The 281,961-nt window shown below is 43.7% G+C and overlaps 5 protein-coding genes and 2 long non-coding RNA genes across 27 annotated transcripts; 3 read left to right on the top strand and 4 right to left on the bottom strand.

The window, feature by feature from the left end:
* Positions 1–414: 414 nt before the first annotated feature.
* On the bottom strand, positions 415–36,895 carry limd2 (LIM domain containing 2). 3 transcript variants are annotated; one of them, XM_069905155.1, is made up of 3 exons: positions 36,737–36,895; positions 8,018–8,154; positions 415–5,782 (listed from the first exon to the last, which is right to left on the bottom strand). In XM_069905155.1, the coding sequence occupies exons 1-3, from the start codon at positions 36,782–36,784 to the stop codon at positions 5,629–5,631; spliced, it is 339 nt and encodes a 112-aa protein (XP_069761256.1). In that variant the 5' UTR covers positions 36,785–36,895; the 3' UTR covers positions 415–5,628. The 3 variants fall into 3 exon arrangements, with proteins under 3 accessions (XP_069761256.1, XP_069761259.1, XP_069761257.1); XM_069905158.1 differs by lacking the exon at positions 36,737–36,895 and adding an exon at positions 32,092–32,240; XM_069905156.1 differs by lacking the exon at positions 36,737–36,895 and adding an exon at positions 13,757–13,954.
* Positions 36,896–49,985: 13,090 nt separating this feature from the next.
* LOC138746761 (uncharacterized) lies at positions 49,986–74,902 on the bottom strand. Of its 2 annotated transcripts, XR_011347111.1 has the most exons (4): positions 74,769–74,902; positions 58,623–58,717; positions 55,138–55,273; positions 49,986–51,048 (listed from the first exon to the last, which is right to left on the bottom strand). It is a non-coding gene; the product is annotated as an uncharacterized lncRNA (long non-coding RNA). The 2 variants fall into 2 exon arrangements; XR_011347110.1 differs by lacking the exon at positions 58,623–58,717 and having other exon boundaries at positions 74,769–74,879.
* Positions 69,066–74,762, bottom strand: LOC138746762 (uncharacterized). Its single transcript, XR_011347112.1, has 2 exons — positions 74,660–74,762; positions 69,066–70,164 (listed from the first exon to the last, which is right to left on the bottom strand). It is a non-coding gene; the product is annotated as an uncharacterized lncRNA (long non-coding RNA).
* On the top strand, positions 74,888–92,784 carry dnaaf19 (dynein axonemal assembly factor 19). 8 transcript variants are annotated; one of them, XM_069905153.1, is made up of 6 exons: positions 74,997–75,086; positions 75,862–75,946; positions 80,894–80,934; positions 81,051–81,202; positions 88,237–88,366; positions 91,510–92,784. In XM_069905153.1, the coding sequence occupies exons 4-6, from the start codon at positions 81,060–81,062 to the stop codon at positions 91,966–91,968; spliced, it is 732 nt and encodes a 243-aa protein (XP_069761254.1). In that variant the 5' UTR covers positions 74,997–75,086; positions 75,862–75,946; positions 80,894–80,934; positions 81,051–81,059; the 3' UTR covers positions 91,969–92,784. The 8 variants fall into 8 exon arrangements, with proteins under 8 accessions (XP_069761250.1, XP_069761253.1, XP_069761255.1 ...); XM_069905149.1 differs by lacking the exons at positions 74,997–75,086; positions 80,894–80,934 and adding an exon at positions 74,888–74,964; XM_069905150.1 differs by lacking the exon at positions 80,894–80,934 and having other exon boundaries at positions 74,959–75,030.
* A 1,846-nt stretch (positions 92,785–94,630) lies between these two features.
* Positions 94,631–185,185, top strand: LOC138746757 (solute carrier family 15 member 1-like). Of its 5 annotated transcripts, XM_069905142.1 has the most exons (23): positions 94,631–95,095; positions 95,179–95,338; positions 119,210–119,297; positions 138,951–139,003; positions 139,594–139,675; positions 140,804–140,945; positions 142,290–142,376; positions 144,366–144,465; positions 145,350–145,440; positions 148,695–148,772; positions 156,168–156,250; positions 158,960–159,052; positions 161,378–161,545; positions 164,574–164,662; positions 167,021–167,102; positions 168,302–168,421; positions 170,505–170,675; positions 172,492–172,538; positions 173,429–173,563; positions 175,896–176,016; positions 177,531–177,662; positions 179,470–179,577; positions 182,200–185,185. In XM_069905142.1, exons 3-23 carry the CDS (start codon positions 119,237–119,239, stop codon positions 182,392–182,394), a joined length of 2,238 nt encoding a protein of 745 aa, XP_069761243.1. In that variant the 5' UTR covers positions 94,631–95,095; positions 95,179–95,338; positions 119,210–119,236; the 3' UTR covers positions 182,395–185,185. The 5 variants fall into 5 exon arrangements, with proteins under 5 accessions (XP_069761243.1, XP_069761242.1, XP_069761246.1 ...); XM_069905141.1 differs by lacking the exon at positions 95,179–95,338; XM_069905144.1 differs by lacking the exons at positions 94,631–95,095; positions 95,179–95,338 and adding an exon at positions 104,414–104,517.
* Positions 95,940–98,433, top strand: LOC138747406 (Ig-like V-type domain-containing protein FAM187A). Its single transcript, XM_069906590.1, has one exon. The coding sequence runs from the start codon at positions 96,536–96,538 to the stop codon at positions 97,781–97,783; it is 1,248 nt and encodes a 415-aa protein (XP_069762691.1). The 5' UTR covers positions 95,940–96,535; the 3' UTR covers positions 97,784–98,433.
* On the bottom strand, positions 128,228–263,627 carry ace (angiotensin I converting enzyme (peptidyl-dipeptidase A) 1). 7 transcript variants are annotated; one of them, XM_069905136.1, is made up of 25 exons: positions 262,285–262,852; positions 247,455–247,619; positions 245,848–245,947; positions 243,681–243,824; positions 242,101–242,292; positions 239,078–239,175; positions 234,982–235,154; positions 234,072–234,295; positions 231,516–231,660; positions 231,329–231,427; positions 229,946–230,068; positions 225,809–226,020; positions 223,338–223,474; positions 222,034–222,192; positions 216,469–216,556; positions 210,843–210,986; positions 209,526–209,717; positions 205,842–205,939; positions 202,953–203,122; positions 201,551–201,774; positions 198,818–198,962; positions 196,211–196,309; positions 193,474–193,596; positions 192,269–192,450; positions 128,228–128,420 (listed from the first exon to the last, which is right to left on the bottom strand). In XM_069905136.1, exons 1-25 carry the CDS (start codon positions 262,504–262,506, stop codon positions 128,353–128,355), a joined length of 3,726 nt encoding a protein of 1,241 aa, XP_069761237.1. In that variant the 5' UTR covers positions 262,507–262,852; the 3' UTR covers positions 128,228–128,352. The 7 variants fall into 7 exon arrangements, with proteins under 7 accessions (XP_069761237.1, XP_069761240.1, XP_069761236.1 ...); XM_069905139.1 differs by lacking the exon at positions 128,228–128,420 and adding an exon at positions 164,565–164,633; XM_069905135.1 differs by lacking the exon at positions 128,228–128,420 and adding an exon at positions 172,390–172,630.
* Positions 263,628–281,961: the final 18,334 nt, after the last annotated feature.

Genomic DNA, 281,961 nt, shown 5'->3' with positions numbered 1-281,961 from the left:
AAAATAGGAGCTTAAAATCAAAGCTGGTTTCTTTCCATGTGAAAACAAAATATTAATGTAGAATTCTCCCTGAAAAGATGAAGATTTTGCATTTGTTTGGTTCTGATTAAGGATTGATTTAACTAAATGAAGTTGCAGAAAAAATCATTCACAATCCAAAAGACCAGCAAATCAGGTTGAATGGGCTCCTTCATTGGGTTTACTCACATGGAGTCAATCTTTACCAAGCGCAATTGCTGCCATGGTCTGTTTAATTCGTGCGTCAGTGGAATGATGCCAGTTTTAGCATCTCATTTTACAGTCTCTAATGAACAATAAGTGAATGTATATTCTTGGCAACTGATTTGTTTGGATATGAATCCCATCTACTTGTCTCCCCATCATCTCCCTTATTTTAGTACTTTGCACACAGAGTTACACAATGGATATTTTAATGTCAGAATTCTAATATTTGTAAAGCAGAGGTGCATTCACAGATTCAAAGCAGCACTTTTAACAGTCGTGATCAGAAATATACAAACAGTAAAAAAGATACAAACATACAATATTCATAAGGCATGTATAGTGTTGGGGGGGGGGATATCTACTGGGTAAAAATATATTTTAAAAGCAGTAACAGCTTCCTTCAGGGGTGTTTGTGGAATACAGAGTGACCAAAATGGCAGTGAATTGTTTACATGTACTGAATATGTATTAAGTTGGAACAGAAAAGTTGCAAGGAGAAGAGGCAATTGTAACAACCATATATACCTGAGACAGAGTAACATATGGTCAGACTCGTCATAAACTATGCAGCCTCCATTCACATTTCATGTCTGTAAGGTGTGATCATTCACACTAATGTGTGCAATGTACTAGCAAATTTAGACCCGTATATCATGTGGGGTTAGATCGATATGCAATAGGCTGTTCACATTCAGTGCATGACGTGGGAATGTACTGAACGTCATTTGGTAAAACAACGCCCATGTTCATTGACAGCTGATGCTCTCCTTGGAGCAAATTGGCCATTTCTTCTGACCGTGAGCAAAACTTGTGTGATCAGCAAATCCAAAATGATTTTATTGCCCATTTTCCTCTTCCCAAAGCGGGGTCAACTGCAGCGGCACAGGAATCAAGAGCTTTAGCTTAAAGAAGCTTCCAGGTTGTTTGGCCATTGTTGAGCTCTATCCTATACGTGACCATCAACAAGCATCATCTTGATGGACTCTGGGCATTAGCCATTGTTCAGGTTTTCTGCATCATCTTGATAACTTTGAGGACACACCCATGAGGGTTTGGAGATCATGACTCTATTGTTCTCTTTGCAATTCATTTATGGGATATATATACTAGACAAAGCCCAGTATATCTTGAATGAGCTGTGTAACTGCAGTGTTGTATTTAATTAATAATAACTTCCAATTTCACTGCTAATTAGACTCAGTGTAACTGGGCAATGTGGGATCCTGGCCCATTTATCCCATTGTTGAGAACAAGTGTCTAACAGACAAGAACCACCAACATAACAAATTCATGCAACCATTATAAAACAGCACTCAAAAGTTTCACTTTGGGGAGACATCATACACCACCAAGTCCTGAAATGCTGATCACAGATTTACGCATGCAGTAAAGATTTTTGTCGAAATAACAACACATTTTAAAAACCTTAGTTTCCAGGTTGCATTAATCTCAGTCTGTGAAAACTTGGCATTTCTCATCAAGTTGGTAAAAGCAGTTTATGTTTGGAATGAGTATTTATTTTTCTAGGTGGACAGAGATCTGGTGGCGAAATTAGAACAAGCGTGTCAACCTTCATATTAGTAATGGGCCACATGAATAAAATTGGACAATTTTTTTTATATAGAAAGAATAGTGGACTCAACACCACAGAAGGACATAGATGGAGGGCTATTGACATTTTTAAACCTGAGATCAATGGATTTTAATTACTTCAGGATCATCAGGGAATATGGACAACGAGCCATAATGTTGCTGAATGGCCACCTTACCACCCTGCGGTGTTACCTGAGTGCTACGCTCACAGATGCACAGAATACACGTGAAGGAGGTTGGAGTAGTGGGTGTTGAGTGTTAGGCAGCTATTCTGTACATCAGTCCTGACAAAATTCTTCAACCTGAAATATTAATTCCATGTTTCTGTTTCCACAGATGATGTCTGATCTGAGTGTTTCCAGCAATTTCTGTTTTTATGTCATGGAAAGACTGTGTGATTGATGCACTCTTGGGGTGCAATTATACAGCCTGACTTCATCTGTAAGCAGTGCAAGATGATGATGGGTGAAATGTGGTCTATTTGGCAACCTTGGCAAGGTCTGAAAGCCTTGACTCATTCCAGCGGCCATCCTATTTGTTTTCAGCATTAATGAGTGGATGGATAGTAGGTCTTGCTCCACATCAGTGAAATGGGACAGGAGCACTAAGCTCCTGTGGAAAGGGAATTGCAAGTTTGAGAACTTGGGCCAGGTCATGCAATGCAGGTCACACTTGCCTCAACAAGAGGCAATCCTCCCACTCAACACCAGTGTTTTGCAGACTTGGACTCCAAAAACAAGCATGTCTTTTTGGATTGGATCATCGAGAAAAGCTGCTCAGCTTCTTTTACTTCGTTGATAGAATGCACTAAGCTTCCTGAAAAGGTGGTCACAATACAGCAAGTGCATGATTGGTGCTGCCTTGGGGCATTTGTTGCTATCAATGATGTACACTTCAACCCAAAGTATAGCTCGATGCACAGCTGATTGGACTTGGGGAAACATGTTGGGCCAGTGTGGAAGTTTCCTTGGTTCACAGAAAAAAAAATAATGCTTCAGGTGTAAAGCTAACTTCAACTGCAGGCAATAAATTTATTTCTTTGTAAATATGTTTATAAATAAATAAATTTATTTCTTTGTAAAGGTTACGGAGAGAAGGCGGGGACGGGGTACTGAACTTTAAGATCAGCCATGATCTCGTTGAATGGCTCGAAGGGTCGAATGACCTACTCCTGCTCCTATCTTCTATGTTTCTATGTTTCTATGGATACTTGTCCTGCATTTGTATTATTTGTGTGTGTCTGGTTTGTCTGCAGGTTTTACACTGAGGATTGGAGAACTTTTCATCGCTTTGTACTTGCGCAATCAGATGACAATAAACTTGATGGATAGCATAGTGGTTTAGTGCAACGCTGTTACAGTGCCAGTGACCGGGGTCCAAATCCAGAGCTGTCTGTAAGGAGTTTATATGTTCTCTGTGTGGGTTTTCCCTAGGGTTTCCAGTTTCCTCCCACTGTTCAAAATGTACGGGGCTTGTAGGTCAATTGGATGGCACATGGTCCGAAAGGGCCTGTTTCCGTGTGATTGTCTAAATTGTCTAAATTTAAAATGGACTCGACTTGAAGCAACGAAAGATGATGATGGGCAAAATATCCATTCACCTGGTCCAGCTGCAACTCAAATGCTTCCAGCATTTCACTAGTGTTTCAAATCTCAACACATGACTTAACAGGTGGCAATCAGAAGTTGTGTAAAATGGAAGAGTGAGAGAGGGGCATCGAGCTTCCTATAAAATGGAGTTGCAAGACACATTGCTTGGGTAAGACAAGTGTCGGATGCCTTGCCTGTTCTCAACAGGAGAATGATTTTGATCTTGTATTGGGATCTGAACCGACCCTCTTTTGCTTCTCTTTCTTTCTTACTGTAAGGGGTGCCGGCTGAGTGACACTGATGACAACTGTCTGCCCTACAGCAGACAGAAGGCAATTTTGTGTAATATTACATGTTCTGTACTGTTACACCACAATAAAGGAATCTTGAATTCTGTAAACTATGAGAAGGCCCTCTAGTACATGCTAGGAGAGAAATCCCATTGGTCCCATTTACCCTTTTCATTTGTCTGTACCCTTGCAACCTATTAGGTCTCCCCTTCTTGCCTTAACTTACGCAATATAAATAGCCATTAAGCTATCAGCACATCTTTGGAATGTGGGAGAAAACTGTCATATCCAGAAGAAACTTGCAGTCAATAAGAGAGTTTGCAAACTCTGCACAGACGACACCTGAGCTCAGGATGGAACCCTGGAGCTACACTTTGCTGCATGCATGAAGCCAAGCAGAGAACGTATGTTAATCACAGTGACATTGGTCCAGCTCTCTCACACTGGCCTGCGCTGTCATAGTCATTTTAAATTTTAGGGCAGGGAGTAGTGACACAGGTATTTTGGAGGGGTTACTAAACTTGGTCAAATCGTATATGTTTAGAAAAAGACGTTTTCTTTAATGAAACCCGGAAATGATCTATTATTTGTGGACTGTAATATAAAATGCATAGGTTCATGCAATTAAACATTCAAGTACCAAAATATTATTCTCAACATGTAACTCATTACTGAGGCACAGTAGGAGTTGAAAAATGCATCCCATCTGCTGATCCTGTGCTTGAGGATGTCCCTGAAATTCAGTGATATCACATCGTAATAATGAACACAACTCAAATCCCATACACTTCAATCCCATGCAACCTTTTCAACAACATACGCTGGGGAAAATGATCACTAAAAATGATAATTAAAATCGTATAAAATCAGGGGTAATGTTGAGGGAGTGAGGGCATATGGAGATTAAGGAGTGGGTGGGTAGGGTAACACAGACTTGCAACTTGGGGTCCAGGGAGTAGGAGAACACTGATATCTACCAAGATTGGAGGTAAGATGGATAATAACTAACTGCAGTGGAGGAGGGTGACTGCTCATGTGGTCTATCATAGATATACAGTAGACTGGGGTTGTGTGTGGAAGAAAAGGTGCATGAGGTGAGGGTCTGCTGTGGGACAAGAGTCTAGTTTTCTAATAAAATTCTTGACTCAAAAGTGCTCATGGCAACAATGCTGAAATTGCCTGCAGATCTGCTCTAATTTTAGCAGGGGCTGCTCCAAAGATTGACATGGACACTTGGGTTTGAGTAATAGCTTTCTGGATAATGAGGAAAGTGTAGTGAGGTGTACATTATGATTCTTGGGGTTCAACCGAAACCTTCAGCAAATAAATCACACAGTTGATGTGTAGATGGTATTGTCTTCACAATCCTTTGCTGTAGATCTCACATGACCAGATCACTGTTAAAACCACCCCATTTAAAAAGATATGTATTGTTGAGAGTATTCTGTGGAAATGCAAACTGTCCCCACCAGAGTGGGCTATCATTCCAAAGACAGCAATGTCTAAATGAGGGAAGAACTGCTCTGGTTACTGAGTGACAAGTTATCAGGCCTGTAAAAATTCCAGCAATTCTACTCTAGTTATTTTTTATTCCAAATATTAAGTTGTGCTTGGTCTAGCTGGTTGGAAGGGTCTAATAGAAGGGTCTAATAGAAGGCCTGTGGCCTGCTATTCTCCATTGGTCCAGTATTATAAACCCAGCCATCCCTGGTTGGTTTGTGCGACTGCACTCCCTTGATATTGGCGTGACACCACGACACACAATAACAACAGCAACCCTTCTCTCTTATTCGCAATGGCCCCTAAATTACACGCTACTTAAAGCAAATTAACGAATCGCAGCTGCTGTGGCTCTAGTTAAGGAGAGGCGAGGTGCCTCCTGCTCGGATAGCTGAAAGCCACCTGCTCCTTCTCCAGCAATGGCATTGTGGTTACTTGGAGCCACTGTCAGCCGTCTTCTGCTGCCACAGTTCCTTGTGCTGTTTGCGGCCGAAGCCCTCATCATAGTTCCCCTTGCTTTTGAACAACTGTTGAAAGTGAGGCTTGCAGTAAAACTCACCCTGCAAAGCTGCATAACTTCCCAGACTGGGGGGACAAAATGGGAAACATGGCATAAATGACAACTCTTCAGCAATAGCAAGGTTAACAAAGGGATGGCCACTCTCTTTACCTTCCTCGGCACCAGCAAGGGTGCACGGAGGACAGCAAACGCATACCATTGCAGGGAACAGAATCAATTCCATTATAAAAATCTGGTTACGCTCTCCGACCAGAGCTTTTGCAGGTTGTGGAGGTGAATGTCTTCAAATGAAGCAGAGGGGGAACTTTGAGAAAACATGTTAAACATTTGTCAAATGGCATCTAGCATTCAGCTGTCAATGTGGAAAATTCGCAGGTTTGTCCAATTTGTGAAAAGACCATGTGGCTAATTAGTGGACTCTCAAACCACAAGTTGATGGGAGATGCTACCATTGCAAGACTTGCTATTCTTTAACCAGCTAACTGTTAGAGGGTAGCACACTTTTCCACAGTGAGAAATGAGAGGAGGGAAGGCTGCAGGAGGAGCTACAAATGGAGTCCACCACAATTTGTAACCGAGTGGATCCGAACTTGGGTTTGGCAGCACCCTCTGCCTCTCGTGTTTTCTGAACAGAGTTTTGAATCACTCAGGAGAGTTGAGAGAGAGAATGAAAGAATGAAAATTACACAGGCAACCTTTCGTTCTTTCAATAACATTGTTTAGAGGAAGAGGCTTTGATTAGATTCATAAGGGCTTTTGTCTATATATAATTGATAATTGTTTTGTTTAATTGAAAATTGTAAATATTAATATAGAGAGTTAAAGGGTAATGATTTGTAAAGTCCTTCCCTTTTTTTTAAATAAGGAAAGTTTTATAATTTCTTCCTCTTTCTTTTCCTTTTCCTTTCCCCCTTTATTGGGGTTAGTTTTTTTATTATAGGTTGAGACGCTATTAAGAATGTACTTTTGAATTTTGAATATATTGTTTATTTTAAGAATATTTCTTATATATATTTGGAACATTGACTAATGGAGATGTTTAATTGTTAATGCCTTAAATAAGATTTAAAATTCATTTCAAAAGAAAAGAATTATGGATGTAAGTTCCAATTCATATACGGTTAGATGGAATGCGTTATTTATCCTGTTTAACTGCTTATATCAATTATCAAATTGAACCTTTTTTTTGTTTAAGTTCTTTGCTAAAATCAATAAAAATATTTTAAAAAGAAAATTACACAGGCAGCCAAGATGTGAGGCTAAACCTGAAACTGCTCCATGAGTATTATGTGAGAAAGGAGTAAAACACGAAAGTCTGCAGATCCTGTGGCTGAAACGCCAACACATGATGCTGGAGAAACTCAACAGGTTAGACAGTGTCCTTTATGTAGCAAAGATAAAGATACAGAACCAACGTTTCGGGCTTGAGCTCTTCTTTAAGGTTTCTGGCCCAAATATTGTGTTTTTGTATGACCCCTTATTTTTGGTCCTGACCTGCGTATCCTTCCTTGTCCCAGCCGCCAACTCATCCGAGCTCCCAACATCCCGGCCGCTGCTCCCATCTGAGCTCCTAACACCCCGACTGTGGACTTACCACCCACTCCTGGCCATCCAAGCTCCCGGCACCTTGTGGTCAAAACTGTGACCCATACAACAGTGGACCCCTCCCCTTTTTTTGCCAAAAAAGTGGTGCAAAACATTCAATAATCACACAAGAATATATGGTATCTTTATCTTTGCTTGCATAAACTGTTTGACCTGCTGAGTTTCTCCAGTGTTGTGTTCTTACTATGGACATTATCTGCTAATTCAGATAACATTATTGCTTCCCATTCTGAAAATCTACAATCCCTTTTCAAGGATCCCACAGCCAGTTGGTAAAGGTCATTGGTGTGAGCTGAAGTTAACCTGCAGCCCTGGAAACTTTGACAAGTTTCAACAACAAATTGTGCTTTAGTTTTTGGCTCTTGTCCTGCCTTGGTAGGGTAAATTCTGGCGGCTTACTGAAGCAGTGATCTCCCATGCCCTTGTTTACGTGGGCATCATGTACTGGGCAATGCTGACCCTCGTGCACCTCTCCCTGTGGCCAGTAAATAGCACCCTACAGCTGGCTGTGACCACCTCTGAACCTCATGGAGAAGGAGGCCAGTTTCAGTTGATGTAACTGTATGGACCAGGAGTTAACCTGCAATGTTTCGGGTGTGATTTGCTCATCTGCTTGAGGCTGATGTGTCTGAGGAGGGGGCTGGTGGAGTGGGTTCTGGTGTTGAAAGTCGAAATGTTATAAATTCATATCTCACCTTAGTTTAGCTTTGCAATGCTTACAGCAGAAACAAGTGATGTGGAAGACAAATTTATCCGCAGCCAGCCGTTCCATGGGGTACACTGTTTTATTGCAGGAGGAACAGAGTTCCTGAGGTGTGGTCCTCACTGATGCCTGGAGTGCAAAAGAGAATACATCCTCTCCATTAGTGCGAGCCTTCTGGGGAAATAAAGGCCAGGAGCAGAGACGTGCACTGCTGTGCTCCCATAGAAAAATAGCTGTGATCAATTGCACTGTTCTGAATTCCCTCCAAGGTGCTTGAATGAAAAGTACCTTTGGGGATCCACAACACAAATATACACTCACAGGGAGAACAGTCCACAGGTGGCATTGGGATAAACACTGCATAGACTGAGCACTTGGGCTGTGGGCTCACCCCCCCCCCCCCATTACTGTCACCCCATCATTACTGTTTGGAGAATCACACTGACACCATGTGATTGATCCTGAATCCAGTACTGAATACTGCTGTATCATGAGATAATCACAGTAAAGAATCAAATTAATTCACCATGAACTAGTGCTCTCTCTCCCTCTCTTCCCCTCCACCCCCCACCTTTCTCCCTCCCCTACTCTCTCTCTCCTCTCCCCTTGGAAAGCAGAAGCAAAAGTAACTCTTTAAAGACAGAATATGTCTCTCCCCCACCAACATGGTGCCAGAGTTTACCCTCGTCTTGCATCACTCACTGGATTCTGGAAGTGAGCTGCATTATTCCCTCTCAATAAACCTACAAATTATGACAAAGAAAAATAATGTAGAAAATAGATCTGAAATAAATGCAGAAAACAATGGAAATATTCAGGCAGCATCTAAGGAAAGTGTATTTCAGGTCAATGACCTTACAGAAACATCAAGGCATTGCTTGTGAATGCTGAGCTGAGGCAGTGGTTTGAAGAACAGTGTCCAGGAGAGGGCAGAGTTACCCTGATCCATCCTCCCATCAGTCTGCATTCAACTGCGGAACTATCAGGATTTCACCGAATGATACTGGAGGAAATGTGGAAATTCTGAACAAGGATCTTCTGAAGTACAGAGCAGGCTAAGTGGCGACTGAGGTGCTCAAAGTCAGAATCAGAGTTTATTGTTAAGAACATGTCATGAAGTTCATTATTTTGCAGCAGCATCACTGGGCAAATATTTCTATAAACCCCATTAAAAAATAAATACAAATAGTGCATGAAAAAGAAAAGTCAAAGTGAGGCCGTGTCTGTGGGTCGTTGATCATTCAGGAATCTGATGGCAGTGGGGAAGAAGCCGTCCTAGTGCCGTTGAGGGCTCGTCTTTAGGTACCTGTACCTTTTCACTGATAGTAGCAGAGTGAAGAGGGCATGGCCTGGATGGTGGGGTCTTTGAGGATAGAGGCTGTTTTTTGTAAGACTCCACACACGTAGATGTCCTCGATGGAGTGAAGTCTGCTGCCTGTGACGTCGCAGGCCGAGTTAACTACCCTCGAAGTTTTTTCCTGTCCTGAGTGTTGGCACCTCTACACCAGGCAGTGATGCAACCGGCCAGAATACTCTCCACGTACATCTGTAGACGTTTACAGGAGTCTTCAGTGACATCCGAATATCCTCAATTTAATTGACATGGAGGGTCCTGGAGATATCTCAGAGATGCTGAGGCCCAGGAATTTGAAGTTCTTGACTCTCTCCACTGCTGATCTCTCAATGAGGATTGGTTCATGTTCTCTTCATTTCCTCCTGGTCCACAATCATCTCCTTGGTTTTACTAGGTTATTGGAGTGACCATTCAACAAGCTGATCTATCCCCCTCCTGTACTCTTCCTCGTTACCATTCTGCCAATAACTGTTGGCTGGGTATTCAATGTTTATGTAGGGATTATGGAGAAATATGCTGTGTTGTTCATCAGTTTTATGTTTAGTCTGATCTTGGCAATGGATGAGGCAGAGGAGAGACCTGTCTGTGTGGGAAACAACGATGGGAATTAAAACAGGTGGAAACCAGGAGTTCTGGCTTGGACTCACAGATTGCATAGGTGCTTGGTGGAGAGGTCACCCAATCTGCATTTGGTCTCCCCAATGTATAGGAGGACACATGTTGGGCACCAAATGCAATAGATCTGGTCAGACGAGAAGATGTAGGAACAAGGTTTGCACTTTCTGCGGTTACAGCAGGAAGTGCCCAAGGGGATAGAAGGATAGGCAGGGAGGGAAGAGCAAACAAGGGAGCCATGGGCAGTCTGATCCCTGAAAAAAATGTTGTGGCTGGTGGTGGGAATGAACTGAATTTTGTGGAAACGTTGGAGAAGATTTGAGAGGATGTTACCCGGACTTCAGGAACTGAGTTACAATGAAAGGTTAAACAGGTTAAGAGCTTATTCTCTGGAGTGCAGAAGAATGAGTGGAGATTTTATAGAGGTATTTAAAATTATGAGGGTAAATGTAGGTCCGCTTTTTCCACTAATATGAGGTGAGATACAAACCAGAGGACATGGGAAATGGATGAAAGGGGAGTTTAGAGGGAACATGAGGGGAAACTTCTTCACTTAGAGAGTGGTGGGAATGTGGAACGAGCTACCAGCTGAAGTGGTGAATGCGGGCTCAATTTGGACAGGTCCACAGATAGGAGAGGTACAGAGGGATATGGACTGGGTGCAGAACAGTGGAACTAGGCAGAATAATAGTTCAGCACTAGTGGTGCCGAATGGCCTTATTTCTGTGCTGTAATGTTCTGTGGTTCTATGTGCTGGATGTGGAGGCTGGTGGGATGGAAAGTGAGGACCAGAGAGACTGTCTTGTTCTGCCTGTGGGGAGGGCAGAAATGGATGGGATATGGGTATAGGCTTCATCAATGACAAAGGGGTGGAGGGATGAGCCAGATTTATTACCGAAAGATGAGACTGGATATCCTGGAAACAGATGCTGTGGAGCTGGTGAATTTGGGGACAAGGATGGTTTCCTTACAAGAGATAGGGAGGGAAGAGATAAAATCCAGGTAGCTGTGGGAGTCAGTCGGTATGTATTAGATGTCTGCAGATAGTTTATCTCCTGAGGTGGAGACTGAGGACCAGAAAGGGAGGGAGGTGTCAGATACAGCCCACGAATTGAAGGTGGAGGTAGTCCTGTTAATGAAAAGCAGCCAACCCATTAAAATGGATAGGACAGATTCCGGGTTCGTGTCCCAGCAGAGCTGTGTTCCTAGGGGGGCATGGTTAGCGTAATGCTCTTACAGTGCCAGCAATCGGGACTGGGGTTCAAATCCCGCGCTGTCTGTAAGGAGTTTGTATGTTCTCCGTGTATGTGTGGGTTTCCTCTGGGTGCTCCGGTTTCCACCTACTGTTCGAACCGGGGGTTGTAGGTTAATTGGGTGGCACGGGCTCATGGGCCGAAAGGGCCTGTCACTGCTGTATGTCTAAAAAAAAATTAATTTTAAAAAACTCATATCATCCTCTGCTACAATCTTTTCATTCCCCCCCCCACTACAGTCAGGAAAAAGATCTACAAGTGTGGGATCACACACCACCAGACTGAAGCACAGTTTCCTTCTCACAGTTATCAGACTTGTGAGTGAACCTTGACAGTAAAATTATGTTGTCTTTCATCCATATCTTTGTAACTTTGCACTTATGCACTCTGTTTTCTTGTTGTATTATGCATGAGATGGCTACTGGTCAGTTCGTAAAACAATCTCCATCACTGCATCTTGGGTCATGGGACAATAAATGTGAACGTGCTAGAATTTGGCTTCACAACCCTCAGCCTCATTGCCAACAATGTCACTGTCACCTAACTCTGGAGTCAGGGTTCGGCATTACATGAATGATAAGGAAGACTGAGCTCTAATGTGCTTCAGTCGGCTTGTACTGGCTGTATAGTTCAGCGGAGTTGGCACAAAGATTATTAGTGCATAGCATCAACGATGCGTATTGCGTACATGAGAGCACAAAACCACACAACCATTTGCTGCTAAAATCCTCAGAGAAACCTTTTCCAATCAGCTCCATGGTTCCTGCTGATCTTCTAACAAGACCATTGCAGTCAATCAGGGAACAACTGTTTCATGACACAGAGGCTAAGCACCATCTGCTGGAAGAACCTCAGCAGGTCAACCAGCATCAGTGGGAGAAATGTAGGAGAAGCCAGTGTGAAGAGAACAGGGTGGGAGGGGTGAGACATCATGGACAGAGGCAAAGGGTCAGCAGATGCCAGACACAAGGGGAGAGAGGCAAGAAAGCCCAAAGGTGAGGTGGGGGAAGATGAGTCACATGGGAGGTGTGGGTGATTGGAGACCAAGGCCGTCGGCACTGGGATCTGAGAAGGAGGTGAGAATGGTGGGTTAGAAAGACCAGATGGAATTGAAGGTGGGGAGGGATGACTGGAAGAATTCGGTAGGGAGATGGGGATGGGGAGGATAGAACCAAAAGAAGTGGGGATGAGAATGGTTTGGGTGCCATGTGGAGGGTGGGTGATAAAAGGGTCAAAAAAGGGGGTCAGGTTACGAGTAGATGGAGTACAGAAAAAGGAGCTGAAATTAGACAGAAGTTCAGAGAAGTGGCATTAGGACCTCCAGTACAGTGAGGACCAGAGCAACACCCAGCTATCACCTGGTTAAAGATTCTGTGCCAGTGGATTCACCTCCTACCCTCCTGCAGCACACAGTCTTCTATCCCATCCACTGGCAAACTCAATTCAGCGGTTTGCAAGAGCTCAGGAACTCGATCTACACTTTGCATCAGGCTGCTTGTAATGAAAGCCGCCTGTCTGCCCAGCAACCCAGGGTAGGATGTGTAGCAGATGGAACCAAAAGGGAGAACAGGAAGCATGGCTCAAACGTAGCAGCGAGTCGGTGCACAACCCACTAGACTGTTAAAATGGGCAGAAGCTGCACTTGTTTCTCACTGAAGTTGCCTTGTCATCAATGACGTTGACCACTGCACACAATAATTATGCAGGCAGTAATAGATAGTAACTATTTAATATTAAAGAACTATAACCGTTGGCTCAGAGTACGTTACATATCCATAACACACTAACATGCAAACCTCAAGGGACTATTAAAAGGCTCTGACCTATCCCTGGTGACTGCAATCTGATTGCAATTTATTCCCATCTCGCTCATTTTTGCTTCCTTGTGCAGGAACAAAAACTGGGCTTTTCATGGGATATCTCTCAAACTACCATCCCTGCACAATGTAGAGAAACTGAGTTGATTGACTGCATGGAAAATAAAAACGTCAAGCTTATTTTATGTTTTATATCAATGATTTACACACACACTGACGTACAACACGGTAACAGGCCCTTCTGACCCACAAGCCCATGCCTCCCAATTACACCCAACTGACCTACAACCCCCAGTATGTTTTAAACAGTGGGAGGAAACTGAGCCCCTCATGGAAAACCCATGCAGAAACAGAGAGCATACAAACTCCTTACAGACAGCGCGGGATTTGAACACGGGTTGCTGGTGCCATAACAGCGTTGCACTAAGCACTGCACCAACTAGGCCGCCCCAGAGATGCAGAGGAATTTCTTTAGCCAGAGGGTGGTAAATCTGTGGAGCGAGGAAGGGCAGGAGCACAGGCTAACAGGTCAGAGGTAAAAACAGCAACTGCAAACCCTAGAGTCACAGTCACTCTTTGTAAACAGCATGTTTACATTCCTCTGTCCTGACAGAAAAGCTTTGGGGCTGTAAATAGCCAAACTGCTCTACATTATACTACCTTTGCTCTGCACCCTCCCTGTACCCTCATACCTGGGCTTCTGCACTGTGTCTTGCTTGTACTATGTATGAGATGGCCATTGGTCTGCGGGCAAAACAACCTTGGAGGCACTTGGCAATAATTCTGAATGTGGAATGAATCTCTGCTGCTGCTTGGAAATGACAAAAGAGCCTGATTCCATGGCCCAACTTTAGAGGGAACCAGGGTGCCTTTCCCTGAAGTGCTGCTCAGTTGACAGGATGCTGGAGACAGAGAAAGTGGCGAGACTGAGTGCTAGCCCAGAATGGGCTTTTCATTCTTGTCCCCACTCCCTGAGGAGGATCACCCTTTAAACCCCACTCTGGACAGCGTAAATCAATATTCACCCCCGCGGCTAGTGCCCCTTGTAAACTGGGTGATGCAATGATCAAGTCAGGGCTCCCATATGGATGTAACAGTCTAGATCAGCTACATGCTTTAATGTTTTGCAGGTGACTGCACCCATGTGATTCAGGGCCAGAACCCTAATAATTTGAATCATTTTAAGTTCCTTATTGACACTGTTGCTTCAAGTTCCCAGGAGTCCACATATCGGAGGGCCTCTCCTGGAGGGGAGCCAGCGCTTTGAGGTAACCGCCAGAAGGCACACCGATGCCCCCACATTCTAAGCATATTTGGCATGTCGTCGGACACTCTGACACTGGGGTCTGGGGTACAGTGAAAAGTAATACTGACTGGTTGCCACACAGCCCTGATGGCAAAATGCAGAGCCCAGGAATGCAGAAGGTAACACAGCCAGGTCCATCACAGGCTCTACCCCCCATCCACTGAAGACATCAATGTGAAGCACTGCTTCAAGAAGGCAGCCAATATCATAAAGGTCTCCCACCACCCTGGTCAAAACCTGTCTCACTGCTCCTCTCGGGCAGAAAGTACAGAAGTCTGAAAACCAGTTCCTCCAGGTCCAACAGCTATCAGGCTCTTGAACCTCCCTTTTCAATCCTAACCATACACTCCCATACCACAAAATGACATGTTCACACTATTAAGACACATCTTCCTGCATTACTGTAAATGTGAATCTTTATTATCTCTCCCTGTTCTATAATGTATACTATTGGTGTTGGTTCCAACATTGGAACAGATGTATAGATGAGAAAGATGGCAAAGGCCATCACGGTTAAGCAGCTTGGTCGATAGGGACATATTGGGCCAAAGGACGTTTCCCTGCTGTAAATTTCCATGATCATGAGTGGAAGTTCTTTCTCTTCCTTGGGTTGAAATGTGTGCATTGTAAATCGATGGACCCAGGAGCAGAGGAAGGGGATGGAAGGCATCGAGTTGTTCCCAATCCTGCCTTCACCCGACAGCCACCTCAGACTAGGGGTTAGGGTCAACAAGCAGATGGGGAAGCTTGGCTATTCACCACACCCCCCCCAACACTGAGGAATGTGGGAAAAAATCCTTCATGATCTAATGACCCTCCACTCTGGAATTTCTGGTCGATGAACAGGGAATGGACATTACTGAAATACATCTCAAGTGGCAGTATAAAAATAGAGAGATATGGAATTTGCTGGGAAGTCTCAACTCCCACACTATTCACTATTCTCCAAATTTATTTTTAGTCAAATAGTTTACTTCCATGACAAGTATGTCCCTCTGTCCTTTTAAAGGAAAAGAATATCTTTAAAATTAGATTTGAAATTGAATGAGCCCAGTAACATGCTTGAGAATTGCAAACACTTCCAAAATAGGTAATAAAACACTTGTGATACATTTCCACCAAACCACTTACCTACTTCCTTTTCTGTTCAACAGCGATTTTCACTTTGTGTCATCTTGTAATTTATCAAAGTCAAACCAGTTTCCTGTTTACCATTGCACAAAGTCGTGGCATGTTTTCAAAGTACTGACTTGTGTGGTGGTCTCCAAATTGCATATGTACCCAGCAATATGCTGGAGGTAGTTATCAAGTAACCTTGTCTCGTTTTTACATTGTTTCCATTTAAAAAATGCATTTTATTGCCCATCAGTCTTGAAGGTGCAAATTTTTTTTCCCACGAAATGGCTCTAATCTCCTTAACCTTCCTGATGAGAATTGAATGTCTTCTCTCATAATAAAACACAGAATAAGGGGAGATTTGATCGAGGTATTTAGAATTATGAGGGGGGTAGACAGAGTAAATGTAGGTTGGCTTTTTCCACAGAGGACATGGGATAAGGGTGAAAGGGGAAAGGTTTAGGGGGAACTTCTTCACACAGAGTGGTTGGAACGAGCTACCAGCTAGAGTGAATGTGGGCTCAATTTTAACATTTAAAAAGAATTTGTACAGGTACATGGATGGGAGAGGTAAGGAGGGATATGGACTGGGTGCAGGTCAGTGGGACTAGGCAATAAAAAATTGTTTGGCACAGACTAGAAGGGCTGAAGGGGTCTGTTTCTGTGCTGTAATGTTCTATGGTTCTTCAGTATAGGCTGGCACGGTTGGTGTAGTGGTTTGCGCAATTCTTTTACAGCGCCAGCGATCAGGATCGGACTTGGGTTCAAATCTCGCGCTGTCTCTAAGGAGTTTATACGTTCTCCCTGTACAACCATCTGCGTGGGTTTTCTCTGGGGGCTCCAGTTTCCTCCCACCGTTCAAAAATGTACCGGGGGTGTAGATTAATGGGGTGTAAATTGGGCAGCACGGAATCATAGACTGAAATGGACAGTTACCATGCTGTACATCTACATTTCAATTAATTTAAAAAATTTGCTATGTGTGCAGCCCAGTCAGTACACCTGAACATAGTACAGGAGTTAAAAGCAGAGTTACAGAGAGATCCGTTTGAGCCGAGGCAACGTTATTTAACGTGTGCACAGTCAAGGCAAGTATGAGCAAAGATTTCCCATTTTGTTTCCCAAATACCAAATCAATTTTCCAACCTGCTACATCTAATCTGCCTTGTCCTGGACAACACTTGATTTATGCCAAGTTCTGACGAATGGTCACTCAAGGACCCCCACCACCCAGGCCATGCCCTCTTCACTCTGCTCTAGGAAGGTGTCCAGGAGCTGGAAGACGAGCACCCAGCGGCATAAGGACAGTTTCTTCTCCTCCACCATCAAATTCCTGAACGGTCAATGAACCACAGACACTGCCTCACTTTCTCTTTGCTCTAATTTTTTATTTTTTAATTTAATTTTTATAGCAATATTTGCACTGTAAATACCTGCCGCAAAACAGCACATTTTGTGACATGTTCAGGACATTAAATTCTAATCTGAGGTGATACTTTGCCTCAGTTTCCTTTCTCCACTGGTGCTCCTGACCTGCTGAGTGTTTCCACCATTATTTGTGTTGATCCGGCTCTTGAGTGAGATGTCATGTTGTGTCAGCCTTTGAGAGCAGGGAGCAGCTGGCAACAATTTATGGCTTATCTTGAGGGGAGCTTATTTGAAGAGAAGCAGACAAGGCTCAAGAATTTGTGTGCAATGAAATAGGCCCCTTCCACAATAGTTCTTGCCACGGCGCAGACCTGTGATTTGGGGAGAGGGCAGCCCCATAGAGATCAGCAAGTGGCTGGAGGGAGTATCACAGGGATGGAGGGTACATCAGGTAGAAGATCAGACGTGTGAAACAGAAAAGTCTGCCAATGTTGTGATTGCAGTGCTGGAGAAACCCAGAAGGTCATGTAGCATCCATAGAAAGTAAAGGGCAACAATTTGGGCCTGAGCTCTGAATGGAAGGAAGGAGATGGGAAGCAGGAGGAAAGGACACAGAGGGATGGGGAATGAGAGAGATGGTGGGGGGGGGGTGTTTAACAAAAACTGGAGAAGTCATCGTTAATGCCATCTAGTTGGAGGGTGCCCAAATGGAATGTTAGGTGTTGTTCCGCCAATTTGCAATGCATGGACTGACATGTCGGTGTGGGAGTGGGGTGTGGAATTAAAATGGGTGGCCCCTGGTATGTCCCCCTTATTGCAGCAGACAGAGCGAAGATTCTCAACTAGGCAATCTCCCAGTCTGCATTCAGTCTCTCCGATGTTGAGGAGACCACAACAGGAGCACCAGATGAAGTAAATGACTGTTGATTCACAAGTGAAAGGTTGCTTCATTTGAAAGGACTGCTTGGGGCTCCAAATGGTGGTGAGGGAGGAGGTGTAGATGCAAGTGGAACAATTCCACAAGCTCAGAGGTAGGAACCAGACAGATGATCAGAAAGAGACTGGTTAGTCAGGGAAGTCTGAGAGAGGTTGGGGCAGGCAATAGCAGGGTGTGATGAGGTAGATGTTCAGAGGTGACGTTTGGGAAGGTGACCCAGGGATGGGCTGGAGTTCAGAGCTCCTGCCATCCATCAATCAACTGTTTACACAAATCCCATGCATCCCAATCTCCAAAATGTACAGGGTTTATAAGTTAATTGGGGTATTTGGGCGGAACGGGCTTGTTGGCTGGAAGAGCCTGTTTCTGTGATATACGTCTAAATTTAAAAATGTTTCCGGCTAAATTGGACTTTTAGATTTCTTCGTATTAAATTTTAGATTTCTTCGTATTAAATCCTATTTGCCACATCTCTGCCCATTCACATTGCAACAAGGGAACATGGACAGGTTGAGTGAGTGGGCAAAGGTCACTGCACATTGTGAGAAGTTGAAGCCCCTGTGGCACACACTTGTTATTTGAGACTTCAACTCTGCAGTATTCTCCTGAGTTCTGATGGCTGAGAGTCTAGTGGCCGCTGGTGTGTCACATGATCACAGAGGCACCACAAACAACAACTATCTGCTCAGATCTGCAGTAATCCTCTCATCACAAACATGTTTCACCAGCCATTCTCTGGGAGTTAAAAGAGCTGATGGAACTGATAAGGAAGGAGGGGGAAGCTCGTCACATCCACTGCCCTGAGAGTGAATGTTTGAAGTTTGTGGGCTGGAGTATGTTATAGCAGTGGCTGTAGATCACCCAAAGGGTTTGGACTTGAGCCAAGGTGGAGGGAAGCTGCGACTCTTGAGGTTTTCAGGACAGGAAAAGCGGATTTAAAGTACAGGAGCTCGAGTAAAGATTGCAATTGTATGGAAGGAATGGGAGCAGGGAAAGGGGGAGGGGTACTGGGGATACCAGATGGGCTGCTATATCATGGGCAAAGCAAAAGCCTTGCCATGCACACTCATGTAATGTGTTTGTGAAATTTTAAACTTTTAACATTTTATTTACAGCATGGTAGAAGCTGATCCTGGCCATTTAAATCAGTGCTGCCCAGTGTCCCCCAAATGAACCTATAACCCCCATATGTTTTGAACAGTGGAAGGAAACCGGAGCATCTGGAGGTAATCCATACAGTTAAGGGGAGAACGTGACTGTGCCGGTTTCGCACCTGGGTGGCGGAGCTGCAATAGCGTGGTGCTAACTGCTATACTGACTGTGCTGACCCGACGCTAATCGTGCAGCCCACACATAAAGCCGATGATTTATTCATTTATGTACGTGTAAACTAAATCGTTGACCTTATACGTGGAGCCGATGCTGCTGGCCTTTATTACTCGGAGTGGCTGAGGTGAGAGAATGTGTTTATGATGTGAAACGTACAATCTCTCAGCCCCCTCTAACATCTCACCAGCTCATTAGCTGCACACATGACTGCGCACGGCCAGGCTTTTGTTCTGTACTGTGCAGCAAGATTTCACATCAGTGGGCAGGTACCACGACCACTGCTGATTTGCTGCTGTGGTCCCGACCCCTTGCAGTTATTTGGATACCAGGTGAATGTGTTCATTGCAATAACTGTGGGTTAATTTTCTGATGTCCTTTGCTGTTCAAATTGAAGTCACGTGAGTGTGAATGATTTATCAGAGACAGATATTTCCCAAATATATATGAATGAGGCATTGAAGACATTCAGCTTCTTTCATCGAGATTCCCCGTCACTGCCCAATGCTTTTGAATGTTGTCTTGTATCCGCTCAATCTGAGATCAGATTTATAGTCAGAAAACATACATAACTTCACATACAACCCTGAGATTCTTTTATCTCCAATGAATACACGACAAGTCCAGTGAAGATGTGAGGGGGAATGGGGAAGCTGGTGGGTGACCTGACTGTGAGGGGAGCTGGGCAATTAGTGTTGATGGCGAATTTTTGCTTTGCGGCAGACCAAAGTCAATTTCAAGTACTATTACATATATTTTATTGCCTGACGATAAAGGAACATTAAATCTTTATGCCAGTTCACTGTTCTCAGCTCATGGTAGCAGTGGTACTGCACTCAGTACTTTGGGATAGAGAGGCGAAGTGTGCATATCCTGTCAGTGGTTATCTAACCATCTATACAATTCCTCAAACACTAAGTGCTCACAGTCTCCTTGGAGTCCAACATTTCACATGAAGCCACACAAGGCAATATTAGGACAGGCAAGAAGATCAATTTTAATTTTGTTTAGACATATAGCATGGTAACAGGACCTTTTGGCCCATGAGCCCATACTGCCCAATTACACCCAATTAACCTACACCCGCTTGTATATTTTGAATGGTGGAAGGAACAGGAAGCTCCAGGGAAAACGCACACAGACAGCGCAGGATTTAAACCCCGGTCCCGATCACTGGGGCTGTAAAGGCGTTGCACTTAACCACTATGCTTAATAGTACCACCTTATGTAAATAATAACAGGCAGTTGGATACTGTGATGGGGGGGATTGCAGGTAACTGTGTACAGACACCCACGAGGGTCGCTGTTTCTTTAAGCAGAAGGGGAAGTAAGATTCAAGCTGTGAGTCCCAGGGCTGAGAGCACAAGCAGCTGAAGGCATGGCTACCAAGCAGAGGATGTGAGTGAAAGACCAGACTGAGTGCAAGATTGAGTGGTGGCCTCGCGGTCCAAAGAGCAGGCAGGATTTCACAAGGCAGCATATCGTAGGCCGATACTGTCAGCACATGTTCACTAATCAGTTCTCTACTCTTATGTAACCCACTCACTGCAAAGTTCCTCACCAACACGACATCCAACTGCCTCCACGGCTTCTCATCTTATCCCATCCTCATGGTCCTGATTCTTCACCAACATTTGCAGCTGAATTGAATGACATTTAGGAACTGCTTCTCATTCTTGATGATACAAGAGGTTGTCCTCTTGAAGCTTCCACTGAACTTTTCTCCTGTGTGCAGGCAGCAGCGCCAGATATTGTACCCAAGGTTCTACTTATTGAGAGTTGGATCATGTAACACAAAAGAGGCCCTTTGGCCCAACTCATCCATGCTGGCCAAAGTGGGATTCTGCCTAGTCTCATTTACCCACATCCTTCTAATCCCTTCCTATGCATTCATCTGTCCAAATGTCTTCATTAATTTGATGCAAGATCAATGCCATGCTTAATCCATTAATGCACATTTGCAAAAGCCTCTTCTCCAGCAGGTTCATCGTAATTTGGTGAAGCATTTGTCTGTTGCCTTTGAGTTTGGACAGCCGAGACCATAGAACTGTAGAACACTGCAGCTTAGAAACAGGCCATCTAGTCTATGCTCAACTATTATTCTGCCTAGTCCCTTTGACCAGCACCTGGACCTTAGCCCTCCACATCCCTCTCATCCATGTACCTGCCCAAATTTTTCTTAAATGTCAAAATGCACTTCAGCTCGTTCCACAGTCTCACCACTCTGTATGTCTCACCTTTCATCCTTAACCCATGTCCTCTGATTCTTCTCACCCAAGCTCAGTGAAAAAAGCCTGCTTGCATTTACTCTATCTATACCACTCCTAATTTGTACTCCTTTATCGTCTTCCCTCATTCTCTGACACTTCAGGGAATAAAGTCCTAACCTGTTTAACATTTCCCTGTAACTCAGTTCATAAGATAAAGGAAATGAAGCAGGCCACTAGGCCCATCGAGCCTGTTCCGTGACTCTACACTACGCTGAATTATGCTCACACCTAGTTCCAATTTCCAGCCTTTCCCCATATCCCTTGATACCCTTACTAATTATACATCAATTTCCTGTTTAAATTCTCCCAATGATCTGGCCACCACCGCTATGTGCGGCAGTGAGTTCCACAGATCCATGACCCTCTGACTAAAGAAGTTCTTCCTCATCTCTGTTTTAAATGGTAACTAATTTTAAGACTGTAACCACCCCTCGCCCCATCCTTGATTCACCCACCAAGGGAAATATCTTATCTACATCCACTCTGTCAAAACCTTTCAAAATTCAAAATGCCTCTATGAGATCCCCTCTCATTCTCCTATACCCCAATGAATAGAATCCAAGAGCTGCCAAACGCTCCTCGTACATTAGCCCTTGCATTCCAGGAATCATCCTAGTAAACTCCCTCTGCACCCTCTCCAACAACATCACATACTTTCTAAGATAGGGGGCCCCAGAACTGCCCACATTCCTCCAAATGAGGTCTCACCAATGCCCTATAGAGCCTCATCAACACCTCTTTACTCTTATACATTATTCTTCTTGAAATGACCGCCAACATAGCATTCGCTTTCTTCACTACCAATCCCACCTGGTCATTAACTTTTAGGTTTCCCTGCAGGAGGTCGCCCAGGTCTCTTTGCACCTCCGAGCTTTGAATTTTCTCCCCATCCAGATAGTTCTCTGCCTGTTTATTTCCACTGCCAAAATGTAGAACCAAGCACTTCTCAATGTTGTATCTCATATGCCATATTTTTGCCCAGTCTCCTAATCTGTCATATTCTTCAACACTTCCTGCTCTACCACCTATCTTGGTGCCATCTGCAAATTCAGCCACAAAATTATTCATTCCATCATCCAAATCATGAATATAAATTGTAAACAGCAGAGGACCCATGATCGACCCCTGCAGAACACCACTAGTTACAGGCAGCCATCTAGAATGGGATCCCTTAATTTCAACCCTTTGCTTCCTGCCTATTAGCCAATTTTCTATCCATTCTAATATCGTCCTTGCAATTCCATGGGCCTTCATCTTATTTAGCAGCCTAATATGTGGCACCTTATTGAAAGTCTTTTGAAAATCCAAATATTCAACATCCATGGCCTCCCCTTTGCAAAAAACTCTAATAGGTTGGTCAGGCAGGATCTACCCTTTAAAAAGCCATGCTGACTTGGACCTATCCTGTCATGCATCTCCACGTATTTCAAGTCCTGGCAACATTCTTGTAAATCTTCTCCGCACTCTTTCAATCTTGAGTAAAATTGGTAGCATCCCACATCTTGACAAGAACCCCAATGGGTAAACCCAGTTCCCGTACCATAAAGGGTTAAAGTAACTGAAGGCTAAATCCAATCTCTGTGACTATAAATAGCGACTTAATGCATATCTTTAGTGCCCAGACTCCATGGTCCACTGACATAAATGGTCAGTGTTATCTAAGTGCCAACCCATAGTCTGAACATTGTGGAAATCGGCCAAAACATCCCTCTTGGGCAAAGATGGCTGCATCCTGCAGAATAAGAAGCATTAACCCCTTGCATTCCACAGCAGAAACCCTTCCTATTTTCACATACTGCATTGACTCCACAACAAACAAACACTGCCAACTAGTTGACACATGATTCCTCTTCTCCACTTCACCCAATCTTCCTTTATCATTTTTTCAGGAAACTTGAACTTGTGACTCAGAGAGTAAAAACATTATCAAGGTGAAGCAGTCAACACTTTCGTAGCATCTATTTAAATCTATTTGCATTATTGATCACACCTGGCAGGTTCCATTCTCCAGATAAAGATCTTTATCTTGAGTTCCTTATCATTTTATATTTATGACCCCTAGCTTGGTCTCCCTTTTCCCTTGTTAACATCCTACCTTCCCTCATCCTTTAGCTCACACTTACTGCTGGTCTCATTGGTCTAACAGTCTGTTCCTGAAGTATTCTCTTCAGGATTCCATGCAAACTTAACCACAGTAACCTCCTCAGTCCAACTACAGTAACAAAGGTTACTGTAAGTAACTGCAAGTCCTGACCGGAAATGTTATCTCCCCATTTCTCTCCGTGGATTCACATGCTGAGTCTGCCCAGCTTCTCTCTGCTCAATGTTTCCCTTAATTAATTAAGATTAATTAGTGTTTCTCTTGAGGTGTATAGTGTCCCTGAATCAGATTACCTAGCCACTTTCACCTTTGTGAGGGTTTATCCATGCAAATGGACTTCCCTTTAAACATTCATCTCTCTGGAAAAGTGACTTGGAATGACCTAATGTAGTGATACAAATGTAATTCTCTCTCTCTCTCTTCCCCCCCCCAACAATCCTCTATACACACTCATTAATCTGACACAGCTATGTACTATTCTTGATATGATGAACAGTTGAAAGAATGCAGTGGGTCAGTTATCTCAAGTACTCGGTGTCTCTGACATACACACCATGATCCACTTCTGACCCTGGATCGTGTGCAGCTGAAGTTCTGGCAATGTGCATTCCAAATCTGGAGCCATGCTCCCAAGGTTGGGGACCTGATCACCTCCAGATATGGGGAAGCGAGTCACCGTCCAGGGAGGGTGATTCCATCCCCGTCGGCCAGCAGCAGATGCACCTGTCGCACAGCGGAGGTCCCACATCGCAGACTTCCTGCATTTGCAGGTCTTTCGAGAGATTCCACGGAGAAACAGAGGTTCCTTCTCAGAGAACAGGTCCAGGGTGTCATGGCCCTGCATAGGGGATGAGCTGGGAGGGATCTCTGTTAGATCCCAGGCCTCAGATAGCGGAGATTGGCTGACAAGGAATCTCCTGGCCTCCACCATGGGGCAGCCTCCCCTTATAATGAGTTGCAAATCACACAGACATCTTCTATTTACACAGAGCCTTTCTTCACAACTCAGATAAAACTGTTTCACAGCCAAAAAAGATTTTCTTATTTTAGAGACGCAGCACACTAACAGGCCCTTCCAGCCCACTAGCCCGTGCCCAAATACACCCATGTGACCAATTAGCCTACAAACCACTGTATGTCTTTGGAAAGTGGGAGAAAACTTGGGCAGACAGAGGAAACCCACGCAGGGAGAATGTATAAAGTCCTTACAGACAGTGATGGATTCGTACCCGAGTTGCTGACGCTGTAAACGTGCGGCACTAATCATTGCTCTTTTGCCTTGTACGAAAGCCCTCACAATCGTCAAACCTAATCCTCCTGCCTTGATCTCTCTTGGTGCCTCCACAGGAAGACGAGCAGAGGATTAAAGTGTTGAATTGGAGGGACAGCTCTCTGTGGTGACTTAGCTCTGGTGGGCTGAATGGCCTTATTCATCTGCAATTGCCTTTTTTACACCAAATACCCTCACTTCATGAAGTTTGCAGATGACACAGCAGTAGTTGCCTCATCAGCAACAATGATGAGCAGAGAAGAGGTTGAAAATCTCGTGAAATGGTGCGAGAGGAACAACCTGAGACTCAAAGTGGATTAGACGAAGAAGATGATCGTGGACTTCAGGATGACTAGGAATGACCCCCCTCCACTACACATCAACAACTCTGTAGTGGAGAGAATGGAGTGACCCATCGTGGACACACAGATACTGCACTTTCTGGGAAGAATGAAGCAGGCAAGACAACCAGCCACCATTATGTCAACTTTCTACGGGAGCTCTATCGAGAGCATCCTGGCCGGCTACATCACAGTGTGGTACGGTTGCTGCAGAGAAATGGATCGGAGGTCAATCCACAGGACCATAAGATTGGCAGAGAGGATGGAGGGAGTCTCCCTCCCTCCCCACCACCCCCCCCCCGCCACCTCCCCAATGATGTGATCTACTGGGGTCGTTGTCTAAAGTGGGTGCGCAAAATTATTGAGGACCTGTACACAGCATCTTTCAGCTGCTCCCATCAGGGAAGAGACACAGGAGGATCAGAGCCAGCACCACCAGGCTGAGGAACGGCTTCTTTCCACAGACTGTGAGAATGCTGAATGACCATCTGAGACTCTCATATTCACAAAACAACATTTATTTATTTATCTGTACAGAGGAATTACATGACCTGCATATGTATTGTTTGTCTGTATGTGTGTTATGTCTGGTTGTGTGTCCGCGTGTTTTGTACCGAGGACCAGAGAACGCAGTTTAATGGGGTTATAATTGTTCAATCAGATGACAATAAACTTGACTTAACTATGCCAGCAGCAAGGGACTCTGCCCAGAAAAGGAAGCACCTTGTTCTGGGGTCTTGTTTCACTGAGATTTAATGCATCTGGCAAGGCTACAAGATAAGGTTTATCCCTCCCATCACTAAAGGTTTTTGTTTCCTTTCACTTCATTATTTGACCACTCCCCAATGCTTTAGGGGTTAACATGTCAGCGTACAATTTAGCTGACCCTGCTTGAGTTTTTGGTGGCTGTTCATGGAATAACGTTAGTGAGAAAGCTTTGAGATAAGGAAATATGCACCAGTAGATTTTAGTTCAGAAAGCAACTTGATATACCATGATTAATTATTACTGCCAGGGGACTGTGAAAAGCAGACAAGAGGAATTCAATGCACCTCCTAAAAGTTTGAAAGACAGAGAGCTACTGGAGACCCAGAGGAGATTGCAGATGCTGGAATCTGTAGCCAAAGATCCTGCAGCAGTTTGTGTTTGGCTAGGAGATGGCTCTGATTGGACAGGGACAACAGTGAGATTCAACTCTATTTGGGCAAAAAACAGGACTGAATACTGTAAAACCCCTAGTATCTTGAATTCAAGCAACTGGCAAAAAAATCGAGTAAAATAAATTTTAAAAATAAAGTAAAAGGTAAAAATATATACGTTTAAAATTGTAAAAGTTGATCTTCTCTGAAGTAACACATAAACCTTTGGTGAAGATGGGAGCAAATATTCAGTCAGCGGAGGGAGGGCCTTGGTCATGCTCGTAGCAGCTGTTTGAATAAAGTTGCGTGAAACAGCAGTGGCATCGCCCAGGATGAAGAGCTGGTTGATGCCGCTCGCCATTGGGGGGGGGGGGGATGCTCTTAAAATGCCTCCTTATCCCTCCTTAGTAAGACTCGCTCCGGTCAGAGGCTTTATCTATAAACATGGGGGCAGGGGGTTAATTATCTATGTTATTGTTCGTCTTTCAGGTGGCTCTGTGGAGGGGAAGGAACCTGCAGATGCAGCGATGGTTAAATGTTTTCAAAGTATGTGACTGAAAATAAAAGTAAAATATTTTAAGATTTATATATTCATGCAAGTGAAGTTTGTTCAGTGTAAGTCCAGTCTAGGATTTTTAAACTGTTTATTCTTAATGCAGGTGTATTAATTAGGCATTGTAAGAGTGAGTCTCAAGCAACCGGAAAATGCACTATCCGGCATCTACCAATTTGAAAATATGTCTTATGAGACAAGGTTAGTAGAGCTGGGACTTTTTGGCGTGTAGAACGATGAGAGGAGACTTAGTAGAGGTCTACAAGATTATGAGAGGCATAGACAGGATGGACAGACTGTGCCTGCTTCCCAGGGCAGGAATAGCAAACACCAGAGGACACCTGTACAAAGTAAAGAAAGTTTAAGGGAGACGTCAGGGGTAAGTTTTTTTTATGCAGAGTTGTGGGTGCCTGGAATGCCTTGACGGGGATGGTGGTGGAGGCTGAAACATTAGGGGTATTTAAGACTGTGGTGCTACTACTTTTGTGTATAGATGTATATATGTGCTCTATGGGCTGGCCTGCCCCCTGTACCTGTGACTCCTCCCTCCCAGATATCCCCATAAAGGCTGTTACGCCCAAACCCCTCCCTCAGTACCTGCCTTGGAACCGGACCAGGAACATGCAAGCTGTGCTGACACTTTAAGGTGATTAAAGCCTCTTAATCACGACTCTCTGTCTGATTATGGTTGATTGGTAGTATAAAGACACTCTTAGACAGGCACATGGATGGAAGAAAAATGAGGCTTATGGGGTAGGGATGATTTAGTAGATTTTTTAAAGAAATGTACAACATCGAGGGCTGAAGGGTCTCTACTGTGCTCTCATGTTCTATTTTCTAATATTGCACTAACTTTATTACATGAAAAATGGAGGCTGCAGAAATGGTCTTCTCTGGACTGTCATATAAACTGCCCACGAAATGGGGAGAAGGGATAGTGTGTGCCCTCATGCTCTCTCTCTGAGACTGCTTATTTATCCTGAGCATGCAGGCGACTGCTGTAAGATCCAGGGGTGGCCGTGGATCCTTTAAGACCGCCATGGTCTGAGTTGGGTGATGGATGTAGGCTCCATGCATTTCCCAGCTGGCCACATACACAGGCAGTTTCACAGAGTGAGAGAGCAGGCTACTTGGCAGCAATTGCCTCAGTAGCACCTTGCCTGGAGCCTGGCTAATCCTCTTCCCTTGAAAGCAAAGCCAATGACAAGCAGTTGGTCAGGGATCAAGAATCCAGTGCTGGGGGAATCTATAATCCACTGCAGGGGATCTAGAATCTAGCTTGGGGATCCTAGAAACCAGCTCAGGGGTCGAGAGTCCAGCACAGGGATCCAGAATTCAGCTTGGGGATCCTTAAATCTAGTTGCCACTAAAATGTTCGCCACAGAACTACAACGGGATTGGTAGTCGTACAGGACAAATCAGCAATTGTTCAACAGCATTATATGCAATAGATTTAGAAGTGAACCTCAGGCCAGAGAACATCCCTCTCAGACAGTGCTTTCAGTTACTGGATGAGCCAGATTAGTAATAATTCCCACATCTCATATTTCTGCACAAACCTTCAAGCCTTTGCTGGATCTTAAGAACTTACCGTGAGTTCCAATCCCTACACTTTTTCACATACACATCAACTCCTCCCATCACTCACTGACACTTGAAACAACATCCAATCGCCAGCAAAAGAGGGACAATGATGGATTGCTGCCTCGTTAGTATGTAACCAGTGAACCTGGACCCCACACACCAAGATGGTGGTGACTCTGTCCATCCGACTGAAGGGGACATGCCTCTCCACAGGTACACAACCTTGCACCATGCACACCACCCTCCTCCATTGTTCCACATTCCTCTTGGGAACAAAATCCCCAAATGACAACACTCAGCTCTCACTTGCAACCCTTTTCCCTGTTCTACCGTCTCTAATGTAACCAATACCAAGCCCCACTATGTTTTTTGCAATGTTTTCTGCATTGTTCAAGACATTCAATAACATATTTTCACACTTTAAAAGACAGATAATTTTGAAAGGGATTCATTTGAGGATTGAGACAGTTTAGATGAAAGGACTTGTTCTTATGTAAGATCATAACCTGAAACAGTACTTCTGTTCCTCTCTTCATAGATACTGCCTAATCTTCAGAGTATTTAATCCTCCCACTATTACATCCTTCCATCTCCTCAATCTGCCAATCACCCAACTGCCCCTGTCCCTCCCCCTCTCCACTTTGTACTGGATCTCTTCCCTCTCCACTCTAAGTCATGATGTACGGTCTCAACCCAAAACAATGAGAACTATTTCCTCTCACAGATGCTACCCCCTGAGTTCTTCCAGCACTTTGGAGTTTTGCTCCAGACTCCAGCATCTGCAGTATTAAAAGGTTCCATTTTTGTCACATAATACTACATTTAGAATGTACTTTTAACTTTTAAAAGATGTTTAGTGATCTCATTAGCTCAGTTTGTAGATCCCTCTGCCTAGATTCAAAAGCTGAAGTTTCTTCCAGATAATTGAACACAAAAATATTTGTACAGCACTACAGACACAAGCCATTAACTCATCTTTGCTCTTTAAGGAGATGTTGATCCCAACATCATTCTTGACCAAGAGCATTTCTTCCCTCCGTTACATGGTTTGAAAACGTTTGCAAAATGTTCACAACTCCTCAGTGAATGAAATGATCAACAGCCACATGCCACAAGGCCAAGACAACATTTAGGCATGAGCAAGTTGCATTGAACCATAGCTGTTCCAGACCTTGCCATCATTAACAAGAGAGAATGTAAATCACCTAAAGACATTAGTCATGATCAAACATCGTAGCGGCCACCAAAGACGTGCAACTTAGGCACAGTCAGGACTGTGATGGAATACTCCCGACATGCCTTGATGATGTTCAAGAAAACAAGATCACCCTGGACCAAGACTATCTATCCATCCACTGCTAGAGATTTCCCCATTTCCCACCCCTTGGTGGAGCATAGCTGAAATGTGTGCCATCTGCAAAATGCACTGCATTTACTCTCCAAACCTTCTTTATCCTTCCTGCCTTCCATAAAATCAGGGGCATCAGACACATAGCCCAAAACTCTTTGCAGATTTCCCTCTAAGATCATGAGCCTGACTTGGAAATGTACCATACTCCTTCCTCAACAACATTAGATCTAGACCACTCACCGCCTCCTTCTCAGGGTAGTGCTGAATGGACTGGTCTTGTCAGTAATGCTAAAATCTCTCAACTGAATACATGAAAATTTGGTCACTTTCACCTGCTCGTTGTGTGAGGTTACGATGCACAAATCAGCTGACCCATCTCCTACATTACAGCAATTTGACTATAAATTACTTTGTGAAACACATACGTGTGATTATACATACAGTACATTGCAAACACACACACACACACACAAACATGCAAGAAGCCACACAAGTGCAAAGATATGGGGATTGAAGGGCATCCACCTACAACAGAGATGTGGAGGAATTTCTGCAGCCAGAAGGTGATAAATCTGTGGAATTTGTTGCCACCAGCAGATGTGGAGGCCATGCCATTGGAAGTATTTAAGGCAGAGATTGATAGGTTCTTGATTAGTTAGGGCATCAAAGGTTATAGGGAGAAGGCCAGGCAGTGAGGCTGAGTGGGGAAAAGGGTCAGCTCATGATTAAATGGTGGGGCAGACTTGATGGGCTGAATGGGCTATTTCTTGGTTTGAGGTGTGAGCACACAATGTATAAGAAGTGTTATAAACTGTGCACATTCAGAAACTGTGGCTCGACCTACATGCACACAAGTACAGGAGGACATGTACTCTACCCTGCTTCAAAAACACAGGAACACATCCCTGTCTGAGCTCACAGAGACAGATTACTGTGGCATCCATCAGATAGCTCATGGGCAAAAACACTGCTAAGGTTTATGGTGAAGCAGAGGACTTGGAAGCCTTCTATCCAATGCTCAGATTACATCCTGAGAGCAGTGGAGATAATAGATGTGGGGGAGGGAGTCACGTTACCTAGGCAGCACCGTGGCATCTGTCAGATGGGCTGAGAACAACATTGCTCTCTGAGAGGCATGTGACTACTGCCCACACAGCCCCACTTAGAAACATCCCCAGCACCCCTCAAAAGGATGCCAGCATCAGAAGAGATGGCTGTTCCCAGGGAGCTGAATGAAGATAGACAGGGTGGCCAGCATCAGAGTACAAAGTACAGAGTTTGGAGGTCATGATGTAGTTGCACAAAATGTTGGTGAGGTCAAATTTGAAGTATTTGTGCTGCAGGAAAGATGTCATCAAGCTGGAGAAGGTGGAGAGAAGATCTATGAGGATGTTGTCAGAATTCAAGAGCCTGAGCTACAGGAAGAGGTTGAGCAGGCTGGGGCTTTATTCCTTGGACCGCAGGAAGATGAGGGGCGATCTCACAAAGGTGGACAAATCATGAGAGGAGTAGATCGGGTGAAGGCAGAATCTTTTGCCCAGAGATGGGGAATCAGTAACTGAGGAGGGGGGAACCTGAGGGTGGTGGGTGTACAGAACAGGCTGCCGAAGGAAGTGGTTGAGGCAGGTACAATTGCAATGTTGAAGAAACGTTTGAACAGATGGGTTTAGAAGGATATGGGCCAAATGCAGGCAGATGGGACTAGTGTGGGGGTGGGGGGAAGATATTTTGGTCAGCATGGGCAGGTTGGGCTGAAGGGCCTGTTTCCACGCTGCACAACTCTATGACACCATGCTCCATCAACTTGACCATGGCTGATGGATCTCTTCTCCCACACCAGGACAGTCACAGTAATTCGCACTCTTCATGTGCGACACAGACCAAGCTGGGGAAACACCACCAGCTGCAGAAGGACAACGTTGGCACTGAGTGCTCCCCGTGAGTCACTGCTACCCACTGAACACACTGGACACATTGCAGTGACGGGGGTGGCGGGCATGTAGTGGCCTGTGAGGTGGGCATCACAATGAGTGGAGGCATCTTAGTGACCGGGGGAGTGGGCATCGCAGTGACTGGGGGCATCGAGTGACGGTAGGTGGGCATCGCAGTGACCGGGGGCCTCGCAGTGATGGGGTAGGGGAATTGGACTGAATGACGCGGACAGCGCGGCTGCTGAACAATGGACGTTGTGCAGCCCCTTAATTCCAGCCCCCCGTAGCCGAGCCCTCCGCCGCATCGAGCCCCCAGCCGCCGGAGCGTCTCCGATCGCGGCCCCGGGAACCCGCACGGATCCCTCACACTCGGAAAATGGGGAGTGGGGGTCAATGCAAACCCCTACACCGGCCGCTCCCTCGCATGCACTCACCATCCGTGTAATGTGAAGCCTTGTCCTGGCCGGGGGTCCTGTGGGTGAACCGGCCCGCAGCTACAGCCAGCACAGCCTCCTATGTGAGCCCCGAGGAGAGCAGCGTCTGCCGGCAGGATGTAGTCGCTGATTGGCGCAGCCCGCACCATGCCCGATCTCCGCTCGCTCTGCGTCCCCCGTCACTCCCACTGCCCCGGCTCCCGGCGGGGCTCGGCACACCGTCCCGGCTCACGACTGGGCTCACCGGGGCTCGGAACACCGTCCCGGCTCACGACTGGGTTCACCGGGGCTCGGCACACCATCCCGGCTCACGATGGGGTTCACCGGGGCACGGAACACCGTCCCAGCTCACGACGGGGTTCACCGGGGCACGGAACACCGTCCCGGCTCACGACGGGGCTCACCGGGGCTCGGCACACCGTCCCGGCTCACGACGGGGTTCACCGCGGCACGGAACACGGTCCCGGCTCACGACGGGGTTCACCGGGGCACGGAACACCGTCCCGGCACTCGACGGGGTTCACCGGGGCACGGAACACCGTCCCGGCTCACGACGGGGTTCACCGGGGCACGGAACACCGTCCCGGCTCCCGACGGGGTTCACCGGGGCACGGAACACCGTCCCGGCTCACGACGGGGTTCACCGGGGCTCGGCACACCGTCCCAGCAACAGGCGGGGCTCGGCACACCGTCCCGGCTCCCTACGGGGTTCACCGGGGCACGGAGCACCGTCCGCTCACGACGGGGTTCACCGGGGCACGGAACACCGTCCCGGCTCACGACGGGGTTCACCGGGGCACGGAACACCGTCCCGGCTCACGACGGGGTTCACCGGGGCACGGAACACCGTCCCGGCTCACGACGGGGCTCACCGGGGCTCGGCACACCGTCCCGGCTCACGACGGGGTTCACCGCGGCACGGAACACGGTCCCGGCTCACGACGGGGTTCACCGGGGCACGGAACACCGTCCCGGCACTCGACGGGGTTCACCGGGGCACGGAACACCGTCCCGGCTCACGACGGGGTTCACCGCGGCACGGAACACGGTCCCGGCTCACGACGGGGTTCACCGGGGCACGGAACACCGTCCCGGCTCCCGACGGGGTTCACCGGGGCACGGCACACCGTCCCGGCTCACGACTGGGCTCATCGGGGCTCGGCACACCGTCCCGTCTCACGACTGGGCTCACGGGGGCTTGGCACACCGTCCCGGCAACCGGCGGGGCTCGGCACACCGTCCCGGCACCCCACGGGGGTCACCGGGGCTCGGCACACCGTCCCGGCTCACGACGGGGCTCACGGGGGCTCGGCACCCGACGGGGCTCGGCCCACGGGCGCTGCCAGCAACGTCTTACCCACTGATGTTCATATTCCCCTCCCTCCTATTCCATTAAATAACTGCACTGAGTGTAGAGGCAATGTTGCCGTTTTCCCAGAGATCTCCAACAAAAAATGCAACCTGACTCTTGACAAAGAATGAAGGCAAAGATGCAAGAATAATGGTGAAACATCTACATCCAATGGCTGGTACCTGTCCTGCGTCACTCAGCCCACAATGTGGTACCGATCTATGTAAATTTACTCCACAACAATCTAAACCTTCCCGACCCCATACCCATAGCCCTCCATTTTTTCTTGCATCCATGTGCTTGTCTCAGAGTATTTTTGAATGTCCTTATTGCTCCAGCCTCCATCGCCATCCCCAGCAATGCATTTCAGGCATTCACCACCCTCTTTGTTAAAAACCCATCTCTGACGTCTCCCCTAAACTTTCCTCCCCTCACCTCAAAACAGTTGTTCTCTGGTATCTGCCCAGGAAAAGGATACTGGCTTATCCATCTTCCCTGTGCCCCTCAGAACCTTATTAAGTCACCTCTCATCCTTCATCCCTCCAAAGAGAAACATCTCTTGCTCTGTCAATCTTGACTCTCAAGGCCAAGTTCTCCAATCCAGTCCATCAACTGGTCAAGCACCTCTGCACCCTCTCTGAAGCAGCTACATCCTTCCTATAATACATGAATGTACTGGAGAAACTCAGCAGGTCCTGCAGGATCCATGATACATTGGTTACCCTTTAACCTCACATGGATGCTGAGTGACCTGCTAAGTTTCACCAGCACATTTGGGAATTGCACTTCCTTTCTGTAGTAAATAAACAGAACTGAATGCAATACTCAAGGTTCTCTTTCTATAGATGCTGCTTGACAATAAGGGTGTGGGAGCTGGACAAGACAGAGGGATAGGAAACAAGAGAGACACAGGGGAAAGGGGTTACTGAAAACTGGAGGACGATGTTAACGCCATCTGATTAGAGAGTGCCCAGACAGAATATTAGGTGATGTTTCTCCAATGCAGAAGGCAAATTACATTGTGAAGGACTTCTCACATCTCTCTTGTAAACTTTTCTCTCTTTTGCATTCTGGAAGTAGGTACTGTCGCACTTGGGCCCACACGTCCAGATTGTGCAACAGTTTTTATCCCCAAACCACCAGTCTCCTCAATTCCTAGAACATATGTGTACTAGTATATCATGGGTTTTATTCATAATTATAATTGGATTATGTCTTAATAGTTAATTCCTATTTATGGAAATCCGTTCTATGATCCTGGAGAAACGCGATCTCGTCTTTACTGTGCTCTTAGTAGTTATGGTATGAATGATAAATAAAGGTGACTTGACTTGACAACCTGATTTGATTTGCTGTTAGACTCACCCCCCCCCCCACCCCTTTCTCACTCCCTTGCCCCGATACAACTAAGAATAAAGTCATATAAATTATAGATACGGAATGACCCCCACAAAAACCTAGGAAAAAGCCTAGGAGAGAAAAAAACCCTCCAAGATTACTGAATAATCAAACATAATCAAAAGTAAGGAAAAGAAAGAAAAAAATGACTAACAGAGCACAATGTCATGTATCATTGATCTCAATCATTTCTGTTGGGAAGGTTTGTTTCATTATCCTTATACTGCAGATACAGTTGCAGATGTCCTCATTTTTGCAGCAGACTAAGTAAAGGTGCCCAACAAAGCGATCTCCCAGTCTGCGTCCATCCTCCCAGATGTAGCGGTGGCCATAATGGGAGCACCAGATGCCCTGTAGATCCACAAGTGAAATGTTGATTCACTTATAAGGACTATTTGAGGGTTCAAATGGTGGGAAAGAGGAAGTTTGGGCACAAGTGTAGCATTTCTTGCAGTCAAAGGATAATTATCAAGGTGTGATTATTGGAAAGGGAGTGAATGAGGGAGTCCTGGAGGGTGTGGACCATTTGGAAGTTAGAAAGGAGGGGAAGATGTGTCTGGTGGTGGGATCACATCGTAGGTCACAGAAATTGCGGAGAATAGATAATATGTTGGATGTGGAAGTTGGTGGGGTGGTAGGTGAGGGAAAGGGAAATCCTGTCCTTGTTGGATCTGGGAGTGGAGGTGGTCAGGGCAGATATGTGAAAAATAGAGGGGATGTGAGTGAGACCTGAATTGATTGCAGTGGAGAAGAAGCCACATTTCCTTGAAGAAGGAGAACATCTCGGATGATCTGGAATATAAGGTTTCACTCTAGGAGCAGATGCAACAGAAGCAGAGGAACCAAGAGAAAGGAATAGAATCCTTACAGGGGTTAGACAGGGTGTGAAGGGGTGAAAGGGAATTGGCAGGTTTATAGAAGATACTTGTCAAGAATTTGTCTCCTGAGATGGAGTCAGAAAGATCGAGAAAGGGGAGAGTATTGGCAGATATGGACCAAGTGAAATTGAAGTCATTGTGAAAGTTAGCAACAGAATTGATAAAGTTGATGAGCTCAATGTGGGTGCAGGAGGCAGCACCAATGGAGTTGTTGATAGAGCAGAGGAAGAGTTGAGGAGCCCTGCCTGTATAAGCTTGTAGCATGGATTGGTCCACATTGTCAATGAAAAGACAGGCATAGCTGGGACCCATTGGGTATCCATGGCTACCCCTTTGACTTGGAGAAAGTGGGATGATTTAAAGGAGAAGCTATTGAGGATGAGAACAAGTTCTGTCAGCCAGAGGAGGGTGGTGGTGGAGGGGGACTGGATGAGTCTGTAGTTGAGAAAAAAAAGGGCTTTGAGACTTTCAGTATGGTGAATAGAGGTGTATAGAGATTGGATGCCCATGGTGAAAATGAGACTGTTGTGTCCAGGAAACTGGAAATTGTTGAAGTCATGGAGGGCATGTGATATATCACGGATATAGGTAGGAAGAGACTGAGGTTGAGGTTAGATGATACTGCTGAGGTGGAACAAGCGCACATGAAAACAACAGGTCTACCAGAACAATTGGATCTATGGATCTTGGGTAGGAAATTGAATATTCTGCCTGGACACTCTCCAACCAGTTGGCATTAACATTGGCTTCTCTTCTTTTTGTTAAAGTCCTCCGATGACTCTCTCTCCCATCCTCTGCCCTTCTCTCTCTTATCAGAGTTACCCACTCCTATCTGTTTTTTCACTTCACCCCCACCTATATCCACCTGTGACCTCTTACCTCTTAGCCTCTGCTCCTTCCTACCTCCTTTCCTCTCCACCCCATAACCTTTTTATTCAGCTGCTTGCCTGTTTTTTGCTCACCCCTTGATGAAGGGCTCAGCCCCAAAACGTTGGTTACTCTACGGATGCTGCGTTACCTGATGTGTTTCTCCAGCAAGTTTGTGCATTGCACTCATCCCCAACATCTGCAGACCTCGTTGTTTAGCTTGACTGGTTGAGTTGTCTCAGATGTTTTGTTTTTGATGAATTCGAGAGGATTTCCCAGGGGAATTTCCTGTACTGATGCCTGCATGGTGATAAAATTAATTGCCAGCAACCTCAAAAATATTATGTTGTATTTGGTAAGTTTCCGGCAGTTTTGAGACTCTCAGTAACACCATGCTCAAGACTAATTTATGCTTTAGTGGAAAGAATGGCCATAGGGAAGAGGGTCTGGAACTTGAACCTCTTCTGGGGTGCAGTAAACATAAAGAATTTGGGATAGAAGATTGACAGAAAAAGATTTGTAGAGAGGATGAAGTGAATTGGGAGTGATGACGAAGGATGAAATGTTTACGGTTGGCGTAGCAGTTAGCCCAATGCCTTTACAGAGCCAACAATTGGGACCGGGGTTCCTGTGCTGTCTGTAAGGAGTTGTACATTCTCCCCATATCTGCGTGGATTTTCCCAGGGGCTCCAGTTTCCTCCCACTGTTTGAAACATACCTGGGATGTAGGTTATTGGGTATAAATTGAGCAGTGTGGACTCATGGATCAAAATGGCCTGTTACTGTGCTGTATGTCTAAATTAAAAAAAATATTAGGGGGAACTTTTTCCAAACAGAGTGTGGAATGAGCTGCCAGCTGAAGTGATAAATTTGGGCTCAATTCTGACATTTAAGAAAAATTTGCACCGATATATAGATGGGAAGGATATGGAGGGTTAGGGTCTGGCTGAAGATGAATGGGACCAGGCAGAATAATAGTTTAGCTTAGGCTAGATGGGCCAAAGGGCCTGCTTCTGTGCATGATTCTCTAATAAAGCAACCCTGGCAACTCATAAACACAGAGCATTTCTCCTGTATCGAGGACAGTTTTCTGAAACTGAATTGACAAAGGAACAGGCCATACCAGATTTAGTAATGAAAAATGAGCCAGAATTAATTAATAATCTGAAAATAAGGGATCATCTCACAATAACCAAGATTCATATAAATTTCTGAAGGGAAAAACATCACCAGAAATCCAGGTCCTGAATTGGGGAATGGGTGATTTCAATGGGACCTGCCAGCATCTCCTTGCTGTTAGATCCAAATGTAATTGGTTGAAGCTGGTCAAAAATATTATTGTGGAATACCAGAGCCAGTGCATTTCTACAAGAGTGAAAACTAAATCCAACAAGTTCAATGAATCTTGGAAGCTGAGGAATATTGAGGACTAGTTAAAGAGAAAAAAAAAATCTAGATTATGGCAGATCTAGAGAACTGAAAACCAGAGCGGAAAGTGTAAGGGGTTCTTAAAAATGTAATTAGGAGGGGTGCAGAGGCAGTATGAGAGGTGGGCAAGATCCAGGAAAAATCAGAAAGCATTTTATAAATATATTAAGGACCCATTAGGAACCAACCTGTGCATGGAGTCTGAGGACATAGGAAAAGGACTTTCATGTGGAAGCATTCAGGAAGGGAGATACTGAAATTCTGGAACAAATTACCATTGAAAAGAAGGTGGTACTGGATACGTTGGAGATGCAAGTGACTGCAGATGCTGAAACCTGGAAAACAAATCAATCTGCTGGAGGAAGTCAGCAGGTTTAGCAGCATCATTGGGAGAGAAAAAATTGTCAGTGTTGACAATTCCTTTCCTTGCCCTGGTGCTGCTCGACTTGCAGAGGTCAGTAATGTTTCAGTCGGCTTACGGTGGATAAATCTGCAGGATCTGATGAGGCATTATGGGAGGCAAGTGAGGAGATTGCTGCGGCCCTGAAGAAACTACTTGAATCTTCGCTGGCCACAGGTGAGGTGCCTGATAACCAGAAAATATGGATCTGTATTCAAGAAGAGTAGCAGGGAAAAGCCTGATAATTAAGGACTAGTCAGTTTAACATCTGTGGTATGAGCATTTGTGAACAATATCTTTGAGGATGGCATTAATCTACACTTGGGGAGACAGATAACAATCAAGAACAATCAACATGGGAACTTTGATCTAATTTAATTGCATTTTTCCAAGATGTCACTCAGTGTGTTGATGACGGTGCAGAGGAGTTTTACCAGGATGTTGCCTGGATTGAAAGATATATCTTATGAGACAAGGTTAGCAGAGCTGGACCTTTTCTCTTTAAAGTGAAGAAAGATGAGAGGTGACTTAATAGAGGTCTATAAGATTATGGGAGACATAGATAAGGTGAACAGTCAGCACCTTTTTCCCAAGGTGGGAGCAGAAACTATCAGAGGACATCTGGACAAAGTGAAGGGAGGGAAGTCTAGGGGAGACATCAGGGGCGATTTTTTTTTTTAAAAGAGAATTGTGGGTGGCTTGAACACATTGTCAGGGGTGGTGGTAGAGGCTGGAACAATTGGAGCATTTAAGAGAGACAGGCATATGGATGATAGAGGTTATGAGGTAGGGAGGGTTTATTTTTTGGGGGTAGTATATACATGTATAGGTTATCACAACATTGTGGTCTAAAGGGTCTGTTCTGTGCTGTAATGTTCTATGAGGGTAGTATGACTGATAAGGTCAATGACAACATTTCATATAGTTAGAGCCAATGGGATCAAAGGATATTTGGGAAGTTATAGTTGGGTTTGGAGACATAAGGCCAAGGATGATGGTCAAGAATTGTTTTTGTGGCCATTTGTGCTGGCATCTATTGATTTCTTATAAGCAATGATATCTGGATGTGATTAGCTAGTTTACAAGTGTGAAGATTGGTAATGTCAATAGTGAGGTGGGCATCCTTCACTGCAGAGTGATATTGATCAATTGGTAAGATCTGTCAAGAATTAGCAAAAGGAATTTAATCCTTCGAATGTGAGGTGATGGATTTTGGGGGAATCAGGCCTGTCCGAGAGCTCACAGGGCCCGAAGGTATTCGGCGCTCGATTCCCCGGGTCGCTGTTTTCGGGCAGCCAGGAGGTGCCTAATGTAGACCTCATTTACCTTCCTCAGGTACTGGCTGTTCAGTATTTCCATAGTCTTTGGGTATGACTGGGAGTCCCTGATCATCTAATATACCGGGGGCCCGACCAGGGAATACAGTACTTGCAGTCTGTCGTTCTCTAATCAAATTATAGTAGAGGAGGCCTGCAAGTACTCTTCAAAGCAATGCAGCCAGAGTTCGAAGCTGTTGGATGCATCAGGCATGCATGGGTTGAATTCCAGCTTTTCAAGTTTCATTATATATAAAAAAACTGTTGTTAATCAGATTGATTCATCATCAATTACTTCAAAAAACTAGAAGTTATCGAAGAACTGACAGGCCTTTATTAACAACAGAATGGAGGCACATCCATGCTGATCGACTGTCCTAGACTGAGGAGGGAGCTGAGGCATAGTCACTTTTATCAGGGGACAGTGGGAGGCGCTACAGGTAGAGTCAACAAGGGGCATGTCCAGATAAATTAAAATAAGTACCAACATATATGAAATGGTTTACCACAATATCCCTCTGTTCCTTCCATATTCACGTGTGTGAATGGCAAATATTACTGTCTACCAGCTTCCAGCACTAACCCTGGCAGCCCCACCACTCTGTGTGAAAAACTTGCCATGCACATCTCCTTTAAACATTCCCTCCCTAATCTTAAACACAGGTCTTCTGGTATGTCATGCTTTTACCTTGGGAAAATGATTCTGACTGTCTCCCCTATCTATTCCTCTCATAATTTTATAAACTTTGATCAGATCTCCCTCAGACCCCGATGAACCAGAGAAAGCAACCTTTCCTTTCTGCTCATTTCCTGTAATCCAGACTGCATCGTGGTAAATCTGTACCCTTTCAAAAGCCTCCATGTCCTTCCTATATTGGGGTGACCGAAGCATAGTGCAAGAACAACTTCTTTCCAACAGACATCAGGCTCTTGAATCTCCCCTTGATACACTAATTATGGACTGGTCCAACACTATCTTTCTTCCCACGGGCAGTGAGAATGCTGAACAGCTCATACAAACCCTCCGAGACTAATATTTATTATCAATATTTTTTATTTTCGTATATGTATACATGTATTGCATATGTATTGTCTGTTTGTGTGTTATGTAGATATGCATGTTTATATGTTTTGAACTGAGGACTGGAAAATGCTGTTTCATTGGGTTGCACTTGTACAATCAGATGATAATGAACTTGAACTTGATATAGGGTAGAGGAGCATATATCCCTGTATCTATCAGTGGTGCTGAGATGAATAAAGTGGAGAGACTGAAGTTCTTAGGTACAGGTATTGCCAGCATCCTTCCCTGGTCCCACCACATCAATGCTACAATCAGGAAAGTACACCAACAACCCTCTTGGAAGCCAAAGGAAATTTGCCATGTTCCTGAATTTTTCTCTCTTGTCGAGATGCATCATTGTGTGGAACAAGAACTGGTGTGCCCAAAACCGTAACAAACTGCAGAGAATTATGAACACAGCTCAGGCCACCATGCAAATACCTCCCTCTCCCTCCCAGGACATCGGCACCTCCCCTTGTCATGGAAAAGCTGCCAATGCATTAAAGGACCCATCCCACCCAGTCACACTCTCTTCTTCCCTTCCTTCGGGCGGGAAATACTATGAACCTCCAGATTGAAGGACCCTTCCTTTCCTGCTGTTTTCAGAATCTCAAATGGACCCTTCATTGGTAACAGATGGTAAATGCACTGTTTTACTTCATTTATTTCTGAACACTGCCCTTTGTCTTCACTGTGACACTACATGCCTCACATTGTTACTCTACACCCTACACCTGTTTTATTATTGTACAACCTGCTGTACTGAAATATGAGTTGACTTGCCTGGGTAGCATGCAAAAGAGAGTTTTTCCACTGTATCTTGGAACCTATGACAACAGACACCCTGAATTGCAGAAAATATGTAATCCATCAGGTCAGTGCAGTGTGACATTCATAGAAAGATCATATCACTTGTTATCCCAAGGAAGTCGAAGGCACTCCTTGTCCTTCAGCCATTCGGCCAGATTGAGAACAATGTTACTTCATCTCATCTCTGTGAGGTAGTACAGGCTCTTTGTTGTGCTGGAGATCTCACAAGAGGAGCACCAGGAACATGGGGGTGATCCTGCTCCATGTCCTGCTCGTGTCCAGGAAGGCCCTGGTACTCTGTAACTGCAGGACCAGAGGCAGGAAGAGGAGGGAGAAGTGGAGGAGGACCAAGAAAGCTGCAACTGGTGACAACACAAGAGCCCCTCTCTGCCAATTTCTATTTAGCTTCACACATTGAGAAATCTTCAGCAGAAAGGCGCCCAACCATTCACTGCAACCTAGCAATGATACAATGCCTTCATTATGTGCTGTGCACCAAGTCGATGTCATTAATTCATCAACACTTCCCCCTCATCACAAGGAGAGGTTTCAAGCTGCACCATCCAAAAAGATAAGGCCTGCCGTTGCTTGGTTACACTATCACATGCAAGTTAAACTCAGGCATACTCACTTGGAAGTAAATGTAATTTTCCTGCATGCTTACTCATTCACTGTTTTAGAGAGAGTCCCATAACAACATTGTCCAGGCTTCCTAAGCACAAATGAGTCAACAAGACGGCTTCTCAACCTCCCCAACTGTGGTACGGAATGAGCACATTGTCCCATTCTCTTACAATGAGAATAAATATAGAGAACTCCAAATCCCTTGAGTGATCAGGATCCCACAACACCAACACTCTGTTACCACCCATCTCAGTATCCACTTCTGCATAAATGTTCAAAGCCAAAACTAAGCAAGATACCTGTTCTTACATCTATTCAAGGTCAAAGCCTTGAGGTAGCAACACAACATTCCAAGTGTGGACTGACCATTGCTTAATAGAGCTGCAACATTATTTGCTCTTGAGCTCAATCTTCTGACTAATGAAGGTGAACACATCATATACCTTCTTAACCACCCTGTCATCTTGTGTGGAAACCTTGAGGGATTTATGGACCTGAACCCCAAAATCTCTCTGTTCCTGCAAACTATTAAGAATCTTCCATTAACCACATATTTCACCTTCAAGTTTGACCTTCCAAAGTGAATCCCTTCACATTTATTTGGATTGAACTCCACCTGCCACTTCTCTGTCCAACTCTGCATCCTGACTCTATCTTGTTGTGACCAACAACAATCTCTACAAAACCTCCAACCTTTGTATCATCTGCAAAATTACTGACCCACCCTCCACATCTTACTCCAAGTCATTTATAAAAATCACAAAGAGCAGGGGGTCACAGAACAGATTTCTGTGGAACATCACTTGTCAATGTTCTTCAGGCAGAACACATTCCATTTACAACAATCTCTGCTTTCTGCAGCAAGCCAATTCTGAATCCAAGCAGTCAAAGCTCCTTGGATCTCATGGATAATGTCTTTCTGAATGAGACAATTATGGAGGACCTTGTAACATAACATAACATATAACATAACAATTACAGCACAGAAACAGGCCATTAGGCCCTTCTAGTCCGCATCAAACTAAACACTCCTCTCTAGTCCCACCTCCCTGCACAATGACCATAACCCTCCACCTTCTTCTCATCCATATACCTGTCCAGCTTTTTCTTAAATAATAAAATGGACTCTGCCGCCACTATTTCTCCCGGAAGCTCGTTCCACACCGCTACCACTCTCTGAGTAAAGAAGTTCCCCCTCATGTTACCTCTAAACCTCTGCCCCTTAACTCTTAACTTATGTCCTCTTGTTTCAATCTCTCCTACTCTTAACGGAAATAGTCTATCCACATCCACTCTATCTATCCCTTTCATAATCTTAAATACCTCTATCAAATCCCCTCTCAACCTTCTACGCTCCAAAGAATAAAGACCTAATCTGCCCAATCTCTCCCTGTACTCCAGATGCTTAAACCCAGGTAACATTCTGGTAAATCTTCTCTGCACTCTCTCCACTCTGTTTATATCCTTCCTATAATTAGGCAACCAGAACTGCACACAGAACTCTAAATTAGGCCACACCAACGCCTTATACAATCTCAACATCATTTCCCAACTCCTATATTCCATGCAATGATTGATAAAGGCCAGCATACTAAAAGCTTTCTTCACCACCCTATTCACGTGAGTTTCTACCTTCAGGGTACGATGTACCGTTACTCCTAAATCCTTCTGCTCTTCTGTATTCATCAATGCTCTCCCATTTACCACGTATGTCCTGTTCTGATTCTTCTTACCAAAATGAAGCACCTCACACTTATCAGCATTGAATTCCATCTGCCATTTTTCAGCCCACTTTTCTAAGCAGCCCAAATCCCTCTACAATCCTTGAAAACCTTCTTCATTATCCACTATTCCGCCTATCTTAGTATCGTCTTCATATTTACTAATCCAATTCACCACCCCATCATCTAGATAATTAATGTATATAACGAACAACAATGGGCCCAATACAGATCCCTGAGGCACACCACTGGTCACCGGCCTCCAACCTGACAGACAATTTTCCACTACCACTCTCTGGCCTCTCCCTTTCAGCCAATGTTCAATCCATTTGACTATCTCAAAATTTATACCTAAAGACTGCACCTTCCTAACTAACCTTCCATGTGGTACCTTATCGAAGGCCTTACTGAAGTCCATATAGACAACATCCACCGCGCTACACTCATCTACATTCCTAGTCACCTCTTCAAAAAATTCAATCAGATTGGTCAAACAGGACCTTCCGCCCACAAATCCGTGTTGAGTGCTCCTGATCAGACCCTGTCTATCCAGATATTTATAAGTACTATCTCTAAGAACTTTCTCCCTTAATTTACCTACCACAGACGTCAAACTTACAGGCCGATAATTGCCAGGCTTCCTCCTTGAACCCTTTTTAAATAACGGAATACGCCAATCCTCTGGCACTATCCCCATCTCTAATGACATTTGGAAAATTACCATCAGAGCCTCTGCTATTTCCTCCTTTACTTCTCTCAACGTCCTGGGGAAGATGCCGTCTGGTCCCGGAGACTTATCCACCTTTATATTCCTCGAAAGCCCTAACACTACATCTTTCGTAATCACTATATTCTCCATATTTACCCAATTTGCTTTTTTTATCTCACATATCCCAATATCCTTCTCCTTGGTGAATACCGAAGAAAAGAAACTGTTCAATATCTCCCCCATTTCTCTAGGCTCCACACACAGTTTTCCGCTCTGATTTTCTAAGGGACCAATTTTGTCTCTCGCTTTCCTTTTACCATTAACATATTTGTAGAACCCTTTTGGATTAATTTTCACCCTGCTTGCGATAGTCTCCTCGTACCTTCTTTTAGCTTTCCTAATTCCTCTCTTAAGATTCCTCTTACATTCAATGTATTTTTCAAACATCTCCTTAATTTCATGCTTCTTATACCAGTTTCCAGCACTGACCCTTATTAAAATACACTGCCTTACCCTCATTAATTTCCTTTGTCACCGCCTCGAAAAGCACCATTAAGCCCATAAGGCATGACCTGCCTATCACAAAGCCATGCCATGTTAGAAATGAACCTGGCAGTGCAGTTGTGAGTCAGGAGTTTGAACAGAGGTCAGTGCCACTGGGCGGTAGTTATTTAGTCCAGTTACCATTGCTCTTTTGGGCCCCGGGATGATGGTGGCTGCCTTGAATCTTGCAAGGACATAACATTTAAAATAAAAGTTAGAGCAACTTCCTGATGAGATGTGGCAGAAAGGGTGTCATGGGCCTGGAGTGAGCTCTGTAGCTGCCATAACCATCTTGGGCCTGATCTCCTCTCTCCCTGTTCACACTGGTCTCTGCTGCCACACTGCTTGCCCTGGTCTCTGTAACCATAGCCACTTCTGATATCCCTGGCGTGTCCATCTGCATGGACTCAGTGTGAGGCAGAAATGCAAAGCTATGACTCTAAGCATGGGAGAGTTTCCCTGACCACCTGGTGAAGTCTATTTTACCAGCACTCCTAGATGAGGGGGCATGGTTAGCACAACGCTGTTACAGTACCAGTGATCGGGAATTGGGTTCAAATCCCGTGCTGTCTGCAAGGAGTTTGTATGTTCTCTCCATGTCTGTGTGTATTTTCCCCAGGGGCTCCGGTTTCCTCCCACCGCTTAAAATGTGCTGGGAGTTATAGGCTAATTGGGTGGCATGGGGTTGTGGGCCAAAATGGCCTGTTTCTGTGCTGTATGTCTAAATTAAATTTTTTAAATTGATGCACTCGGTGCTGATGCCCAGAACATTCAGCTTATGACACTACCTGCCTCTGCCTTTATTCAGAATGTTGCAATCTTCCTAGAGTCCCCATTTGGCAGGAAATATCCATTCCATAGATCTGAACTACATTACCCTTCCTCCAATCATTAGATTCATGCATCTAAAGACAAAGAATATACTTTAAAATTCACTTCCTATTAAATTGTAAGACCATAAGAAATTATTTCTTGCTTTTCCTGCCAAACTGTACATTATAAATAAAAACACAATGCTGGATAAACTCAGCAGGTCAAGTACCTTCAACCACAGTGTCTTCAGATTTTTGTGTTTTTACGTCTAAACCGAACACTTGGTTAAACTATCTGAGATCTTGTGTCCTGTTCTCCTTGTGAACACTTTGGAGGGAACCTCTTAAATCAAAGAACGATAGAAACCTGGGAGTCCCTCTCCAAAGGTCTGGGATGGAATTGTAAGGGAGAAAGGGATGTGAAGTAAAAGCAATAAAGTGAAGTGGAGCCACAGATCATATAACAATAGAGCCATAGAAAAGTACAGCACAGAAACAGGCTCTCCAGACCACCTAGCTCATGACAAACTATTTTTCTGCCTAATGCCATCGACCATAGCTCTCTATACCTCTTCCATCCATGTACCTGTCTATTCTATTAAAAGCTGAAATCAAATCCTCATCCACCACACTCCCTACCACCCTCAGAGTGAAGAAATTTCCCCTAATTGTCCCCTGAAATATTTCACTTATCACCCTTAATCCGTGTCCCCTTGGGTCTTGCGAAATACAATAGGCTGCAGACGTAAACACACCAAAATGCTGGAGAAACTCAGTCAGTCTTTTCAGCATCGAAAGGAGAAAAAAAAATATTGCTGATGTTTCAGGCCTGAGCCTTTCTTCAAGGAAAAATTTGAAAAGGCAGAAGCTGTGAACAGTACAGTATATCAGAAAGTCTCCGAATTCAAACAATGGGGGAGGAATCCAGACCAACATAATTGGATGTGATAAGGGACTAGGTGAGAAGCTATCATGCCTGTGCAAAAAGTGACAGGGAATGGAAAGACTTGGGGGGGGGGGTTGAAGAAGGAGGTGGTGTTTTTTAACTAGAGAAGTCGATATTAATGCTAAATGGTCAGAGGGTGCCCAGTTGGAAGATGAGGTGTTGTTCCTCCAAGTTACAGGTGGTCTCAGGCTGGCAGTACATGATACCATGGACAGACATGCTGGCAAGGGAATGGGTTGGATAACTGAAATGGGTGGCCACTGGGAGATCCACACTATTGGGGTGTATAGAGCCAAGGTGCTCCTGTTCTTGTCTCAAACTCAGTGGAAAGAGTCTGTCTGCATTTACCCCTCTCTAAATCCCTCACGATTTTGTGTTGAAAATGAATGACAGTTTGTCTGAATGACAGCAGTGAAATGAGAGATGGAATGAACCCCCCCCCATAACTAATTTTCCTAAACACATAATCTGCAATTATATCCTTAATGAGTCTGGATCATTTTTACAAAAACATTACTGCAGTGTGATGACATTCCCTGTTTACTGCACAATCTTTATGATGTTTATAATACTGAAGATCTGTGCTTTATTTTACTTCCAGCATGTAAACCACTGTTTCCTTGGCAACAATTTCCACATAAAAAAGTGCTGCAACCATCTGCAGGAGCTGATAAGTGCCACAAGAGTGCCAGGAATGATCACCTCCAGCAAGAGAGAGTCTTGCGATGTACCTTTGATATTCAACGGCATCATCTCTTCAACAGCACATCCCATTATAAGTTGGAAAATCTGCAGTTCCAAATCTCCCTCTCAGTGACCAGTTCAAGGGCATGAACTGAAGGACTTTGAATCAAAAACAGCAGCTTTTTCAAGTCGTCAAGCTTATTGTCATCTGATTATTGAAGTACAACCTGACGAGACAGAATTCTCTGATCCTCAGTGCAAAACATACAGACATAACACATATACAGACAAATAAATTGTATGCGGGACAAGTATTCATATAAACAAATAAATAAATAAATGCTGTTTCATGAATGAGAGTCTTGGAGGGTGAGTGTGAGCAGTTCCTTTGGTTGTTCAGCATTCTCACTGCCCGTGGGAAGAAGTTGTTCCTCAGCCTGGTGGTGCTGGCTCTGATCCTCCTGGATCTCTTTCCCAATGGGGAAGGTGGTAGGAGTCCTCAATATTTTGTCCACCCTCTCAGACAATGATCCTGGTAAATCACATTGATGGAGGGAGGGAGACTCCAGTGATCCTCTCTGCCACTCTTATGGGCCTGTGGACTGACCTCTGATCCATTTCTCTCAGCATCCGTACCGCACTGAGATGCAGTTGGCCGGGATACTCTCAATAGAGCTCCGGTAGAAGGTTGACATAATGGTGGCCGGTAGCCTTGCCTGCTTCCAGCTATTCTTTCAGGCTTGTGGAACAGTTCAGAGTAGTTAAATGTTGCAGGCAGGCATAGTTGTGCAGTGAATAGAGCTACTGCTTTGGAGTTTGCATGTTCTCCCTGTGACCACATGGATTTCCTCTGGATGCTTGTTTCCTCCCACATCTCATAGATGTGCAGGTTAGTGAGTTAAGTGGTCATGGTAAACTGGGCCCCAGTGTATAGGATGTGGGAGGAGTTGGTGAGAATATGGGACGAATAAAATGGGATTAGGGTAGGAGTGAGTGGTCAGCACAAACTCGATGGGCCAAAGGGCGTGCCAATATGGTGCTTGTACAGAACAATCTCTGAGCAAGACATTTCTAGTGCTGAGAAAGCCTCAAGGTATTGGACCCCAGGGCAATGGTGCTCCCAGGACTGAGGGCAATAGAGTTGCCTATCAGGTATCGAGGGCTAGAACAACACAATTACAGTAGGCCTCTCTGCCCATGGTGTTTGCGCAGAACATGGATGAGTTAGGAGGTGGAGTTGACACATGGCAGGGAATGTTGGAGGCGTGTTAAGGATGGCACCCTTCTATTTTAGATGTTGGGTCCTCTGCCATTCTCAGTCTATGCTCCGCACAACAGAGAACAGAATAGCACAGTATGGGCCCTTTGGCTCATGATGTTGTGCCAACCTATAGAAACCCAGTCCACCATCTATCTTACCCTTTCCCTCCCTCACAGATCATAGCTCTCTGATTGTTTCACAACCCCATGTGCTCTCAGTCTTTTAAATATCCCAATTATATCTGCCTCACCACTACTCTTGCCAGTATATTCCAGGGATCCACTGCTCACTGTGTTAAAAAAAAAATTATGTCTGTCATCTCCTCTAAACCTTCCTCAATTCCTTTAAACAGATGTCTTCTTGGATTGGCCAACTACTTCGTGTGGCAAAGATGAGTACTCCCGCTTCCTGTTCGCCATTCCATGTCCAGACATGTCCACTTTGTCAGTCATAAAGGCCTTAGATTCCATTTTCGCTCTGTTCGGGTATCCCAGCTATATTCATAGCGACTGGGGCTCATCCTTTATGAGTGACGAGCTGCGTCAGGTGAAGGGCACCGCGTCCAGCAGGACTACTAGCTACAACCCCCGCGGGGGAATGGGCAGGTTGAAAAGGAGAACTTAACGGTCTGGAAGGCAATCAAACTGGCCCTGAAGTCAAGAGGCCTTCCAGACTCACACTGGCAGGAAATCCTTCCTATGGTGCACCATTCCATTCTGTCGCTACTATATACCGCAATCAATGCTACTCCTCACGAGTTTCTATTCAATTTCGAAAGAAGGTCGGCATCAGGAACTACACTCCCAACCACTCATGGTCCAGTCCTTCTCAGGAGAAGCAATATTTTTCGACTTTTTTTCTCTCTGAACCCATGTTCTCTATCTTCATTCACAGACCCTAAATTCTTCAGGAAGGGGTAAATGCAGTGAACTGGGGTTCACTGGTAGTGTGTTGCACTGATGGCTGGTTCCACCCATATCTGCTCACATATAACCGTGGTTTCCTACCTAAACCCAGAACCCTTCCGAAGACTACTGTGAGACCCTACCCTCAGTTATAAGCTAATAAAAGCACTTATTCTCCTTCCAATTGTGAGAGCTTTTATTCACGCTACAGACAGCAAAATAAAAAAGTAGGGGGAGAGGAGGGAGGAAGGGGCAGGGGCAGAGCACAGGCCAACAGGTAAGAGGCCATAGGCAGTTACAGGTGGAAGATTAGCCAGGAAAGAAACTGAGGTGATGGAGAAGAGGGCAGAGGGCTAAGGGTAGCTCTCTGAATGGAGAAGGAAGGGAAGGGCATAGGGAGCCGGAGGAATGGAGTCAGATTGGGAAAGAGGGAGACTGGGGTAAGGGGTGAACATAAATTGGAGAAGTCAATATCGATGTCTGGTTGGAGACTGTTTTTTTATTGTTCCTCCAATTTTTGGGTGACCTCAAATTGGCAGTACATGAGGCCATTGTCATACATGTCAGTATGACAAAGGTGTTTGGAATTAAAGTGGTTGACCACTGGGAGGTCCTTGCTATTGCAGCGGACAGAGTGAAGGTGCTCAACAAAGTAATCTCTCCGATGTAGAAACGGCCACAACGGGAGCACCAGATGCAGTAGATAAAGACCCTTGCAGATACACAAGAAGAGTTGCTTCATTTAGAGGGACTGTTTGGGTCCTCGAATGGTGGCGAGGGAGGAGGTGTAGGTGCAAGTGTAGCACAGCTTCTGGTCATAGGGGTAAATACTGATGGGAAAATTGTGGGAAGGAATGTTCCCTATAGAAAGTAGATAGTGGAGGGGAAGATGTGTCTGGTGGGATTCCATTGTAGGTGGCAGAAATTAACATGGTTGACTTGCTCCTGACATGTACTTTCAGAAAGGAGAAATAAATGCTGTGTTATCAGAAATATCCACACACCCTGAATGAAAAAACTGATAAAAGAGCTCTCGTAGACAGCATACATAGCCACTTCCCTGTGATGATCTTCAGTGAGGGCTGTGGGAGAGGAAATTTCACTGTCTGATTTCTTGTATGCTGGTCTAGCCACCTTCTGCTCTGGTTGCCTCGTGGGCTTGGTGACCCCTTGAATATAAACCAAACCATGCAGAAAGTGGAAATCCAAAGTAGACACCGATCAAGAAGGTCAGGCTACAACTGCAGAAAGGGAAAGAGAGTTAATATTTCAAGTTGGAGACTTTGTCAAAAAGTTAAAGGTCGAGCTGAAATGCTGAAGAAAACTTCAGTGACAGATGCGTTTTGACCCAGTTTCAGTTCAGTTTTTCATCCCCCATTTGACCTCAGGCTGGAACCTGCTGTGTACGCCTTCCCCTTTTACTCGAAACATATCTGATCAGTTTCCTTCCCCTTGCCTCATCTCTTCACGGGTGCGAAACAATAAAGTCTGCAGATGCTGAGGTTGTAGTACAATGCATCAAAGTGTTGGAGAAACTCAGCAGCTCATGCAGTGACCCTATGAAGCAGAGGGTAACCAACGTTTCAGGCCTGAGCCCTTCGTCAATGTATGGGCAGAAGGCAAGCAGGCACCTGAATAAAAAGTTGGTGGGAGGATTGAAGAAGGGGAAGGGGGAGGACATAGGGCAATGGCCAAGAGGCCATAGGTGGATATAGATAAGAGGAAGGAGAAAAATAAAGCTGAGAAGTGATAGGGGGAGGGAAGAAGTTGGTGAGGGAAGGAAACAGAGCAGTGGGGAAGAGAGAGAGAGAGAGGGAGAGAGAGGGAGAGAGAGGGAGAGAGAGGGAGAGAGAGGGAGAGGGAGGGAGAGGGAGGGAGAGGGAGGGAGAGGGAGGGAGAGGGAGGGAGAGGGAGGGAGAGGGAGGGAGAGGGAGGGAGAGGGAGGGAGAGGGAGGGAGAGGGAGGGAGAGGGAGGGAGAGGGAGGGAGAGGGAGGGAGAGGGAGGGAGAGGGAGGGAGAGGGAGGGAGAGAGAGGGAGAGAGAGGGAGAGAGAGGGAGAGAGAGGGAGAGAGAGATGGGAGGGGCCTAACAGAAACTGGAAAAGTTGATGTTAACACCGTCAGGTTGGAGGGTGCCCAGATAGAATATTAGGGGTTGTTCCTTCAATTTGCAGTAGCCTTGGTTTGGCAGTGTTTGAGATCACGGACAGACATGTCAGTGTGGGAATGGGATGTGGAATTAAAATGGATGGCCAATGGGAGGTCTCTTTTTGCAGCGGACTGTCACGAGGTGTTCAACAAAACAATCTCCCAGTCTGTGTCCAATCTCTCCGATGTAGAGGAGGCCACAGCAGGAACATCAAATGAAGTGGACAACCCCTACAGATTCACAAGTGAAATGTTGCTTCACTTGGAGGGACCATTTGGGGCCCAGAATAGTGTTCCCTGCCTTCATATTTGTGATTAGCACATTTTGGAACATGGGAGGAAACAGGAGCACCCGGAGGAAACAAATGCATACAGAGTTAGAATGTATGGACACCTTACAGAGAGCGGCAATTCAAACCCAGGTCACTGGGTGTCGAAGAAATTTACCCTTCAGATATATAAAACACTTGCATGTACACCTTCTTCAACATCATTCAGGGCCCCAAACGTTCCTTTAATTCCACACACCATTTCCATACATGTCTAACCATGGCTTCCAGCTCTGCCAAATCAAGGTCACCTCATTGCCAAATTGAAGAAACAACACCTATCATGCCATCTATTATGGCATTAACATCATCCTCTGGTTTCTGTTAGGCTTCTTCCTGTCTCACTCTTTCTATCCTTCTGTCTCCTTTCCTCCAGCTCCCCACCCTCTTCCCTCTCTATTCAGAGATGTCCCCTCCCCCCATATCAGTCCAGCTTTTCTGCCCTTGCACGCCTATGACCTCTTGGCTGTCGGCTGTGCTCCTCCCACTGCCCCTTTATCCCTGCTCCTTCCACCTTTTTATTCAGGTACCTACATGTTTTTCTGGTCATACCATGACAAACAGCTCATGCCCGAAACATTGGTTATATACCTTTGCTTCCTGTGGATGCTGCATGACCTGCTGAGTTTCACCAGCACTTTTGTGAATTGTAAAAATAATAAACTATCCAGTCGTACTTGTCCTTATGGGACTTCACCAAATGTACACCGAAGCTAAACCATCTGGCTTTTCACGTGTAGTGCTGCTCTGCTTTGGAAAGAGACTTGAAAAACTGAATGGCTGTAGCTCTCTGCAGAGTGACAAAACTATGTCAGTGCCATAAGGTGACACATCACAGGCCAGTTGCATCTCTTTCACTGGATCATAATGAATCAGCATCTATGAACTCAGAAGCTACCAATTTAGCTCCTCTTGTTTCTTTATTCATTTCTTTTTTCATCGTCATAAAATTGGCCCCATGCCCATGCATTCTAGGCTTGTTCCACGTGCCAGCATTTCACCCATATCCTTTGCCTTGTGATTAACAATTTATGTTTCACTTAACCATTGTACATAAATAGGCCTTCAAATCTGTCAAGCTGGTTGGACCAGATGGATCCAGCATTGCGTGGTTTTGTCACCAATCGATGGAATCCCTCAGAATCTACCTTACAGCTAAGTTTAACTACTATCTTGTTGGGACTAGTGGCTTGGTGCCAGGACAAATATCTCTCCCTCACTGTCAGCAAGACTAAGGATCTGGAAATAAGCTTATGGAAAATGGACAGAGCTCATTCCCCAGAACACATCAACAATGCTGAGGTGGAGAAAGTAGAGAGATTTCAGTTCATAGAGGAAAGCATCTCCAATGACGTCCGCATCCAACCACATTGACATGATGGCCAAGAAAGTGCTTCCCCAGAGGTCTGAGGGAATTCAGTATGTCCCCTGTGTTTTTCAGCAAATTGTGCTGATGCACCTATCAGATGCATCACTGTGTGGGTCGGGAATTGCTCTGCCAAGACGAGATCACAAGAAACCCCAGACTCACGAATGGAGCTTAGCATCACACACATCACCCTCCCCTCCATCGACTCTGTCTATACTACCTCTGCCTTGGAAAAACAGCCAACATCATGAAAGACATCCTGCCCCAGCCACACTCTCTTCATGCTCCTCCAACCATGAAGAAGATTCACAAGTGTGAGATCACGCCAGAGTCAAAGACAATTTATGTCCTGCCACTATCAGACTCCTAAATTACTGTAAAATAATGCCGCCTTGGCTTTGTTTGAACTGATCTCTCTCTCTCTCTGCATCTGTAACTCTGCATGGTGTGTTTTTACTGCTCTACTATGTATAGGTTGACCAGCTGGGGCTGCTCGCAAAATGAACTTTCTCACTGTCCCTCACATCAAACTATCCTCTAGAAGATGCTTGGAGCAGATACCATCACAAAGGAAATAAATTGCACTGGAACAGTCCAGTGTGAGTATGTATTGTTAACTATTCATTTGAACATCTGTCCAACTCGATCTGCTTTGATATAACAAAGGTTATGGAGATACCTGTTCCACCTCAATGGGATCTGTGGGGGATTTGTCTATTTTTGATTCTCTGTGGATCATTAATGTAAATCTTCACAAATCTTAATGATACAGGAACAGTTGGAGCAGCCCAATCAGAAAACTCAAATTGTTCAATGATTCTTGTTCCCTGTGGTCTCTCCAGCTTATTCCCAAACTCTTCCTTCACACTGTGAGGAACTGGCTGTACTTTGAGGAACTGCGTATCTCATCTTTTCCAGACGACCTTTGCTTCCTCACCTTGGATGCTTCTTCTCAATCTAGCCGTCTCTGTGATAACCAGATCTGGCAAATCAAATGGGAACCTTGCACTGGAATAAGTGGAAGAAGAAGCTTTGCTTATTTTCTACTTCTTCCCATCTCAACTTCATGTATTCCCATGATCTCAATGCCTGTTCCCATTGTGGTAATGAAGGATGGTGGGAGAGTCCTTGAACCTCACAGTAAAGAGGCTTTTTCCACTGAGGTTAGCAAGACAAGATATAGAGGTCATGTGTTAAGGGCAAGATTATGTCAGGCTCGATTTTGACATTTAATAAAAATTTGGACAGGTACTCCTGCCACCTACCTCCCCCCCCCCCCCACTCTTTTGTTCTGACACTCACCAGCATTTTCTCATACTTTGATGATGGGCTCAAGCCCAAAACATCAGTTATGTATCTCTGCCGTTGCTACATAAGGGACACTGTTTGACCTGCTGAGTTTCTCCAGCATTTTGTGTTTTTACTTTAAATACCTATACAACACTTAAACATCTCCAAAAGAAGAAAAATCTGCTGCAGTCTTACCTGGAACCCAACATGATGCGAAGACAGGAAGAGACTTGAGGCCTACTGCTGGTGAGAAGCAGGGAGCTAGCATCCGAGTTGCTCCCCATGTGAGTGATCCACTAGAAGGCCTTCTTTTGACATCGCTCTCCCGCATCTAGCAGAGAAGAGGATGAAGATCAATATATATTAAGAAGATGGGATTAGATATAGCTCTTCTTGCAAGAAACTCATTTAACTGAAAAAGAACATTTGAAGTTAAAGAGATTGGATTGGACATGAAGTTGCTTCTTCTTTTAATTCTAAGGCAAGAGGTGTGACAATTTTAGTTAAAAAGAATATCCCAATTAAAACACACAATGTCATACTGCTGGGAGATATGTGATGGTATATTGTCAAATATTTTTGGAACTATGGACACTTCTTAATCTTTATACACCAAATGTAGATGATGAAAGATTTATTCAAGAAACTTTTTTGAATTTAGCAGATTCCCACGACAATATTTTGATAGGAGGAGACTTTAATTTTTGTTTTGATCCAATTCTAGATAGAACTACAAGAGGACCAATGAGAACTAAAGCAACAAAATCAACTTGGGTAGAATGAGAGACTTGAATTGAATAGATGTGTGGAGGAGAATTCATCCTAGAGAAAGAGACGACACTTTTTATTCAAATGGACATGCTTCTTATTCTAGATTTGACTTAATTTTACTATTTTCACAAATACAAGGCAGGATATTAGATGATGAATATAAAACTAAAATTTAACCTGACCATTTGCATTTGAAATTATTATTATGATGCCAGATAAAGAGAAATTAATATGTAGATGGAGACTGGATTAAATACAGGTATTATTAAAAAGAAAAAAAATTGCGATTTTATTAGAAAGCAAATTCAGTTATTTTGTGATAATAATTTGAATTCAGTGAAAGATAAATTTGTAACATGGGATATGTTAAAAGGCTATTTGAGAGGACAAATTATGTTTTACCGCTAAAATTAAGAAAGATTATATGAAAGAGGTAGATCAATTGGAGCAAGAAATAAAGGTATTGGAAAAAGATCTTCATAAGTAAAGTTCTGAATACAAGCAAAGACAATTAATTAATAAAAAAAACTTCAATATAATACATTACAAATCTAGAGAATGGAAAAAATTATTATAAGAACTATGAATTAGGTGAATGAGCACATAAAGTACTTGCATGGCAATTGAAATCAGAACAGGGCTTCAAGAATGATTAACACATAAAAATGATTCAAATGTGATCAGTTATAAACCTCGAGAAATAAATGAAACTTTTAAAAACTTTTATTCTAATCTATATAGTTCATAGTCCTTAAAATATGATAAAATAGGTATTTATCAAGGATAAATTTACCTTTATTAAATATGGAAGAACAAACAGAATTGAGGGCATGTTTTACACAATTAGAGGTAAAGAGGGCAATAAGTTAATTACAAAGCAATAAATCCCCAGGGGAAGCTGGTTTTCCATCTGAATTTTATAAAGAATATAAAGACGTATTGATTCCTATTTTTATGGAAATGTTAGATCAAGCATCAATGACTTATACACTTCCAGATTCATTTTGAACAGCAATAATTATTGTGACACCAAAAAATGAAAGCGATCCTTAAAAAACTTTTTTTGTATAGACCCATCTTATTATTAAATGCAGATTATAAAATACTGGCTAAAATATTGGTGAATTGAGTTAATAAATTATTTCCTAAATTAATAAGCATGGATCAGATAGGATTTGTGAAAATGAAACAGTCGATGGATAATGTGGTTAGGTTAATTAGTATCATACATGCAGCACAAAAAAGGGAAAATTTGAGTGTAGTAGTGGCCCTAGATGCAGAAAAAGCATTTGATAGATTGGAGTGGGACTTTTGTTTAAAGTGCTGGAGTTTGGCCAAACTTTTATAAACTGGATTAAGGTACTATATAGTAATCCTAAAGCGAAAGTAGTAACTAATGGTCAAATGCCCGCTCCATTTCAGTTAGCGAGATCTAGTAGACAAGGCTATCCTTTACCCCCAGCTCTGCTATAAAGCCACTAGCAGAAGTACTTAGGAGCGATTTAGAAATGAGGGGTTTAAGATTGATCAGGAAGAGTATCAAATTAGATTATTTGCAGATGACGTTTTGATAAATCTGACAGAAACAGAAATTTCTTTACAGAAACTATATCTAAATCTGGAAAAATATGGTAAGATCTCAGGTTATAAAATAAATTGGGATAAAAGTTAAGTTATGCCTCTTACACAAGGAGATTATAGTCTTTGTCGAAGAAATACTCAATTTAAATGGCCAAAAGAGGTAATTAAGTATTTCGGGATCCTGATAGATCAGTGGTTCTCACTCTTTTTATTTCCACATACCACTTTAATTATTCCCTGTGCCATAAGTGCTCTATGAATAGTAAGGGATTGGTATGTGGGTGGAAAGAAAAAGGTTTGAAAACCCTGTTTTAATCGTATCTAATTGACTCGTTATGTGCACGGTTTCAGAACTTTAAAGGGAATGGGCCAATGACAATATTTCTCAAGCAAAATATTTCAGAAATAATTGGGTCTGGATCAGTGAATCTCAACCTTCCCTTCCCACTCACATTAACCAATCTGCAATCCATACCAATAATGTACACTCTAGCTTTTGTTATTAGTAATGTTTTATATGCTATATAATCAAAGGTTTTCTAAATTCCACAAATCCACACTATCTTTTTTATCCAAGTTATGTTAGTTCCAAAGTCACTGGAAAAATGTCAAATGAGTATTACCTATACTCTGTGGGTATTAACTTGAGTTTTCTGCTGCCAACCATTTTAACTCCCCATTCCTACAGTGACATGTCTGTCTTTGGCCTTATCCATTGTTGGGGTGAGGCCAAATGTAGACTTGAGGAGCAACAAATTATATTTCTCCTGAACACCCTTAAAGTTAACAGTACGAATGTTAAGTTTTCTAATTTTAGGTAACCTTCCCTTCCCCCCCCCCCCCCCCGCCCCCCACCCCCAGCCACATCTGATTCCACTGTTTTCATCTCTGGTCTACTCCCATACTTTTATCTTTTCTTCCCCCTCCCCTTTCCAATTGAATCTCCCTTTCCCACTTTCTCCATCTCCTATGCTTTCTGTCATTTACTCTAGCACCTCTGGGACCCTCTTCCAGCTTCTTTTTCCCCCTATTCTATTTTAGTCTTGATAAAGGGCTCAGACCTGAAATGTTGACTACCCATTTCTACCCATGGGTGCTGACTGACCTGCTGAGTTCCTTCAGCACTTCTTTGTTTACCATGAGGGACAAATTGCTTGCAATTTCCCAGTAGCTCAGTATTGAGAAATAGGCCGCTGTTCTGTTTTCGGAACTTGGAGAGAAAGAGGAAATGCTGTGCAACACTATGCAAATGTATTTGGAAAGTGAAATGCCTGTTGTAAAACAGGCTGAAGATTTCAGAACCTGGGCAGCGGCTCATTTTAAAGTACCATTAAATTCTTTGTCACCATCTTCTTGATCCACTGCTGTCCTCAAGGCACTGGTGTACTACAGCACTGTTAAAGAGGTGGCTCCAGAACTTTACCTAGTTACAGTGGAGAAAAGGGAATACATTTCCAAGTCAGGATGGGGTGTGGCTTGGAGAGCAACTTCAATTGATGAGACCGATATGGGTATTGTGGTTCAAAGATGGACAGCAGATGGTTACAGGTGACCCCAGCTCCAAATAAATGGAGTTAACAGGGCTGAAGGGAAGCATGGCCTATTTCTTCACATGAGGGGTTGCAAGTACTGGAAGCAACAGCCACCATGTACAGAAGCAGGGATGGATATTGCATTAAACTGAAAGAAGCAGGTGGGACTCAGCAGGTCAGGCAGAATCCATGGAAAGATAGCCAATGTTTCACGTCAGGACCCTATATTAAGTTAAAGGGTCACGACATGAAATGTTGATCAACTATTTCTCTTCATGGATGCTGCTTGACCCACTGGGTTCTTCTTGCTTCTTTGTTTCCCAAGGCCCCAGGAAATATTCTCTTACTACCCTCTCCCTGCAATATGAAAAGGCAAATGGCTGAGTAGGGGAAGCCTTGTGATGTCAGCGCTTTTGTGCTGCATCACGTGGGCGATTAAAATTAAAATATACTTACCTCCTAACAACAGCAGGCCACTTCGGCACGTTGCAACCGCCGCACAATGGTGGATGAATGGCCAACTTCATTTCCCATAATCCCTCACGCAGCTGGAACCACTCTGGAAAATCCAGCTACGTGAGGGATTATGGTTAATGAGGACAACCATTCATCCCTCATTGTGTCGCCATTGCGACGTGCCGAAGTGGCCTGCTGTTGTTAGGAGGTATGTTTTAATTTTAATCGCCCACGTGATGCAGGGAGAGGGTAGTCAGGGAACATTTCCCAGGGCCTACCTTGTAGGTAGGGCCATGGACCCAGTTAAAATTCCAGACTGACCTTTTCACACTGCAGGTTCACGGGAAAATTTCCCCAGAATCTTCATTTTACACTGCCATGTGAAAAGGCCTAGTGACATAAACCATAAAGAAATTACAGTCTCAGGCAACAATGACTCTTTACAGTAAATTTTATTTATACGACACTGTTCCCCATGTTTTAAATCACAAAGAATTTACACTGAATTTACATTCTTGGCGCCTCACAGTTTGGCGGGCAGCAGCCTCCTTTGAAGAAGACCGCAGAGCCCACCTCACTGACAAAAGGCAAAGGAGGAAAAACCCAACACCCAACCCCAACCAACCAATTTTCCCTTGCAACCGCTGCAATCGTGTCTGCCTGTCCCGCATCGGACTGGTCAGCCACAAACGAGCCTGCAGCTGACGTGGACTTTTTACCCCCTCCATAAATCTTCGTCCGCGAAGCCAAGCCAAAGAAAGAAAATCACCCTACAGGTCTGGAATCACTGACATTGTATTCTCACAGCACTTATTGAATTGATTTGAATATTTATTAATATAGCATAGTTTAAACACCACAGAATGTTGCTCCAAAGTGCTGTATAGCAATTAATAAAAGAATACACAAAGCACAATATCAGCAAACACAAAAGACTAGACACTGGACCAGAGAATCATCTCGCAGAATAGTAATGGGTTGGAGAAATGCGTGGGCAGTGACAAGGTACCTAAACACACTGGTGCAGCCGACTCAGCCCTGTACCCTACAAGCCCAAACCATCTGGGCAGGCGTTGCAGCTCCCTATACAACTACAAAAGCGAGGACAAGACTTTTATCTGAGGTCAAAGGAATCAATACAAATTTGAAGCTGATCATCATTTCTTAAAGCTGCAGCCATCATGATGAGAAGCAGTAAATGAGACAACACTCTTGGAAACTAGTGCATCATTAGGGTAAAATAGAAGTAATTTAGATTAAACACAATTTATTTAAAAAAAATGAAAATTCTGTGCCACCAATTCTTTGACTAGAAACCAACCCCTTGGTAGCTTGAGTAAGTTGCCTGGGGTTATAATATAAGCACATCCATGCCCCACACGCACCTACATTACTACCAGCCCCTACAAGGTGACCCCTCAGGAATGCCCCAGCAGCTTGGAGAAGTCCCAGCCCTGCAAACAGTCCACAATTCAGCTCCATAACCTGTGAGGCAAGCCCTCAAGCACTTTGCCAACTTCGTCCAGAGACAAACCCTGGGCTCCACATCGGTCGTCCCGACCCCAGGCTGGGCTGCCCTGGCCTCCACATTGACTTAAGCCACACTGCTGTCCTCCAAGCCTCCAATGGTGACACTCTAGACATTAACCTCAGCTGTCAGGACCTCAGACAGAGCTAGAGTCATCACCAGTGAATATTTCAGACCACAGTAGATCCCTCAACCACTCTCTGGTGCTCGTCCACCAGTTCCGGTGCCTCAGACATTGTGTACAGCTACATACTTAAGGTAATGTGCACCCAGAGTCTGGAGAGCTGAATTGAGCTGTAGTCACGTCGCCTCCAACTTATCAACAAGGTGAGTTGATCCCTCTTCTTGAATTTTGAGATAACAACAATTTTATAGGAGCATAATTGAGAGGGTGCTGTTGGCTGCAGCATTGTGTGGGATATTAGCTGGAAAGCATCGGACCAGAAATTAACATAGAGGATCTTCAAAATAGCCAAGAAGATCACTGGGGTCTCCCTTTCCTCCATCGACAACATTCAAACACAAAAGTCAGCTGAAGCTGTGATTGTAGTAAAAATACAGAGTAAATATTGGAGAAACTCAGCCAGCCTTTCAGTATCTATAGACCTGGAGACACCAACTGAGTTGCTCCAGCATTCACTGTGTGTTTTTACACAGTATCTTTAACCCACTACAGGTACAGGAGCATCAAAATCAGGACTGTCAGGCTGGGAAATAGCTTCTTCCACAGGCTGTGAGATTGATGACCAGCATCCTATAACTGAGTAAATTATTCCAAAATGTGTGTATATTTATTTATTTAAGATCTTTATGTACTGTGTATATGTGTATGCACTGTAGTTTGGAGAAACATTGTTTTGTGTGGTTGTATCTTGTTTGGAGATACAGCACGTTAACAGTCCCTTCCGGCCACAATCCCGCACCACTCAAACACACCCACATGACTAATCAACCTACTCACCCCATATGTCTTTGGAATGTGGAAAATGGAGGAAACCCAAGCAGACACAGGAGAACATCCAAATTTCTTCGAGACAGCACCAGATTCGAACCTGGGTACTCGTGCTGAAAAAACATTGTCCTAACTGCTATGCTAACAGTACTTCTGTACATGCACAGTCAGATGACTTGTAACAAGTTTTTATGTGGCTCTGTTGTGGGATACAGTCCATTATAAATGACCAACAAGGATGTGGAATCTGTTGTCAATTTTCACATGAAAAGTCAGTTTTCTTTTCTTTTTCAATATTTAATTAAAAAGTCCGGGTTCTGTCGGTATTCACACATCAATCATATTCCTCCTTGCATTTATCTGACCTGTCACCCCAGCCTGTTCTGCCTGTCTGGATCATGGCTTGTAACAACTTATTTGGGCAGGGTATGAACATTAGTAAATTGATCTAAATTCCTCAGTTGACTGTCATAGGGATGAAGCAGTTGGTTTCAATTCCTCTCAATTAGCATCAAAAGATACTCAACTTCTTTTTCACATTCATTGAATTGGACCTTCTGATGACTTCATAATTAATGACCTTCAAACGTGAAATTTTGCAAGTGAAGAATTTGCATGTTCCTGTTAGGATTAAAGGCAAAGTTAACAGGCAGAGGGAATCCTGATTTTTCAAGGGATATTGGAAATCTGGTTAAGAAACAGAAGTGGGTGTATAGCAAGTATTGGTAACAAGGAGCAAGTATTGGTTACAAGAAGCTACTTGAATAGCACAGAAAAAGGAAGAAAATACTCAAAAAAGAAATTAGGAAGACAAAAAGAAGACAAGAGGTTGCTTTGGCAGATAATGTGAAGGTAAACCTGAAGGGTTCCTACAAGGATAGTAAGGGGAGAATTTGGTCCTCTAGAGAATGATATTGATCAGATTGAGCCTCAAGTAATGGGGGAGATCTTAGTTTTTTTTTGCACCATAATTTACTCAGGTAACTGGCCTAGTGCGTAAGGAAGGGAGGGAAACAAACAGAAGGGTCATGGAACATATGCAGATTAAGGAGGTTCAGGTGCTTGCTGCCTTACAGTGAATAAAGGCAGATAAATCCTCTTGGACCTTGTGGGAGGCTAGTATAAAAATTGCAGGGGCTCTGGCAAATATATTCAAAAAGTCTTAGCCATGGGTGAGGTGCCAGAGGATTGGAAGGTAGCTTATGTGTCCCATTGCTTAAAAAATTCCAAAAATAAACCAGGTAATTATAGATCGGTGAGCATGATGTCAGTAGTATGTAAATTATTGGAAGGAGTTCTGAGAGATAAGATACATAGATATTTGGACAGCCATGGGGTGATTAAGGACAGTCAGTATAGCTTTGTGCATCGTATAATAAATCTTGTAGAGCTTTTCAAGGTTACCAAGAAGGTAGATGAAGAAAGGCTATGGATATTGACTACATGGACTTAAGTAAAGCCTTTGACAAGGTCTCACATGGGAGGTTAGTTTAAAAGGATAAGACACTAGGTATCCATGGAGAGGTTGTAAACGGAACTTGAAATTGGCTGTGTGGGAGAAAACAGAGAATAGTAGTTGATGGTTGCTTCTCAGACTGGAGGCCTGTGTTGAGTGGTGTGCCTCCGGGATCTGTATTGGGACCATTATTGTTTGTTGTCTATCTCAATGATCTGGATGGTAATGTGATAAATTGGATCAGCAAGTTTGCTGTTAACAAAGATAGGAGATGTAGTAGACAACAAGGAAGATTTTCAAAGCTTGCAGAGGGATTTAAACTGGGAGAATGGGCCAAAAAATGGCAGATGAAGTTTAATGCAGAATAAGTGTGAAGTGATGCATTTTGGAAGGGGAAACCAAACTATCTCACACACACACACACACACACACACACACACACACACACACACACACACACACACACACACACACACACACACAGTAAATGGGAGGGCACTGAACAGTGTGGGGGAGCAAAGAGATCTGGGAATACAAATACATTGTTCCCTGAAGGTAGTGTTGTAGGTGGACAGGATTTTTGACATCTTAGATTTTAGAAATCAAAGTATTGAGTTTAGGAGTTGTTGAAGTTGTTTAAGACATTGTTGAAGGCCAAATTTGGACTATTGTGTGCAGTTTTGGTCACCTAACTACTGGAAGGATATCAATAAGATTGAAAGAGTGCAGAGAAGATTTACTAGGATATTGCCAGGTTTTCAGGAGTTGAGTACAGGGAAAGATTAAATAGGTTAGAACTTTATTCATTGGTGTGAAGAAGAATGAGGGGAGATTTGATAGAGGTTTACAAGATTATGAGAGGTATAGACAGAATGGATGCAAGTAGGCTTTTTCCACTTAGATTGGGAAAAATAAATATGAGGGGGTCATAGTTTTAAGCTGAAAGGGGAAAGGTTTGAGGAAACATTAGGGGAAAGTTCTTCACTCAGAGTGGTGGGAGTGTGGAATGGGGTGTCATCTGATGTGAATGTGGGCTTGATCTTGAGTTTTAAAAATGGATTGGATAGATACATGGATGGGAGAGATCTGGAGGGTTATGGAGTGGGAGCAGGTTAGTGGGACTAGCAAAATAGTGGTTGGCACAGACTAGAAGGGCTAAATGGCCTGTTTTCTATACTGTTACATTCTATGGAGTTTGCATTAAACAGTAATGGCAGACTGTACATTGTCTGTAGGTCTATGTTCATACCACACCAATGGACAAAACCTCCGGTCACTGCCTCATTTATGCACCCACACATGGAGTTCACTTAGAAAATGTTTCTGCCGCTCTCCCCATATCACCAAGAGGCAAACCAGAAAGACTGCATGAAAACTGGAGCATCACAAAATGCTGGAGGAACTCAGCGGATCAGGCAGCATCTGTGGAAGATCATACATTCAACATCTCTGGCTGGAACACTTCATCGGGATTGGGGAAAAAAAGAGGGCAGAAGCTGAAATAAATGGGTGGGAGGAGCAGGAGTTGGCAAGTGATTGGCGGGTTCAGGTGGGAAGTGGAAACTGGATGGAGAAATGGGAATAAAGTGAGAAGCTAGGGGGTGATAAAAGGAAGTCTTATCTCTGATAAGAGGGGTCAGTAGATCTCAGCCTGGTAGTGAAGCTAAATTAATCACATCTGCTGTCACAATCCACACTTTTTAAAATGGGAATTAAATTCTGGCCTTGTCAGTGACACTCTAATCCTAGAAAATGTCTAAAAATGCAAACACATGTCATCAAACTACAGGTGGTCTCCATCCTTGCCAACCTCAGCACTCACCTGTCACAGGATCTACCCAGTCCCTGATGACTATGGTTTTGTCCAATGAGGCTTCACTCCACCCATTCAGCAGAAATCTGCTCATGCTGCAGAATGATCTGTTCCTAGCTCACCATTACCAGAGCTCTGATTAGCTCAACTTGACGCTCCATGGTAGCACACATTCTTTCACCGCCCAAATCTCTTTGGAAGCTGAAATCTGATCAATCTGTTGTCAGGTGCTGAGAAAGAATTGGTGGAGGCACTCAGCAGGCCCAACAGCATTCATGGAAAGAAATAGTCAGTCAATACCCAGGAAGGAACTTAAGGAGAGTTAAAAGAGGCCATGAGAAGGCCTTGGCAAGTAGGATTAGGGAAAACCTAAAAATGTTACATACATACATGAAAGAACAGAAGCTTGACCAAAGTTACGGTAGGGTTGCTTCAAGATAAAGGAAGAAATGTGTGTCTAGAGGTGGAGGAGGTAGGGGAGATCCTAAATGAATATTTTCCTTCAGTTCTCACGAGAGAGAGGGACAGACCTTGGTAAATATGAGATCACTACAGAACAGGTTTATGTATTGAGATTAAGAAAGAGGAACTGAATCTTAAAAACATTCAGTTTGATAAGCCCAGCAAATGGGTGAAATATACCTGGGTTACTACAGGAAGGAAGAGATTGTTGGGGCTTTGGCAATGATCTTTGCATCCTCCATGGCTGGGGTGGGGGGAGAGTACTGGGGGATTGAAGGATGGAAGATGTAGTCCCCTTGTTTAAAAAAGGGAACAGGGAGAATCCTGGGAATTATACATCAATGAGTCTTACATCAGTGGTGGACAAACTATTGGAGAGGATTCTTAGGGACAGGATTCATGAGCATTTAGAGAAGCATAGTCTTCTCAGGGATAGTCAACGTGGCTTTGTGAAGGGGCATGAGCTGAATTTAATTTTTTGAGAGAATGACAAAAGAAATTGAAGGTAGGATGGTAGATGTGGTTTATATGGATTTTCATAAGGCATTTGACAAGTTCCCCGATGTGACATTCAGAAAGTCATGAGGCATGGGATCCATGGAACCTTTGCTGTGCAGATTCAGAATGAGCTTGCCTGCAGAAAATAGAGGGTAGTGGTAGATAGAACATATTCTGTCTAGAGGTCAGTGACGAGTGGAGTTCCACAGGGATTTGTTCTGGGCTCCTGCTCTTTGTGGATTTAATAAACTACTGGTTGAAGAAGTAGAGGGATGGGTCAGTACATTTGCTGATGACATGAAGGTTGGTAGGTTTCAACAAAATATAGACAGGATGTAGAGTTGGGTGTAAAAGTGGCAGAGTTCAATCTTGATAATTGCAAAGTGATGCATTTTGGAAGGTTGAACTTGAAGGCAGAGTACATAGTTAACAGTGTGGGGGAATGGAGGGACCTTGGGGTCCAAATCCATACATCTGAAGGTTGTTGTGCAGTTTGATAGGGTAGTTACGGTATGCTTGCCTTCGTTAGTTGGAGGATTGAGTTCAAGAGCTGTGAGGTAATATTGCAGGTCTTTAAAACTTTGGTTAGACCACATTTGGAATATTGTGTTCAGTTCTGGTCACCTCATTGCAGAAAGGATGTAGAGGCTTTAGAGCGGGTGCAGAAGAGATTGACCAGAATGTTGCCTGGATTGGAAAATATGGCTTAAGAGGCAAGGTTAACAGAGCTAGGGTTTTTCTCTTTGGAGCAAAGAAGAATGAGAGGTGTCTTCATAGAGAGGCATAGATAGGGTGGGCAGCCAGCAGCTTTATTCCTGAACCACTGTAGCAAATACCAGAGGACATCTGTACAATGTGAGGGGAGTTAAAAGACAGAGATGCTGGAGGAACTCAACTGGTATCGCAGCACCCTTAGGGAGTAGAGATATATGACCGACGTTTCAGGCATGAACCTTCTTCAGTACTTCCTTATGGTGAGGAGAAGATAGTTTAGGGGAGACATCAGGGGGAAGTTTTTGACACAGAGAGTAGAGTGTACCTGGAATGCATTGCCAAGGGTAGTGGTGGAGGCTGGGACAATGAGGACATTTAATAGATTCTTGGATATGCATGTGGATGCAAGACAAATAGAGGGTAATGGGTGTGAGGTAGGAAAGGTTTAGATCGTTGAGTAGGTATACATGGGTCAGCACAACAGCGTAGGTTGAAGAGCCTGTACTGTGCCGGAATGTTTTATGTTCTAAAGAGGGACAGTGCAGTGCATGACCACAGATTTATCTCAGGCTTCAATGGAAGACAAGGAAAGAAATGTCTGGAGGTCTGGCTGACATTTTTTATATTCTATGTCCAGAGGTGAGGTAGCAGCTTATGGGATAATGGTAAATTTTGTTCTAATTTTTAAGGGCAACAGGTAAGACCTGTGAAGTGATATCAGGAATCTATTGGACAAAATTCTTACAGACAGGATTGATGATCACTTGGAAGGGCAGGGACTTTGAATCAGAGATAGCCAGCATAGTTTTGACTATTGCAGATCCTGTCTGACAAACCTGATTTTTTTTTTTGGAGGTTACAAAGTGTATTGATGAAGACACTGCAGTAGATGTAGTTTATATCGACTTCAATAAGGCCTTTGATAAGGATTCACATGTGAGACTGGCCAAAAGGTTTGGGCCCATGAAGTACTTAGGATGATCCTGAGAATGTGAAAAGACTAATTTCGAGTTCATTTTCTAAACTTAAGCCTTTAATTATTGTCTCAGGAAAGTCTAAGGAAATTATTGAATACATAGAGTACGTTGTGAAAACAATCTGATTTGGAGAGGATCTGAGGAAGGCCTTTCACCAAGAGAGTGATTGAGTACCAGGAGAGAATACTGGAAGCAATAACTGTGATTAATTGTTCCGACATTGAAATGCTATAGAGTAAATGCTGGAAGATGGGATTAATATGGATGGGTGGCATGAACAGCTGTTGACATGTGGTATGATTCCATGACTTTAACAGTAGCAGAACAGGTCAACAAGTATTTAGAAGGGCACAGGAAATTATTTTTTATAAGCTCAGGTCTGGAATACAAGTTGGAATGTTAGAATAGTTTGGTTCTCAGTAAAATTCTGGTCACTACATGGCAGGAAACTAGTCCCTTTCTGTAGCTGTTTCACTTTAACCCACAAATACTTTCCTTCACTTGCCAATTCCTTTTCTTTCTTCACTTTACCTAAACCTCTGTGATGTTTGAACACTTCCATGAAATCTCTGGGCAATCTTCTCTCCTCTGAGGAGAATAACCTCAACTTCTCCATTGAACCACCTTTTGTGCAGGGGACACCCTCTCTTTTGTGTGCTCCCAGAATTGCACACTATGTCCCACTGCAAGAAATCAGAGTTTATAGAACTTCAACAAAACATCCTTATGTTCGTACTCTATAAAACCCAAGTTCCTATGTCTGATGAGCCATGATCTTATTGAATGGTGGAGCAGGTTTGATGGGTCGGATGGGTGACTCCTGATCCCATTTCTTATGTTCTTATTAACTTTTGTTCCTCCCCCTGCTCTTTTCTCCCACCCCCACCCCCCCCCCCCCACTCTCCTCCTTTTTATTCTAGAGCCTGACTGTTTTTGCTTATACCTGCTGAAGGGCCCAGGCCCAAACTGGAGAAACTCAGCAGGTCATGCAGCATCCAGAGGCAATGAAGGGTAACTGACATTTCAGGCCTGAGCCTATTCCTGACAAAGAGCCCAGGGGCAAAACATTGGCTTCCCTTTAATTCTTATGAATGTTATGTGACCTGATAAGTTTATACAGCAGATTTGTGCATTGCATGCAATCCCAGCATCTATAGACATTTTTGTTTAACATTTTTTGCCAATTGTTGGACTGTTTTGCATGGGTGTTCAAGTTGTCTTGGCAGTTGGCACCATACTATTGTCATCTAATTTCCTCAACATATATTTATTGATTGGGATGAGATGTATGAGCATGAGCGAATATCTCAACCCAAATGTTTAAACAAATTCTGGAAGCAACACAAAAACATGTCATAGTTATTAATTATTTTAACTCACACATTGTTTGCCATTTTTTTAATTTGTCTTTCTGTGGTGTGTTTCTTGCTGATTCTGTGCTCCACTAGTTTTTGTATGAGTCTCTGTGTTTGAACAGATAGTTCTGTCTCTGTCGCCTCTCATTTGCTTGAACTGGGCCCCTACTCAATCTCCCTTTGCAAACCCCAGTGTCTTTCTGTTCATTTTATCTTGTGGGGCATTGGCTTCATTTTCCTCGGTGCACTGCACTGCCTTTTTTCCCCCCACAACCTGCCTTTCACTTTCTCTGTGGTTGCTGTGGCATCTTCCCTTCTCAAACCTCTATCTGACCTGCCACCTGCTCAAACTCTCTCCACTGCAATGACTTTTCTCACTCACTTTTCATGGTGCTGACTGCTTGCTTTCCCTGTGTATCCAGCAGTCATTTAATGATCACTTATCTTCTGTTTACTGCACCATCTCCCTGTAATCTTTCTGGATACTGTGATTTTTTTTGGTCCCTGGCTTTTTGCTGAGCTGACTGCTTCTGCTCTCTTTGTGTACTGCTGAACCTTTTCTGACGTTCATCACTTCTCTCTTGGCCTGCCTGTTTGATTTGCCTCTCTTCATTGCTGGATTGTTTCTGACTTTCAGGCTCTCTTTGCTGGGCTGTTTGCCTATCTTTCCTTTGTTGCCTTTGGGATAGTTTTTGTCCTTTGTCCTCTCTCTGCTGGTGGATCGGTTTCCTTGGGCCCTGTGTGCTACACTGCTGTGTCTACCATTTACACTCTCCCTGCTGGTCTGTCTGCGTGCTCTGCCTCTGAGCACTGGAGAAAGCTTCCCCTTTTGGCCTTTTGAATCCTCAACCTTTGGATTCTCTGTTTTCTTTTTCTGCTCTTTTATTGGTTTCCTTTCATTCAGCTGCATACCCTTCGTCTCAAAGGAACTGTTGGTGAAATGGATTTCTTTCCTTGAACCACTTTGCTTTTTTCCTCTGTTGTGTAATATTGGCTTTGTCTGTTGTGAAAGACTATCATCGCCTATGCAATATTTGCAGCAAAAATTTTGAAAGGCTTTGCAAAAATTTGAGAGCATTGACATATCCTATTGGCTGGAAAGATATTAGAATCTTCAAGAAAAATATCTGAAAGCCAAGAATATTATTAAGATTAATTTCAAAAGGCAAGGTCATGTCTCAGCATCTGCACCAGATTTTTATCTACACAAAGAATACATGATTAGTGTAGTGGTTAACACGACACTATTACAGCGCCAGCCACCTGGGTTTGAATTCGGCGCTGTTTGTAATGTGTTTGGACATTCTCCCTGTGACTGGGGGCTCTGGTTTCCTCCCACGTTTCAAAATGTACCGGGGGTTGGAGGTTAATCAGGGGGCACGGGCTCATGGGCTGAAAGGGTCTGTTACCACGCTGTATGTCTAATTTTTTAAATTGAAATAAAAAGAGGATAGAATTGCAAAAAGCATGGGACATCACAGACATTAAAGATGTGACTGAATACAAATGGGCTGAAACTGGATATAAAGCTGGATCTAAATGGTAAAACTGGTACTGGCATTATGTAGCATAGAAACAGCCCTTTGTCCCAATTTGTCTATGCCAACCAAAGACCCCACCCACACAAGCCCCACTGAACGAGTCTGGCCCTCTATACATATTTGGTCCATGTATGTATCCATACAAATTTTTCTTAAACACTGCAACAGTACCTGTGTCAACCATCTCCTCCAGAAGCCTACTACCCTCAGTGCTGGGATTGTGGTTATTTGTTTACAGAAATAATATGAACAGATCAAATTAATAACTTCATTTGTGAAAGACTCCCATGTTTGTGGTGCTTGTGGCAATGTGTTATGTGACTACTTAGAATTCAAAATTATAAAAGTAATTGCTGGAAATGAATAAACAAAAGTGCATGGAGTTTTGGCAGGAGGCATAGAAAGACCAATTATAATTTGGAAATAATTTAAAGGAACAGAAAAAAAAATGAGATACAAATGTAGTGCATTTTTGTTGCACAAGGTAACAAAAATGTCAGAATATATAAGAAAATTATTGAATATCCAGATTAAAATGTAAATGCAGAAAAAATTGACCTAGAATTTGAATTAGACCACTCTTGTAGATCTGGTCTCCCTATCATAAATACAAGCAGAAAATGCTGGAAAAAAAAGAGATTTTCATTATGTCTTTATAAAAATGACATGCGCATGCAGAGAAAGTGAATAAAGGAAAAATTTTAGAACTCAGAGCCTGGAGACATCTCGAAAATCTGAAAAAGACTGTGTGCTTTACATGAAAAACAGCTGAGGTGACCTTGCATCTTCACAACAAAGGTTAGATGATTCCACGTGGATTAATTCAAGCTGAGAGGCACCAAATATTCCAATCAAACGGAATTCAGGAGAAGACCCTTATACTAGGGTCGGGGGGGGGTTAAAATTTGGGAAATAGCATAGTCATAGAGTTTTACAGCATGGGAATATGCCATTCGGTTAAACTTTTCCATGCCTACCAAATTGTCGACCCAAGCTAGTCTCATTTACCAGGATTTGGCCCATATCCCTCCAAACACTTTCAATGCATGAACCTGTCCTGGCAGTTCATTCTACACACTCACCACACTCTGTCAAAAACATGCCTCTCAGGTCACTTTGAAATCTCTCCCAACTCACTTTTAATCTATGTTCTCCAGTTTTAGATTTCCCTATATTGGGAAAAAGTCCATGACTATTTTTTTTATCCATGCACCTCATAATGTTATACACATCTATAAGTTTTCCTTCCCCCTTCTTCAGCCTCCTATGCTGCAAGGAGAAAACTCAAACCATCTCCTTATATTTTAAACTTGTCAGTCCCAGTTACATTCAGATGAATCTTCTCTGTTCATTTTCCAGCTGCAAGATATCTTACCCCAAGGGTGGCACAGTTAACACAATGCTATGAAAGAGCCTGCGATACAGGTTAGAAACCGGCATTGTCTGTGAGGAGTTTGTACGTTCTCCCCATGTCTGCGAGGGTTTCCTCCCACCATTCAAAAATAAACAGGTTAATTAGGGTATTTTGGTGTACAGTTATAGCATAAGGTCCTAGCTCTTGTATTCAATGGTCTGACCAACGAGGGCAACGATGCCAAATGCCTACATCACTCTGTCTACCCGTGTCACCACTGTCACAGAACTATGTTCAAAGCTTTCAGAAGGATCTGGACCAACTGGAAAAATGGGTCAGAAAATGGCAGATGGTATTTAATGCAGACAAGTATGAGGTATTGCATTTTGGAAGGACAAACCAAGAAAGGACATGCATAGTAAATGGTCGGGCACTGAGGATTTCGGAGGAACAAAGGGATCTTGGAATGCAGATACATAATTCCCTGAAAGTGGTGTCACAGGTGGACAGGGTTGTAAAGAAAGCTTTGGCATCTTGGCCTTCATAAATTAAAGTATTGAGTATAGGAATTGGGATGTTATGGTGAAGTTGTATAAGACATTGGTGAGGCCAAATTTGGAGTGTTGTTTGTAGTTTTGGTCATCTAACTACAGGATAGCTATCAGTAAGATTGAAAGTGTGCAGAGAAGAATTTACTAGGATGTTGCTGGGTCTTCGAGTTGAGCTACAGGACTTAATCCCTAAGAGTGTAGAAGAATGAGAGGAAATTTGATAGAGGTTTACAAAATTATGAGGGGATCAGACAGAGTAAATATGAGCAGGCTCTTTCCACTTAAATTAGAAGAGATAAACATTAGAGGGCATGTCTTTAGGGGAAAATGGGGAAAGGTTTAGGAGGAACTTCTTCACTCAGAGAGTGGTGGGAGGGTGGAATGAGCTGCTATCTGACTGGCAAATGTAGGATCAAGTTTTAAGAATAAATTCGATAGATGCATGGATGGGAGAGGTCTGGATGGTATTGGAATGGGTGCAGGTCAGTGGGACAAGTGGAATGATGCTTCAGTACAGACTAAAAGGGCCAAAAGGCCTGATTTCTGTGCTGCAGTGTTCAATATGCCAAAGTTCCTCTGTTCTGTCATGCAGCCCAGGCTCCAATCATTCACAGGTCACCCTGCCTTGGTTTCACGTTAACCCACCAAAGTACACTCCCTTCCTCGTCTCCCCCTGCCCATCCTTGGCCCCCATCCTTAACCCACCAAAGTGCACCTCCCTCCTCTTGTCTCCCCCTGCCCATCCTTGGCCCACCATCCTTAACCCACCAAAGTGCAGCTCCTCCTCTTGTCTCCCCCTGCCCATCCTTGGCCCACCATCCTTAACCCACCAAAGTGCAGCTCCTCCTCTTGTCTCCCCCTGCCCATCCTTGGCCCCCATCCTTAACCCACCAAAGTGCAGCTCCTCCTCTTGTCTCCCCCTGCCCATCCTTGGCCCCCATCCTTAACCCACCAAAGTGCAGCTCCTCCTCTTGTCTCCCCCTGCCCATCCTTGGCCCACCATCCTTAACCCACCAAAGTGCAGCTCCTCCTCTTGTCTCCCCCTGCCCATCCTTGGCCCCCATCCTTAACCCACCAAAGTGCACCAACTCCTCTTGTCTCCCCCTGCCCATCCTTGGCCCACCATCCTTAACCCACCAAAGTGCACCTCCTCCTCTTGTCTCCCCCTGCCCATCCTTGGCCCCCATCCTTAACCCACCAAAGTGCACCAACTCCTCTTGTCTCCCCCTGCCCATCCTTGGCCCACCATCCTTAACCCACTAAAGTGCAGCTCCTCCTCTTGTCTCCCCCTGCCCATCCTTGGCCCACCATCCTTAACCCACCAAAGTGCACCTTCTTCCTCGTCTCCCCCTGCCCATCCTTGGCCCCCATCCTTAACCCACCAAAGTGCAGCTCCTCCTCTTGTCTCCCCCTGCCCATCCTTGGCCCACCATCCTTAACCCACCAAAGTGCACCTTCTTCCTCGTCTCCCCCTGCCCATCCTTGGCCCCCATCCTTAACCCACCAAAGTGCAGCTCCTCCTCTTGTCTCCCCCTGCCCATCCTTGGCCCCCATCCTTAACCCACCAAAGTGCAGCTCCTCCTCTTGTCTCCCCCTGCCCATCCTTGGCCCCCATCCTTAACCCACCAAAGTGCACCAACTCCTCTTGTCTCCCCCTGCCCATCCTTGGCCCACCATCCTTAACCCACCAAAGTGCAGCTCCTCCTCTTGTCTCCCCCTGCCCATCCTTGGCCCCCATCCTTAACCCACCAAAGTGCACCACCTCCTCTTGTCTCCCCCTGCCCATCCTTGGCCCCCATCCTTAACCCACCAAAGTGCACCAACTCCTCTTGTCTCCCCCTGCCCATCCTTGGCCCCCATCCTTAACCCACCAAAGTGCAGCTCCTCCTCTTGTCTCCCCCTGCCCATCCTTGGCCCCCATCCTTAACCCACCAAAGTGCACCAACTCCTCTTGTCTCCCCCTGCCCATCCTTGGCCCACCATCCTTAACCCACCAAAGTGCAGCTCCTCCTCTTGTCTCCCCCTGCCCATCCTTGGCCCCCATCCTTAACCCACCAAAGTGCACCACCTCCTCTTGTCTCCCCCTGCCCATCCTCGGCCCCCATCCTTAACCCACCAAAGTGCAGCTCCTCCTCTTGTCTCCCCCTGCCCATCCTTGGCCCAGTTCCCAGTTCACCTGGATCCTGTCAAAGGGGAAGCGGACTGAGCAGGCGCTAGGGAAAGGTATGGAGGGGTGGGAGCTGGGGCTAGCAGTCCTTTGCTGTGCGGAACGGACGCGGCCTTACTTGAGCTCCGGTGTTGGGGTCCCATCAGCGGCACCAGCTCCCTTCCCTCGACCACCAGTCGTTACCCCGCCGCGGCACGTCGACGGTCACGTGGCAACAGGCCCATTGTCAGGGCAACGGCACGCGCGGCGCGGCCGGTAACCGTGGCAACAGCGGACGGTCCGGTGGATCGGAGCGGAGGGTCCGGCCTGGGGGGGTCAGTAGCCGGAACGACCGTCTGGAGGGATCGCAGCGAGACTTTAGTGCGGGGGCGGCGTAAAGGGTAGAGGGTCGAGTCGAGGGGATAGATGAATGCAGGGGAAGACGGAGAAAATGCAGGTGGGGAGGGGGGATGAAGATGGGGAGGGGGATGAAGATGGGGAGGGGGATGAAGATGGGGAGGGGGATGAAGGTGGGGAGGGGGATGAAGGTGGGGAGGGGGGGATGAAGGTGGGGAGGGGGGGATGAAGGTGGGGAGGGGGGGATGAAGGTGGGGAGGGGGGGATGAAGGTGGGGAGGGGGATGAAGGTGGGGAGGGGGGAATGAAGGTGGGGAGGGGGGAATGAAGGTGGGGAGGGGGGGATGAAGGTGGGGAGGGGGGGATGAAGGTGGGGAGGGGGGGATGAAGGTGGGGAGGGGGGGATGAAGGTGGGGAGGGGGGATGAAGGTGGGGAGGGGGATGAAGGTGGGGAGGGGGGATGAAGGTGGGGAGGGGGGAATGAAGGTGGGGAGGGGGGAATGAAGGTGGGATGAAGGTGGGGAGGGGGGGATGAAGGTGGGATGAAGGTGGGGAGGGGGGATGAAGGTGGGATGAAGGTGGGGAGGGGGGATGAAGGTGTGGAGGGGGGATGAAGGTGGGGAGGGGGAATGAAGGTGGGGAGGGGGAATGAAAGTGGGGAGGGGGATGAAAGTGGGGGGGATGAAGGTGCGGAGTGGGGGAATGAAGGTGGGGAGGGGGGAATGAAGGTGGGGAGGGGGGAATGAAGGTGGGGAGGGGGGAATGAAGGTGGGGAGGGGTGATGTCTGCTGTCTGGCAATAGATGAACACAGGGGAAGGCAAAGTGTGTGGAGGAAAGTTTGGTGGTGACTTCATGGGGAAGTTTTGTTTTTACAGAGTTGGAGGTGCCTTGAATGCCTTGCCAGGAATGGTGGTGGAGACTGGAACATTAGGGATATTTAAGAGACTCTCATAGATGGAGGTAAAGTAGAGGGTTATGGGGCAGGGAAGGTTTAGTATTTATCTTTTGGCATTTAGAGATCGGCACAACATCGAGAGTGGAAGGACTTGTGCTGCATTGTTTTAAGAGAGTGGGTTGGTAAAGGAGAAGGAAAAAAATGGGAAAAATGCAAGAAGCCAGAGGAGATGGAGGGGTGAGGAAGAGACACTCTGATAGGGGAGGACAGTAGATGAAGGGAAGGAGGTGGGGAGCTAGAGGAAGGAAAGTGTGGGAAACAGGTCAGGGGGTGAAGGAAACATATGGAGGGGGTAGGGACACGCAGGGGGATAGATATTAAAGGAGAAGTTATTGGAAATTGGAGTTCAATGTTGATGGAGTTTGGTTGGAGACTGCCAAGATGGATAGGTGTTGTTCTTCTAACTGTGTGTGCCCATGGACAGACATGCCTGTTTGGGAATGTAAAGTGGAATTAAATTGACTGGCCACCAGGAGATCCTTGCTGCTTCAGTGCAAGGAGTGAAGGTGCTTGAGCTGGAGGGAAGGGGGTGGTCAGGCAGCATCCAGGGAGGGAATTGTTTGGGACCCTGCTCTCCATTTCCATTCACCTGCTCAGTCCAGCATTTGTTGCCACAAAAACCATCCTTTCAGTTCGCGCTGACCTCTTTTCACCCATGTGCCTACATTAGGTCCATATCCATCCACATCTTCACAAGTGTCTTTTTTTAATATTTTTATTGATGTTTACTTTATGCAGAATTGAACAGTACAGATATATTGTTTTGTAGGATTCAAAAGAAGAGAAAAAAACCCCTCATAATTCAAAACCCACTACGCAAGGTTAAAAGCTGACATGTAGGAATCAAGTGACAACAATCTTCAGAACATCCTGAATTCTTTGGGTTACGATAATGATCCATAAATGGGGCCCACGCCTTTTGGAAGTTAATATTTCATTCTTTGATGGGATATCTATTATTTTTCTAAACTTAGATAAGACATAATATCACTTAACCATTGTGTGTGTGTGGGTGGAGTAATGTCTTTCTATTTAATCAAAATTGCGCATCTGGGTAACGATGAAGTAAAAGATAAAATTTGGTTTTGAGTTAGAGCAATTAAAGGGCAAAGTTCTAATTTGAATTTAAGAATCAATGATAATGTTTGAAAGACATTTTCCAAAATTTTTCTAAACTAGGGTAAATCCAGAACATGTGAACCAAAGAAGAATCACCAATTTTACATTTATCACACAGAGTATTTATATTGAATAAAAACAATACAATTTAACTTTAGACCTATGTACTCTATGGACTGCTTTAAATTGCAACAAGGCATGTTAGGTACAAAAGGAGGTTGAATTATTCAGATTACAAATAGAGTCCCAAACCTCATCTGAGAATGAAAGATTCAAATCCTATTCTCAATCGTTCTTGGTTTTAACTAACGAGGCTATTCTTAAAACAAACAAATTATTAATAATAAGAGATATTAAACTTTTATGGGAAAGTTGTAAATCAAAAGGTGTATCAAGGATGTTTGCCTCAGGGATTCATGGAAAGTCATGGATCTGAGATTGAACAAAATGTCTAACTTGTAAATATAAAAAAAATGAATGCTTGGTAAGTTAAATTTTACCACCAATTGTTCAAAGGAAGCAAAATTGTTTCAAATAAAAAGGTCTTTAAAACATTTTATACACAATCTATGCCAGTCATTAAAGACAGTATTTTGCATAGAAGGTTGAAAAAGATGATTAGATATAATAGGGCTGACAAGAGAAAAACTCTGAAATCCAAAAAACCTAAATGGTATTGGATTATCAGTTAGTTTATATAAAGAAGAAGATAAATAAAAAGCCCTAAAATTTCCAACATATAAATTCTTTTAGTAAATTTAAGTTCCATTTCTACAATAAAGAGGCCAGACAAGTAGATTATCAAAGTGTAACAAAAGAAGCAAATTCCGTATATTGACCACCCAGCAATAAAATTTAAAATTAGGAAGTGCCAATCCACCATTCCTTTTAGCTTTTTGAAGATGAGCTTTATTTAAGCGGGAATGTTTTACTTGTAGGAAGATGTAAGTGAATCAAGTGAGTCACACAAGTGTCCAAGTTTCTCTTACATACAGTAATTGTATCTGATACCTCCTCTGGCAGCAAGTTCCTGGTATCAGCCACTCTCTGTGAAGAAGAAACTTGTCATCAGATTCTTTTTAAACCTTCTTCCACTCACCCTCACCCCACCCCCTCATGTTTTGTATCCTCATAACATGGGGAAAAGAGTTTGACTCTGCACTGTTTATTCATCTTATTTTATATACCTCTCTTGGGTCACCCTTCAGGCCGCTTTGCTCCAGAGAAAACAAGGGCATCTCTTGCCATAACTAGAGTTCAAAGTTCAGATTTATTGTCAGAGTACCTATGTGATGTCACATACAACCCTGTGATTCTTTTCCCTGCAGGCAAAGCAGAATTTCTACTTGTCAGTAGGGTCCACCAATCCAGGCAACATCCTGGTGAACCTCCTCTATACTCTGTCTAGTGCCACCACACACATCTCACCAGTGGCATCTCTGCCCATCACAGCAGCTGTAGTAGGGCTGCCATTTGCTTTTCATTAGGGGGAAATGGGGTAGGGGAAGGTTTGTTGGTGGGGACATAGAAAAAATTTTTGTGGATGTATTTGATGGTCACTCTGGATGTCATGGGTCAAACGGGCTGATTTGTGGTGTACTATTCTGTGATGGAGAAATGGAAAAAAAAGTCTGAGTATTCACTATTCAAGAAAGGAGGGAAACAGGAAGCAGGAATCTTGCATTTGGCTGAACATTTATAATCAGAAAAATGCTGGAATCCATTATTAAGAAGATAGAAAACCATAAGGCAATTAAGCAAAGTCAGTGTAGATAACATGAGAATACAACAAATTTGGAAGACTACACAAAAGAGTCTGGAAAAACAACCAACTGAAAAACCTCACAAAGATAAGCGTATACAGAGCCGTTGTCATACCCACACTCCTGTTCGGCTCCGAATCATGGGTCCTCTACCGGCACCACCTACGGCTCCTAGAACGCTTCCACCAGCGTTGTCTCCGCTCCATCCTCAACATCCATTGGAGCGCTTACACCCCTAACGTCGAAGTACTCGAGATGGCAGAGGTCGACAGCATCGAGTCCACGCTGCTGAAGATCCAGCTGCGCTGGATGGGTCACGTCTCCAGAATGGAGGACCATCGCCTTCCCAAGATCATGTTATATGGCGAGCTCTCCACTGGCCACCGTGACAGAGGTGCACCAAAGTAAAGGTACAAGGACTGCCTAAAGAAATCTCTTGGTGCCTGCCACATTGACCACCGCCAGTGGGCTGATAACGCCTCAAACCGTGCATCTTGGCGCCTCACAGTTTGGCGGGCAGCAACCTCCTTTGAAGAAGACCGCAGAGCCCACCTCACTGACAAAAGGCAAAGGAGGAAAAACCCAACACCCAACCCCAACCAACCAATTTTCCCTTGCAACCGCTGCAATCGTGTCTGCCTGTCCCGCATCGGACTTGTCAGCCACAAACGAGCCTGCAGCTGACGTGGACTTTTTACCCCCTCCATAAATCTTCATCCGCGAAGCCAAGCCAAAGAAGACAACAAATAGGAAGTCTTTAGAGTCCAAAATATTACTAAGAAGGGTTAGGATTAGCATTTTGGCATGGATGTTCCTGGAGCTAACTTTTTATTTTTTTTATTTTTTATTTTTCACACCATAAATCACATTAGCCATGATATACACTTTTTCTTTTTCACACGTTCCTGGAGCTAACTGATAGAAGGTTGAGAATCATTTTCAGATAGGTAATCTGACTCTTTGGGTGCTCAAATATTTATAATTTATATTAATGGATGAAGGAACCAAGTATATTTCATTTTAATTTGTTGATAGTACAAAGTAGGTAGGTTATTAAATTTCCAAAGAGTGCACGGATAATCTGGAAAGGGATATAGATTAGATCAGGCATGAGTGGGAAAGAAAAGGCAGGAGAGTCTGGGGAAATGAAGACAGGCACATGGATGAAAGAAAAATGGAGGGTTACGAGGCAGGAGGGTTTAGTACTTTTTTGGAAGGAACATATGGGTCAGCACCACATCGAGGGTTGAAGGGCCTGTATTAAGCTGCAGTGTTCTATGTTCTAAATGTGAGAGTATTCAGAATGAAAAAGCAAATAGTTTGAACAGTGTGCCACGACAAAGCTTTGTGCTGCATGGAAAAAATTAGCATGCAGGTCAAGCAAGTGAGTAGGAAAGCTAATGGAAGGTGGCCCCTTGTACAAAGGTTAGTGAAGTAAGAAAGTATAAACGTGGTACAATTTTACAGGGCATTAGTGCGGTTGCAGCAGGAGTACTGTACACGTTTTGGTTCCATTACTAAGGAAGGATGTTCTTGCATTCAAGACAAGGGATATGGGCTGAATGCAGGCACGTGGCACTAACTTGGTTGGCATGGACATTGAGCTGAAGGGCCTTTTTCTGTGTTGCAGATTCTATGACAGAGTACAGAAGGTCACTAGGTTAATTGCCGGATGGAAAAGAAGTTGATATATGATTTAATCTCGTAGATGCCGAGAGAATGTTTAACCTTGAGGGTTTATATATCATGGTAGGGTAATAATCCATGTCAAATAAATGGGGATTTCTTCTATCAGCGAGAGATATGAACCTTTGGCATTGCCCATCACGGGCGTCTGTGAAGTCTGCGAGATCAAATGTGTTCTAGGTGGAAAAAAAGGCCCATTTAAATATCGGTCAATAAAGTGTATGGAGTGAGTGGAAGTGTGTGGTGAGGCCAAGGTTGGATCAACTGATCTTATTGAATGGTTGAGCAGGTTAAAAAGGCTGACTTGCTTAACTCCTGTATGATATCTTCTTTCTACCAAATGGGGTGGCAAATCATTCGACAACTTGGAACAATGATGAGCAGTGGTTCGGAGGATCAGTCCATGGTCTGAAATGAAACAATGAGTGGGTATTGGTTTGAGCACCAGCACTAGGTGGCTGCTTTGTTGAGCAGCAGTTTTATCACTCCTTAAAGATGTGTGAACTACATCTTAACATGTAATTATTGTCCTGTTTTCCAGTTGGTACAAATGGAAGAGAGTGAGACCCTTGATTTTCAGGCTCTGGAGCGGGAGTTAGAGGTTGCCGTGGCTCTCGATGAGAAACATAAAAGAGAAAACGATGCCAAGTTTAGGGCTGTCCATCAGAAAGTGGGATCCTATGAAGAATTTAGGTAATGATAAATTTCATTTTGCAAAGGAATGTCAACATTTTACATCCAGTTGTTGTAGATTCTAATGTATCAGGATGTAGAGAACATTTGGTGCTTCTGATTCACTTGGCACAAGCAACATGCCTCCCATGAGTATTGTACTTCACCAGCCTATCCAGTCCCCGTCTAACTGGCCCCTCCTTCACTTCCAGTCCATCATTGCACCATTCATTCATTAGTAACTGGAAAATTGCTGCTTATATTGTGGTGTATCCAGAACACAACTGCTAGGTTAAGTGCAAGCAGCTTATTACTGAAGGGGTGCATGATGACACATATGCAATGAGATGTTACACAGAGATACTTGACAATGCTTTTCTGCGAACCACACCATTGAAGGTCACATAATTTATGAGATTTTCATAAAAGGCGTTAGGATAGCTCATAACAGAAATTAAGTTGCACTAAGAATCTGATCTGACCACCGCCAAATCAGGCCGAGGATTTATCATTTTTGTCGATACCCAACCCTCACATTTCCCATGATGGGAGAGTCTAGGACTAGAGGGCACAACTTCAGGATTGAAGGGTGTCCGCATAGAACAGAAATGATGGTGAATTTGGTGAATCTGTGGAATTTGTTGCTACAAGTGGTTGTGGAGGCCAAGTCATTCGGTGTATTTAAGGCAGAGATTGATAGGTTCTCGATTAGCCAGGGGATCATAGATTATGAGGAGAAGGCCGGGCAATGGGGCTAAGGGGTAAAATGGTTCAACTTATGATTGAATGGTGGGACAGACTCAATGGGCTGAGTGGCCTATTTCTGCTCCAATATCTTATGATCTTACATGATTGGACCATATCAGTCTTGGTTTGTGTGAAGAGATGTTGAATCCCTTGGCTGTTTACCTGCCCTTCCAGTCCAAATCAGATCTTGTACTGAATAGTTCTGTTCCTTCAGGAAAAAAATGATCTTGTCTTTGGTTATTGCTGGCACCTGGTGAGTGTCACCAACCGAAATAAATGCCTTTCTCAATTCCTTCATTTTAGCAGGCCATATTAATTCCGAATATACGCTGATGAAAAGTTGTATTTTAGAAACCCTTAAACAATGGCCAATTATGCCCTCATAATTTTTGATGCGGTTTTTTTTACTTCATAAATTTAGTGCTTCATTTTCAGTTTCTATTCTACAGGTACTTGTGCTAATTGATCTGGAATTATGCAGTTCTAACACATTTTGCCAATAACTTGCCAATTGTCACTTTCCATCCTTTCAGAGCCTTCTAGGAATTAAAAATCAAAGGATAGATAGTGAGAGGCTGATCTGTAGAGGTTCATCAATTAATATAAATATAAAATGCAGGCTTAGTTGGAAAAACAATGACCCTACAGGATGGTGACCATGACATTGGACCAGTGAGGGGCTCAATTGATGAAGGGCACACACAGGCTATGACAACTTTTGGTCAGGGGACCCGCTCGGGGTGCGAACTGCTGGAGACTGGTTCATGGGAATTGAGAAGTTGCTGAGGCCAAGAAGGGCTCCCGAAGGCTGATGGATCAAACAGGAATCTGTGTGGCTGCAGAGGCTGCGGGAGCTCTGGAGGTGAATCCACAGACGCTCAATGTCTCTGAATGGACCCTTGCTTCTCTTTCTCTCTTACTGTAAAGGGCTCCAGGCAACACCAATAGTGATTCTGTCTGCAGAAGACAGTGGCAGATTAACTACCACCTGGGCCCATAGGCTGAGCTTGAGTAAGGCTCCCCTTGATCTTGCCCCCCTGCCCCACAGCCCCCACCCTTCGTTGAATAGAATAAAGTGATGTTGTTATGTTAACTAACTTAAATGGTTGTGTATGTATAATGTACTACATGTATAATATAAAGTTATATGGATGAATTACTGCCCTTTTATTCAATTATTTTTCATTTTCTTTACATTTGTAATTTAAAAATCTTCCGTGCTTTTAGTTTACAAAAGTGTCAATAGCAGCATGTAAATCTAAAAAATTGTTCCATTTATTAGCCTTTGGGCGTGATGCCCTCGCATATTCTAAATGTATCCATCATGGATGTGCTGCAAATACACCGGTTGGTGTTTGGTTGAGGAGGGGAGGAAAAACTTCATTAAAATCAAACAAAGCTTTACCTTACAGAAGCCGTCTGCTCGCCCCGCATAATTACAAAAGGATAAATAAAAACAATTCTTAAAAAAAAAACTCAGTCTTGATACAAAATTACACAGGAGAAGGCAGAGTTTTGTTTAAAAAAGTAAACATCCCATGAGTGATGCTGAGCATTGAATAAAATGGACATGAGCCAAGCTCACTGCAGGAGGCAGACATCAGACTTACACACGTGTACAAATGTGTGCATTGATTGACAAGTAGTATTGGGACCAGAGGAACCTGAAATGATAGATGGGACTGAGACCTCGGTGCTGATTTACAGGAGAATGGGGTACTTCCACGGGCCTTGATTGATGGGTAGACCCAGGACTAACGTGAGCCCATATTGACAAGTGGTTACATTGGTGTTCCAGTGGTTGTGACAGGCTCTCCTCCCTTCCGGGTCCCTAGACTTAAGCCTACTCAGCCTAATGGTTAATCTGCCACTGGCAGAAGACTACTTTGTGTAATATTACATGTTCTGTACTGTTACATGACAATAAAGGAATCTTGAACAACCATTTTATTGCCTGCACTCTAGGGACTATTTGCAGGCAATCAGGATAAATGCATCTCAAAGTAGAGTTTCAAAAGTATTTTGGAATATTTACAAACTGTATAAGAGAGATCATAACTGCAAATTTTTGCTTTTAATATTTTGGTTGTACATAAGCTCTACAGCTTGAACCATCACAGAATTATGGACTGCTTTGTCAGGGATCTGCATCCAAGTTTAATTTCAAAGACTTTGGGGCGGGAGGAAGGAATAAAAGAACAAACTGCTGCTGCACTTGGAATGTTGCACTTTTCGTGAAGTAATTTTTCGGAAGAGACAGTAAGACAAAGTCGAGTCAAAGTTCCGATGTATTGTCAGAGTACATGCTGTACATAACATCACATACAACCCAGAGATTCTTTTTCCTTTTTTTTGAATATTTTTGATTTTATCAACAAACAATACCAAATTATCATCACAGATAAGTAATTAGATGTGAGTCATTAATACATATTCCAAATATGACCCCTATTCCCCTTCCCCAAACAAAACCCCTAATGAAAAAGAAAAAAGGTGAAAAAGGAAAAAAGTCAAAGAAAGAAAAGGAAATAGGAGAAAGAAATGAAAAAGAGGAGTGATCTAGATATGAAACCCAATTCAACGATGAAGAGACCCAATTATTTTTATCTAAATTCAAATAAAAGGAAGAAAAAGAAATAGAATAGTATCTTATTTATTAAGTATTCAACCCTACATTTTGTAAGTAAGGTTCCCATACCTGCAAAACCATGTTGTATTTATTCCTTCAGTTGTAAGTGATTTTTTCCAGGGGAACGCAACTATGCATTTTGGTGTTCCAATAGGCTAGTTCCAAGGTTGAATCAGGTAACTGCTATACATTTCCTGACCACTGCCAATCCAATTTTAAGAAACTCTAATTGATATTTGGACTGCCTCATTTTAGGTTTTAAGTCTGTAATATTTCCTAAAAGAAACAATTCTGGACTTAGAGGCAATTGTTTCCCAATAATTTGATTTAATAAAACTCTTGTTTCCCCAAAAGGGTTTCAATTTTGAACATGACCAGGTGGAATGTAAAAAAAAGTATCCGTTTTTTTCCCTGCATCGAAAACATATATCAGAAAAATTAGGATTTAGTTTATGTAATTTTTGTGGGGTAAGATAAAGCTGATACAAAAAATTATATTACACCAGCCTATATCTTACATTAATTGTGTTGTTCATGCAGTTGTAGCATAAGTTCAACCAGGTCTTATCATCAATACTAATATTCAAGCCTAAAAATATGGTTTTAGTAATTCAGATTCTTGTTTTAGATGTGGTGTATGTACTGGAACTTTTTTACATGCTGTTTGGTCTTGTATGTATGTACAACCATTCTGGAATGAAATTAAATTAATTTTTGAAAAATTATATAATTTTGTTACCATTAGATCCATCTATTTTTTAATGGGTTATATGATTTCTTTAAAGGGATTAGGGTTGGATAAATTTCAAATTGCATTTATGTATTTAGCATTGTCTGTAGCTCGAAAATGTGTAGCAAGTACTTGGAAAGATAACAGTGATTAATATAATGTGATGGCAGAATGAATTGAAAGCTTGTGTTGTTATAGAAAAAATTACATATAATCTACATGATAATTATTCTTTTTTTGTTAATAAGTGGTTAGCATATTTGGAATATATGCATTTAGATGTATTTTGATTTATTATATATTCTTAGTTTATTATATATTTTTAGCTCTCCTTAAGAGAGCTGGCTGATGGGTGGGGATTTTTTAAAAAGTTGTCTTTATTTTTATTTTTATTTTTTATGTATATTCATAAAATTGTCTTTTTGGAATGTACTTTATATTACTATTAATGATTCTTTAAATAAATAAAGTTTATTAAAAAAAACCCCAAAAAACTAATATTCAAGCCTGATTCCCATCTTTGTTTTTGATCTATGTAACTCCCGTTTAGGAGTACCCAACTGGATTAAAGAATACATAACTTCTTTGTGGTCCCCTTTTGAATTAGAATCTCCATTTCACTTCACTCTGGTAATGTCATAGTCGGATATCCTTCTCTAAGAAAAGCTCTTAGCTGAAAGTAACAAAAGATTGTATTGTTATTTATTTTTTAATTGTTCAAATGACATTAATTGCCCTTGTACATAACAATCTTCAACATATCTGATCCCTTTATGGAACTATGCATGTAGAATTAAATTATCAGTGCATAGCTAGAGGAATTAGTCTATTCTAAAACAAGGGTGTTTTTGGAGTAATTTTTTTTTCTTGTACCAGTTAAATTATTCATTTTGTACCAGATACTCACCAGAGATTCTTTTTCATGTGGGACAGACAGAATTTCTACTTTTTTCCTGCTTTCTCTTTCATTTGGAATTAAAAGATTCAATGGCACTGCTTTGTAGAGTAGTAAAATGTGTCACCAATGTCCTATTTTTAATTTTATTCCAACATGAATTTTTCTAAAATAGATTATTTTCAAGATGACAAATTGTTGTTTCTGGATGCCTGTGATGTGAAAATTATTTGCTTTCCCCTGACTCTCACAAACTTTCTTTATTTTCCTTGGTTTTCTGAATGTTAGAATTATTTTCCGTTTCCTGTTACAATGGTAACTTCACCTTAAGAATATTTATTTGGCTAAAAAGTATTTTAGCTGTTTTAAAATAGACGTGAGAGGCACAATGCAAATGCAGGTCTCTCTTGAGAAGCTCGTTTAGGGCAACACTTCCATTGTGTGGGTACTGATTTCACTCTGGTTCAGAGCAGCAATTTCATGTCTTAGGATTGTTTTATAAGACAACTACACTGACAGGGAGCTGAAGTGTTGTATTAAAAATGGACAGCCCACAAATGCAATGGGCTAAATCTTACTACAGTGAGGCACCTAATGGGACATCAAGTTAAGACATACAGCTTCAGCTCAAATGTAACACATCAGGTGTTAATCGAAGCTGACATCAGGAAAGAAAGTACAATGGACAACCTAGACTTTAATGAACTGGGCTGGTAGAATTGAGAGAAAAAAAATGAGAAGAGGATGATTTGGAAACAAATCTCATACAGTAAAAGTAAACAAAAGATTAGAGTGAGAGCAAGGGAAAACAGAGAAGTAAAATTAAATGTAAAATTTTCAGAATTCCAAGAAAAATTTACTACCTACAGTAATTGGGATTACAATCGCGTCATTGTAGAATCCTTGGATTGCTGTGCACGAGGTCTGCTTTCTATAATGAGTGTAAACTAACATGATCTAAAAGAAAAATGCTAGTTGCGTGAAATAAATAGTAGAATGACATAAATCAGACAGGATTCTGGGGATTCACAGCTTGTGTAACCCTTCTTTCCTAAGACCTACTGTGTATTTGCCAATTCATTAATGTGTGTCCCATTAACATCTAATTACTTTTCAAGAAAGAGTTGGTGTAAAGATAGGAAGTCTCTTATTCTGAGGTTCCTTTGATCATTTTTACAGAGTAGCAAAGGGTTGCAAATGGATCTGATAGTTGAAACCTCTCATCCAATGATTTTTAAAAAAGATTAGACATACAGCATGGTAACAAGCTCTTTTAGCCCATGAGCCTGTGCCGTCCAATATACACCTAATTAACCTAGACCCCTGGTATGTTTTTTAATGTACTTTCATGGTTTTGGTTTTATATTTTAACCAGTCTGTGTGATATTTGGTTACATTTGGTATTGTTCATAACTTCACACATTGGACACATTGCATTCTACCTTCACTTTAGAATTCTTTGTGAGTGTCCTGAGTCAGAAAAATCACTCTACACGACATTATTATTGATGGCCTGAGGCAGTTTCTGTAATGCTAATTTAAAATAATTGCAAAATGAATTCGTAGCTTGATTAAAAGATTTTTTTTAAGATTTGGTGCAGCGTTCAGTGGGTGTAATTCTGGGGAAAAAAAAGGTTATACAGGTTGACCATGGAAATTGCCACTGATCGTGTTCTTCTAAGCACGAGGACTATTCTTTTTTTAGGCACTCCCTGGATTGTAATAGTACTGAGAACCATGCATAACAATCAGTTTCCATCAGTCAGAAATTGCTGATGATTGAGATCACAAAGGATGCACTGACAAGTTAACTATCTATGTATTAAGACTGAAGATCTTAGTTAATGTTAGGTCCTATTTAGAATTAGTTAGTACCACAGAAGTTGCCAAACCATAGAGGGCAAGACTAGAAAGTTCAACCTGTTATTCCTAGATAATTTAGTGAATGATTGCCTTTTTAATTTTGCTTGCATGGCAAAAGTGAAAAGTTCAAAAGGATGGAAATGTGAAGGCATGCGGTGAGTAAATCCTATCTTGCCATTTGTGTTCTCCAGGGATATTGTATTAGCTTCCCATCTGAAGCCCTTGGAATTGCGAGATAAATCGGGATCAAGAAATCAACCCTGGAATACATGTGTGAGGTTATCACGTACAAAGAGCAGTGTTCAGGTGGGATTATCCAAGGTCAGTATTCAGTACTTCGAGTAAGGAGCTTTTGAAGTGTTGGGGTCAATGAAATCCTGTATTTATCATTCGGATTATTTAGAAGTAAAGGCACGAGTGAACTGTTTCTCTCATGGTCAAGTCCAGAACTTGTAGAATATTTATCTGCCAAACCTGCCTCCTCATGTTCCCTTTGTGCCTGCTAATTTCCTCTTGAGTGTTTTCCTAAATCCCCTATACTCCTCTAGGATTAACTTGATCCCACACCTGTACTGACATATACCTCCTTTTTCTTGGAGACCTCAAAAACTCTTGTTATCTGGATTCCATTCTCTCCAACAGGAACATGCTCACTCACTTTTAAAAGCCTCCAACTTTTCAACTATCCCTTAACCTGCCAGCATCCTCTCCCAATCAACCTCTGTAAGTTCCTTTTTAATATCATCAAATATTGTCCTGCCCCGATTCAGGGCTTTAACTTGTGCACCAGTCCACAGCTTTTCCATAACTATTTAAAAACTAAGGCCATTGGTCCCAAAGTGTTCCTCCCCTGACACTTCAGTAACTTGCCCTGTCTTATTTCCCAAGCGGAGGTCAAACATTGCCCCTCTAGTTGGACCACATAATGCTTGAGAAACATTTAACAACTTCCATCTCATCCAAACTCTTAGCACTATGGTAGTCGAGGTTGTATTTGGAGGTTAAAATCCTCTACTATTACTACCATTCTTGCACCTTGCTGAGGAATAGCTTCTTCCCATAGACAGTGAGAATGTGGAACGACCAAAGAACTGCTCACATTAACTCTCCGAGGCTCTCACCATTCATGAAACAACATCTATGTATTTATTTATTTATTTGTATGGATGAAATATTTGTCCTGCAGATGTATTGTTTGTCTATATGTGTGTTATGTCTGGTTGTGTGTCTGCATGTTTTGCACCGAGGACCGAAGAATGCCGTTTGGTCAGATTGTACTTGTGAAATCAGATGACAATAAACTTGACTTGCCTTGACTTGACCTCTCTGCAATCTCCTGACATATTTGGTCTCTAATCCCCACTGAAAATTGATAATAATGTCGTGTAGAATGATTTTTCTGACTCAGGACACTCACAAAGAATTCTAAAGTGAAGGTAGAATGCAATGTGTCCAATGTGTGAAGTTATGAACAATACCTCTATATTATACTCCCAACAATATGATCTTGTTTCCAGTTTTAACCCATGTTGCCTGATTGGATGATCCCCCAAGGAATACCATCTCTGCTCTGATGTCTTCCCAATTCAATGTGCCCTCTTGGTCTGCTCTTCATTTATTTTAAATGAAATCTGATTTATTTTTCCATTACAGTTTTGTCCTTCACACTTTTACACTCCTTCTGTTACACTCATGCATGGTTGAAAATCAGTTTTTGACCATATCATTGCACGAGTTTCCCTTTCCACTTCAGTTCCCTCTTTTCTGTGTTTGCATTTCATTTATTTCAGCCTACTTTATCTGCAAGTCCTGTTTGAGTTTTACTTGCATCTTACTATTTTTATGCCATTCCTTTTCTCCCATTTTTTTTTCTGAGTACTTAATTATTTCTGCTCTTATCTGAAACCTTTTGGAACAACTTCTGAACCTGCTATCACCCCATCCTAAAACCTCTGGAGTCCCACCTTTTGTATGTAGGAGCAGTCAAACATTGCTGGACCATAGACAGGAGAGGCGACGCTCAAAGAACCCAGGCTTTCTGAGCTCATGCTTCCTGTCTGTGCAGATAATCTCTTCTTACTTTCTCTCCCATCGGTGTCTCATGGAAGGAAACTTCCATCTTCGGCCTTCATTTGGATTAACACTGTCACTGAAGGAAACATTTGTCAGGAGGAGGCATGGTATGTATGGCTGCGGGAGCCCTGGAGGCAAATTCAGGGACACCCGGTGACTCTAAGGGAACTCTCTTTTGCTTCTCTTTCTCTGACTGTAAGAGATGCTTCAGGCAATTTCTGCTGATGCCAAATCTGTCAGAGAAAAACAAATTTCATTTAATATTGCACTGTCTTTATTGCACGACAATAAATTAAATCTTGAATGCTGCAAATTGAAGTGCATGGAGTCATAGAGTTCTACAGCAGGGAAACAGGCCCAGCTTGTCCATGTCGATCCAACTCTTTCCCACATTCGACCCACACTCCTCCAATCCCCTTCCAGCCATGTACTTATCCAGGTGTTCCATCAAGGAAGCTAACATACCTGCCTCCACTGCTTTGTCCAGCAGCTTGTTCCATGTGCCCACCACTCCCTGAGTGAAGATCTGTCCCCTCACGTCATTTCTGTATCCCACCCTCTTCTTGCCTTATAGTTATGCCCTCTTGTCTTAGATTCTCCCACTCTAGGAAACAGACTGTCATTATTCACCTGATCAATACCTCTTGTGATTTTATAGACCTAAATAAGATTCCCTTTCAACCTCCTTTGCTCCAAGGAAAAAGCCTAGTTTTTTCAATGTCTCACAGTAACTCCACTTCCCTAACCCTGGCAACAGCTTTATAAAGCCTCTCTATACCCTTTCCAAATTTATAACATTCTTCCTGTTGCTGGCGACCAAACCTACATACAATATTCCAAGTGTTTCGTACTAGGTGTTAATTTGCCATGGAGCAAATTAATTCCCTTGGTTACCTCTCATCCCTCCCACCTACCTGCTTGTTACCTGGTAGCATTGAGATGCGCTAGTTTGTGTATCTGATAAATCCTGGCGTAGGGAGGTGAATTCTGTAATAGTATCACCCTGCTCTTTGAATGTGAATCCGTCTCCATATCACTGAGCTCAGAATATTTTTTCTCCTGCTTCCTTCCATTGGGGCAGTCACTGTTAATATCATTGCAAGAGACCCAGAGTTAATACTCACCATTTTCATTGTTCCAGACAACTATTGTTACTGTATAGAGGAGCTCCATTTACACTATCTCGGTACCCTGCTTCAATTTCATACTCAGAACAGCTGACTTGTCTTAACTACTGAATGAGATTGCTAAATTAATATTGTGTCATGGACACATTTTCTGTTTTGAGCACGTCCCCACGGAAGGGGTTGAGACTGCCTGACTGCCACTGTGATTGAAACAACATTGTTTGAAACCATTGTCTTGTCATGCTAACTCTTCCCAAATCACAGCCCACAGATTCCCAGCCGAGGACAGCAGCAGAGTTTAGCCGAGACTGGAGAAGGTACTATTGTACGGAACCAGAGAAGTATGCCTTCCTGCTCGCCTTAGGTGCCCAGCTCTTGGGAAGAATTTTCCATGCTGAAATTGGATTCGGACTCCTTGGTGAATTTCTGGTCATACTTTGTGATCATTTACAACCGGGTGATGCTGAAGCAATTTATTGGATCCTACTGCATCTTTCTCAGACTCAACGGTTCAGCCTGAGTGTAGATTTCCTGAGCAGCAGAGAGAGGGAGAAAGGCCGAAGGTTGGTTCAGGTGCTGGAGCAGCAGCTGAGTGGAGCTTTACAGCAGCAAAGTGAAACCGAGATGGATCCTGAGGGAAATGCAAAAGAGGAATGTGCTACTGAGGAGGAAATGAGCATGGCAACACTCCAGCAATTAACAAAGCTGTATAAGTTTAGTTAGTCCAGTCTTCATAACTCTGAACTAGTCTCTCGCTTTTCATACTCTTGTGAATTCCTGAGGTTTTGTTTTCTAAATGGAGTGTCAGTCTAAACAAAAAAAAAGAATTGCTGGAAGAACTCAGCAGGTCAGACAGCACCCATGGTCAGTTAACATTTTGGGTGTGAAGACTTTATCAAAAATCATATAGGATGGGTGAAATTACTATATGTAAAGAGGGAAATTTCACCTTTTCTACTTTTGACTTGATAAAAGGTTCACACTCGAAATGTTGACTGGCCTCGTCTACCCATGGATGCTGTTGGACCTGCTGAGTTCCTCCAGCATTTCTTTGCACAAGATTCCAGCATCTGCAGATATTGTGTTTCTCTAACAGTGTGAGAAGCAATGAAAAAAAACCCAGCAACAAGAGGTTGTTATACCTCTCAATAAGATCATGACTGAATTTCAACATCAACTCTATTTTCTTGTTTTATCCCCACATCCCTTGATTTCTTAAGTGTCCGTAATCCCTTGATCTGCAACATATTAGATTGAGGATGTGCAGCCCAGGGTAAAGTATCCCAAATAGCCATTGTATTTTTGATTTGTCAATTCCCCTCTTCAACACTTAGTCCCATCTGGGTGGTACACATCTGAAACAGACAGTTGCTTGCACTGTGGTTTTAACCACAGTCTATTTGTGTTTCAGGGTTGTCAGTTCCAATCTATGGTGTTCTTCATTTCAGGTTGCTTTAAGCAAAGAATTTACTCCACTGAATTTATGCTTCATGCTTTACTAATTCAAATTAAATCAATTAAACTGCTTTTTGAAGCATTGATATTTGTTGGAAAGTTTTTTTTCTCTTCTTTGGCTTGGCTTCGCGGACGAAGATTTTTGGAGGGGTAATGTTGGAAAGTTATATTGAAGATAATTAACCTTGGAGCACCTCCCAACCAGTCATATTCTGTTAATACTTGAGTTTCAATGTGCTTTATTACAGGTTGCAATGTAAATAGTAGCTGACCTTCCTCTGATAGATGTTATTGAAATAATTTTACTTTTTACTATTATAAACCAATCATTACACATAGCAGAAAAATTGTGTATGCACCATCACTCCACATGCAGTGAGGACTTTGAACATGAAATGGTTAGCATGCCACATCTTGGTTGGGTAATGTCTTGGTTGTTTTGTAGATATACGGGCTCCATCACTGGCAGTGACATGACCATTTCAGAGTAGCTGGGAGAGAAGACTGACCACTGGGACTGGGAAAAATAATGCAGTGTGTAGTGCAATACTATTACAGCATCAGCGACCTGGGTTCGAATCAACCTCCGCATGTGAGGATTTTGTACGTTCTTCCCGTATCTGCATGGTTTTACTCCAAGCGCTCCGGTTTCCTCCTACCCTCCAAAAATACACAGGCTTGTAGATTAATTGGGTTCGGGCACGTGGGCTGGAAGGGCCAATTATTGGATGTCTAAATTAAAATATTTAAGAAAATTGATGATAGCCACATCTCCCACCCATCACTCAAATAAGGAAAAATACATTTATCAATACTTCTCTTTCTCCTCAGTTAAGTTTCTAAATATACCTATCAATTTGTTAAAGCTGCTGAACCCTTCACTTTGGGGTGTATGTGGCACAGATACTGTACTAAGCTCCAAATGCCAGTTCCTGCCTCCCTGTTCAGGGAATGGTATCTTTCTCTTTTTCCTGGTTTTCTAGTCTCCCTCTCAGCCCTGGCAAACTCTTCCAGCTCTAATATTAGACATAGGAGCAGAAATAGGCTATTCAGCCATTGTCTTCCTTGCTATTTAATCATGAGCTGATCCATTTCCCCACTTCCCGGCCTTCTCCCCATAACCTTTGATGCCCTGGCTAATCAAAAACTTATCAATCTCTGCCTTAAATTCAATGATGGCCTCCACAAGTGCCTGTAGGAGCAAATTCCACAGATTCTCCACCCTCTGGCTGAAGAAATGTTTCTGCATTTCTGTTCTAAGTGGACACCCTCCAAGCCCTCTTGTCTTTGTTTCTCCCACCAGGGGAAACTACCTTTCTACATCTACTCTGTACATGCCTTTCAATATTCAAAATGTTTCGATGAGATCCCCTTACATGATAAACCAATCATTCCCAGAATCATCCTTATGAACTTTCTTTGAATCCTCCCTAATGTCAGCATATCCTTTCTTAAATGTGGAGCCCAAAATTGCTCACAATTCTCCAAGCGAGGTCTCACCAGTGACTTACAAAGCATCAATATCACATCCCTGCTCTTCTATTCCTCTTGAAGGGAACACCAGCATTGGATTTGCCTTCTTCACCACCCACTTCCAAGTCCCTTCGCATCTGGGTATTTTCAGTTTTCTCCCAATTTAGAAAATAGTCCGCCCATTTATTTCTTCTGTCAAAATGAATGCACTTTCCAATATTGTATTTCATTTGCCATTTCTCTGCTTATTCTAATTGCCTCAACCCTTTTGCAGTCTATATTTTCTCAACACTACCTGCTTCTTCACCTATCTTCGAATCATCTGTAAACTTGGCCACAAAGCCATTGATTGCAAAATCTAAATCATTGATATACAACATAAAAAGAAGTGTCCCTAACACTGACTCCTGGGGAATCCATATAGACCACGCTGTGTCATGCGGTGTCGGTGCTGCGTAATTACTCAGCAAAAGGAGGTGTAAGGCGCTCCTTCCGTCCGATAGCCTACAGGTCACCCTTGGGCAAGGTGTAGTCCCTGTTTAGCCTCCCACTCAGGGTCACGGGAAGCCATGGATTGCAGATGGTTTTTACAAGCGGATTCTTCAAATTCAAATTTATGGTCGTAAAACTAAAAACGCTGGGCAGATGAATCTGATGACCAATAGCCAGGATTACCTGTCCAGTACGGACACTGCAACTGAAGAAGGCAACAGGAAATCACTTTAGTATTTTCCCTTGAATAATCACGAACTCAACATCAACTATTGGTCTCAAAGATGGAGCCTTCGCCAAAGAAGAACAGGAGAGGCAACAGCGACAACTTGGAGGGTCCAAGATTGTGATGGATGGAGAGATGATCACCCACGCTGAACAGCAAGGCACCTGAATGTGTCAGCATACATTAATATTCCAGATAGTTCAGGTATGGTTGAGATGGAATTGTTTGTGCTGAAGTTTAAATGATTTTTCCTCCTTCAGAACTCATTTGGTTATTTTAACTTTCAGATAATGAAAGGAGAAAGTGGCAACTAGTTATCCCTCACAAAAATGTTACCAAGTCTGCAGGTTTCATTTGAATTATGTTTGCATTGCCCCTGCAATTTGGAGGAACAACACCTAATGTGACATTTTGCTCATACCTTGATGAAGGACTCAAGGCCAAAACGTTGGTTAAGTATCTTTATCTTTGCTCTATAAAATGCACTGTTTAACCAGCTGAGTTTCTCCAGCATTGTGCTTTTAAATGAATATTCTTTCTGGGCACTCTCTAACTGAATGTCATTAACATTGACTTATCCAGTTTTTGCTAGACCACTCCCCATTCTCCCTCTCTGTCTCCATCCCTTCAGCTCTCCATCCACTCCTCCCTCCATTCACAGAGCCAACCCCCCCCCCCCACCCTCGCATTTTTTGGTGTGCCCGCCCTCCCTTCTCCACATTAACCTCCAGCCTGTGGGACTATGAGCTCCTCCCCCCCCACCATTTTAATCAGTTGCCAGTCTACATTTTGCTCATATCTTGAAGGGCTAAGGCCAAAAACGTTGGTTCTTTATCCTTATCTTTGCTCTCTAAAGTACAAAGTTTGACCTGCTGAGTTTCTCCAGCATTGTGTTTTTACTTCAGTTAAAGAGAGGCTGGATAGGCTGGAACTTCTTTGTGCATAAGAAGGTGAGGGGGTGGGGGGGGAACCTTACAGAGTCACAGTCTTTTTCCTGGTATCTGAAGCTGGATTTTAGCTGAACAGGGAAAGATTTAAAAAGGACCTGAGCAAGGTGAATGTGATGAATATGAGTTTATTGTCATAAAATTGTACAATGTACAAATGCACCAAAATTCTTACTTGCTGCAGTCAAACAAATCTCTCTCTCCCTCCCTCTTGTCTCTCTCTCTCTCTCCCCTTCTTTCTCCCTCTCCCTTCTCTCTCTCTTCTTTCCCTTCCTCCTCTCCTTTTTCTATCTCTCCCTCCCTCCCTCTTTCTCTATATCTCTTTCTCTCTTCCAACCAGTGCTGCAATTTCTCAATTTGAGTTAAACAGTGAAGGCCAACATCTTTCTTGATAAAATGATTCACATTGCTGAGAAATTGGAGGAAAAAGATGTTCAATTCAAGAACTGGGATGATTGAGTTAAACGGCAGTCCAATCCCCCTCTGTATTCCACAATCCCTCTTCATAGAACATCAGTGTCTAACAGCACTTGCATCTGAGCACTAAATTAGCTCTGGAATTCCTATTGGAGAAGCACTTTCTTTATTCATAAAGGAGATGTTCTAGAACCTAAATCTATTCCTTCTAGAATGTAACCGTTAGTCTTCACATCATTGCCTTTCAGTCTGGAGCCAGATTGGGCCAGACTATCAGAAAATGTTGCTCCCACATATTGTTGTTTTGTGCCTATCCCTTCTGTGGGTTCTGCCTGCTTCTGGTAGTGAGTTTGTGATAGAAGAGAAAGAGGATATATTCAAGATACAGTCCTGCCCTGCCTTCTTACTGTTCCAGAATGCTGCCTACCTGGCCGATATGAGTTTTGAACTCCCTTGTCTCTGTAAGCCTGAGGACGTGCCTTCGGTGGTCTGGTACTATCAAAAGAAACTGGGCAAGGGATACACCAAGGTGCTGAGTGACTTCAATGGAACGAAGATCTTGGATTCTTCCCAAATACGTTCCGGGTCCAAAATTAACTCACGGTTCACTATCTTGATGTTTAGCCTGGTGGTTTTCAATGCTCAGCCCCAGGATTCGGGGCATTACATGTGTGGCTCTGTGAAGGGTGACTATTTCTACGGTTACGACATTGACGTGCAAAGTTACCGCAAAGCGCACATTACTTTCCAGGACCAGAAGGAGCAGCCCCAAGGGGATGTGGAGACAAAGACCTACAAGATCTTTACGCTGTACTGGGACTGGACCGTGTGTGATCGATGCGGTGTGAGAGCAGAGCAACGGCGCATTGGCTTGTGTTATTTCCATAGCCCATACCTCTACCTCAGGTACAAGAGGACCATGCATGATGCAGTTTCCTGTGGGTCTGCTGCTGTCCCTTACAGGTACTGGCCCACACTGAAGAAGCGAAGAGCGGAGATTCTGGTGCGAAGCTGCTTTGTGCAGTGCCCAACACGTTACCCTTCTGTTGAAGGGCAGATGTTCAGCTACGACCTTTTTGGATACACCAATGACAAAAATAAAAAGATCCCCCAAATCCCAGTGCAGACACATATCCAACCCATATCATACCCCTTAACTCTTGCCTGTCCTGGAGCCAAGGCAGAGCATGCAGTAGCATGGGACAAGGGGCAATTCCGGCTCTACAGGCAGGAGTACATGATGGGTGTGAACAAAAGCATGAGAATGTACATTGATCATGGCAATCACCTAGTCTTCCGTGCCTTTCAGCTGAATGACATTGGGACCTATTTTTGCTGGAAACAAGGCAAAATGGTGGCTGGAATTAGGCTGACGATTGGCCTTCCACCGAGGATCCATAGAAATTTCACGGATCCCGAGTCGATCTTTGCAATGAAAACCATTCTCATCTCTTACTTCATATTGCTGATAATATTTATCTTTATCAAATGTATGAAATGCATCAATTATTATTTTGATTGTTTTTAATGCAGGAAGCAGACATTTATCCACTACCTGCTCAAAGAAATTGGCCAAAGTCTGTGTGGAATCGTGTTATTGGTCAATGGGACTTGGGGGGTTTGGTTGTCAACAGGGAGGGTTAGGCCAAATGCCTGTGTGGTTTGGGTGTTTAGCTGCATGTCCACAAGCCTTTTGTAAATATAAAATATATGCTCCAAATTAAAGATCAGCTCGACAGTGATTAAAATGGCTATCTGAAATTAGGGCTATGATTTGGGGGGCTTTACCTCATTAGCCAAAATGTGATAGCGATATAGTTAACCATTAAAGGAGACTGACTTTTGTTACCAACCTACTGGGAAGAGTTAGAATTCCAAACCTAGGTAGCTAGTAAAGTTTCACATGTGGAAAACCAACAGCAAACAACAGAAGACAACAAATAGCAATATCTTTAATCATTACCATTATTGCGCTCCCAGCAGCGTTCTACAGAACATCTGGGATTCACAACTGTCAATTGGAATGAAGCATACTGATGATGTTCTAACTGGAGCTTCTGGGACATTGCTTCCCTGGGATGCAAGTATGTTTGGTGTCTGTTCCTTAGTTACAATGCATGAAGGTTTTGTTATTCATTTTCACAATGGGTTTATTTAATAAAGAGCGTTAACCAAATATTTTCAGTGATTCATGATTGTTTAGTTAGAGTTAAAGGATGGATAACCACATCCATGTGGATATTTGACTTTAAATTCCTGAGTGTCAATATCTCTGAAGACCTATCCTGGAGCCGTCACGTTGATCCAATCATGAAGAAGGTTCGCCAGTGGTTATAATTTGTGAAGAGTTGGAGAGATTTGGTATGTCATCAAAGACTCTTGCAAATTTCTAAAGGTGGACTGTGGAAAGCATTCTGACTGGTTGCAACACTGTCTGGTCTGGAGATGCCAATGCACAGGACAGGAACAGGCTACAGAGGGTTGTGAACTTGGCCAGTGCCATCATGGGCATTTGTCTTCACTCCATTAAGGACATCTTTAAGAGGCAGTGTCTCAAGAAATCAAGGATCCTCACCAGCCAGGGCCATGCCCTCTTCTCAATACTACCATCAGGAAGGAGGTATAGGAACCTGAAGATACACACTCAAAGTTGCACAAAGAGTTTCTTCCCTTCCATCATCAGATTTCTCCACAGACAATGAACCTAAGGACACCATCACACTTATTCTTTTTTCTTGCACTAGTTATTCTATTTTAAATCTTGTATCTGTGGAATTGTAATTTGTCGGTAATTTTGCACCTTGTTCTGCACAATACTGCTATAAAACAACAAATTTCATGACACATCAGGCAATGAACCTGATTTTGATTCTAATTCTGATGACATCTTAAAATGCCACAAAAGCAAATTGCTGCATTTGCTGGAAATCTGAACACAGAAAATGGAATGCCCTGCATGGCAGACAGAATCAGGGTTAATGTTTTATTGTTGTTACCACCTCTCACGCTGTTTGTAAAAGTTCCCATTCACTTCAGAATTTTCAATTACAAGCTTCACAGAACAGAACTGTGGAATTTCTCTTTTTAATGCTGCATAAGTGTTTGGCCTGGTACAAGTCTCAGTTAGCCAAGCAATTGTGTCTCTGAAAGAGATGTACGACAATACAAGCAGCACTCTTCTGGCTACTGGACAGTGTTGCTACTCTGAATGGATGCTGGAGCAATTGGTGGAAGTGGGGAAGGAGGTGGAAAAGGCATAGGCAGGGAGATCGTGGTGGTTGAGATGGGTAAGTGCTACCCTGAAGTCAGTGAGACCCAGATAAGCTGGTGAAGAACAGTACCTGTGCAGGATCTACAGAGATATTCCAGGTCTACAGTCAGATATCCTTGCTCAGTGTGTCGGGGAAGTCCATGTGAGAAATAAACACGAAAGTCTGCAGACACCATGGTTGAAGTAAAAGCACAATGCTGGAGAAACTCAGCAGATCAAACGGTGTGCTTTATCTAGCAAAGATACAGAACCAAAGTTTGGGCTTGAGGTCTTCATCAAGGCCTGATAACACATTGCATTAGTTCAACTGACCTAACAATGTTTTGCTGTTGATTTTAATTTGTACTCAGCATCTGATGCCCCTCGCGTCAGTGTCAATTAATAGCTGGTCAGCATTTATGGATTCCAGTTGCCTTGATAACACTTTTCCATGGTCACAATGTCTTGGTGAAACCTTTCAGCATGTTCGTCACTGCACCAAGATCTGCAAGGAAGAAGTCTAAGTGCGAATGAAGAAAATGAAACATGTTGCACGTTTGGTTGATGTATGACAGGGTACACAAAAATAGGTTATACCTAAAAAAGGCATGAAATAAGAATTTTTCAAGGTAATTTTTGTAATCAGTAGCCAAAATATTCAGGAGTCAAAATCTTCATAGTCCAGTGTAAATGATTGATTGTTGGAAATGGCCTTTGCCAAGTTTGGCTATTGTGAGGAGTCCACAGAATTTCTTCAAGGTGAAGATACTTCGGCAAATCAATAACCCTGACAAAACCAACAGCCCTTCCCAATATTCCTGAGCTGATATCTCCGTTAAAATGACTCTAAAAATCCTGGTCCTATCTAATGGAAATGCATTCCCAACATGAAAGCAAACTAATCACTTCATCTCTTCAGCGCACTTTAAAGATTATATTTCTCAAAAGTTTTTTTCTAGCTTATTGATGATCTTGATGTCATGTTGCTTCTAAGCTTCTCCTCCACCCCTTCCAAAGCCTCAGTAACCCTCACCAAAACATGATGCAGTTCTCCAAGTATTCCTGACTAGAAATATTAGAAGAATTCATGAATTCAAAGAATTCTCATTTGTCATATGAATGGACGGTAACACTAATTGTTCCGGCTTTGACTTTATGGCAGTGCTCAGGTGTGTTTGGTGATATTTGCAGACCTTTTACCTTCCCTGTCGACTTTAGGTCCATCCCTTGGTTCTATGTGTCTATAGCTATAACTCTCCAAGGATGCATATCCTTGCTCGTGCTTCAATATCATTCAGGTCACAATCCAAATCTCCAACGCATCAACATTCACCTAGAGATGGAGAGTAAATGCTGGCCTTGCCAACTGCACCTAAATTTGGAAATTTAATTTAAATTTTTTTTGTTGATTCAGGAACTTTGTAACACCACATTACATCATTTACCTTGAAGAAGGGCTCAGGCCTGAAATATTGGTTGTATATCTTTGCCTTCTAAGGACTCTGCAGGAGCTGCTGAGTTTTGTGTATTTACTACAATCGGAGTCTGCAGACTTCCTTGTTTCTCTTTATATCACCATGTTGGACACATCCTTCCCTATTCAAATAATTGCTTCTAATTTCCCTGGATATCCAATGTTGTCATTGCTGACCCAGGTCTGTTCCTTCACCTTATGTTTCAGTTTTGGGCCACTTCCCTGATGATCGTGGCATTTGTGCCTGAGGGTACTTAGGTGTGTAAACCTACAGAGGGCAGTCAAGTACTGCTTCCTTAAACCAAATCCCACAACTCAGTTACCTGGGTTGTTTTTCTTGATTCAGTGCAAATCATAATATTACACAAGATTACATACTGCCTGCCTTAAGGCAGACAAACAGTTGCCATTAGTATTGCCTGGCGCTCCTTACAGTAAGAGAGAAAGAGAAGCAAGAAAGTCACTGAGTACCTGTGGATTTGCCTCCAGTGCTCCCGCAGCTGATGCAGCTGTGTAGACTTCTGTTCAATCTCCCACAGCCTGTGTGGGACCTTCTGCTGCTGAACCCCTTGTTGGTCTGCTGCTATGTCACCATTCTGTAGGGATGTCTCCTCTGCTTCTCCTTTTCAAGAGCGGGGTGGGTGATGATAAGTGACTTTCACTAAAGCACAAATTAAATAGAGTTAATAGCCCCATCTATGTTTACACAGGCATTATCTAATCATGGCACTTTATTGCTTTCACCAATATAAGGTCATAGAGTCACAGAGCTATAGAGAGAATATGTAAACTGGCCCCTTGGCCCAACTTGTCCAAGCTGACAAGGTTATACATCTGAGTTAGTCTTATTTACCTGCATTGGGCCACATCCCTCCAAATCTTTCCTATCCAAGTACCTGCCTAAACATTTTTTTAAATGGTTTCTGTTTCAATGTTCTCGGACTGCTCATTCCTACACCCACTACCCTTTTAGTGAAAAAGTTTTCCACCGGTACCTTTTAAAGCGTTCTCCTCTCACTTTTAAACCAATGCATCCTAGCTGGGTATCTACAGTCAGACAATAATGAACTTGAAATTAAACTTTAGACTCCTCAATCACGATAAAAAGATTGGCCATCCACCTCCTGATGTTATAAACCTCACCTATGCCCCAGGGAAAAAAAATGTCCCATCCAATGTCTCCTTATAACTCAGTCTCCAATAGTCGTGGTAAGAATCTTGAGAATCTTTTCTGAGCTTTCTTCCACCTTATTTTTGATCCTTTTGTTAAAGTGAAGCAAATGACCTAATGATCCAACAATAATTGGAGGGCATTTGTCACACATGAATGAGGTGTGAAAGGAGGAGCATTTACTACCCCTGTGTGCCACACACATGAATGAGATGTGAAAGGAGGAGCATTTACTACCCCTGTGTGCCAGCTTCTGTCCATTATTTTAGTGCTGTAGACCTGATTCTATAGTCATGATCCACAGGACAGCAGTGATCCCTGTCTACCTGTATATTTCTGTGTCCTGGTCTTCTAATAGCAAGTACCACAAGGCACTGTCAACATATCTCTAACCCTGGCTCTGTGAAATCTTCCCAACTCACTGGAGGGACAAATGAACCAGTGTCAATGATCTCCTTGGCCAATAACCTGTCCTCCACCACCTCACCCCCCCCATCCCTGCTCCACTACTCTGACTGCTGAAGTCTAACAACACTCAGGCCACAGAGTGAAAGAGTGCAGAGAAGATTTGCAAGAATGTTGATGGGACTTGAACTGAGTTGCAGGTTAGGACTTCATTTCCTGGAGCATCAGAAAATGAGGGGAGATTTGATAGAGATGTACAAAATTATGATGGTTATAGAAATACAAGCAAGCTTTTTCCTTTGGGGTTAGGGTTGAAAAGAACTAGAGGGCATGGGTTAAGGGGGGAAGGGTGAAATATTTAAAGGGAACATTAGAGGGCACTTCATACAGAGGGCAGAACCATAGAACATTACAGCACAGAAACAGGCCTCTTCGGCCCTTCTAATCTGCACCAAACCTTTTTTTTTGCCTATTCCCACTGACCTGCACCCTCCATACCTCTCCCATCCATGTACCTGTCCAAATTCCTCATAAATGTTAAAAGTGAGCCCACATTCACTGCTTCAGCTGGAAGCTCGTTCCATACTCCCACCACTCTCTGTGTGAAGAAGTTCCCCCTAAACTTTTCCCCTTTCACCCTTAACCCATGTCCTCTGCTTTATATCTCACCTACCCTCAGTGGAAAAAGCCTGTCTACATTTACTCTGTTTATCCCCCTCATAATTTTAAATCCCTCTATCAAATCTCCCCTCATTCTTCTACCCTCCATGAAATAAAGTCCTCACCTATTTAACCTTTCCCTGGAACTCCATTCCTGAAGTCCAGGCAACATTGTAGTAAATCTTCTCTGCCCTCTTTCTATCGTATTGATATCTTTCCTGTAGTTAGATGACCAAAACTTCACACAATATTTCAAAAATAGCTTCACCAGTGTTTTATACAACTTTAACAAAACAACCCAACTCCTCTACTCAAAAATTTGATTTATGAAGGCCAACAAGACAAAAGCTCTCTTTACAACCCTATCCACCTGTGACATCACTTTCAGGGAATTATATATCTGTACTTTACTGCACGCCTCAGCTCCCTACTATTTACCGTGTATGTCCTTTCTTGGTTTGTTCTTCCAAAATGCAACACATCACACTTTTCTGCATTAAATTTCAATTAAGATAGTGAGAGTGTGGTATGAGCTGGCAGATGAAGTGGTGAACATGGGCTTGATTTTGACATTTAAGAAAAATTTGGATAGATATGTCGATTGGAGGGGTATGGAGGGCTATGGACTGGTTTCAGGTCAGAAGAACAAGGCAGAATAATATTTTGACATAGACTAGATGGGCTGAAGATGTCCTGTTTCTGTACAATAGTGTTCTATGGTTCTATGAATGGTGTGGGGTGTCGAGAGACGAGCCAGGGAAGGGAACATAAAAGCATGAGAAAATAGAGACATGTGTTTGCCTGCCCCCTTTAAATATGATCTGTCTCAGGCCTCACGTTCACTTCTGTGCCAATCTTTGAAAAACATACCTACCCCCTGATAATCTAATGTCCCAAAATGCTCAGGGCTAGAGTATTCCAGGGATGCACCTTCCCCTGTGAGATGATCCCCAGGAGCACAGTTTTAAACGGCTTCCCAGTGATCTCATAACTCTGCTGCCCCACTCCAGAGCCTGGTGTGCAGTGGGTTGCCACCTCTTCGCAATAGGTGTGGGCGGGTTGACTTGGTGGATAAGATGCTGTTGTGTTTGATCCTATGGGCTGGGCTCTATGTGGAGAGAGAAGGCACAGCTACCTGTCAGTGCAACTGGTCCCTGCCCACTTTTGCTTCTAAATCTGATTGGAGGTGTAAATCAGAGCTGACTGTAATGTGAAACGAGGAGACTCACAAATGGTTCACAGCAAATAGTTCATTGAGGGAACACAGAAGAGTAAAACTGGATTTCTACACTCAAAGTCCATGTAAGTATTCAAAAGTATTTCTCTAGGTTACATTTCTGTGCTGCCAATTTCTCTCTGCATGCTATCGAGATGGTCACTCGGTGTGTAATGTGAGGCAGTGGATACTATCCAGGGTGCTACTGCTGCCTTTAGAAAAGGAATGAATTAAAAAATAACAAGATTGATGACGTTCATCGGGAGGGTTCATATTGAGGAACCTTTCTGTCTCGCCTGCAGTATCTATCAGGAAGGAGGTAAAGGAGCGTTAAAATCAGGACGGCCAGGCTGGGAGATAGCTTCTTCCCGCAGACTGTGAGATTGATGAACAGTGTCCTGTAACTGAGTAAATCATCTGAAAATTTTGGTATATATTTATTTTAAGTGATATCTTTTTGTATATATGTGCTGTACTGTGGTCCAGAGAAATGTGGTTTCATCAGGTAGTACTGTATACATACAGTCAGATGATAATGAACTTTTAACTTAAGGCCATTCATCTTGAAGGCTCATCTTTTTGATAGAAATCCCCAAGTAATGTTTCTCTCTTTCAACTCCCCCTTCACCACCAAAATAAAAATATATTTCCAGTCTATAACTAATCTGCATGGAGAGATTCTTCCATGTTTGGTCCAGGCAGTATATTTTGTTTGTGTTTTTAATTTTCCGGGTGTCGTGCTTAGTGCAATGCTGTTATAGCGCCAGTGACTCGGCTTCGAATCCCTCGCTCTCAGTAGGGAGTTTGTACATTCTCCCCATGTCTCCGTGTGTTTCCCCCGGGCGCTCCAGTTTCCTCCCACCCTTCAAAACGTACAAGGGTTGTTGGTTAATTTGGGTGTAATTAGGTGGCTGGAATCAGCTTCAAATGTGTTGTGAATAGAATTTAAACAATGATTTTAAAAATTTATAAATGTCAACACTTTTTCTCTATTCTGAAGTTCCTTCCTGGGTTGAGGATCACCAGAAATTAACCCTGGTCCTGCACTTGATAATGAGTTTATTGTTGTACACATTTTATAATGTATATATATGCATCAGCCAAACATGTACTTGGGAAGAAAAACTATAATAATAAGTAAATTGAATTAAAAAGAAACAAGAAATACAGGATAGATAATGGATATTCACAGTTATCCTAGTTCAAAAAACTGACTTTGCAATAGTTCAGACAGTCCTTTTGTGGTGTCGGAGCAGTCTCTGATTAGTGATCAAGAGCCTGATATCTGTTGGAAAGAAACTGTTCTTGAACTTAGAGTTGCTGGTCTTCAGGGTTTTTAGAACATTTCATCTCATTGGGGTTCAGGTTCCATGGCCCTGTCAAGAAAATATCTGTGCATTATCTCTTGTCTAGTTTTTTTGCTTGCTTTTGAGTCTTAGGGACTCTTTCCATGGACAATGCTTCCTGTTGAGGTCTGGATTTTAGGGTAATGTATAAGACAGGTGTCCAATTCCATGTGCACTGCTCAGTTGGATTCTACTTCTCATCGGTGGACTATTCCAGGGGTATTGGCTATATTGGAACCAGAGGCTTGAGATTCCTAATATTGAAAAATTTGGACCTATTTTCTCCTGAGTTTAGAAGCAAGAGAGACAGTCTTGTTGTTATAAATAAGATCTTGATAGGAAGATGCTGAGAAATTCTTTCCAGCAGATCCAAGAACTGGAGTTGAGAAAGAGGGGGCGAGGAACCAGAATTAGCAAGGAGACCCTTCAGTACTCAGATGGTTGTGAATCTTTGAAATTCTTTCGTTCAGAGGCTCATGAATGCCTACCTGTTGAAGATATTGATATCTGACATCAGAAGATTTATTGACTGGAGAATATGTCTATCATAATTAATGGAAGGTCAGGCCTTTACAGTCTGATAGCCAACTCTTGTTTCTATCTGCACATTCTTGTGAAGATCTTCAGGACTGAACTGATGATTATTGTTCTATTTGTGAAATTTCTTTCAAAGTTCAAGATTCCTTTATCGTCATGTAATAAAGACAGCGCAATATTTCACAGAATTTACTTTCATCTACTGTAAGGCAGACAGATTCGCCATCAGCAGATATTGCCTGAAACATAGAAAATAGGTGTAGGAGTCGGCCATTTGGCCCTTCAAGCCTACACTGCCATTCATTTTGATCATGGCTGATCATCTACTCAGTATGCAGTACCTGCCTTCTCCCCTTCTCCCCATGTACCTGCACCTCTTACAGTCAGAGAAAGAGAAGCAAAAAAGCCTCAGAGTGTCTGTGGATTTGCCTCCAATGCTCTTGCAGCCTCCGCCACCACATAGAGTCCAGTCCAAACCATCGGCAACCTGAGCTCCAGATCTGAACCTCTAAATTGTATGTTTATGCCTCCTTGTGCATGATCCAGAGAGGAAGTAGAAATCTGCAGTGAGGCTAGATCATTGGAAGGATGATCTGGCTGAAGTTTCTGAAACGTTTAATATGGTTGGTCACCTGGTAGATAGAAGTGATGCCATTGGCACTCTTCAAAGAGGGTCGTGTACTCCCCAGGTCAAAGTTGTCCCCTGACTATCATTTAAAAATGGTGCTTTCTGTTTGGGAGATCATGTGGTTTAATTGCCTTCATTACTACAGTTAATTAGCTACAAAAGAATGAAAAGCAATGCATGGCTGCAGGTTTTATACACCATCTGAAGCATAGAACCATAGAACACAACTGCACAGCAACAAGCCTTTTGGCCCATCTAGTCCATGCTGAACTATATATTGTGCCTAGTCCCATTGACCTGCATCCAGACCATAGCCCTTCATTCCCCTCCGAACCATGTACCTATCTAATCTTCTCCAAAATGTCGAAATCAAACCTGCATTCATCACCTCGGCAGGAGTAAAGTTCACCCTGATGTCCCCCTTAAACATTTAATATTTAACCCTGAAACCAGGTCCTCTTGTTCTTGTCTCATCCAACCTCAGTGGAAACAGAACTTTCTGTAGACATAGACATACAGACAGTGCAGTAACAGGCCCTTCTGGCCCACGAGTCCGTGCTGCCCAATTACGCCCAATTGACCTACAACCTCTGGTACATTTTGAACGGTGGGAGGAAACTGGTTCCCAGAGGAAACCCACGCAGACATGGGAGAATGTACAAGCTCCTTACAGGCAACATGGGAATTGAACCCTGGTCCTGATCGCTGGCGCTGAAAAGGTGTTGTGCTAACTGCTATGTTAACCATGGTGCCCTGATATAGTTGGATTGGCAGATAATTGTAAATTGTTCAATCTTGATCAGTAAATACATAGTTCTATGACTCTTCCCATCAAGGTGCTTCTCTAGGTTCTATGGACATTGACAATAACTCCAGGAACAATTGCAAGATGATCCCTTCAATCTCTTCTCATTGAAGTTCTTAATTATAGAATTGTAATAATTTAGGTGTGGTAAACAGGAGAATTCTTTTATGTTTCTAATCAGTAGGTTGTTTACCTTCTATTAGTGAAATGAAGTTGAACCTGTTTGCTTCATGTGACATTGATCTGAATTCTAGGCAGTGCAGTTCAATTCTGATTTCACTCATGTTCTCACCATAGGTTCTGTGACTGAATACATTTCTTTGTCGCATTTTTTCTTCGCATATTGTGATTGTTTGCACATGTGGCCATTTTTTATGCAACAGTGGCATCTGATATACATTTTGATATCTGGGTGATATCAATCTCCACTGATTGTGTTCTCATCCTGGTCCACGAGTGCACACTTTCCATGCATAGGTCTCCAGAATGAATCTTCAGGTGCTTTTCCCTGATCAACTCCCACTGGTTGATTTCTCACTCTGAGGACATTCAACACCAGCTTGGTGGTTCCACCATGGTTTTCAGAATTCAGAGTTATGTAGTTTGCTCATTTATCCATTATTTGGGTAGTATAATATTTGTGGGGGATTTAAATCTATAAACAAACAAACTGAATTGCCTGTAATAGTGTGGAGGATGAATTCATGGCACTATACAAGAAGATTTATCAAGTTTCCTACAACATCCGAGGCCATTCAGCCCATTGTCTCCTTGCAGGCTATCAGATCAATTCCATTGATTCTTTTCTGTGGCTTGCACCTGTTTTCTCACTTGAATCCATTAACATTTCTTTGAGGCTCACTTCAACCATATACACACATACCAGAAGCAGCCAACTTAACCTACCAATCAGTATTCTCAAGGGAAAAAGGACCACCAACACCCTAATCACAACCTCTTCTCACTGTGATCTTTTAAATTTATTTTTTACATTTTAAAAATTGATTTACAGCATGGAAGAAGCCAATTCAAGACCTTTAAACCTGTGCCACTCAATTACACCCAAATTAACCTACAAAACTGTTCATTTTTGAAGGGTAGGAGAAAACCTGGGCACCTGGGGGAAAGGCACTCAGACAAAGGAAGAATGTAAAAACTCCTTTCAGACAACACTGGATGAATGAAGGAACTGTCTGTCCATGGTCTCATGCACTACCAGACTGAGGCCACCCACAAATTGGAGAAACAACACCTCATCTTCCGTCTGGGCACCCTCTACCTGGATGGCATTAAACCATCCCCCAACTCCCTGCATCTTCTTCCTCCTGCATCCTTTCCTCTAGTTCTGCCTCTCTTCCCTTTTCTCTCAGACTCCTTTCACAGAGCAAAAATCAATTCTTACCTTTCCTCTTATCCAATTAACACCTTCTGTCTGTTGGTCTGGACTCCTCCCCCTCCATTTTCCCCCCTTTCTTTTCCCAGCCTGTAATTCAGACACTGTGTTTCTTCATTCATACCTTGAAGAAGGGCTCAGGCCTGAAACATTGGTTATATACCTTTACCTCCGATGGACGCTGCCGGACCAGTTGAGCTCCACGAGCATTTCCGTGCTCTGATTAAAATCACAGCACTCCACTAAGCTTTTGAATGTGGTGATACAATGGTGTTTTTTTTACATAGACTTTGTGGGATTTTACCATTATGAAGAGTCTCCTGACATCTTGGCAGTGATCGTTCACACAGGAATGACCAAAACTGTAAATCTCTATTTCTGTCCGCAAGTTTAGATAGCACCCTGGCAGTGCATCATTGCATGTCACCGCTATGTCGTATTCATTAGCCCCTTGGTCCCAAACTGCAGGTATTCGGGGAAAATGACAAAGAGTCTAGGAGGTAAAAAGTCGGAACTCGAATGGCACCTTCATTCCCGTTCTGAGCTTTTTACGCAGCATGCGTTCTGGGAAAATGGGCATAATTTCCCAAAACGCAGCGGCTGTGTGAAAAACAGATGATAAGAGTGAAACATGCAAGTCTGCAGATGCTGTGATCAAGGTAAAAACACAGAAAAGCTGGAGGAACCCAGTGAGTCTCGCAGCAGGTGAAGATATATCACTGACATTTTGGGCCTGAGCCCTTCTTCAAGGAATGGGCAAAAAAAGTGAAAGCGAGTTTTGGCTTATATTAAGAAAATGAAAATTGACACTGGCTTTTTACAAGAAATTCATTTGACTGAAAAAGAACATTTGAAATTGAAGAGAGATTGAGTTGGGTGTGTTTTCATCTTCATTTAATTCTAAGGCAAGAGGTGTAGCAATTTTAATTCATAAGAATTTGCCTTTTGAATTATAAAATATGGAAGGAACTGTTGGGTGGGTCTTAAGAGTAATTGTAAAGTTTTTGCTGAATCTTGGACTTTGCTCAATATTTACGCACCTAATATGGATGATGAGCGTTTTATATCTGATGCTTTTTTATTGTTAAATCAATCTAATGACAATATCATAGTTGGGGGAAATTTTAATTGTGTTTTGGATCCTTTACTGGATAAATCTCCAAAAAGTATAAAGAAATCAAAGATGGCGACACAAATTGGGGCTTTGATGAAGGACTTAAATTTGGTGGATATTTGGAGAAGGGTCAATCCTACGGAGAAGGATTTCTCTTTTTATTCATCATGAAATGATTCATTTTCTAGAATAGATTTTATTTTAGTATTGGCACATTTATAAGGAAGAGTATTATAGATGGAATATAAAAAGTAGGGTTATATCGGATCATTCTTTATTATTTTTCTCTTGTGTAAGTTCAGAAGTGGTACGTTCATCATATAGATGGAGATTTAATACAATGTTTTTGAAAAATACAGAATTTGTTACTTTTGTTAAGGAACAGATGACTTTGTTTTTGACTGAGAATGCTAATTCTGTAGATAGTCACTTTGTATTATGGGATACATTAAAAGCTTATTTAAGAGGGCAGATTATTAGTTATACTACTAAAGTTAAGAAACAGTATGTATATGGCAGAGAATTTGGAACTGGAGAAGCAATTTGTTGAATTGGTGAAGGAATTTCAGAAAGATGTAACAGAAGATTTTTTAAAAAGTGGCTTTGGCTAATTTGAAATTACGTTATAATACATTGCAAACTTATCAATTTGAACGTTTAATTAATCAATCTAAGCAACGTTATTATGAGTTGGGTGAGAGGGCACATAAAGTACTAGCATGGTAGTTAAAGATGGAACAGGTTTCACGGACTATTAATGCTGTTAAAAAAAGAATTCAACAGTTATCTATAAATGTCAGGAAATCAATGACCAGTTTTATTCATTTTACAAAAAAATTGTATACTTCTGAAGGGAAACAGGTTCTATTGAATCTTATTTATCTAAATTAATGATACCAGCATTGGAAGAGGAGGATGTTATGGAATTGGAAGCTCCGTTTACAGAATTTGAGATTAAGGAAGCTATGTTGGAGATGCCCAATGGGAAGTCCCCAGGGGATGACAGATTTTCTGTGGAATTTTATAAATTTTTTTATGAAGATTTATCTTCTGTGTTTGAGGAGGTACTACAACAAGTAACTGGAGAGCATGAGTTGCTGGAATCTTGTTCTAGCGATTTAATTAGTGTGATTCCGAAAAAAGATAGAGACTTGTTGAAAGTGTCTTCGTATAGACCTATTTCTTTACTGAACGTAGATTATAAAATCATAGCGTAAGTGTTAGCAAATCGACTTGCCAAGTATTTACCTAAATGAATACATATTGATAAAGCAGGTTTTATTATGAATAGAAATGCTTCAGATAATATTCTTCGATTAATTACTTTGGTCAATGCATATTGACAGCAGCCCAACTTGATGCTGAAAAAGCTTTTGACAGGATTGAATGGGGTTTTTTATTTAAGGTGTTGGAAAAGTTTAGATTTGGCCCTTTTTTATTGGTTGGGTTAAAGCTTTATATACTAACCCGATTCCCAGGGTGGTGACAAATGGTCAAGTTTCATTACCGTTTAAATTGACACGTTCAACCCGACAAGGGTGTCCATTGTCACCAGCCCTGTTTGCATTGGCTATTGAACAATTAGCTCAAATAATAAGACAGAATGAACAGATAAGAGAGATGAGAGTTATGGATGAAGAGTATAAGATTAATCTATTTGCAGATGATGTTTTGATATATTTAACAAATCCAGAATGGTCATTGCCACATTTGCGGGAATGTTTATTACAATATGGAACATTATCTGGATACAAGGTTAATTGGGATAAGAGTGAAATTTTGCCAGTTGGAAAAGGAGATTATTCAGAATATAAAAAATATTATTAAATTGAAATGGTCTGATAAAATTAAATATTTAGGAATAATTGTTAATGTTGATTATCAATCTTTATATAAGTTAAATTATGTTCCTTTATTAAAAAAGATTAAAGCAGATTTAATTAAGTGGAAAGATCTTCCGTTAACTTTAATTGGTTGAGTTAATTGTATTAAGATGAATATTTTTCCTCTAATTCAATATTTATTTCAATCAATACCATGTTCTCTTTCAAAGAGATTTTTTCAGGATTTAAATAAAGTGATGAGAGAATTTTTATGGAAAGGTAAATTACCGTGGGTAGCATTATATAAACTTACTTGGAAGTATACATTAGGTGGGCTTCAATTACCCCATTTCCAAAATTATTATGAAGCTGCCCAGTTGAAATTTATTAGTAGACTATGAATTTGGACCAATCCCCGAGCTGGGCTAAAGTTGAGATGGCTTGTATTTCTGAAGTTGAGGTGCATCAATTTATATTTCGAAGGAATGTAAATTTGTTGCGGGATTATAATGTGCTGATATTAAAACATCTATTAAAGGATTAAAAAATAATAAGATTTTAGGATCAAAAGGTAAATTGTCAATTATAACTCCATTATATTAATCAGCTTATTTCTTTTTCCATGTTTAATAATCATTTAAAGAGTTGGGACTCTAAGGGTCCCAATCTACAGGATTGTTTTGTAGAAAGACAGTTTCTTTCTTTTATTAGGTTGAAAGAGTGTTTTGATATTGCTGAAAATTCTTTGTTTGTTTATTATCAACTTTGAGCTTTGGTGAAAGATATGTATGGTAGAGAGATGATTTTACCTGTATTGACGGAACTCGAGTCGTTGATTTCTTCTATACCAAAAAAGGGTTATATTTCTGTTATGTACCAAGTATTACAAGACAATATGGATAAACAGGAATGGGAGGTCTAAGCTTAAATAGCCTTTGTTTTTCCTGAAGACTATTGGGCAGATACTAAATTGATGAATGTGCGGGATGGAATGGTTCATTATAACTTTCTACATCAGTTGTACCCCAGAGTACCCCAGTTGTACCCCTGATCTACCCCAGAGAAATTTAAAAAAAAATGGTTTTAGTAATTCGGACTCTTGTTTTAGATGTGGTGTATTTACTGGTACTTTTTTACATGCTGCTTGGTTTTGTGTTTATGTACAACCATTTTGGCAAGAAATTAGGTTAATTTTGGAAAAATTATATGACATTAAGTTACCACTAGATCCATCTATTTTTTTTTAATGGGTTATATGATTCCTTTAAAGGGATTAGGGTTGGATAAATTTCAAATTGCATTTGTACCCTTAGCATTGTCTGTAGCTCGAAAATGTGTAGCAAGTACATGGAAAGATAACATAGTGATTAATATAATGCGATAGCAGAATGAATTGAAAGCTTTTATTGTGATGGAAAAAATTACATATAATCTACATGATAATTATTCTTTTTTTGTGAATAAGTGGTTACCATATTTGGAATATATGCATTTAGATGTATTTTGATTTATTATATATTCTTATTTGTGTTTATATATTTTTGGCTCTCCTTAAGAGGGCTGGCTGATGGGTGGGGAGGGTGGGTGTATATATATTTATATAAAATTGTCTTTATGGAATGTATGTTCTATTATTGTTAATGATCTTTCAAATAAATAAAGTTTTTTTTTAAAAAAGGAATGGGCAAAAAAAGAGACAGACTTCTGTATTAAAGGCAAAGGGGGAAGAGTGGGAGGGGAAGGAGTACAGGGCAACAGAAAAAATGGGGTTGTTTGGATCTGATGAGAGGACAGGAGGGAGGAGAGGCGAGAATTGATTTGGTTCTGTGAAAGGAGATGGAGGGAAAAGGGAATTGAGAGACACTGACTAGAGGGAAGGAAACAGGGGAACTGGCCAAGGCATGTGGTGAAGTCTTTTTGTTCAAGCTGTTCCCTGCATGTGTCAGTGGAAGTGTGTGGAGGGGCTGAGGCATGTTGTTAGCTACAGTACTTTGTTTTCCTGGTGATCGAACCGGTTTTTTGACCATCTGAGTACTGCTTTTCTTTCCCTGGGTGGTTCTTGCACTAGAGAAGGGTGCAGTAACTCTCTGCATGAAAGTCATGCACAATTCAGAGTTTCACTCAACACCTTGGGCATTTCCTTTGAAGTATGCCAATAATTGATTCCACGACCTCCTGAACTCTAAGGAAAGGAGGCCTAGTTTTTTTAGTCTGTAACTATAACTCAATTTCCCTAATCCTGGCAACAATTTTGTAAACATTTTCTGTACCCTTTCAGACCTTCCTATAAGTCGGTGACCAAATCTGACACAATATTCCAAGTGTGGCCTCACCAACATCTCATATAACATCAACATGATGTCCAGACATTTGTATTCAATGCCCTGTGCGATGATCTCCTCACTATTGTTACATGTCCAGAGGACCCCAAAACCCAGCAGCAATAGATATGCACCACGACAAAGGGTTACTTAAACAAAAGTTGTTTTTAATTATCTTTGAACATGAAAATAGATTTAACTTATCTCTATTGACTCACTTAACCCCCTTCCTAGTTCTAAGTGCGATGTGTGTTTAAGTTCAGCAAAGTTCTTTGGTTCACAGTCCAATCTCACTGGTTGCAGGCAATTCTTGTACTGTGCACAGAATTTAACATTTATAAAGTTCACCAGACTTTGGTGCTTAACAGGTAACTGATAACTGATTCCTTTTTAATCAGCCACTCCAGTCTTGCTGACGAAACTTACCCCCTTCAGGGTTCTCCAGATGATAACCTTTTTCTTTCAGGTCACCACAGAGTTCCTTTCTGTTTCTCCTATTCCAAGGGAAACACCAGACAGCCAGTCTTCTCCTTTGACCAGGCCGTCTTCCAAAACTTGCCAGCTGTCCCTCTGGAACCGATGTCTGTCTGTCTGTCTCTCACTTTATGGAGCTATGTATTTGAATCCCTCAGTCTCTCTGCTCCATATCAGTCCTTAGGGCACTTCTGTTAACAGAGTGAGTCCTGCCCTGGTTCGATTTCCCCAAATGCAGAACTTTGCACTTCCCCAAGTTGTACTGTTTCTGCCATTCCTTAGCCCAGATCCCCATCTGGTCTTGACCCCAGCGTCAGCCCATGTAACCTTCACTATCCATTGGAGCACATATTTTCATGTCATTTAGCAAACATATTTACCACAAACATCCTTTTCCAGATCATTTATATATATCTTATAAAAAGCAACATGATACGATATGAGGCTGATTACGCCTCTTCATTATTAGTGCAGTCATGTCCTGGGCTACCTTTACTTACCCCCTTCCTGCTACCCCTTCTCTGCTTATTCTGCTCCACGGTAACAAACCCACAAAATATTCATTGAAGGTCTTCCCCATCTCCTCTTGCTCTACACATAGGCATCCTTCCTGACCTTTGAGGGGACTTGTTCTTTCTCTCCTGACTATAAAATCTTTTTGGATTCGCTCTTACTCTGTCTGAAAAAACCACTTCAAAATTTCTTTTGACTCTCCTTTTATTTCTCTCTCCCCTCTAATCGTACATTCCTTATGCACCACAAGGGATTCCATCAGACCTATCTGCTGATATCCGATACATGCCTCCTTTTTCTCTCTGATCTGTGTTTCCATATCCCTTGTTATCTACAGTTCATTTAACTTCCTGTTTCTGTCCTTTTCTTGATTGGGAGTAGATTTATTCTGGACCTTCCTGATTACACACAGATGTGTCCTTACACGTGAATATTTGCCTCCAGTCAACAAATGCTAACTAAGGACATCTACAAAAGGTGTGGCCTTAAGAAAGCAGGCTCAATCCTCAAGGACCCTCACCTCCCAGGCCATATCCTCTTCACTCTGCTACCATCAGGAAGGGGGTACAGGATCCTGAAGACGAACATACAATATTCCAATAACAGCTTCTTCCCCTTGGCCATCAGGTTTCTGAATGGACAATGAACCACGGACACGACCTCACTTTCTCTCTTCTTTTGCACTAGTTTATTTATTTTTAAAAATGTAATTTTTATAGCGATTTTACATCTGTAATGCTTCCACAAAACAATGAAATTCGTGATATGTTCATAACAATAAATTCAAAGATAAATAACCGCTGCCTAATCTTGTTGAAATTGGCCTTGCCCTAATATGTTTAATTTGAGGATCAGTCCCATCTTTGCTAGAATTAAAAGCAAAGGAATAAATCTGAACACCACCCCCCCCCCCCCACCTCCTACACTAGCTGCACACCCAGGTGCTCTATCCTCCTACTCCTCCTCTCACTGATTGTCCAGAGATCAGTTCAGAAGACCTACTTTTAAACCTACATCCTAACTCTACATTTGTTTAGCCACACCTCATCTCATTCCCTACTGACATCATTGGTGCCAACATGTAGCATGACTTCTGTCTGCTTTAGCCTCACCTTTAAGAATGTCCATATATCACATTAGATTCTCATTCATGGTTGATATCAGCCTGGATTTTCCCTGCTTTGTGGGGCCAGGACATACCTGGACAATTGTCTATATTGCTGGAGATGTCAGTGCTTTTACTGAAGGGGAATAGCTTCATTAGATGTGGGACTGTACAGCTGGGATTTCAGCTTCCACACTCTTTGTTGCCACAGGCTGTTTGATGGCTCTGTTTCCTTGGACATTGCCATCTTGATTCTACAACTGGTATCGGATATCGAAGTGTCCCGCTCACAGTTCAGAGTCAGACCACATTATGAGGCACAGCTCCATTCACCAATGAACAACATTTACACCAATTAATCTACTAACCCTGTACCTTTTTGAAGGGTGGAGCATGTGGTGGAAACCCACACAGACATGTGGAGAACATATCACGTGAATGAATAGATGTTTGATTTGACATCAGAGGCTTATATGGCACCAGTGCCTGAAGGCACATGTATAGAACTATTGGAGATTCCTCTGGGACAATGAGCTTTCTTCTTGCTCCGTCCCTGGGTCCCACCTTGCCTGAGGAATTAATCCTTCCACCTGCTGAATTATCTGCCTGAGTAATTACTGCTCTCTGAATTGTGTTAAGCGATTGCTAACCAGCTGCAAGTTCTTGCGCTCCTGTGCAGCCTCCCTTAACGGCACTCTTCACCCTTTGATATGTTGTGTGCTGGTTGGTGGCATGAAAACTGGGGCCAACTGAAGTGCAGCTACAACACCTCTTGACAGGGATGGCCATTTAACGAGTACATTACCCAAGCTAAAGCCCGTGAGTGGGAAGAAAGGTAAGACCTGTTTGTGCCCTTTCTGGAATTAAAGGCGTTTTGGCTCTTGCAGATATATTTAACATGTTCTTAACCACAGGTGTAGAGCCAGAAGTTTGGAAGGTAGCTCATGTTGTTCTGTGGTTTAAAAAGGCTCTAATCTGGGAAATTATAGGCTGGTGAGCCTGACATCAGTAGTAGGTAAATTAATGGAAGGTATTTGAATAGACAGGGACTGATTAGGGATAGTGTGATAGGTTGTGTTTAACCAAACTAGAATTTCGCCAGGAAACTTGATGAAGAAAAGGCTGTGGATATTGTCTACATGGACTTTAGTAAGGCCTTGACAAGAATCCAGATGGGAGATTAGTCAGGAAGGTTCAATCGCTCATGTAGTATCTTGAATGAGACATTGGCTTTACAGGAGAAGCCAGAGAGTAGTGGTGGATGATGGCCTCTATGTCTGGAGGCCTGTGACTAGTGGTGTGCCTCAGGGATCGGTGCTGGGACCATGGCTGATTGTCATCTATATCAATGATCTGGATGCAAGAGTGGCAAATTGGATCAGTAAATTTATGGCTGACACTAAGATTGGTGGTGTAGTGGATAGTGAGAAAGGTTTTCAAAGCTTGCAGAGGGTTCTGGACCAGCTGATAAAATGGGCTGAAAGTGGCAAATGGAATTTAATGCAGACAAGTGTGAGTTGCAAAAAGAACAGGATTTCCCTTGCCCTCACCTACCACCCCACCAGCCTTCACACCAACATGAATCTTCTACAATTTCTTCCACCTACAATGAGATAACATCTCCTCTCCTCTTTCTGCAGGAACCACTCCACCCGGGACTTCCTCGTCCACTTGCCCCTTCCCACTAATAGCCCTATTACACCTACCCCTGTGACAAGAGGAGATGCTCCACACCTCCCTTGCCACCATTCAGGGCCCCAAACAGTCCTTCCAAGTGAAGCAACAGTTCTCTATAAGGGTAATCTACCACGTCCATTCCCACCTTGACTCAGGGCCAAAAGGCCAGTGGTATATCTTTACCTCCTATATGGATACTGTGAGACCTACTGAGTTCTTCCAGCAATTCTATGTGTTTAACTACAATGAAAACACATGGAGGCTTTCATGCTTACTACACTCTGGAGATGGCAGATGCTGGAATCTGAAGCTAAACACAATCTGCTGATTAACTCAATGATTTGAGCAGTCTCAGTAAAGAGTTTTAGCTTGAAATATTGACCATTCAGATGCCTGTCATCTGGTCAGATAACGAACCTCTCAGTGGGTGAGCATTTTGGATAATATGATCACAACTCCCTCACGTTTAGCCCAGCCATGGGTCAGGATATGTAGGGAAGTATTTACTTAGTGGAGGGCTGATTGTGGTGGCATTAGGCAGGGTGTTAATTCCTCCCTCCTCTCCTCATCCCTGCTGTCCTTCATCTTTTTATTTAAGTGCCTGTCTATAGGTTCTTAAGCTAACAAAGGGCTGAACGTTGGTTACCCTTTACATCCTCTGGATGCTGCATGACCTGCTGAGTTTCTCCAGCACGTTTGTGCATTGCACTTGACTTGAGCACCTGCAGAGGAGAGGTGACGGACAGCAGTGGCATGGCGAAAGTGATTGGCTTCCTTTGTGAATCTCTGCTTCACTTTTCCACCCCCATCAATCCCTCTGGTTCTCGAGGCCACACCACAAGGAACTGGAGTGTATCTGGTACCACATGGTATCTGGAGTGTTTCTGTTTCTCATTTTCTGGAAGTCTGCACGTTAACACCAGTTGGTAAATGTCTGTGCAGGTTTGTACTTGTTTACACATGTTTGTACGTGTTTATGCAGGTTTGTTCAAGAGGCTGTGCATTTGTAATGGAGCCTGTAACTGCCTCCCTTCTCATTCAGGTCCAGCTGCATTGTGCTGATACCTCCATGCCTAGGTACGAGACCTTGGATGATCGCATCTTACAAAGCCTTGACAACGTTGAGCCAGGTACTCTCTGAATCTATCAAAACCCAACAGTTTGTCAAATGACAGACCCCTGAGTCAGCCTTCACTCTGTAGCCTGCAACCTGCTAATGGCTAGAAATTGGATTTGGTGTGTCTGTTCTCCGAGATGTCTCTGCTCCTCTACTCCACCAAGATGCAACTTCCAGGAATATGTTACATTTTTTAAAACTTTAGCCATACAGCACCGTAACAGGCCCTTCCAGCTCACGCCTGTGCCGCCCAAATACCCCAAGTGACCCACACCCTCTGAATGTTTTGAGCAGGAGGAGGAAACTCACACAGACACGGAGAACGTTCAAACTCCTTACAGACAGCAGTGGATTCGAACCCCAGTCCCGATCGCTGGTGCTGTAATGGCATTGTGTTAACCGAGCCACCTGTCAGTGACTGCTCTTTGATTGTCCTAATTCCATTGCTTTACCAACAGTGTCAATAATCTATAACAGCGATGATCAATGATTTCCAACACATGATCTATCCCACTTGAGAAATACAAGTATGAAACTAGCCACTTGCCAGTTCTTTAGTTTCCTACGTTTTCCCAACGTTGAAGCAAACGCACATATTAAACATTTTTCTTTGAATTCTTTTGAACTGTGTGGATGTAACCTCTCCAGGGGTTCAATCCTCTCCGAGTTTTATAGGTTCTCCCCTTGGACTGTAACTGCGGATATTTCACTATGTTATTCCCACCTGTTCTGTCTCCCTTGGAAATACTGAAGCAAGCAAAATAATGATTTACCATGGATGGGAGGGGTGTGGAGGGCTATGGTCCTGGTGCAGGTCAGTGGGACGAGGCAGAAGAATAGTTTGGCATGGAGTGGATGGACCAAAAGGTCTGTGTTGTAGTGTTCTACAGTTCTATTTCTTCCCTCTCATTACTTGTGGTGTTGTCCAGTCTGCCTCTTAACCAGCCTTTCTCGTTTTATTGCTGAGTCTATAAAATTCTTTACTGTTTTGTGATTTGTTCCGAGATAGTTTAATTTCATTTAGCCCTCATTGTGGTGAGATGTAATTACACCACTAGGTACCAGGGGTCATCCTGGTGATCTTGTCTATAAAGCAGTCCAGAGCTACAGTCTAGCCTTCTAGGTTCGTCTTGCAGAGAGACAAGACCTCTTAGTGTACATATTAAAGCTGTCTTCTACTCGCACTGCTGGTGTGGTTATTGTCAGTACACTCATGTTCTCTCTGATCACAGACTTCTGCTGCTTGGGTATTTGTTTGAACCTCTGTCTGCATCCTCATTGCTCTCTTGCTAAAGTTGACTGAAATGGCAGCTGTGGTTAGATTTGTGAGATGCACCGTGTGTATTAGTGGAGGGAAAGAACTTGATTTAGAAATCAATGCAAGAGAAACTGGATGAAAGTGTTAGCATTTGGACTTGTACTCCCGATGTGATTGAAAACACAATCAACTGTCTGGAAACTCCAGTAATTACAGTAAAGACACAAAGGGGCATACACGTAAATCAGATCAGATGCTATTTATCATTGTGTAATAAAAGAGAAATGTAATATTACATGAAATTGCCTTTAGTCTGCTATAAGGTGGAGAAAGATTCACCATTAGCCTGGTGCCCCTTTACTTTCCGAGAAAGCGAAGCCTCAGAGTTGGCGAGTGTCTGTGGATTTGCCTCCAGCGCTGTCACAGACTCCTGTTTAGTTCAAATCCAAACCTCTGACAAGGTGAAGAAGGCTTCAGCGCTCAGGCCCCTTCGGAAGCCCTTCTTCCCCTCAGCACCCCTTGAATCCTGGTTCCAGTACCTGGTTCTCATGAGCCCAATGTGGATCCTTTGACCTCGTTACCAGCAGTTCACAGCCTGTGTGGGTTCCTCACCCGCAAGTCACCAGCAGCTCACCACCTGTGTGTGTCCTTCAGCCACAGAGCCCCTTGCTTACCATCCTTAGGGTTATCTCCTCTACTTATCCTTCTCAAGGGTGAGGAGGGTGTGTGGTCTCCCTGTTTCTGGTGCCTCGAACTTGTCTGCTGCTCCCTCAGACTCTGCAACCCCTCATAGCCACGGCAGGTGCCACTATCTTGGGTCTAGACCCCATGGTCACAGGATTTTAAATAAAACACTGTCAGCTTCTTTAACAGGCCACTTAAAACCTGTACTAGCATTGGGACTGGGTGATAGGATCCTGTGGGGGGGGGGGGGGGTCTGCTGTATCTCTGCTCCCTGCTCTCCTGCAGCAATAGTTCTGACAGGGCCGCCAAATGTGGACAGTTTTTAAAATGGAAGATTAGGCACTTACAAACATAGCACTCCAATGTGCCAGTTGTAGAGTCACACAGCACAGAATCAGACCCTACAGGCTAACTTGTTGTTGCTGACCAAGTTCTCTAGCTGAGCTGGTTCCATTTGTCTGTATTTGGCTTATCTCTCCCTAAACCTCTCCTGCCCCTGTAGCTGTCTAAATGTGTTTTGAACATTGCCATTGTCCCTACTCCCACTACCTCTCTGTGTGAAGAAGGTGCCCCTCAGGTCTCTCTTCTCACCAATCAAGTTTCAGACTCTCTACCCTGGTAGAAATTCTGAGTCTCATTGTTCTCTCCTGGTTTAGCAAACCTTTTAGCTGCCTCCAGGCCAGGGAGACTGTCAGCCTCAGATTAGTTCAGTACCTCTGTGCTCCCTTTCAAATCTTTCCCCTCTCACTTTAAATCTATGCTCTCAAATTTTAGAGACCTCCCTATTAGGAAAAAGACTGTGACCATCCAACGACTATTGTTCTCAAATAAAGACAAAAAGTGATATCAATTTCCAAGGAATGAAAATCATTGAACAGTTTAACTTGATATGTGAAACGAGATGTGTTTCTGAGAAAGGCTAATTATGATGAGAAGGTCACAAGAGAGGTTTTGGAATCAAACACACATTGAATTATTTCATTGGGCATCTGTAGTAAATCTTAAAACGTTACCTTGTTATTCTGTCTTTATCCTTCTGTGGAATCTCATGGGGTATGGCCGTCATTTACAATTTATTTCTTTAAAGCAGTTAACATCAAAGAGACTGGGCCATGGAAAGGGGTCAAAGTGGAAGGGAGAAGATGTCTTCTTCTCTTTGGCTTGGCTTTGCGGATGAAGATTTATGGAAGGGTAATGTCCACGTCAGCTGCAGGTTCGATTGTGGCTGACAAGTCCGATGCGGGACAGGCAGACACGGTTGCAGCAGTTGCAGGGGAAAATTGGTGGGTTAGGGTTGGGTGTTGGGTTTTTCCTCCTTTGTCTTTTGTCAGTGAGGTGGGCTCTGCGGTCTTCTTCAAAGGAGGTTGCTGCCCGCCGAACTGTGAGGCCCCAAGATGCACGGTTTGAGGCGATATTAGCCCACTGGCGGTGGTCAATGTGGCAGGCACCAAGAGATTTCTTTAGGCAGTCCTTGTACCTCTTCTTTGGTGCACCTCTGTCTCGGTGGCCAGTGGAGAGCTCGCCATATAACACGATCTTGGGAAGGCGATGGTCCTCCATTCTGGAGACGTGACCTACCCAGCGCAGTTTGATCTTCAGCAGCATGGATTCGATGCTGTCGGCCTCTGCCATCTCGAGTACTTCGATGTTGGAGATGAAGTTGTTCCAATGAATGTTGAGGATGGAGCGGAGACAACGCTGGAGGAAGCATTCTAGGAGCCGTAGGTGATGTTCGGAGCCGAACAGGAGTGTGGGTATGACAATGGCTCTGTATACGCTAATCTTTGTGAGGTTTTTTCAGTTGGTTGTTTTTCCAGACTCTTTTGTGTAGTCTTCCAAAGGCACTATTTGCCTTGGCGAGTCTGTTGTCTATCTCGTTGTCGATCCTTGCATCCAATGAAATGGTGCAGCCGAGATAGGTAAACTGGTTGACCATTTTGAGTTTTGTGTGCCCGATGGAGATGTAAGGGAGCTGGTAGTCATGGTTGGGAGCTGGCTGATGGAGGACCTCAATTTTCTTCAGGCTGACTTCCAGGCCAAACATTTTGGCAGTTTCCGCAAAACATGACGTCAAGCACTGAAGAGCTGGCTCTGAATGGGCAACTAAAGCGGCATCGTCTGCAAAGAGTAGTTCACGGACAAGTTGCTCTTGTGTCTTGGTGTGAGTTTGCAGGCGCCTCAGATTGAAGAGACTGCCATCCGTGCAGTACCGGATGTAAACAGCATCTTCATTGTTGAGCTTGGTCAACAGGAGGGTCAAAGATTGTGGAAATCAAATGGGAGGTTAATAGGTTTAGGGGAAAATATTTAGAACGATGATAATTGTAAAGCATATGTTACAACACAGAACATTAGAGCACATTATAGGCCCTTCAGCTCACAATGTTGTGGCTACCTATGTAAACCTGCTCAACAATCTATCAATCCAATCCTTCTCTCCCTCACACCCATAACCATCTATTTTTCTTGCATCCATGCGCCTGTCTAAAAGAGGATATAGAACGGATCTAGAGTTGGGTGGAAAAGTGGCAGATGGATTTCAATCCGGATAAGTGTGAGGTGATGCATTTTGGAAGGATGAACCAGAAGGCTGAGTACAGGGTTAATGGTCAGTTACTTAACAGTGTGGATGAACAGAGGGATCAGGGTTCAGATCCATACATCCCTCAAGGTCATCGCACAGGTTGATAGGATGCTGGGCCTATGGGATGCTAGGATTTATTCATAGGAGGTTTGAATTCAGGAGTAGAGAGGTCATATTGCAATTCTATAAATCTCCGGTAGGACCACATTTAAGAGGATTGTGTCCAACTCTGGTCACCTCATTGGAGGAAGGATGTGGAAGCCATGGAGAGGGGGCAGAGGGGATTTACCAGGACACTGCCTGGATTGGGAAACAAGTCTTATAAGGCAAAGTTAACAGAGCTGGGACTTTTCTCTTTGGAGCTTAGAGGATGAGAGGAGACTTGGTGGAGGTCTACAAGATTATGAAAGACATAGATGGGTGGACAGCCAGCACCTGTTTCCCAGGGCAGGATCAGAAAACACCAGAGGACATTTGTACAAAGTTAAGAGAGGGAAGGTTAGGGGAAACATCAGGGGTAAGTGATTGGAATGCCTTGCTGGAGATGGTGGTGGAAGCTGAAACGTTTGGGCATTTAAGAGACTCTTAGACAGGCACATGGATGAAAGAAAAATTGAGGGTTATGGGGTATGGAGGATTTTGCACTTTTTTTGGAAGGAATATATAGGTCGGAACAACATTGAGGGATGAAGGGCCTGTACTGTACTGTTCTAAACAAGATGCTGGAGTTGAGTGCAAAACACAAACATGCTGGAAAAACTCAGCAAGTCACACAGCATCTGTAGGAAGTAAAGGGTAACCAACATTTTCAGGCTTGAGTCCTTCATTAGGTATGAACAGAAACAGACAAGTGTCTGAATAGAAAAGTACGAAGAGGGGAGAGGAGGAGAAGAGGGAGAAAGGGGCAGGGGGAGGAGCACAGGCTAACAGGTAAGAGGTCATAGGTGGATACAGGTGGGAGGGCAGAAGAGAAAGAAGCTGAGGTGGTGGGGGAGGGCAGTTCTGTTATAGGAGAAGGAAGGGGAGGGGGTGGGGAAGTGAAGGAGAGGAGAGAAGGATAGAGAGATTTAAAATTTAAACATTTTAAATTTAGGCATACAGCACAGTAACATGAACCCGAGCCGCCCAAATACCCCAATTAACCTCCAACCCCTGTACGTTTTGAAGAATGGGGGGAACCCAGAGTGCCTGAGGAAACCCACGCAGACACGGGGAGACATATAAACTCCTTACAGACAGTGCTGGATTCGAACTCAGGTTTCTGCGCTAATCTTACCGCCCCATGCTAAAAGTTGGTTAATGCCGTCTGGTTGGAGAGTGTGCAGACGGAGTACAAGGCACTGCTCCTCCAACTTGTAGGTGGTCTTGGTTTGGCAATACAAGCCCATGAATAGGCATGTCCATGTGGCAGTGAGGTGTGGAATAGAAATAGTTGGCCACTGGGAGGTCCTTGTTGCAACGGACAGAGCAAAAGCGCTCAGGAAATGATCTCACAGTCCGCGTCCATTTTCTCTGATGTTGACGAGACCATATCTGGAGCACTGAATGCAGTAAGTGACCCCTGCAGATTCACAAGTGAAATGTGGCTTCACTTGGAAGAACAGTTTAGGCATTGTGATTGATGGTGTCTGTTTATCTGATACTAAATTCAACACAGGGTTGATAGCAGCTCAGTATGTGTGCCTATCACTTACTTTAAATTGAATTTCTGTCCCTTTCTGTTGAAAATATATCTCCACCTAATGTTAAATTATGTTGTTGAGGTCCTGTTAATAGACTAATTCTTTGTAATTTTCCATTGTTGTCTCTTCATGATTACTGGATATTTCTCCACTGAACTGACCAGGGGGAAAAATTGCTGCAGCCCCGCCATAGAATTTTCAATTAAAAATAAAAACATGATGCTGGAGAAACTCAGCTGGTCAAACAGGGTACTTTATATAGCAAAGATACATCTACGTAACCAACGTTTTGGGCTTTGAGCAAAATGTAGGCAGACCCTCAAGTCAGGCTAAATGTGGTGCACAGTTAGCCAGAATCAGACACACACAAAGATAAAGACTGTACAACAGGCTTTAATCCACAAAGACTTCCACAGAGCCAGGCTGGCTGTGGCTGCAGCAACTCTGAATGAGGTCTTGGGAGGCTGGCGCAGGCTTATATCCCGGAGGGTGATTGACAGCTGACAGGGTGGGGCTTGATCCATTCAGGCCGACTCATTGACACCCGGCCAGGTGTTGTCCTGTCCCCTTACACTCCTACAGGAACAGAGGTTGCCCCCTGCAGTAGGCCGGTGGTGTACTACCACACTAAGTATCTTTACTATATAAAGTACCCTGTTTGACCAGCTGAGTTTCTCCAGCTTTGAGTTTTTACAGCAGATAATGTATCAGGTCGATAAATATGATACTAGATTTCCTCAACGTTGCTACAATTTTGCCCTCAATACAAACCAGAAGGTGCTGGGAACCTTTCGTAATCCAGAAATCATTCCCAATCACATGAATCAGGAATTATCTCTCCATAGACATTGCTCTGATGTTTCTCCATATATTAGAAAAGTTTGTCATCAACCATTTCCTGTTGAAAGTTTGGTAAAGAAACTCTATGGCATAGAACACTACAGCACAGAAACAGGTCCCTCGGCCCTTCTAGTCTGCGCTAAACCCTTTTTTCCTACTTCCACTGACATGTTGAAGTTGTACAAGATGCTGTTGAAGCCCCACTTGGTGTATTTAATACAATTTTGGTGGTATAGGAAGAATGTTGTCAAACTGAAGAGGGTGCAGAGAAGATGTTGCCAGGACTTGGAAGGTTGAGCAGGCTGGGGCTTATTCCTTGGAGGGCAGGAGGATGAGGGATCATCTCATAGAGGTGATTTAAATGATGAAAGGAATAGATTGGGTGAAAGTAGAGGGACTTTTGCCCAGAATAAGGGAATTAATAGCCGGAGGACATGGGTTTAAGATGAAGGGGAGAGATTTAACAGGAACCTAAGGGGTAATGTTTTGCACAGAGGTTGGTGGGTATATGGAATGGGCTGCTGGAAGGGGTGCTTGAGACAGGTACTATTGCAATGTTGAAGAAACTTTTAGATAGATACATGGATAGGATGAGTTTAGAGGGATATTGGCTGAATGCAGATGGGTGGGACATGGGTGGGTGGGACATTTTGGCCGACATGGGCAAGTTGGGTTGAAGGGCCTGTACTGTATCCACTCTGTGTGGGTCTGTGGATCCACTTGCTTTTGGAAAGGCAAAGACTGATTAGGGATAGCCAGCATGGATTTGTGTGTGGGACATCATCTCTCACAAATCTGATGATGACTTTTTGAAGAGGTGACAAAGAGGATTATGAAATAGGGTAGTAGATGTTGTCTACATGGACTTTAGCAAGACCCTATATGGTAGGCTGGTCCAGAGGTGATCTGGGTGAGCTGGGCAAAGAAAAACAACCTTTTCTTGGTGTCCTGGGTAAATTTGTACCTCTCACTGTTCATTTTAGATTGGTCACAGTGTTTGAGCTACCGAAAGAAAATAGACACACACACCGAGAGCACTTCAGTTTATTACAAATTCAAAGCTGATTTCAAACTACAATATGCTAGCCCTTCCTAATTATACTTATCAACGCCTGGACTGGTCCTAACTGCCGAAGGGGGCAATGACCGCACACTTGCAGTAGGTTGTTGGGGCGCCGGTTCCAACTTCTCCACCTCCCCCGACCGGTTGGTTGGACTCTAGAAGTTCTTCTTCTTGCTGAGAGATGTTGCCACCTCTCGGAGAGTCTCAAACTTCAGCAGCGGGACCATGGCTTATGTTACCGAAAAACTGCTTACCCAAGCACCTATTCTCAGCACAGTAAGAAAGATATGCGAGCAAGCTAGCATGCTGAGGCTTCTATCGAATAACATAATTTTCAGCTTATCACTTTGAATATAATGGTTTATTTTCCATCAAGGCTAGGCCTCTGACAGTCTGTGACCAAAACAAGCAGGAAGATTAAATGTTCTTGGTACACAGATGTCCTTTCGTCAGATAACTGCATCTCTGGCCCCTTGGTGGAATTGAGCTTATGTCTGCTGATTCTAAAACACAAGCAGGTTCTCAGCCCTGCAGAAGCAAAGGCTGCAAAAGTAAAAAAAACATGGTTTAAATCTTCCATTACATTCCACCCCTTGGTCACAGGCTGTCAGACACGAGACCTAACAAGCATAAGAGTATAGAAGGAGCATAAAAGAGAAATCAAAACTACAATAATCACAAAAACAAGCAATAAAGCGAGCAACCAACAGAGAATAGTGTGGCCCAACCCCCCCCCCCGCAAATGTACCAGTTAACCATGAAAAAGGATTCCAACCAAGGCTCAAACTATCCTGTGGGCCACAATACCCAGACGCTGGAGCTCACAAACAGATTTTGAAACATGCTGAACAATAACAGAAATATAAGCTGCACTTGAGGCGGGTGACCGAGGACTTCCTTGGTGTAATGCATCGGGCCGTGTCCCCCACGGGCAACTCCCTCAGAATGTCCTCAACATTACAAATCCAATTGCTGGCAACAAAGCAGCGGTTCAGCCAGATCAGCAGGAGCGCAAGACGGAGGACCTGGAACAAAGAAGCCTGACATATGTCACTCACGATGCGATGCAGTAAGCGTTCAGTATTTAAACAAACTAAACCATCCTGTCCCTCAATAGCTACCCACCGAGTGTTACCATGGGCAGGTGTCACTATTTCCCTTTTTACAGGAGGGCCACTACCTGGTGGTGCCACCCATCCCTTTTGTCCAACATTCTCTAGCTCGGGAATGGGGGCAATGACTGTTTTTCCTCTGGAATAGGCTGTAGTTCAGGAGCGTGAAGAAGTCGGTGGAAAGGTGTACCTCCCTTTAAAGGGCGATGATTCAAATTGTCGACTGCCTGCTGCAGCACATGGTACTACCCCTTCAGGGTCCCCAGTGGTGTTAATAAACAAATTTGTTCCTTCAGTAAGCCGTTCATTCGTTCAACTAACCCAGCAGCCTGCGGGTAATAAGGAATATGGTGAACCCATAAGATACCATTATCAGTTTCCCATCACAGATTGCCTTCTCGGAGAAGTGCGAGCCATTATCAGACTGAATCTCCTCTGGTACATCATAACAAGAAATTAAATGGTTTAGTCTTTGGATAGTGCTAGCTTGGTCAGCGTCTTGGAGGGAAAAGCAAAAACCAGGCCTGAAAAGGTGTCAACCATTACTAGGATGTAACATTTAGCCATACAGTCTGGCATGGGGCCTATGTAATCAATTTGCCAGACCGCAGCTGAGCGAGCACCCTGTCTTATTCGGCCATGCGGACCAGGAAGAACGGTGTGGGACTTCACAAGCTGACATGCTGGGCATGTATGCACAACCATGTGGACATCATGCTGATAGACGGGTAAAGCATGTGTATGGCCCCACATAGCTGATTCCTTCTCCCCCAAATGGCCACTCTGTTCAAGTGCCCATCGAGCCAGGGGGATGGTATCGGCGCGGCTGATAGAGGCAAGCTGATCTGCTACTGCATTATGTTGTACCATGTCAGTCATCACATTGGTATGGGCGTCAACGTGATATATGGTTATCTCACAATGATGGGAAGCATCCCACAACAGCTGCCACAACTGTTTGCCCCATACTGGGCGATCATGTCGTTCTTTTGCCTATCAGGCATCCATACCACTAGTCCATTAGCCACAGCCCAGGAATCAGTAAACAGGCGAAGAGGGTGATCATGGGGTCTAGTGGTAAAGTGACCACCTTCAACACAGCATACTGGCTGGAGCCACCTTCCCCCTCCTCTGATAAGTGAGTTCCCAACCTGGGATGGTAAGCCACCACCTTCCACTTTTGCTTTTCTTGCACCCACCGGCTGCTACCATCAGTAAACCAGGCATCCTCTTGTTCTGCTGGAGTGAGCGAATCATATGGTTTACCCCACTGAACTGGTGAAGGGCGTAGGGGAGGAGGCAAGGCGGGTTCAACGTCCTCATGACGAGACGGAAGATCAGCCATCTGTTCGTGTATGCGGCCCACCCCTTCAGGCCCTCTGGTTGCACGATTCTGAATATACCACTTCCGTTTAACAATAGAAGACTGCAGAGCCCACCCGATCTTTAGCCAGGACCCGGTTCATTATTGGAAATGCAGGTCGCAATTGAACATCTGCATCGCCTGTCATTCTTTCCGTCTCCAGCAGGGCCCAGTAACAAGCAAGTAACTTGTTCAAAAGCAGAATAACGAGTGGTAGCCTCGAGCATGGTACGTGACCAGAATTCCAGCGGGACTCGGTGACCCTCTTGTTTCTGCCAGAGGCTCCAGGAGGCCACATCATCAGTAATGGAGACCTGTAGTTCATAGAGGGTATCTGGGATGCGGAGAGCAATGGGCAAGGCCTGAAGAATAGCCTGCTTGGCGGATTGGAACGCCCTTTCCTGATCGTTACCCCATAAAAAGTCTGCTTTCTTTTGGGTAACCTTATATAGAGGACATAAAATATGCTAGCAATCGGGATGGGGGTTTAAGTACCCCAATAACCCTAGGAAACGCTGGGTCTCTTTTTTGTTAGTAGGAGTGGCCAAGACTGCGATCTTATTGCGAACTTTATCGGGAACCACCTGTTCTCCAGCATGCCACTGAATTCCAAGGAAAATAATTGTCTGAGACGGGCCCTGCACCTTGGCGGGGTTAATGGCCCACCCCCTTTGCATCAGGGCATCTTGGACACTCTCCATACCTTCCTGTACCATCTCTTCTGTGGCCCCTTGGATCATCACATCATCAATATAATGGTGAATTGAGAGAGAAGGCGATGCTGGCACCGCCTCCAAATCACGAGCAATTAGGCTGTGGCAAATAGTGGGAGAGTGTACATAACCCTGAGGGAGGCGGGTGAAGGTATACTGGCGCCCCCTCCAGGTAAAGGCGAACTGATCCTGTGAGTCCTCAGCTATAAGAATACTGAAGAAGACGTTAGCGAGATCAATGACAGCATACCATGTTCCTGAGTTCCCAGTAGCAATGTTTTCAATAAGGGTAACAATGTCCGGAACTGCCGAAGCAAGTGGTGGGGAATGTTTGTTACCCTTGTTGGAGTATGCTTACATTGGTCAGCACAACATTGTGGGTCGAAGGGCTTGCACTACGCTGTAATGTTCTATCTATCACCTTGGTTGACATTGGGCTGACGGATTTGTTTCCATGCTGTATGAATCTATGATGTGATCATTCCATATACTGGAAAATTATTTCCAAAAGTTCAATGGTCTCTCATTGAAGTCTCGCATTTCAGTAGAGCAGGCTGCGTCAGTGGAAGAGTTAGTTGGTCAATAATCTCTCATTGTGATGGAGAAGTCAAAGGTAACACATTTGTACAATGCAGAGAAGTGGATTAATGGGTGAAAGGTGAAATGTTTAAAGGAAATATTAAGCGGGACTTCTACACACAGAGTGGTGGGAGTGTGGAACGAGCTGTCAGCTGAAGTGGTGAATGTGGGTGTGATTTTGACATTTAAGAAAAATTTTGACAGGTACATGGATGGGAGGGGAATGGAGGGCTATGGTCCGGGTGCAGATCAATGGGACGGTGCAGAAAGATGGTTCAGCACAGTCTAGTTGGTCACCTTGTGACCTGTCGGTCTGGTCTGGGGCACCAATACCTTTGAGTGGAAAGCCTTGCAAAAGGTAATGGACACAGCCCAGTTCATCACAGGCCACACTCTCCCCACGATTGAAGTGCTAGCAATCGGGATGGGGGTTTGAATCATGCACTGCCTGTAATGAGTTTATATGTTCTTCCTGTGTCTGTGTGGGTGCTCTGGGGATTGTGGTTTCCTCCAATTGTTCAAAATGTACCGGGGGTTGTCGATCAATTGGGTTAATTTGGGCGGCTCGGACTCGTGGGCCGAAAGGGCCTGTTACCGTGGTGTATGCCTAAATTAAAATTTTTTAAAATTTATCAGTAATAGAAATTTGCATCACCCAGGACATGCTTAGTTCCTGATGCTGCTATCACAAAGGAGATCCAGATGTAACAAGACCTATACCTCCAGGTTCAGGGACCTGTCCACCATCAGATTTCTGAAGAACAGACTCATTTAAGGACTCTTACATTTCTCATTATTTATTACTGAATATTTATTTTTCACTACTTGTACAGTCAGTTTGTTCACATTTGTCTGTTTTGTTTACCTTTCTTTTTCTTGCGTACAGTTTGTAGTTCTGTCTGGCACACAGGGAAAATAATCTAGGGCTGTAAGCGATGTCATGCATGTACTCTGAAAATAAATCGGAATTTTGAACTTGAACCTTTTACTTCCCATGGATGCTGTGTGACCTACAGATTTCCTTCGTCACACTTTTGTGTTGTGCTGAACTCAGCATTGAGTTTGGAAGGTATGAAGGGCCTAGTTAGATGAAGAGGTTCAGCCTTTCAAACTTAAAACAACAGGTTCCATCATTCGCAGGGCACGAAGGAGGATGGGAGGTGGTGTTCTGAAAAGGAATGATCCCATCTGGATCTGGACTGTCCTTTATGGGGAGATCACATTGTGATTGTAGAATGAGATAATTCTGGGCACAGTCCAACTGGAAAGCATTAACATTGACCTCTCTAGTTTCCATTAGCCACCCCCACAATCTTCTTCCCACCAACCCCCTCCCCCCCAACTCTAGTCTCCTTTCCTCTAGTTTTCTCTTTCTCCCCCTCTTTTCACTCTTTTACCTCAGCTCTGCACATACAGAACCAACCCCCCCCCCCCACTGCTCCCTTTCCCCGCCCCACCAATCAGTTCTCACCTTTCTTCTGCCCTCTTCTCCATATCCAATTATTACCTTCTGCCTGTTGGTCTGTACTCCTCCCCCTGCCCTTTCTTATCTGTTCAGAAGCTTTCTGCTTTCTCCATACTTTGAAGAAGGGTCCAGGCTCGTAATGTTGGTAATATATCTTCACTATCTCTTGTCATTGACAAGCCTCATTAGTTAAAATCAAGAATGCCTGGGAGCAGGATTTGAACTTCTCGCTCTCCAATGAGGTTTGGGATTGTATTTTTAATTTGACTAACGCCATTTCCTTTTGTGCATGGCATTATTTGTTGCAATTTAAAGTGGTCCACATAGCACGTACGTCTAAAGTTAAACTGTCCTGTTTTTATTCCGATATGAATCTTGTTGGGACCTGCCCTAAGGTTAGAAAAACTTTGGAAGGATGTTTTTCTTTTCTATTTAAAATATTTTTATTGAGTTTAATAGGTAAAACCCTTTATACCTGGTTTTATAATTAATAACATACACCATATCATATCCATATCTCATGAAAATTATAGATTGGAAGTTTACCTACTTAACTTATCCCTTACAAAATCTCAAATTCTATGATTATTTTGAGTTAATCCATTCCTCATAATGTGCCCAAAATTAATGTTGAATAGAAAATAAAGAAGATTTAATTAAGATTCCCTTATATTTAAAAAAGGGTTTTTCAAACATTATCGATGATTTTAAATTTAAAATTAGATCTTGCCCTTTAATTGCTCTTTTTGGAATATCTCAAGAGGGCGATGTATTACTGTCTTCCAGTCAGGGCCAAATTTTATCTTTTACTTTGCTGATGGCCAAATGTGCAATCTTGATAAAATGGAAAGGTAATAACCCAGCCACAAATGCACAGGGGGCTAAATGGCCTTAAGTCTTGTTTAAATTTAGAAAAAAACTGGCTATGCTCTCAAAGACATGGGGTTCATTTATGGACGACTATCGTAATGTTAAGATTTAGTGTTTATTCTGGAATTTTGGCGCCGTGTTGTCCCTTTCCGAGAAGGTCTCACTTGATTCATATGTGTACATTCTCAACCTTGTTTAGAGCAAGGGGTTTTGAAAATTTTCAAATTTTTTTCTTGTTTTTTTTTGTTGTTGTGCTTTAGTTTGTTATTAAGAATGTGCTCTGGATTTCTTAATTATGATCATATTTGTGATCTTTTTTTCTAATTTTGCTGCACATTGTATAATTGTTCATACTTTAAGTATCCATAAAAATATTTTAAAAAGAAAAGTAATGTATTTTTTTACCTCCTATGGATGCTGTGAGACCGACTGAGTTCCTCCAGCATTTCTGTGCTTTTCCATGAATGTTCGTTCAGCGGGAAGGAAACTGTTTAAATCTGGGGGCTGCATGATCTCAGACTTGTGAATCTCCTTCTTGACCAGAGTGGGTGAAGAGAGTGAGGCCGGGGTGGGATGAATCTTTCAGTATGTTGGTTGCTTTTCCAAGGCGGCAGGGAGTGCTGATGAAGTTGGTGGGGAGGTTTGTGTGATGTGGTCTGAGCCACATTCACAAACCTCCACAGTTTATCTCTGCAGTAACGTTCAGTTCCATCAGGAAGGCTGCTAGCAGAATGGAATAGATTTGATCTCTGTCCCAGGAAGAAGCAAAGGACTTTGAGACCATCTTAGTGTGGAATGGAGGTGTCAGAGAGAGAGAGAGAGAGTGAGGCTGTATGGACCAAGGAAGTAACATTGGGGAGGGTATTGAATTGCTGTGATATAGATGGGAAGTGGAATGGTGCTGCTCCAATTAGATGGTGGTTCTTTATGGGGACAATGCTATCACCACACTTTTGGGTTTGAATCTGCCACTCTCTGTAAGGAGTTTGTACATGCTCCCCGTGTCTGCATGGGTTTCCTCCAGGTATTCCGGCTTCCTCCTACCATCCAAAATGTATGGGGGTTGAAGATTCATTGGGATATTTGGATGGAACAGGCTCATGGGCCAGAAGGGCCTGCTACCGTGCTGTATGTCTAAATTTAAAAAAATGCATTTTCCACTCCCTGTCTGAGGCCAGGTTCCATCCCGCCCCTCCTTGAGTGCAGCACAGGCTGCCTGGAATTAGGGAGGGGTGGCAGGTTCTGACTGGCTAGGCAAGTTTTAATGTCATGAGTAAGAAATGAGAGCCATTTGCTGATCCACAGGAGGCTAATTACTGATAATTTAAGCACCGGGACTAAAAGCTATTGCAACAATGTAGCATCTCTTGTAACTAAGTGAGTCATAAAGCCCGCACCCTGATGGAACTGACACCATCACACCATTATGGTTTGGGGTAGAAAGTTGGAAACATTCAGTCAGCCAGTGAGCAAACGCTGCCCGCTGCCCGTTCTGCTGAGTATTTTCAACATTCACACTAGTTTCCTTCTAATAGGAGTTGCTGTACTCCAAGCTTCCCTGCTCATCAACCGTGTCCCTCCGCAGCCCAGATCCCCACCGCTTTGTGGGAAGTTGTGGATTCAAATACAGCGCTGTAAGGAGTTTGTACTTTCTACCTATGACCACATGGGTTTCCACCGAGTTCTCCGGTTTCCACCCACAGCTTAAGAATGTGTGAGGTTTAGAAGATTAATTGGGGTATTTATGGAGATCGGGCTCGTGGGCCGGAAGGGCCTGTTACTGTGCTATAACTCTGAATTTAAAATGGAGTTATTGAAGATACAAGAGACAGAACATGCTGGAATCTGGAGCAAGAAGGATGCGTCACAAGCCTTGATTCAGACTCTCGACCTGAAACATCTACTATCTCTGTTCCCCCCCCCATCTATCCTCCAACCATTAGTCTCTGTTCTGCACCTTCTCTGGCTTTGTCTGTACTCTCAAGCAGGCAGAGGTAGAGAAAGGATGCCAACATTCAGTGTGAACCTAGTGGGACGATCCACATTATCACAAAAACCCATCACCCCAGCTTCCTGCTCTGGGAAAATCCCACTCCTCCCTCTCGCTGAAACTTCACAAAGTTCTTGGGGCAGCACAGTTAGCGCAGGAGTTAGCATGATGCCATTATAGTACCAGCAACCCGGGTTACAACCCACTGCTGCCTGTACACTCACTCTCCATGTGTGTACATGGGTTTCCTCCGGATGCTCCAGTTTCTCCCCAGCCTCCATAAAAATGTACCGAGGCTTGTAGGTCAAAGAGACCTGTTACCGTATTGCATGTCTAAATTTTTTAAAAAATTAACTCCTTCCTGATCTGAGGAAGGGCCTTTGGCCAAAAACACAAACTCTGTTTCTTTACCCACGGAGGCAGGCTGACCTGCAGAGTGTTATTTTTTTTTGGCATTTTCTGCTTTTATTTTCTATTTCCAGTGTATGCAGTGTTTCACTAAAGCCAAACATTTGGCTGTGATTATATTTCTGCTTTGTGTGAGGTTGACACGTGTAAGCTGTGGCTTTGGCTGTGAACCATCACCATCTCCAAACTCGGACTTGGTGGCAGGTGGAGCAGGTTGGGGTGGGCGGGTGGGTGAATGGAGGGAATGGTAAAAACACAGAAATGATGGAGGAACTCAGCCAATCTCATAGTTCCCATAGGAGGTAAAGATACATTAGCAACATTTGAGGTCTGAGCCCTTCTTCAAGGTAGAAGAAAAGAACAGGAAGGGATCAGAATAAAGAATGAAGACTGGTTGGGGGGGTTCCAGAGCAACAAAAGCTGTTAACTGGATATGATAAGAGAAGAGGTGAGAATTGATTTTTGTTCTTTGAAAGGAGGCAGAGGGAAAAGGGTAGAGAAAGAGAGAGAGAGTGTGTGTGTGTGATCGAGAGCTGAGGGAAAGATGATGGGAAAGAAGAGGGGGTGGGGAGCTTAATGGAAGCTGGAGAAGTCAACGTTAATGCTATCCAGTTGGAGGGTGCCCAGTCAGAAGATGAGGTGTTATTCTTCCAAATTGTGAGTGGTCTCAGTCTGGTAGTGCATGAGATCATGGACAGACAAGTCAGCAAGGCAATGGGACAGGGAATTGAAATGGGTGGCCACTGGAAGATCCACACTATTGCAGTGGACAGAGCCAAAGTGCACAACAAAGAAATCTCCAAGTCTATGCTCAGTGTCTCCGATGTAGAGGAAACCACAACAGGATCACTGGATGCAGTAGATGACCTCTGGAGATTCACTAGTGAAGTGTTGCTTCACTTGGAAGGACTATTTGGGGCCCGAATGGTGGCGAAGGAAGAGGTGTGGCTGCCAGTTGAGCATCTCCAAGGGAGATGGGTTGGGATTGGTGATGGTGTCAGGAAGGGGGATGGAAGTGAGATGATGGATTGCACTGCTCAGCAGTTGTACAGTCAGACAGGCAGAGCTCACCCACTCATCCAGGAACTTAGCTGCCAGGCATTCGTAACTTTTCTCTCATATTTATGAGAGATGCCAGTGGATTGTAGGGATTATCATCCTGTGTGCTCCACTCTACACTACTCCACTGGCTGGAAAGATTGAGGTGGAAGAGAGAATTGGAGCCTGTGATATGGAGGTAGTGTCTTAAGAAAGCAGTCTCTATCCTCAGAGACCCCCACCACTCAGGTCATGCCCTCTTCACTCTGCTACCATCGGGGGAAAAGGTACAGGAGCCTAAAGATGAGCAATCAGCGGCACAAGGACAGCTTCTTCCCTGCTGCCATCAGATTCCTGAGTGATCAATGAACCACAGACTCTGCCTCACTTTGACTTTTTCTCTTTCATACACTATTTGTATTTATTTTGAAATGTAGATTATAGAAATATTTATACCAGTGAACCTGCCACAAAACAACTCATTTTGTGACATGTTCTCATGACAATAAATTCTGATTCTTTAAAACCACCAGTGATCCCACAGTGTAAACCCCCCAGTGACCCCACAGTGTTAACCCCCCAGTGTCTCCACAGTGTTCCCACAGTGTAACCCCCCAGTGACCCCACAGTGTTAACCCCCCAGTGTCTCCACAGTGTTCCCACAGTGTAACCCCCAGTGACCCCACAGTGTAACCCCCCAGTGTCTCCACAGTGTTCCCACAGTGTAACCCCCCAGTGACCCCACAGTGTTAACCCCCCAGTGTCTCCACAGTGTTCCCACAGTGTAACCCCCAGTGACCCCACAGTGTTAACCCCCCAGTGTCTCCACAGTGTTCACACAGTGTAACCCCCAGTGACCCCACAGTGTTAACCCCCCAGTGTCTCCACAGTGTTCCCACAGTGTAACCCCCCAGTGACCCCACAGTGTTAACCCCCCAGTGTCTCCACAGTGTTCCCACAGTGTAACCCCCAGTGACCCCACAGTGTTAACCCCCCAGTGTCTCCACAGTGTTCCCACAGTGTAACCCCCAGTGACCCCACAGTGTTAACCCCCCCAGTGTCTCCACAGTGTTCCCACAGTGTAACCCCCAGTGACCCCACAGTGTTTCCACAGTGTTCCCACAGTGTAACCCCCCCCCAGTGACCCCACAGTGTTAACCCCCCAGTGTCTCCACAGTGTTCCCACAGTGTAACCCCCCAGTGACCCCACAGTGTTAACCCCCCGTGTCTCCACAGTGTTACCCCCCAGTGACCCCACAGTGTTAACCCCCCAGTGTCTCCACAGTGTTCCCACAGTGTTATCCCCAGTGACCCCACAGTGTTAACCCCCCAGTGTCTCCACAGTGTTCCCACAGTGTAACCCCCCAGTGACCCGACAGTGTTAACCCCCAGTGTCTCCACAGTGTTCCCACAGTGTAACCCCCCCCCAGTGACCCCACAGTGTTAACCCCCCAGTGTCTCCACAGTGTTCCCACAGTGTAACCCCCAGTGACCCTACAGTGTTAACCCCCCTGTGTCTCCACAGTGTTCTCACAGTGTAACCCCCCAGTGACCCCACAGTGTTAACCCCCCCGTGTCTCCCCAGTGTTCCCACAGTGTAACCCCCAGTGACCCCACAGTGTTAACCCCCAGTGTCTCCACAGTGTTCCCACAGTGTAACCCCCAGTGACCCCACAGTGTTAACCCCCCAGTGTCTCCACAGTGTTCCCACAGTGTAACCCCCAGTGACCCCACAGTGTTAACCCCCCAGTGTCTCCACAGTGTTCCCACAGTGTAACCCCCCAGTGACCCCACAGTGTTAACCCCCCAGTGTCTCCACAGTGTTCCCACAGTGTAACCCCCCAGTGACCCCACAGTGTTAACCCCCCAGTGTCTCCACAGTGTTCCCACTGTGTAACCTCCCAGTGACCCCACAGTGTAACCCCCCAGTGTCTCCACACTGTTCCCACAGTGTAACCCCCAGTGACCCCACAGTGTAAAACACTAAATCACATTGTCTTTCTGTCTCTTGATGCAGCCTCAGAACCAGATAACCCCAAAGAGACCAGCGAGGTGTGGCAAAGACTACTGGTGAGTGTGGCTGTGAGCTGCGGGAGCTTGGGATGGCATAGACTGCACATTCTCTGATCAATCTGAATCTCGTGCTAGGTGTGGGGCTGGTGAGCTGGGTTTCGAGCTGATATTCAATGGTCATTGTTGGGTGGCATGTTTCTGCTGGGTTTGGTTTATACACCGTCGGGGGGGGAGGGGGGACTGCTTTCGAACCGGGGGTGGGTATTAGCAGCAGGAGAGCTCGGATTCCTGTTGGGGGTTCTAGAGGGAGTGGGCGTCAGCAGAGAAGAACAGGGGCCTGAGATACAAGCTTTTCACACTCGTGAGTACATGCAACCAGCTGCCACAGGAAGTGGTAGAGATGCATACACTTGTAATGTTTAAAACAAATTTAGGATGACACACGACCTCAGAATTAGGCCAAAGTCTTTGCAGCTGAGTTTATTGGCAGTAGGATGCTGCACTCCTGAGCAAGCTGCCATTGTTTCTGGTGGGTTGGTAGTGATCACCTGAAAATAATTTGCTCTGTTAAGCTGCTGGAGGAGGTTGAGCAGGTGCCCCAAGGCTTGCTGGCTGTAGATTGCTCAAAACCTTTCTTCACCTTTCAGAACTTCTTCGACTTGTCTCCTTCCGCGATCTTCATTTTGATCAGCGAGTTCTTTGAAAAGCTTGCTTATTTTGGACTGAGAGGTAAGGGGATAGTTCTACAAATAGTTAAGACTCCATTCCAAATATATCCTGAGGATGTGAGGTTGGCCTGGAGTCTTGAAATCCTTAATACATTTGGGAGTTGGAGGATCGTTGCAGTTCAAACAATTCTTACCGTTCGAAGTGGGGCATAAACCACAGCCCCACTAGGGTGGCCATTTCCAAATATCCACAATGGAGGCCATCCCTCTAAGTTGTGCACATATTCACAAAACATGCACAGCGTAGAGGTAGCACAGCATCAGAAAGGTTGAGAGGGTGCAAATAAAGTTTACAAAAATGTTGCCTCAATACAGAGAAAGATTGAGTAGACTGGGACTTTATTCATTGGAGCGTAGAAGGTTGAGAGGGGATTTGATAGAGGTATTTAAAATTATGAAGGGAATAGATAGAGTAGATGTGAATAGAGTCTTTCCCCTGAGGGGTGGGGAGATTGGAACAAGGGGTCATAAGTTAAGGGTTAGAGGGCAAAACTTTAGGAGTAATATAAGAGGATGCTTCTTCACTCAGAGGGGTGGCTGAGTGGAATGATCTTCCGGAAAAGGGAGTTGCAGCAGGGTCAATTCTGTCATTTAAGAGGAGGCTGGATGAGGGTGTGCAAAATCATCGAGGATCCCTTCAACCCCACATAGAGCATCTTTCAGCTGCTCCTGTCGGGGAAGAGATACAGGAGTATCAGAGCCAGTACCACCAGGCTGAGGAACAGCTTCTTCCCACGGGCAGCAAGAATGCTGAACGACCAAAGGAGCTGCTCACACTAACCCTCTGAGACTCTCATATTCATGAAACAACATTTATTTATTTATCTGTCTAGATGAATACTGTCCTGCATATGTATTGATTGTCCGTATATGTGTTATGTCTGGTTGTGTGTCTGCACTTTTTTCACTGAGGACCGGAGAACGCTGTTTCGTTGGGTTGTACTTGTATAATCAATTGACAATAAACTTCACTTGACTTGATATCCAGTGGGTTAACATGGAAGGAAAACAGTTGCAGAGTTTAAATCATTCTATTTATTTGCCTAAGAAAGCTTCATTCTGCCACATTGATGTTCAGTGTCTGTGAACACCACTGTTGTCTCACTGTCACTTCTGTGTCTTCTTTGAGCCATCCTGGTGTTGTACTTCACTGATGCTCTCCAGCTCTCTGAGAACAAGGCCACATCGATCTACCATGTCCTGATCTTCCTCTCCACAACCTTCACCATATTGGGAGCCTTCATCTCTGACTTCTGTTGTGGTCGATACAGGTATGAGGCCACTGCCTGCTAGGTGCTTCAGATGTCAGGGTTTAAGTGATCTGATGGGGTGGATGTGAACTATTTTACCTGGGCAGTCCATTGAAAATGAGGTTGCTGTAAAAACCCAGTGCTGAAGAAACTCAATAGGTCGAACAAGACTAAAGATATATATCCAATTTTTCAGGCGTGCTCATCGAGGTATGAGCAAACTTTATGTAAAGGAGACAAAAGGGCAGTGAAGGAGAGAGATATGGGGGGAAGGAGTTGATGGAAATTGTAAAGTCGACATTTATTCCATCCAATTGGAGAGTTCCCAAATGCAATATAAGGTGTTGTTACTCCAATTTGTGAGTGACCTCAGTTTGGTAGTGCAGGAGGCTGTGGACAGACATGTCAGTGTGGCAAGGGGGTGTGGAATTAAAATGGGTGGTGACTGGGAGGTTGTTGTTGTTGCAGTGGACAGAGTGAAGGTGCTCAACAATATGACCTCCCAGTCTGCATCCAGTCTCTCCAATCTAGAGGAGACCAGATAGAGTAGATGACCCCTGCACATTCATGAGTGAAGTGTTCCTTCACTTGGAAGGACTGTTTGGGGAACTAAATGGTGGTGAAGATAGAGGTGTGAAACTTTCTGTGGTTATAGGGTAAGGTGCCAAGGGGGCGATTAGTGGAAAGGGATGAGTGGCCAAGGTGATCCAGGAGGGAATGGTCCCCATGGAAAGCAGAGAGAGGAAGATGAGCCTGGTGGTGAGATCGCATTGTAGGTGGCAGAAATGGTGGAGATATTTGGATGCCTCCACATCCAATAAATGGCATATGTTGGATGTGGAGACTGGTGGGGTGGTGGGCGAGGACAAGGGGAATCCACATTATAAGGAAGGAAGGGGCTATGGTAGGTGTGGAGGAAATAGAGGAAATGCGGGTGAGTGCTGAGTTGATGGCAGTAGAGAGGAGGCCACGTTTTCTGAAGAAAGAGAATATTTAATTGGATAAATTAAATGAGGTGAGAGAATAGGGGAAAAATCATGACCTAACTTTGTGACCAAGAGAAGGTAGATTGTATGATAAATCTCACAAAGCTATTTAACATCAAAGAAAATGTTTTATGTTGTTTCAGATTTGGATGCTGGGGTTAAGGAAAGATCTATCAAAGAGGCAATTCCATTATGAGGAGTAAAACGATGTCTTCCTGATCCATTAGATGTGACAATTCTGTTTATATCACAGTGGTTGTGCAGAGGATAAATGGAGCTTTGGACATGTAGATCCTGGTGGGCTCCGATGGGAGATGCTATGTGACACTGCACGAAAGGGTCTGTCTCTCATCCTTGTCTTCTCCTCCTTCAATTCCAGGAGTATTCTCATATTCTCCATATTGTACCTGGTTGGGGACATTGTTTTGTCAACCACTGCTATTTTGGTCCTGATTGGGGATTCTGGGTGAGTATACAAACCTTGGTGAGTGGATGTGGATGGTGTTGTCAGCATTGTGCCTGGAACCTCATGGAATGACCAGAGGCATTCACTTCACTGCTTCCTTTTACCCACACTTGGCTCCATACTTCTGCAGGCTGCCCAAAGATCCCAGTGCAAGTTTTGTTTTGAGTCCTGGATGTGCAGGAATGTATCTCCAGAATTCACTAAAAGAACCTGGCATGATTTCCTCTGGGATGACAGTGATCACACCCTCAATTAATGAAATCAAATGACCCCAGTCCTTGGCTGCAACTGTGCCAGGTATGGTGAGTCATTTGTTTGCCCTATTGTGTGCAGTTCTGGTCTCCAAATTATAGGAAGAATATAAATAAGGCTGAGAGGGTGCAAATAAAGTTTACAAAAATGTTGCCTGGATTGCAGTATCTTGAATACAGAGAAAGATTGAGTTGACTGGGACTTTATTCATTGGAGCGTAGAAGGTTGAGAGGGGATTTGATAGAGGTATTTAAAATTATGAAGGGAATAGATAGAGTAGATGTGAATAGAGTCTTTCCCCTGAGGGGTGGAGAGATTGGAACAAGGGGTCATAAGTTAAGGGTTAGAGGGCAAAACTTTAGGAGTAATATAAGAGGATGCTTCTTCACTCAGAGAGTGATGGCTGAACGGAATGATCTTCCGGAAAAGGTAGTTGCAGCAAGGTCAATTCTGTCATTTAAGAGGAGGCTGGATGAGAACGTGGATGTGAGGAGGTTGGAGGGTTACGGGCAGGGAGTGGATAGGTGGAACTAGTAGAGTTTCATGTAAATTGGTGCGGACTAGAAGGGCCGATATGGCCTGAATCCGTACTGTAAATTGTTAAATGGTTATATGGCATTACTTGTAAATGAGACGAGAGTTTCAAAATGGTCGCAGAGTCTTCACCATGGAAAGAATTAAAGAAAAAACTTTATTTACAGTAAGGTAGAATTTGATTCTGGCCATTGAAACGTGCTGCCCCAATTACACCCAATTAACCTCCCAAACCCAATTCTTTAGAATGTGGGAGGAAACTCACACACAGGGAGAATGTACAAACATTTTTACAGACAGCTTCAGATTTGAACCTAGGTCGTTGGTGCTGTAATAGCACTGCGTTTACCTCTACGCTAACTCGGGTCTATCAAAAGTCTTTGTGCTCCTTGGAACTATCAATGGGTCTATGAATGTCCCTAGCCATGATTGTCTCTCTGTCACTGGGGCAGCTGTCCTGGTGGCTGACTAGATGTGGTTGGAGGGATGTGGAGATCAAACTGTTTTAATAACCCATTTTATCTAACTTAAATATGACTTATGGGACATGGAGCTAAGCCATGACCAAGGTATGGAACAAAGTTGAGGTAGCTGAGATTGGGATGTCCTTGTGTGAATTGGGCCAGACTTCTTCCTTCCCAAAAACTGTGATAACATCTTCTTTCTCCCTTCATGATAAAGCTCATTCCTGCTAACAACCACCTTTATCAGCATTGGTAGCCGAGAGATCGATTGATCACAGTCACCAGCCCTGCTGCAGCCATTCACATCGATACACAGGAGACTGCAGACGGTGGAGTTTGAAGCCAAGCATACTCTGTCGGAGGAAGTCAGCGGGTCGAGCAGCGTCCATGTGAGAAAAAGAATGGCTGATGTTTTAAGATTAAACCCTTTATCAAGACGTTATCAAGAGTCTCGATAAAACGCTGACCATTATTTTTCTGTCACTGCTCAGCCCCATTGAGTTCCTCCAGCAGATGATCATTTGTGGTCTCATTATCTGGAGTTATCAAACCCCTGGCTCCTTCCTGACCTCCCCACTAAATGGGGAATGAGACATAATAATTCTTACATCTGGATAAAAATGTCCAGGGCCTTGGGCAGCTCTCTCCACTGGGGTGATGGGCTGCCCATGTGAAATTGAACCCTGCCCTGTTGCTTCACCCATTAATTCCACCATCTTGTTTAATTTTCTCTTTGCAGGGTGGGCTCCTACATTGGGCTTTTCATCTTTACCTTGGGATCCGGTGGCATGAAATCCAATGTGCTTCCTTTTGGTGCTGATCAGATTGATGCGAAAGAGGTGAGGATAGATTAACCTCTGTGTTACCGAGAGTCTGGGACTGCCAGAGGGCACGTGGTGGTGAATAAGGAGGTAGATTGAATGACTGACCCAAGGAAGGAAGAGTGGAGATTAGCAACAGCGAATCTCAGCAGGGCCTTTCCCCATGTAAATTATTCATAAATTTAATTTTATGAATTTTTCTACCCTGCGATGAAAAGTTATACATTTCAATGCCATCACTTCTCTTTTCTGTAAACTAAACATTAAATCGAACCTGCTTCAATTCTCCAAACATGACAAACCCCCAATCCGGGCATCTTTGTACTACTTCCATCATAAATCTGTCCTTCCCTCGATGGGAGACCAGCCCTGTCCTTCATATTGTGGAGGCAATCTTCTGATTTCATGTTGTACCAACTCATTCATTCGTTTGATACCAGCAATATCATTCTCCTAGCTTTTGAAAAAAATTTCCATTAATTTTTAATGTTGTGCACCCATATTTCTCGGCCCTTACACCATTTAACACAATTTATGACCTCAGGATATTCCAAGCCAATTAACTATTTCCATTTGAGAAACACAAGAGTTGCAGGTGCTGGAAGCTTGAGCAAACTATGAGAAGTTGGGTAAAGTCAGCAGGTCGGGCAGTGTCCACAGTGAGAAATGGGGACAGTTAATGAAATATAGGAGTGGAATCAGGCCATTCAGCCCATTGAGTATGCACCACCATTCCATCATGAGTCGAGGCTCTTTTTCAAGACTCGAGACTGTTTTGACTTAGATGTCGACTGAATGTAAAATAAATTCTTGCTGGAACCCTAAAGGGTGTCAGTGTGATTGTGAAGGAATATGTAAGGGAGGGTTTGTTGTTACTAACTGGGATTGTTCCTCCTTTGCAGGAGAAGCGGTACCGGATGTACTTTTCTTTTTTCTACTTTTCCATGAATTTGGCATCTTTCATTGCTGGGATTTCCATACCAGTTCTGAGAGGTAAGGGAATGTGGTGAGTAGGTGGATGAACCAGTCAACAGGCCGGCTGGGGTAAGGTGCAGCTCCTGCAAGCTTTACAGTCCATGCTGTCAGGGGATGAGACAGGAGGAAGACTGAGAAAGGTCCTTCCAAGGCCATCAGTACATGACTGTGCCTCTTCAGGTTCATGATATTACTCTGAACATAAGACTAACACAAGAGACACTGATTACCTGGTGAAACCAGTCTGTAGGGCACCCATAAACCTATTGCTGGAAGTCCTCATGGTCTTCAGGGACATTGGAATGTACGGTACATAGAAGATAGAACATAACAGTACAGGCCATTGTATAGGCCACAATGTTTTTAATGTAAAAAAAAGACATACAGCATGGTAACAGGCCCTTTTGATCCCCAGCCCCTGCCGCCCAATCACACTCAATTGACCTACATCCACAGGTACGTTTTGAACGATGGGAGGAAACCGGAGCCTCCAAAGGAAACCCATGCAGACATGGGGCGAACATACAAACTCTTTACAGACAGTGTGGGATTCAAACCTAAACCCAAATGCTGGAGCTGAAACAGTGTTGCGCTAACCATGCTGGCCTACTTCACAACAATTTAATTTTCATACCTCACACCTATAACCCTCTAATTATTTTACATCCATGTGCCTTCTAAGAGTCCTTTGAATATCGCTTTTGTATCAGTATTTGCCTCTATCACTACTTCCAGCAATGTATTCCAGGTACCCACAATGTGAAAAAATGCCTACTTCTGACACCTCTCCTAAACTTTCCTCCACTCATAAATCAGATGCCCTCTGGTATTTGCTTCTGTCGCCCCAGGAAAATGGCTCTGGCTGTCAATCCAAATTATCTAATATACCTTATTAATTCACCTCTCATCCTTTGTCTCTCCAAAGAGAAAAGCCCTTGCTCTGTAAACCTTGCAATCCAAGACAATCTTTCCCATCCAGGCAACATCCTGGAAAATCTCCTCTGCACCCTCTTCAAAGCTTCCACATCTTTCCTGTAATAATGAGGTGACCAGAACTGTACTCATTATTCTACCCCTGTGGCCTTTCCCCAGCTCTCTCTCTCTCACTCTCACTCTCTCTCTCTCTCTCTCTCTGTCTCTCTGTCTCTCTGTCTCTCTGTCTGTCTGTCTGTCTGTCTGTCTCTCTCTCTGTCTGTCTGTCTCTCTCTCTCTGTCTTTCTCTTTCTCTCTCTGTCTGATTCTCTCTCTCTCTCTCTCTCTCTCTCTCTCTCTCTGTCTCTTCCCTTTTCCTTGTTTCTCCTTTCACTGAGCCAAAATTAATTCTCACTTCCCCTCTTATCATATCCAATTAACACTTTTTGTTGGTCTGGACCCCTTTCCCTACCAGTCTTCAGTCTTTATTCTGACGCTTTCCTGTTCTTTGCTTACTCCTTGAAGATGGTCTCAGGCCCAAAATGTTTTAGATGTACATTCTGGTCCACTAGTCCAGCTGCCCAAATAACTTACACACCCGGTATGTTTTGAATAGTGGGAGGAAACTGGAGCCCAGTTGCTTGAGGCTGCTGGTTTCTTGAATTCTAGATAACAAGGGTTTTACTGTAACTAAATGCTCACTATTTCAGTATATTCATGATGGAGAACAATAGTTTAGTGGTAACCAAGGGAATTAAGGAATACAGGGAGAATAGAGAGAGAGAGAGTATTCAGATTAAATCACATTAAGATTAGCTATGATTTTATTGAATAATGGAACAAGTTCAGAGTTTGATTTAGGATCCCAATATTTAATCTAAATGTGCCCCTGGCTGTTCATCGGGTATTAGTTTCTGACACGTAGCACTGCTGTGAAAGTGGACCTGCAAAGACTTTTTTTTGGAAAATTTTATTTTTCATTTGCATCAATGCATACATGTAATTCTTCATCATGTAACAATAAAATGTAATAAAAATGATACAAAATGATATATAAATATTTCTTTTTATCCCCATCCCCCTCCCCAAAAGAAAAAGAGAGAAAAAAATAAAAAACCCTGAATTTATTTATCATTCATTATTATATATTCCTAACATATTATTCTATCCTGTATGTATTAATTGGGAGGAACAAGTGTTATGGACAATAAAATCCATATAGGGTTTCCAAATCATATAAAAATTCTCAGGTTGATTCCTTAAATTATAAGTAATCTTTTTACAATGTTATACAATTTTGAATTTCCATGTGCCATCTATCCGACCTTATAAAATGATCTGTCTTCCATGTTACTGCCATATATTTCTGTGCCACCGCTGTTGCTACACTCAAAAATTGTTGTTGATATTTATCTAACTTAAATTTAGTATCAATGTCATATAAATCACCAAGCAAAAATATTCTCGGATGACTTGCGAAGATTTGGCAAACAAACACAAATACAGCTGCCAAGTGCATTACTGTTGCTTTGCAAAGTGTGGGAACTCCATTACAGCAAGATGCATTACCACATGCAGCTAATCTAGCCACAAGGGAGTCTGCCGTGTGGCTGTCAAGTTACGTAGTAATCAGACAAACTTCCAGCTTTCCAGAACATTTGAACAGACATTTCCATACAAGTAGATATTTTTTTTAGGATGTTTCTTAGGATTCATTACACCAGGTCATGCCCCTTTCCCAATGGTTAATACTCTTTTACTGTCTTCACAATCAGATTCAGTCTTGTTGAATCATCAACACTTAAAATGGAATGTTCTCTGCTTTCTAATTTTTTTCACTACTTTAAGACTCACCTTCACACTACTGCCTGACCAACCTTTCTGCTCTTTGGTAAACGTTTTGTGATGTTTGATCTCAGTACTTCTGGTCTGTGGTGCACTATCGAACAAAAGCAAACACACAAAACATAAAGTCTGTTCAACAGGCTTTATTTGACATAAACTTCCACAGAGCTAGCTGTGAGAAGTGCTGTTGCAAGCTCTGAGACTGTCTTCGAAGGGCTGGCTCTGGATTATATCCCGGAGGGTGATTGACAGCCGACTGGGTGGAACTTGGTCCATTCAGGTTGGCTGATTGACAGCCAGCCAGGTGTTGTCTTGTCCCCGTGCTCTTCTGCAGGTACAAAGGTTGTTCCCTGCAGTAGGTCAGTGGTGTATCACTACATGGTCAATGGCCTTTTGTATAATTATAACACATTAATAATACAGTGATGAATATTATGGTCTGGATGTGCACTGGAGATTATGGTGGAAGTGACATATGTATTGTTATAATGAACTATTCTTTGTTCCACTTACAGAGGATGTCCAGTGCTTCAGTTCGGACTGCTACCCCCTTGCATTTGGAGTCACTTCCATAGCAATATTTGTGGCTTTGGGTAAGAAACAAAACACAAAAGTCTGCAGACACTGTGATTGAAGTAAAAACACGAAGCTGGAGAAAATCAGCAGGTCAAACTGTACTTTATGAAGCAAAGATAAAGATCCAGAACTGACAATTTGGGCTTGAGCCCTTCATCAAGATATAAGCAAAATGTCGGCAGGTGCCTGAAATCAGAAGGGCCTTCTATTGTGCTTGTATAGTTGAAAATACGAAATGGTTCACACCCAAATTGTTGATTGACCATTTTTACTCAAGATTCAAGATTCAATTTATTGCCCTATAATGAAACAGTGTCACATTACACAAAATTGCTTTTCCCTGAAGTGCTTCAGATAGTCAGTGACAGGGAAGCAAAAGAGAGTTCTCCAGAATCACTCCCTCCAGCGCTCCCGCAGCCACATAGAAACCAGAGCAAACCATTGGCAACCCGAGCTCCAGATCCGAAACTCCAATATGATTACGATCCGCTCATTGCCCTTGGCACCCTCTTGCATCCCGATTCTGGTATCCATTGAGCCAGTTTCAAGCCCTCAGCCTGTGTGGGTTTCTCACCTAAAGTCTCCAACAGCTATTGAATGTGTTTGATTAAGTACTTTGGAATAGTTTGACTCGGGGTGGGGGGGGGGGGTGGATGGCACTGAAGCTTTTGATAGTCTTCTGCCACTAGCGGGTTTTACCACACCCAGATTTTTGGGGAGTTACTACACTATTTTGTGATTGAGAACTTTTTTTTTTAGTTGGGGTTTCTTTTTATATATAGGGGGGGGGAAGGGTTATTTTATTTAGAAGGGATTTTTTGGCAAGGTGAGCAATATTCTGTAATAGTATGAAGACTGTATTGTTAGGGTAAAGTAATGTCTAATTTAAATTTTGCAACTTTTAATGTACAGGGATTGAATAATCCGATTAAGTGTAAACATGTATTGGCTTATATAAAAAAAAATGAAAGTTGATATTGTTTTTTTACAAGAAACACATTTGACTGAAAAAGAACATTTACAATTGAAGAGTGATTGGGTTGGATATGTAATTGCTTCTTCTTTTAATTCTAAAGCAAGGGATGTCGTGATTCTGATTCATAAGAAACTATCATATGAGTTGGAATCATTTCCGGAGATTGTTGTAGGGTTTTGATGGTGAATTGTAAAATCTTTGCAGAACCATGGACATTGTTGAATATTTATGCACCTAATGTGGATGATGATCGATTTATATCTGAGGCTTTCTTAACATTAAATCCAGCAATGAAAATATGTTGGTTGGAGGGGATTTTAATTGTGGTTTGGATCCATTACTGGATAGATCTCCGAAAAGTATAAGGAAATCAAAGATGGCGATAGAAATGGGATCTTTGATGAAAGATTTGAATTTGTTGAAATTTGGAGGAGAATAAATCTGACAGAAAAGGACTTTTAAAAAAAAATTCATCTAGACCATATAACCATATAAAAATTACAGCATGGAAACATGCTAATTTGGCCCTTCTAGTCCACACTGATCCAAGTACCCTCCTCTAATCCCACTTACCAGCACCCTGCCCATATCCCTCCATCCCCCTCCCATCCATATACTCATCCAGCTCTTTCTTAAATGACAAAATTGACCCTGCCTCCACCACCTTTCCCGGAAGCCCATTCCACACAGTAACCACTCTCTGAGTAAAGAAGTTCCCCCTCATGTTACTCCTAAAACTTTGCCCGTCAACTCTCAACCCATGACCTCTTGTATCCATCTCTCCTACTCTCAAAGCCTTTCCACATCAACTCTATCTATCCCTCTCATTATCTTAAACACCTCTACCAAATCCCCTCTCAGCCTTCTACGTTCCAAGGAATAAAGACCTAATTTGCTCAATCTTTCCTTGTATTCCAGATGCTGAAACCCAGGTAACATTTTTGTAAATCTTCTCTGCACTCTCTCTATCTTGTTAATATCCTTCCTATAAATCGGTGACCAGAACTGCTCATGGTTCTCTAAATTTGGCCTCACCAATGCCTTGTACAGTTTCATCATTACTTCCCAACTCCTATATTCTATGCACTGATTTATATAGGCAAGCATACTAAAGGCATTCTTCACCACCCTATCCACATGCACTTCTTTCTTCAGGGAACAATGCACCGTTATTCCTAGATCTTTCTGCTCCACTGGATTATTCAACGCCTTCCCATTTATCACGTATGTCTTGCTTTGATTATTCTTTCCAAAGTGAAGGACCTCAGCATTAAACTCCCATCTGCCATCTTTCTGCCCACTCCTCTAAGCAGTTTAAATCCCTCTGCAATCTTTGAAAACCCTCTTCATCATCCACAATTCCCCCTATTTTAGTATCATCTGCATATTTACTAATCCAATTTACCACCCCATCCTTCAGATCATTAATACATATGACAAACAGCAACGGTCCCAATACCGAATCCTGAGGTACACCGCTTGTCACTGGCCTCCATCCTGACAAACAATTATCTACTACTCTCTAGCTACTGTTGAATCCATTTGACTATCTTCAAATCAATACCCAGGGACTTAGCCTTCCTAACGAACCTCCCATGCGGAACCTTATTGAAGGCCTTTCTGAAGTCCATATAGATAACATTCACTGCTCTACCCTCATCAACATTCCTAGTCACCTCTTCAAAAAATTCAACAAGATTGGTCAAAAACGACCTTCTACGCACAAACCCGTGTTGAGTGTCCCTGATCAGACCCTGTCTCTCCATATACTTATATATACTATCTCTAAGAACGCTTTCCATCAATTTACCTACCACAGACGTCAAACTAACAGGCCGATAATTGCTAGGCTTGCTCCTCGAACCCTTTTTAAACAAAGGAACCACATGTACAACACACCAATCCTCCGGCACGATATCCATCTCTAATGACCTTTGAAAAATCACTGCCAGAACCTCTGCTATTTCCTCATTAACTTTTCTCAAGGTCCTGGGGAAAATCCTGCCAGGACCTGGAGACTTATCTATCTTTATATGTTTCAAAAGCTCCAGTACTACCTCTTTCTTAAACACTATAGTCTCCATATTTACCCCCTTCTCCATATTTACCCCCTTCTCCATATTTACCCCCTTCTCCATATTTACCCCCTTCTCCATATTTACCCCCTTCTCCATATTTACCCCCTTCTCCATATTTACCCCCTTCTCCATATTTACCCCCTTCTCCATATTTACCCCCTTCTCCATATTTACCCCCTTCTCCTCAGTAAATACTGAGGAAAAGAAATTGTTCAAGTCCTCTTTTCATTTTCTAGAATAGATTTGTTCTTGATTTAGGCACATTTGCAGGCTTGAGTAGAGCTGGCTGAATATAAGAGTAGGGTTATATCTCATCATTCTACGTTGATTATTTCTTGAGTAGGTTCTAAAGTGTTGCAATCAACTTACTGGTGGAGATTTAATGTAATGTTATTGAAGAAACCAGAGTTTATTACTTCTGTTAAGGAACAGATAGCTTTGTTTTTGGCTGAAAATGCTAATTCAGTTAGTAGTAATTTTGTAATGTGGGATGCTTTAAACAATAGACAATAGGAGCTGGAGTAGGCCCTTCAGCCCGTCGAGCCAGCACCGCCATTTTACAGATCATGGCTGATCACTACCATCAGTACCCCTTTCCAGCCTTATCCCCATAACCCTTAACTCCTTTGCCCACTAGAGTCTTATCTAACTCTCTTTTGAACATAATCAGCGAATCTGCCTCTACCACCCTCTGTAGATTCACACTTCTCTGGGTAAAAAAAGCATATTTGTGTGGTCAAATTATTAGTTAATCCATGAAAGTAAAAAAAAAACAGTATCTGGCAGAAAGTTTGGTGTTGGGGAAACAATTACTGAGTTGGAAAAGAAGAAGGTTACAGAAGATAAGAAAGCAGCATTAAATAAGTTGAAATTATGCTATAATACTTTACAAACATATCAGTATGAGCGATTAATTCAAAGATCTAAGCAATGTTATTATGAGTTGGATGAAAGGGCTCATAAGGTATTAGCTTGGCAATTAAAAACGGAACAAGTATCGAGAACTATTAGTGCTGTTAAAAAGAATTCAATAGTTACCTATAAGTCTCAGGAAATCAATGACCAATTTCATTCATTTTATCAGAAATTGTATACTTCTGAGAGAAATCAGGATGATGGTTCTATTTAATCCTCCTTATCTAAGTTAAATTTACCGGTTTTGGGGGAGGAAGAGGTAAAGGAATTGTAAGCTCTGTTTACAGATTTTGAGATTAAAGAAGCTACACAAGAGATGCCAAATGGAAAGTCGCCAGGTGATGACAAATTTTCAGTGGAATTTTATTAAGTGTTTTATGAAGATTTATCTTCTATATTTATGGCCGTGTTGCAACAAATAACTGAAGATCAGTCATTACCAGAATCTTGTTCAAGTGCGATAATTACAGTGATTCCAAAGAAAGATAGAGACCCATTGAATGTAGCTTCAAACTGACCTACTTCTTTATTAAATGTGGATTATAAAATAGTGGCTAAAGTATTGGAAAATAGACTTGCTAAATATTTACCTCAGTTGGTACATACAGATTAAACAGGATTTATTAATAGATGTGCGTCTGACAACATTCTTAGATTGATAATGTTGATCAATGCATTGAGACAGCATCTCAACCAACCAATGGTGGTTATGCTTGATACGGAAAAAGCATTTGATAAGTTGGAATGGAATTTTTTATTTCAGGTGCTGGAGAAGTTTAATTTCAGCCCTCTTTTTACTGGTTGGGTTAAGGTATTGTATAAAAATCTGGTTGCTAGGGTGGTGACAAATGGCCAAACTTCTTTGCTATTTAAATTATCACGATTAACTCTGTTGTCCATTGTCACCAGCCTTGTTTGCATTGGTCATTGAACCATTAGCTCAGGCAATTCGACAGAACGACAAGGTTAAAGGGATAAGAATTGCAGATGATGAATATAAGATGAATTTATTTGCTGATGATGTATTGGTTTATTTGACACATCCAGAACATTCTTTGAAATATTTACAAGAATGTTTGGTTCAATTTGGGGAGTTATCTTGGTATAAGGTGAATTGAGATAAGAGTGAAATATTGCCAATTTTGGAAGGGGATTATGAAGAGTGTAAAAATATTATAAAATTAAGATGGTCTGATAAAATTAAATATTTTGGGGTAACTGTGAATGCAAATTATCAATCTTTATATAAGTTAAATTATGTACCTTTATTGAAAAAGATTAAAATTAATTTGATTAAATTGTTAGGATCTTCCATTAACATTAATAGGTCGAGTAAATTGTATTAAAATGAATATTTTTCATCATATTCAATACTTATTTCGGCCAATTCCATGTTTACTTTCAAAGGGTTTTTTTCAGGATTTGAATAAGGTGGTGAGGACATTTTTATGGAAGGGAAAATTAGCTTGAGTAGCTTTACAGAAACTGGCATAGAAATATGCACTAGGTGGACTTCAGTTGCCCCATTTTCAAAATTATTATAAAGCGACACAGTTGAAGTTTGTTAGTAGAATGATGGATATTAATCAGCCTCCTAGTTGGGCCAAAGTGGACTTTGATGTTCACCAGTTTATACATAAGTGGAATTTGAATTTATTGCAGGGATATAATATGCCGGTATTAAAACATTTGTTAAAGATATGGGTTAAAAGAAATGATATTATAGGAACAAAGGGTAAATTATCAATCCAAACTCCATTATATCAAAATCAGCTTATTCCTTTTTCAATGTTTAATAGGTATTTAAAGATATGGTATTCTCAGGGTATAAAAGTGATTCAGGATTGTTTTGAAGAGGGACAGCTTCTTTCTTTTAATCAACTGAGGGAGAAATTTGGTATACCAATAAATTCTTTATTTGTGTATTACCAACTTAGAGCCTTGATAAGGGATAATTATGGAGATGAGTTTACTTGAGTTAACGAAATTTGAATCTTTGATTTCCTTTATACCAAAGAGAGGTTTTATTTCAGATATGTATCGATTGTTACAGGAAACTATGGAAAAACTGAATTTGGAGAAATCTAGAAATAAATGGGAAAGTGATTTAACTTATGTGTCATGAAGGGCTAACTAAATTGACTAATGTAAGATATGGTTTGGTTAATTATAATTTTTTGCAGCAGTTATATTTGACTCCTGAGAAATTAAAAAAAAAACAGATATAGTCATTCGGATTCTTGTTTTAGATGTGGGTTAAGTACTGGGTCTTTTTTGCATGTAGTTTGGTCCTGTGATAGGGAACAACCATTTTGGGAAAAAGTTAGGCTGGTTTTGGAGAAATTATTTAAAATTAAATTACCATTAGATCCAGAGATTTTTTTGTTGGGTTATATGGTTTCTTTGACTGGTTTAGGGTTGGATAAGTTTCAAATAACATTTGTACGTTTGGTGTTATCTGTGGCACGAAAATGTGTAGCAGTTACTTGGAAAGACAATGTAGAGATTAATATAGCTCATTGGCAGAATGAATTGAGATCTCGTATTTATATGGAGAAAATAACATATAATTTACATGATAATTATTCTTTTTTTATTAAAATGTGGTCAGCTTATTTAGAATATATAGGTTTGGAAATATCTTAAAATATTGTATATGTTTTATGGGGTTTTTTTTGGCTCCCCTTGAGGGGTCTGGCTGGGGCAGGGGGAGGGAGGGGGGTTTACTATATTATATAATTTTTTTGTTGTTATTGATTTTATGTTCTTTTTAAAAGTTTTAAATAAAGTTTTTTTTTTAAAAAGTCACCAACACCCCGCTGCTTGTGTGGGTCCTTCAGCTACAGAACCCCTCACTGGTTCACTGCCATGGTCACCATCCCGTGGGTCATCTCCTCTGCTTCTCCTCCATGTTCTCCGTTTTCTGGTGCCCTGCGCCATTTCTCCACTTCCCCAGAGTCTGCAACCCCTCGTGGCCGCTGCCATCAGAGGCGCCACCATCTTGGGTGCAGAACCTGTGGGATTTTAAATAAAGCACCGTTGGCTCCTTTAACAGGCTGTTTATAGCCTGTACAGAGTAGATGGCAATCAGACTGGATGGTTGAACCCCACGGAAACATTGTGCCTCTGCTCCCTGCAGGTCTACACCAGAGCTGCTATTTCAATGACATCCTGAGTTCCTCTGGCAATTCTTTGTTTGCACCAGGGATCTGGTTAACCCCGAGACAGATAAAGAGCAAAGCTCGTGTATGCAACAATATGGAATGTTAATGACAGTGAGGGAATGTCTGTACTGTGGTCTCTTGCTTGGTTTCAGCTGTCACAGTGACTGCACTGCCAACAGGTAAAGAGCGAGGAAATTATAAAAAGTGATATATGTGTAATCGGACTGAATAAAGAAGACTGAGTGCTCTTTGTCTGACGTAAGCTGCCTTGTTTTTCAGTTGTCTTTGTCTTGGGCACATCATGGTACAAGATCTACCCACCAACTGGAAACCTATTCTGCAAAGTGGTGTGTGCCACAGGGGTGAGTAGTTCAGTATATAACCAGACACAATTTGCTGATCACTGCAACAGGGGAGAATTCTCCAGGTTAAAGAAAAAAATCAATGAATGATGATTGAATTTCAGAAAACCTGTGGTCTCGCATGTGTGCAGGGGTCCACACTCGAGTCATACTCACACAGACTCTTGAGCTCAAAATGTTCCACCCACATCCCTCAAAACCCAACCTATCAATGTATTTGTCCAAGTTTTCTTAACAAAATAAAAATAGTACCTGCCTCACTCACCTCCTCGGCAGCCCATTCCACACACTCACCACCCTCTGTGTAAAACCATTACCCCTCAGGTTCCTGTTAAATCTCTCCCCCCTCACTTTAAACCCATTCCCTCACTCTGGGCAAAAGGCTCTATTTATTCACCCGATCTATACCTCATGATTCTATCCACGTCTGTGAGATCACCCCTCATCCTCCTGCACTCCAAGGAATAAAGCCCCAGCTCAACCTCTCCCTGTAGCTCTTCCATGTTGGCAACCTCGCCTCAGTCCAGGCTGAGAATGGTAGGATTAGAGTTTTCCTCAATCATTTGGGGAAATGGGAATGAAAGGAGAAAGCATCTGGCATTGGGCACAAGGGGCTACATTAGCCCCTAAGTCTCCATTTGAAGGCCTGTTGGGCGTTACTAGTTGTCCCAATAATCTCAGAGACAAAGACTGAGGGGAACAATAGGCTAGGGAAAATGAGAAGAGGAAGAGGGGACTTGACCTTAATGGCCTGGGTCACATGGGAGGAGTCCAGGGATTCTAGGAGAGGATGTCATCAGGAGGGCGGGTCAGCCTGTACATGCAACCATATCATTACAAGGCCTCAGTGTGTGTTAGCTACAGGATACAGAAAAAGGTCCCATCATTGCCTTCAACAGCATCTCCCCACCCCAGATAGTCTGCTGCCTTGAAGAATAAAAGATAGAACTTCAGCACAGTACAGGCTCTTCAGCCCTCGATGTTGTGCTGACCTGTATATTCCTAAAAAACTAAATCCTCCCTACCTCATAACCCTCTATTTTTCTTTCATCCATGTACCTGTCTAAGGGTCTCTTAAATTTCTCTCATGTTTCAACCTTCGCTACCATCCCTAGCAGAGCATTCCAGGCACCCACAACTCTCTGTAAAAAGAAAACATACCCTTGACGTCTCCCCTAAACTTCCCTCCCTTCACTTTGTACAGACGTCCTCTGGTGTTTGCTACTCCTGCCCTGGGAAACAGGCCCTATCTGTGCCTCTCGTGATCTTTTAGACCTTTATTAAATCTCCTCTCGTTCTTCTTTCTGTTTGAAAGGATACCATAGAAGGAGCTAATTTGTGTTGATGTTGTCTGTGGAGTAATTCAATAGACAATACAGAAGGAATGTATCTTTTGTAAAATTATTCAAAATTTAGACATACAGCACGGTAACAGGCCCTTCTGCCTCACGAGCCTGTGCCACCCAAATATTCCAATTGACCTACAACCCCCATACTTTTTGAACAGTGAGAGGAAACTGGAGTGCCCGGAGGAAACCCACACAGACACGGGGAAAACGTACAAACTCCTTACAGACAGCGCGGGATTCGAACCCCAGTTGCTGGAGATGACATAGCGTCACGATAATCGCTACGTTAACCATGCTGCCCTTTGTTGAACATCACTGGGAATGTTTGAATGGGCAGTTTGGATTGAGACGGCTGGAATTTGGAACAAAATAAAAACCAAACTCTGTAAATACTCAAGCTGTACCTGTGAAGGCAAAAGGCCTGTTGATGTTGTGGTCAAGACCCTATATCAGCACCGAGAGGGGATGGTGGATTGCTGGTGTGTTGTAGTTGCTGAAGGGGTGGGATACAGGCTGGTAGGTAATCGGTAGAACCAGGTGATGGGGAGGGAGGATGGGAAATGTGATCAAGGGGAGTAGATGCATGGGAGTGGATTCAAGAGGAGAACACCATGGGCGTGGGTTACCTGAAATTGTAAAATGCAAATTTGTTCTACACTAAATATTCTGAAATGTCCTCCTTCTCATGCGAATATGCCATGGTTGATGGAGCTTTCCCATGCATTTTCTCCATTTCCAGCATGTCCACCCTCACACCCCTCTCCCTTGCCTGACAGATTACCAATGGGGTCCCTTATGTGGTGATCTGTAATTACACCACTAGGTCACCAGGGGTCATCCAGTGACCTTGTCTATAAAGCAGTCCAGAGCTACAGTCTAGCCTTCCAGGTTCGTCTTGCAGAGACAAGACCTCTTAGTGTACATATTAGTTTATTAAAGCTTTTGTCTTCTACTCGCACTGCTGGTGTGGTTATTGTCAGTACACCTTACTTCTCACCTCAACAGCTGACTGACACATTCCAGGCTGTGGGAGTACATGCTAAGGAACTCACTGAGACTTGATGCAGCCAACACGAGGGCATTGTGGGGAAGGATCACAATCTAGGGTCTTCTGCTACCAGGTGTTGAGGGGCTGAGACCAGAGGGAGGCCCCTCAAGCAACTGAAGAGGGTGTAATGGCAAGGGGGCCACATTAGTGGCAATAGTGCTACGTAGTAAAAAATATTATTAACACTCTACAGTAACAAAATGTGCACATGAATGTGACACTAAGAATGTGAAACATCTTTCCACTGACTTCATTTGAATATATTTTTATTTGTGAATAAAGCTTAAAAAATGTCCTGTCTGAGTTGTACAGAGTGCTCTCAAAAACAAGATGAAGTGGATGATGAATAAGAAGGCAACGAAAGCTAAAGAGCATTGGTTGGACTGGGCTGATTCAGGCTACAAGGTAGGTGGCTGTAGTGCACACTACAATACCATTGCAAAGGTTCTCTTGTGTCTCAGCAAATGAACAGCAGTAGAGAGAACAGTGTAATGTCCACTCTAAAACCAGTGCCTCCGCTCAGCTGGTCTCTACAGTCCTGGCTCAGATGGGAGGGTAAGTGTGGGATGGGCCTTCTTCTCTGGGGTTGAAAGATGGAAGTCTGCAGATGCTGTGATTGTAGAGGAACTCATCAGGTCTCACAGTGTCCATTCGAGGTAAAGATATATTACCAACGTTTCAGGCCAGTGACCTTCTTCAAGGTCCTTTATATTATGTAAAAGCCTTTTAAGTTCTGCTGGTTGTCAAGGCTTTCAAGGGGAGGAGGAGTGAAACTCTGGGACAATATTACCTACTAAACAGTCTCTGTAAATTACCATTGTTTCCAAGGTATTTCATGTCCTGAACACTCCCTCTGCTCTGTAAGAGTGAATGTCCCTTATTGCTGAATCTCAGCATTCAAGGTTCCTTTTATTGTCACCTAATAATTCATAAAAATACATGATATACGTACTACAACGTTTGTCTGCCATAAGGAAGAGACACCAGGAGCCTTGCCCGGTGCCCCTAACAATAAGAGAAGGAGAAGCACAAGGGAGTCCCTTCAGAGACATTGAATGTACGTGGATTCACCTCCAGCACTCCCGCAGCCTCCGCAGCCGCACAGATTCCAGTTCTATCCATTGGCTATCTGAGTTCCAGGTCCAAACCTCTGATAAGATCAGGAAATTTTAGCACCCTGGCCCTGCCTCAAAATAGGTGCCCAGTGGGACAGTGGGAAAATGGAGTTGTGTTTGGTCCCTGCACTGCTGATATTCTCACTGCTGCATCTGTCCCTGGATGGTTGGGCTGGGGTCGAATAGAAGATATGTCACCAATTAATCCCTCAGACTTGAAGTTCATGGGCTCCTTGTCAATCCAGGGTGCAGCTGACAATGCAGAGGATTCCTGAGGGATTATTGGTGGGAAGGACCTAGCCTATTTGGAGGTCCAGGTCCACTGCTCCGTGAAAGCGGGCATGTCAGTAGATCGGGTGGTAAAGAAGGTGCATGGTATGCTTAGCTTCATTGGTTGGGGCATTGACTATAAAAAAAATAAAATCATGTGGCAGTGATATCAAACTTTGGTCAGGCCGCACTTGGAATACTGTCTGTAAATCTGGTCACCCCCATTACAGGAAGGATGTGGAGGCTTTGGGAAAGGGAAAGAAGAGGTTTACCAGAATGTGGGCTGGTTTAGAGGGGATGAGTTATGGAGAGAGGTTGGATAAACCTGGGTTGTCTTCTCTGGGGTGTTGGAGGGCGAGGGGAGACCTGATGGAGATTTATAAAATCATGAGAGGCGAACAGTCTGAATCACTCACTGGAGGATTTAAAGTGAGGGGGAAGAAATTTAAAGAGAGATGTGCAGGGCACAATTTTTAGATGGAGTGTGGTGGGTGCCTGGAACAGGCTGCAAGAGTAGTGGTGGATGCTGATACAACAGCAGGGTGTAAGGGGCTTCTAGACAGACACATGACTATGAAGCGGATAGAGGGATATGGATCAGGTGCAAGTGGTAGAGGTTTAGCTTGATTTGGACATTATGTTCAACACAGACACGTGGGCTGAAGGGCCTGTTCCTTTGCTGTATTGTTGTGTTCTACATTTTATGCTCTAAGACCAAGACCCTTTCTGTTCTGATATCAAGGATTTGTTCAGGAGATTGGGGTGGTTTTCTCCCTGGCTGTGCAGTGGTTCGAGACATGCCAAGATGGTGAAAGGCACTATCTAAATGTAAGTTGTGAATTGGTGGAAGTAAGTTAACCTTCAGTTGGAACAAGTGCTTAAACTGACAAATGCTAGATTAGCCTTTGTAGTGAGAGACTTGGATATTTTTCTTAAGATGAAAGAGAACAAGGATATGGGGAGGATGCAGGGTCAGGGACTGAATCTGCATATGTGTTGAACAGTGATGCAGCAGGAAGGAACTTATGGTCTATTCTTGCTCCCATCTCCTTGGTTTTTATTTCTACAAAGATTTAATTGAATTGTAATTCCCCACACAGAATAAATTGCATCCTTTTCATTAACCTCCATGGGTCAGTGAGGGACAAGAGTTCAGAAGGGATTTAACATTTTAAGCAATTTTATAAGATTGGAGTAGGATCCTCATGGAAAAGTGGTAATTGGGCTAAGGAAAGGTAGTTTTTGTGTGAATAGAAGATCCTGCCGCTTGTCTACAGTAGAGGGGTGACCCGTAGAAATGTTGTGCAGATGCTACATTTGCTACTTGAATTTCTTTGTCTTTCAGCAAGAGATCATTAACAATGCCAAGCGGCTGTGTAACTTGTTGGCGTTATACCCACTGCTGCCCATGTACTGGGCCCTCTATGAGCAACAAGGCTCACGCTGGACTCTTCAGGCACAGGAGATGGATAGAAACGTGGGCTCGATCAAAGTGAAACCTGATCAACTCCAGGTGCAGGCACCTCAGATCCTTCACGGTCGAGAGTTCAAAGTGAAGAAGGGAGTGGTTAACAATGTTTTGGTGGCTGTTAAGGATGGCAACAGAGCGTTGGGTCTGCGAACTTTCCGGATCCCTTACACTTCCAGACATTGTCTGGGTGGGGTGGGGGGAGGGGGTTACACATCAAAGAGCAGCATGGATTTTTGGGAAGAGATGATGGGATCAGTTTTATATTCATTAAGGGCCAAGAGAGGAGAGAAAGTGAGAGGGAGGGAGAAAGAGAGGGAAAGAGAGAAATATAGTGAGAGAGAGAATGAGTCAGAGGGAGAGAGAGGAGAGAGGGAGAAAGTGAGAGAGTAAGGGAGTAAGAGAGAACGAGAAAGAGAGATGTTCTCCAATCCAGTCAACATTCTGATAAATCTTCTCTGAATCCTCTCATCCTCTCCAAAATTGGCTCAGCAGCATGAAGCAAGGGGCCATGCCTTATGAGTGTTGTTGTGACTGGAACATGTTACCAGTGGGTAGCCACGGGCCTCTTGGCCAGTATCTTGGGACTTCTTGTTGATATTAATGATTTAGACCTGAATGTCTGACACATAATGAAGAAGACCATACCAAAACTGGCCATGTGGTTGACTGAGGGGAAAATGTTCTCAACTACAGGAAGTGAGATGGTCTGTGATTTGGGCAGAAAGGTGGCAAATGGAACCTACTTCAGTTGGGTGTGAAGGAATGTATTTGGGGAAATGTTACAAGGCAAAGGATTGCACAATTAATGGGAGGGCATTGGACCATTAACCAGAGCTTTGCTGCAATAGTCCACAATGCTTATAAGGCTACTGCTCGTGTATTGTAGACACACAAGAGACTGAAGACACTGGAATCTGAAGCCAAACACAATTTGCTGGAGGAGCAGCATTAGTGTGACCTCCTTTACATCAGTAAGACTAAATACAGACTTAGGGATTGTTTCATAGGATACCCGAGCTCCGGTTGCTGCCATTTCAGCTCCCCTTCCCATTCCCACCCTGACATGTCTGCCCTGGGCCTTCTTTACTGCCAGAGTGAGCCTCATTATAAACATTGATATGAAACATTTCAGCACAGTACAGGCTCTTTGGCCCTTGATGTGGTGCTGACCTATATGTTCTTACCATCGTAATCTTCTATTTTTCTTTCATCCATGTACCTGTCTAAGATTTTTCTAACTGCCCCTAATGATTCAGCCTCCACCACCAGGCATTCCAGGGACCCATCTGTGTAAAAAGCTTGCTCATGATGTCTCCCCATAACTGTCCTCCCTTCATTTTGTACACCTCCTCTAGTGTTTGATTTTCCCTCCCTGGAACAAAGGTGCTAGCTGTCCACCTTATCTATGCCTCTCAGAATCTAGTTGATTCTATTAGTCTCCTCACATCCTTCTTCGCTCCAATGAGAAAAGTCCCAGCTCTACTAACCTTGCTAATCTAAGAACTATTTTCCAATCCAGGCACCATCCTGGTAAATCTCCTCTGCATCCTCTCCACAGCTTCCTTTACTGAGTTGACCAGAACTGTCCACAATACTCCGTGTGGTCTCATCAGAGATTTGTAGAGTTGCAACATTACCCCTTGAATCTTGAACTCAATCCCCTGACTAATGAATCCCAGCATCGCATAGGCCTTCTTGACTATCCTATCAATCTGTGCGGCAACCATGAGGGATGTAAGGCCCCTCTGTTCTTCCATACTGTTAAGTATCCAACCATTAACCCTGTACTCAGCCTTCAAGTTTGACCTTCCAAAATGCATCACCTCACACTTATCTGGATTGAACTGTAACTGCCACTTTTCCACCCAATTCTGCATCCTGTCTATATCCTTTTGTAACCTACGACAACCTTCAACACTTTATACATCTCCAACCAACTGAAGGAACAACACCTCATATTCTGCCTGGGCAGTCTACAGCCCAATGGGGTGAATTTAGAATTCTCCAATTTCAGGTAATAAGCCCCCACCCTCTCCTGTATCCATTCTGCTCTTCCCTCCCCCTTCTTTTTTGTCCCCTATTCATTATCATTCTCCTCATTTTGGTTCCTCTCCTATTTCCCCATTGGATTCTTCTTCTCATTCCCATCATTTTCATCTTCTCTATGTCTCCAATCACCCACTCCCCCCGTGTGACTCATCTTCTTCCATCTGACCCTTTGCTTTCGTGTGTGTGTGTCTCTCTCTCTTTGTCTGGAATTGCCAATCCTCTGTCCGTCAGCCTTCACCTTTCCCCGATTTACCAGCCCCACATGCGACCCCTGTCCCATCCTTTCGCACCCTGTCATATTTACACAGCCTTCTCCAATGGTTCTCCAGTCAAAATGTCGACCAGTCCCTGGAGTTCCTCAAGCAGATGGTTTAGCTTGATTATTGTGTACAGTTCTGTTGACATCATGGGAAAGTTGCAATGTTCAAGAGAGTGATGCTGTATAAGAAAATGAATGTACAGAGAAAGAGAGAGAGAAAGAAAGAAATGACATTTCTTTGAATTTTCAGCAACTGCAGCTTTTTCATCAGAATTATGAGATTGTTGTACGTTGTGGAAATTTTTAGCTGTGCAGAAAAATTGGGGAGCTGGAACAGAGGAAAACAAAACTGTCTATAATTGTAGGGAGCTCTCATTTTTTCTGCTTCCCTTTGCAGAAAGCAGGGGCCAGGGATCTAAAGTAGTTGAACATAGATCAATGGAGAGAAGAAGGGTTTGTTTTCAGCCAAAGGCAATGGGAATGTGGAACTCTCTGCCCAGTGAAGACCAGAATGAGAGGGTGAGGGGTGTGAATCCATTACCGGTGGCTGGGGCATGGATGTCAGTTGAGGGAAAGTGAGTGAACTGGACAGTGGGGGGAGGGGCTGAGCCCCCAAATCAGGAGAGGGGCTTGGAAGTGAGTGACCTGAAGCCCAGTGACAGGGAGGTGGTGAAGCCCTTGGATGCAGAGCGTCAGCACAACACAGTCATCCACAGTTATTCTGGTTCATGCTTTTATTTCCATGTCTCTATTCTGTTCCAGAGTCTGAACGTGTTCTTTGTACTCTTCCTGCTGCCATTATTTGACGGAGTCATCTACCCTCTATTTGAGAAGATAAATGTTCTGATTCAGTAAGAACCATGCATCTAGTCTTCTTTTTCCCTCCCACCCATATCTACTTATTACCTCTTACCTCTCCTCCTCTCCTCTCCTCTCTTTCCCCTTTCTCCCTCCTCCCCTCCTCCTCCTCCCTTTCCTCCCACTTCTCCTCCTCCCTCTTCCTCCTCTCCTCCTCCCCCTTCCTCCCAGTCTCCTGGGACAAAACTCATTCAGCTGCATCACATACGGTTAAATGACAATTCTTGTCATCCCCTGTCTATGAAGATTTCTGAGGGTCGGTCTCTCAACCACAGGGGTCCTGTGTGCAAGGTTTTGACACCAGCCACAGTGTTGAGAGAGAGAGACTTCTCTCCTTTTATGGAGAGAAAGATAAGAAATACTTTCAAATCAGTTACCTAGAACAATACTTTGTAGATGAAGTGGACTGCTCCTCTCCAGCCACCCCTCTCCCTGGCTCGTTTCCATGCTCCAGACTTTAGGCTATCCCTCTTCAATTGCCAGCACTTTCCTACTCCCAGGATATAGACCAACCCTCTCTTTGCATCGCCATCAATCCCAACCCCACCTACAAATGGTCAGTTGACCATCCCTAAATGTTAATTCAAGTTCAGGTTCAAGTTTATATCATCTGGTTATATGTACATATGCAACCAGGCAAAAGGGTGCTTCTCTGGACCACAGTGTGTACATGCACATGCATGCACACACATTTGCACACACACACAATACACTAAAGTATCTTTCTTTTCTTCTTTGGCTTGGCTTCGCGGACGAAGATTTATGGAGGGGTATGTCCACGTCTGCTGGAGGCTCGTTGGTGACTGACAAGTCCAATGCGGGACAGGCAGGCACGGTTGCAGCGGTTGCAAGGGAAAATTGGTTGGTTGGGGTTGGGTGTTGGGTTTTTCCTCCTTTGTCTTTTGTCAGTGAGGTGGACTGTGCGGTCTTCTTCAAAGGAAGTTGCTGCCCGCCGAACTGTGAGGCGTCAAGATGCACGGTTGGAGGCGATATCAGCCCACTGCCGGTGGTCAATGTGGCAGGCACCAAGAGATTTCTTTAAGCAGTCCTTGTACCTCTTCTTTGGTGCACCTCTGTCTCGGAGGCCAGTGGAGAGCTCGCCACAGAACACGATCTTGGGAAGGCGATGGTCCTCCATTCTGGAGACGTGACCCACCCAGCGCAGTTGGGTCTTCAGCAGCATGGATTCAATACTTGCGGACTCTGCCAGCGCGAGTACTTCGATGTTGGTGATGAAGTCATTCCAATGAATGTTGAGGATAGAGGGGAGACAGCGCTGATGGAAGCATTCTAGGAGCCGTAGGTGATGCCAGTAGAGGACCCATGATTAAAGTATAATGTCAAGTAAATATACGGGACACCATTCATCAGTCTCCCAGCCTACAGGGAGAAGCTATTTCCCAGGCTGGCCATCCTCTTTTGATGCTCCTGGCCCTCCTTCCTGATAGTGGGTCAGAGATACTGTGTGCTGAGTGAAAAGGCTCCTCAGTAATTATTTTAACTGCATTTCAGCATCACCTCCTTCCTTTGGTGAAGGTTGTCAGTAGAGGAAAAGGAGACCTCAGTGATCTTGGCTGTTTTGATGATCCTCTATTGACTTTTAGTCCAATACTTTGCAGCTGCTGTCCCACACAATGTTATAGCCGGACAGGACACTCACAATGTTGTCAAGATAGTGGCCGGTAGCCTTGGCTTCCTCAACCTCCTGAGGAAGTGTAGGCACTACTGCACTTTTGTGACTAATGAGGAGGTGCTGTGGGTCCAGAATAGGTGGTCCTTTATATCCTCTTTGTGGTCTCCACTCACTCCGTGAAAGAACCATGTGTAGTGGAGATACTCCACATCTTCTGAATGTTACACCACCCTTCCCTGGGCATCTTCTCTTCCCCACCACCATGTGATGATGAAATGGGGGGCGTAATATACTGACTGCTTGCAATGGCTGTAGAGATACTCCACCCTACTGGTATAGCGGATGGAGATGCTCATCTCACCATTCTTAATTTAGAAGTCCTTCTGATCATCCTTTCTTTTCTGTAAAGACCCTAATGTTTAATCATCTCCATGATACTCATTCTCTCTCTCTCTCTCTCTCTCTCTCATTGTATCTCTGGCTTTGATTTGAATTTTTCTCCCTTACTCCTTCTTCTGGTTTACTTCTTTCCTTCTCTTTCTCCTCTCCCTCTCTCACTTTTGTTCTGAAAGTTTTCATCCTCTTATTGTTTCCAGAATCGCTTTCCTTCTCTTTCCATTCTTTCTTTCTTTTTATTTCTTTCTTTGTTTCTCTCTCTCTCTCCCCTCTCCCTTCTCTTTCTTATTTTAACCCTCCTTGATTTGCTGTCAATTTACAGGCCGGTCACAAAGATGTCCATTGGGCTGGTTGCAGCAGGGTTTGCATTCTTCATCGCTGGGATGGTCCAGCTGCAAATTCAGGTGAGCGAGGCTCAGTTTAGGCTAACTTTCACTTCTGTAATTGTCTTATTTTGGATTTTTTTCTTCCATTGTGGGTTTAATTGACACACGGGAGAAGGTTATCTCCGCAAGTGAAACCCTGCCCCTTAGAACCATGTATGACCGAACCACCAACCTGAATGTGATATAATTTTGCAACATCTCTAACCTGGATGTATATTTTTTCCTGTCAGAAGGTTGTCAGACTGAAGATAGCCTTGTTCAGAACAATAGAACATTAGATATTAGATCTCAGAAAAAGGCTATTTGGCCCTTCTATTCTGTGCAAACTATTATTCTGCCATGTTACGTTGACCTGCACCCAGACCATAGCCATTCATACCCCACCCATCCATGAACTATTCAAATTTTTAAAAAAATATCATAATTGAGCCCACATTCGATAGCAACTCATTCCACTTTCCCACCATTCTCTGTGTGAAGAAGTTCCCCTTAATGTTTCCTTTAAACATTTCACCTTTCACCCTTAACCCATGTTCTCTTGTTCTTGTGTCACCCAACCTCAGTGGATAAAGCCTGCTTTAATTTACATTTACTTTATCTATACCCATCATAATTTTGTATGCCTCTAACAAATCTCATCTCATTATCTGATGGTCCAGCGATTAAAGTCCAAACCTGTTTAACCTTTCCCTGTAACTCAGTTCCTTAAGTCATGGAAACAACCTTGTAAATTTTCTCTGCACTCTTTCAGTCTTATTGATATCCTTCTTGTAATTTGGTGATTAAACCTGCACACAATTCTCCAAATTTGACCTCACCCATGTCTTTTATAATTTCACCCTAACATCCCAACTCCTGTACTCGGTTCATTGATATATGAAGACAGACAAGCCAAAAGCTCTATTACAATTCTATCTACCTGTGACACCTGTTTCAAGGAATTTAATGGCACAATTGCTCCAGATTTGTCTCGACCAGTACTTTTGGAAGTTGAAGTTTGAGTGTTCATTTCTGGCTTGGAGGGAAGTGTCTACTCATTCATGCCAGAAGCACGTCTCTCCCTCTCCCTCACAGGTTTACTGCCTGACCAAATAGTTGAGGGCACCATTGTTTCTGACCATGTGTGGGTGAGGTGGCTGTGAACTGAGGGCCTCTCAGCAGGGAGGGGAGACTTCAACCTTGCGTGGATCTTCTGATAGTTGGCATTTCTTTCACAGAGGTGGCAGATAATTCTGCCTCAGCCAGAGGGTGTGACTGAGTTGAAAATTTTCAATGGAGCACTTTGCAAACTTAAGGTCGACTTCTTGGAAAATCACTTTGTGATGGATGAGCAAATGGTAAGAATTGATGACGTAGCTTTCCATACAATAATTCGAGATCATTTACAAAGAACCACATGGAGTTGATTTGTGCATTGGTTATCCCATCCAGAGCCTTTTGTGAGAGATGTTTCTATTCAATTCCACACTGAAATTGTCGGGGTGTGGCAGCTCACCACTAGGCAGGTGAATTGGCCCTGCTTGTAAGCCACGCGGCGGGGCAGCCGGCCAAAATGGTGCCATCGGGGGTGTTCCCTTCCTTCCAGCACGGGGCTCAGAAGCCCACGCTGGGGGACCACGTAACCCCGGGTGACGTCAGTGCCCTCCAGCACGGTTCCCAGCCAGGTCCGGGCTGGGAGTACAAGTACAGCCCAGCAGCCTGCAGTAAACCAGTCTGTTCACTGAGCTCAACCCATCTGGTTGTGTGTGTGTTATTGCAGGAGCTGTGTAGCTGCTGCGACAGGGGACTACTTTGAATTTGTAGCTCCTAATTTTTGGTGGTTCAAAGTTAAAATTTATTGTCAGAGTGCATACATGACATCACAAACAACCCTGAGATTGTCTTTCCCTGTGGGTGTTCTGGCAGCAACCCTAACTAGTTATTCCACAGGTTTACAGATTGCCTTTGGATCACCCCATAACTTCCTCTCTGCGCAAAAGGACCCATCTTGCTCAATTTGAAAGTGGTTGAATTTTGTAGGCAAGAATTGATGCCAATGAAATAGAAAATTTTAGGCAGCTGGTTTCAAAACTGGGAAGCCATGGGCTCTATGTTCAACTCTGAACCATGTCTCGGTCCTCATTATCTCAGTTTCATCGTCGATACAAATCTCTGCCCAATGATTTTACAATGAACCTCGGCAGAATGAGTGTCAGGAGGGTCAACCTCAACGATAGGCCTTGTAGATAGTGTCAACCACAGATGTCAATACCTTTTATCCAGTCAATTTCTGTCAACACCTCCCCCTCTTCCCCAGTCTCTCTCTTTCCCTATCCCTCTGTCTCCTTTCCTCCAGCTTCTCAGGCCCTTCCCTTCTGGTTCCTATCAGAAACCTACCCCTTTTAGTCCTTGGCCCTGTCCCATATCACTTTTCAGCTTCTTTCTCTTCCACCCTCCCACCTGCATCTACTTAGTACCTCTTACTGTGCTCCTCCTCCTTCTCTTATAACTCCTCCCCTCTCCCCCTCCGTTTTATCCAGGTGTCTACCCATTTTTCCCGAAGGTCCAAAAGGTTGGTTACCCTTTACTTTCTATGGATACCCGTTGGCCTGCTGAGTTTCTCCAGCACTTTTGCGTACTCCACACCAACATCTGCATATTTTTCTTGTTTAATGCCCTGTAGATTGGCCCCAGTCTCCACACTTTCAGGAGTGCTGGATGGTTTTTGGAGTAGAATTGAGGGTTATACTCAGCCTGCTGGGGAGTCAAGGTCATGGTGTCTGGTTTAGAGGGACATGGCCCAAACACAGGCAGGTGGGACTAGTAGGGGTGGGTCATTTTGGTTGGTGTAGGGAAGATGGGCTGAAGGGCCATTTTCTAAGCTGCGTGAATCTATTTCGTTCTCAAGGAACCTAGGGATGGGGAAGTCTGACCTAATGAGGATCACGCCCATTGATGAAGGCACAACTCAGCGTCCTTACCCCAACTATTGTGTCAACATTTTAGGTTGAATGTCTGCTAATGCTGGGGTTGAATGCAGTAGACAAAGGTGGTAGAGACACTCAGCAGGTCACACAGCATTAGAATTTCTGTTGAAAAACAGAAGGTAAAAGGTAATTGAAGTATTAGACCTGGGCCCTTTGTCAAGTACCCTGAAGAAGTTTCCACTGCAAAGTCTCTTTGAGGAATGCCTACCCTGAAAAAGCTCTCCTCCTGCCTTACCTGATGAAGGGATCAGGCCCAAAATGTTGGTTACCCTTTACTTCCTGTGGATGTTATGTGACCTGCTGAGTTTCTCCAATACATTTGTGTATGCCACCTCTCGGGTGGCCCCCTGCTATAGCATGTACCAGAAGTGTTATGGATCTAGATAACAATGACACAAAAATAGTAAGTTGAAAATAACTTTCCACACTGACTTGCATAATGTGTTTGTTTCAGCTATCTCCCAGCTATTCCATCCCCATTGATCCCTACACACTCCACATTACTCCTGTAAACTGCTCTGTGCCTCCAATGTCCGAGAGCATAAACTTCACAATGGACACTCAGAACAAGAGTACCCTCTTCATTGCACAAGATCTCAAAACCAGGGAACTCACTGTCACACAGGTGAGCAGAACCATCAGGTAAAGGTAGTGTGGCAAAGAAGAAGCATTTTGTGTCATTACTTTCCAGCTTGGTCAGTTAATGAAGAAGCTTGAAAACTAATCGCTGAAAGGGACATAATTTGCTTTCATGCACAAAGATCCAATGGTACAGATGTGGATCAGACCATACAATTCAACCACGTGCATCCTGTGGCCTTTAGTAGTGTGTTGAACTGGCAGTATATTTTAACCAAGAGAATGCTAAAATTTCATTCATACTGGGGCCTAATTCCCAGTCATAAATTTTTTTATCTTGGAGGTTTATTTGATTAGATTACACGTCTATATTGTCAGGTACATATACACAAAATTTGCCCTGGAAAGACACAAAGATGTGTCAATAGTTCAGTACCCCTATCAAGATGAGAAAGAGAAGCAAAAGAGTCCCCTGTAAGACCTCAAGTGTCTGTGGACCCTGCTCCCTTCTCTGATGTCGCCGCCTCCTGTGCTCCTGTAACTTTCATAATCCAGTCCAGGGGTGACCCTGAGCTACAGGGATCTAAGTCATCCTCCTCGGCCCATTGGGAGCCCTGCTCACCATCACCACCCTTATGGTTCCCACAAACTGGTTTCTAGCAGCCTGCGGCCTGATGTAAATCCTTTGGCCTCCTAGCATCCTGCTGGACCAGTCTGTAGGGTTCTTTCCCAGGCTTCTCTTTCTCGGTGGTGGGGGGTGGGGTGGGGTGTTCTCTCGCTCTGGTGCCTTGCGCCAGTCCGCTAATACCCCAGAACCCTGAACTGGACTGCTGAACATGGGGGCAGGCCATCTCAGACACAGAGCTTCTTGGGTCTCCAATACTAAAAATAGCTGCTGCCAGCCCTGTTCTATTGGCAGTTCAAACCTGTGGGGGGGTTCTCTTGGATGGAGGACCCTACAGATGAGTTGAAAAACATGCCCATGGATCTGAACCAGAAGCAACACAGCTATCTTGACGTCTGTCTAACACATTGGCTGTACATTTAATGTAGACTCACCCTGCTCTGTTCAATATCACTGGGAAATAATGAGAGAATGTATGTACTTTCTCCATGTTATGTTGCACCTCTCTGTTCAACCTATGGCCGATCAGACTGGAGACACAGGAGACAGAAGGTTCTGGAAGAAGGTGCAGGGAGAAATTTGATGAAGGAGCTCAGCAGGTCGAGCAGCATCAAGGGGTGATGCCCCTGTGGAAGGTTTCAACCTGAAACGTCAACCATGCTTCTTCTCCCACAGATGCTGCTTGAATTGCTGGGTTCCTCCAGTGCTGCCACAGCAGATCTCAGTGTGATGGTGGGACAGTGCAGAGGGACATTCACTCTATATCCATCCAGTGCTGGAACAGACCGGGGAGTATTGATGCAGAGGGAGCTCATCTGATGCCTTGCACTGGGTTGTTTGAGGCAACTTTACTCTGTATCTGTATCTGAAACTCACTGTATCCCAATATTTCTCAGCCTTGTGCCCCCTTGATTTGTCACAGGTGGTGTGCAATGAAGACCTGTCAGCACTCCCCCCACCACCCTCCCTCACTGTGCTGAAGCCTTTTGTCGCTAGCTGGTCACATTAGGCAAAGGATTGTAAGATTTTCACCCATAGTTCTTTGGGTGAAAACTGAGACCAACTGTTGCTCCCAGTCCAGCAACATTAAAAAATGCCTCTGCGATTGAGAAGATGGAATGGATTCCATTCCCAATATGAACAAATTCCCGGAACAATGAGTAGAATGACTGATTAGCTGTAGATTTTCTGCCCCCAACTCTTGCTCAAATATTTGTGATTATTCATATCCCTACAGGTTCCTGACAACATTGTGAAGATTATGGATAACTCTGCTCTTCTTCGGTATGTTGTTCCTGCACTTGGATTGGTTGATCTCCAACCATTCACTCTGTAGACCTCTGCTTGTAATTGAGTTGGGCCATTTATAAGGGAACCTGCAAGTAGAAGGCACTGTAAGATTTACCTCCATGCATTGTATTCATCTCATTCTCTGACTGAAAGTGGTTTGGAAGAGCAAAGCCTGCTACAAAATGTGAATGCCCTCCCCCTTCCCTTCCTTCCTCCTATCAGAAGGCCCTCTGCTTCTCCCCCCATCATCTCTCAGTCCTTTCTTCCCCTTTCTCCCAGTATTCACCTATCACTTGCCAGCCTGTGCTTCCCCTCCCCCCAGTCTCTTATTCGGATGACTGCCTGATTATTGAACCCTGATGAAGGGTTCTGTCTTGAAACATTGACTGTCCATCGCCTTCCACAGATCCTGCCTGACCTGCTGAGATCCCCCAGCATTTTGCGTATTTCTTTGGTTTTACAGCATCTGTGGACTTCCTGTTTACCTTCAACTCGTGTATCTGAGTATAAGGATCCACTCCCAATGAGAGGCAGTGTAAAGGTCCTCAGAACTTTGTTGAACCTGGTCCATGGTTTGGGAGCCCGTTGGGTCCATATAATGATGGATGGGCCCCTTTTCACCCAATTCCCACTTTCTCTATCTTAATCATTGGTATCTCTGTGACTTTTGGGAGATTTTGCAGGTTAAGATCATTATGACCTGGTAGATCAATAACTTCAGGGCACCTGAGTGGTTCACTGGAAATCTAATGGTAAGGGTTTAGGATGAATAACTGCTAGGGTTTGGCTCATTGGGGTGAGTTGTTGGTTAAAAACCTATTGATTAGACCGGTCAGAGTGCCCAACTTCGAGGTATTGTTGTTATTGTAATGCACCTTCTGCAGGATCTTTCCATTGCTGGGAACAGGCTTATCCAGTCACAACAGAATTGTGAAGCTTATGTGCAATCCTGATAGTTCTGAAGACCTGGAAGTGAGGCCATTGGTCCCATCAGCCTACAAACCAGTCCAACTTGGCAGGTGAGTCTGATGGCATGAATTTTCAGTTCCAACTCCCACTCAGTGTGAAATGTGATTGGCTTCTGTTTCAATCTTTCTCTACCCTCTTGTTGAAGGCCCTTCCCATCACTGACATCTCTCTTTTGTCATGATCCTACACTACTTCTAGAGATCTCTACTCTTTCTTCTTGAAGTTTTGTGTTTCATTTTTTGATGCCTTTTGTAATTTTAGTGTTTATGTAGTTTAAGGTTCGGCTTTGAATTCTGGGTTTTGTCTGTCGCACACTGAACAAAAAAAAACCCCATGAATTACAGGTGACGAAATCCTTCAACTTGAACTTTGCCAAATTCTGACCCTTAGCAATTGAAATATTTGTACTGAACATTGCCCAAGCTTGTTCCCCCTATCATTTATGCTTGCAGTGATGTCCAACTCCTTCCTGGTGTTTATCTGAAACATAGGTGGATCTTCTAAAAACATTGAGGTAATGAGAGACTCATCATATGACCCTGCAAGTGCCTTCATCATCAATGTGGAATGAAAGGATGTGATGGATAATCTCTTGCAATTAGGGATGGGCACAAATCTCAGACTCGTTCTGGCACACTTGCGTTGACAAGACAACAAAATATACATGAATTACAGATGCCACTCAAACTTGCCAAATACTGATTCTTAGCAACTGGAATATGCTCAATGATAAAACAGCCCTGATTCCTCTATGCCTCCTTGTTCTGCATAGTCACATGACCATCCACATTTCCAGAAGCAATAACCACACCATACAGCAGAGGAAATGTTCAAGGATGATGCCAGGAATTGAGGAGGTGAGTTACAGGGAAAGTTCGAATAGGTTAGGACTTTATTCCTTGGATTGGAGAATGAGGGGAGATTTGAATGGGCATTTGAAAGGAGAATGAACAGACAACACGGTTAGTGTAGTGGTTAGCCCAATGCTATTGCAGTGTTGGCGGCCCAGGTTTGAATCTCGCAATGTCGGTAAGGAGTTCGTAAGCTCTCCTTGTGTCTGTGTGGGCTTCCTCCAGGTGCTCCGGTTTTCTTCCACTGTTCAAGACGTATGGGGGTTGTAGGTCAGTTGAATGTAATTTGGCGGCATGGGCTTGTGGGTTGGAAGGACGTGTTACCGTACTCTATGTTTAAAATTATTTATCAGAGGTGTACAAAATTATGGGAGATATAGATGGGGTAAATGCAAGCAGGCTTTTTCCACTGAGATTGGGTGAGACAAGAACTAGAGGACTTGGGTTAAGGGTGAAAGGGGATATGTTTAGGGGGAGCTTCCTCACTCAGAGGTGGTGAGAGTGTGGAACAAGCGGAGTAGTGAATGTGGGCTCAATTTCGACATTAATGAGATGATTGGATAGGTCCATGGATGGGGGGGATATGGAGGGACATTGTCCAGGTGCAGGTCAATGGAGCAAGGCAGAAAAATAGTTCAGCATTAACTAGATGGGCTGAAGGGCCTATTTCTGTTGCAGTGTTCTTTGGTTCTAACACAGGTTGTGAGAAATGTGTTCTCTGTGAAATCCTATTTCCAACAAAGTCCATTTGCAGAGCATGGGGCTCATTCAAACAGACAACAGAGCTGAAAGCAGGGTGTGACCTCTTTATTCCTGAAAGCTTTTTATTCACATTGTCACAGAGTGCCATGAGACAAACAGCACCGCCTGTGAGGTAGCTAACAAACTTCAACAATTACTGTTAACAGCTAGTGCCACATATTTCACAAAATAACATGATTACCTCAAAGCTGCACTCATGCAGATGCAGAGAACATCTGTAAGCAAGTGATGCCAGCTCTCACGCTGTGGACCTACAACTGCATCTCACGTTTTATCCTGTTAACATCGGGCGCAGTCCGTGTGGCGTTTGCATGCTCTCACTGGGACTCTCTGAATTTGGTGAGCAAGTCTGGTTTCTTCCCACATTCCCCCCCACCCAGAAAAATAGATGAATTGGGAACTGTGAATGACCCGTTAGACAGGTCAGTAGTTAAAAAAAAACTCAAGAGAATTGATTGACATGGAAAAGAGAATGTCAGTGTACAGGGAAATGGGGAAGGAGGGATTGGGACTGATGGGAGCTGGGGCCAAATAACCACCTTCCGTATCAAAGTGAGTTAATGCAGACACAAATCTACAATTTCCCAACTTACATGTGCACCTGGCTCTGCATTACTCTTCCGTCTCTCACTTGTACTAGATATCTCACTGAACTCTTCACAAATCAAACTCTATCACTGCCTCTTGCTACATGTGACATTGTATTTTTAGGCACTCTAAACATCTTGTTCTTTGGTCTAACCTTGGTCTGCACGTGTTTTTGCCCTAGATGCTCTTTCGAGGTGTCAGGAGACAATGGGCTCAGTTTTATCCCTGTTGAGGGGGAGGTGGAGCTGAAGGAAGGTGGTGCTTATACAATAATTCTCCATCAAGCTAACAACACGGAGGCAGTAAGTACGATGGGAATGACGGCGTGCACAACTTGTATCCAGTACACATGACCACTTCATCAAGGGGATTCTTCATCACTTCCCCCGACCCTGTGTCCTTCATTCCCCAAACTTACCTAACACTTGTTTCTTCTTCACGTGAAATATTCTTTAGAAAGGCAAATCTTTAAAGGCCAGACTCACACGTCTTGAATATGGCTCCTTTATCTGGAGAAGGTTAACATTAAAAGACCTCGAACCTCAGATATTTGGTAGTATGTTTTGCATATTGAGACAACCATGAAGAAGGTACCCCAAAGCCTTTACTTTCTAAGGAGTCTGAGGAGATTTGGCATGTTGTCAGATACTCTATCAAACCTCTACAGGTGTACTGAGGAAAGTGTACAGACTAGTTGTGTCACAGTCTTGTTTGGTAATTCGAGTGCCCGGGGTCCCAGAAGGTTTGGCTTGGAAGCTTGAGGTCCCAGAATCGCATCACTTCCTGCAGGAATCCCCACTCCCCACAGGAATCCCCACTCCCTGCAGGAATCCCCACTTACTGCAGGAATCCCCACCCCCTGGAGGAATCCCCACCCCCTGGAGGAATCCCCACTCCTGGCAGGAATCCCCACTCCTTGCAGGAATCGCACTCTAACAGGAATCCCCACCCCCCTGGAGAAATCCCCACACCTGGCAGGAATCCCCACTCCCTGCAGGAATCCCCACTCCCTGTAGGAATAGCATTCTAACAGGAATCCCCATCCCCTGCAGGTATCTCCACTCCCCACAAGTATCTCCACTCTCTGCAGGTATCCCCACCCCCTGGAGGAATCCCCACCCCCTGCAAGAATCCCCACTCCCTGCAGGAATCGCACTCTAACAGGAATCCCCACTGCTTGATGTTGAAGGCTATCACTTCCTCCTCACCTCTGGCATTCAGCTCTTCAGAATGAGGCTATGATGGAGACTGGTGCTGGGTGATGCCGCAAAATCCAAACTGGGGGGGGGGGGGGGTCAGTGAACAAATTTTTGGTGAGTTCAAGATTACGCATGGTTAGAGTTTAGCACCAGTGATCAGACTTGGGTTTGAATCCCGCATTGTCTGTAAGGAGTTTGTATGTTCTCCCATGTCCTCATGGGTTTTCCCCGGGGGTTCCACCATTTGAAATGTACAGGGGGTGAGAGGTTAATTGGGTGTAAATTGGATTGCATGGACTCGTGGGCTGAAATGGCCCTCCTACTATTGCTGTATATGTAAATTTAAATTTATTGTTATGTACTAATACACAAAATATGATTACATACAAAATATGTCATCGTTTTCCAGATGTAAAGGTACATAAAGAGGTGCCACTGTCCATGGTCTGGTGTGGATCCCTCAGTTTTCAGTCTCCAGCAGCCCAGGGTCTTGGTGAGGGTCCCTCAGCTGCCAGCAGTTCATGGCCTTTGTTTCTGTTCTTATTGCTGATGGCTTTCACCTGTTCAATCATGCCTGCATGTGTTTATGTGCTACAACTCATGGTTCTGCCTTCCAGGTCACCGTGAGTTTACACATTGACAGTTGGCCCAAGACCGTCTCAGTGCTGTGGCAGGTTCCCCAGTATCTGGTCATCTCTATATCTGAGATTCTGTTTGTAGTGACGGGAATGCACCTGACTTATACTCAGGTAAGGCGTTAACTGAGAGGCATCATGCTCATTGATCAGCTACTGATATCTGCCATTAGGCAAATAAATCCAGGGCTAAGGCCACCCATGTCTTTCTTCTGAGCATCTCCTCTTTGTTTTAAGTTGGGATTGAAAGCTCTTTTCGTAGGAAAAATTGGAGTCTTTGGGATTTCATTTGCAGGTAGGGGTAGGAAGAAATCCTTCATCTTCTCAACCCTTCATCCATTCGATTAGTCACAGCTGACCTGAGGTTGGTCTCTCTTTTTCCACCTCGGTTTTATAACCCATGCCTACGTCATGTTGCTTGTATTCCATCCTCTCGCGATCACAAATAGATCTGGAGATTGGAGTTGAAGGTTAACATTTTTTTCATTTCTCACACTGTAAAAGAGCTGGATGGGTTAGAGTTTGTCAAATGTATTCAGGAAAGTTTTCTAAATCAATATTAGAGGTACCAACTAGAGAGAGAACAATACTGGATCTCCTATTCAAGAACAAGCCAGAACAGGTGTCGAAGTGTGTGTAAGGGAACACTTTTGGCCCAGTGATCATAATGCCATTAGTTTCAAATTAATTATGGAGAACGACAGGTCTGATCCTTGGGTTGAGATTCTAATTTTGAGGAAATGAGAAAGGATGCAGAAAGCATGGATTGGGTCAGGTTGTTTTTTGGCAATGATGTGCTTAGTAAGTGTGAGACCCTCAAATTTTGAGAGCCAGAGTTTGGATGTTCCTATTGGGATTAAAACCAAGGTTAACAGGCTGAGGGAATCTTGATTTTTGAGGGATACTGGGGATCGAGTTGAGAAGTGTAAAACAGGTATAGGCAGCAAGGAGGAAATGAGGTACTTGAGGAGTATAAAGAATATAATAATAAGACAAAAAGTTGGAAGGCTAAAAGAAGGCGCGAGGTTGCTTTGGCAGACAAAGTGAGGGTAAATCCTTTGAGTTCCACAGGTATATTAAGAACAAAAGGATAGTAAGGGACAAGATTAGTCTCCTTGAAGATCATTGTGGTTGGCTAGTATGGAAACAAAAGAGATGGGGAGATCTTAAATAGGTTTTTTGCATCTGTATTTGCATGAAACTGGCACAGAGTCTGGGGAAGTGAGGCAAACAAGCAGTGAGGTCATGGGAATGATACAAATTAAAGAAGAGGTGGTGCTTGCTATCTTAAGGAAAATGAAGGTGGATAAATCTCCAGGGCCTGACAAGTTATTCCCTTGGATCTTGACGGAGGCTCGTGTGGAAATTGCAGAGGCCCTGACAGATATATTTAACATTACTTTAGCCAGAGATGATGGGCTGGAGGGTAAAAAAAAGAGAGAGGTGGGAGTGTGGAATGAGCTACCAGCTGAATTGGTAAATGCAGGCTTAATTTTGACATTTAAGAAAGATTTGGACAGGTACAAGGATGGGAGGGGTATGGAGGGATATTGTCTGTGTAGAGGTCAGTGGGACTAGGCAGAATAATAGTTCAGCACAGACTGGAAGGGCTGAAGGGCCAATTTCAGGGCTGTGGTGTTCTTTGGGTCTATGATTGGCTGTAGGCAAGAAGGATTTCAAAATATTTAACGTTGCATCACATTTTTTCCTGGTTTGTTAAAATTGGATCGTGACGAAGTATCCGGGTCCGAGATGTCTCTCTGTGGTTGCTGCCTGAACCACTGAGCCCCTCCAGTGTCAGGATTGAAATGTTGGTAATAGAGCTTGTCCTCCTAAGGAAGCTGCGAGACTGGCTGAGTTCCTCCAGCATTTCTGTGTGAATCCTTCTGCTGAAAGGGCTCGATGTTGGTTTGTGTTGCAGGCTCCATTTTGCATGAGGTCTGTGGCAATGGCAGCTTGGCTTGTCACCAAAGGTGTGGGAAATCTCATCGTCGTAATAGTTGCAGAGAGTACGCTGATAGAAAATCAGGTATGTGGTCTCATTCATCTCAGATACCAAAGAGACGCACATATTTACCCTGGAGGGTGTTTCATCAGTCTATGTGGTCATGCCACATTCTTTATCCGAATACCCTGTCTCTGCTGTCTCTCCATGTCCCCTTGCTGCCATGGTGTCTCAAAATCTGTCTTTCTAATTCTTAAATAAATTGAGTGACTTACCCTTTTGTAGCGGTAAATTCCACAGGTTCCCAAGCTCCCTGGATGAAGAAACATCTCGGCATCTTAATGCTGAATGCTATCTTGAGACTGAGCTAAACGGGAAGTCCGCAGATGCTGGGAAACTGGAGCAACACACAAAGTGCTGGAAGAATTTGTGGTGGGGGGGGGGGGGGGGGAGTGTCAGGCAGCATCTGGGGAAGGTGATAGATGGTTGACGTTTCAGGCTGGACCCTTCCATTAGGAGTAGCAACAATCGGGCAGTATCCTGAATAAAGGCTGGGGGCTGAGGGAGGGGAGCTACTGCTCTATTCCAGATAAAAGGTTCTGGCCCGCAATATCAACTGTTTATTGCTTTTTACGGATGCTGCCTGATCTGCTGAGTTCCTCCAGCATTCTCTGTGGTGTTCCTGAGACTGACCCCTAATTCCAGATTTCCCCACTCTCCCCCAGCCGAGAGGATCATCCCTGCCAGGGTTTCATTAATTCTTCTGAGATTTCCAGTGACTACAGGGGCCAGTTAGCCAACCTTTCCTCACAGGGCTCTCCTGCTACCTGAAATAGTGATGAACTTCTGGAATTTACTGCCATGGGTGGCTGTGGAGGCCAGGTCATTGGGTGTACTTAAGGTGGAGATTGATCAGAACAGTCAGGCTATCAAAAGTTATGGGAATAAGGCAGGGGAGTAGGGCTGAAAAGGAGAATGGATCAATTCATGATGGAGTGGTGGGTGAACCCAACAGGCCGAATGGCCTATGTTTTCTGCAAACTCTTATGAGGCATAATTTCTTCTCACCTCAGTCCTAGGATTGTATTTGCTCGAGTTCAGAAGAATGAGAGGAGATCTTATAGAAACATATAGGATTATGAAGGGTATGGATAGGATAGATGGAGGAAGGTTTTTTGAGCTGGCCGGGGAAACTAAAACGAGTCTCACGATTCGGGGGAATAGATTTAGGACAGAGATAAAGAAAAATAGTTTTTCCCAGAGAGTAGTGAATGTTTGGAATTCTCTAACCAGGAAAGTGGTTGAGGCTGCCTCATTAAACCTATTTAAAATTCGGTTAGATAAATTTTTACATGATAGAGGAATTAGGGGAGATGGGGAGAAGGCAGATAGGTGGAGTTAGGTCATAAATTAGATCAGCCATGATCATATTGAATGGCGGAGCAGGCTCGATGGGCCATTTTTGGCCTGCTCCTGTTCCTACTTCCTATGTCCTGCTAACAAGCTCATAAATTTACGATGTGACATCCATACCATGTTCTTTGCTTTTCCTCTCTAATCTTCAGCTCTTTGTCCCTTTACTATCCCAGCCCTTGCTATTTCCACCTTAAAGTTACCCAATGAATGCTTGCATATGCTGAAGACTGGAGGGTGGATAAATTGGGAGGTTAAAGTTATACTCTGGAAATGATAGAAGTTACAAGATTTCAAATGAGAGGTTTCTGGTTGAGAGATAAATTTGATGTTTATGCAGGAGCCCAATTCTTTTCAAAACCCTCAATCCCAATTCCTTGTTATTTAAGACACAGAATTACCAGGATCTTGAGCAGATGACACGATTGAAGTAAAAACAATGCTGGAGAAATTCAGCAGGTCAAACAGGGCACTTTATACAGCAAAGATAAGGATCTATGACCAATGTTTTGGGCTTGAGCCCTTCATCAAGGTATTACCAGGATCTTAAATGTTTCAATTAAGTTCCCTCTCGATTACTCCTTAACTTTCAGCACCCCAAAATCCAAGTTTGTCCAATCTCCCTTTACAACTAATAAACTCTAATGAACACAATATCCTGGTGAACCTCTTCTGCACTCTCTCCAAACCCTCCACATCCTTCCTGTAATAGGGTGACCAGAACTGCACACGGTACGCCAAATGTGCTGAACCAGTTTTATACAGCTGCACCCCCTTATTTACCTTCTCTGTGTCCCTCATTATTTTATAAGCCTTTATAATAAGACCTCTCCTTCACCTCATACACTCCTGAGGGAAAGGTCCCAGGTTTCCAACTTGTTTTAGTAATTCAAGCTGACCAAGTCTTGATTACGTTCTTGTGAAATGTTACTTTTACTGTGCAACCTCTGACTGGGGGTGAGTTCCTGCCATTGGAAGGTCCAGAGGATTTGTGCAGATTATGGGGCTCTTGGACTGAACAGAAGATGACTGCTTCAGCATGTGTGCCAGGGAGTGGTCTGTGGGGGATAAAGTCCTGTGTTAAGAAAACTGTGCCCTGAATTTCCTGGCCCTCTAAAGCAGGATGACTGATGGGATTCCTTCGAGGAGAGTGGGGGTTTATCTTTCCTCCTACAGCCCAAAGTTAATTGTCCACTGTCAATTTCCTGCCTGCATTCAGGTCTCCTGGGCAAAATGCATAACCCAGAGCATTGAGCTTCACTAATGCTGGTTTCCTTTCTCTCCTGGACATAGGCAGTGGAGTTCTTCGTGTTTGCTGCTCTAATGGGACTGATTTCACTCATCTTCTTTGTCACAACAAGGCTTCACAAGTATCACCCAATTGACACCAGTGGCGAGAAGGAAGTGAATGAATCCAATGGATTGAATTCAGAGTTAAACACACCCTTACCTTACTCAAGCATCAAGAATAGAACTCACCTCAACTGATAGTTTTTCAAAAAAACTGAGAGCTGCTCGCCCAGAGCTGGATAAAGCATTGGGGTGTGTGTGGGGCATGTGCATATGTGTGTGTGTCAGTTGTGTGTGTGAATACACACATGTGTGCCTGTAAGTATGTGTGTGCGTGCGTGCGTATCTGTGTGAGTCTGAAGTAAGCTTTTCATTGAACTCAACCGGGTACTTTCTTTGATTGGAACTTGGTTGCCAAGTTACTGAAAATAATCAATGTCTGTTAAAACAGAACTAGTCATTGATGAGACTCTGGTGAAGGTATAAACTGGAGCAGAGACCTGTGACCAAGAATGCTAATTTTTGCCTTGGTTTGAGATGGACAGCAGACTCGAATTGTGCACTAAAGTAGAAGCTGCTCTGGAGGTTTTCAGTATTATCTCATTTCCACGGCACTGATGAAGATGATCAAGAAGTCTTCAAGGCAATGACTTTGCCCCAACCAACTGCTTCGACAATGATCTTCCTTCTGTTGCACTGAGAGTGGTGTCTGCTGATGGTTGGACAATCCTGAGTTCTATTCACAACTCCTCAGAAATTGAAGCAGTCTATCTTTGCAGGCAGCAAGTCCTGGTAACATTCAAGGAGGGACTGAAAAGTGGCAAGTAACGTTCACACCATAAAGGAAACAAGCAAGGAGAGGGACTTTATCCACTTCTCTTCAATGTACAATAACAGGTTGTCCATCATCCCAGCTCCCTGGGGGTATCACCAATGATTAGAGGTTCAACTGGACAGTTGCATCATACCACAACCATGAAAGCAGGTCAGAGGTTGGCTTTCTTGCAGTGAGCGGACTCACCTCTTCATGCCCAAAGCCTTTCCATTATCTACAAGGCACCAGGAAGCAGTGTGATAGAACCATCTCCTCTTGCCTGGAGGAGTTGTGCCCCAACAACACTCAGGATGACAAAGCAGCCTCCTCGACTGGCAATTCCTCCAACTCCAATATTCATACCCTCTCCTGCTGGTGCACTATTTAAAAATAAATGGATTTGTCCACCCAAGGTGCTCCTACAGGACCTCCCAAAAGTGTCATCTGCAGCACGAGTAACAAGGGCCTTACAGCCATTGGAACTCCACCTAGTGCAGGTTCCCCTCCACGTCAGCCCTGAGGGACTGCACACATTGCAGCAGTTTAACATGGTGTCTCATCTTAACTCCTCAAAGGGCAAGGGGGAGGCAAATAAATGCTGGCTTTCCTTGTAATGGTCAGATCATAAGTGAGAGTGGGATAAGTCAAGGGAGGATCTTCATTACATTTCTCTTGTGGTAACCTCCCTGAAAGGCCACATTTTAACAGAAAATGTACTAAACATACCAAGGGTTTGTAGGTCAGTTGGGTGTAACTGGGTGACATGCGCCATGGGCCGGAAGGGCCTGTTCCTGTGCTGCATGCCCAAGTTGAAAAAAAAATTAAATTCAAACTTTAATTTTTAAAAGTTAATTAAAAAACATAGAACATTACAGGCCCTTCATCCCACAATGTTGTGCCGACGCATAGAAACTTATTCCACAACAATTTAGTTATTCCCTCTCTTGCATCCATAGCTGTCTATTTTTCTTCCATCCGTCTGCCTATGTAAAAGTCCCTATTGAATCAGCCTCCACCACCACTCCCGTCAATGCATTCCAGGCCCCCACCATTCCGAGTAAAATCTTGCATCCCTCCTAAAACCTGAAGCAGACATCCTCTGGGATTTGCTACCGTCACCCCAGGAAAATGGCACTGGCCGTCCACCTCATAATCTAATAAATACCTCTATTAAGTCATCTCTCATCCTTTGTCACACCTAAGAGAAAAGCCCTAACGCTATCAACCTTGCTTCATAAAACACGTTATTCAATCCAGGCAACATCCTAGCACATCTCTGCACCCTCTCTATCTCATCCTTCCTGTAATGAGATTACTAGAACTGAATGTAATCCTCCGAGAGTGGTCTCATCATAGATTTATTGAGCTGCAACATTGCAAATGCTTACAAATCCCTCGTGGATGCCCCCCTCACCCAAGAAGTAGGCCTTTCGCCCCGAGGTCTACCCTATTAATCACTATGCTCATTGATGATCAGTCCTCCTCTGGGCCACTTTCTCTCCCTGACTGGGACAAATTCTAGCTTCGTAATATGCTCCATCTGCCTCCTCTCCTCTGCAAACACAGTCCACTCTAGAGAACTCCTCCTTCTTGCCCTTATTTAAGTTGAGGACAGCCTTGAACCTGTTGGTGTTTGTCCTTAAGCTGCATCTGGAATTCTACTAATCTGTCTGTAGGGTCATTCACTGCACAAGATATTTAAATTTTTAAAATTTGACTTTAACAGTACAGCACGGAAGAAGGCCCTTCCAGCCCATGAACCCCGAGCTGCCCATTTGCACCCAATTATAACCACTTCCACCAAACCCAGTACATTTTGGAGGGTGGGAGCACCAGGTAGACACCCAATCAGATCACGGGGAGAATGTACAAACTCCTTACAGACAGCACCAGATTCAAACCTGGGCCGAAGGCGCTATAGTAGCGTTGCGCTAACGACTACACCAATCATGCCCACCCATATCCTGTTGATCCTACCTTATTGGTGAAAGTCTTCCAAAACTCACTGACATCCCGGAACATACCCAATCCACAGTTGTTTGTTGCCAGGCAGGATACTTAATGTATTGCTCTGAGAAATTATTCCTGATGCTTTCTACAAATAATTCTTGAACAGCATTCATGCCAGTTTGAATAGTTGAACCAATATGCAGATTAAAATCACCCATGATCATAGTCGATTCTCTTCTTGGAAATCTTTGTTATTTTCCCATTAACACTCTATTCAATTTACTGTGGAGCCTATGATACTTGTAGACTTCTCCCACCCGTATGCTCATTCCCCTGCTCTTCCCCATTTCTATCCAAACCAATTGGACACCACAAACCATGGACTCTATCACAATCATTCTCCCCATGTACCACCACCGGACTGGTCCCTTCCGAGGTTAACACCCCTGTCCCACATCCTTTACCATGCTCTGCAAATTCCTCTTACTTTTCCCTTTTATGACATTTCTGTCTTCCTCCAATTCTGGCCCCTAATCCTCCAGGACAGGTGTGTCTATCTTCACCTGACAAGGCCAAAACCCCTCGACCTGCCAACATTTACCTTTATCTTCAAGATGCTTGTTAAATCCGACCTTTATGAAGTGAGTGGTCACCAGCTCTATCATTTTGTGACTCATGTCAAATTAGGAAATGCTCTCATTGAGGGTCCATGATGATGACCGGCTGATACTCCTACCCTCTTTGTGCTAGAAGATACAGTAACAGGACTGGTCTCTGGGTGACTACAGGCCATGAGACCATGTCATTGACAATCATTGGGTATGTCTCAAGAACCAAAGTAGTATCCCCTCCAACACCAGCTTCCTCCTGCTGGCAGAACTTGTCCTTATCCTTCATAACCACCTTTGATTCATCCCCTCCTTCCCCAGCCTCTTTGTTCAGGCACATGCCTGCTTTTTGCTCATACCTCGAAGAAGGACTCAGGCTCAAAATGTTGGTTATATGTCTGGACACTGCGTCGCCTTCTGAGTTCCTCCATCTGTGTTTTACTTCAATGACAGCATCTGCAGACTTTTTATATTTCACCTCATGTCCCTGTTGCTTCCCATGGGAAAGTTAGCTGCTCCTTGAGTTCACTTCCAGTTCTATGAACATCATTATTTTCCTATTTGACGAGATTACATGTTGGAGCCAAACAGTTACTATCCTCAACACGTGCTTATGAGAGGCTGTAGATTCCCAAGGACAGTGGCCCCATTACCTGGAGAACGTCCACACAATGCTGGAGGAACTCAACAGGTACTTTATATATTGTACTTATGAATGTAATCGGCAAATTTTGTGGACCAATTTTAAGGGTGAAATTTAGGGGGTCGACTGTTACACACATACCAGTTTTGACTGCTGTATGTACCTGTGTCCATCTGTTGGAAACTCAGATGGGCAGCTGGTCGGTGCTTAGGTGAGGGTCTGTGGTTGGGGTGTTGGAAGCTCAGATGGGTGGCTGGTCGGGGCTTAGGTGAGGGTTTGTGGTTGGGGTGTCAGGAGCTCAAATAGGCGTCTAGTCGGGGCCTAGGTGAGGGTCTGGGATTGGGGTGTCTGGAGCTCAGATAGGTGTCTGGTCGGGGCCTAGGTGAGGGTCTGGGGTTGGGGTGTTGGGAGCTCAGACAGGTTGGGGCCTAGCTGAAAGCAACACTCATTTTTGTCTCATTTTCTCATTCTGACTGAAGACTCCTCAACCTTCAGTCACGGGCGGTGAGAATGCTGAATGACCAAAGGAACTGCTCACATTGACCATCCAAGGCTCTCATATTTGTATTTATTTGTATGTGTGAATACTCGTCCTGCATATGTATTGTTTGTCTGTATGTGTGTTATGTCTGGTTGTGTGTCTGCATCTTTTGCATTGAGGACCAGAGAACACTGTTTCAGATGACAATAAACTTGACTTGACCTGTAATGTCAATGACATCTCTCTTTCTCTCTCTGCACAGATGTTGCCTGGCCTGCTGAACATTTTCAGTGTTTTCTGTTTTTATTTTAGATTTCCATCATCTGTAAATTTTTACTTTCCAGTTCCCATCACTCCCCCATTCACCAACAAAAGTCCTAAACTCGATAACCCTCTGCCATTCTCACTTCCCTTAGGTTGAGTATTTAGTCACCTTGAGTTCAATGTCAACCCTGGTCTCACGACACATAATAGGATCTGCCAAGCTGGTTTGTTGGGAATTCCAATTGATTATTCACAGGGGCACGTACTCCCTGGTCTTTGGTGGAAAGGCAACGATACCCAGCCTCTCTCCTCCTGCAGTAAGTGCTGGTATCACTAGAGCTGAAATGGATTGCAAAGACAACATTCCCACCCAAGAACCACAGAAAGGCCAAGGTCTCCACATGTTGTGATACTAACACTACAGCGAATAAAATAACCGGAACAGAATACAGTTTAAAACAGCTCAAGTATATTGTGCATGCTACTGGTTACATCAGCCCCTTCAGTCATCCGATTCTACTATGCAATGAATACATAGAGATACATGAGAGAAACAATGTAATGTTATGAAGTAGAACACAACAGCATACTTTTCACCAGTTGCCACTAGATTTGGTTTCTTTGGTGGGCTCTTGATAAGTTTTCCTCACCATTTCTGCTCTTGCACTGGCTCCTTGCTGACATTGTTTCTCCATGACCACTGATCATATCCTGGTAACTTTGCCACTCTTCACACAAGGTTTGACAGTGGATGCTGACGGACTTTCCAAAGAGCTGGGCGTCACAATCCAGCCTGCCCATCTCCCTGTTCCTTGTCCACCGATGCCACAGAGTCGGCATCAACAGTTCAAGCACCGAGTGAACATCACCTCTCAAGCCCAAAAATACTCCAAAGTTCAAAATTTAGGTTTATGGTCAGAGTACATGCATGACGTCCTGTGGGCGAGGCTCTGGATAATTGTCAACCTCTTATCTTGGTGAACTCAATCAACTCACCCCAGAAGGTTGACCAAATCTGGCATCTTAATGTGTGCAACTCGTCCTCACACGGGAGAACATGCCATTGAAATATTTCAGATAGCACCTCTTCAACAATTGATTATTTTAGAAGAGAAATAGAGTTTTAAAATATTTTAGAACATTTTTAAAGTCTTACGAGGTGTAATGGAGTCAAGATATAAGCTTGCACAATGTTACCCATTTTAAAGCAATCAACAGTATCTGAAGTAATCTTCAGTTGCGATACAATGGACTTTGGCAGCAACCCTCACTATTCACATCCAGCACCAGGATCCCTTATCAATGGATTGATGTCACATTCTGCTCAATATTTGCCAATCTAATTGTCTGGTAAAGTCACATTAGGTCTGATATGCTGAAGGAACATCTCTGCCTTCCAAAGCTCCAATAGAGTCAGGTCTTTCATGTAATTGGATGTTGCTTATTCATTACATGTCCAAACCCAAGATTAAGGTAGTAAATTTTGGACAGAGATGAGGAGAAACTGCTTTTCCCAGAGGGTGGTGAATCTATGGAATTCACTGCCCATTGAAGCAGTGGAGGTGACCATAGTGAATATATTTAAGACAAGGTTGGATTAATTTTTACACAGTAGGGGAAATAAAGGATATGGGGAAAAGACAGGTAGATGGAGATGAGCCCATCATCAGATCAGCCATGATCTTGTTGAATGGCAGAGCAGGCTCAATGGGCCGGATGGTCCACTCTGCTCCTATTTCTTATGTTCTATGAACTAATGATATGAGCAGGAAATATTGAGTACAGCCTGTTGCTGAAAGCTGAGAGGGCATCCCAGAGGGGGCATCCCAGAGAACTCAGAAAAGGCCAGGTTGCCAAGAACTTGAGTGGGCAAATGCAACTTTCATCATTCCATTGTTAGAATGCATAATGCTTTGGTTAAATGGCCAACCACTAAACATTTGTTTTGCTGTTACATCTTCCACTGTTCCATTTCCCCTACAATTATACATTTTCACTACTGAGAGAATTGGTCAAATGCTCACAAGGTCAGTGGCCTCAATGATAGGATTGAGTTTCCAGAATACACATATTTCGGATTCGATTGACACCCAAGGATTCTCAGCAACGTACCCTGAAACTGCTCAAACTCACATTCAAAATTTTACAGCAAATTACAAACATTTGAGAACCATTTGATATATTATTTCAAGTCTCTGCATCTAATCATTACTAGAGAATATACAAGTGGCTGATAAACATTCTTTGACCAGATTTACAAATAGAGTACTAAATTATTTTGTTTTGCATAGTGAGAGTTCTATCCAGACAGGATGTCCCTTTTAATCCATTCGATAGTCAGGTGATGATTTGTTAGGACTTCTTTTCCTTTGAAACATTTTTATAGAAAAGGCTATGACAGTTAAGGTCAGGCCAAGGGCCAATGCAAACAAAATCCACTGCCCCGCTTTTGCTTGATTTGGATCTAAACTCAGTCCCAGGAAATAGACTTTACTGTTTGGAACTGGCACAGGATTCCCCTCTGTCATGGAAGGTGTAGCTGAAGGAGTAGCTGAAGGAGTGGCTGAAGGTGTGGCTGGTGGCTTGATGGAAGCACTGACTGGAAAGGAAGGAGCAAACATTAACCCCCTGTTCTGATGAGATGAAGGCTGGAGCATTGGCTACCGGCACAGCACACCCTCTGCACGAGAATGTCAACTCTCCTTCCCACACAAACCTTGGGTCCTCCCAGTGCAAATGATCACAAGGTCCTCAAAGCTCTAACTAACTAAGCCTGACTTTCCCCCTCACCCACTACTGTTTTGGAGAGAAACCTTGGGATTTCCATTTCCGCTTCTTGACTTCAATCCCATCCTATGTCCTCTGTGTATACCAAACTGAGTTGTCACTTTTAACCATCTCAGTTAACTCATTCTTTAATACTCATTCTGAAAAGAAGATACTCCTGGTCTGTGCAACATGATCTAACTCATTCAATCCTAGTACCGAGCTTAAGCCCCCAATATAATTTTCCTTAGTTTATAGTCAGATAGAATGCTGTCCTCAGATAAACCAAGTTCAGTATTGTACAACCAGAACCAAACTCCCATGCCTTCAAATTGCAGGTTTCCTGAGGTAATGGCCATCAATCGACAAGGCTTTAGTGCATCCTTTGTTCTTCTTACCTGATTAGTGTGCCTCCACATTCTGTATTTTTTTTTTAAATTGCTCGGTGCATTAGTAAGCCCTGAGAGCTCTTGAAGAACCAATCCACTGGCCTAGGATCTATGGCATAGCACGGGCAGTACCCATTTAAAAGAGCCTGTTGGGATCTCAGCATGGTATCACTTCAACAATATTAACAGGCCCCAGTCAGGAAGCAAACAAAGTCTTTGTTTTTCCTCTTTGATCTCCTGTAACCAGTAGAACCAACAAATGTCATGGAGAAGGTGATTGACTCTTCTGAAATCAATAACTTCCCCATGGTAAACGGTCAGAGCAGCCTTGGGTCAAACATTATTCAAAATGTGGAGACAGAGAAGTAATGAGTCTTTATTCAATCAACACAAACATGGAGGGCTCAGCTCTGGCAAGGGTCAGAATACATGGAGGTTATGTGCAGTCAGAGACAGACAATCATCAATAATTAGCAGACAATGGATAAACAGTAAGTGGGTGTCACTGGCAAACAAGAAGGCACCCTCATCCACACCACTTGTTCACACGGTGATTGCATGATGTTTGTCAGAACAGCAAGTCTCTGTCAACTGGATCGCACCATCTCCATGTCTTGTGATATATATCTGCTCCCTCTCCCTTCACCTCTAACTCATCTGGTTCTCAACGCAGTAAAACAATGAACATTCCCTGCATTCAATTTTCTCCTGACTGACTGCCGCTGTCGGCAGTGACACAGACTCGTCTCTCTCTTACTTTTGGTCAAGAATTCCATCACGCCTTGTGATTTGGTTAAATATTCAGAGTTTTTTAAATAATTTACAGACCTTAGTTTAAACTGCAACCCATAGCATTTGCACTTTTATATGGAGGGGCTCCCCGGGTTATGAATGATCTCACTTATATCGTTCTCCCATATACTTTAAAGCATTTATCAAACTGGTAATAATAATAGCAAAGAGATGTTTTATGGTATTCATTAATAACTGGATACAGTATATGTTCCATGAGACGAATTATGGGTACAATTAAGGAAATGCAAGAATGAGAGCACGTACGCATTCAGAATATGACCGATTGAAACTGGATCTCCTATATGACAGGTTGGGAGTTGGCTAGATGCTGTAAATATGGAATGGGGGCATAGATACCCAGGCATTTCCTCAGTTCACCAGCTCCATTGCAGCAGTGCCTGTTGTGGCTGTACTGTGGATGTGATGCAGCAGTTGTACCAAAGTGGTTATACTCGAGCACTGCACTGGGTATTTTAGGTGTATATACTGTAACCACCTCACTGACAAAAGGCAAAGGAGGAAAAACCCAACACCCAACCCCAACCAACCAATTTTCCCTTGCAACCGCTGCAATCGTGTCTGCCTGTCCCGCATCGGACTGGTCAGCCACAAACGAGCCTGCAGCTGACGTGGACTTTTTTACCCCCTCCATAAATCTTCGTCCGCGAAGCCAAGCCAAAGAAGAAAAAAAAAAACTGTAACTGTATTGTAACTGTACTCCAGGCTTAATGAAGGCATGCTGTAGCTGGACTGCAGTGGATCCCCAGCGAGACTGCAGGCGCACCGCAGGCCTATTGGCAATATTAAAAATAGTGATCATCTGAAGGAAATAGGGAAGGGCAGTGGGTGCTGGGAGATGGGCAGGTGGTGGTGGGAGACGGGCTGGAAGGGTTGGGGTGGGTAGGTGGGGTGGAAGATGGGTAGACAGTGTTGGGCATGGGTACGTGGGTGGGAGATGAGTGAGGTGTGGTGAGAGATGGGTGAGGTGGGGTGGGTAGGTGTTAGGGGATGGGTAGGTGGGTGAGAGATGGGTGGGATGGGGTGGGTAGGTGGGTGGGGGTTGGTAGGTGGGTTGGAGATGGGTAGGTAGGTGGGGTAGCAGAAGGGTAGGTGGGATGAGGAATGGGTAGGTGAGAGCTGGGGGATGTGCAAGTGGCAGAGGTTTCCTGCTGACCCAGTTGCCTGTTCCCACACGCACATTCAGCCCAGATCTCTCTGAAACTATTCCCATCTCCGCACCTGTCCAACACCTTTGAAACATTGCAATTTTTCCACGATACCTATTGTGTGATGTGACCTTGAGCTCCAATTCTCAGGAGCCCATAACAAACAGGAATGTTTTAACTTTTTAACATTGCTGACCTGGCATCCAATCATACTCGGGCCATCCCAATGTCTCGCCATTCTTCTTGTTTTCCTCCTCAAGCCAGCTGATCAATGGCTCAAAGTACTTCAGCAGGGAAGCCGCCGACATGGTGGTGTTCCCCGTGATCATTTGCATGGCCACGGGCCACGGTTTGCTGCTCCCCAGCTTCATGGCATCCCTGTGAGGGGTGAAGCAGAGAGGAAGCAGTCATCAGCCTTGGCTCTGAGACACAGGTGGTAGATTTCTGACCAACATACCACTGGTTTTCCATAATCCCCAGATATCACGTGCCACGGTTAGCATATCGCTGTAACAGCCAGGTCTGGAGTTTTAATCCCATGCTGTCTGTACGGAGTTTGTACATTCTCCCCGTGTCTGTGTGGGTTTCCTCCAGGTGCTCTGGTTTCCTCCCACTTTCAACACCAGGGGCTGTTGGCCAATTGGGTGCAATTGGACATGACAGGCTCATGCGATAAAATGGCCTGTTACTGTGCTGTATGTCTAAATTTAAATTTAAAAAAAATTATAACAGTAAACAAACTAGCAAGGGTAGAGCATTGGCAGATTGGCAGGAAGCAGAGATTGGAATACAGGGATCATGTTCTGATTGGCTGCCAGTTGTGTAGAGAAGTGGCAAATGAAATACAATGTCAGAGGTAAAAATAAATGGGATAGAATTGACAATGCCCAGATGCAAAGGGATCTGGGAGCCCTCATGCAGGATGGCCTGAAGGTAAACCAGCAGGTTGAGTCGTGAAGAAAGCAAATGTGATGCTGGCGTTCATTTCAAGATGAATTGAATATAAGAGCAGGGATGTGATGTTAAGGCTTTATTGGGCACTGGTGAGACCTCACAGAGAATTGTAAGCAGTTTTGGGATCCTCATTTCAGAAAAGAGGTCCTGACATTGGAGAGGGTTCAGAGGAGGTTCACAAGAATGATTCCAGGAATGAAAGGGTTATCATATGAGAAGCGTTTAACAGATCTTGGCCTATATTCATTGGAGTTTAAGAGAATGAGTTGTGGTTGGGTCTCATTGAATCATTTCAAATGTTGAAAGGTGTGGACAGAGTAGTTGTTGAAAGGTTGTCTCCCATAGTGGGAGAGTCTAGGACAGTGGGGCTGAGTGGGGAAATGGATCAGCTCCTGATTAAATAGCGGGGCAATGAATAGCCTATTTCACAATGCCTATTGGTCTTACCCAATGAGTTTTCCAGCTTCATGTGACTTATGGATGTCACATTTATACAGAGGTCCTTTATGACCAGCAGCATTGCAAAGGCTCTCATGGAACTGGAACTGGATGATGAAGCTCACAAAATATCTGAGAAAAAGTCAGATCGACAAATAGATTTCAGCTGCATTGCATAGTTGAACATAACTCGGCATTGCTGCTATTAATCAGTCAATTAATTTGAGATCTCATAGTACCAGTGAAATCAGGTAAGTTGTGGACATCTTCAACAAACTCTTCTTCCTGTCACTCACACTTGATCCCAAATGCTCCCAGACCTCCAATTTCTGTCCCTTCCCACCAGATGCAGTTCATAATGAATTGTGGAGCACTCACCGAGTGTGGAGGATTCTGGATGATCATTACGTCCCTTGGCACTTTCTGAGACTGGTCACACTGTGCCCAACTCATGCTTTGGAAAGACATCAGAAGTAGGGGCAGAAGTTGGTCATAGGATGCTTCAAGCCTGCTCTACCAGTCGACAAGGTCAAGATCTGATCATTAACGTTGGCTCCATTTACCCACTTGACTCCCATGACCCCTTAGTTTTCTGTGGTTCAAAAATATCTCAGGTACCAATATACTTTATGACTCTCCATTCATTGGTCCCTGGGTGAGGCATTCCTAAGATTCACAACCTTAAAGATCTCAACTCCATATGCCACCTATGTAAATTCAAATCAATATAATTTCTCCAAGTAATCGCAATACATTTTCTTGCTATAGCTAATGCTAATCTCAAAAAGGCAATTAGAAATTTAGTTAATCTTAATTCCAGATATATCTTTTTAATATTACTTAACAAAAATATTGAAAGTCCATTGAAAATTTAATTTCAAGAATATCTTGTAGCAGTTCTTTCAATCACATCCAGAAAGGTTTTTACCTTTTCACATAGCCAAGAAGAATGTAAAAAAGAACCTATTTCTTTCTGACATCTGAAGAAAATAAATTATATCTCTTTAATTTTTCAGGAGTCAAGTATAATTGATGTATAAAATTATAATGAACTAATCTACATCTCACATTTACAATTTTAGTCATACTACCTTTACATAATTTTTTTACCATTTTAATCTAGATTCTTGTAAATCTAATTTTGGCATTTTGTTCTGAAATAATGCATCCATCTCTGATATAAACCAGATATAAATAATATTGATTTGAATTTACATAGGTAGCATTTGGAATTGAGATCTTGTATACTAATGAGAAAAAAACCCATAATTTACATGATAATTAACTTTTTTATGGGAAAGTTTGGAGCCCTTTTTTGGATTATGTGGGTTTAAAATTTTGAATCCTTCAGCCATGTTGTGGTGGAATTGCTTCAATCCATGGTAATTAATTATGTTATTTTAGTTTATATCTCCTTTTTTATCTTTCTTTTCTTTCTTCTGGGGGGGGCGATATGGGGGGGAGGGTTGTGTTAGTAGGGTGGGTGAGAGAGTTTTTTTGGGTTATACCACTTAGGCTTTATTGATATTACATATTATGTATTATTCACTCTATATATTGTATGTATCATGGTTTTAAAGTTGAAAATAAAATATTTTAAAAAAAGGATTTGCCACCTTCTGAAAGGAGAAATTCCCCTTTGTTTCAATCATGCATTCCAATCCTCACAACATGGTCTTCTCTTGGTTCCCATCCTGTCAAACCTGGCAAATCCGTATGTTTCAATGAGATCTTCTCAATCCTGGGCAGTGTGGGCACATTATACACAGTTTTTCCTCGCAGGGCAACTCTCACATCCCAGGAATCCATCCAGTGAACTTATTGCACCGTTTCCTTAAATGCAGAGGCCAAGATTGTCCACAGGTCTCCAGACATGGTCTCACCAAGGCTCTGCACAGGGTAATATGACTTCCTCACTCTGCTACTGCATCCTACTGGCAATAAAGGCCAACATTCCATTTCCTTTCTTCACCAGTCAGTGTGCACAACACCAGAACAGGTTCTTCAGCCCAGAATCTCCATGCTGACCCTTCAGTACCGAGCTCCACTAAAAACCTTCTACACCTTTCTCCTCTTGATACTCTTGAAATGCTGTGAGAGTCTCTGCCTCCAAATTTCCTCAGGCAGTGTCCTTCAGCATCCAACCACCATTTGGATGGAAATAATCTTCTTCAGATTTCCTCTAATTTCCCTCCCCCTCATGCCCTCTGGTGTTAGACATCTCTACTGTGAGCAAAGGTTTCCTACATTCCACCACTGTCTACATTCCTTGTAACTTCAGTCTGGACCCCTCTCGGTCTCCTCTGTTCCTCACTCGTGAAAAGGTCCTTCCCAGGAAGCATCTAGATCAAAGTGGTTGCTTTCTACAAATTACCCATCCAGATGCAACAAGTAAGAATGTTGGTCATATGTACAATGTGTATGACAATAAATTAACTGTTGACTGAAATAATGATCACTTTATTCTGATGGCCAATGCCTTCAGCTGAATCCACCTCCCTCTGACAAACAAATCGGTTCTCACCTCCACTGAACTTGTGATTTCTTCATGAAGAAAGAAAATAATTTTATTCTCGCCATGTACCTTTGATCCCAGGTTTGGAGGTGGAAGGAGAGGAACGTTTAAGTCCTGGTGTCTCCAGGACAGCCCTGAAGGATGGGAAGCCTGTGATGTCTGAGTTAGATATACGACCAGATGCACTGGTACCATCACAGAGATGAAGAAACATCTGTGTCCAGGACATACCTGACATAGGGGACACTTGAAGGAATGTGGAATTTTGCACCAGGATCAAAATCTTCCTCTGAGCGAAGAACAGGAGGGCACAGGCCTTGATACTTTAACCTGTGGGTGAGAGGTACAAAGTACAATGAAGAATGCAGCCCCATTTAGGCATCGACCCTCAAATTTTCTACAGTAAAACCCCTGATATCAGGCACCTATGGGGAGTCATAGAATTTTCTGGTAGCTTGAGATTATGTGTTGTGTGATTGGTGAACTGACTGCTAGGGAGCGCCAATTTTAAACTTGTGTATTCTCTACCTATTTATTTTCCACGATTTTTTTGCCAGTTGTTTGAGGTTGTTGGTTGAGTGATTTCTGGATAACAGGAATGTTTACTGTACTTGGTACAGTTCAGAAGGTCCTTCTAATTAGGATCTAGGGTACCTCCACATTTAATGCAGTCAAAAATACTGAACACCTTGACCTCACTGACCTGGTCAGCTTTCTTTGCTTGATGGAGTCCCATCAAAGGTGGTCTTTTTTAAGCTGGTATTGTTATAGATTTTTATACAGAGAGTTCTGGAATTAGACCCAACAGCGATGCACATAGAACATGGAACAGAACTGCACAGTACAGGCCCTTCAGCCCACAATGCTATACTGAGTCTTTAAAACCTGTTCCTCCATCAATCTAACTCTTCCCTCCCTCTCAGCCCATAACCCTCCAATTTTTTTACAACTATGTGCCTATTTAAGAATATTTTAAATTTCCATATTGTACTAGCCCCCACCACCACCCCCGGCAATGCATTCCAGGAACCCAGCATTCTCTAAGTAAAAATATACCCCTGGTGTCCCCTCCACTACCTTTAAACAGATGTCCTCTGATATTGGTCACTGCTGCCCTGGAACAAATATTGTAGCTGTCCACCTTATTTAATCTCGTACTCCTTCATTAAAGTCACCTCTCATCCTTCATCACTCCAAAGAGAAATGCCCCTGGCTCAGTTAACCTTTCATCATAAGACATAATACTGCCAAAGAGGGTAGTAGAGGGGGGCTCAAATTTCACAGAGAGCCAAGACATTGACAAAAAAAAGAAAGGCGTTTTACAAGACTAAGATGGAAATGTAGCATGGAACCATACAAAATCTTCCAGAAAAATGTAGAGGTAGAGATTAGTAATAATTAATGTTGGTAAACAAGCAAATCTGCAGATGCTGGGGTCTCGTGCAGTACAGAGGTACTGGAGAAACTTCGTCTCCAGGAAATAAAAAGGCAAACACTCCTGATGAAGGGATCAGGCCCAAAGCATCATCTTTTACTTCCGATGGACACTGCGTGACCTGATGAGTTTCTCCAGCACATCTGTGTACTGCACTGGAAGAGTTAATGTGGGTCCCTTAACAGAGACAGAATAAAGAAATGAGAGAACGTTTTATCTCTACAGAGAGTGACATTAACTACCTGATGAGCATGGCCCTGGACAAGATCGCTTTCCTCCCTTTTGGCTACCTGATGGACCAATGGCGGTGGAAGGTTTTTGAAGGTTTCTGATGATCAGCTATAGAAAATATTGTGCCCTGACACAGAAAACCTTCAGGTAATAGTGGAGAACAAGAGGTTTAGAATGAGTGAGGAAATTAGACTGTAAAAAAATAGCATTGAGAAAATGAATGGGATCAATAAATCCCCAGTCACTGCAAATTTCAGATCATTTAGTCTAAACCCTAAAGGAAAGTGCTGGAGTCTATTAATAAGAAAGTGTTAGTCTTTACAAAACAGGATTGGCCAGTATATCATGGACCCACAGCACGTCTTCATTAGTCAGGAAGGTGCAGCAGTGCCCACACTTCCTCAGTGGGTTGAGGAGGGCAAGGCTACTGGCCCCCATCTTGACCACATCTTACAGGAGAACAATTGCGAGGGTCCTGCGTCATTGTGAGGGGGCACCAGCTGCAAAACATCAGACTGGATGTCATTGAAGAAGATCATTAAAACAGCTGAAAGATCACTGGGGTCTCCCTTTCCTTCACTGACGACATTCATCAGGAGTGTGGCTTAAATAGGCCTCAAAGAATTGTTAAGACCCTTTCCATCCAGCACACAGGATCTTTGACCCACTACCATCAGGAAGGAGGCACAGGAGCATTAAAATCAGGACAGCCAGGCTGGGAAATACTTTCTTCCCACCGGCTGTGAGATTGATGAACAGTGTCCTGTAACCGAATAAATCATCCCAAAATATTTTGTGTATTTTTAAAAATTATATCTTTAATATAATTTAATTTAAATTAAATTAGATGTATGTATGTAAGTATTAAGTGCTGTGTATTGTGTGTGTGTGTGTGTGTGTGTGTGTGTGTGTGTGTGTGTGTGTGTGTGTGTGTGTGTGTACCATGGTCTGGAGAAACACTGTTTTGTCTGGTTGTATACATACAGGCAGATGATAATAAACCTGTATGTGAACTTAAATATGAATTTCTGAAGAGGGAACATGTTTGACTATCTGTTAGTGTTTTCTGAAAAGAAAAGGGAACCAGTAGATGTGGAGCATTTAGACTTTCGGAAGGTCGTTGTTCATGTGCTACAAGAGGGGCATTTTTGTAGACAGGCAGCGAACTGTACCTCAGGTTCCACCATTCCCGGTTGTAGTCACTTTCAGGGATCCGCCCATCAAAAACCTTCCACCGCCATTGGTCCATCAGGTAGCCAAAAGGGAGGAAAGCGATCTTGTCCAGGGCCATACTCATCAGGTAGTTAATGTCACTCTCTGTAGAGATAAAACTTCCAGTCAATATATTCCATAGTGGTTCCATTAGCAATGAAAGCTCCACTTTGTTAACACTGAATTCTGGTGGATGCAGAGAGGAGATACCTTGTCACTGACGTAAATGTCAAACAGCACAAGGTAATAGAGACATGGAAACAAATAAGTCTTCGGCCCAACTGTTCTATTCTGACCAAGTTACCTATCTGAGCTAATCCCATTCACTTGAATATAGGCCACATCCTGTCCATGTACCTGCCCATATGTCTTTTAAATTCCATTATTAAATCCATCTCTGGATTTTAAAAGCTTCCTTTTGCAGTTCCATCCATATGCGCTCCACCCTCTACGTGAAAACATTGCATTTTAGGTCACCTTTAAATCTTTTCCCTCTCACCTTAAACCTGTGTCCTCCCTTACACTGGGAAAAAAGATAAAGACTGTTTACCTTATCTGTGGCTCACTGGAGCATGTTGCTGCACAGAGACAGGAATCGTACGTGAATGCTCGTGCATGAATCCCACAAAGAAAGTTTGCAGGTGGAACAAAAATCAAGAAGGCAAATGGGACGTTGGGCTTCATTGCTGGAGAGGTTGAATTTAAGAGCAGGGAGAGGCTGCTGCCACTATACAGGCCACCGGTGAGGCCGCACCTGCAGTACTGTGTGTCGTTTTGGTCTCCTTACTTGAGGAAGTGTGTACTGGGTTTGGAGGTGGTGCAGAGGAAGTTCACCAGGTTGATTCTGGAAATGAAGGGTTAGCCTATGAGGAGAGATTGAGTCACCTGGGATTATATGGGTTTAGAAGAATTACTTTATCGAACATAAAATGTTGAAACAAAGACATAAAATAAAAGCAGGAGGTGAGACCAAAATTAGGGGACACAGCTTGAAGATTCAGGGGAGTAGATTTAAAACCGAGATGAGAATCGGATGCTTCTCCCAGAGAACAGTGTATCTATGGAATTCTTTGCCCAGGGAAGCAATGAAGGCTGCTGTATTAAATGTACTAAAGACACAGATGGATTGGTTTTTGAATAATAGGGGAATTAGGGGTCAGGTAAGTGGAGCTGGGTCAGCCATGATGTTATTGATGGTGGAACAGGCTTGACAGGCTAGATGGCTGACTCCCGCTCCTATTTCTCATGTTCTTACTGCAGGATGGTTGGTTGCCTCTCTAGTGCAGGATGAAGGGGAACGTTGAGTGACTGGAGGGCATTTTGGAGGGAGAGTGGCCGGAAGTCGTGGTCCAATGCAACACCACCACAAAGTGATGATATCCTGCAGAAGAGGTGAAATAGCACCTGGAAGATGGTATCCAGATTACCCGTGGAGACCACATCAGTGGTACAAAATAGGAAGGAGCAGGAGATGGTGTGGCAGGAACAGTAAGGACAGGTTCTGGGTGAAATGGGGAATCAGAATAGGGGTAAATATCATAGTGGGCATGTTTGCTGCTGGATATGAGGTGGAGGTGGGAAATGTAATGGTTAGCCCAATGGTATTACAATGCTATTACAGCACCAGCGACCTGGCTTAATTTTCGTTATGAAAATCTCAATGTGAAGTTATGCAAATATTATACGTGACCTGCGTGGGTTTCCTCCAGCTGCTCCAGTTTCTTCCCATGTTCCAAAGATGTTTGGGGTTAGTAGGTTAATTGGTATATGGGTGAACTTGGGCAGCGCAGGCTCGTAGGCCAGAAGGGCCTGTAACTGTGCTGAATCTTGAGATTAAATGGAGGTCTGAAAGTTAATAGGAATCTGGAGCAAACAATGGATGGAACATAGATGAAAAAAAGGAACCTAGTTGTGCTTAATGGTGAATGAAGTAGAAGGGCTGACATGTGAAGTCTGGTATTGTAACTAATTCAGGGGCATGGCTGGGAGAGGGGGAGGGGAGCTGTGACCGGCAAGGCTAAGAACTCACTCCTGGGTGGTAAGATTGGGCAAGGTACTTTCATTCAATGGGCTGAAGGACTTCTTTCACTGTAGCTCCTTTTCTCTGCTTTCCATGATTCACAGCTGAGCCAGATGCCGGTAAGCAAACCCCTGACTTCAAAGGGATCACGGGCTGTTATAGGAACACCAATACCACTGAGCAGAAAGCCCTGCAAAAGGTAGTGGACACAGCCCAGGACATCAGAGGTAAAACCCTCCCCACCATGGAGAACATCTAGAGGGAACGCTGCCGTCAGAGAGCAGCAGCAATTATCAAGGATCCACACCACTCAGCACATGCTCTGTTCTCACTGCTGCCATCAGGAAAGAAGTATACGGGCCACAAGGCTCGTATCACCAGGTTTAGGAACAGCTGCTCCCCCTCCACCATCAACATCAAACTCAATTAGGGACTAATTTAAGGACTCTTACACATTTTTTTTCTCTCTCCATGTATTGCACAGTCAGTTTGTTTACATTTCTTTATTTGTTTACAGGTATATATTAAGTACTTTTTTTTTGCACGACCAATAAGTGGTAATTTTGCCTGGCCCACAGGAAAAAGTACCTCAGGTTGCATGTGATGTCAGGTATGTACTCTGACAATAAATCTGAATCTGAATCTGAATCCTGCAGGAGGAGCCTGGGGTTACCTGCATTGTCCTCCACCTTGTTGAGCAGTCCAATGCTGTGGAGGTGTTTAGGAGTGGATACAGATAGAGCCATCACATCACCAATGGCTTCATGGAAGCCAGGGTTAGCACCGTCCCGGAATGAGATGTGATTGTCTTTGTACTGTAGGAAGTATTGCACATGCCCCATTTCATGGTGCACAGTCACCAGGTCATCCATGTTCACCACAGTGCATTGCTTAATCCTGGGAAAAAGATCAACATGTATTGGCAAGAAGTATTGCAAGGATGTTTTAGTAAATTTTGAGCAGTTATCTAATGGAGAAATTATAATGAGGCCCAGGAGAGACCTTATCCCCAACATGGCTCTGTTCCAGCATGCCCTGAGAGGTACAAGGATGAGGGCAGGTCACACCTCTGAACCCTGGTGTAGAGTACAATGGAAACACTGCCTCTATTGTCCCATGGCTTGAGAAAGCAGGTGAGTTGATGGTGCAACTGTTGAAGTAATGGGTCAGACCTCTTCATCAGTTTTCAAGTCATTTCGCAGCACATTGTCTTTTGCCCACGTTCTCATCTCCATGTCCCTACCCTCTGGATGCTCCCATTCATTCACCGACAAGTAACCCTGTGTTTACAATTTACCCCCATGGTCACCTCAGTTTTACTCAATCATTTTTAGGGCAGTTGGGTCAGCACAGCACTATTACATATAACCTGTGGTGCCACACATTAGTGGTACAGATATAGGGCGGTGCAGGTGATGGTGCATCTGGAACAGTCATGATGGCCATGCAGGAGCTTTCAATCCCTGAGCCATTGTGACAGGTTCCGGGGAGAATGGGGGTGAGGCCACCCTGAGTGTGGCATCCTCAGCGGAGTTGGGGTGTGGGCATGTTTGCTGCTGTTAGGAAGTGTTTGAGGTGGAGGTGGGAAACGTAGTGGGAGGAGGGATGAAAACAGTGATGGGGCAGCACCAGTTTGAACCTGGGTTCGAATCCGCTGCTGTCTGCAAGGAGTTTATATGTTCTCCCTGTATCTACGTGGGATTCCTCCGGGTGCTCTGATTTCCTCCCACATTCCAAAGACATACGGAGCTGGTAGGGGATTAATTGGGTGACGCCGGCTTATGGACCTGAAGGGCCTGTTACTGTGTAGTATCTCTAAATAAAAGAGACAGCCTCTCCCCCCACCCCCCCATCCCACCCCCACTGCCCCTACAGCCTTGTCTCTTGTTTCCTTTCCAGTTCTGGTGAAGGGACTCTGTTCAGAAATGTTGACTGTGTTTCTCTCCCCACAGAAACATCCTGACCTGCTGAGCATTTCCAGTATTCACCGTAATTTTAGATTTCAGGAACAACTTGTACATCTGACCAGCTTTAAATAAACAACACTGTACCCCTGCTCCTCATCAGACACTAACCGGAAGTCCTTGCGGTTGTAGAAATCCCAGGCAGAGGCGTGACACACCACCTCTCGGTCCTTTGGCTTCTCAATCATCGACTTGTTCCAGAATTCCTGTGGCATTGGGATGAGGCCAAGCGATTGGAAGAAATTGTCCGATTCCTGAAACATCCTTAAAGGGGTCCACTTCTGTTAAAGAAAGAGTGAACTGTTAAAGGAAATATCAACAGTTTAACCAAGGCTGTCATCCCATCCGCCTGCCAGATGTCAAACATCGACATGAACCTTCTCTCCCTTCATAAGCAGCTCAGCACCTGATATGCTGGGGTCAAGTGCAACACACAGTGCTGGAGAAACTCAGCAGGCCAGGCAGCATCCATACAGTAAAGGATCATCAGCACTTTGTGCTTGGGCCCTTCCTGATAAAAAGTTACTCTTCTTCCCCATCGCCTTGCTCCGCACTGTCCCTCTCCCTTTTCCCTGTCTCTATCTTACACAGACAAAATTAATGCTCACCTCTCCCCTGATCATACCTAATTAACACTTTTGTTGGTCTGGGTTCCTCCCCCAGCCGGCACTATTTGAATTCTGAGATTTCCTCCTTCTGGCTCATTCTGCTTATCCCTTGAAGAAGGGCTCAGGCCTGAAATGTCGGCAATACATCTTTGTCTTTTATGGATGCTGAAAGACTGGCTGAGTTCCTCCAGCATTTCGGTGTGTCAGCAGATTTTGTGTTTCAGAAAGTTTCCCTTTAACTTCCTATGAATGCTGTGTGACCTGCTGAGTTTTTCCAGCACGTTTGTGTAATGCAACAACTGACGAGAACTGATGGGACAACGCCCAACATCACTGTTACATCAATGTGCTTTTTACCAGTGTATATCATGGCTATTGTGATTTATGGTGTGAAAAATAAAAAATTTAAAAAAAAAAAAAAAAAAAAAAAAAAAAAAAAAAATGTGCTTTTTACCATTATGCCTTTGGATTGTACTGTCCAATTAGCTTGGAATCTCGCCAGGCGGGGCTTAGGTGGTGATATCTGCAGATGATGAATTGAGATTTCACTGTGGGACAGTCTGGTTAGGAAACCACTGAGCAGCAGAAAAGCTGAGACTTCACTCCAATTCCATTAGGTTTTAAGAACAAGGCTGTAGTAGATTAGATGTTATGTGTGGGGAAAGATTTGGGATTTTAAACAAGAGAGCTACAAATGGGTGCAATTATGCAATTGGATGGGATCTCCTAGGGCAAGTTTGAACTGGGATTGAAGCAGATCCTATCTTACAGATCCAAATGTGCAGAGGTTGGTTTGGGATCTCTCTGTGCAAGAATTGGATCGGGATCTATCTGGACATGGGATTGATTGGGATTTTGCTCTGAAATGGTTTGACTGGGATCTTATTGTGCAGGTTTCAACATTCAAGAAAAATTTGGATAGGTACATGGATGGGATGGGGATGGAAGATTATGGTCCAGGTACAGGTCAGTTGGGATTGGCAGAATGAATAGTCCGGCACAGACGAGAATGGCTAAGGGCCATTTTCTGAGCTCTAGTGCCCTATAGTTCTATGGTTTAGATTAGGTTCTCCCAGAATTGGGGTTAGTTCTATGGTTTAGATTAGGTTCTCCCAGAGTTGGGGTTGAACTGAGCATCTTTAATGGGATCTGAGTGTGTGATGGGTTTGAAAACCTGAATGTGTGGGCTTGGAATGGAATTTAGATCAGTTGAAATGATGCAATGGCTGGTTTGGGATGTCACTGTTTAATTAAATTCAACCCTGCCCTGTAAATGGATTAATTCAGGGGTTAGATGCTTGGAATGGGATCTGCTTATGTGGGAACTGCACCGAGATCTCATTGAGTTTGGGATCTTACTGAGCAGACGATAGGTACTGTTCTCACTGTGCAGGCAGAGTGCTGGGATCTCACTGTGCAGGCAGTGAGCTGGGATCTCACTGTGCAGGCTGTGAGCTGGGATCTCACTGTGCAGGCTATGAGCTGAGATCTCACTCTGCAGGCAGAGTGCTGGCATTTCACTGAGCAGGCGGTATGCTGGGATCTCGCTGTGTGCTGGGATCTCACTGTGCAGGCTGTGTGCTGGGATCTCTGTGCAGGCTGGGTGCTGGGATCTCACTGTGCAGGCAGAGTGCTGGGATCTTACTGTGCAGGCTGGGTGCTGGGATCTCACTGTGCAGGCAGAGTGCTGGGAGCTCACTGTGCAGGCTGTGAGCTGGGATCTCACTGTGCAGGCTGTGAGCTGGGATCTCACTGGACAGGGAGGGTGCTGGGATCTCACTGTGCAGGCAGAGTGCTTGGATCTCACTGTGCAGGCTGGGTGCTGGGATCTCACTGTGCAGGCTGTGTGCTGGGATCTCACTGTGCAGGCTGGGTGCTGGGATCTCTGTGCAGGCTGGGTGCTGGGATCTCTGTGCAGGCTGGGTGCTGGGATCTCACTGTGCAGGCTGGGTGCTGGGATCTCACTGTGCAGGCTGTGTGCTGGGATCTCACTGTGCAGGCTGGGTGCTGGGATCTCTGTGCAGGCTGGGTGCTGGGATCTCTGTGCAGGCTGGGTGCTGGGATCTTACTGTGCAGGCTGGGTGCTGGGATCTCACTGTGCAGGCAGAGTGCTGGGAGCTCACTGTGCAGGCTGTGAGCTGGGATCTCACTGGGCAGGGAGGGTGCTGGGATCTCACTGGGCAGGGAGGGTGCTGGGATCTCACTGGGCAGGGAGGGTGCTGGGATCTCACTGTGCAGGCAGCCTGCCAGTGCAGGAACAGATAGATAGTGATTTCTGTCATGGAGGGTTACACGACATTCACTTTGTCTGGTTTCTGTTTTTGTTAGTTTTTGTATTAAAGAGAATCCACCCCTTCAGTGGACAGATTGAAACACCCTTCAATGGACGAACCTTATTGATCATTTCAGGTGTGGCATCAACATGGCTGGCATTGGGATAAGGCATGAGCAGATTGTAGACATTGATCCATGACTGGGCCCACATGTTACCTGACAACACAGAAAGATAATATTAAAACATGCCAGACACTGGTCCATTCTCCCCTTCATCTGCCCAGATCATCTGCAGAAACTGCTGTGGAATCAACATTGCTCTTTGCCCAGTTACTGTGGCCCATGGGGATCACTCTTGCTCAGGACCTGTTTGAAGTCAGAGTTATACAGCACACAAAAGGCCCTTTGGCCCAGAAAATCCACGCTCTCTCATCTGCCATCTGAACTAATGTCCGCATTACCTCCCTCTTTAATTCCATGCTTTTCTAAAGGTAGCACGGTTAGCGTAGCAGTTAATGGCACGTTATTACAGCGCCAGTGATCTGGGTTTGAATTCAGCACTGTCTGTAAGGAGTTTGTATGTTCCCCCCATGTCTGTGGGTTACCACTGGATGCTCCAGTTTCCTCCCACCCTCCATAAACATACAGGGTTGGTAGGTTAATTGGGGGCAGCTCAGATTTCAATGGCTGGAATCACCTTCTGCCATGTTGTAAATAAAATAAAATTAAAGATGCTAACTTTCCTCAACCTTCTCTGCTCTACATAAAACAACTCTCCAATCTCTCCTCCAAGCACAGTTTTGGCAACATCCTAGCGAATCTCCAATGCAGTCACACCTTTCCTGGAGTGTGCTGTCTATAAAATGCACAAGCTGTGCAATAATGTGAATATACTTTCAGGATAACTCTCCTGTTTTACTTGGCTCATATCAGAAATCACCTTGCAGCAACCGTTCCATTAGGCCATGAGACATATATAACCACATAACCATTACATCAAGGAATAGGCCAGCTTGGACCTTCTCATTCTTGCTGAACAGTTTCTCCCACTGACCTACAGTCAACCTGTAACCCTCCATTCCTTTCCCGTTCATATACATATCCAACTTCTTAAATGCTAATATCAAGCGTGCCTCTGCCACTTTGTCTGGAAACTCGTTCCACATACCCACCACTCTCTGAGTAAAGAAGTCTCTCCTCATGTTTCCTTTAAACTTTTGCCCCCTAACTCTCAACTCATGTCGTCTTGTTTGTATCTCCCCTTTCTTTTTTTAAATTTTTTTTATTTTTCACCCTGTGAACCATATCAATCAAAATACATACAAATATTTCCCTCTTAAATATACACAGTGGCATTTTCTCCCCTTTTTTCCCCCCTACCTTCCCTCCCCCCTTCCCACCCCCCCTCCAAACCCATTTAACGTTCAACATATACAATACAATAAAACCATTAAACAATGTCATCACACAATGAAAATAAACAAGAAAATTGTGTCATCTACTTTTACACACTGGATCAAGTCATTTTGTCTTCTTATCACTTTAGGGGGTGGAGGTCCGCAGTAGGCCCTCTCCGTTGTGTTCCATGTACGGTTCCCAAATTTGTTCGAATAATGTGACTTTATTTTTTAAAATATATGTTCTTTTTTCCAATAGAATACATGTATTAATTTCCATGTACCATTGCTGTACTCTCAGGTTCTCTTCTGATTTCCAAGTTGGCATCATACATTTTTTTGCCTCAGCTAAGGCTATCATAAATCTTTTTTGTGCTTCATTCAGTTTGAGGCCTAATTCTTTACTTCTTATATTACTTAGAAGAAAGATCTCTGGATTTTTTGGTATGTCGCTTTTTGTGATTTTATTTAATACCTGATTTAGATCTTCCCAAAACTTTTCCACTTTCTCACATACCCAAATTGCATGTACTGTTGTTCCCGTTTCCTTCTTACAGCGAAAACATCTATCTGATGCAGTTGGATCCCATTTTTTTAACTTTTGGGGCGTGATATATAACCTGTGTAACCAATTATATTGTATCATGCGTAACCTCGTGTTTATTATATTCTTCAAAATTCCAGAGCACAACTTTTCCCATATTTCATTTTTTATCTTTGTTTAAATCCTTTTCCCACTTTTGTTTGGGTTTATAGCTTATTTCATCATTTTCCTTCTCTTGCAGCTTGATGTACATGTTTGTTATAAATCTTTTTATTATCGTTGTTTCTGTAATCAGATATTCAAAGCTGCTTCCTTCTGGTAATCTCAGTCTGCTTCCCAATTTGTCCTTTAAGTAGGCTTTCAGTTGATGATATGCAAACATTGTACCATGAGTTATTCCATATTTGTACTTCATTTGTTCAAATGTTAATAAATTATTTCCCAAAAAACAATTTTCTATTCTTTTGATTCCTTTTCTCTCCCATTCTCTAAAGGAAAGGTTATCTATTGTAAAAGGGATTCGTTGATTTTGCATCAATAATAATTTTGGTAGTTGGTAATTTGTTTTTTCCTTTCTAAGTGAATCTTCTTCCATATATTGAGTAAATGATATATCTCCCCTTTCTTAAAGGAAAAAGACTCTCCACCTCTAATAATTTTAAATACCTCAATCAAATCCCCTCTCAACCTTCTATGCTCCAAAGAATAAAGATCTAACTTATTTAATCTTCCCTATAACTTAAACCCTGTAACCCTGGCAACATTCTAGTATATCTTCTCTGCACTCACTCCAATTTGTTGATATCTTTCCTATACTTTGGTGACCAGAACTGTACACAATACTCCAAGTTTGGCCTCACCAATGCCTTGTACAATTTTAACACAACATCCCAGCTCCTAGACTCAGTGCTCTGATTTATAAAGGCCAATGTACCATAAGCTTTCTTCACCACCCTATCCACATGAGGCAAGAGCCCTGGACCATCTGGATAACAAGACTACAAACATCAGGCTACCATTCATTGTCTATAACTCCACCTTAAACACTATGATCCTAAATACATTCATCCCAAAATTCTGAGACCCTGCTCTCAGCATCCCCTATGCAACTGGATTCATAACTTCCTGTCCTGACAGACCATAATCAGTGAGGATCAGTAACAACACCTCCTCCATGATCACCCTTGACCATCTGTACTCTGCCTCCTTCTGTAATCCTGTTACACCAATGACTGTGTGGCCAAACACCGCTCCATCTTAAATTTATGAATATCACCGCTGTCATCGGCTGGATCTCAAACAGTGAGGAGCTGGGGTATAGATGAGAGATAGCAGGACTTCTGGCTTGGTGTCAAGACAACAGCCTCTCCCTCAATGTCAGAGAAACAAAGGAGGTGGTCACAGACCTCTAGGGAGGAAGGAGCTCACTCCCTGGTATGCATCAACAGTACTGAAGTGGAGATGGTCAACAGTTCCTTGGAGTGAACATCTCCCGTGATCTGTCCAGGTCCAGCCATGGACAATGTGATGGCCAAAATAATGCACTACCATCTCAACTTCTTCCAAACAACTCAAAAGGAACACCCTGAATGGTTCTCTTGCTAATTCTCACCCACTTCTTGTGTTCTTGTATGTATTTCCTTTCCATCCTTCAGCTCCCTATCTCAATCCCTCTGACCCAAGTCTCCACAGCTCAGGACCAATGTTATTTGTAGGTTGAGGCTGAATGGCTTGTGTGGCATTGCACTGAAGCAAGCATGAGGACACAGAGCGGACTCTGACTAAGAAATGAGACCCACTTTGAATTGGGATAACTCTGAATCCAACGCAATGCCTCCCCAGATGTAACGGTTCATCTTACCCAAGAGATGGGCTGGTATTGGTCCCTTCAGGTTGATGTACTTGCTCCCATATTTCTTCAACAAAGCTCTCCTGACATAAGCATGCAGGTTGTGGTACAGAGGCTTCAGCTCATTGTAAATGTTCTCCAAATTTGATTCAAAGGTTGTGGAATCATAGAGGGATCTCCAGAAAGCTCCTGTATCAGTGTGGCCTGGCAAAACAGAAATGGGAATAAAATGGAGACCAGGCAATGAACATTATTTGATCAGATTATAACAGTGGGGGCACTGGATGGTGCAGTGGGATTCGTACAGTCAAATCTTGGTCCACTCCTGAGTAGATATGGACAAAAAAAATCATCGACTAATGTTGGTGCTAATCCCACTCACATTACTGGAGAATTGGTTTCAAAAAATCTGAGGTGCATTGTTCCTTTCCTGGAAACGTCCCAGTCCCAGTACTGCGTAGAGGGAAGAGGATTTGGGTGTCTATCTCTAGGCTGGGAGTGTGGGGTGAGGCAGTGCGCAGGGTGATTTACTCTCCATCTAACCGATACTTCCCTGAATTAGAACTCCATGGTAGGGCAAAGTAGAAGTGGTGTAGACAGTGTTGAGTGGCACAGTTAGTGTTGTGGTAAGGCACAATACTATTACAGCGCCAGTGACCAGGGTTTGAATCCAGGGCTGTCTGAAGGAGTCTGGTCATTCTCCCCATGACTGCATGGCTTTCTGCTTTCCTCCCATGTTCCAAAGTTGAAAGGGGTTTGGTAAGCGAGTGGGTGTAATTGGGTGGCACATAGGCCACCCAAAATAAAAAATAGAAGGCGATTTACCCTTATTGAATAAGAGTTGTCCTTGTTCTGGGAGTGTGTGAAGGCTTGGTTTAATAGAGAATTTGCTCTCTATTAAACCTATATTTTTGGACCTTTATTGCCAGGATCCTATTTTGTGTATTTTTGTTTTGTTTTTTTAAAAAAATTCCTTACAACATTCTAAATTAAAATATATCCTCCATGTCCAGGATGCAACCCACCACCTGCAGACCTTGAAGAAGGGTTCAAGCCCTAAACATTGGTTATATATCTTTGCTATATAAAGCCCACTATTTGACCTGCTGAGTTTTTCCAGCATTGTGTTTTACATGAGTGCATCCAATCCGTGTCATTAATGAGAAGGCTGAACAGACAAATCTGTGTGACAAATTTGTCACACAGACAAATCAGCAGTAATTGTATTAGTAGATGCTGCAGCATGCGATTTCCAATGTTCAAACTCTCCCTTGACAAAGGAATGCTGGTCACTAAAACCCCAGGCCTCTCTTCACCCTTGGTACTCACCATTAAGTCTTGCTGCCTTGTTGCTCAGCTGGACATATTTCTTGAAGTTGTTCCTCATTTTCTTCCCTGAAGCATCCCTCCACTCTTTCCAGGCAAACAGCAGCTCATCGTAGTCATTTGAGGTGGCCAGGATGTGTGTCAGATCTGTGGGTGACAAGAGAACCAGGGCAACAGTTACTGAGACATTTCACACCTGACCACACAGGACAAAACTCCGCACCAGGGGCAGACAGCTTGGCTTTTCTCATACCTCAAGGAAGGGCTCAGGCATGAAATGTTGCTGATATATCTTTACCTCCTATGGATGCTGCGAGACTGGCTGATTTCCTCATTGTTTCCCATTTGCTCTGGATCATGGGTTCTCCAGAGTTTCCAGCAGGCTTTTCCTTTGTGAAGACAAGCAGGAAGTATTTCTTTGCCATTTTTTCATTCCTCATGTAGGTTCTCCTGCCTCTGTCCAGAGGGTCTACATTTGCCCTTGCGTGTCTATACTTTTAATACACACCTATCCAAATTCCTGGAGCCTGTTTCCATGTCTCTTATCAATATCCATTTTCCCTTTTTTTAAACATCAACTTCTTGGTCATCCTTTGTTGTAATCTGAAGCACTCCCAATCCAAAGATTGTCTCAGATTGACTCCTGTCACACATAGACTTGCTTTGTCTGAACATAGAACATTGTATCACAGTACAGGCCTTTCAGCCCACAATGTTGTGCCGACCCATATAAACCAACTCAACAATCTAAACCTTCCCTACCACATGCCCATAACTCTCTACTTTTCTTGCATCCATGTCCCTATCTAAGAGACTTTTGAATATCTCTACTGTACCATCCTCCACCACCACCACACCTGGTAATGCCCCAGGCCCCCACCACTCACTGTGTAAAAAATGTACGGCTGACACTGCCTCTAAACTTTCCTCCCCTCACCTTCAACAAATGTCTTCTGGAATTTTCTACTGTCCCTCCCAGGAAAAGGGTGCTAGCTTTCCACCCTATCTATGCCAAATTGTTATAAACTATATCCTCAGATAGAAAATGACTGTTAACTTTTGTAATCTGTGGTTGGGCTACCTGTCCTGTTGTATTTTCATCCTATATTCTTTCTTTAAATGTCAGCCATGGTCTGCCTACATGGAGTTCCCAATTCCATCCCAGCCAACCTGTCATTTCCATAAACAATGAACGATAATCCTAGAAAAATTAATGTAACATTTCATCCATTGTGATTACCCTTCACGGCAAGATTGTTATTTAACACTTTCTCATACTAAATCTAAAACAGTCTGATCCCTTGGCATTTCCTTAACATAATGAACAAGAGCAGCCATTCTGCCATTCTCAGTCGGGACCGAAAACCACCACCCCCTCCACCGGGCCCAAAGCACACTGAAGGGGGGGCCATGTGCTGAACTCGTAACATATTTTTATGTTTTTTGTGTGATTGGTAGGAGAGAATTACAGAGGAACCGACTGAACTTGACAGCACATAACAGGCCTTTCCAGCTCATGAGCCTGTATCACCTAGTTACACCCAAATAACCTACAGCTCCTGGTACATTTTGAATGTGGGAAGAATCTGGAGCCCCTGAGGCAAAGCCCATGCAGACATGGGGAGAATGTACAAATTCCTTACAGTCAACAGCGGGTCAAACACCGGTCTCGAATGCTGGTGCTGTATCAGCTAACCGTGTCGCCAAGGGAGCCACAGCCAAAACACGGCGGGTCCAGAGATCCATCCCATGTGGAGTCCAGAAATGGAACCATAACATTCTAGAGTTAGCGTGTCACTGTAGAGCTCGTCGAAAGAACCAAAGACTTGTTGATCCAAACCAAGGCTTTTATTAGCAAAAGACAGGTGGCCGACCAGTCTGGAATGATCCGACCTGGCTCGGGACACAACCTTTTAAGGCCCAGACAGTAGGCTTGGCTAAGCTCTCAGCCAATCGCTGTAAGCACAGTCTAGATACTGTGACTATATACACTATATACATTGGTGATAGGTCTGTACTATCACAGTCACACAGCGTGGAAACAGGACCTTCAGCCCAACTTGCCCATGCCGGCCAAAATATCCCTCCCACACTGTGTTTGGCCTATATTCCTCTAACGCCATCCTATCCATGTATCCAACTAAATGTCTCGCAAACATTGCAATAGTACCTGTCTCAAACCACCTGCTCTGGCAGCCCGTTCCATACACCCACCACCCTCTGTGTAAAATGTTACCCTTCAGGTTCCTGTTAAATCTTTACCCCCAACCTCACCTCACATTAAAACTATGTATAGATAGAAAGATTTTTTACGTCTCTGTGAGATCACCCCTCATCTTCCTATGCACCAAAAAATAAAGCCCCAGCCTGCTCAACCTCTCCCTCAGGCCCCCGATTCCTGGCAACATCTTTGTAAATCTTCTCTGCACCCTCTCCAGCTGGACAACATTGTTGGTATTAATTTGATTTGCTGAACCAATATGGAGATAAAAGTCCCCTATGATTACTGTAACATCCCTGTTACACACTCCTCTAGTTCAAGTTCAAGTTTATTGTCATCTGATTGTAGAAGTACAATCCGACCAAACATGCAGTCACACAACCGGACCTAGCACACGTGCAGACAAATGCTACATATGCAGTATGTACATACATAAATAAAAATAAATAAATATTGTTTAATACACAGTTGAGGCTTTCAGTGAGCTGTTCATCAGTCGTTCAACATTCTCACTGCCCGTGGGAAGAAGCTGTTCCTCTGCCTGGCGGTGCTGGCACTGATCCTCCTGTATCTCTTCCCTGACTGGAGCAGCTGAAAGATGTGTACGGGTGGAAGGGGTCCTCAGTGATTTTGCATGCCCTCTTCAGACCGCGATCCTGGCAAATCACATCGATGTGGGGAGGGAGACTTCAATAATCCTCACTTGTTCTTCTTTCCAAGGTCAGGAAGGATGCTGAACAACCCAAGGACCTGCTCACACTAAAATCATCTGAGACTCTCATATTCATGAACCAATATTTAGTTTTTATTTGTATGAATGAATTTTTGCCCTGAATATGTATTGATTGTCTGTATGTGTGTTACGTCTGGGTGTTTTGCATCGAGGACCAGAGAATGCTGTTTCTTCGGGGTGTTCTTGTACAATCAGATGACAAAAACTTGACTTGACTAGTTCACTACTTCATACTATGTTCTACATCAACAGTATTATTGGAGGCCAATAAAGAGTTCGACACGTGCTTCCTGCTTTTTTTAAGTGTCCACACAGACCAATTCTATCTTCACCTCATGTTATGCCAAGACAAGATCTTTTCCAACAGCTGTAAAGATACCATCACTACCCCACCTCCCTGTCCTTTTTGTCTCTCCTTCCTGTAAAAATGGCCACCAAAGCCTGTTTCATGGGGAGCCCCTCTCCCTCCAATGTATCCATCTAATGTACACACTCCCACTGTGAGCTTGGGGCCCTCTGTGGTGCAGCTCCTGTGCACTCCCAGTCTGTGTGCCTCCTGGATGTGTGTCTCCAGTTTTGTGCACACTCACACTGTGCACCAGGAAGGGTATTACACACTTATACTGCTCATCAGGAAGGGTGTTGCAGGGGGGGCGTGGCAAGATGGCGTAGGGAGCGGACGTGCCTTCCCGGTCTCCCCCAGGCAGTTATATAAATACCCGTTTTAAGAATATTTCTTTTCTGTTAAAAGTCTTTGTTTTGTTTATCAATTGTTTTTAGTTTAAAATGGCAACAAAGATTAAGGAAAATAGAGTTCAAATACAGAACAAAACTACACTCTCCGACTTTGGAAGAAACTCGGCCTACTTGCCCAGACAGAACCACGGAGTCAAGGCTGGAATTTTCTTAAGAACGGAGCTCATTAATTGGACTGTCGGATAAGCTGGCCTTGGACACCCCTCTGAAAGATGGTGATGAATATTGATTTGAAATGTTTTATGAAGATAAATTGCAGTAATTGGCATTGGTTGCCCGTGAGTTTTAAAAATCCAGATAACATTAAAGTTTATTAGTGATTTTTTTTGGATGGAATATCGGAAGGATGAATTTATTATCTATAAATACAGAACAAAATTACATTCTTTGACTTTGGAAGAAATTTGACCTATTTGCCCAGACAGAGCCGGAGTTGGTGCTGGAATTTTCTCAAGAACAGAACTTATTAAAGTTGATTTCGGACTCCTTTTTGAAAGATGGCGACGAATGTTGATTTGAAATATTCGAAATATTTTCTGAAGATAAACATATATATGGAACTCCTTGACCTGCAATAAGGTTTATCAGTGATTTTTTTTTGGATGGAATATTGGAAGGGTGAATTTATTATCTGTGAGTATGCATACATTGCAAACAGATTTTAATAGTTTTGAAAAGGTTTTTTTTAAACTAAACAACAAGATCGGTTTAATATTGAGAAAATTGGAAAAAATGGAAACTTTATTATTAAATTTGGAAATTCAGTAGAAAGAAACTATGAACAAGATTGATGATTTATAAAATTAAAGTCGAAGGAGCAATGTCCAAGAAGAGTTAAAATTTTTAAATAAGTTTTTCTTGAAAATAAAAAATTATTTCAACTTAATATTGAGAAGATTGACAAAGTGGAAAATTTGGTATTAAATTGGGAAACACAGAAGAAAGAACTTATGAATAACATTGATGCTTTAGAAGATCAAGACCGAAGGAATTATGTTCAAGAAAATTTTAAAAGATTTGAAAAAAACTTTTTTTGAAAGTAAGCTACAAATTCAACTTGAGACTGAGAAGAATGGAAGATTCGGTGTTGAACTGGGATGTTCAGAGGTGTTTTAATTCAGTGGATGAAATTCAGGAAGACTTGAAAAAAAATTTTTAAAAAAGCTTTTATTGATTGTAAACAATGTTTAACTCAGTGTTGGGAGGGTGGAAAGGGTGCAAAATTTAATATAAGTTTGGATTTTCAAAAAAAAGAGTTTATGAATAAGATTGGTTAAATTGATGGACCGGGGTTTTATGGATATAAGAAATGATGATTTTTTGGTTTCTACGTGTATTTTGTCTGCCTGGGGGGGGGGGGGGGAGTGGTACTTCTGCCCCCGAAAGTCATATGGCACTTGTGGTTTATACCACACCCATTTGGGTTTTTGGGAATTAACCACCACAAGATGGTTTCCTAAGGGGTTAGGGGAGGTGGGGGGGGGGTGAAAATTTGAAAATTATTTAGTATCTATTATGTAATATTATACTAAGTCAATTTGAAATGAATGTATGGAGATACTATAAATAAATTTCAAAAAAAAAAGGAAGGGTGTTGCACACTGTACACTTATACTGCTCATCAGGAAGGGTGTTACACACTCACACTGTACATCAGGAAGGGTGTTACACACTCACACTGTTCACCAGGAAGGGTGTTACACACTCACACTGTACACCAGGAAGGGTGTTGCACACTCACTCTGTACATCAGGAAGGGCATTGTGGTCTCAGTCTGACCTGTGGCATTGATAGGACCCAACATGCGCTTTCCTGTTTGTGAGGTTGTGCGCCGTTATAATGCAGGGAAGTTTAAACGGTGCTTCATTAACAAGTGATCAAGTTGGTGAAACTGTTCCACTGTGGAGGCTACGACTTACCAGGATCCAGAGGATGGCAAGTACCATTTTCTCGACAGACTTTGGCAGTACTGTAGGTGGTCTCCATCTCCGACAAGATGCTGTTGTACTGGAAAGAGGAAAGACCAAGTATTAAATAGAATCATTGTCCTCCTGTATGACCACACCACGTAAAGTACAAACACTTCAGACGGAAGCCGTCAGCGAGATGTTAAGCTTTCAAAACCTGGGCACCACTGGAAAGTAATTCTTGGTGTGATGTTTCACCAGAGGTGTCCTGAGCAAGTAACTGCAGTTTATTTTGGAGCTGATATACTGCAGCCTCCCTGCACCAGCAATGGGGTTAAAATGTATTTCAGGTGGTGGGTGGAATGCCACACACATGGCTGCTCTGTCCTGGACGGTGCTGAGGTTCCTGACCATTGGACCAGCATTTATCTGGCAAGTAGGGTATGTTCCATCACCCTGCTGCTGACCTCTGGATGGTGGGATGGGGTTTGGGGTGTCAGGAAGTGCGATCATCACAGAATCAGAATTTATTGACATGAACAAGTCAAGGAATTTGCTGTTTTATGGCAGCATCACAGGGCAAATACAGTAGTGCCCCTTTACCTCGGGGGGGGGTTGTTTCAAATACAGTAGTGCCCCTTTACCTCAGGAGGGGGTTGTTTCAAATACAGTAGTGCCCCTTTACCTCAGGGGGGGTTGTTTCAAATACAGTAGTGCCCCTTTACCTCAGGGGGGGTGTTGTTTCAAATACAGTAGTGCCCCTTTACCTCGGGGGGGGGTTGTTTCAAATACAGTAGTGCCCCTTAACCTCAGGGGGGGATGTTTCAAGACCCCCAGCGGATGTCTGAAACTGCGGATAGTACTGAACCCTGTTTATATTATGTTTCTCCCTATGCATACACACCTATGATAACATTTAATTTATAAATTAGACACCATAAGAGATCAACAACAATAACTAATAATAAAATAGAACAATGATAAAAATATACTGTAATAAAAGTTATGTGAATGTGGTCTCTCTCTTTCTCCATTTAATATTTTTGGACCGCAGGTAACTGAAACTGTGGAAAGCGAAACCATGGATAAGGCAGGAACCTCTATTTTGCTCTAAATTACATTACAAAATAAAATAGGAGTATGTAAGTCCATGTCTGTGGTTCATTGTCCATTCAGAAAATTGATGTGTCACCGAGTGCTCATCTTCTGGCTCCTGGACCTCTTTCCCGATGGTAGCAGCGTGAAGAGGGCATGGCCTGGGTGGAGGGGGTCCTTGAGGATAGAGGCTGCTTTCTTAAGAAATAAAGTTGTACATGTCCTTGATGGAGTGAAGACTGGTGCCCATGATGTTGCTGGATGAGTTCACATCTCTGCAGCTTTTCCATGTCCTGTGAATTACAGTAGGGCATCCATCTCCTAAATTTCTATTGTTGCCACAGTGTCCACGCGGTAGGTCCAGTTCTGTTTGTGGTCACTGGTTACCTCCAGGATGTTAATGTGGATTGGAGGGGGGGGGGGGGGGTACTTGGTGACGATAATACAGCTGAATATCTCAGGTCAGCGGTTAGAGGCTCACTTTTCACTGTGGCCATCACCTGCTATTTCAGCACACGTTGGGATATCGTCTCAGCCTTGTTTCATACAGGTGAGGGCTGCTCCACTCGACCAAGAACTTCAAAAAGAATTGAACATTGTGCAAACAAGCCTGCTTCTGGGCTTATACAGAATTGAAATAGGCCATTCAGCCCAACTTGTGCATGCTAACTGAACTAGTCCCATTTGGCTACATTTTGCCCATATTTCTTGTTCACTAATTATTCTCTTGGCACCTACCCCTGGGACTGCAGGAGATGCTCCACTTGCTCTTACAATTTGGTCACCTACCTACATTTTGCTCACACCTTGATGAAGGGCTGAAGCCTGAAGGATTGGTTATGTATCGTTATCTTTGCTGTATAAGGTCCACTGCCGTGTGGGGTTTCTCCAGAACTATGTTTTTACTTTAACCATAAGGCCTGCAGACTTTTGTGTTTTCCTCTGAAGAGGGAGTGCAGGCCAACAGGCAAGAGATCCAAGGTGGGTATGGGTGGAGGGTAGAAGAGATGGGAATTGATGGAGGTAGGAGATAGTTCTCTGAATGGAGAGGGAAAAGGGATGGGGACAGAAAAAAGAGGGAGAGGGAAAGAAAGACCCTCAGGGATAGGGGTTATCAGAAATTGTAGGTCAATGTTAATGCCATCCAGAAGGAGGCTGCTGAGATGAAATTGTTCTTCCAATTTGCAGGTAGCCTTAAATTGGCAGGGCATGGAGAATCATATCGGTGTGGGATCTCCTGCACATTTTCCCTGTCCTTCTCTACCCCTACATGTAACAAGGACAAGATTCTCATCGTCCTCACCTAACATATGACCAGCATCTGCATCCAACATATTATCCTCTGCAATTTCCATCGCCTGCAAAGTGATCCTGCCACCAGACACATTTTCCCCTCCCTCCCTTCTCCACTTTCCACAGGGTTCGCAGCCTCTGTGACACCCTTGTCCACTCATTCCTTTCCACTAATGGTTCCCTTGGCACCTACCCCTGTGACCACAGGAGATGCTCCACTTGCCTCCCACATCTCCTTCCTGACTACCATTTGGGGCCCAAAACAATCCTTCAAGTGAAGCAACATTTCACCTGTGAATCTGCAGGGGTTATCTCCTGCATCTGGTTCTCAAGTTGTGGCTTCTTCAAGAATGAATAAACTGGTCACAGACTGAGAGATCATTTCATTGAGCACCTCCGGTCAGTCTGCTGCAGCAGCAAGGACCTATTTCAATTCCACACCCCACTCCCACTCTGATATATCTGTCCATCGACTCATGCACTGCCAAACTAGGGCTACCTGCAAAACAGAGGAACAACACCTAATATTTTATCTGGGCGACCTCCTGTTTCTATTGGGCCCCATTCTCTCTCTCTTTTCCTATCCATCTGTTTCCTTTCCTCCAGCTCCTCATCCCTTTCTTCTCCATCAGAAATTTACCCCCTCCCCATCACCACTGCTTTTTTTTCCACCCTTATCCACCTGTTGGCCTGTGCTCCTCCCCCACCCCTTTTTCCCTCCTCTCCTCTCCTCCCTCCACCTTTTTATTCATGCTCCTGTCAGCTTTTTGCCTCAGGCCCACATCATTTTTACTACTATGCGCGTTGCATGACTTGCTGAGTTTCCCCAGCACTTCTGGGTATTACACTAGAATTTCAGGGTCTGCAGAATTTCCTGTTGAAGTGCATTCAGTGAGAAGCTGGTGGAGATCAGTCAGGGACTTGCCCATTCCTGTGGTAATCCTGACCTTCACCAGAAGTGTGGATTTCCTGTCATTTCTCAGCCACGGCCATTAAAACTCATCTCACCTTTTGCCTCATTCTGCAGACCTGAGGATTATACTTCCAGCTAATCCAAGCACTATTTAAGGGTGATGAGGCCTTCTTTAGGCATCCTTCTAGAGAGATGGTTCCAGACCGAGACCATTCTTGCATGAATAAAACTTTCTTTAACCTCCTCTGTCCCTTTTACAAAAAGCCTTAGAATCATCAGAAGGGAAGAATAATATTGGGAAAGTGCTTCAGAGAGTTCTTCATTCCACATGATTTAAGGTTACATTTAGAGTGTTATATACTGAGGAAGCCTGGGACTATTTTATGCTAGAGCATGAACATTAACACTAGAAGAGCCACATAACTTGAGAGTGGTGCAGGCACAGTGAGACGCTTTGTATCAACGTGCAACCCAGTGGCTGAATGTGAATAAAGAAATGTGCTGTTAAATTTACAATCCTTTCTAGTGTTCATTAAGACCTCCGATGGTACAACCCGGGCACAACATAGAGCCATGAACTGTGTGTTTAAAATTTCAACCCGCAGCACAGTTACAGGCACTTCCGGCTCAAGACCCCCGACCACCCAAATTCATCGATTGACCTACAACCCTTATGTTTTTTGGAGGATGGGAGGAAACCAATGCAGAGATGGGGAGAACGTACAAAATCCTTACTGACAGCATGGGATTCAAACCTGGGTCAGTGTGGCACTAACCACTATACTAACTGTGCCACCCCAAACTTTTTTGTTTATTAATTGCTGTATTTTATTACTGTATTTATTATTTGCAATTTTATATAAATGTAAATTTTAAATACATTTTAAATTCGTGAGGTGCTTTGGTGAATTTCTCAACCAGTCTGCAGAATGACTGATGCTATTCATTACTAATTTGCATTAAACAGTAGGAAATTCACGTCAAGTGCCTCACTAGAGAATTATGAAGCCCTGTCAAATGTCACAGATACAAAACGAAAGCAATAAGGATATAAAATGCAAATAGTGCCTCATTTCAATAACTACATAACTTAATTAGCGATTTGCATCAAATGATGAAAATAAATATCATTCATTTCATCAAATGGTCAGTGAACATTTCTCAAAAAAGGGCTCCAACCCGAAATGTTCACTGACCATTTCCTTGATGAGGGCCTCAGGCCCAAAACTTTGGTTCTGCACGTTTATCTTTGCTCTATAAAGGACACTGTTTGACCAGTTGTGTTCTCCAGTGTCGTGTTTTTACTTCAACCACAGTGTCTGCAATCTTTTGTGTTTTACTGCTGACCATTTCCCTCATGGTTGTTGCCTGACCTGCGAGCCTCTCCAGCTTTCCATTGCTTTGCTAGCAAATACTGACATCTACCTAACAGAGCAGGAGTATCCCCTGGACACATTCCTTGACAAGTCTCTCCCACGAACAGGCCAGGAAGGCACGGTTAGCGTAGCGGTTAGTGCAGCACCAGTGGTCGGGACTGGGGTTCAAATCCTACACTGACTGTAAGGAGATATATGTTCTCCCTGAGTTCCCGAGTTTCCTTCCCACTGTTCAAAACGTACTGGCGGTTGTAAATCAATTGGGTTGTGATTGGACGGCACAGGCTTTTGGGCCTAAATGGTCCGTTACAGTGTTGTATGTCTAAATTTAAAAGGCACACGATCAAACACAGATTAGCAGTGAAGGCTGCACTCCCACAGATTTATGGAGTGTGGATCAAATCCCATCACAACTCCTACTTCCTTGCTTCCATATAGTTTTGACTCTCAGTTGTGTTCGAGTATGCTTGGAAGTGGAGGTCCAAATGATTGTTGTTTCATTTACAGAAGCATTTGGAGGTATGGAGATGGAGTGTCACCAGCAGACACCTTAAAGACCTGGAGAGGTATCACCAAATTACACACTGCAAATTCTCCTAAAGCCTCAATGGGACAAGTAAGCCAATGCAGCAGCATCTCCCAGCCCTGGGCTCGGAATTACACTCAGCCAGATCATATAGTGCAGATTGCAGAAGAAACACATCGCCGTCCAAACCATCCACTCACTTCTTCCATCAAACAACCTGCCTTTCCGTTTCAAAATCATCTGGTTCCACACAAGCTTCCTTGGCCATCACCGAACCCATAGGAAGGCAATGGAAGCAATTCGCCCTCACGGTCACAGGGCTGCCTGAATGGAAGGAGTTTATGTGACAGTTACACGAGAGAAAACACACTGACCTCCTTCACTTCTGGGTCAGAAAGTGCCGCCCGTTCAATGTCACTCAGTTTCTTCAGAATACGTTTGGTTTCTGGGTTCTGGAAGTCTGTGTAATCAAACTGGCGTGCTTTCAGCCCGTACTGGAGTGCATGTGTAGACATCTCCAGGCTCTTCTCCAGCTGATGTAAGAAAGTCATTCATTAGATGTTATCCTGCTGTGACATAGGGAGACACAGACACACACACACACACACACACACACACACACACACACACACACACACACACACACACACACACACACACACACACCTGTGCACATGCATCCAATACCCTCATCCACAGAGGCAAAAAGATCCTGTGTCACCTCCCCCACACCCTCCATCCACCCACAGCCATGTATTCACCTGGAGACATTTCATTAAAATTCCTATGAGATTTCCATTGGTTAGGCTCTGTTAAAATTGGCTTCAAATCTGAGATTCAATTACGATTAGTTTCCAAGTGATTTGCATGATCTATTGGCTGTTGCCACAGTTTGCTTGAGATCAGTTCCAGGATCATTGCAATACTATATTGTATGTCAATTGGGGTTGTGTAGCAGAAGTCCAAAGTTGGCAGAGATAATGGTAACTAGTTTATTATCACACACAGAAGTACAATGTACATTTGTACTGTAATAATTCTTACTTGCTGCTGCCAAACAGAGACTTTTGCACCTATGGTATAAAAAAATCAATTGTGAATTGTTTGAACTTGATAATGATGTTAAACAAGAAAGTCTGTAGATGCTGGGGTCAAGTGCAAGGCACAGGTATGCTGGAGAAGCTCAACAGGAATCCACAGCATCGCGCAGCATCCACAGGAATGAAATGGCCGAGGATGTTTAGGCCTGAGCCTTTCGTCAGAAATCTGGAAACACAGCTGGAGGAAGGTGGAGGGAGGAGGAGAGGAGAGGAGGGGGAGGGGGGGGAAGGGAAAGCAGAGGAGCTCAGGCTAACAGGTAAATGGATACAGGTGGGAGGGTGGGAGAAAGAAGCTGAGAGGTGATGGGGAGAGGGGCAAGGGCTGAGAGAAAAAAGAGTTAAGGGGTGGGGAGCTGGAATAAAGGTAACAGAGGGGTAGGAAAAAAGAGAGACACTGGGAAGGGAGTTAACGGAAATTGAACAAGTTGATATTGATGCCATCTGGATGAAGACTACCAGAATGTTAGTGTATTGCATTAGACTCCAGCATCTGCAGCCTTGTTTAACTACTGCTGCCCTCTCCCTTCAGTATGACCAATGTACTGGGCTCTGTGTATAGGCACAGGGGAGGAACATACCATGATCTGGTTATTATGGTCAGTGATGTTGGTGTTATATGTCCAGGAGGACTCTGTGTAGTCGTACCAAACCTTCTCTGTCACTTTGTTATATTCCTCTACAAAGAGCTCGGCATCTTTTTCATTTGTGTTTTTATCTGTAAGAAATTAGAAATAGTACAAGTCAAGGAAATGACCATTGCATTTATGCCAGTTAGGTTGGTGAATCAGCCCTTGTTGGAGTGCATCACCCACCAGAGAGTTGACAGAGGTGGATGTTCTAGTGGAGGAGGGGATCACTGAGGGAATTCAACAACTTAGGGCCTACGATGTTGCTGAGTTTAGAGGGAATGATCTGTGGGGGAGAGGTTGGACAAAGTGGTGTTGTTTTCTCTGGAGCATTGGAGGTTGAGGGCTGACCTGATGAAGATTTATAATAGGGGAGACAGTCAGAATCTTTCCCGAGTAAAAGCATTGCACTTGGGAAGGCTTCATTTAAGGTGGGGGGAGTTTAAAGGGCATGTGTGGGCCAAGCATTTTTTACAGAGTGATGGGTGCCTGGAGCAGTGGTGGAAGCTGGTACAACAATACTGTTTGAGAGCTTCGAGATAGACTTCACTGTTTAAACAACATTTATTTATTTTTATATTTGTATCTATTTACTGCACATGTATTGTTTGCTTGGACGTTTGATTTCATGCTTTGCACCGAGCACCGGAGAACAGATTCATTAGGTTTTCCTTGTACAGTTGGATGATGATAAACTTGAATTTGAACATGACTACGTAGGAGATGGAGGGTCATGGATCAGGTGAATTGGACACAGACATGATCATCAACACAGGCGCACCCCAAGGATGCGTGCTTAGCCCACTGCTATACACGTTATACACCCATGACCGTGTGGCCAGGCACAATTCCAAGGCCATCTACAAGTTTGCTGATGACATCACAGTTGGCAGAATCACCAATGACAATGAGGAAGCGAACAGGAGGGAGATAGAACAGTTCATTGAGTCGTGTCATGCAAACAATCTTGTGCTCAATGTTAGTAAAATCAAGAAGATGATTGTGGACTTCAGAAGAAAGTCAGGGGGACATGACCCAGTTCTCATCAAGGACTCAATAGTGGAGAGGGCCAAGAACTTCAAATTCCTGGGTGTCAAGGATCTGCCCTGGAGCCTCCACTTCGATGTAATCATGAAGAAGGCTCACCAGTGGCGAAGTGTTTGAGGAGATTCAGTATGAACCAAAGACTCTCGAAACTTCTACCGTGTCCTCTCTTATGAGCCTGGCCCTCCAAAATACCACCAATTAACCTACAACTCCCATATGTTTTGAAGGATGGGAAGACACCAGACCACCCAGAGGAAACCAACACAGACACGAGAGAATGTACAAACTCCTTACAGACAGCCATGGATTTGAACCGGGGTTGCTGGCACTGTGGTAGCATTGCACTAACTGTGCCATTGGAAGCTTCATTCATCTTAAAGAACCAAATATGATCCTACAACCTACATGGATTTGAAAAAGCCAGGGTCTCTGCAACAACTTTCCAAACCAGAATCCCAGCTCCAGAACTGGTCACCGTGTACCGTGGAGAGCATTCTGGCTGGTTGCATCACTGCCTGGTACGGAAGCGCCAAATCTCAGGACAAGAAAAAAACCCAGAGAGTTGTTAACTCGGCCTGCAACATCACAGGCACCAGACTTCACTTCATCGAGGACATCTACATGAGGTGGTGTCTTAAAAAAGCAACCTCTATCCTCAAGGACCCCCACCACCCAGGCCACATCCTCTTTACTCTGCTACCATCGGGAAAAGGTACAGGAGCCTAAAGACAAGCACTCAGCGGTACAAGGACAGCTTCTTCCCCACTGCCATCGGATTCCTGAATGATCAATGAACCCAAGACACGGCCTCACTTTTCGTGCACTATTTTTTTTATGATGCTTTACACTGTGATGCTGCCACAAACACTGAATCCTGATTCTGATCCTGAGCCTGACCCTGATGTGGGCTGAAGGGCCTGCTCCTGTGTTGTATGGTTCTGTGTTCTACGTTGCATGGTTCAGGGGACTGTGTCCAACGTGTTTGTAACTGGGGCCATTATGGAGAGAGGAATGAAAGTGGTCGGAATGACAGTCAGAATCTTTCTCTCAGGGTCAAATAGCAGAGGACATGCAATTAACCCTTTAGACTCTGCCCATTTTATCCTTTCATAATATATAATCAGGACTGGGTCCATGGGTAAACTACAGTACAAACATTCTAATAAATCTTCTACGAACCCTCTTCTAATCAAGCATGTATTTTCTCAAATAAAGTGCCCCAAACTACATACAGTGCTCATTTGAGGTCTCACCAGTGCCCTATAGAGTCTCAACATTACACCTCTGCTCTAAAAATGAATGCCAACATTCCATTCACGTTCTTCACCACCGAATCACCATTTTTGATGGCCACCTCCATTTTAGCTGGGACTTACCAGTGCCATTTGGGTATCCTTCGGGAACTGGTGGGCGCCAGTCAAAGTCAGACCACCCCAGCTGCTCTTGGGTTTTGTTGTTTTGGTCCTTCAGCCATAAGGTGATGGGTTCGAAGTACTCAAGCAAAGCGGAGACGTTCATTTTATTGGTGCCCGTCATATTCAGAAGAATATCCTGCCAATGTCTGGAAGAACCAGCCTTCAGTGCATTACTGAAACAGAAGTCACGAGATCATCAACACAGGCACACCCCAAGGATGCGGGCTTAGCTCACTGCTCTACTCATTATACACCCATGACTGTGTGGCCAGGCACAATTCCAAAGCCATCTACAAGTTTGCCGATGACACCACCATTCATGGATTGACCAGTTCCGGGGCTGGGATTCTGGGTTGGAAAGTTGTTGCAGAGACCCTGACTTTTTCAAATCCGCGTAGGATCATATTTGGTTCTCTAAGATGAATGAAGCTTCTAACGGCACAGTTAGCGCAATGCTACCACAGCGCCAGCAACCCAGGTTCAAATCCATGGCTGTCTGTAAGGAGTTTGTACATTCTCTCGTGTTTGCGTTGATTTCCTCTAGGTGGTCTGGTGTCCTCCCACCCTTCAAAATATATGGGAGTTGTAGGTTAATTGGTGGTATTTGGAGGGCCAGGCTCATAGAGAGGACAGGTCTCTTACCATGCTGTTTGTCTAAATTTTTTTTAAAAACTCAAGAATTTCTCACAAATGCATTCCCAAGCTTGAATTAGGAGAAACTGGATAAGCTGGAACTATTCTTCCTGGGACAAAGAGATCTGCAGAAGTCCTTATAGCGGTTTACAAAATCATGAGGCCACAGATAAGGTAAAGGCTCAGACCTGAATCATTGGGCTGCCTTTTGCTTTCTTTGGTTACTGCGTGACCTGCTGAGTTTCTCCAGCATTCGAGAGCAGTTTCAGGGAGTACATGAGTTTAGTGACTGGCTGCATCAGCACTGAGGACCAGAGAACACTGTTTCATTGGGTTGTACTTGTGCAATCAGATGACAAAAAACTTCACCTGACTTGAAACTTATGTCCTGAACTGAAGGTAAATAATCATTGTCTTTTTTTCCTCAAGGAAGGGAACATAGATTTAAGGTGAGAGAAGGAAAGATTTAAAAGAGATCTGAGAGGCACCTTCTTCACACAGAGCATGGTAGGCATGTGGAATAAGATGCCAAGGGAAGCTGCAGAGAAGGGGACAATTGTAATGTTTTAAAAGACACTTAGAAAGAAAGGTTCACAGGGATGTGGTCCAAATGCAGGCAAGTGGGACTGGAAAGTTAGGACAGTAAGGACAGGTTAGAATGGATGTTTTTCTGTTGTAAAACTATGATTATTTATTACCCATCTGTCTTGTGAGAAGGGGGCTGGTGGTATTGGTTGCAGATCTGTGGCCCATATTAGTCCTCAGTTCAGTAGCCAGAATGGTTGGTTCTTCTTGTGCTGTGACCATATCATGCATTATCACTTCAAAATTTAAAAAAATGTAGACATGCAGCGCGGTGACAAGCCCTTCTGACCCTTGAGTCCGTGCTGCCCAATTACATCCAATTAAACTACAACTCCAGTATTTTTGAAGGGTGGGGGGAAACCTGAGCCCTCGGGGAAAACCCTCGAAAGACATGGGGAGAATGTACAAACTTCTTTCAGACAGTGCAGGATTCAAACCCCGGACGCTGAGACTACAATAGTTTTGCACTAACCGCTACCCTAACCATTCCACCCTAAAACTGAATTATCGAGCATGCAAAGAGTCTCAAGAGGCTTGATGCCCCAGTGTGGGTCATGGATTGCCTATTCAAGGCCAGATTGTCATGTTCAAACTGGTGAGGACCTCAGCAAAGAGTGATGGCTGAAGATTGAGGAAACAAATGAGGGGAGTGGGGGCTAATAATGAAATGAAGATACTGTACAGGAATCAGCTCTTTGAGGAGATTCTGGTATGGCGACCCAAAGGGATGTCTACTACATCTGGTACTCCCTTTGTGACCTTCTCTACATTGGAGAGACTGGGAGATCACTCCGCTGAGCACCTTCACCCTATCCACATCAGTGAGAGGGATCTCCCAGTGGCCAACCACTTCAATTCCATGCCCCACTCGCATACTCACATGTCTATCCATGACCTTGTGTGTAGGAGAATGATTTATATCTCACTTATATTTTAATGCTTTTGACTTGTATCTCAATGCTAAAGCTTTTGTTTTTAATACAAGATGGCTGACAAACCTTTAGTGTGACATAAGATGGCTGAAAACAGTTAGACAGCTGCAAATATGACTTTGCAAACAAATGCTTTGAGAATAGGCACTGATTGTACAGACTGTGCAGGGAAAGATACAATGAAAAGCAAAGATAAGTTAGCATAACATCATTAATTTTATATTTTTGGGGGAAATCTCAGAGCATAGCATATTCTATTTTGTCTTATGAAAAGTAAACACCAAAAAGCCAGGTGCCAGGGCTGGAAAACCATTTTTTCATATATAGAATGATGTAACATTAAGAGTGAGGGTTGTTCTGCCTACATTTAGTCCATACCTTAATGAAGGGCTCAAACCCAAAATGCTGATTACATATCTTTATCTATATAATGTGGACTGTTTGACCTGCTGAAGCTGAGTTTCTCCAGCTTTGTGATTTTACCCAAGGGGATCCTGCCCCATGCCTGGGAGAAGGACATTTTGGGAAGTTCTTTCCAGGGGGGGTGGCCATCAGGATATTCCTTTCCTTGGAGATGGTCCATCCAAGATCATCTTATACCTAGGAAATGAGCATCCTGAAACATTTTGAAATGAGGAGACACCATCCGTGGATTTACATACTCACAAGAGGCTCCTTTGAGTCATTATTTTACCTGTTTGGCTTTCCAATGCTTCTTATGCTCCAGGGTGCATTATGGGAAACTACTAATTTGGATGTGTTTTAGGGTCTCGTTGTGTCAGATATTTCAGGTCTCAGGGCCCCAGACCCAGTAGGATAATGGGTTTGCAGAGTGGCAGGGTGTATCTTGTACTCTGTTGGACTGCTGGTACTTCTAACCACAATAACGCCTACTCAATTCAAGGGATTCAAAAAGAAGGTGCTTAGCCTTTCTGTTCTAACACCTAACATGTGATACCCAGTGGCCACCCATTTCAATTCTCCACACCATTCCCTTGCTGACATGTCTGTCCATGGTCTTGTGCACTGCTAGACCGATTTCACCTTCAAACTGGAGGAACAACACCTTATTTTCTGCCTGGGCACCCTCCATCTAGATGGCATTAATATCGACCTCTCTGGTTTCTGTTGGCCTCACCCCTCCCCCTTCTATCCCATTTCACTATCCCTCTCTTCTTTCATCTGGCACTTTCTCTCTCTCTCCCCCTTTCCTTTTTTTCTCCTTTCCTCCACTCTGCATTCACTGAGCCCCCCTTCCCCATTCAATTCTCCCCTTTCCTCTCCTGCCATCCTACCCATGTCCAATGACTACCTTTTTCCTGTTGGCCTGTGCTCCTCCCCATGACCTTTCTTCCCTCCTCTCTAGCCTTTTTATCCAGGGGCCTGCCTGCCTTTTACTCATACCTTGAAGAAGGGCTCAGGCCCGAAATGTTGGTTCTATATCTTTACCTCCCATAGACACTGCGTGTCCTGCTGAGTTCCTCCAGCATCTGTGTTTCACTACATACAGTGTTTTAAGACTTTCCTGTTTCAAGCCATCTAACATGTACTTCTTACTTCATCTTTGCTCACAAATACATTCTATGCCCCACGGTTTATTGACGTATTATACATACCTTTACCACAGTGCTCGTTGTGAAGATCTCCAGGGAGGGTGTTTGGGAGGATGGTCAGTCAGGAGTTGGGGAGAGAATGGGACAAGGATAATCATGGGGTAGGTAGGGAGATCTGGGAAGACGATCAGGATGGGACAGTATTGGAGGAGAGATGATTGGTGAGAGAGACAATTAGGGGTAAATGGTCCAGGAGGTGGTGACGATCAAGGTTATATTTAAGGAGGGGTTATCTCACACCTTGACCAAGGGCTCAGGCCTGAAACATTGATTATATATCTTTATCTCCCGTAAACACTGTGTGACCTACTGAGGGCTAAAGATGAAGAACCCACCTGAGTATTTTCCCAGCTTCTATTGATTTGTAGATGTCACATTGATGTAGAGGTCCTTTGTGGTGACTCGCTTCGCACAGGGCTTTGTGGAACTGGAACTGCAGAATATAACTTACAAAGTACCTATAAAAATCAGAGGAAATTCAGGTTGTTAAGGAGAAAGGCAAATGTGGTCTTCTTCCATCCACTTAGATTACAGCTAACTTGTCACCAACCTCCATTGGATGATCATTGATATTTCATAGCCAATGAACATTCAATTGGGCAGCTGTTCACATCTTCAAGTGCAGGGAATTGTGTCAATAAATGTGCCTGATTTCATCCAATGGGCAAAGGGGTCTTTGCAAATACCAAACCCATAAAAGTTCTTTATGATTTCAACATTTCATCGTAGAAATAGCAGAAATGGGCAGGAGTTGGCCATCCGGCCCATCGAACCTGCTCCCCCATTCTAATCACGGCTGATCTGGCCCTGGACTCAGCACTACCTACACCCCCCATCCCTCAAAACATTTCATTCCCCTACTACTCACGTATTTATCTTCCTGTGTCTTGAAACACTTTAATGAGGGAATCTTCTCCGCTTCATTGGAAGAGAATTCCACAGATTCACTACTCTCTGGGAGAAGCAGTTCCTCCTCATCTCTGCCTTAACTCTAGTCTCACTTGACAGTGAAAACAATCTCTCTGTTTCAATCTTATTTATTCTTTTCATAATTGTATTTATTTCTTTTTTTTTTTTAATTTTTTATTTTTCACACCATAAACCACATTGACCAAGATACATACATTTTCCTTTTCAAATATATACAGTATAATTGTATTTATTTCTTTAGGATACCCCTCATCATTCCAAATTCTAACTCTCCTCAATTAATCCCCTCATTTCTGGAATCAAGTTAGTTAATCTCCCCTGTACAGACTCAAAAGATGAGTATCCTTTCAGTAAAAGTCTGTCACCTTCCTGAATTCAAGGTGGGGATGGGTCATTGTGGAAATGGGGAGGGGTCCGAGTGGGAATGGAGAGAGGAGGGGTCAGTAGGGGGAAATTGGGAGGGGTCTGAGTAGAAATGGCAAGGGGATGGGGAAGGGTTAGTGAGGGGATGGGGAGGAGTCAGTGGGGGGGATGAGGAGGGGTTAGTGTGGGGATAAGGAGGGGTCAGTGTGGGGATGGGGAGGGATCCAATTGGGGAGTGGAAGAGGAGCTAGAATAGTTCCCAACAATGAGCTGGATCCCTGGCCACCATCTCGCCCACCCCTTTCCCCCTTGTCTCATGCCGAGCTGCCTGTCCTTCTGGCTTCCTCCAGGCCCCTGTGTTTTGCACTGGTTCTAGCATCTGCAGGTTGCCATGTCCCTGCAAAATCTATTCTCTGGCTGTTTACCTGATGTAAGGCGTGTTGGCAGGGATGTGATACTTGGCGCCTGGGTCAAAGTTGCTTTGATTCCTTGGGAGAGGGGAACAAATGCCTTGGTTCTTGGTCCTGGAAGACACAATGCAAATACCTCCTCAGTGTTGATGCACAGCAAGGTGTGGCACAGCCCTTGGACATCTCTCAACTGGCTCCATACCTCAGATGCCACCATTCACTATTGTAGTTGTCTGGGGAAATCTCTCCACTGAACACTTTCCAGCGCCACTGATCGATCAGGTATCCAAATGGGAGGAAGGCAATTTTTTCCAAGGCCATTTTCAGGAGGTAGTTTATGTCGGTCTCTGTCAGGAAGTAAAACATTTGCATTAAGCAGAGTAGATGCGAAACAGTTTGAGTTTAAATCCTGCCCATCCCCCCTCCACCATCTCACTTGAATGGCCATCACAGGCATCAGTCTCCCCTCCATCGAGGACATCTACAGGAGGCGGTGCCCCCACCAACCAGGCCACGGAAGGAGATCAAGGAGCCTGAAGACGAACACCCAAAGACAGCTTCTTCCCCACTGCCGTCAGATTTTTGAATGGACATGAACGCCAGACACTTCTTCACGTTCTCTTACGTTTTGCACAAATTTATTTACTTTTAAAACTGTTACGCTACAGCAAAACAACAAATTTCACGACGTTCATGGCAATAAATTCCAATTCTGATTCCCATTGACATGTGAAATCTTTCTTTCCTCTCACGTGGATCGTCACTTTTCAATTCCCTTCGCCCAGATCCAGGGAGGAGCTCAATACTTTAGCAAATTAATCGTAAGGAGGTCTAGGACACTTTATTTTCCCGGGACTCCTTTATTTCATCAAGCTTGGCAGGAGGCCCATTATCCCCATAGGGGATCTAGGAGCTCCCCACACATAAAAATGCAAGGGTTTAAATTCTCCAACACTATCTGACTTTTTAAAAATATTTTATTAAAGTTTAAATAAAATGCAGAATATAGGACTCAATTAATATAACAATAATACATTGAATATAAAATCATAGAAAAACATTCATAAGGTCTGGAAAGAAAAATAAAAAGGAAGGGAGAGTCCCTCTTCTCCCAGTGTCCACTCCCCAGATTTGAAAAAGGGGACAGATAGCAAGGGATAGAAGGAGAGAAAAAGAAGGAAAATATAAGGTAAAAAGCAACAGGAGTCACATCATTTTAAATATTAAATTTCTAATAGGGACTATACTAATTGACAAATATCAAAATAAATCATATAATCTGGTCATTTAAGTAATCTAAATAAGGTTGCCAAATTTTGACAGACACACTGTATCTATTCCTCAGACTATAAGTAATCTTCTCAAGGGGAATACGTCCATGTTCCAACAATCAGTGTGAAGTAGGGAATCAGATTTCCATGTGACATTTCCTGGCTATTGACAATGCAATTTTAATACATTTAGATTTACTTCTGGACAAGTTAACTTTTATAACTGCCAAATTCCCCAGAAGAAACAATTCTGGGTCCAGAGGGAAGTTCACCCCGATAATTTTTGTCAACACTTCCCCCAATTTTATCCAAAAGAGTCTTAATTTCATTCATAACCAGTTGGAATGTAAAAAGGTACCAACATCTAGACCACACCTAAAACACCTTTCAGAAAATTCTGGATTGTTTTTATATATCTTTTGAGGTGTGAGAAATGCAATCTGACATTAACTAATCTCTAAACAGTCCCCTCCTAGGCAGCAAGTGTTATCCCACCAGCATTAAGCTATACAATGTCTGGCTACATGATGCACCATATTGTAGACCAATCACACATCCTCCAAGGAATTATTACAGTTTTGTTTCCCCTAATTCCTGTAAATCACACTGTTCTAGAGAAAAATGGGACTGTTGGAAGTTACCAGCCATAATTAGGCGGCACACATTCCAAACCCCTTGCTGTCCTTGGTAAGGGCTAGCGGAATTTTAGCTTGCCAGGCAACACACATCCCACACCACCACCCCCCCCCCCCCGTCCTTAGTTGTATTTATGTATTAATATTTTGGTTAATTAATTGACACCGGAAACCCTGGTAAATTTGGACAGATGTGTGGTGGAAAGTGTGCTGACTGCCTGCATCGTGGTCCGGTATGGGGACACCAATACCCCTGAGTGTAAAGCCCTGCAAAAGGTAGTGGACACAGCCCAGGACATCACAGGCAAAGCCCTCCTCACTATCGACAACATCTACACAGAGAGCAGCAGCGATCATTAAGGGTCCACACCACCCAGCGCAAGCTCTATTCTCGCTGCTGCCATCAGGAAAGAGGTGTCGGTGCCACAAGACTCGCACCACCAGGTTCAGGAACAGCTGCTCCCCCTCCACCATCAGACTCCTCAACAACACACTCAATCAGGGACTCATTTTAAGGACTCTCACTTTTCCAATTTATTATTTTTTTTTCTCTGTATTACACAGTTTGTTTACATTTGTCCAAATGTGTACGTTGAGTATAGTTTGTTTTTGCACTGCTAATAAGTGGTAATTCTGACTCAGCCACAGAAAAAGAATCTCAGGGTTTTATGTGATGTCATGTGCATACTTTGACAATAAATTGGAATCTGATCTGAATCTAATTAACGTATTAGATGTATTAATCAATACCAACCTAAACTAAAAAGATCATCATTTCTACTCAAACTTCCAATTTGGTGTGAAAAATGATGTTGGATCTGACATGTCTATTCCAGTGAAGTACCCACTTACCGTGGTCATTGGTGACATTCTCCAGTAACCCAATTTTGTTCAGGTGGTCTGGTGTTGAGACTGAAAGTGCCAGAAGGTCCCCAACTGCTTCATGGAATCCTGGATTGGCTCCACTCCTGAAGCTGACTGGCTGATTCTTGTACTGGAGATAGTACTCCACGTGTCCCATCTCATGATGCACCGTGAACAGCTGCTCCATGGTCACTGTTGTGCACTGCTTGATTCTGGAGAACGAGGAGAGGACATGTTACTGTTGCATCCTGCATCGGGTTCCTGATTCCCCTCCCCTAACCCCCACCTCCAGAACAAAGTCTAGAGAACAGAAGTTGGAACCTTGTGATTCAGCGGTACAAGATGCTGGTGAGACCCCACTTGGAATAATTTGTGCAGTTCTGATCATCTAGCTGTGGGAAGGACATCAATAAACAGGAAGGAGTGTAGAGGAGACTCACCAGGGTGTGGTTGGGATTGGAAGCATTGAGCTATAGAGAGAGGTTGGATAGGCTGAGTCTTTATGCTCTTGGGAGGAGGAGGCTGAGGAGTGAGAGGTTTACAAAATCATCAGGGGCATTGATAAAATGAATGCTCACAGTCCTTTCCCCTGGGTAGATGATTCTAGAACTAGAGGGCAGAGGTTTAAGGTGAAAGGGGAAAGATTCAGGATGGAGGCAACTTTTTCACTTTAAGGGTGGTCCATATCTGGAATGAACTACCAGAGGAAACTAGAATCAGTGCAGTAACAACATTCAAAAGACATTGGGGCAGATTTATGGAAAAGAGGGGATCGGAGGGATATGCACCAAATGCAGGCAAATGAGATTAGCCCAGATTACCTTGTTGGTCAGCATGGGTTGGATGAGCTGAAGGGCCTGCTCTATGGTGTATGACATCAGTTCAGGAGAGAACCAACCTGAAATCCTTCTGGTTATAGAAGTCCCAGGCAGATGCGTGACACACAACCTCTCTTCCATCCTTAGGTTTCTCAAGCATTGAGTGATCCCAAAATTCCTGTGGCATCTTGATGAGGCCCAAGGAGGTGAAGAATTCCTCAGAAACTCTGAACATGTGGGTGGCATTCCAGTCCTGTGAAATGTTAGTCACGAGCAGTGAGTCACCTATCCTCGGAGTGGTCTCACGTTAACTGATACCTTCATAGGCCAATGGGCCTTCATTCTCATCCCATTCCTTTACTGAAGCTGACAAATATACTGGAGAAATTCAGCAGGTCACACAGGATCCACAGGAAGGGGAAGGGCTGAGGCCTGAACATTGACTGCCTTTCACTTCCCAAGGACAGTGCGTGACCTGCTGAGTTTCTCCAGCATTTGTTTGCACAACACTCGACCCCTGCACCTACAGGCTTTTCTGCTGACATCCTTTTCTTTACCCCCTGATTTTTAATCTTGTTTCCCATCTCCTCTGGCCCCAATATGAACATACTAACCCTTTTGGTTTAAGTTGACAATTATAGCAATTTAAAAATATGTCAGTAAAATAAGTAAAATTCAGAGGTGGGGACAGAAATCAGAAAATATCAAGGAACAGTGACTTTCCCAGTGTGGATTTATTGGTCATTTATTCCAGAATATTTCAAATACCAGGTTCTTCTGAAAAATGTTGCTCTCTTCTAATTGAGGTCTTTCTGTATCTCTGTCCTCCGTCGTGTTTTAACTGCTGTGCAATCCTCTCCTGGAGCCAGCACATCAAGGCAACTATGAAGAAGGCAGACCAACACTTCGACTTTCTAAGAAGTCCAAGGAGATTTGGCATGTCGTCGAATTCTCTCATCAAATTTCTACAGGTGCACTGTGGAACTTGTAGTGAGGGTTGTGTCACAGCCTGGCTTGTCATTTGACTGGCCAGGAATGCAGAAGGCTGCAGATGGTAGAAAGCAACAGCCAGGTGCATCACTGGCTCCATTGAAGACATCAATATGAGACGCTGCCTCAACAAGGCACCCCCTTCACCCTGGTCACAACCTCTTCTCACTCTTCAGGCAGAAAGTCCAGAAGCCTGAAGACCAGCACCTCCAGGTTCAAGAACAGTTTCTTTCCAATATCTATCAGGCTCTTGAACTCTCCCTGTTACACAAATCATGGACTGCTCTGTTGTCACAAAAGGACTGTTCTCACTGTTGTAACACCCTTTTCATTATGCATCTTGGTTACTAGAAATATTTACTATTTTTTGTATTCACTATGTTTTTTAAATTTATTATTACCCTATTGTAGTTTTTATAAAATACCTATTTGGCTGCACCAAGTAAGAATTTTATTACAAATTGACGAGACAGACTGCTCACAAAACAAACTTTCTTGACCTCAGTGCTCGTGACAATAAACTTGAACTTGAAATGTCATGAGATTATACGAGTTTTCAAATTAACTCTGTGGCTGCAGCTAATATATTTATTTTTAAGCCTGCATAAAGATGGTGGAAATATTGAATATTAATCCACTGGTGTGTTCACCATGAGTTATTTGATGTGTTCTCTGCTTCACCTGTTTATCATTGTGTGTGCCCATTAATTGCCTGGCCCACAGGATTCCTGCTGCTCTCTCAACACTGCCTCTTGGTTCATTGATCTGTTTTACATTCCCCACCTAGATGTTGGGGTTTTATATTAATAATAATTTTCTGGATCCCTGTTCACCCTCACTGGGCTACTTGTGAATTTACCAATTGACTGGGACCATCAAATTGTGCCACAACACACACACACACACACACACACACACACACACACACACACACACACACACACACACACACACACACACACACACACACTAGTGAGTTGATAAAATACAGATAACTTGATCAGGAAGGGAATCAAGGATTGAAAAGGATAGTAAATCTGAAATGATAGAATGGCAGGGAAAATTCGATGGGCCGAATGGACTAATTCTACAACTATATTTTTTGGTTTATTACAACTCAGAGAAGGTCCATCTGGTCCATTGGACCCATTCTCTCTCCAAGTGAAATAATTCCATTATTTCCAGAAAGTGGAGGTTAACGTTAATGTTATTTGATTGGAGACTACCGGAATGGAGTACAAGTTGTTGACCCTCTAATTTGCGGGTGGCCTCAGTTTGGTAGTGCATGAAGCCATGAACAGACATTTTGATGCTGTGATAGGAAGTGGAATTGAAGTGGTTGGCCATTAGGAGATCCTTGCTGTTGCAGCAGACACAGTGAAGGTGTCCTCTCTCCAATGTAGAGGAGACCACAGCAGGAGCGCTAGACGACCCCTACAGACCCTCAAGTGAAATGCTGCTTCAATTGGAAGGACTGTTTGTGACCCCAAGTGACTGTAAGTGAGGAGCATCTCCTGCGGTCATGGGGGTAGGTGCCAAGGGGGCGATTGCTGTAACCTGCCACCAGTCTAAAGCTGAGCAGTAGAATCTGGGGGGATTTCTGAGAATGAGAGGAGTACAAAAAAACAGATTAACCATGATAAACGCAAATTGTCAGCAGGGACACGGTTTCTGAAGGCCTGTTTCTATATTGAATTTCTCCGTGATCTTGAAAATCTAACCACAGAGGTCGACCCAAAACCTGCTGCTGAAGTTGTCTCAAAAGGCAAGAACACCTGTCCATTGTTCCAAAAGCTATTTCAGAGCAAGTAAAGCTGAGCAATTAATCCCAGCCTTGAGAGAGTTGTTCACATCCTGAGAATTGTAATATTCTATTGGGACTGCCAACTACACTTGAAATGTAAAAAGAGAAAAATATATTTCTTATGCCATTAATATTTCTATCAGAATACTCAGAAGTGTTTTGCAGTTAGTGAAGTATATAGAAGCATATTCAATCTTATAATGTTATTTATCATAAAAAGTGGGCCGTTTTCTATAAAGTTAAACAGAAAAGTCTGCAGGCACTCATTGCCATGCAAAAGACAAAGGTGCTGGAGAAACTCAGCACCATTTATTTTTTTCATTCTGGCACCTGCCTGGATTTTTCTCGCACCTGGACGAAGGGTTCAGGCCCAAAATGTGGGTTATATCCCTTTGTAGATGCTGCATGACCTGCTGAGTTTTCCAGCTCATTTGTGTGCTCCATTATATAAACTACCTGCTAATATGTGATGGGATTAAGGATGTTATAGATATTATACTGTAACTAGAGCATATTAGATACATTGTAGATACATTTTAATATTAATGCATGAAGTTGGACATTAACATGAATTTTACTGACTGTGGTACCTTTATATACATCAACAGTATGCAGGTACAGTACCTCTGGTCAATTAAAGATATGGGGGCTATCACAGGGAATAGTTTGCATGGTCTGACATATTCTGATTGACGGTGTAATTACTGATAAAAGGTTTGAATTTCTGCCTCCTTGTGATCAGGGAAATTCTACCTGATAATATATTACAAATCAGTAATTAACATATGATAAAATAAAAATCCTTAACCTCACAGCTTCTGAATGCCTGGGGGTGTTTCCTTGGGCCCCAACTATTGCTTCAGTGAACTGGTCTGTATCCTTTCTCAAAAATGTAATTTAATTTCAGAGATAACAGGCCCTTCCAGCCCACGAGCCCGAGCCACCCAAATACACCCGTGTGTTCAATTAACCTACTAACCCCATATGTCTATGCAACACGGGAGGAAACTGGACTACCCAGAGGAAATCCACGCAGACATGGGGAGAACGTACAAACTCCTAACAGACAGCACCAGATTTGAACCCGGGACTCTGGCACTGAGCGTCAAGTCACTCGTCGGAGTGTCACTGGGACCATGTAACCCAGTACTACCTGTCGGGTGGTCGGCCGATAAACTGGCTCCCCCACTAGGCTTGCCTGGTGCGGAGGGTGGCTAGACACCCTGCAGGATGAAAAACAAGACCTGTTAAAGGGCAGACAAACCCTCTCGTAGGGTCAACAGCCACCTAACCAATGCATGCCGTGAAGCGCGGAAAGGTGGGAAACTTTGCTGTTTAGTTTGTGCAGCCCGTGTGGCAATAGAACACACCAATTAACTCACCTTCTTTTTCATCATATCGGTAACATCAATATTGGTTTTATATGGGAATGGGATCATCATGTCATAGATGTTGTTCCATTGCTGGGCCCACATGTTACCTGAATGGAGGAGAAGTCTCAGGTTAACGATGCATTCCTCTATCCTCAGTATAAAACATCCTCCTACCTGCCAGCTCCTGTACCTCCCTCCTCACCCACCCTTTACTCTGGCTTCTGCCCACTTCCTTCCCAGTCCTGATGAAAGCTCTGGCCTAAAACATCAACTATCTCTCACCTTCATGTACGCCGTGCGACATGCTGAGTTCTTCCAGCCTTTTGTGTGCTGCTGCATTTATATAGTGCCTGACTGAAGTAAAATCACTCAAGACTCTGCATAGGAGCAAAGTCAGACCGAATTCAACCACAAAAAGAGGAGGAATTGAGAGAGAAGTCCAGAGAGATACGGTTTGACGTGGACCTGGAGTATTGTCAAATTAAAAACAGATATCAAAGGAAGAGGTGCAGCAAGGCAGAGGGGTCTTTCCTTACACTGTCCAATTTAAACTATTCAGGATATGCCAAGGTACATCTGAAATGCCAGCACCAATTGAATTCAGCAAAGTAAATTCTTGTACAGTAGCATCCATGTCAAAATCAAAATGTCCAGGAAAGCAGTAGTTGGCCACGTTCCCAGGAGGTCAGGATTGAGTCCTCCACCCTCCTGTGGAACTATTTGTGTTTTTCAAATCCGTCAGCACCTGTTTTATCTAAAGTGGCAGCTTTGCCAATGCAGCACACTCTTAGTGTTGCTCAGTGTCCTGGAATAGAACCGTACAGCACAGGAAAAGCTACGTGTCTGTGCCAGACCAGACACGCGACTCAAATGTTGAGATACTGAAGCCTGTCATTTCTCCCAAAATGTCAGCAGTGGTTCAGAACACACTTAGCTCTGAGAGTAGTTCTGGGTCCAATCTCTGCCTCTTGCTCTTGATAGATATTGCTCCATCTTCTTCATTCATGTCTGTCTTGAAGCCTCTGAAACGCCACCATTGTGTCTGCTTCCACCACTACCCCGGCAGCCTGTTCCAGGCCCTCATCACACTCTGTGTGAACAATTACACACCCCCTCACCCAAAATGTGTGTCCTCTAGTATGTGACACTTCTACACTGAGGAAAAGGTCCTCACCATCCACTCTGTCAATACCAAAAATAACATTTTAATGATACAGCATAGTAGGAGAGTCCCTCCTGGCTCATGAAGCCTGCGCTGTCCAATTACACTGTGGTGAACTCATTTATCTGGCTCCACCCCATTTTGTGACTGGACCTGTGCTCCTCCTTCTTAACCCTGCTTAAAGGCTCCAACACCATAACCCCTCCCCAGAAAGCCTGGGTCACAGGCCAGGATGACCTTCAACCTCATTGTACATTTTCCCTTGCAACCGCTGCAACCATGTCTGCCTGTCCCACATCGGACTCGTCGGCCACAAACGAGCCTGCAGCTGACGTGGACATTACCCCTCCATAAATCTTCGTCCGCGAAGCCAAGCCAAAGAAGAAAGGAAAAAAGAAAATAAGAGCCTATCATTCTGTAACTCCAGTCTTTGAGTTATTGATAGCGCATCATACACCCAATTAACCTGCCAAACGTCATATGGTTTGGAAGGTGGGAGGAAACCAGAGCATCCGGGGGAAGCCCACACAGACCACAGGAAGTACGCACCAACCATACCATCAGGCCTTCCCTCAGCCTCCAATGCTTCAGAGAAACCAACCCAGACTGGTTTTTATGCTCATGTCTTTGGATTGGACTCAGAACTACTCTCAGAGCTAAGTGTGTTCTGAACCACTGCTGACATTTTGGGAGAAATGACAGGCTTCAGTATCTCAACATTTGAATAAAGTAAAAGATGAATGAAATGAGTAGACTAGATTTTGGAAGATTAATGAATGGAGATTAGAGGTAGAGTTGATGTTCAGGAAGGAGATCTCCACAGGTTGATAAGACTTTTAAGATTGTCTTTTAGGACCAGAAACTTCCAGTGGATGAAGGGAGAAGAGATGGTGTGGATTAGGGAGAACCATGTTTGAAGGTAATGGTCAAGGTTTCAGTCTGACGAGAGGTTGTGTCTGTGACTTCAAGAAAACAACATAACAAAGTAGCAAAGGCAATCTCAGTTGATTCATTTGATGACCAATCACACAACCAGCAGCAGCTGGTCTTGAACGTATGCTGGGACACCTCTCCCCACACCTCCAACATTTTTATCCAACTTTCCCACAACTCCTTGCTTGAGTTATTCATAATAAGACCATAAGATATAGGAGCAGAAGTAGGCTATTCAGCCCATTGAGACTGCTCCACCATTCCTTCATGATCTGACCTATTCTCCCATTCATCTCCACTCCCCCGCTTTTCCCCATTGATTCCCTGACTATTGATACCTATCAATCTCTGCCTTAAATACACTCAACAATCTAGCCTCCATTTCCACCTGTGGCAGCAAATTCCAGAGGTTCAACCCTTCTCTGGCCAAAGAAATTCCTCTGCATCTCTGTTTTCACTGGAACCCCTTCAATCTTGTTGCACCTCTTGTCCTAGACTCCCCCACCACGGGAAACAACCTTTCCACATGAACTCTGTTCAGGCCTTTCAACATTCTTCTATGAGGTCTCCCCTCATTCTCCTGAACTCTAAGGCGTCGTCCAAGAGCCATCATATGTTCCTCATATGCTAAAGCCTTCATTCCAGGAATCATTCTTGGATCTTGGAGACATTATGGATCCTTCTATACCAGGCAGAGAATAAGCTTCACAATTTTTTTCAATCACTAATTGGTTCCACCCTGGTTGCTTTCAACAATGTCTGGGATCTTAATATGTAATCTCTGGTGACTTGGTCAGGGTTGTCTAAATACACAGTGAACTAATGTATCAGTCATTGATTTCAACGAATACACACTAGGCCAAATATTGAAGGCATCACTAATTAATTGTAATAGTTTTACTTGTCAGGGTAAGTCTTTCTTGTGGTCAGTAATTACCCAAAAGATGTGCAGGAATAGGTCCTTTCAGATTGATATATTTGGATCCATATCTCTCGTACAACTTCCTCCTCACAAAGGCATGAAGATTAAGGTAGAGTGGTTTGAGATCATTGTAGATCTTTTCAAGATCTTTAACAAATGTTGGCGACTCATACCAGGATCTCCAGTACTCTCCAGTGTCTGCAAAATCTGCAAACAAAGCCAGGTAACAGTCACAGCCCATAACCAACAAAGGCGCACACCAATGCAGGCAATATCCTTCAAGAATCTGTAATATACCTCGAACTCCAAAGGGTGCCAATTGCCATTAATCTCAAGAATCTAATATTATGGGAGGAAGGGTAGATGGTCAAAGACGTGTGTGAATATAATTCATTACAAATTTCTTTGTAGTGCTCGATGAGCACCAGACAGACCTGTTGATGAAAGCCTGGTCCTTTCGTCCAATATTCTGATTGGATTTAATAGGAGGAGAAGCTACTGGTGAGAGTGTGGACAATATAACCCACTAAACTTGGGAAGCTGCAGTTGTTCTGGCTGGTAACTGGAAGGACACATCTGAGATATTGAAATGTCAGTTAGATTGGCTGACGGTACATCAGACAGGCAGGTTTGGAGCAGAGGTAGGCAGGGGGAAGAGAGAGGTTGGGGTGTCTAGAAAGATGCTGATAAGAGGTGGGAGTGTGGCTTGATTGGTGTAAGGGATGGCAGGTTCGACTGGGGAATTGTTTGAGGTAGCATTGTGGGGTGGGGGATGGTGGGCTGGCAGGTTGTTCAGGGCAGAGAATGGGACAATGGGATGATTGGGTGAGGAATGAGTTGATGCGAGACAATTAGATGGGGAATGGGAGGGATGAGAGGGGACAGGATGATTGAGAAAGGAATCTGATGCTTGGGTGGAGATGGAATGGTGGGAAAATGGGATGAAGGGATGATTGGATGGGGATTAGGCAAAAAGTCTGGGAAACATCTTATTGTTGGATGGTAGGAAGTGATTCTGTCGGAGGCTGGTGAGAAGGGATATGTGTGGTAACTGGAGATGAGTGAGAGGGAGGGAAAAGAATATCGGGTTGGAAATGGCAGGATTCCTAGTGGTGGGACAACATGGCAGGTGGAGAGGTGGATGGTGGGCAGTGTGTGGAATGCAAATATCCCTTGGTGAATGCAATTTTCCTGCTGGCTTGGGCCATTCCTGCCTCTCCCAATGCTGTGGTATTTCCAAGGACTGGGACACAACCTTTGACTGTTATTTGAAAACACACCTCTTATCCATGGCAGGCTGCCTCATCCCAAGCTACCTGCAATACCTTTCTGCCTCTGTCCCACATATCAGCCACTTGAGACCCCTCCCTGATCCTCTGGGAGGGATGCTGGGTAAGGTCAGCCCCTTCAACTGAGAAGGGTGACACTATAAGAGAGAGCATACTGGAAACGTGGATGTGTTCAGTGATGCATTGAACAACAAAGCTGGACCTATTCCCCAAATGGAGTCATTATTGGAGACACTGTCAATTTCCTAGTATTCAGCACTGGAGCCCATCTGGATCTGGTAACTTGGAGAGAGGTAACCCACTTACCATCTCTTTGAGAGGCCTTGTTGCTCATTTCAACAAAATTCTGGTAGAGCTTTCTCAGTGGCATGCCTGCAGAGTTGTGCCAGCCTTCCCACGCATAGAGCAGCTCCTTATAACTCCGGGAATTTGCCATCTTATCTGTCAGCTCTGCAACATGAGAGAGAGAGAGAGAAACAGAGAGGGAGAGAGGAGACGGGGTGGGGGGGGGGGGGAAGAGTGAGAGAGAGAGAGAGAGAGAGACTGTTAGTTATCAGAATTACGTAGGCATGGTTATAGTACCGGCTCACTCACAGCCAGCCAGCCATTATAGACAAACAATTATTGTCTATTTTTCTGACCTGTTAATACAGATAGTATAGAATATGTAGTCAATGTCAGGCAAAACTGAACCAGGTACCTGTGGAAATGCTGCTGAGAATTTGTAGATGGTGGAAACACATAAAGGGAGGTGGTGAATGGGGTGCTAGTGAAGGAAACCAGCTTCCTTTGTGTGAGAAAATCCTCCAGATCTTGGGGTGTCCTGTTAGGGTGTATTACTGTGTGGGACAGTAACTGCTCTACCCAGGACCGCAAGAAATGGTAGAGGGTTGTGAATGCAGTTCAGATCATCACACGATCCCCCCCCCCCCAAACCAACCTTGTCCCCTCCATCACTCCATTCACAGCTCCCACTGCCTTGGAAAAGCCAACAAATCAAACGATTCATTCCACCCTGGCCACACTTTTCACCTCCTCCTGTCAGGAAGGAGATTCACGAGTGTGGGATTACACATCTCACCATATTCAAAGGCAGTTTCTTGCCCTCTTTGCCAGACTGTGGTCTGAACCTCACACGAATGAAAGTATGTTGTCTTTACTCTGTTCTAACTGATCTCTTCTGTAACTCTGCACAGCCATACAGTTAAAGTCCTAAAATCCGGACTGCTTCCTGATTGGGTCGATCCGGATTTTTGAACTTTCTGGATTCTCAGGCAGTACTTTCAAAATTCAAACTTAAGGTAGAATAAAGAAGAGAATGCGACAGCACAGAAAACAGGCCATTCAACCCTTCATCTGTGCCGACCATTGTTCAGCTAGTCCCAATAACCTGCTCCCCATTCCATACCCCTCCAGACCTCTCCCATCCAAGTATCTATCCAATTTATTCTTAAAACTCAAGATCGAATCCACACCCACCACATCGGATGGCAGCTCGTTCCACACTCCCACCACTCTCTGACTGAAGAAGTTCCCCTAAACCTTTCCTCTTTCACTCTAAAGCCATGACCTCTCGTATTTATCTCTCCAAATCTCAGTGGAAAGAGCCTATTCATGTTTACTTTGTCTATACCCCTCATAATTTTGTAAACCTCTATCAAATCTCCTTTCATTCTCCTTCACTCCAAGGAATAAAGAAAGTCCTAACCTGTTTAATATTTCCCTGTAACTCAACTTCAAAAGGCCTGGCAACAGCAACATCTAAATAAACCTTGGGTCTCTTATAAATGAAACGTTAATTATTTTGAAATATTGACACATATTTATTTTATGTCTCTCTCTATTCATCATTCCAAAGCTGGTTCAGGTCAGGAAATGCACCCTCTAAACCTCTTTAAGCAAAGTTTTTCACTGTATCTCTGTACAAGTGACAATGAACATAAACAGTTCTGTATTCCATCAAGCACTCAGTGCATGGAGTTGTGTTGGGGGTGGGGGGCATGGGGAAGCTCATTATCCACTGTCCCACTCAAGGCAGGACAGGCAGACTTTGATGCTGAACTCTGAAATCTGTCTGAATAATGTGCCTTAATCCCACACTCTGAGAAAGAGTGTGAGATTCTGTATTAATTATTCCGTGAACTGTGTTATCTAGCCTCTAACAACTGCAACAGAAGTTTATAGAATTGTGGTTCAATATATTTAATAAGGAGAAATGGAGGGAAGATGTGTTGATCCTGTAATATCGTCACCATATTTTTCACAATATCTTAAAAATCAAGGCACATTGAACAGCCAACAAAGAAAGGCCAAAATGGAGTGAAGGTTGTAGGAGGTTGCACAAAGTGTGTGGAGGGGGTTCTGATTTGGGTCAATTCTACCCATGTTATACAGCATTCTGGTCTGGGAGGACTGAGTATTGTCGCCTCCTCACCTGCATTTTGTGTGGCACCGGTCTCCCCATCTGACTTACCTGGCTCAAGTGACCAGCATTTACTGGAATCCTGCTCTCCAAATGGGCACACCTTTGCCGTGGAGTATATATTATCCATCTCACTCAAGATGGTGTTGTACTGCAATGAAAGACAGTTGTTACGCACTCTCTAACCTCGTCACATTGGGAGAGGTGAAATGAAAATCCCAGGGTTTTGTTCCCTTCCATACCAAACATGCACAAGGTCCCATGTCATTCCAGCCAGGAAATAGAGCAGAAGCCAATCACATGGGATGCTCATTGTACTGTGGCAAGGTAGAATTCCTGGGACAATTACGTTTCCATCCAAACATGGGAAAATATATCTCAGATTCAGGATTTATTGTCATGAACAAGTCATGCAATTCATTGTTTTGTGGCAGCGTCAAGTGCAAATGTTCATATTATAACCAACAACATTACTGTAAAAAATCTTAAAAATAGTTGAAAAGTAAGGCAGTGTCTTTGGTTCATTGGTTATTCAGGAATTTGGTTGCGGAGGGGAAGAAGCTGCCCTCGTGCTGCTGAGTGCTCGTCTTTATGTTCCTGTACCTTTCCCTCGATGGTAGTAGAGTGAAGAGGGCCTGGCCTGCGTGGTGGGGGCCTTTGACGATTGTAGTGTGAATAAAAGCTCTCACGACTGGAGGGAGAACAAATGCTTTTATTAGCTTATAACTGAGGGTAAGGTCTCACAGCAGTCTTCATAAAGGTCTGGGTTTAGGCGGGAAACCAGGGTTATAAGTGAGCAGATGGGGGGGGGGGGGGTGCAGCCATCAGCACAACACATTACCAGGATAGAAGCCGCTTTTATAATGAGATAATATATAATGAGATAGGTTGGATATTTGAATATGTCTAAGCAGTTTTTTAATGCAAACAGAAAGTGGGAAGATTAATATAATTAGAAAGGGAAGGTGGGAAAGTGCAGGTAGGCATCGATTTGTATAGTGTGGAAATAGGCCCGCCAATGCTGACTAAAATACCCCAACCACACTTGTCCCACCTGCCTGCATTTGGCCCACATCCCTCTAAATCCATCTTGTCGATGGATCTGGCCAATTTCATTCTTAAACGTTGTGTAGCACCTGCCTCAACTACCCCCTCCAGGAGCCCGTTCCACACACCCACCACCCGCTGTATAAAAATGGTACCCCTCAGGTTCCTTTTAGATCTCTCCCCCTCATCCTAAACCCATGTCCTCTGGTTATTGATTCCTCTACTATGGGCAAAAGACTCTGTGTTTACCTGATCTAGTTTGGTTGGAATAGGATCAAGAGGTGAGGAAGTTGGTACGTGGATTGCGTGAGCTTGGAGAAAGAGGAGAAAGTAGAGATTCAAGCCAGAATCTCTTGGTCTTAAAGGAGCAGGAATGATCGTTCCCCATGAGGAGTGTTGGGGAAAGAGATAGAAGTGGTTAAAATCTCTCAAAGAACCATTTACCTTTTCACCTCCAATACAAAATCCAGCTGGTCCCAACATCCAGCAAAGTCACACTTTGGTACTAGTGTGTCTGGAGTCGGAGGTTAGTGACTGCCTTGGGAATCATTTGTCCTAATGTGTAGTGCCACTAGCATGAGAGCACTACCCTGCCAGCACCAAATGCATACCTTCTTCCTCTCATCAGGAGAGAGGTTTGCGGAGCCCAAGATCCGAGTCAGGTTGAGGAGCTTTATCAGCTGCGTATCATTGATCTTGTCTCTGATGCCATCAAACTCTTTCGCTTTCATGGCCCAAGCTTCCACGAATTCCTGCTCCACCATAGAGGCGTTGATCTGTGGAACACAAAGACCACTTGTTTAGCTAGCAATGATAATCCCCTGTTCCTTCAAACTGCTGTCAACGTGGAAAGGGCTGGAAACATTCAGTAGGAGAAGCAGCATCAGTAGAGACAAAAAATGAATGTTCTAAGCAGATGGTCTCTCTTCTGAATGAAGAAAGATAGAACACTGGGTTTACATTGCAGATGAGGTAGAGGTGGAATGAAGAGGACAAAGGGAATGTTCCGATGGGATGAGCTGGGTGGTAAGTTGATCAGGTGAGTTAGAGAATGAGAATGCAAACTAAGCTGAAGGAATATTACAAGGTTCTTGGCCGGTCTGAAGATGGAGATCACATTATAATTGGGCAAGGACATCGGGAAGGAGGAGTAGATGGTTGTGATCTCATCTCTGTCCAGTTTTCTTCCCAAATCTTGAGGCCATGTCTTCCCCAGTTCTCGTTTTTCAACTGGGGATACAATTTTCCTGTCTTTATTTTATCTTTCAGTCTGCCTGCATCCCAAGGATTGGCCACAATGAGGGTATGGATACAGTTCTCATTGAGGAAGAGCCCAGTGGGAAGCTCCAATTGCCTGTTCTCCATGGAAGCAGGCAGAGGGGGAAGATGTTCGTGTGTCTTCTGCCAGTGATAAAGCCTTTTATCCTTGAAGAGGGAGCCCATGTGGCCTCCCTAATGAAGGTGTGTCTGGCTCTCTGGGAGTCGTGGCAGGACTTAGAATGATCATGAGACTGGCAAGTGGGAGTGAGAGAAATCAGTAGCCACTTGTGTGTAGACCAGCCTTCCTTAAACCTTTTTCGTCACTTAGGACTCTGATCAAAATTTATGGGCTCCCTTCCCTGTGAAGCAATCAGTAAAATATTTATTTTACATGTGGTAAAAAGAAAACACTTCTACTTAAATGTTCTGTGGCCCCAGGGGAACCGATGGGCCCCCGTTGAGAATGGCTGGTGTTAACATTGAGGTTCATGAGGTCTGATGCTGGAGTGAGGCCTGACACTGAAATAGATGTGTAAGCAAACATAAAGGTCTTGCTGGTAAACAAAGGAATATTTTCAAATACTCACAAACAGGGTAAAACTGTTCCACTGTCTTTAACAACACATCCCTGTTTTGTTTTGGAGTTGTGAGAATGAATTTCTCACCCAGAGACCATATTAATTATCTATTATTGGCTCTGAGTTTGTAATTGGATCCAAACAACACCTCTAATAAAAATGAAGTGAAATGAAACCTTCTGTTGTCGTTCAGGAACATCGTTTTTTTTAAAATAAGTTGAATCTGTTTTCAATTAACAAGGCCGCCCTGATGCTTTCAACAGCTGAGCGCCTCAAACTGATTTATCACTGGAAGCTTTTCTTTACATTCCCAGGCTGTGTGGCCCTTGCATCCATGAGCGGTTGTATAACCCAAGATGTCAGTCTACAGCTTCAGAACTAGAAACATGTCATCGTTTCCATGCTCCATTTAACTACATACTTGCTTTCACTCTTTAGCTTCTGAGACACCATTTCCTGTTGGGTTCCCACACTAAACAACATTTATTTCATCTTATTTATTTAATCTATTTATTTATTTACTTATTTATCTATTGATACATTTATTTATGTATCCATTTATTTGTTCGTTCATTAATCTAACTATTTATTTATTTATTTATGTATCTGTCTGAATCTTTCTTTTTTCCTCTCTCTGTCTGTTAATCTATTTATTTACAAGATCACAGCATTACAAGAAAAACAGAAGCAGGCCATTTGGTCCATCAGGTCTACCACATGGGAGAAGCCAATTCCAACCACTGAAAATTTTGGAGGATGGCAGGAAACCAGAGCACCCGGAGGATACCCATGCAGTCACGGGGAGAACGTGCAAACTCCTTATGGACAGCGCCAGATTTGAACCCGACTAGGCTAACCATGTCGCCCAGACAATTGGAACAGATATAGAGTTCTTGAATCATACATCATGGAAACAGGTCATTTATACAAGTCCAACATGTCTCTTCTGACTTGCTAATGTTCGCCCCACAACTCGGAAATTCTTTCCTTTCAGATATTTACCCAGCTCCCTTGTGAGAGCTTCAACACACAGGGACCACCCTCTCCATTCAGAGTCATACCCTCCTCCTATCACTTCTCAACTTTTTTCTCCTGTGCCCCCCCACCCCTATTCACCTATGACCTCCTACCTGTTGGCCCACGCTCCACCCTCTGCCCCTCTCCCCACCATTTTATTCAGATGCCTGCATTTTGATCACACCTTGATGAAGGGCTCAGGCCCAAAATGTTGGTCATGTATTTTGTTATAAAGAACGCTGTGTAACCTGAACACATTTCATTTTTTTTGCTCAGACAAACTGCAACTGAGTATTTATTTGTCTATCTTCTTACATTTATTATCTCTTTTTCTGGCTTGCGTGTGGTTGTACTTTAACATGTACTAATGGTAGATGGTGAATCTTACTTACCTGTAAGATTCAAATTCCTGGGTGTCAACATCTCTGAGAATCTCCTTGGGGTCCATGTTGATGCAATCACGAAGAAGGCCCGCCAGCAGCTCTACTTCGTTAGGAGTATGAGAAGATTTGATGCGTTACCAAAAACTCTTGCATATTTCTACACGTGTACCGTGGCAAGCATTCTGACTGGTTGCACAGGACAGGAAAAAGCTGCAGAGAGTTGTGAACTCAGCCAGTGCCATCACGGGCACCAGTCTTCACTCCATTAAGGACATCTACAAAGGTTAGTGGCTTAAGAAATCAGCCTCTATCATCAAGGACCGCACCACCCAGGCCATGCCTTCTTCCATCAGGAAGGAGGTACAGGAGCCTGAAGACGAGTACCCAATGGTACAAAATCAGCTTCTTCCCCTCCACCATCAGACTTCTGAATGGACAATGAACCACAGACACTGCCTCACTTTCTCTCTTCTTTTGCACTATTTACTTTTAAAATGGTGTATTTACGGAAATGTTATTTCTAGCAGTTTTCCACCTGTGATGCAGAACAATGAATTTTGTGACACGTGTTCACCACAATAAACCTGATTGTGATTCTGTGCAATGCAGCGAGTAGGAATTCCGCTGCCTTTGTACATTGTACAAGGCTCCACACTGATCCTCAAGGGGATCTTTTCTCTCACTGGAGCTCCTTTTGTTCTTAATGCACTTATAGAATCCTTTGGACGTTACCGTATTTGCCAAACTATCTTGTGTCCTCTCTTGTCCTCCTTTCCATCTACAACCCCAACAACTCTTGTTCTCTTCAAGAGATTCACTTGATCCCAGCCTCTTTATCTGACTTCAGCCTTTGCTTTTTTTCCCTGACCAGAGTCTCAATATCTTTGGGCAGTGTGGGTTCCCAAATAATCCCTTGAGGTCCTTCTGCTTAATTCCCAATATTCACTTTGCAGGACCTCACCCCTAACTTTTCCTTCAATGTTGTTCAGATCGTTGTCTGAAGAGGGATTACAGAGTCATTGAAGACCCCTATCACCCACACGCAGCATCTTTCAGTTGTTTCCTTTGGGAAAGAGATACAGGAGTGTCAGATCCACCACCCCCCAGGCTGAGAAACAGATTATTCCCATGGGTAGGGAGGATGCTGAATGACTAATGAGCTGCTCATACAAACTCCCTGAGGCTCTATTATTTATTTAACAATATTTATTTATGTTTAAATATGTTTATATGTACTGCGTGTTTGTCTGTTTGAGTTTTATGTCTGTTGGTGTTCCTGCACCAATGACTAGAGAACACTTTTGTATTTGTACCATCAGATGATAATAAATTTGAACTTGCTGGTCCCAATATATACAACTACATTCTCTCCCTCGAGAATGTTCTGCCACCGATCAGAGAAATCGTTGACCCTGGCATCCAGGAGGCAATACATCATGGACTCCAGCCTCTCCCTCTTCTCACTGTTTTCCTCCCATACTGCACATCAGAGCCAGTTGGGCCACAGAGCTGGAAGCTGCTCTCCCCTGAGAGGCCCTCCTCCCCAACAATATCCAAAATGATTTAGTCAAAATTCATCATGTGTCCTTCACTTAATGCCTATATTTCTTCCTGGCAGCAACCTATGTTTATGTCTCCCTGTAAAGCCCCTTAAATACTCAGTGCACAGGTGAGAATTAAAATGTTCCCCACTGGGACGATGATGCCACACATTGGCCCGCATAAATATTCAATCCTCTATAAACGTCCGTCAGCACTGTTGGGTCTCTCCGTGTGCGTCCTGTTTGTAGTTGGCAGCACTGAGGACTGTGACATCTGCAGATTGATGTACTCCTTCCTCTTGGCGATGGACGTGATCCATACAGATGCTGGTGGTGAGGGGAAGGGGAGAGGAGAGGGGCAACCATCCACACCACAGGCATCTGTGCCCCACTCCCTTCATGCCTGCCATGGAGAGAGGCGTTTAATGCTGATACTACTTCCCATGATTCTTAGAACCAGTTGTGGTGTCTGCAGGCAGCTTCTGCTAGAAACCATGCAGGTTGCATTGCAATGCAGCAGTCAAGTTGAAAGCACTACGGCACTTCTTAAAGGAAAACTTTCCCAATTTTGCAATTTAATGGCCCCACAACTAGTAATGAAATCAGCCCATGATGTTGTGCTGACCTATGTAAACCTACTCCACAGCAATCTAAACCTTCCCTCCCTCACACCCATAACCCTCTTTTTTTCTTGTATCCATGTGTCTGTCTAAGAGTCTCTTAAATGTTCCTAATACTTCAGCCTCCATCTGTAATGCATTCCAGGCACCCACCACTCCTGTGTAAAAGACCTACCTCTGATGTCTCCCCCAAACTTTCCTCCACTCACCTTCGACAGATCTCCTCTGATATTTGGTGTTGTCGCCCCAGCAGAATGGTGCTGGCTGTCCACCCTATCTAAGCCCCTCATCATTTTATACACCTCAATTAAGTCACCCCCTCATCCTTCAAGGTTAACTTCAATCTCTAGATCTGGAATTTCCAGCATTGCATATCAGCAAAATATTAGGCTGTAAAGATTCACAGCAATTAAGGAAAGAGCTGATAAGAGGGGACTAATTGGACACCTACATCAAAGTGTCAGCACAGAGACCACAGGCTTCTTATCTCCTGTGGTGTAAAAAACAGGTGAAGCAAAAACGAACTCAGCAGAAACATCCAGGGCTGAGGAAAATTGGAACAAACTCCAGGTTTGATCTTTAGTAAAAGCCTATTTGCTAAATAAAAACGTAAAATGTGGTGCTAACATTTTCACACCCCAAGCACAGTTGTCTGCAGAAGATGCAACTGTGTCATGGTGCAAAAGGCTGATGCTGTTAAAATGCCTCTGCGGAGCCTGCCGGGGGAGGGGGGGTAATTAGGAGAATGGTCACCGAAGGTTGGTACAGACACCAGAAATAGCAGAGAAAAATTGAGAAGTAGTGGGTTAATTGGATGTGATTGGTTGGCACGGGTTTCAATGGCTGGAAATGGGTTTGTATTATGTTGTAAATAAAATTTTTTAATTATAAAAAATCTTGCTGAGAGTTTGCCCTTTGTGGAGCCGCAGGAACTCTCTTGGTCTTACATGGAATCATCTGAGAAATGGAATATACAGCTGTGGGGATTCAGCAGGTTTCATCCCCATTAATTTCCCCTTCTTTTCCCAACATTGATTTCCTTCAGTCCCCACTTCTCAATCAACCTCTGTTCCAACACATATCTGGGAAATTTCTTGCTCCTCTTTTGTGAGGACAGAACCAAAATATCTGCTTAATTGTTCTGCCATTTCTTTGTTCCTCCATTTTTGACTGAGGGATAATGTGATTCCTGGAGAGCCGTCTTCATGCCATGAGAAATTTATCAACGCAAGCATAAACTCTTTTGAATTTTTATATTTTACCTATCACCTGCAGACTGTGCTCTCCCACCACCGCCCCCCCCCCCCCACACCTTCTTATTCAGGAGACTTCTCAAAATCTGGCATCCCTGATGAAGGCCTCAGGCCTGAAACGTCAACTGCCGATACCTTTCCACAGATGCTGCCTGGCCTGCTGAGATCCCCTGACACTGCATGACAAATCTCCACAGCCAGACAATCTACATCCCAGATGATCCTAAGTTTTCCTTTTCAGCTGAAAGGCCTTTATGGGGTTCCACACTTGGTGTCCGTAATGTTAATAAATTGGGGAGCAGAGTTCCAAAATTTGCAGAGTTTGAAAACTGGTCACATGGTTAATGCTGAAGGTGAAAGTTTTAGAATGCAGGAAGATATAGAGGGGTGGCTGTTTGGACAGAAGTGAGGCAATATGGACTTTTAGTGCGAAGGGGAGATTATTTTTATTTATTTTGTTTCATTTGGAGATCCAGCCTGCACTTTCCTCCTTTCCCTCCCCTCCCACCATCTCATTATTCAGGCGGCTGCCTGTTTTCAGCCACTCCTGGCTAAGGGCTCGGGCCTAAAACTTTGGCTGCCTTTTCCTCCCTTATGGATGCTCAGTGAACTGCTGTTTCTCTAGCACGTTCATGCACTGCACTCACTCCCAGCATCTGCAGATTGTCTTGCTTCTACAGCCTTCACACAACATGGGTGAAAAAAACTACATCTTAGCGGTGAGGTGAAGCTAACAAGAGTTAGCTTTTGGAGCAAAACAAGAAAGTCTGTAGATGCTGTGATTGTAGTAAGTGCACAATCTCAGTGGAAGAGCTCAGGTCCGAAAGCATTGGTTATATATCCTTGTCTATTCTGGACACTGTTGGACCTGCTGAGTTTGTCCAGCACGTTTGTGTATTTACCATGAATTAGTATTTGACCATGAATGAGGGAATCAAAGACCCTGTGTGGAATTGTTGTTACTGGGAATCAAGTGGAAAACCTGCTCCTGACCAAATTATTGTGGCGAGGCAGAGAATTGTGGTTGCAGGATGGATTCTTCAGCCTAGTTCAGCAATGCTCTGCTACTCAGTTGATGCAAACCCGTTATCAACCACTTCAACCTTTGCTTTTCAATTTAGTGGATGAGTGGAGTTCAGTTGCATTCACAGTGTGTGCTGACATTATTCTACAAAACAAATTAGCATCGTCACAACTTGTGCTCAGATAATTTCCCTCAGTTAATTGTTCTACATTGGTTATATCAGTGGATTATACCCAATAACAGTGACCTTTTCTCCAGATAAGCTCAGAAATGGAGATAACTATTGATCATTATTACACACTGTTCATTCCATTCATGTTACAGCAGATAACAAAATCATTTGTTCACAAATACATCCAGGGCTTGGCCTGAGTTGTAATTGTCATACAACACAGAGACCAGAAAATGTACATCTCCAGCCAGAGGGAGTCTAAACATCACCCCTAATGACTGAGTGTCAAATCCAGGCTATCAGTGGTGACCTTGTGGAAGAGGTTGCAGGAAGGAATGGTTAATGCTGACCAGAAGCTTAATGACACCAGCAAAGAGGTTGGAACCTGAGTTAAATGAGATGCATCTGCAGATGCTGGAAACCTGGGGAAGCACACAAAGTACTGGAATAACTGAGGAGGTCAGGCAGCATCCATGGAAGGTTGGTGTTTCGGGGCAAAGAGCCTTCATTGGGAAACTGGTGTATGGCTCACCCTTGACACTCAGGATCTTCCAAAGTCTAATCTAAAATTCTACCACACTTAAATCTGTTTTAACAATAGCACTAGAGTCCAAGAAGAAAGTCTGCGGACACTTGTGGAACTGCCAATGGTGTTAAGCAAGAAGGACTGCAGTTACTGGGGTCAAGTGCAATACACAAACGTACTGGAGAAACTCAGCTGGTCATGCAGCGTCCAGAGGAAATAAAGGGGAACCAATGAACGTGACAAAGGGCCCAGGCCAAAAACCACTTCAGGATGCTGTGTGACCTGTTGATTTTCTCCAGCACATTCAAGCCCCAGAGTCTGCAGACCTTCATATTTAACACCATTAGCAAATTCTTCCAGCACTGTTGTACATTGAAGTTAGCAATAGCACAGTCCAGAAGTGCATTGCTGCCCTCTCCACTTTTCTTGCCTGGTACCAGAAGCTCTCTCCGCACCAAAAACACATTCAGGCCCTCTTCTTCTGTGATTTAAAAAGGTTAATTGGTCAATTGGTGAGTAATTAGTGAAGGTGAAAGGCAGGAGAATTTAATTTGTAATTTAATTATTTTTAAATTTTAACCATACCCGACAGTAGAAGGTTCTTCTGGCCCATGAGACCTGTGCCACCTAAATACACCCAATTATCCTACTAACCCCATATGTCTTTGGAACGTGGGAAGAGCACCTGGAAGAAACTCGCACGGACATGGGGAAAATGTACAAAATCCCACGGACAGCAGCGGATTCGAACCTGGGTCACTGGTAGTGCAATAGTCACGTGTTAACCTCTACACTAACTATGACCTACCAACATTCTCATAAATCTCTCCAGCTTGACAATGTTATCTCCTGCTGCACGGTGACTGTAAACGTTATGAGAGACCTTGGGGATGTGCTGAATTTCCTTTGCCTTTCTGTGAAGTTAATATTTCATCTGAGTGTTCGTTTAATCAGATTGGTTATCTGCTCAGCAGAAAACAAAGAGCAAGAACAAGTTGCAAGTACTGGGTGGCCTCTTCTACTTAAAATCTACTTTAATGACAGATGAAAAGTTCAAGTTTAATGTATCCAAGCTTTTTACAATACACAGATAGGTGGAGAAGTTCATTGTGAAGAGGTCAAGGTGCTTGCTAAATGCAAAACATGCAGCTCAGTAAGAGACACGTGGCCCATGAGCCCATGTCCCCCCATACACACCAATTCACCTACAACCTCGTACGTTTCTGGAATGTGGGAGGAAACCCACAGTTACGTGGAGAGGGTACAAACTCCTTACAAACAGGGCAGGATTTGAACCTGATTCACTGGAGCTGGAAACATGTTGCAATAGCCACTACGGTAACAGCACACTACCCCATGAGGAGTCTCATCCATTTTGAATGTTGTGTTTCTGATCATTGGAATGTGTATGTGAGAGTTTCTCCTCATCTCAGTCCTAAATGACTTGCCCTTATCCTTAAACTGTGATTACTTGGCTCTGGAATTGTGCATTCACTGCCTGGTTCTGGAGAGCTTTCCTGTTCCCTTCAAACTCATCGAGTTCTCCAGGAAATTGCTTTCTGGTGGCCAAAATACCCCAATGTAAAGCCGCATATTCTACCCCTATGCAGCTGTCGGGAGGCCACCTGAAAGCACAGGAGACGCCTTTGAGGCATACTTTCCAACCCTCCTCCGGGAAGGATAATCGCCGGAGCACTCAGGTCCCACCAGGCACCTTAATGCAGCTGGCTGAAAGCGGCTGCTAAGGGGATGACAATCAGCTGGTGAGCGCCTGACAGCCTCCCTCCCCGCTGCCCCTGACTCCCGGCGCGGAACATCAAGGCAGGGTTAGCCCCAGCACTGACAGCCTGAAAGGACAGGAGCCAGAGTGCGCTCCGAGGCACCTCCCCTGCAGCTGTCCCTTTCAGGTTGCCACCTGAACGTCAACACCACAGGTCTGAATCCACGTCTGCAGGAGTATTCTTGGCAGAGAATGCATCTGAAAGTGCTTTGGTGTAACATGAAAAAAAAGTGACAAGTCTAAGTGTCTTTGAGTGTTGATAGAGATAACATCCAGTAACTAATCTGGCATCACAAAAGCCCAAGGCTACCAGATTGTCAGAGTTTTACTGCAATAACATTACAACAGATTTCATTGTTGGTGTATTTCAATCTCACTCTGCAGTTCTCTTGCAGACCAACAATCTGTCACAAGCTGGAGAGTATGTAATGGCTCACAGCCTCCTGGGGAGACAATTCCCTAACCTTAGAGAAAAATTAATCCTTCGTCTCAGGCTTACATTTTTTCTCTACCTTTCCAAACAAAAGGTATCTAAACCCCGTCAGAATCTTTTCTGGTCTTCATTGAGATCACCTCACATTCACAAACTCCAAAGGGCATTCTCCTCCATCTTTGCCTGCGGTGCCACAGGAGTTCATCCAGTGAACAGTCGGGGCACCAACGACAGGGGAAGCACAGATAATAAGACCTGATCTGTCCGCAGCAGCTCAGACCTGGTCTCACCAGCTGTAGGAAGGCTTCCCCACTTTTACACTCCATTCCCTTTGCAATATTGATAGAAACATAGAGTAGGCACCAGGATCCTCAAACCTATCCCATTGTACAATGGTCAAGCTGCTCATCACTAGCTTTAAACCTTATCTGCTGGTTTCTCTTACCTTTGATTCCTTGGGGATAGGTAATTCCAGAGATTCAGTGCCCTCAATTTTTAAATGATCACCCTTTGCAGCTTTGTCCCCTTGTTCATCACATCTCCCCAATATGACCCACTCATAAAGTCACCCCTCATTCTTCCACACTCCAAGGAATGCAGACCCAAACTGTCAGGTCTCTAGGCTGTCTGTCTTCTTGATGCACCTACCTGCCAACCTCATGTTCAAGTTCATTGTCATCTGATTGTACATATACATATCCAACCCAACGAAACAGCGTATCTCCAGACCAGAGCGCGCATACACTCAATACATCCTACACACAAACAACATATATACATAGTGATCCAAAATAAATATTGATAAAAATAATTTACAGATTTCTAGGATTGTCCAACAGTCTCACCACCTGCGGGAAGAAGCTGCTCCCCAGCCTGGCTGTTCCTGTACCTCTTCCTTGAAGGTAATGTCTCAAAGATACTGCAGGCTGGATGGTTAGGGTCCTTGATGATTCTCTGAGCCCTCTTTAAGCACTGCTCCTTGTAGAGAAGGGAGACCCCAGTGATCTCAACAGTTTAATCACCCTCCATTCTGATCTCCTATCTGATGCAGACCTGCTGACTGAGTTCGATTGACATTGCCACAGCAATCCTGCTCAGTACACTGTAAATCTTTAATTCACACTGCCTTGATATATATCCTGAGGGACACTGGAAGGACAGGGTGGGGGGTGAGGGGTTCCAGGGGCTTTATTTTGGATGATAGGACGAGCAATCCTGGGGTTCATTTGCTTTCCTGGATGCGCTCAGCAATGTTTCCTGTCTACTGGTGTCCACCTGTGTACTTAATTACCTTTTGTAAATGTGTTCTTGTGAACTTGTTCTCCAAAGCTGTGCCAGTTCCTAATTTAATTAATTTAGACATACAGCATGGTAACAGACCCTTCCAACCCTCAAGCCCATGCCACCCAATTACACCCAATTGACCTACAACCTCCTGCATGTTTTGTAGGGTGGGAGGAAACCCACACAGATACAGAGAGAACATACAAACTCCTTTCAGACAGTGCGGGATTCGAACCCTGGTCGTGATTGTTAGTGCTGTAACAAGGTTGCGCTAACTGTACCTCCCGTTAGTATGTTAGTAAGGAACAGTATGTTCCTATCTATATTTTTTGATTTAGACATTACAGATGAAGCATTTATTGCTTTAAAAAGGTGGTGAGGGGCTGTGTTCAGTTGATCAGTTTCAACAGGCTGCAGGTATCTCCCAGGAGTCACTGTAAATATCAGGGAGTTCAAAGGCCATGCACTGGCTCACCGCTTCAACTTACCTTTGAAGTGGTGTTCACTGCCACATTATCGTTATTACCCAGCCTATCTAAGGAAGCCAGCTCTAAAGATTTACACGGAATTCGACAAGATGTGCTATGCACCTGTTGTTATGGTAGAATTTATGCTTCACACTTTCCTCCCATGCCCCTCGTCTCTCCTTCCTGAAATATACTGTCTTCAAATCTTTGAAGCCTCATCCTTATCTCGCCGATTAGATTGACACACCACGACGGGAATATCGAATGGAGTAGACCAGATCAGAAGAGATGCAAGTGTCCACAGTGTTTGCCTCGACTGCTCTGAGTGTTTTCGTTTTCCTGGTTCTCACTGCACTTGGAGCAGAAATTACTGGGAAGGGGAGAAGTGGAATTGAGAGGCTTGGAGAGGTAGTCCAGGGCCAGCAAGGTTGACAGCAGGGATGTGAGCATCAAGTGCAGAAATGCAAGATGAGCAGGAGGCTGGAAGAATGCAGAGTTTGCATAAAGAGCTGCTTCATTTACTTCGACCCCTGGCAACCATGGAACACATCAGACTGTCCCTTGGACCTACTTACGCAAACTGGTAACTTCTTCTACAAATTGATTACTCCTTGCATGTAAAAATAAACTTGTAAACCCCTTGGTATTTCAAGTTCTTTTATGCTTCACACAAGGTTCATATGGAGCACAGCCAACCATGTCCGAAATGTCACAGCCTCCGCCTTTAAGTGTAGGATTTAAAGTGAAACAGAAGGATTGGAAACACTCAGCAGATCTGGCAGCACCTGGCTCCCAGATTCATTCACCATAAGACCATCAGACATAGGAGCAGAAATAGGCCATTCAGCCCATCAAGTCTGCCCCACTATTCAATCATGATCTGATCATTTCCCCACTCAGCCCCACTGCCCAGCCTTTCCCCCCCCCCCCCCATAACATTTGATGCCCTGGCTCATCAAGAACCTATCAATTTCTGCCTCAATAACATGGCCTCCATATCGGCCTGTGGGAACAAATTCCACAGATTCACTGTCCTCTGGATGAAGAAATTCCTCCACATCTCTGTTCTAAGCTGACGCTCTTCAATCCTGAAGTTGGGTCCTAATGATGATACAACCACTGGACTGGCCACACTCCTACTGGCGAGCACTGCAGGGGGCAACCACTATACCTGCAGGAAGGCAACCTGGGAGGCTGGCCCCACCTGCTGGTGGTCAATCACCGGCTCGTGTAAAATCTCGAGCCAGTCCCTTCAGAGAGTCAGATACGTGGAGCTAGCAAAGAAACTGAGACTGGTGTGTACAAGTTAAAGCGAATTAAAGTCTGTTGTACAGTCCGTGGACTTTGCGTCAGAATTATTCGCACAGCAGCGCTCACAACCCTCTTGTCCTCGACTCTCCCACTGTGGGAAATAAACTTTCTACATCTACTCTGTCCTTGCCTTTTAACATTTTCGATTTCATATTTCTACCATCTTCAATTATTTTTATTTTCTTTACGAGCGTGAGTTTACAGTGTGTTGGAATTGTGACTGGCCTTGAACAAATGCCTTCAATAACATTGGGGGTGTCTGGAATTTGTGAACGATACTTTGGAAATCTATGTGGTCTAGCAATACATCAAATGGTACTGCTGCTACTCACCTTAGGTGACCTGACTTCTGCGCTGGCTGCATGGCATTTGCATGTTCTCCCTGTGGCTGTGATGCAGCCCCCTCTGGTACATTGTTGGCTGAGTGTTAAGGGAATCACAACAGGGTTCATAAACTTCAGGGAAATGAGTGGAGGAAATGGGACTGATGGGAATGCAGGGAGTTAATGGACTGAATGGTCTCTTTTTTTGGAAGGAAATGATCATCTGAGGCGGTGTGTGAACCCTTGGGGGCAGCACAGTGTGGGAGCTTGGGACAATGACTTGCGAGCACCTGCTACCAAGATCACTCGTTGATGGATGCCATGGGATCCATTTTGGAGTATTAATTGAAGGCAATGTTCAACCTGCACACATGAAGGTCAAGTAGACATCTTGAAGCAGGCTCTGTGTTTCAGAGGTGGTTGGCTGAAGAATAGATGTTGGCTGGACACTGGGCTAGTCTCTCACAGTCATGAGATCAGCCATACATCACACCTCACACTGCTCTCTCTGCCCCCTGCTTCCTCACCCATTTCCTGCTCCCTCACCCACTGTTCTCTCTCTCTCTCTCTCTCTCTCTCTCCATCCCCCTCACCACTCTGTGACTGTAATCCCCGACCCCTCTGGGCCCCCTGACCACTGTGTCCGTAACCGCCCGACCCCTCCCAGTCCGTAATCCCCTCGACCACTCTTGATTCCCTCTTGGCCATTCTGTGCACTTTGACCACTTTGTATCCCCCCCTCAACCACTTTGTGCCCCCCTGACCACTGTGTCTGTAATCCCCTTGACCACTCTGTGTCCGTAACCCCCCCCTTGACCACTTTGTGTCTGTAACCCCCTCGACCACTCTGTCCGTAACCCCCCCAACCACTCTGTGTCTCCCTAACCACTCTGTGTCCACCATCTCCCGCACACCCCCTCCCACCACTCTCTGACGTCACCTTCCCTTCAGCCCATTTTCTGATCCGTGCTCTAAACCTCTCTGACCTGCACACTCACCCATTCTCTGCCAGAACTGATCTCTGCCCTGCAGCCAGTCCTGATTTGCCTCTCTCTCTCTGATCAACTCCACCAATGTGTTTCCTACTGATGCCTTTGCCCGCTTCCCCCAGCTCAACTCCCTGAATGCTCTTCCCTGGGACCAGCAGCAAGTGGGGAACAAGTTTTTCACTTTATATCTCAAAAATGTTGTTAATAGCCAGAAATGTGACCGGTGAGGATTACAGTACTAAAATAAGATGCAGTCAAGTTTCTGCTTGCTGGGTACAAATTCTGTTATTACAGTGTCCAGTTCTGCAGGTCTGCAATCTGTGGTCAGATATTCAGTGAATGGGCTTATTTCCTTGCATCACTGCTGCCAAAGGAATGAGGAGGGAGGGAAGGGTCCCAACGCGGATCAGAAGCCCCTGCCCCCCCCCCCACCCCCGTGTATGAGCAACACCCACTGGAGCAAGAAATGAAAGACAATACCTGCTTCTCTTGGTTGTACTCCGTCAGGTTGGTGTTGTAATTCCAGCTGGCTAAAACACTGCTGAACAAGATTTTCTCTGCAGTTTGGCTATAATTGGCCATGAAGTCGCTGGCTCCTTTTTCATCAATGGAGTAGTTGGAAGGTTTGTATATGTCATCCAGAGCACATGAAGTGCCCAGGAGCGTGAACAATCCAAGGAGCACCAGCATGGTGGTAGACATGTCCGTCAGTGCTCTCTCCTGAACCAGCAGCTATAAATACAACCCCGTCCAAGTCTAGTCTCCCGGATTCTGCCTTGCTAATAACACAGTCAGCAACTTGCTGCTGTCACCGATAGGACTGTGCACAATAATTAAAAACCCTTCTTGGTTGTTGGCTTCTTGGAAGTCACTCTTGGGTCAAAGGTTCCTCCTTCAGCAATTGGCTGCCACAGCTCAAGCAAACATTTCTTCACATCTGGCAGCATAACTGGCTCCTGCCGTACAGGGCTGCTTCTTGTCACAGGAGCTGAATCTTGCTTAATATAACACTGCCTCTGCATGGCAGCAGAAGGAATCTTACACTGAATTCCCCCCTCCCCCTCTCTCACCTCCTCTTTCTCTTCCTATCCCTTCTCCCTCCCTTTCTCTCTCTCTCCCCCTCTCTCTCTCTCTCTCACACACACACACACACACACACACACACGCACACACACGTGTGTAGTTAACTCAGTTCGATAGGTTTGCCCATTACCTCTGTCCTCAAGCTTTCAGCAGACTGCAGCGTTACATTTCATCAACCCACATTATGTAAAACAACAATCCCTAGGCAGACACTGGCTAGCATTTGCACCGACCAGCTCCAGCTTTTTTCCTGGACCATGGATTTATTGTTATGAACACAGTTTCTCCATGTCTGGTGCCGTGAAGTTTGGCATTGAGGAAGTGATGAAATGCGTCCCCCTGTACACCCTCCACCATCACGTAGCAGCGGGTCTTATTTCCTTTGTAGTTTGTAAACGTTTACTTCCAGATTCAGGGATAAGCAGAGTTTTCCTTTTTTTAAAAAAATCTTTCTATAGGTTTAAAATAGAAGCCCAACCTACAGAATCAACAATGAAAAAGCTTATCGTATCAAGAGTACATCACAATGTAATTCACGCAAGAGAAAAGCCTATCCATAATCGTTGATATGAGAGTCTCTAGAAATTAATTCTTGATGGAAACCTATTTATTTACATTGTGTTGAGCAACACTCAGAATAATTGTTACCTTCTGGTGGTGCACATCCTCATGGCAAACCAGCCCCGCTTGTATCGCCAAGTAGCGGGGCAGCCATGGGGAAATGGCGTCTTTGGCTCCAGCATCCCTTCCAGTGCCCACCCTGGGCAGCGATTATGACGTCACAATGCACCAGGTGATGAGCTCCTGTTGCCCTTAAAGGGGGATGCGCTAAATTAGAATAAAGACAGTTGTTAACGACCCTCAACATGGTGGCTGTGTTCCTTCTACTGACCCTGACGAGCCCAGATGTTTTTTCTGGACTCCAAACACCATGGATGCAGCAGAGATTAATGCAGTCTCCCTCAAGCTTCCCCCATTTTGGACCCACTGACTGAGAATAGAATGTGGTTTGGGCAGGAGGAAGCAAAATTTCAACTCCGCAACATCTCCTCAGACACCACGATGTTCTATCATGTCGTGAGCACTCTGGACTAAGATACGGCAGCGAGGGTGGACGACATCATCCACCACCCCCTGGCTACAGGCAAGTACATCACCATACAGGGCCCCCCACTGCCAGACCCAGATGGCTGCCACCAGAGAAGTTCCAGCAGGCAAAGGAGGAGTTCTCCAGGCTCCAGGAACCGGGAATTGTCAGGTGCTCGGACCGCACCTGGGCATTGCCGCTCCATTGGTCCTGAAATCGTCCAGGGGCTGGAGACCATGTGGGGACTACCGTCAGTTGAATGACGCAACCATCCCTGACAGGTACCCGGTTCCCCACATTCAGGAATTCTCCGCTAACCTCCACAGTGCACGAGTCTTCTCCAAAGTGGACCTCGTGTGGGGATAACATCAGATCCCGGTGCATCCAGATGATGTGAGTAAGACGGCCATTATCATCCCTTTCAGCCTCTTCGAGTTCCTGTATATGTCCTTTGGTCTAGAGAATGCAGCCCAAACATTCCAGCGCCTCATGGACACAGTTGGAAAAGACCTGGACTTTGTGTTCATTTATCTTGTCGAAATTCTCATTGCCAGTCACAACCACGACAAACACAAAGCCCACCTTCCCACACTCTTTGCCTGGCTGGCAGATTTCGGCCTCACGGTCAATGCGGCTAAATGTCAGTTCGGCAAGGAGTCCCTCCAGTTCCTGGGGCGCACCATTTCGGCGGCTGGGGCCGCACCGGCACTGGAGAAGGTAGCGGCTGTTCAATGATTTCCCCAAACCCTCCACCCTGAAAAGCCTCCAAGACTTCACAGGAATGGTGAACTTTTACCATTGTTTCATCTCTGGAGCCACGCGCACCATGCACCCATTGTTTGCACTCATGGCCACCAAAGAAAAGACTTTATCGTGGTCAGAGGAGGCGGACAGGGCTTTCATCCTGACAAAGGAGGCTCTAGCCAGCGCCATGCTGCTGGTGCACCTGTGGCCGGAGGCACACAAGGTGCTATGGCAGTGGGGGGGGGGGGGGGGGGTGTTCTGGAACAGTGGCTCAATGGACAATGGCGCCTGCTGGCCTTTATCAGCAAGCAGCTGCACCTGCCGGAACTCAAGTACAGTGCCTTTGACTAGGAGCTCCTGGTGCACATACACACTAAGCTCAGAGGACTATTTATTGACTGCAGCTTCATTTTCAATACTTCCAACGACCTGGGCTTCATTGCCCAACCCTGTAATCAGATCCGTGATTTTCTAACCCAGTGAAGATTGAATTCAGCAGCTGCTCTTCCATCATCCTTCACCCCAGGGCCCCACACATCAGTGCATTCAATCCCCTTACCCTACTCCCTGCATGAGTGTGTGGCCAAATCTGCTCCAACTCCTCTAAATTTATGGATGTCACCGCTGTCAAAAACAGGATGTCTGAAAACAGAAAGGCATAGTGGTTAGCGAGTTTAAATCTGTAAGGAGTTTGTATGCTCTCCCTGTGTCTGCGTAGGTTTCCTCCAGGTGCTCCCACATTTCAAAACATACATGGGTGAGAACCTATTGTACGTGCTTCCACCACCGTTACTGGCAGCACAGTTTCTGTGTGAAAAACTTACCTCTTATATCCCTCCTGTACTTACTCCCAAGCACCTTAAAACTATGCCCCCTTGTGCTAGTCATTTCAGACCTGGAAAAAAGCCTCTGGCCATCTACATGATCAATGCCCCTTGTCATCTTAAACACCTCTATCAGGTCACCCCTCATTCTCCAAGGAGAAAAGAACGAGTTCACTCATCCTTGCCTCATCTTTCCCAATGCAGGTAACATCCTGGTAAATCTACTCTTCATAGTCTCCACAGCATCCACATCCTTCCTACGGTGAAGTGGACAGAAATGAACACAATATTCCAAGTGGGGTCTAACTAAAGTCTTGTATAGCTGCCACATTACCTCCCAGCTCTTGATGAAGGCCAACACACCATATGCCTTCCTAACACTATCAACCAGTTCAGCAGCTTTGAGTGTCCTGTGGGCACAAACCTCAAGATCTCTAAAGTTCTTTACACTGCTCAGAGTCCTCCCATTAACCGTATTCTGCCTTCAAATTGGAATTACTGAAATGAACCACTTCACACTTTATCTGGGTTAAACTCCATCTACCACTTTTCAGCCCAGCTCTGCATCCTATCAATGTCCCATTGAAAACTCTGGCCACCCTCCAGACTATTCACAACACTGCGCACTTTTGTGTCACCTGCAAACTTAGTAACTCACCCTTCCACGTCCTCATCTAGGACATTTAGCAGTCCCAAAGGCAGGAGGTCAAAGGAAGGGAGAGCAAAGCAGAAAGCAGGGGGAGGAGGGATGGCACGGTGAATAGAGAGAGAAGGGATGGAGAGTTAAGGGAAAGAAGATGAGGAGAAAGGAAGGGAGGGAAGATAGATTAGGTTCCTGTTCCTTCCTTCGACTCACACTGACTCAGTAAACACAGAGGAATCATTTCGAGTCCCATTGTTTGCCAGATGCTGAAAACTGTCTAATTTGTGGTGGTGTTTTGTGAAGCACAGTTAAAATTTGTATCGATCAGCTAGGATCATCGTGTCATGGTGACATAGAACACAGACCTACCAAGTAGAAGGGACTCCTTTTATTCTGAAACTGTGCACTCTGGACCTAGACTCTCCCACTACCAGAAACATCATCTCCATGTTCACTCTGTCCGACCTTTCAATAATCAGCAGGTTGCCCCAAATATTGAAAGGCCTGGAGGGAGAGATGACGTAGGGATTATATTTTTCAGTAGGAAACATAGGAGAAAAGGACACGACCTCAGAATAAAAGATTTAGATGAAATAAGTGTGCTTCCCTTTTGTAATTCTGTTGCAGTTTATCACTGATCTCAACATTGGATTTTATATCTGACAAGAAGTGGACCAGTGCTTCTCAAATACAAGGAGCATTCCTGTTCCACCTCCCCCATATTTTGCACAATTCCCATCTTTTCAAGCACCAGCCATTACCTACTTTGCTTTCTTATCCTTAGTGTATAAACCCCCGACCCAAATTGCTTTTAAAATGAAGTGCAACTTGTGATGGAACCAATGCAGGAGTTAATTTCTTGAAAAGGCCCCCTACATAAAGCCTGTGTTTCACCATTTCTTTATGATAAACCCAAATTCGTACCAAGGGATATCCACTTCTGCAGAGGGAAAACAGTCACTAATAAATGCAGCTCATTGCCTGTGTTATTCTATGTTCTACGTTAATTTTTATGTTCTACGTTCCATGTTCAATGCTCAATGATCCATGTTCCATATTCCACAATCTACATTTGATGTTCCAAGTCCACGTTCCACATTCTACATTCCACGTTCTACATTCCACGTTCAATGCTTGATGAGATAAATCAAAGCCATGAAAAAGCTGCTGAGCTGATTTATCAGAATCATCCTGGACCTGATGTAGCCCAGGTTCAAAGGTAGTTCCAGAAAATGTTGGATTATTTTTCGTGGAATCTGGATGCACAAGAGCAGATATAAATACAAATATTCAACCCCCCCCCCCCCCCCACCACAATGTTTGAATAAATCACCACAGCTGAGTATGATTCTCACTGTTCAATGTGAGTTCATTATCCTCTGCTCTGAAACCCTTACAGACTGCAGTCTGGCAGGTAGAAACCAACTACAATAGCAAACATTGAAATAACCACAATACGTCAAGACAGAAAAGGAATCATTAATATCAATAAATAAATAGCTGCAGTTAGTGACTGATGTTTCAATAGTGAAGGCAGATTGTTTGGTCGTCCTGGGTAGTTTTGGATTAGGGTTGGGGTAGTATGGGGTGGTTCAAGAGCTTGATAGCTGTTGGATAAAAAACTGTTCTTGAACCTATAGGCCAAAGGTAGCAGTGAGAAGAGGTTGTGGCCAGGTTGATGGCGGTCTTTTATGATGTTGGCTGCCTTCTTGAGGCAGAACCTCCCATAAATGCTTTCTATAGATGGGAGATTAGAGTCTGTTTATGGACCTGGCTCGGTTTGCCACTTTGTGCAGTCTTCTGCCTTCCTGGGCTCTCGAGTTTCCAAACCAGGATGAGTCACTGTACTTTACACAGCATACCTGTAGAAGATTGATAGATTATTTAATGACATGACAAATCTCCTGGACTCCTTGGGAAGTAGAGGCATTGTTCCTCTGCACTGGCTTCAGGAAGGGTCCTCCAATATGTGGGCTCCCAGCAACACAAAGATACTAACCTCTTCACCTCTGTCCTGCCTGTGAAGGCAGGTGTGTGGTTCCTCAGCCTCACCTTCATAAAGTTCACTATAATCTCCTCAGTCTTGCTGATGTTGTTCTAGTACCACACAACTAGGTATCCGATCTCCATTCAGTATTCTGCCTCATTCTTTCCTATCATTCTGCCAACAGTGTGGTTCTGTCAGTGACATCATGGTTTGTATTGGAGCCAAGATTGGCTACACAGTCATGAGTACAGGGGGAATAGAGCAGGGGGCCAGACACACAGCCCCTGTGTTGATGATCAATGAGGAGGCATTGAAGTTGCCAGTCCACACTGATTGGGGTCTGCCAATGAGGAAGTTGAAGATCCAGTTGCAGAGGGATGGGAAGATCCCTGAGTTTGGGTTTTAGTACTGCTAGTTTGATGTCATTAATTGCCAAGCTGAACAGTGAAATGAAATATGGGCAGAGAAACAGATGGTTCATGTGTACACAGTATTAATGGAAGTTAATTCTGTTGGCTCTGTCTGTCTAATAACCCTCCAAAATTGTTGTTTTCACCATATTCGAGCTTGTGAGCATTTCCATCTGTTACTGCAGCTCCACGATGGCCACAATCTCTAGAATCCCATCCCAAACCTTCCCAGCTCCTTATCCTCCTGTAAAATGGCCTTCATATTTCCCTTTCACAAGAAGCTCCTGGACATCTGCTAAATAGGACCAAAAGACAATAAGATATAGGAGCAGAAGTAGGTATTTGGCCCATCGAGTCTGCTGTCATTCCACTCAACCCGATCTCTGGCTTTCTCCCCATAACCTTTGACACCCTATTCAGACACCTGTCAACCTCTGCCTCAAATGCACCCAATGACCTGGCCTCCACTGTTGCCACTTGGCAGCAAGTTCCACTCTCTGGCTGAAGAAATTCCTACACATCTCAGTTTTAAATGGGTGCCCTTCAATCCTGAAGTTTTGCTCTCTTGTCTTTGTCAAACCATGGGAAACAATGTTGTCACATCTACTCTGTCTAGGCCTTATGTGTCTCCTCATCAATGGTTTGTTTGATAGCATTCCCATGAGGACCAGCAAAGAGTTAAGGTACATCTGTTCGATGTACATACAAATGGGAAATATTGTCCTCGTCACCTTATACTAAATAAGCATTTTCTTTTTCAGATATCTAACATTCAGCATTTAGACTTTTCCCTGAAATTAAACCACATTATTTTGAAGTTACCCGGCCGGCAATGAATTTGTAAATTGCTGGTTTCTCAATTGCCTTAACCAGAACACATTGTATTCGTGATGTTGCTAGGTCACAAATTCAACCAAAGTTCAGCCAAGATCCACTACAATGGTTCTGACAGTGACGAGTTCTGATGGAGGGTCATTGGCTTGCAATGTCAACCCCATCTCTTCACAGTCACTAGCTCCTTTTACATAGAACCCTCAAGCTTGCTTTCCTCTGGCTTTTATACACTTCACTTACCTGCAAGAATGTAGAAAAGGTGGATTGGCTACATTTCCTCTGCCAAATGACCCCGCGTCAGAGGTGGGGTGAAGTCACACCACCTCCTGCATGTGCTATGGTTTGATGATTCTTCTCCCAGCACCAGGTGTTAATTTTGGCTTCACTACCACCACCATTTCAGGTGAGGAGTAAAGGATGATGGACAGATCAGGGGGTTGAGGGGTAGAGTTGGGAGACAGGCAGTTGATTGGAAAGCGACATACAAAGTGAGAGAGAAGCGAGAGAATAAAAGGAGGCCAGGAGGAGGAAGATGAGTCATGTGGGATGCAGCTGGAGGGGTATGTGGAATCCAAGGCTGCCCGGACTAGGATCTGAGAAGAAACAAAGGTGATGAAGGTGAAGGACAGAGAGAACTAGATAGAGCTAAGGGGGATGAGGGTAAAATGAGAATGATCTGGATGGGATATGTGGGATAGTGCAAGGGGGAAGAACAGAAGAGGATCAGAAGAATGTTACCTGATTTTGAATTATTCAATGTTCATGGCATTGGGCTGCAGACTGTCCAGGTGATACATCAGATGATGTTTCTCTATTGCGCCGCAGATGTCCATAATGCCATCCCAAGGTCCCCTTTGCTGCCATTTTAACTCCCCTTTCCATTCCCACATGGACCTATCCACCCTGGGCCTTCTCCACTGCCAAGGTGAGGCTCAACGTAAACTAGAGGGACAACACCTCATATTCCACCTGTACAGTCTTTGTCAGCCCCCCTCAGAATTTCAACAGGTTAATCCTTTCCACCCCAGAAGCAACCCAATGAATCTTCTCTGTACCTCCTCCAAAGCTAGCACATTCTTCCCTAAATATACAGACCATGCTTCAAGTTTAACATAGTGGTTAGTGCAAACCTATAAACAGCGCCAGTGACCTGGGTTCAAACCTTCCGCTGCCTATAAGGGGTTAGAACATTCTCCACGTGACTGCATGGGATTCCTCCGGGCACTCTGGTTTCCTCCCACGTTCCAAAGGCACATGGGATTGAAAGGTTGATTGATGTATGTGGGGGGTTCGAGGTCATGGGCTGAAAGGGCTTGTTACTGTGTAGTATCTCTAAATTAAATCACATTAAAATTACGAAGACTATTGTGTTTTTACAGTGGAACCTACACCATGTGTGATGAAGTCCCATCAAAACTTTCCTATGGTGAAACTCAATGACAATTGCAATAAAATCTGAGTAAAGAAAATGATAAGATATAATGACAGGTTCTTTATCTGAATATTTGCATAGGTCTTGACAAGGTGGTGAGTTGGCACAAATGGAAATCAGTCAGTAGGACATGATAAGCCATAAGAGATATGACTGCAAGGTTGGGAGCTGATAATTTAGGGGGATTTGACATTTCAGTAGAGGATAGTGAGAAAGGAGAAGAAAATGGGTGACTCTGGTAGTAAGGGAGGAGATCCCAGTGGTAGTGCAAAGTGGCACCAGATGAGCAGCAACAGTAGAGTCACTCTGGGACAAGAAAAGTGGGATCTCATTGGAAAGATTTTGCAGGAATCATGGATGGTTTGAATGATCACATGTCAAGTTTGCAAGTTACATTTTTGCAATAAGGTTCTGAAGATTATTTTTGGTCTCCTGCATCTGACATCACCCCTAAACTTTCCTCAACTCATCTTAAACAGATATTCTCTGATATTGGCCAAGGCCACCTTGGGAAAAAGGTGCTGGCTGCCCACCCTATAAGTCAGCAATCCAGGCAACATCCATGTTGGGATCAAATGCAATACACAAAGGTGCAGGAAAAACTCAGCAGGTCACGCAGCGTCCATAAAAAGTAAAGGGTCGCCAACATTTTTGGCCCTAGCCCTTCATCAGATAAATCTCCTTGACAGATTCTCTAAAGCATATACATCCTTTATGTAATGAGGCGGCCAGAAATGTACGCAATTCTCTAAGTGTGGATGTGTGTGAGTGTGAGTGTATACGTGAGCATGTACAAGTCTGTAAATTTATTGTGCCTTTTTAATCTGGATTTACTACAGCTGATGCTCCATCCATTTCTGCACGGAACTGCGAAATGGGTCCAAAACCTCTCCTGCTCTTTGTTTCTCATTGCTCTTTTGCTATTTTTAATCAGTTATTTATTATCTACTTGTATTTGCAATTACTTTTATTGGCTTTCAAATAATAAACTGAATCGGTTTTGCATTTCATCTCCTTCCTTATCATTAGGCTGTTTTCACTTCTATTATCAATCCTCCTCCATATCTGTCTTGTTTGTTGAAAGTCCTTTTCATGGTCCACTTGAAGAGCATGTTGAGACATTTACTGCTAGTCTGAAACAGCTGTGTGAAAGCATAACTTCAGCAGCGAAACCCTTCTCTCCCTGTGATCCACTGGCCACTGGGCGGAAACATCCATTCAGTGGGGCTTGAGCTGTAGCTTTCTTGTGAGTGCAAGGTGGGTGTGTCTGCTAACTTCTCATTGAAAGAGCCGGATATTAATTAGCAAAAATGTGCCATTTAAAATAGAAGAGGAAATAATAGATCCAGCAGGGAGATATGTTATGATAAAATGTCAGATATATTCAGAGCTTTGGAATCTACTTAATATATATTCACCTAACGAAGAAGATCAAAAGTTTATGCAAGATATCTTTTTGAAGGTAGCTAATACGCAAGGGAACATACTAATAGGAGGGGATTTCAATCTGAATTTGGATCCAAATATGGATAAAACGGGGAAAAAAATTAACAGGAAGAACAAAGTAACCAAATTTATAATTAAATCAATGCAAGAAATGAAACTTGTGGACATATGGAGGAAACAAAACCCAAAAGAAAAGGAATACTCATACTACTCGACTAGACATAAAACATACTCAAGGATAGACCTATTCCTGTTATCAGCCCACATTCAAGGGAGAGTTAGGAAAACGGAATATAAAGCTAGACTATTATCGGACCACTCACCCCTGTTATTGGCAATAGAGCTAGAGGACATCCCTCCAAGAATGTATAGATGGAGATTAAACCCCATGCTACTTAAAAGACAGGATTTTAGAGAATTTATTGAAAAACAATTAAAAATGTACTTTGAAGTAAATACGGAATCAGTGGAAGATAAGTTTATACTATGGGACGCAATGAAAGCATTCATTAGAGGGCAAATAATATGAAGAAGGACTATAACCAGGAAACAGAGCAGTTGGAAAGGGAAATAATAAACATAGAAAAAAAATTAGCAATAAAGGAAGATACAACCAAAAGAAGAGAATTGGCGGATAAAAAAATAAAATATGAAACATTACAAACATATAAGGTGGAGAAGAATATAATGAAGACAAAACAGAAATATTATGAACTAGGTGAAAAAACACACAAAATCTTAGCATGGCAGCTTAAGACAGAGCAAACTAAGAAAATGGTATTGGCAACAAGGAAAAAAGACAAACAAATTACATATAATCCAAAAGAAATTAAGGAAAACTTCAGAGAATTCTATGAACAATTATACCGAACCGAAAACGAAGGGAAAGAAGGGAAAATAGATGAATTTTTGACTAAAATTGAACTACCAAAACTACAAATAGAGGAACAAAATAAATTAACAGAACCATTTGGAACAGTAGAAATACAAGAGATAATAAAAAATTTACCAAATAATAAGACACCAGGAGAGGATGGACTCCCAATAGAATTCTACAAAACATTTAAAGACCTAATAATACCGCCCCTCCTGGATGTAATCAACCAGATTGATGAGACACAAAACTTACCAGATTCATGTAAAACAGCAATAATTACAGTGATACTAAAACAAGGGAAAGATCCACTCTCACCAGCGTCATATAGACCAATATCTCTGCTAAACACAGATTATAAGATAATAGCTAAACTATTAGCGAACAGATTAGCAGAACAGGTACCGAAAATGGTAAATTTAGACCAAACTGGATTTATCAAAAAAAGACGCACAACAGACAATATTTGTAAATTTATTAACTTAATTCATGCAGTAGAAGGAAATAAAGCACCGGCAGTAGCAGTTGCTTTAGACGCAGAGAAGGCCTTCGACAGAGTAGAATGGAATTACTTGTTCAAAGTATTGCAAAAATTCAGTTTACCGGAGAAGTATATTAATTGGATTAAAGCATTATATAAGGGACCGTTAGCGAAAGTGACAGTCAATGGACATGTATCAAAGCAATTTAACTTAAGCAGGTCAACGCGGCAGGGATGCCCACTATCACCATTATTGTTTGCGCTAGCTATAGAACCACTAGCAGAATCGATAAGAAGAGATAATAATATAAAAGGAGTAAAAATAAAAGACAGGGAATATAAAATCAGTCTATTTGCGGATGATGTGATAGTGTACTTAACAGAACCAGAACTATCAATAAAAGAACTATTTAAGAAATTGAAGGAATATGGAGAAGTGTCGGGATACAAGATAAACGTAAATAAAAGTGAAGCAATGCCTATGAATAACGCGGATTTCTCAAAATTTAAGGAGGAATCCCCATTCAGATGGCAAACGCAGGCAATAAGATACCTAGGTGTGCAAATAAACAAAAATCTAGGCCAATTATATAAACTCAATTACAATCCACTAATGAAAAAATTACAGGACGATTTAGAGCATTGGAAAGAGCTACCACTAACACTGATAGGAAGGATAAACTGTATTAAAATGAACATTTTTCCAAGGATACTATACTTATTTCAGGCATTGCCAATACAACTGACAGAAAAATTCTTCAAAGAGTTAAAGAAAAGAATAAGGAGATTTTTATGGAGAGGGGGGAAACCGAGGATAGCACTAGATAAATTAACAGAATGGTATAAACAAGGAGGCTTACAATTGCCAAACTTCAAAAATTATTATAGAGCCGCACAATTAAGGTACCTATCAGATTTTTATCAAACAAGGGAAAAACCAGACTGGACGAGACTAGAATTAGATAAAATAGGGGAAAAGATACCTGAACACATATTATATAAATGGGACGAAAAATTGGTACAACATAGAACTTCTCCAGTATTACACCATCTCCTCAATATATGGAAGAAGATTCATGTAGAAAGAAATAAAATAAACTACCAAATACCAAAACTAATATTGACGCAAAATAAGCTACTCCCTTTTACAATAGACAACCTTGCCTTTAGAAAATGGGAAAAAAAAGGGATTAAAAGAATAGAAAATTGTTTTTCAGGAAGTAGATTCTTATCCTTTGAACAAATGAGAGATAAGTACAATATAACTGGAGATACAGCGCTGGCATATTACCAACTGAGATCCTACTTGAAAGATAAATTAGGAAACAACTTGAGTTTACCAGAGGGAAGTAACCTTGAATATGTGATTACAGATACAATGTTAATCAAAAGATTTATAACAAATATGTATATTAAACTGCAAGAAAAGGAGAATGAGGAAACAAATGGTAAAACTAAACAAAAATGGGAACAAGATTTAAATATAAAGATAAAAAAGGAAACATGGGAGAAGTTATGCTCTGGAACGATGAGAAATACAATAAATACGAGGCTGCGTATGATACAATATAATTGGTTACACAGACTAAACATTACACCGCAAAAGTTAAATAAATGGGACCCAACAGTATCTGATAGATGTTTTCGATGTAAAAAAGAAAGGGGAACAACAATTCATGCAATCTGGACATGTGAGAGAGTAGAAAAATTTTGGGATGATCTCAATCAGATATTAAATAAAATAACAGAAAACAATATACCAAAGAATCCAGAGATCTTTCTCCTAAGTAACATAAAAAATAAAGAATTTGGAATTGACTTGGAAGATGCACAAAAAAGATTTGTCAAGATAGCCCTAGCCGTAGCAAAAAAATGTATTATGTCAACCTGGAAATTGGAAGATAATTTGAAAATACAACAATGGTATATAGAAATGAATAAATGTATTCCATTAGAAAAAATAACATATAGTTTAAGAAATAATATTGAAATATTCGAACAAGTATGGGAGCCTTACATTAAATACAATAGCGAAAACCTACCGGGAACAAACATTACCTAAGTTGATGGAAGGAGAAGAAAAGAAAAGAATGGACTCAGTAGAATTTCTGGTGTATTTCTGTTGAATGACAACATTGTCTAACTGAATTAATGCAACCTAGATTGTATACCTAAAATGGATGAGAGGGGGGGGTGGGGGGGTGGCTTGGGAGGAGGGAGGGGGGAGGGAGAAAAAGTCACTGTAAATGTGTGGAAAAGAAAAAGTGTATATCATGGCTATTGTGATTTATGGTGTGAAAAATAAAAAATTAAAAAAAAAAAAAAAAAAGAGCCGGATAGAGTGGATGTGAAGAAGATGTTTCCAGTAGTGGGAGAATCTAGGACCAAAGGGTATGGTCCCAGAATAAGAGAATGTCCCTTTAGAACAGACGTGAGGAGAATTTTCTTCACCAGAGGGTGATTAACCTTTCAAACTTGTTGCCACAAAAGGATGTGGAGGCTAGACCATTGGGTAGATTTACAGGTTGATTAAATGGGAAATTAGAGCGTCACAACTCAGTACTGATCCTTTCTTGAGCCAACCGATAAAAACCTATTCCACAACTATCTGATTTTCCTACCTCACACCCAAAACCCTCTATTTTTCTTATATCCACGTAACTATCGAAGAGTCTTTGAACTGTCCCTATTGTACCAACTTCCACCACCACCCACAAAAATGTATTCCAGGCACCCACCACTCTCTGAGTAAAAACCAGTCTCTGATGTCTATCCTAAACTTTCCTCCACTCACCTTAAATGGATGTCCTCTGGCATTTGATCAAGGGTTATGGAAAAATGGGGTTGAAAGGAAAAACACTGAATGGCCTGATTCTGTTTTATAATTAAAGTCATATGGTCAGTTCATGAAGCAGAGGTATTGCTCATCGACAGGGCAGAACTCCAGGCATGTCTGGTGCCTCGAGAAATTGAACCCCAATCACCAGGACTTGGTTCTGGAGAAAAGCCATTGCTGTAGTACATGTTTTCATTTGCACAGGAGAATTTTATTTACTCATGCAGCAACAGTGAGGATGGGGTTGAAAATGTTACAAACTTGCTGAACAGAGAGGTTTGAATTTATGTTGTCAGGACAGGGGCCAGAGGTGACGGACAACAAGCAGCTGGAATTGGGTCAGTTGAAAGCAGGAGATCAATGGATGAATTTGATGTATCTTCATCCAGGACTGTGATGCATTACCAGTTAGTAGAGAGAACTAGAACTTTATAGCACAGTAATAAAATAGCGTCGTAGTACATGAAATTTCGTTTTGCCTGCTGCAAAGCAGACAGATTCACCACTGGCAGGAATTGGCTAAGCACCTCTTACAGTCAGAGAGAGAGAAGCAAAAGAGAGCCCCCCCCCCCCCCCCCAGAGTCACTGAGTGTCACCTCCAGCACTTTCGCAGCCACACAGAGTCTAGTCCAAACCATTGGCAACCCGAGCTCCAGATCCAAACCTCCGACACAGCCAGGAACCCTCCAGCGCCCTCAGCACCTCCTTGCATCCTGGTTCCAATATCTGGTTCCCCTCCAGCCAGTTTGAACCAATGTCCAGAAGTCCGCAGTTTCTCACCTCATGTTGCCAGCAGCCCGTAACATCCAGTAGTCCTTCAGCCACAGAGCCCCCTCATTGGTCTGCCACCGTGGTAACAGTCCCCGTGGGTCGTCTCCTCCACTTTTCCCTTTCAGATGGGGCATTATTTTCCTATCCTTTGGTGCCCTGCTCCAGTCGTCCACTTCTCTGGAGTCTGCAGCCCCTCGTGGCTGATGCCGATTTATAGACCCCGCCATCTTGGGCACGGTCATGGGATTTCGAATAAAAATCCCTGTCAGCTCCTTTAACAGGACTGTCAAAGCCCTCCAGAGCCTGCGGCAGTTGGTTAGAACCTACGGTTTTGCTGCATCTCGGCTTCCTCGCTCCCCGCAGAGCTGCGCCAGCTGCAGAGCTGCCTCTACAGTGGCTCCGTCAGTCCCACCATAAGGAGACAGGTGAGCGCAGGAAAGTTCAGGGAAGAGAGTGGTGGAATTGCCAAACCAGGGCCTGCCACAACCAGGAGTAAAACACAAAAGTCTGCAAATGCTCTGATTTAAGTGAAAACTCAACGCTGGAGAAACTCAGCAGGTTGAACAGTGGACTTTATGGAGTAAAGATAAAGATACAGAAGCAACGTTTCAGTCTTGAGCCCTTCATCAAGGAGTGAGCAAAATGTAGGCAGTAGGTCATTAGGTTGAGTAGGCTATAGCCTAGGGACCCGGAAGGTAAGGAGGCCGACACATTATGGTCTGATGAAACTGACTTAACAAAATCAATGAGGTTCATTATTCTCCTTCATCCTTTGTGTTTTTTTGATTTCATTAAAAATTGTAAGTAACCTCCCAAAAGATGAAAAGTTCTGGGCAAGTGAATCAGCTGGGCAATTCTTTACTGTTGTGCTAACAGAATTATCGAGGGGTCAAACTAATTATAGAGTAGCAGAAGAGCGTACATATATACAGGAGCACTGGAGGAATGATGCTCCATAGTCACAGCACTGCAGGAACCCAGTGGGACATTTGTGGCCCTTCCTCCCCGCACCTGCACCTGAGGCCACAGCGGACTTCCACGGTCACCCACCTGGCCTGAGTGGCCCGGCGACCTCTCCCTTCCCAGTGGGACAGGGGACGGGGTCCTCTCCTTTCCCAGAGGGATGGAGGTGGCAACCTCTCCTTGCCCAGCAGGACAGGGGACAGGCCCATTGCTTTAACATTTGGTTGAAATTGGCAGGATGAAGATACATCAAATTCATCCATTGATCTCCTGCTTTCAACTGACCCAATTCCTGCTGCTTGTTGTCCGTCACCTCTGGCCCCTGTCCTGACAACATAAATTCAGACCTCTCTGTTCAATTAATTGTTGGATTTATAGAATATTAAACTAAATCAGTGATATTCCTTCAAATAATGCAACCAAAGGTTGTATTTGGTTGAACTTTAATATGTCTATGTTTTTATTCATCGTTATACTGTGATTTTGCATAATCAAGTTTTATTAATAAATGAAAACCTAATTTGCTCCTTCACTGCAGGGATATTTGGACTGTTATTATTCCTACGACAGTTGTAGAAAACGTGTCATGTATAAATTGTTTAAATGAAATTTCAGCAAATCGAAAGGGAGAAGCCTTTGTAAATTGAATTGTAAAATCGCAATGCTGGAGGAAGCATTCGTAAGAGGGAAAGATGTATTATTGACATTTTGGGCCTGAGCCCTTCTTCCAGGTATCTTTACCTCCTGTGGATGTTACTAGATTGGTTGAGTTTCTCCAGCATTTCTCTGTTTTATCACAGTCACAGTGTTGGACGAAGGGTGGGGGCTGTGGGGCAAGGTTGTGGGGGGGGGCTTACGAAAGCTCATCTTAGGGCTCCGTTGGTAGTTAATCCACCCCCTTCCCTCCCCATTCACAGAGCCATCCCCTTTTCCCCTGTTTGCTGATGTGCCCTCCCTCCCTTATCCACCTATTACCTCCTGCCCCACCCCTCCCCCCACCATTTTGTTCAGGCGTCTGCCTACATTTTTCCATAACTTGGTGAAAGGCTCAAGCTCGAAACATTGGTTCTGCATCTTGACCTTTGCTTATATAAAGGGCACTGATTGACCTGCTGAGTTTCTCCAGCAGCGAGTTTTTATTCATACAGAGATGCAGGCAGAGTGGAAGGGAATCAGACCATACAAAGGCATGAGTGTATTGGAATATAACCACCTCCTTCCTCTGACATCTGAGCAACAACACAATTGGGATTCATTCCCAAAGTCTTTTGAAATGTAAACACTGCGTGAATGAAATCCATTTCACAGCCTGTCCAAGTACTTTAAACCCAAACATGTGTGTGGGGATCTGGTCAAACATTAAACAGGCTGACCTTCCCGAGATGCTGAGGAAAACAGAAATTGGATAAGAGTCATTTAAACCGATTCACAGAAAGCAGAGAAGACTTGGTAAGGGCAGAATAGTTGGAGGCAGCAGGAGTGATGGAGGATTACCATGGGATGATTTTGTTTGAGAAGGAAGAAGATTTAGGATGAATCTTTGCAATATTAATCTTAAAAGGGCAGCACAGTTAACATGGGGTTAGCATCACACTATCACAGCGCCAGCGACCGGGTTCGAATCCAGTGCTGTCTGTAAGGAGTTTGTATGTTCTCCCCATGACCTGCATGGGTTTTCTCCGGGTGCTCAGTTTCCTCCAAAAATATCTGGTTAACTGGGTGTAATTGGGTTGCACGGGCTTCATGGGCAGGAAGGGGCTTCGACTGTGCGATATTACTAAAAAACAAATAAAATGGGAGGAAAAGACCCTCTTCTGGACAATTGTTCAGTCAGAGGATTGCGGGATTATGCAACGACACCTCATTCTTTATGGCCAACTTCCAACCAGATGGCATTAACATTGACCTCCAGTTTCCAATAACCCCTTCCCCAATTTTCCCTGTGTCTCCTTCCCTCTAACTCTCTTCCCCACTTCCTTCAGTCTCCTTCCCCACTTCCTTCAGTCTCCTTCCCCCCTTCCTTCAGTCTCCTTCCCCAGCTTTGCTGCCTCAGAGCCAAAAACAACCCCCACCCCAGTCAATGATCACTTTTCTCTCTCCTGTGTCTCATCCATGCCTAGTAACACCTTTAGATCCCTCCCCTTACCCATTCTTCCCTCCCCAGCCTTTTTATTCTGATGATGCTTGCTTTTTACTTATACCTTGAGGAAGGGCTCATGCCTGAAACATCGATAATATTTCTTTACCTCCTCTGGAAGGTGCCAGACCAGCCGAGTTCCTCCAGCATTTCTGTGTTCTTACTCCAATTGAACGGCTGCAGACTTTAGTGTTTCAATCCATGGAATGAGCTGCTTGACAAAATAGTGGAGGCAAAGACATTAACTCCCTGTCAGAAGCACCTGGATTATTACATAGATGGGAGAGGATTGGAGAAGTCTGGACCTCATACATATAAGAGGGACGAATGCAGGAGGGAAGTTGTTCAGCACAGACAAGCTGGGCCTGTGGACCTATGTCTACAGGTCAGCCAAGATTCATGAAGGGAATGCACAGCTAATGATCATGTCCGGGAGCCTGATTCGTGGTTCGTCAACAGTTGGTTGGTTTTTGCTCCAGATTCCATCAGCTGCTGTCTCTTCGATCTCGACATTACAATGGGAGATTGACACTGGGGAAGTTTTTGAGGGGAATGAAGTGTGTTTGAACAAACAGGGCTGAGATACAGATTTCAGGATCTGACAGAATAATTCACCTATCTCTCCATTTCTACCGTGGCTCCGAGCCTCACATTCTGTGACCTCAATCAGCCATATTCAGGCGTGCCCCTTTTTCAATTTCACAAGGCTATCGCGCTCAGTTTTGGTGACCGTGCTATAGGGCAGATGAAGGGGAGCAGGGAAGACTTACAAGGAGGTTGCCAGGATTCAGGGGCCTGAGCTACAGGGAGAGGTTGAAGCTTTATTCCTTGGAGCACAGGAGGATGAGGGGTGATCGCATAGAGGAGTACAAAATCCTGAGAGGAACAGATCAGGTGTCCAGAGGAGGGAATCGGTAACCAGAGGACATGGATTTAAGGTGAGGTGGGAGAGATTTAACAGGAACCTGAGGAGTTACACAGAGGGTGAAATGGGCTGCCGGAGGAGGTGGTTGAGGCAGGTGGCAATGTTGAAGAGATAGTTGGACAGATACATGGGTTTGGTGGGACTGGTGCGAGTGAGGTGTTTAGGTCAGTATGGGCAGATTGGGTCTAAGGGCCTGTTTTCCTGCTGTGTGGAAACTCCATGACAGCTCAAATCACACCATCTGCTGACTGTGCACTGTTAATTCCTATTCTGCTGTCAAATATTTACCCTTAGAATTATCACAATATCCAAATCACTCTGTCAGCATATATGCGTATAACATTAATGAAATAGATCCATAAATTACTGGAGCAAGTTTCAAGTTTCCTGACTGCTCAGCAATATTCACCTTTTCAGATAATGACAACACTCCCTGCCCAGGATAGGTCATCTGTTATATGCACTCCAAGGAACTTTGTGCTCTCCGCTGTCTCCACAATGGGACCATTGATGTGTGGTGATTTGTATCCTCTGAAAGTCCACAGTCATCTCCATTGCCTTGTCCGTGTTGAGATTCGGGCTGATGTTCTCGCACCATTTGACGAGCCTCCTCAACTCCTCTGTGAAAGCCAACTCATCTTTGTTCTGATGAGATCAACTACTGCTGTATTGTCCACAAA

This window comes from Narcine bancroftii, chromosome 12 (assembly GCF_036971445.1).
Source record: "Narcine bancroftii isolate sNarBan1 chromosome 12, sNarBan1.hap1, whole genome shotgun sequence".
In the NCBI taxonomy this organism is placed as follows: Eukaryota; Metazoa; Chordata; class Chondrichthyes; order Torpediniformes; family Narcinidae; genus Narcine; species Narcine bancroftii.
The sequence above is the reverse complement of the archived record's forward strand: the minus strand, read 5'-3'. Positions and strand labels throughout refer to the sequence as shown.

Excerpts from the sequence above, each read along its gene's own strand:
- limd2 (XM_069905155.1), bottom strand. The coding sequence starts at position 36,784 with ATGTTGGGGATGAGTGCAATGCACAAACTTGCTGGAGAAACACATCAG. Across the intron at positions 8,155-36,736 it reads TTGCTGGAGAAACACATCAG|GCATCAGTGAGGACCACACC; the intron begins GTAACGCAGCAT and ends TTTGCACTCCAG. Across the intron at positions 5,783-8,017 it reads CATTGCAAAGCTAAACTAAG|TCTGGGAAGTTATGCAGCTT; the intron begins GTGAGATATGAA and ends TTGTCCCCCCAG.
- dnaaf19 (XM_069905146.1), top strand. The coding sequence starts at position 75,060 with ATGCAGGGGAAGACGGAGAAAATGCAG. Across the intron at positions 75,087-81,050 it reads GGAAGACGGAGAAAATGCAG|TTGGTACAAATGGAAGAGAG; the intron begins GTGGGGAGGGGG and ends CCTGTTTTCCAG. Across the intron at positions 81,203-88,236 it reads GGATCCTATGAAGAATTTAG|GGATATTGTATTAGCTTCCC; the intron begins GTAATGATAAAT and ends TGTGTTCTCCAG.
- LOC138746757 (XM_069905141.1), top strand. The coding sequence starts at position 95,060 with ATGTGTCAGCATACATTAATATTCCAGATAGTTCAG. Across the intron at positions 168,422-170,504 it reads TTGTGATGGATGAGCAAATG|CTATCTCCCAGCTATTCCAT; the intron begins GTAAGAATTGAT and ends TGTTTGTTTCAG. Across the intron at positions 176,017-177,530 it reads AAGCTAACAACACGGAGGCA|GTCACCGTGAGTTTACACAT; the intron begins GTAAGTACGATG and ends TCTGCCTTCCAG.
- LOC138747406 (XM_069906590.1), top strand. The coding sequence starts at position 96,536 with ATGTTGCTCCCACATATTGTTGTTTTGTGCCTATCCCTTCTGTGGGTT.
- ace (XM_069905134.1), bottom strand. The coding sequence starts at position 262,506 with ATGTCTACCACCATGCTGGTGCTCCTTGGATTGTTCACGCTCCTGGGC. Across the intron at positions 223,475-225,808 it reads AGGATACCCAAATGGCACTG|ATAAAAACACAAATGAAAAA; the intron begins GTAAGTCCCAGC and ends AATTTCTTACAG. Across the intron at positions 192,451-193,473 it reads GAAGCTGGAAAACTCATTGG|GGATGCCATGAAGCTGGGGA; the intron begins GTAAGACCAATA and ends CACCCCTCACAG.